Raw genomic sequence first — 263252 nt, 5'->3', positions numbered from 1 at the left:
AGTAGTGTAGTTTTTTTAGAAAGCAGTAATTTCTCACTAAAATACTTTAATTTAATTAGAGACTTCAGTTGAGGTCTCGAAATCAAGCATTTGAAAGCATACAGCTTGTGCGACAATGGTGTTTTTCTTTTATTATTCTCTCGTAACTTCGATGACCAATTGAGCTCAAATTTCTACAGGTTTATTATTTTATGCAAACGTTTAGATAAACCAAATGAGAAGACTGGGCTTTTACAGTTATCAAAAGTGTTGCTTTAGCCTATAGGCCGTTGCGACAGAAGTTTGTAGTGAATGATTTTTGTATACTTATATATAAACCTTTTTGTCTAACATCACTTCTTTAATCGTTGTGACAGGCCTTTTATTCAGTGAGTTATTTAACTCAAAGATGGTATAATTATGTGACCTTGTATTTTGTATAGAAACCAGGAAAACCGATGCTGTAACGAATAACGCACATATTAACGCACACATAACCTATCGACGGCTTGTATGTACAAGTAAAAACCAAATCAATGATTCAAACTAGAAGAGGTAATTCTGTACATAGCTGTAAAATGATTTCAGTGTTATCCAAAACGAGTCAAGAAGCGCAGACTAGTCTGACTCAATCGTGGCTTGGTGCGACTTAGACTTTACAACACACAGGGAACACGACTTACAGTATGTTCGCACTAAAAAGAATTAAATTTGATAACCGAAACAGATGCTCCCATTTTATTTTCAACAGTAATTTCAGCAATAAAGCCAATGGTCGATGCAAGGATTTCAAATTATTAGTCTCTTTTCAAGTAGTTCGTCACATTACAAAATGCAGATAACCTCATAATAGGTTTGGTACAGAAATGAAATAACTAAGTTTATTGTTGGTGCGAAAACAATGATCTAGTTCTGAATGTAAACAAAACTAAAGAAATTGTTTTTGATTTCCGTAAAACTGCAAACACTATTGAACCTGTTACAATCAAGGAAGAATCTGTTGAGATTGTCAAAGAGTTGAAGTATTTGGGTACATTTATTGATAGCAAACTAAACTGGAATGCAAATACTACCCATGTGTATAAAAGATCTAATCAACGGCTTTACTTTTTAAGGAAATTGAAATCGTTTAACGTTAACACGAATATTCTTAAGCTTTTTTATCAGAGTACAATTCAATATATTTTAAGCTTTTGTTGTGTCTGTTGGTTTAATTCCCTCTCCCAATTTAACTCTGAGAAGCTCCAACGTATTACTATACGAGCTAGCAGGATTATTGGAGCTGACGTTAAAGGCATGCGGGAGATTATGAATGATTGTATCATTTCCCAAATCAATAAGATCATTTGCGACCCCAACCACCCTCTGCACCCTCACATTATCCAAAACCACTCAGGCAGGATCCGGCAACTACGCTTAAAGACCAACAGATTTAAGGATTCTTTTCTCCCCATTGCAATTCCGCTTTTTAACAGTAGATGGTCGAGATAATTTGGTTCACTCTCATTTGTTGTACTTTTTACAAGCTCGCCACATATTTTTATCTCTACATTTGTATATTTATCCGTAATTTGTAATTCTATTCTTGTTGTCTATTTTTGCTATGCCTTTCTTGTATGTATTGTATAGTCTCCTTTACACAGGGAAGACAAAATTTCATGTTTTTTTATCATGACAATAAAATCTTTTTAATCTTTAATCTTTAATCTTAATGTATAACATAGGATTATCTATTACAAAAGTACAGCTCCCTCTATAATTATTACACATCGCTGTCCTAATTTCAGCATGGAGTGGAGGAATTATTCACTTCAAGGGCACATAATCCTTCAAATGTAAAGTGAGAATATTTATGTTGAATCAACCTTCTCAGACGCTTTCCATCAAAGCTGGAGCTATATGTGTAGAAAGAGCACAACCCGTGGTATGATAACCAACATAGTTATCAAAGTATTACTTAAGAACAAAACAAGTTATCGGTATTAACTGAAAACTAAATTAGTTATCAACGTATTACCTAAGAACAAAACTAGTCATCAGTATTAACTGAAAACTAAATTAGTTATCAAAGTATTACGTAAGAACAAAACTAGTTAACAGTATTAACTGAAAACTAAATTAGTTGTTAAAGTATTACCTAAGAACAAAACTAGTTATCGGAATTAACTTAAAACTAAATTAGTTATCAAAGTATTACCTAAGAACAAAACTAGTTAACAGTATTAACTGAAAACTAAATGAGTTGTTAAAGTATTACCTAAAAACAAAACTAGTTATCGGTATTAACTACAAACTCAATTAGTTATCAAAGTATTACCTATGAACAAAACTAGTACTCAGTATTAACTGAAAACTAAATTGGTTATCAAAGTATTACCTAAGAACAAAACTAGTTATCGGTATTAACTGCAAACTAAATTAGTTATCAAAGTATTACCTAAGAACAAAACTAGTTATCAGTATTAACTGAAACTAAATTAGTAATCAAAGTATTACCTAAGAACAAAACTAGTTATCGGTATTAACTGCAAACTAAATTAGTTATCAAAGTATTACCTAAGAACAAAACTAGTTAACAGTATTAACTGAAAACTAAAATAGTTATCAAAGTATTACCTGAGAACAAAACTAAACAAGTTATCAGTATTAACTGAAAACTAAATTAGTTATCAAAGTATTACCTAAGAACAAAACTAGTTGACAGTATTAACTTAAAACTAAATTAGTTATCAAAGTATTACCTAAGAACAAAACTAGTTATCAGTATTAACTGAAAACTAAATTAGTTATCAAAGTATTACCTAAGAACAAAGTAGTTATCGGTATTAACTAAAAACTAAATTAGTTATCAAAGCATTACCTATGAACAAAACTAGTACTCAGTATTAACTGAAAACTAAATTGGTTATCAAAGTATTACCTAAGAACAAAACTAGTTATCGGTATTAACTGCAAACTAAATTAGTTATCAAAGTATTACCTAAGAACAAAACTAGTTAACAGTATTAACTGAAAACTAAAATAGTTATCAAAGTATTACCTAAGAACAAAACTAAACAAGTTATCAGTATTAAATGAAAACTAAATTAGTTATCAAAGTATTACCTAAGAACAAAACTAGTTATCAGTAATACCTGAAAACTAAATTAGTTATCAAAGTATTACCTGAGAACAAAACTAGTTATCAGTAATAACTGAAAAATTAAATTAGTTATCAAAGTATTACCTAAGAACAAAACTAGTTATCAGTTATTAACTAAAAACTAAATTAGTCATCAAAGTATTACCTATAGAACAAGACAAGTTATCGGTATTAACTGAAAACTAAATTAGTTATCAAAGTATTACCTAAGAACAAAACTAGTTATCAGTATTAACTGAAAACTAAAATAGTTATCAAAGTATTACCGAAGAACAAAACTTAACAAGTTATCAGTATTAACTGAAAACTAAATTAGTTATCAAAGTATTACCTAAGAACAAAACTAGTTATCAGTAATAACTGAAAACTAAATTAGTTATCAAAGTATTACCTAAGAACAAAACTAGTTATCAGTAATAACTGAAAAATTAAATTAGTTATCAAAGTATTACCTAAGAACAAAACTAGTTATCAGTTATTAACTAAAAACTAAATTAGTCATCAAAGTATTACCTATAGAACAAGACAAGTTATCGGTATTAACTGAAAACTAAATTAGTTATCAAAGTATTACCTAAGAACAAAACTAGTTATCAGTATTAACTGAAAACTAAATTAGTTATCAATGTATTACCTAAGAACAAAACTAGTTATCGGTATTAACTGAAAACTAAATTAGTTATCAAAGTATTACCTAAGAACAAAACAAGTTATCGGTATTAACTGAAAAGTAAATTAGTTATCAAAGTATTACCTAAGAACAAAACAAGTTATCGGTATCTCAATGAAAGGTAGATTTCAATAAGCATAAATCATGTTTAGCAGAGACAACAACGGCAATTGATCAGTCGTCAAAGTTTGAGCCAGTTGCGAAGAACATTGTTTGTAGTTCTATATACTTAATTTCTTTCACGATTTAGATTTTTGTTTGACCACTTCATGAGAACATTCCTCTCATGTTTTGTACCTGGGTTACGGGCAGATTTGAGTTATTTCAGCCATTTAAAATGTTGCACCTGTAATAATAGTTGTGTGTCTTCCCTCACGAAATTAAAGCAGAAATATCAGTTAACATCAAAGTTGAAAACATATTCTAATTTTGATTAATTTTTCCCGTAAGCTTCCAACAGTGTGTGGCAGGCTTCTGTGATAATTACTTCAAAGGGTGTTAAGTTTCAGGAGAAAGTTCTCTACTTACTTCGTTACAAAATCAGTTTGGAGTTACTGGAAATGTCAATTTTCCTTCCCGTGGCTGAAAGTATAGGCTACAGTTAAATCTTCTTAATAGAATGGTCATTTCTTCCGGATACATGTTTGACGTCTGTAAATATTGAGACGATATATTCCTTGTTGAGATGGAACCTGATCGTGTTTATGGACAGTCTCTTTCTGCCTGGTAGAGACTTCCTATTGCTTAAGAGTAATAATAGCTCCTCATGAATTCATTCGTGTTTTTCGGTTTGAATCAAGTGACAATAATAATAATAATAAAACCATTCTTATATAGCGCATATCACCGTGAGGTCCCTATGCGCTGTAAAAGGAAATCAACAATTATTGTACAAAGTAAACAGATATGTTTTCAACCGGGTTTTGAATTGTTCTGATGTCTCAGCCTGTTTAACAACCTCTGGAAGACTGTTCCATAACTGAACTGCTGCATATTGGAAAGAGCGGGAACCGTACGACCTGTGACTTCGTTATTATTTTGAGTAATATTTATTCTATATGGATGGACTGTTGTTGCGAAACTTAATCGATAATTTTTGCTATTTCGTTTATTTACCCCCAAACAAGGTGATTGTGTGTTATTCACTTTTTACAGGTCATGTGTGGGAAGAATCCATGGGTTACTCGGTCGGGATGTGAACCAAAGACCTCCACAAACCACTAGTAAGACAACCAATCGTGCTGAGTAACCAAAGTAAACTGACACAAACTCAGTTATCGTTGGATTATATCTAACTGACACTCTGAAACATAAAAGCATCATTAAATGTTCTTAGTTCACTGTAAATGAATTCACTAAAACGAATACAAACATGAACAGTTTTAATAGATGATAAATTTGCATCGGGGATAAGGAGTATTAATGTTGGTATTTTTAACCCAAATACACCGATGTGTGTTAGCACTCAGTACTTACCTGAGCTCTGTGAAAATCATAACTGCCATGTTACTCGGGTGGGATTCGAACCCAGGACCCTTGCAAACTCTATAGCAGTGTCTTACCAACTATAGACTACCGAGACTGCCCGGTAGCTAGAAGCAGTTCGAATCCTATGTTTTAGCAGCGGGTATTGCACACGATTTTGTTGATTTAAAATTGTGCACTTGTTATAAAGAATATAAATTTTGGTTTGTTAACCACTATACACTGTAAGCATGTTTACTCAGTACTTTATCGAGTTCTGTGACAAATAAATCACGGACATATTACTCGGGTGGGATTCGAATTTTAAAGCAGTGTCATAACAACTATAACACCTCCGCGATTGCCCGGTGGCTAAAGGCAGGTCGATTCCATTGTTTAGCAGCGGTACTGCAAATTATTTAATATGTATTAAGTTTGCATCGGGATAAAGAATATTCATTTAGGTTTTACCTATATACACTGATGTGTGCTATCACTGTTTATTCAGTACTTACCCGAGTTCTGTGACAAATAAATCACGGGCATATTACACAATTATTCTTCTAAATACCCGCTGCTTGAACATCTCAACAACAAAAAAACGCACACAAAAACTTGACTGGGTGTACAAAAAGTTGGTGAGGTGACGACTTGTTCAGCTGAATTGGTATCATCTCAGACTGTTTCAAACTCAAAGTTCAGTTGGTGTGCTTGACATTCAAGTACTTATTATCACAGTCCGTAAACTTCATTGTGTAGATTTGTTGAAGGAGCTGTTTGACAACATAAACCAGCAATAAAATGTACTTGATTTTTACGCTATTTGGGCGCTATGGGCGCTATGGAACCTATATCGAAGTCCACCTCGTATTCAAACCAGGCTATTGACCCAATTCATGTGACGTCATCATCCATTATAAATCTTGGTTATGCCATTGTTGGACGCACATTTCCAGTGTATTGTAAGTACTAATTTTAGGCGACATGTATGCAGATGAACACCTAAACCATAAAACGGTCAATAACTCTACGTATTGTGGTCTACGTACTGAATGAAGCTGATAGCCATAGTGCAAAATATAGCTGCATTAGCGGCAACGCACAAAAACCAACATGAACAGCCAGAGCCAAACACACAAAACTCCGCTGCACTATCGGCAACGCACAAAAATCAACATGAACAGCCAGAGCCAAAGACACAAAACTCCGCTGCACTATCGGCAACGCACAAAAACCAACATGAACAGCCAGAGCCAAAGACATAAAACTCCGCTGCACTATCGGCAACGCACAAAAACCAACATGAACAGCCAGAGCCAAAGACACAAAACTCCGCTGCACTATCGGCAACGCACACAAACCAACATGAACAGCCAGAGCCAAAGACACAAAACTCCGCTGCACTATAGGCAACGCACAAAAACCAACATGAACAGCCAGAGCCAAAGACACAAAACTCCGCTGCACTATCGGCAACGCACAAATACCAACATGAACAGCCAGAGCCAAAGACACAAAACTCCGCTGCACTATCGGCAACGCACAAAAACCAACATGAACAGCCAGACACAAAGACACAAAACTCCGCTGCACTAGCGGCAACGCACAAAAACCAACATGAACAGCCAGAGCCAAAGACACAAGACTCCTTAAAGGCAGTGGACACTATTGGTAATTGTCAAAGACTAGCCTTCACAGTTGGTTTATCTCAACATATGCATAAAATAACTAACCTGTGAAAATTTGAGCTCAATCAGTCGTCAAAGTTGCGAGATAATAATGAAAGAAGAAAACACCCTTGTCACACGAAGTTGTGTGCGTTTAGATGGTTGATTTCGAGACCTCAAGTTCTAAATCTGAGGTCTCGAAATCAAATTCGTTGAATAAAACTTCTTTCTCGAAAACTATGGCGCTTCGGAGGGAGCCGTTTCTCACAATATTTTGTACCATCAACCTCTCCCCATTACTCGTCACCAATAAAGGTTTTATGCTAATAATTATTTTGAGTAATTACCGATAGTGTCCACGGCCTTTAACAGTCCATTTTTTGCGAATCTATATACCTTTACTGAGAAACCAACCGAAATGAACTGTGGTATAAATGCATAAATTAGTAAATGGCCTGACATGTAGACCCTAGCTACTAGTTGAAGAGTCTTTTTTCGAAGGCCAAATGACACCCACAAAAACAAGATTGTTGTGTTGCCATAAAAGCCTCCAAAAAAATCAAAACGTCAGGTCACTAATTATTGTCTGCCATTGAGATGGTGTTTTAACGGATATCTGTGTGAGATGTATTTATTAACACTGGATTTCTAGCTGATATGACTCGATTGTTTGGCCTAGGGGAAAACGGGTTTATTTTATAATGGCAAAGGTATGTATTGGTTAGTATAATACCACTCACTTTGATCCTTGTCACTTTGATTGGTGGAACGCGCGTCACATGTCATCATTAATGCTGCAAGTTATACTGCCACAACGTTACAAAAGTTAATATTATGGGAGTCCTACTTGGTAACACTATTCAACATGATCTCCCCTTTATTCCAAACGAAGCAAGGTCGTATCATGGCAGACAAGGCTTGGTACGTCTAAAACGAATCGTTGAGACAGATTACAGCAAAAGGGGTGGTTTTAATTTTGTTTCAGGGGTTTTGTTTTGTCGTAGGTGGAGTGGTCAGGTTTCTGTATTATTGTGGAGTTTGTTTTTCAAATGAACATGACCTTTGCCTATGTGTAAGTTATTTGTCTCACACACTTGGTGAAATTTGGCTTTTACAATTCAACCGTCTAAGTTCCTCTTTGAAAAGGAATGGGTCCATTTTCACCTTAAAAATGAATGGAAGTGAACTCATAGCATCTTTTCTTGGTATACTACCACGCGTTCACCGAATGCATTTTGACGTTTATATTTTTCAACTGTTGTTAACCATTATTGATACCAGATGAAAGTAATTTTGCTTTGAGACGGAAGAGCCGTATACCAAAATGTACTCATTCGATTTGTATCAGCATGGTAGTTCACGAAGCTCGTCTATAGATCTTTACTCTCACTCAGATAAAACTAAATAGTGGTAGACTAATAGTGGAATTCTCTCTAGAGATTCTTAACAGACGCAGTCAAACCACTCTAGGTGACTCCATGACTTCGTTTACGGGCTCAATATTACTGACAATAATACAAAGGAGAATCCTATACTCCCGCAACCTCTCTGCTTTGATGTCTCTGGCCATTCACAGACACAAAAGGATGCACTTTTTGTGTTGAACGTTGCCGCGATATGCTGCCTCGCATAATTAAATCCGTCCTGTCTTCAACCATTCACTTGAAAAAGTGCATTTCCTGAAGACTTGTACCTATTCCCCCTCCCCCCATGTCTTTCAAAGATAGTTGCACACCAAGCACCCCTGCCGGAGACAATCATGGCCCTTCCAACTCATGTTTTAAAGGTCGGGTATTGTTTGCTTTGAAAGAATTGGAAAGACCTTTCAAAAATGTGTTTCAAAGCTTTCCGTTGCGAAGTTATATCATTGATCTGGTATTACTAAAGACCATTTGGAAAATTAGATAGAATGAGAACAATTTGACTGGTGTTTATTTCAAGATTTGTATTCCACTAGACGCGAGATAAAGTCCAACAGAAAAGTGCATTGTGTCACGCTAGAAAAGTGTAAATAATAAACAAGTCGATATTGTTGAAACTGGACATTGCTGAAAAAAGGAATTGCGAGACGAACGCTGAATTTGTGGGTTGTATCAATAACAGGAATGACGCTGCACTGTCCATGCATTTATTTGCAACCAACTGCCCGTTCTCTGTAAAACCTACCCCATCACGCTGCATTGTCCATGCATTTATTTGCAACCAACTGCCCGTTCTCTGTAAAACCTACCCCATCACGCTGCATTGTCCATGCATTTATTTGCAACCAACTGCCCGTTCTCTGTAAAACCTACCCCATCACGCTGCATTGTCCATGCATTTATTTGCAACCAACTGCCCGTTCTCTGTAAAACCTACCCCATCACGCTGCACTGTCCATGCATTTATTTGCAACCAACCGCCCGTTCTCTGTTCATCTCATTGAATTATTCGCTGTCCAAAGCCAACATGTCTTCAAGCACCTTCATACATCAATGTATGCAATTAGTTAACCTTCTGTCACATATCCAGTATACAGAGGCGATGTATAGCTAAACTTATAGAACATATTGACCGCGCCTCTCTATATATAAACAGTTGACTTGTGTGTTCCGCAATGGCATGTCCTGGCAGACAATATTAAGGGTATAAATAATACGTTTTCCTCTTAGAAGCAGAATGTATACCTCAATTCAATACAAAGTAACAACTGAACTATTTTGTTTTAGCTTGGCAATACAAACTTTTGGTTAGAAGCCTCAAGTAGATGTCGGTAGCATAAAACATTTTAAGAAACATTTCACGAAGTGTCGTTATGTCCTAAAAACAAAATATTTATTAGCTGTTATGCACCCTAAACTATGAACATGACCTGGACTATCACATCCTTGTCACGTGATGTCACTATATGGCAATGTGAATCGGTTACAGGAATCATGCTGGTGAAGAATTTATCGTCGGGTTAAGACTTTACGACGTTGAACTCCCTGGGCACGGTTTCAACAGTCTAGACTATGACAACCCTGCAATTACATCTACGGGTTTCGCATTTCATCGGTCGATCCCGTGAGACCATTTTAACATTGTTATGGTATTACTGCAGCGCTATATAATGAAACAATTCCAAAGAGCTGTGTTTTGGTACCTGAGTGTAGCACAAACCTTAAATGTAGTCCTAGCACTTTATATTAAAATGCAGCCGTGCAACCTTACACCGCACTGGGGCGTAATACCTGATTAGGGAAACCCATGCAGCCAGGTATAGGGACTGATAGCCCGATTCACATGCTCAGGTCCGGTACTCGAGCTGAAGTACAGTTACTGAGCAGACAGGCAATGTCATAGTAAGTATTATCTAATATATTTAATATAACTTTATTCGCAACCTGTTTTAATTGCAACTGCAAATGAGTTCTGCCACAACAATAATTATTGTACTTTGCTCTAATAATGCCCTTTTTCGAAACCATGGTTCCGGCTTTGGATTCGGCTCCAGGCTCCTTCCCTCATCTGAAGCCGAGCGCGTATAAGCAAAGCAAGCGCATAATATTGTCAAAACAACCGCGGGGCCAAGCTAGACTGAGCCAAATCCAAAGCCGAAGCCGTAGTTTCACCAACTCTTGTAACTATGATCATGCTAAATGACACACTTGGGACACGGCGGAGACGATGGTAGCACTGTAAAGGTCTCTGTACTTCAACCATTTAGTGGCTTTATGCACTGCTCGTACTCTACAACCAGAAACAGGTCTTTAATCAGGCCAATTTTTAGAATGCAAAGTTTAGGCTGGAAAGAGGGGGTGGTAAAACTCCTAACATTATTTGTTTTCTGGAAAATTTGTCGACTTCCCACGCCGGATGTCCCGTTCAACTTAACTAACTGCCGTCATCCATAACTTCTACCCCGTCATTTTATCCTCCAGTGCCGGTGCCTCCCGCTCCCCATTATCGTTCTGTTAGCCCGCTACCAAAGGATTGGCCAATATTTATTTTGTTTCCATCTATCTTTTTAATTGAACTTCTGTTGGGAAAGAACAGGAGCCACCTAATAAAGACTGACGTTCTGTATTTGCTGTTTTAATTCATTGATCAACATACGAGTAGCGACTGGCCGCGGTTTGTGTGGTTAGACTGCAAACACACCGATCATTGCTTGCTTTAAATTAAACTGGACTCTCTCAAGGCTAAAATAACGGGGTAATATTGGATGAATGTGGTTTATATGCGATTAGCAAAGGTGTAGAGATGGTTTGTACAGCTCAGCACCTATACCGTTACGCCACCAAAACAAAAGCATTCAAACATGCGTGTATTAATGGTAAAAGGCTATACCTAAAAAAGAGTATCTGGCGCCATATCCAGAAGCTCCGGGCAGATGGGGCTCGACAGTCTTGGAAGGCAGCCTATCTATGAGAAGGACAACTCTGATTCTAAACCCGGGCAGATGAGGCTCGTTAGCCATGGTAGGCAGCTCACCTAGGAGAAGGAAAACTCTGATCTCAAACCAAGCTTGCTCAGGCTATGAGCTGTTATTCAGCTCAACCAACCCAGGCAGCCTCAGCGGGGTAGAGGGATCCCTGGTGAATTTATTTTCAGCTAGAGGCGGAGGAGCTGTTTCTCGAACAGCCAACGGCATCCTCAAACTCCACTAGACTTGGCGCATCAATGGAGTCAACTTAGCCATGAAAGAATAATGGAAGCAACTAACAGCACCAGGGTTAGAGCCCCTGCTACAACCACTTCCTTAAGTACATCCAATCCGAATGATCGGACTAATGACGCAGCTGCCTTAAACCTATATAGGAGGGCAGATGTTGATAACAGACTGGAACGAGGAAGTACCAGAAAAGGTCTCATGAGATGTAAACATTACATCCAAGTCAGCACCTTTAACGCCAGAACTCTTAGACACCAACATAATACTGGAGAAATGATCGAAGCAGCAAATAAATATGGCGTTAGCATTGTCTGCATTCAAGAACATCGATTTTCTCACAGTGATATATTAGAATACAACCAACTGTCGGAAGACTACACTATAATAACATCCTCTGCCACAAAAAACTCTATCGGAGCTGCAGTAGGTGGAGTCGGATTTTTGATTAACTCTAGCTCCATGAAATGTTTAGCATCAATAAAGAGTCACAGCCCAAGGATCATATCTGCATCTTTTATTGGAAACCCAGCAACAACAATTATCAGCTGCTACAGTCCAACAAACTGTTCTGATGAAGGAGAGGTCATCAACTTCTACAATATCCTATCAGACACTCTTAGAGATATTCCTGCTCATAATGTGGTACTAATAGGTGGAGATTTCAATGCTCAACTAGGTGGAGAAGATGTTCTACACTCCTTCCACCCATCAACAAACCGGAACGGCACATACCTACTGGACTTCGTAAACACTTTCAACCTTGTTACGTCTAACACTCAATTCAAGAAACCAAGCAGGAAATTATGGACGTTCCAATACCCAAACTCAACTAAAGCTCAACTTGACTACATACTGGTAAGGCGGAAATGGCTGAACTCTGTCCAGAATGTTGAAGCTTACAGCACTTTTGGTACAGTTGGCTCTGATCATAGAGTAGTTACAGCTAAAGTTAAACTCAGTCTACGTGCTCCAAAAGCCAAGACAAGCATAGCACGCTCCTTGAACTTCAAAGCACTCAGTCAGGACAAGCAATTACAAGATTTGTACACAATCCGAGTATCCAACTACTTCGACCCACTGGTTCAAGAGGCTGATACCATGTCAAACCAAGAGCGGTATGACCTTCTCCAAACGTCCTGTGCGAAGGCAGCAAAAGACGTCCTGCCAAAGAAACCAAAGAGAAATTTTAAGAACATTTCTCAATCGCCGAAAGTTCAGGCTGCAAGAAAAGAACTTAATACTGCAATCAAGGAGGGTAACAACATTCAGCAAGCTAAGCAGACTCTGAAAGAATCGTACATGTCAGAAGAAAAGGCTTTGCTTGTGATGCATGTTGAGCAAATCCATCAAGCCTCCCTCTCTAGCAGACACAGCGTGGCTTGGAAAATCATAAATGACATTTGTGGTAGAAAGGAATCCAAACCTGCACATCTTAATGGAACACCGCAAGAAAGAAAGGAAGCATGGGTGCAGAACTTCTCAAACTTACTTGGGAAACCACCTTCCATCCCTGACAGTGACTTTACCATCACTCGAATCTATGATGGAAATCTACCCATAATCACCACTGAGTTTACTGAAGAGGAAGTGAACCAAGCACTTGCACAAACCAAAACTGGCAGCGCTGTGGGATTGGACAACATCCCCCTTGAGCTATGGAAGTCTAACATTTATAAACCCCATCTTCTACACTACTGTAATCAACTGCTACTGCAACATGAAAAACCGAAGCAGTGGTCAAAGGGGGGTATTATACCCATACCGAAGAAAGGAGACCTGTCGCAGCCGTCCAACTTCCGGGGTATCACTCTTACTAGCATCGGAGCCAAAATTTTCAACCGGATGCTGTTGAACAGAATCAGACCTCATGTGGACCCTCTACTGCGATGGAATCAAAATGGCTTTAGACAAAAGAGGTCAACTGTCTCCCAAATTCTGGCACTCAGACGAATCATCGAGGGCATGAAGTCAAAGAACCTGCCATTGGCTCTTGTGTTCGTAGACTATTCAAAGGCCTTCGACTCCATCCACAGAGAACGAATGTTCAACATCTTACAAGCATATGGTATTCCAACAAGTATAATTGAAGCCATTAAGCTAATATATGACGACTCCTCTGCAGCAGTAATCACACCAGATGGTGAAACGGAATCCTTCCAGACCCATGCTGGCGTACTCCAGGGCGACACTTTAGCACCTTTCCTCTTCGTGGTTGTGCTGGATTATATAATGAGGCACGCTTTACGAGGTATTCAGCAGGAAACAGGAATTGTGCTTAAAGAAAGAAAGAGCAGTCGTTATCCAGAGATCCGTCTCCATGATCTGGACTTTGCTGATGATGTAGCACTCTTGTCAACATCAATTGACACTGCAGAATCATTACTTCACAGTATTGAGGAGGCTTCCAATTGTGTCGGGCTTCATCTAAACACAGGAAAAACGAAGACTCTCCTCGTGAATATTCCTCCAACATCCAGTATACAGACTCTTGATGGTACGAAACTTAAAACTGTTTCAGATTTCAAATACCTCGGTTCGTCACTACCTGACTCATTCCAAGATTTCAAATGCAGGAAAGCGCAAGCATGGTCAGCATGTAACCAATTAGATAAGATCTGGAAATCTGATCTTGACAGAGCTATCAAAATCAAGTTCTTCAGGGCCTGTGTTGAAAGCATCTTGCTATATGGAGCGGAAACATGGACAACAACACAAAAAATGAATGATCGCATCAACGGTTGCTACACTCAACTGCTGCGTAGAGTTCTCAACATCCACTGGCGGGACCATACTACAAACAGGGAGGTTTATGGCAATCTACCACCACTTTCCGAGACCATAATGCAGAGACGTCTCCAGTTTGCTGGCCACTGTTTGCGAACAGCGGATCAACCTATATCACATCTGGTCTTCTGGAATCCTCCTGGCGGACATCCAAATCGCGGCAGGAGGAAAATGAGCTACTCTGACACCATCACCCGAGACACAAATCTCAATCAAAACGAGACTCAACAACTCATGAGGGACAAAGCAACCTGGCACCACTTCATCAAAGCTGCTTCTGCTATTCCGTCTAAGGACGACGGATGATGATGATGATGATGAAAAAAACACCTCCAGTCTAAAAGTCAATGTCGGCAGTCAAATGTTTTTATTTATAATGCTCAAAGGGAACAATGTACAAGAACTGGTTTATACTTAATTTGTATCATAATCAAACAGCAAAAACAACTCCGAAATGGCTTTGAGTCGTACTCAACCACTCAACACAACTCATCAACTCTTTAATATAATTGAAACTATTGATGGTTGGTGGATGTAATTTAAGTAGGGAAAGCGTTAAAAAATGGAAATAGGGCGGGGTTTATATGTTTTGAGGCAGCGCATGGTGCGATGTTTATTGTTTGTTGTAAATGCGGTAACACCATGTATTACCTACTTTGCTGAGTAGATTAGTTTTTTGGGAACTAGGTCTTGCTTTTTTGTACACGGGGAGTAGATTTATTAAAATTTTAACCCATGGAACTCTACCATTGCTTTGAAATGACATTTATTCAAAGGTTGTTGTGTTCTTGTTCATGAGTTGGAAGCAAAAGTGACGGACAGCCTTTTTCCGGTGCGTTTTCATGGTTGAACAATGTATTGACCCGTCTACCCCAAAGGAACCATTCCAACAATTGAATTACTTAGACCCCAACACGTGCACGACGGGAAACCATTGACTTTATTGGTAAAAATGTCGTTACATTCCAAATGTGTTATTGTGGCACGTGTAGCGTAAGGAGGTCAAATTTGGTTGATTCGTAAACCAAAACTGGGTTAACTACTGCAGACAATTTAGTCACTTTATATGTCGACTGTGAACACAATCCTTGTATCCATGGGGATTTTTTTTTCACAAGCAAAAAAATTAAAACAAGAAACAAAATATAAACATGGTATAGACCTGAATTGTTTGTATAAAGAGAGAAGCGTTTATATCATGTATTCGAATAATGGACATGTTTAATTTGTATGGTGACAAACTATGTAATAATCTATTACGAAGAGGTGTTACTTGCTTCACCGTCATTACAAATCATAATTCCCCTTGTCACTTTTGCATAACACTAAATGGGCCAGGGGACGATGTTCCATTCCAGATTCAATCTTACGAAGCGCCATGAGTGCTACATCAATTACCAAGATGATGGGATAACTATTGGCCCAGTTGACTTTAATATTTCTATGGACGTGTCGACTTTCCTTGATGATTTATATCACTAAGTCGACGTAAAGTCAAAAAGTCGTGTAGTTTCGTTAGAATAATCTACGCAGCAAACATTATGATTGCAAGTCGACAAGATAGTTTCAGTAAGTCATCTTAGTAAGTGTCGTGTATGAGTGTCTTGCCGTGATAGTATAACACTAAAATGCTAGCTCTCCCCAGTTCACTGTTCTGTCGCGTTAGGCTGCTGGCTCTCCGACTGCTCTCAAATATGTCAGACCATAGTCGCGAGAGCAATAAAGTCTCGCAGGGGCCCGCAGTCTCGCGAGAACATCGCAGAGAGAGTTTGATTGTGATGACAATCATTAAACGACTTTTCCCACAATTCTGTCACCGCTGGATCTCCGTTAGCCTGAACTCATATAGTTTTAAAGGAACACGTTGCCTTGGATCGGACGAGTTGGTCTAAAAAAAAGCGTTTGTAACCGTTGTGATAAAATGCATATGGTTAGAAAGAATGTTTAAAAGTAGAATATAATGATCCACACAAGTGTCACTCAAAATTGCATGGTTTTCCTTTTAGGTCGCGAACTAACACGGTCGCCATTTATGGGAGTCAAAAATTTGACTCCCATAAATGGCCGACCGTGGAATTAGTCGACGAGGTAAAAAGAAAACCACGCAATTTCGAGGCATATTGTGTAGATCATTGTATGTTACTTTTACAACATCTTTCTAACCATATTATGCATTATATAACAAACGGTTACAGAACGCTTTTCAAAGACCAACTCGACCGATCCAAGGCAACATGTTCCTTTAATAACACAAACATACAGTATGTTTCATCAGAAGTTAAGCCACATTGAACGTGACTCTTTTATAGCAACTGGATTACCATCTGGCCACCATGCAGTCCTCCTTACTCTTGATTTCACCCGTCCAGGGTTAAATAAGAGGCGCTTCTGTTGTCGTAAGTTACGCGCAATTGGCTCTGACAAACTTCGTTCCAATAAATTGTTGTCAACTCTGTTCTCATTCAGTCGTCGAACATGAGTGCCTTTGAAATGTAGCTGATCAGTAACCATGTTCTAATTAAGCTCAACAATAAGTACGCACCTGAAATAGCCGTAGACCTTTGTACCCAGGGTCATTTAGGGGACCTCTAACGGCGTTCTCCATTTGACCTTTCCCCTTCCTTCGTTTGTACCCCAGGGTCGTTTATGGGACATCTAACGGCGTTCTCCATTTGACCTATCCCCTTCCTGCATTTGTACCCAGGGTCTTTTATGTGACCTCTAACGGCGGTCTCCATTTGACCTATCCCCTTCCTTCGTTTGTACCCCAGGGTCTTTTATGGGACATCTAACGGCGGTTGACCTATCCCCTTCCTTCGTTCGTACTCCAGGGTCGTTTATGGGACATCTAACGGCGTTCTCCATTTGACCTATCCCCTTCCTTCGTTCGTACTCCAGGGTCGTTTATGGGACATCTAACGGCGTTCTCCATTTGACCTATCCCCTTCCTTCGTTCGTACCCCAGGGTCTTTTATGGGACATCTAACGGCATTCTCCATTTGACCTATCCCCTTCTTTCGTTCGTACCTCAGGGGGCAGTTACGTGATCTCTTTCGACATTCTCTCACAGGCCCATCCCCTTCTTTATGGTGTACCTCAGGGGTCAGTTATGGGATCTCTTGAATTCATCATTCATCAGTGATAACCGTGATGCTTAATACATTTTGTATTCTGACGATACATAACTCGATATCACTAAACCCCACAAGATCACTCAATATTAGGGCTAAAATGGAAAGTATAATATTTTGTTGTCGAATAGTGATAAATTGATATCATAATGTGGGGAAGCGAGATACGTGGGTGTTCCAAAGTACAGCATGAAGGCAGCTAGCAGCAAAGTATCGCAGTACTTTGGAACATTGCCAGTGATGATTATTAGGATTAACGAGTAGATATAGAGGAACTTCAAAGACATCACTTTTTTGGCTCTAAAAAGCTCTATTGAATTACCCGAAACTCATCTATCATTCGCTTTTTGTTATCGTCGATTGAGGCATATTAGCAGAACATAACTAAAATAAATGGAAACATCGATCTCAGTTTAGTTACCGGTGTCCTGACTGTCCAGGTGGACATCCGATCCTCTCTCCTTGTCCGAGCCAATCCTTGACCACTCATTAATTGACCTTTGCCCTTGCTAATTAAATGTCATTATATTAACCTGTTTTGTTTGTTCCTGTTTGGCGTTGTTGGACGGGCATTCACTCTTGTGTCTTAGGATTGAAAACTTGACGTAAGTTTGAAAATAACGAGAGTTTTCAATTGGGACACAACTTGATGTCGACGCAACAACGGAACCATATTCCTATTTGTGTACAGCAGCAACAACGTACCTAACCCCAAACTATGAATGGAAGCAACACAACACAACGTATCGCAAATAGTCTTGTCAAATCTTGTCCTTGATTGTAATTAGGGGAAATATATGTCTCTTTTCCAGGGGGAAAATGTCACTTTCTTTGGGTTTTGGTTGCAATCAACATTCGCATTGTACCATCAAACAGTGCACAATAACATCCACGTTGTTGTAATTCTTAAAATCTAATAAATGAGAATTATCTTGGTGGACTCGGGGACGCGCTTGTTTTGCAAATTAGTTTTTTACTAGAGTCTTTTTAAATCTAACAAGGTTAGCTTTTATATTCGTATGAATGCCCCATTTTTATATTGCTTGGTTTTTATTGTGAGCAAACAATTACCGTTCGTCGATTTTGATCGAGCAGTGCTCATTGGACTTCTCGTTACAGAAGAAGTAGATTTATTTGAAGCAGAGCTTTATTACTCAGGTACTCTTTCTGTCGCAGATTTGAACTCAATATGTCCACAAACTCGTGCTCAAATACTACATTTTGTTTTGTTATTATTATTTGTTCATAATAAAATTAAAGTGACAATTATTATTAAGATAAATCTATATTTCAAATTGTCCTTTTAAAGCTCAGTTGGTTACGTATTGGTCTTCTTTATATATTTGTTACTATCAACAAATGCAGAAAGTGTGTTTGCTGTAAGTCATTTAATGTTCTCAAGATGCACATAGCTTATCATTATTGATTAACAATTGATCATACTTCAATAATCGACGGAACAACAGTTTCGAAGCACCCGGTCGGAAACTCACACTCGAAACGACACTTTAAAGGAAAGTAGCAATATCGTTTAAGACGTCTTGGACCTCCAAGAAAAGGGGTCTGTCGTTGACGACCTTCTCACAATGCACTTGTCTATGATCTGCGTTGCGACACGACTCTTAAACATTCAAATAAGAACGTGCGATTCTCAATGACTTTTCTTATCCGTTTTGGGGGGAATGTCACTTTATGCCAATATCATGGGAGTATCAATTAGTATGACCGAGATGACAGACAATCTATTTTCCGTCTTTACGAATTATTCATGTATAGTGTTTTTGTTTCTGAATTGACGCACAGTTTATGTTCATGTTGTGTCTTTGAACATTTTCCTTGCGTGTATGAGACAAACATTCTTTGTTCACACTAATGTATAGTTTCGTCGTAGTCGCAGAAAGTGTGTGTTTATGCTAACTCTAATTCGTAAACATTTATTACCTAGTTTCTTGCGTGTAGGTTGAACGGGTAGAAATATAAGTAAGGGCCTTTGGGAAGAAGGTGCAAGAGCAAGAGTACGAACAAACGAGTTGTGTTTCTACTGTCGTTTATAAATAATAATAATAAGTAATAATAACTTGTATGGCGCATTTCACAATAACCGTCTGAATCCGCAATATAAGTTGGTGCAAGGGAGAAGCTCACAGATCGTCCAAATTTTAGACTAACTATTTCTTGAAATATTTTGGAAGTTATGTACTAAAGGATTCGGGTACTTTTTCAAAATGTCCACAGATTTACATTAAACTTACAGGGTTTAAATATAATGATAGTGGAAAGCTTCCCTTCAAGTATTACTAACTAAGGTTGTGTAGTTTTTGAGAAATGAGTAAAACAAGTCACAAAAACATTTTGGTCTCATGTGACCAAAATTATTTTAGCATGTAACGTCCCTTAGCCAGTTATGATATTATACCAAAACCATAGCATAATTGGTTAATACGTTTTTGCATGCTAAAACTGAGACGAAAATTATTACTTTTAATCATTTCTCAAAAACTACAGCACCTCAGTAAATAAGATTTCAAGGGAATCTTTCTACTATCATAATCTTCAAACCGTGTAAGTTTTAATGTTAATCTGTAGACGTTGTGTTTTTTGTTATAGGAAAAAGTACATAAACCCTTTAGAACGTATCTCAAATAATGGTTTGTATCTTTTGTTAACGCTTTTTTAACGTTGCATTATGTTTGCACTTACTTGCAGAGTATTGAACTTCGCAAAAAAAAAAAACGCTTCGCATCGTGTGTTTTTTCTTCTCATTCTTGTGTTCTTGCCGGAATAGACCTACTTTTTGTCGAAGACGAAAAAAAAGAACAAAAAAACCAGAGGGCTGGATGATTCAACTGTGATACTGACCTATTTACCTTAAAATTAGTAACAACACATGACCGATTTAACCATGAATGTCTTGGCGCCAAAAATAATATTATTATAATGAAGCAAAACTGGAATAATTTTTAATAATAATAATAATAATAATAATAATAATAATAATAATAATAATAATAATAATAATAATAATAATAATAATAATAATAATAATAATAATAATAATAATAATAATAATAATAATAATAATAATAATAATAATAATAATAATAATAATAATAATAATAATAATAATAATAATAATAATAATAATAATAATAATAATAATAATAATAATAATAATAATAATAATAATAATAATAATAATAATAATAATAATAATAATAATAATAATAATAATAATAATAATAATAATAATAATAATAATAATAATAATAATAATAATAATAATAATAATAATAATAATAATAATAATAATAATAATAATAATAATAATAATAATAATAATAATAATAATAATAATAATAATAATAATAATAATAATAATAATAATAATAATAAATAACAATCTCCTCACAAGGCACTCGTCTTTTATCAACAAATTATCACATCGTGTTTGATTCAACTTTTGCCAGATTTCGTTTTACTTTCAACACTAACCATAATAATTGGTGTTGTTGTTTTGTCGTTCTTGTACGTGTTACTGTTATGTCATGTGTGTTTTACGGTACGGTAGTATGTCAGTTTAACAAATAGCAAACCTTTTGTTTAGTATTGACTTATACTCAAATGCTATTTACTTTGTGTTTTATTGATTGTCTGCGTATTGTAAGATTCAAGTGTTTCTCTGTAATGTAGTTTATGTCATAGTTGCTGATTTTCTAATTTTGTGAAGCATTTTGGGGCCTTTCATAGGGCACTACATAAACAATTTTGTAATATATATTATTTTTGTTATTATATTCTGGATTAAAGAAAAGGTATTTGTTTATCTTTTATCAAACTGTTTTCAAAGGAAATGAAGCATCGGCATTTCTTACGTGTGTTATACAAGTGTTTCCAATAAATTTAAATGCTGTTTTCAATTTAATGAGGATGGGGTCAAACACACGCTTTGTCCAAAACAAATCTAAAAGCAATGTTCTCAAGGTTTTCTTTTTCATTCTGAACCTTAAACGACCTTTTGCCCTAAAACTGACCTTCCGGACTGCAAACTATACTGCATTCTTACCACTACTCAAGTCCATGTTTTATGATACATTCATATCGGACAGTTTCGTAAGTTCCTGTTGGTGGAGAGTGCGTCACGTGGGGTGTTAAAACCTTTGATAATGACCAGTGTTTATGACCGGTTGTGAGCGGGATAGTTTCTTTATTTCTATTGGTCGAGAGCAACGGCTGGAACAGTTGTGCCACATCACGCGATACGAGCGACGCGAACTGCAATCTCCTTATTAGGAGTTGTTTACCCGAGGCCTTACCATTATAGCTGGAGGGGTGTTGTGTTGTTTAAATAAATCATTGAACAATTAAAATGTTTGCATTTATTTTACTTTTTACCAAAAAGAGTTGTTTTTTGACCGAAAAGGTATTAATGAATGGGAATCAAAGTGTGTTGAAGTGGTTTGAACCCGCCGAAGCCTGGTTCTTGATATTTTACCTAGACTTCGTCTCGGTAAAATTATCAAGAACCAGGCCTCGTTGGGTTTAAACCACTAGTTGAAAACCTCCTCACCACACATTGATTCCCTTATTAATAACAATAACTAAGATTAAAAAGATCCGATTCACAACGAAAGACAGATCGAATTTTCCAGGCTTTTTACGACACTGATGGATACTTGCTTAATCTTGGATTTGAGTCTTTCCGAAATTATCATATTATTCATCTCATCCGTTTTACTTTAGGGAATAGCCCGCAATTAAATTTATATCTCATAGAGTCCGACCGACCGTACTTGCCAGTGCAAGAAGTCTGTGCCGAGTCAATGTTGATTTTTTGGGTCCACGATAAGTCACGATAAATTGACGGGCATTTGGTCGAATTGGTCAATTTAGTCTGTTTAAGTCCGCGTCAATAACCAAATATAGTCCCTTCCCAAATTAAGGAATTTGCGCGATTTATTTCAGGAGCAATCGGGTTTTTCTTGGGATGTATAAACCTTTATGTATTAGGTTGCTATGCAAAGTTAAAGATTTGCAATTTGAGGAAGACGTGTTCTCAATGAGTTCTGAGAGTTATCTTTGATTGTGTAACCCACTTATTAGTCCCCCAATGATTGAAGTGTTTGTTTATACCAGTGAACTGATCACATCGAGGTTGGTTCGACCACAAAACGTGTCTTGATGGGGGTAAACCACTGATCTGATTCCGTTGTTTGCAAGATGCGGTAACTGTTTCACTTTTCGACTCTGTCTTTCTCAGGGCATTTTAATAGGTTTGAAGCGTGTGGCCACCAGCACATGTTGCATTTATACCACATGTCATTTGGTAAGCAGTTTGCTAGAGTCCCCCCGTTTTGATTTGCTAGTTAATCGGGATCCAGTAAGAGAGGTTGCCTGAATGACTTGGATGCGGTATCTTGAATGTCATTGATATCATCCTGTAGCCTTCCTCACTTTTACTTTCTCAAGTTGTCGAATAGATTTCTTATCACTTTACGCCCCACTCTGTTTGCCAAATGTCAACATGAAGAAATTGTTATCGACCGATGTGGAAGTGGTGATTTTCTTCTCCACAACTGCAAGAGGCAATGTTATCAATTGACCCAGAATTGAAAAGTTTGTCAACAACCGCCACAAGATTGAAGTTTGATAACCAAACTCTACAATGTTAAGATTTCACAAGGAAGTTTCGTTTTTGACCCCAAGTTTCAAATAACATGTTGCTGTTGCTGTTGCTGTTGTTGTTGTTGTTTTTATAGTCGCTGTCGCTGTTGTTGTAATTTTCGTTGTCATTATTGTCGCTGGGGCTGTCACTGTCGCTCTTGTTAACATTGTCGTTGTTGCAATCGATGTCGTTCTTACTACTGTTGCTTATGTTTATGTCAATGTCGCCGTTGTCGTTGTCGTTGTCGTTTCTACTGTGGCGGTGGTGGTAGTCTTAGTTTTATTATGGGGCTATTAGATGCAAGAAAGTTTCTTCTTGTTTGGTTCTTTTTCCAATTCCCATCATCTAATATAATGTTCTCGTCTTGTAAACAACAATGCAAGAAGTTCCTGAAGGAGAATCCATTCCAGCAACTAAAACCTCATCCCTTCGGCAACCCCATAACCCCACGTTTTCCTTCAGTCGCAATCTCTACTTCATCGACCCCTATCAAGGTTGTTACCGAAAGATAGCACACTCCTGGGAAGGGGGTTGTATACCCACAACCCCCTTTGCTGGTTGTTGTGTACAGATACCGTGCCATAGTACTTTCCATGTCAACATAGTCATCTCTTTCTGTCGAAGCCCTGAAGACTTTGAGCGTTGAATGTTTCTATGCATTTAATATAATATTATTTGTTATTGCCTATTGGGTGACGGGAGGGTGGCGGCAGAGTGACACATGGCGTTATTGCTTTCATATTGAAGGAGAAGAAAGTGAAAATAAAGTTGTTATTTGAACCTTTCTTGTTATGTGTACGATAAGCTATATGGTGTCAGGAAGTTTCTTTGCTCGTTTAATTGACGATGTCATCAAGTGGAGCCGGATGGCATCTTATAATAAGTGAGATGTCAGAAGGGGATGTCAGGAGGGGATGTCCGGGCTGTGGTCATAGAGAAAGGCTCCGGCATACGTTACCGGAAGTGGTGATCAAAACAGGGGAAGTTGAGAGATGAGTCTGCCCATCTAGTTTAGATGATAGCTATGGCAACCAAGGAATTTGAAGCAATAGGGAGGATGTTAGGTCACTTTGTACACAGTGGGTATATTATAATCGAGGCATTTATATTAGCCCTGGGGCAAGAAATGCATTTTCAAATTACTAAAAAAACTAATGATGTCAATTATTGTGGGTTAATTATGAGTGTCGTTGAAGCATTGAAAATAATTTATGGCAGCAAAAGCATCGCTTCTAATTGGCTGAAGCCAAACACGATAAGGGATATTGTCGAGAAACACAGGGCATTATGTTTCCATCAACAGGCACCTTTTTAGTCAATCTCTCTTCTTTAACATAGTTTCATGCATTGTTTTCCTTCTTCTTGATCTGTCTCGTTTTCCCTTTATATGCTAGTTTCCTGATTTGCCTTAATTGTCGCTAAAACAGTCGCGGCTGCAGCAACGACCTGCTAGGCGCCCTAGAGTGTGTTCAGGTCTTACACCGTCTTTCTCGTTTACTGACTTTGAGACAAAGTTTGTTATTTTTGGTGTCAGAAGGATTCTGGTGACATTTGTTCACCATGGAGATAAGGTTTCCACCACTACCAGTGAGTGTATATTCGGTACTGTATCTCCGTTCAACGTCTTTATTGCCATCTCGTAATGAAGAATAAGTGACTTCATAGTCGATTTAAAATGAAAATTTCATTATTCCAATGAGGTTTTTTTCATGTTTAACATCTTGCTTGAAACCTTGATAAAAACCACGGTATATTAATATTTAACGAGATCACACATCCAGCGCATTAACCAGCAAAGTGATTAGCAAAGGGAGGCAATTAGGCTCTGTTAAAACAAGGACAAACAAACCCAAAGCAATTACGCTCCAGAAATAGAATGGCGACGAAGTGGTAACCATGAAGATCTATGCATACATCACCAAGCTATTAGTGTATTGCATGATATTAAAACACGAAATTGCTTTCAGAAAATAACAGCTATGTTTTAGAACTTTGATTGGTGTAGCTTACCTCACTTTGCGCTGGCCACACGATGACAATGTGCATAAAACCGGGACCAGTTTCAATGGGTTGCTTACGATAAACATTGTTCTGCAAATAATTTATGAGGGATTTTAGTATAGTGATTTTGCGATTGATCGAATCGACACTAAAACTGTGGCTCTCCATATGTTTTCCTCATAGTTGTATGGTGCGGGGGGATTTGGGGTGGGGCGGGGGGATTGGAATGGCTGGACGGTCGATCGGACACATCTCATAATCATGCCGTGTCTATAACAGAGTCTGGTATTGCGTAAAACAAAAAAAGCAACTCTCACAAAAACACCCCACCTTCCAAGCACATCTCCTCCGCCGTGAAGTATCGCATTTCATCCCCGGACAATTTCCTCCAGAGTGAAACCCAACTCCTTGAGGAGCAATCCAGACTTGCCCAAACTCTGCATACTAATGTCAGTATAGTGAGGGTGTAAAACACTGTATGGTAAGGTCACATGGACTTCGTGGCAGACGGTAAAACTCTAAATTCAAACAAGTGTCGGAAATGAAGACAGGTGACACAATTAACGTGTTTAATGATCATACCGGAATACTGTATTCGAGTTGACTCGTACCGGAGAAGCACGTTGCATGCTCTGATTCAGCTAAACATGTTGAACTCCAGCTTTCCCTGCAACATCGCCATCTCTGGGTACAAAATTACTTCAAAACTGGTACAAATTGATGATGAACTGAAGTTTTGGAATCTAGTGGGATAGTGGTCTGGGGTTATAGTAGGGAGTCAATATCGACCTATATTAGTGATACCTCCTTAGAAAAATATACATTAGCTGACTGTAGGAAGTAAAGCGAAAAATCTGTATTTTACAGATTCGGGATCCTTATTTTTGTTCATACTAAGGATTGAAGTTTTATTTGTCTGATAGAAATGAATTTTAAAATTGAGTGTAATAGTGTTTTATTTTTTATTCAATTTTTTAATAATCTGAATTGTCTCCTTAATTAAGTGACTGATGCCGTGGTTCAGGGTTTGTCAGATAATAGCATCAGCCTAATAGACATGACATGTTGTTTAATACCTACTGCTACTGCGAGTGTCTATAGGGGCAGTGTGGTCGCCTTGAATACTGAACTGATAACTGCCAGCCGTACGACCACAACTTGCAAGCAGCGTTTTCTATAATTCCATGTAGGCCTATATGACGTTTCTATTTCCAGCCATGGCAGTGTATTCTATCATCAGTTGAAGCCTCGTGGCGATAATATCTAGAGATCGTAGATTGTCATCCGAGTCAGCGATAAAAGCCAGCGGAGCAAACTTAACAAAACACCAAACATCGGCCGTGAAATACACGCGTTAAAATTGATACTACTTCGAATACGTAACTAGAATAACATTCACTTTCAGTAGGCCTCGATGCAACTCCACTTGGTCTAATTTCATATGGTTATTTAAACACACTTTGGCCCCCAAACTTTTGCTCTGAAAAACAGACTACTAGCCAATGTTTCACGTGGTGTGTATATTGTATTAAGACTTGGCATGCTGAATTTCGCTTTGGTGATACTATCAGAAGTAACTTAATGGCATACCAATTATCATTTGTTTGTGTATAGGGGTTCACGGTCAAACCGTTTATTCTCAATAAATAATGATGACATTTACCCATGTGTAAGAAGACTAGTAGTACTCTCCAGCACATTTCCAACATGCTGTTATATAGTCATGGTGTTTTTCACAATAAAATCAATGTAACAAAGTCGAAAAACCATTCTTGTACACCTGTGTTATAGTACAATCCATTTAGTCATTAGTTTTATCGATCTCGGCCACCCAACATAGACTTATTCTAGCATCAAAAGAAAATTCAGACTTAAGTTTAAGACATGTTTTTGCAGACTATTTCTCAAGACGACGCAAGATTGACTAATTGATTTCCAGACTATTTGCGGAACTAGAACATGACCTTAAGTAAACCACAGGAGCCTAACTTAATGTTAAGGTTCTACCAAGGCCGGTCATGGCTCCCCTGACATAGATATTTTAATTAGTTGGAACAAACACACCGCTCAGCCCTAGGAGCGTCTCGCCCTGGGAAGGGTGATGGGCATGTTAAGGTTTTTGAATATTAAAAGTTGGTTTGTTAAAGAGCATCTCCAAATAGGTTGCATTGACTCCTAGGTTAAAGCATCCAAACCATGCTCGTTTTGGGAATTTAATCAAAACCTACCCAAGGTCTGATTACTGTTCATAGTGATGCCGTTATGTTTTCTCTCATCAACCGAGACTGGATGTCTAGTCAGTATAATGGGATATACATCAGTACGATCTTAAAGTCACCTGGAAGTGGTATTTTTTTTAAATAAAGCTTTTGTCACTAAAATATGTGTTTTTATGAGAGGAATGTGAATAAAAAGTTAACTAAGGTTTACAAAACTTAGTTTTGATTGTATTTACAAATTTACGAGTAGGCCCCGACCCGAGAGGGCGCTGTTCGTGACGTATTTCAAGGCGCGATATTTGGAGAGAAAATTTGTAGTCGCCCCCCCCCCCCCCGTACATTACGTCTGGGAACATGGCACATCCAAACAAATTTAGACACGATTTTACACACATACGTACATTGAAACTTGAACATGTTGAACGCCTAGTGGTTTTTACAAAAGCTATTGCTGCTATTTTTATTTAACTATGCGACTTTCTAGTGACCAAATGGGTTGTAAGATGTGGGTCTGCCTACGTATTATTATAGAAATACGGCCACGGAGCAGACTGCACGCACGCACTATGGCTGCTGTATAATGGGCGGACGGTCACATAGGACCTGCACGCACGGTGAATCGCATGCGGTACCAACAAAAAATCGTGTCACTTGGCAAAAGCTAAAAACATACCCTCAAAGTTCAAACTTACCCGAATTTTTTCACGTTTAGCAAATGCTCCTCTGAGTTCGTCACGTCTTTCAGATACCTTCTTCGACTTCCCACTAGCTAGAAAAATTGTTGGGACGGCGTCGTGTTTAAGAATGGCTCTTCTCGTCATGTCAAATGAGTTGTGTATCCCGGATTCGAAGCACGACGGCTCTAAGTGTTCGCTGCAGCGCTGAAAAAGACGTCGGACCGGACCACTTTGCTCTAGTTAATCTGACTTTCGCAGCCCACAACCACCTATACTTGGGATTTGCAGGAAACAGATGAAGACTGACCCCATCTTTAGTTGTTTTGCTGCATCCAGCAGCAATACACCTGGTCGGCATTGCCGGAAGAATGCCAGAAAAAAAAACTTTTTCGCAGCGTTCAAACTCACGTCTTAGAATTACATGTACTTTTGCACGTGTGTTTATCTACGCATCGAGGGGGGTCTATGTTTGATCGAGGCAAATTCTTCCTTTTCCTTCGTCACAAAAGGGGTAGGCGGAGTCAACCCCCAAGCACTTAATTAATTTTTTTAACATATAAACCGTGACAAACAATTACTCAAAAAATTGTTTTATTGTTAATAAACATACACTCTTATGTTTAAAAGAAAAAAAATCATATTTCCAGGTGCCTTTAAGGTACATGAATAGTGTTACAATCCCAGGAAGTTATAGTAGGGTAGTTGTAGCGATAACTCAACACCTGTCTGTCAGATGATAACCAGTCTGCCAGGATGGTCGCTATACTACTTCGCCATTTACCACTGCTATAGACGTCATGTTTTTGAGACACCCAGTCACATGTCCTGCCCTGCCATCAGGACATGGATTTCCCTCGTTTTCTCATGGGCCAAATTTCATAGCGCTGCTTAACGGTAAGCAAATTTTCGTGCTAACTGAAGCAGCTGCTAAGGTGCAAGCGTATTTCACAGGTTAACAGAAAAAAAATAGCGGCCATATTGCTCGTTTAGCATCGATTTGCATCGTGACGACATTTATTTTCGCGCGGTAAGCACCCGAAGGTTAGCATGTCTTTCCTTTAGCCTGAACATCTGACGTCTACTTCGAGGCTCGTGAATAACGTCAGAGACCGGCATCAAAAAATGGCGTGTGGTTTAACCTTTGACTTCAGTCATGTCACATAGATATACACAGTCAAATTTTATTGTGGACGTGAGATCAGTGTACTGTTTGGGCATATTGGGTGCACGTTATTCCAATATCATTGTATCCAATGGAATCACTTGATCTAAGAAGCTGGGACCTGTCTTTAGCATGGAGCCCAGTCTAGTCTTTGCTTGTGCTTATACGGTTAGCAGCGCTATTAAATGGAAATCACACAGTAAGCACAACATCGGCCGCTAACCAGCGCCATGAAATTGGGCCCTCACCTCAACTCCATTTTTCAACATCTTTTAAAAGTGCCTAAAGAATCTCCCTCTCCATAGGGTACACACATTTCAGAGCTGAATGTATTTTGTCCTATATACAAAACACCTAAAAAATAAACTAAAAGTATCCCACAAAAACGTAGTCCAAGTTTAACGATCAAAGTGTTTTTTTTTACAGAAAAATCTACTGGCACGAGTTTCACAAGATATCGGTTACAACTTTTTATAAACCATATGTTAAAGGAACACGTTGCCTTGGATCGGACGAGTTGGTCAAAACTAAAGCGTTTGTAACCGTTTTTTATAAAATGCATATGGTTGGAAAGATGTTTTAAAAGTAGAATACAATGATCCACATAAGTTTGCCTCGAAATTGCGTGGTTTTCCTTCTACTGTGCGAACTAATATGGTCGGCCATTTATGGGAGTCAAAATGTTGACCCCCATAAATGGCCGACGTGTTAGTCGACAAGGTAAAAGGAAAACCACGCAATTTCGAGGCATGTTTGTGTGGATCATTGTGTTCTACTTTTACAACATCTTTCTACCCATATGCATTTTATAAAAAACGGTTACAAACGCTTTTCAAAGACCAACTCGACCGATCCAAGGCAATGTGTTCCTTTAACGTGTTAAGACTAACTTGTAGTGCTGTGAACTCGGCCTTTACATATAAGTACATTGTTTGAATAATGCATGAGATTTAAGTTTGCATACTACCATCTATAAGAGAAGTGCACAAAAAGGTTCCCGCCAAAATAAAAGATAAACACAAGAGATGTCGATCTAAAGTAAATGGTGATTTTGAGAAAGAGAGTGCTCTCCAAGTTATTCGGTCGTGAAACAAACTAGTGATCATAGGTACAATCTTCGGGGAATAGTAAAAAGTGGCATGTTACATACAGTGTGTATAACACATTTGAATTGTGGGATTGTATGTAGAGTTTGACTATATAATATGGATGTATTCTTCGTTTCATGTCTTCCGACATTGTGTATACAGTAGAACATTGTGTACATTATACGAGGCCGGAACAGGCCCCTCGTTAATAAACGATATGAGGCTGGAACGGCCCCTCGTTAATAAACGATATGAGGCTGGAACGGCCCCTCGTTAATAAACGATATGAGGCTGGAACGGCCCCTCGTTAATAAACGATATGAGGCTGGAACGGCCCTCTTTAATAAACGATATGAGGCTGGAACGGCCCCTCTTTAATAAACACTATGAGGCCAAAACGGCCCCTCTTTAATAAACGATATGAGATTGGAACGGCCCCTCTTTAATAAACGATATGAGGCCGGAACGGCCCCTCTTTAATAAACGCATACGTGTGCATTGATGAAGAAGATACCATTGTATTAATATGGTTAGTTGCCGTCACTGTGACCAGCACGAAGTGCTATATCTATACTCAGTTACTGGTTAGTCTTTGCAATGTGCTCTAGTTTGATGCCCATGGTGTGTTGTACCTCTTACACCCATCTCACAAGCTTTGTATCGAAGGGAAAAGGCACAACATTAAATAATGACATAGCTCACTTTAGTCAGGTTCTGTTACCTCTTCACTGCATCCGACTAGCAAGCCTTCTGAAATGTAACCGCGTTTTTACCGCCCTTAATTGATCTCAAAAGTATACTATGTCAGCTCAGTGGATACAGTCATCGAATTGAAAGTCACCTTGAAGAACGTGTTAGCATATTGCATTACACTTGAGATCACTGAACAGTTTTCTTAACCCTTAAAAGGCTTTATGTCTTAAATGATTATCATTAATAAGAAAGAGTGCCGATGAAATAGGTGATATAAATAGGAACATTACGCTCCACAACATAAATGATTTGATTTAAGTATTCGAATCAAATCAGACGTGGGTAATAGATAATAAATAATAATAATAAGACTTGTAATGCGCACATATCCACCCTGCTGGGTGTTAAATTAATTATATTTATTAAGATCTCTTGTTTTAACAATTCTAGCTTTTAAAGTCAAACATATCCACTGATACCATTATGTTCCTTAAAACAAGGTGTTGGTCAAAATGATAGGACGATGCTGTGAATTACATGTGTAAAACAACCAACGGTCATTGGAGGGTCGCGCCATAAACAATAGTTGGTTATTGCTTGAAACCACAGAGGCAGAATGAAAAAGACTTCCGAACTGATGTTTGTAATCACTTTAAAACTCATTCAAGGTAAAATGACAAAGTACGTGATAACTTTCACAGACAGAGGTCTCTGCCTGCAAAACTAAACGACGGTTATTTCATCCCTTTTCCCTTTTTTAACTTTCAAACGAGCGCGCAGTACACAATAAGTTGATTCCACCTTCCACCTTCCTACTTCACCTTCCATTAAATCCAAGCTGCACCAGTATAAGTGTACCAAGATGCTCTGCATTCTAAAACACACTCTCCTCAGATCTCAATTGATTCTCTCAGTTATTAAATTTGGCAGTGACGTGCGGGCGACTATAAAATCGATGACAGCACGCGAAAATTAGGTGTGAAAACCGGCTGCGCAGGGTTAGAGTCTTTGCAGGGGAGAGGGGAGATAGTCTGGTACTGACTGGTAAAACCAGTCACAATCCCGTCTCAAGTACGTGTCAAAGCTAGTGCTAACCATCCCTCCCTTAATCGCCTGCATAGGTGTTCAACATCAGCCAAGCTGTTTGTTCAACCACTAGAATGCAACATTCAATGCAATAGGGTGATAAACCCTTCTGACCCACAGGGCCGACTGCAGAAACTTAACAGTTCATCTTTATACGCTAGAAACTCCTGCCTCTTTTTATTTCCTTTCTTAAATCAATGCACTGATGAGATAAGGAGGTCGTATAGAAAGCGATATATCCATGAAGAATTGCCTGAAGCTTATTTGTGTTTCTTCCGTATTCTCGTTATTGCATAGGAACTGATCCATGTGTACGGCGGGCGAACAACCGTAAAACGCCTCGAGTGACTACCCCCTCTCTAACATCATCCCGACTTCGTTCCTCGTTCCATCATTCTTCTTCGTTCCATTAAGACGTACAGTCAGCATCATCCAACCCTCTCGCTCAGGTAAGTGCTCAAACTATTTTTCATATCAAGTTATATGTGACTAGGAAATTGGCGTTTTGATTCTCCGCCCAAGGCTATTGATTGCCGGTAGCATACCGTGTTTATAATATCATTTTGTTAACTTTTCTCCCACGATTTGTTTTTCTAATCATTACATAAAACCGACGTGCGTAAAAAAGCTAGTTACCTTCAATAGTTTTTTCTTATTATATTACACGATTACATGCATAACTGGGAATCACATTTCCATACTACCGGGTGCATTGCATCTCACTCGTAGTTTATTTTGATTTAATATTTCAATAGACTTCGGCAAATCAATTTAAGTCGCGTATAGTGAAGGAACTTGGGAATTTATATTGATAACCATACCTACTTGGTGGTAGGGTTAGTTTGTGTGTGATGGACTGCTCAATAAGCACTGCTAGTGAAATGTAACCGGGACAACGCGATGTGTTTCTTCGATATCGTGTTGCACGATGGCTTTTAACGGTAGGTCAACCATATTCAATTATTGCAAGCCAATCTTTAAGAATGAATTACAAAGTCACAGGAGCTTCTATTTGTTAGTTATATAAGTAAGAATGAATTACAAAGTCACAGGAGCTTCTATTTGTTAGTTATATAAGTAAGAATGCGCGATGAAGCCTTGCGCATTTTTTATACGAAGGGGCCGATTAAGATACGTTTAGCTTAAGATGTTGTTATTATATTAATTTTTGGTTGGTTTCTCCCTTTAGCATTAATCACTTTCAAAGAAAATGAATAAATAAATATCAGATAAGTATAACTTACCATAGGGTTGCGTGTTCATTTAAGTGCATACAGTTTAAATGAATAGCAATTCTGAGTGAGTCAAAATCTACAATGTATTTTCATTTAAACATATAACTGAATTAACAATCTATGAATCACGAAGCCAATCAAGTAAAACAGCTATTGTTGTATTACAACGTTTTGTACATAACTTGATTTCCCAGTGGGTTGTTGGTCATTACTTGCTGCTATTGACTGAATAACTCTTTAATATAATTCACTAAAACCCTCCACTCAAATGCAAAGGAAGGTTGCTGGGCTACCAGTGAATTAAGATGCAATTATATTCCAGTCGGTCCCTTTTGTACCTCCTCGGTCGTATTAAATACAGCACTTCTAGACCAGTGATCAATTTAGAGTACCCGTTGCCGTGATTGTGTTGTCTGTCATCTGGCTTCTGCGGGACTTGAATCACAAACTACATTTTGCTTTTCCTGATTCAGAATGTCACTGATACAATTTGGTTATTTGAAATGAAAGCATAGTATTTGGATTTGAGAGCATGTGACATCCAATGCAGTACTATAAGAAACATGTCTATCCATGTGTGTTATATAGAGGCTGGAGTGTGAATTAAACATGCACATATCGGTTTTCTAAATTTGTTTGGTTTTAATGAACGGGGTGTTATTGCTCTTTGCAGGACCCATGTATGAAATTACAAGACAAGTTTGACAAAATGTACATGTAGCACAACGTGTTGTAGGTCCGCAACACCAGGCGAACCTCTTAATAATAATTCTAACAATAATAACGGATTAGTTTTCGTACCACCGGCCTACGTCCCATCCAGAGGACGAAGCAGTTGTGACTTACTGCTGATAATGGGGCAAACATAGTGTCAAGACAGGGACTGGAACCCACACTCTGATGCTCAGTACCATAGCTTGAGTCCAGTGCGCTTGACTACTTAACAAGGGGATGAACCAAAGTTGGTGTCATGCGCCCAGCCTCGTACATGTGCCGCAAGTGTACCCCATCGTAGACCACATTACATGGCATCAAAACTTGCCTTCTGAATGACCTACTCTCCGTATTTTTTATAACGTTCAAAGGAAAACATCAACTTTTGTTAATTTTAAACAAAACTCCACACGAGATTTACCTCAACTGTGCTTTTATATTATTTTATTCAATTTGATTGTAAGTGCTGGGGTCATCAGTTCCGCCGTATCCAGTGCCGCAGAACCCCTGTAGATTTGATTATAACAATCTTTCCCATTTTCCAGCGACTGGTCCAGTCATCACCTAACCAAACAAAGCAGTAGGTCAGAATGAACTCTTCATATTGACTTGAGACAAGACCATCTTGACCGTGTACGGGTTCCTTTCCTCCCAGTAGAGTTTCGTGATCAGTTTGGTAACGCCTCGGGTGTCAAGTCGCCACCTGATGCCAGTAAAACAACCATCGTCGCAATGACTGCTATAACGACGTATTGCACTTTTCTTTGGCGTATCCGAAGCATCTACCGGCGGCATCCCTTGCCGCTAGAGGATGTCATTGTGGCGGATCTCCACGGAGCCAAGGCGCCTGTACGGACAAGACATGTCTACTAACATCTAACCCAGATACACAACTAGAATTCTTATATCTACATAATGCGCAACGGAATATTTCCAAATCAACAATTCGCAGAAAGCCCATGATCTTATAAGATGGCAGCAGAGTGTATACAAACTGGATTATACAAATCTGTATGTGGTATGTTCCTTGAGGGTTGGATGTACCATGGGAATCAAATCTGCGTAGTTCCTTTCTTACGAGGAAGGCTTAAAATTGACATTATACAATTTTGATTTCAAATATGTATGTATGAATTCACTAGAGGTGTCGTGTCACATGAACAGAGAAATACGATTAACTTAACACTCTGAGCTTGTAGATCCGATTTCTGTCATAAGGTGGGTGTCAAGACAACCTTCAACACTCAACTGTACACACCATAGCAATAACTGACCATTTGTATAGCGTTTTGCCAAGTAAACTTAATAAAAAACAATTGACATAAGAACAATGCTGTGTTGCAACTATGACGTACAGATCTGTGAATTTCGGCGCTTTGCATTTACTGGCCGAGCATTTCAAACAACTTAACAAAAACGAAGAAAAGGACCACCGAATGATTTACATCTCGATAACAAACCACGACTTGGAAAAGGCACCAAACAATGCCCGAGTCAATAGCCTAACGCGTGATACGTCTTTAGTTTTAAGTATTCTCTCTGTACAGCACACCGGCGGTGGAGGTTGATCAGACTTGGACGTTATATTCAAATCGCTTGACTTGGCACGTGGAATGAGTCTGGAAGATCCTAAATGCAGGTTACCCATAGCTTGTTTTATAGGGTTTGTTAACTGCAGTGAGAAAATCCTTCAGTTTGCTGACTTACTCTACAATCTCAACACAAAGTTTCCAGGATAGTAATTGTGTAACTCAATTACTTCTGCTTAACAGGTCACAGTGTAAAAGGTTTATGTTGTTTCGGATTTAAGGACCTACAAAATGGGATCTACTTTACGTAGTTACGATCGACCTGAGTCAGCCATCCGTGCGTCAAAAGACTATACCGTAGAGGTATACGGTAGCTCTGGATACTAAAATTGGAACGCTGAAAAGGTCTGGTGTGGTTTAGGCTGACACCAGACTACCTAAAGAAGGTAATTGGAGGAAAAAATTATCCATAAAGGAGACGCAATGCTTACAATACGACACTGTTCATCTTCCACACACGTGTCTTATGTAAAATGAATCCATGGTATATTTCAGTAGCATTTTTTCATTCCAGAGTGGAGGAATACAAAGGTTGGTGATTCAAGTGATATTTTTTTCTTTTGTGGGCATAGTTTTTCCGTGAGGGTGTTAACGTTTTGTCTCGTGTGAATATATAACATGATTGAGCACGGATCTCTTTAAGGGTCGCGTAATGCGAGTAGTGGTTGCCTAAAAAGTGTTGAACATGGTTGTCTAAAACAAAGAACCCCTAGCCTACTCCTGGAGACGATCAGAACATACTGATTAAAGCGTCGAGTTAAAACCACAGGTTTCTTTTCAGAGCCACCCTACTCATTTTAGCGATTATCGCTAATTATGTCGTATTTCCACCTTGCACAATTTCAAATCCTACTGACATGAAATCCTTCTGACATGGAACCCCCTTCACCGGATCAACGCTTTTTATTTAGCACTGAGGTTAAGATTTGCAACCAAACAAGGTTGTCTTGTTTTTTGATAAAAGCATGTGCACAAACGTTGGGTAATGGTAACTAATTAGGGTTGCTGTGCATAACAAAATCATTAGTCATTTAGACTTGCTGATATTTCTAGACTTAATAACCTCGTATCCTTGCTCCCTCTGGGGATAATCCGAGCCGACCGACAGAATCCATTGTACCCCCAAAACATCAGCTTCATTATCAGCTGTGATGACAAAGTTTGTACATGTTGTTCTTGTTTTTTATATAATAGTTTCATCTTATTTTTAATTTTTAATTACTTTTAGAAATGTCATCTCATGCGAGACTGTTCCCTCTCATTTCCCGCAAATCATCAAAGAAAAGCGTGCACGTTTCATGTAGGAGTGTAGTCTGTTCGTGTAGCTTTCTTTCTTTCTTTCTTTCTTTCTTTCTTTCTTTCTATCTTTCTTTTTGTTCTTCTCTCTTTTTTATAATTTCCTTCTTGATTTGAGTCTGACTTGTCACGTTCAAAAGTCTGATGTATGACTGTAACAAAAAAGGTGACGTCCAAACTTTGTCTCGTCACGTGCAAAACGTGTTTTTTTAAACTCCCCGAGGCATTGCTGAGTTGGTCATGTCGTGTCTAGTTCCATCAAGACAAAGGTTGTACACGTGCAACATTTAGTGAAGTCATCAGACTAATTGATTTATGGGACAGTCTCGCTTTCAGATACCAACACTTCTTGTCGATTGAAACGAAAGAGTTGCGTTTTTTGTAAGCTAAGCGGCTTTTTGAAATTTTGGCGAAGGAAGGAAGCAAACAGACGGTGCTGTTGATTTTCCACTAACAATGATATTGCTTATTAATTGATAAGGGAATCAATGTGCGGTGAAGAGATTTTCAACGAGTGGTTTAAACCCAATGAGGCCTGGTTCTTGATAATTGTACCGAGACGAAGTTGATTGATGTTGATTTAATGCATGCTGCGACGAAGCTACGACAAGCAGGCAATGTAAAACATAAATACAGCCTCGCGTAAATTCATATTAGCTAATAACTAAATTATATTGTGTCGGCATAACTTGATTCTAGCCGTTTCCAAAACAATTTGAACAAATTTCGTCAAAGTTGAGATAAAATACAGGTGAAATATCTATTTTAAATTATCCATGCCTACTTGCTTATAATTATTAATATCGTTAGCTTGACGGATGGCAGCAATGGCTAAGTTCGATTTGAAAACAAGTTTGAGCTCGTCTATATTACGCAAGAAACAGTGAACTACAACTGTATGTCCAGCAGTCCGATTAATAAAGTAATGTTGAATAGGTGTATTGTTTTAATACGTGTCAAGACCAGGACTCGAACCCACACTCTGCTAATCAGCTCAAGTAATGGTGAATAGGTGTATTGTTTTAATACGTGTCAAGACCAGGACTCGAACCCACACTCTGCTAATCAGCTCAAGTAATGGTGAATAGGTGTATTGTTTTAATACGTGTCAAGACCAGGACTCGAACCCATACTCTGCTAATCAGCTCAAGTAATGGTGAATAGGTGTATTGTTTTAATACGTGTCAAGACCAGGACTCGAACCCACACTCTGCTAATCAGCTCAAGTAATGGTGAATAGGTGTATTGTTTTAATACGTGTCAAGACCAGGACTCGAACCCACACTCTGCTAATCAGCTCAAGTAATGGTGAATAGGTGTATTGTTTTAATACGTGTCAAGACCAGGACTCGAACCCACACTCTGCTAATCAGCTCAAGTAATGGTGAATAGGTGTATTGTTTTAATACGTGTCAAGACCAGGACTCGAACCCATACTCTGCTAATCAGCTCAAGTAATGGTGAATAGGTGTATTGTTTTAATACGTGTCAAGACCAGGACTCGAACCCACACTCTGCTAATCAGCTCAAGTAATGGTGAATAGGTGTATTGTTTTAATACGTGTCAAGACCAGGACTCGAACCCACACTCTGCTAATCAGCTCAAGTAATGGTGAATAGGTGTATTGTTTTAATACGTGTCAAGACCAGGACTCGAACCCACACTCTGCTAATCAGCTCAAGTAATGGTGAATAGGTGTATTGTTTTAATACGTGTCAAGACCAGGACTCGAACCCACACTCTGCTAATCAGCTCAAGTAATGGTGAATAGGTGTATTGTTTTTATACGTGTCAAGACCAGGACTCGAACCCACACTCTGCTAATCAGCTCAAGTAATGGTGAATATGTGTATTGTTTTAATACGTGTCAAGACCAGGACTCGAACCCACACTCTGCTAATTAGCTTAAGTAATGGTGAATAAGTGTCTTGTTTTAAAACGTGTCAATAAAAAATAAATAATAAATAAATAAATAAGTTAATACATCAGTTAATTTATAGATAATTAGTTAATGAATAAAAAACAACAAATGAACGCATATTCAGCCTGATCATGATATTCAAAAAGGGTGTCCACCGATTGAATTAAATTCCTTTAATACTGTGGTCCAAGCTCAAATGCTTCCAGTCAAAATGATTGTATTTCACGCCAAAAAAGTGACGCCATCGTATATGAAAACACCTGCGACTAGAACAGCTCTTAACGCGTATATCAATTAAGTATTTAATATCAGCAACCATTTGAGACTCGTTTGATTAGAAAACGCTACGATGGCGAATTATATCGCATTTAATATAGCGTGGATTTTCCAATCAACCTTATGAAGGGTACCGTATGAAGAGGGACTCGTCCTCTGTGTTAGTCATTGTTGCAGCTGCTTCGCGTGCATGGCATTTCATACCACACCAAATTGGTCTCGTTTGTATCATTTTTAATTCGATACCAATTTAAACCAAAGTAAACAAGGGTGAGAAGTTTTAAGTGGAAGATTGTTTTATTATGAAGTTTATACATGTGAAGTTTATGTACCTACCCTACAGGAAACACAATGTGTTTATGTCAGAAATGTTAGACCTATGACAGAAAAGGAAGCTTTTGTGCAAAAAATAACACAAACATGTTTTCGGTAGAAAAAAAATATGTATTCGTTAGAAAAATAAGTATGTATATGAACCATCTAGGTTCTTAACACACTGTTCATCACCTGTGTCGATAGTTTATTGACAATGCACATAAAACAATAACTACAACAGTGTATCAACTACGCACACAAAACAAAATACAAAATGCTACTTCACCATTTTCATTATTATTATAGGCCAAGCACTTCAATTGCTATTGCAATAACCACGTGATACGGTTATTTATTTTCTCTATTTCATTCGAAACAAATTATACGACTTAGTTATTAAGACATTTTTGCACTTTGCAAACAAAACGTCAGGTTTGAGCTTGTAATACCCTACGGCTGTTTTAAGGTGTTTTAAGTTTCCTGGTTCGCTGAGCCAAGCACGTGCTCCCCACACCGGTGAAATGTTAAGTTGTTCCGGACATCCACACAGACGCAAAATCGATCAAATATTTATTTCAATATCACAATGTACTTGTTCGTTTGTGTTTATGAAAGGGACTTCATCAAAAAAGCTTTTGGTTGGAATTCAAAAGGCGAACGGTTACAATAGGTAAGCATTGGTGAATTTTGCAGAACCGGTCAGGTGAAAAGATTACTATACATGAATTATGGATGTATTGTGTACTGGCATGAAATTTGAGTATTCTTGTTTCCTGACTGAATTAAACCACACAACCTGATGAACCTTTCCTTCATGCAAACGTGTGGTAAAGTTTGAGTGTGAGTTTGTTGGTGTACGTGATGTCATTGCTGGAAGAATCTCATGTTCAATTTGGCGCAACGAGGCAGTCGGGAGAAAGCAGAATTGGTTTCGTTGGGTTCGAAGTTTTAGTCGAGAGCTGACTGGCTGACCAGTCACAGTGCGAGATTCATTGAAGAAACAACCACTGGTTTTGGCGTTATGATTGGATATTATTGCAAGGTGACCTGTATATGGTATTATGAAGGACAAGCTATACATCGAAATGTGCGTGAATACATGGACTTTTATTATGGATGACCTTGGCTTCAAACAAGGAAACAAACATCACATTCATACAAAGATTTAAGGTAATGTAAGTCAGTTTAACAAAAGGCTTCACTTGTCAAGTTTGTATACGTAGAATGAAACGCAAACAATTCAACCAAGGTCTAACAAAACAAAATGGCACAAACACAATATGACAACCTTGTACTAGCACTGGCTAACTGCTCCCAAAATGAAATGGGTTTATGTGTTTTGTCCGGAACCTATCGAGCTTGTGTGCGAACTTAAAACCGTGATGTGTCTTTATATACCATATAGTTCGCCTTATTATATTAGGTTGTGTCTTTATACCATAGTGCGCCGTATGTGTTAATACAAATCTTTCTACGGTAATTAAGGGTATAGGGCCTACTGCAGAAATTCCCGAAAACATTACGTTTTTTGTGGACATAACCCCCCCCCCCCCTTCCCCAACGCCCGATCACCTGAGAATGTATGATTTGGATTGTTTCTGTCAGGCCCATGTGGAGCATGCTCTGAACACATCATTCAAAATGTAATGAAATGTTTTTTTCTTTCTTTCTAGATCCCTTTGGCAACGATGTCTTGGTTTACTGTAACACCTAGATCTGTGGCACAATCATCCGCGATACTTACTAATGGTGATGATAATAGTTCATCGTCATCATCAGAAAGTTATTACCAATCAGAATGTGATTATGAATGGCCAACCATGCCCATTATTGTCATTCTATGCTTTATCTACATTGTCATCTTTCTAATAGGTAAGTGCAGTACACTGTCAAGTAAATGTTATTAGTGGTTGTTTGCGGTGAATGAAGTTGCTGCTGTTGTTGTTTGTTGTTGTTGTTGTTGTTGTTGTTGTTGCTGTGTTGTCGTAATCATTGTTGTTATTGTTGTTGTTGTTGTTGTTGTTGTTGTTGTTGTTGTCGTCGTCGTCGCCGTCGTCGTTGTTTTTGTAGTTCTTGCTATCCACAGGACTAATTTCATGACATTTTCCACACAGGTTTCATCGGTAATTTTCTGGTAGTGTTCACCATATTCTACAAGAAAGGCCACCAGAGTGTGACCTCGATGCTTCTTTGTAGTTTAGCCGTGTCGGATATCATAGTGGTCAGTATCTACCTACCAATGAAACTTGTGGACCTCTTGACGAAAGAATGGGTTCTTGGAGAAGTGGCGTGTAAAATCATCGGATATTTAAATTTAATCTCTCCTGCCTGTTCAGCATGCATGCTGATGGTGATCGGTCTAGAACGGTAAGTAGTAAATATATTGCTTAAAGTCACCTGGTAGTGGTATTTTGTCAAAATAAAGCTTTTGTCACTAAAATATGTGTTTTAATGAGTGGAATGTGAAGAGAACAAAATTAACTAAGGTTTAAAAAAAATTAGTTTCAATGTTAATTACAAATTTGAAAAAAGCCCGACCCGAGAGGGCGCTGTTCGTGACGTCAATCGAAGCGCGATGAATCGCATGCAGTGCCAACACAACATAGTGACGCTTGGCGCAAGCTAAAAACATGCCCTCAAAGTTGAAACAATACCTGATTTTTTTCACGTTAGGCAAATGATCCTTTAGGTTCGTTACGTCTTTCGGGTACCTTCTTCGACTTCCCCACTAGCTGGAAAAATTATTGGGATGGCGTCATGTTTTAGAAAAGAACCATTCTCTTCATGTCAAAATGTGTAGTGTATTCCGGTTTCTCGAAACACGACGGCTCGAAGTGTTTGCTGCACAGCGCTGGAAAAGACGTCGGACCGGACAACTTGGCAAACTGACACCATCTTTAGTTGTTTTGATGCATCCAGCAGCAATACACCTGGTCGACTTTGCCGAAAAAAATGGAAGAACAAAACTTTTTCAAAACGTACAAACTCACGACTAGGACTTGAATGTACTTGCACGTACGTGTGTTCGATGTTCGACAAAAGGGGTAGGCGGAGTCACCCCCACACTTTTTTTTTTTTTTTTAATACAAATTGTTAAAAACAATTACTCAAAACATTATGTTCTTGTTCAGGAATATATAATGTTTGAAGTACAGCCATTGAGCAAAATGCTCACTCAGCAGACAAGGTATTATTAATGATTGCTCGATGGTAATGCAACAATAGCAGACCTGAATCATTTACCTTATGGTTTATTTCCCCCTCCAGGTTCATCGTGATTTTGTACCCTTTAAGGGCGAGGTCATTCATCACTCGGACCAGGGCTAAAATCATTGTGGTCATCACGTGGGTTGTCAGCCTCATCTTGGGTATTCCTGGTCTGGTATTGCAAGTAAGTATCAAGTAGTCAGACATTAATTAGTAATCGCTCATCAACGAGAGTTCGCTTCTACATTGACCATCGCTGTAACCGGCTTATCCAGAGGCATTTCGTTATGTAACGACGTTGCACGTTTCCATTCACAACCCTTTCATAGTAAATTGCAACTCAATACATAATGGAGGTTATAAATAAGGGTGGCTGTCTTTCTTTGATGTGCAGCCATTCTAAGATAAAAACAACTCTTCATGTCGAGTGTCCCACTAGTCATCAGCAGTTAGCTCCTATGAGGTTTCCAAAGAGAAAGAGAGAGAGAGAGAGAGAGAGAGAGAGAGAGAGAGAGAGAGAGAGAGAGAGAGAGAGACGATACAACGTTGCGAGTATGTTCTTTGTAATGATCATCACCACAGAGGATGTGGTGTGCCAAAGCAACAAGTCAGGGGCAGGCAAATCAATCTTAAAATCAAAATTCAATCACTGCATGATATTATTTACTTGATTAGTTTGGCGAGTTTGCTTTGGACGGTGACATGGCGATATTTTATAACCACACTCTCTTTAATCGATCGAATTATCACGGGAGTTTCTTTATTTATTTTTCTTAGTCAACGTAGTCCCAAGATATTTATATCCGGGCTGTGAGATAAAGGAAATTGCAACCTTAGAGCATTGACCAAAAGGAACCATAAAACATCAAACAAAAGGGTTTCTAAGGACTTTGAAAAGTATTATAAAACTGTCTTTAGAGGTACTAAGCGATTCCGGGGTTCAGTGACAGAACGAAAGAAACATGAAGAATGCTTGAAATCGAAGCTTTCAACCCAGAAATTGCATCAGTCATGAATAAAGAATCGTTCTGAATTCTGATTGTTTAACAAGTACCTTGCCCGTTATTAAATACACTCGCAACCTGCGGGTTTGGAAACCAAATATTTATAGCTTAGAGACTACTTGCCAGACCGAATTGCTCATAGAGAATGGGATTCGGACAAGCAAGGAAAATATGATACACGTGTATGGTGGAAAGTTTCTCGCTTGGATTTTCCCGCAGTGCTATTGCTATTCTGTATAGTTGTTCTCTAAGTTCTAGAAATGAACAAGGATATTGAATTGGTTCTCTACAAAGAAACCCGATGCATCTCTTTGTTTTGTTTTTCTTCATCAATGTATTGAGCTTTACATTATTCAAGTCACAATGGGGCTCTGCATATGTCGGATACTTTCGAAATGTTAATTTCAGTCATTTCTGGATGGTGGGTTTCTGATATGTTGATGTTGCCGCTGTCGATTTCGTCTTCATATTTTACCTGTATGGATGTGCTGTTTGTGTATTCGGTTGTTCGGTTGTTTGTTTGTTTGTTTGTTTGTCTGGTTTTGTTGTTTTTTGGTGCGTCTGTCATGGTGTTTGTTTGTTGGTGTGTAGGGGGTGTTTCTTTCTTGCTATTATTGTTAATTCCTCTTGTAGTGTTTTTTTTGTGGATCTTAGTGTGCGTATTCCTTGTGGTTTTGCTTTTGATGTCGTTTAGTCATTGTTTTTTGTCGTTGTTGATGGTGCCGTCGTCGTCGTCGTCGTCGTTGTTGGTGTTGATGTTGTAGTTGTTGATGCTGCTGCTGATGATGTTGCTGTTCTTGTTGTGCGTGTTGTTCCTGCTCTACTAGGTGCCGTCGTCGTCGTCGTAGTTGTTGATGTTGATGTTGTATATAGTTGTTGATGCTGCTGCTGATGCTGTTGCTGTTCTTGTTGTGCGTGTTGTTCCTGCTCTACTTGGTGCCGTCGTCGTCGTCGTCGTTGTTGGTGTTGATGTTGTAGTTGTTGATGCTGCTGCTGATGCTGTTGCTGTTCTTGTTGTGCGTGTTGTTCCTGCTCTACTTGGTGCCGTCGTCGTCGTCGTCGTCGTTGTTGGTGTTGATGCTGTAGTTGTTGATGCTGCTGCTGATGCTGTTGCTGTTCTTGTTGTGCGTGTTGTTCCTGCTCTACTTGGTCCTGTCGTCGTCGTCGTCGTTGTTGGTGTTGATGTTGTAGTTGTTGATGCTGCTGCTGATGCTGTTGCTGTTCTTGTTGTGCGTGTTGTTCCTGCTCTACTTGGTACCGTCGTCGTCGTCGTCGTCGTTGTTGGTGTTGATGTTGTAGTTGTTGATGCTGCTGCTGATGCTGTTGCTGTTCTTGTTGTGCGTGTTGTTCCTGCTCTACTTGGTGCCGTCGTCGTCGTCGTCGTCGTTGTTGGTGTTGATGCTGTAGTTGTTGATGCTGCTGCTGATGCTGTTGCTGTTCTTGTTGTGCGTGTTGTTCCTGCTCTGCTTGATCTTGTTCCTGTTCTTGCTTAGTGTCTTGTTCTTGTTTCTCTTACTATTTATGTCATTGTTCGTGTCCGTGTTGTTGTTTATATTCGTGTTCTTGTTTTGTTCCTGTCTTTCTCATTCGCGGTGTTTTTGTTCTTGTTCTTTTTCCCGTTCTTGTTTGTTTTCTTGTCCGTGTTCTTGCTCATTTCTTGTTCTTTTTTTATGTTACTATTTATGTTATTGTTCGTGTCCTTGTTGTTGTTCTTGTTTTATTGATGTCGTTCTCATTCGTGTTGTTTCTGTTCCTGTTATTTTTCCCGTTGCTGTTTGTGTTCTTGTCCGTGTTCTTGCTCATTCCTTGTTGTTGTTCTCGTTGTTGTTATTCTTGTTGTTGATCTCGTTTTTGTTGTTCGTATGTTGGTTTCTGTTATCAATTTTCACTTTTTTGTAATAAGATATCACTTGTTTTTACTTTGACTGTTGAAATGACATCACCAATCTTAGAAAATTACCAAAACTACACAGTAACATGTGGTTACCTTTTCATACTGCATTTTGAAATTGCACCCTTTTTCCAAAGATGCATGCATCAGTTTGATTCTTTGTCGAGGTATTTCGTGACGATACCATAATTGTGGTGTAAAATGTACGTCAGCAGTTACGACAATTGATGTGTACCTTTCTTCTCATGTTCAGATACACGAAACCAAACCAGGGTTTGCGGATGACTTCGTTTGCAGAAAAGACTATTCAGATTCAGCGATCAAAAAAGCGTACAACCTTTACGGGCTAACGATTCTTTACATCATCCCCCTGACTATCATGGGCGTTGCGTACGTCACTGTCAGCTTAAGACTTAACGCAAGTGCCAAGACTTCCCGGGGTTTGCAGAGTATGAAGACACCCCGTTCCTCCACATCACAACAGTACATCTACAACAAACCTACGACAGACTCCAGTGCAAATCGTTCTAATGGCTTCAGAGCTATGACGCCTAATACGGTACAAACCTCAGTAGATGATGATCCATTCTCGGCAGCTTCGGAATCTAGATACGATGGGGGTAAGGAGAGCGTGTCTACGGCAAGTGCACAACCTGTTCGTCAAAGAAGACGGCAAAGAAGAAGACCAGTCACATTGAAAGATAGACAGCAGGTAAATATAATAAATAGTAATTATTAAAACACGTTATCTACTGGATTCGCAATGTGCTTACTGAGCTCAGAGCAGGTATACTAACTTGTTTTTAATCGAAACCTGTTTAATTGGCACATTGGATTGGTTTGAGTGGCTCAATTTGACGCCAATAGTAAAAAAAAACACAAGACAAACCCTCATTACCGATAAGTGAAACACGGATGTTACGTCCCATTTGAAGGACAAAGCAATATTGATTGCTCGAATACCCAAGTGTCCAGACCGGGACTCGAACCGACACCGCAAAGCAGTCACACCAGGGCTTGATGAGTTCAGTTCGCTTCATAGCTTGGCCATTATATAACTTCCCGATAGTTTTGTTCATGACTGCAATAATTTAGAAACTAACTTCACTTTGGTTGTAGATTGATTTTGAGTCTAACCCTTACTCATTGGCCAATCACTGAACATTGACATATATGACGTAACGGGTATACTTTGCGGCTCAACCTCGATCCCAAACTTTGATTATTGAAAGTTCTTGATATCTGACTTCACATGTTTAATTATTGTTTTCATTTTGTCATATCTCCAGGTCATTTTAATGTTGATTCTCGTCGTGGCCCTCTACGCCATAACATGGGGACCTGTACTCGTCATGGCCGTTCTCTTTGCGTTTGACGTCTTCAATGATTTATGTATTAACGCACTGGTTCAGATGTCATCTGCTGCTCATATCTGGGCCTTCTTGAACAGTACCGTCAATCCATTAGTGTACAGTTTCATGTCAAGAAACTTCCGGGAGACGGTGCGTGAGGCATTACGGTCCTGCTGCCGTTGTTTTATTAAAAATGACGGCCAAACACGCAGAGGACGAGAGTCTATGTATTATAATTCACGGTGCAGCACGACAGTAGTTACACAAGCAAGTTCGGTCAAACGGAATCGGTCCACGAGTGACGGTAACTGCTCACCATGTAAAGGACAAAACATTGAGATGAGTCAGTACACCAGACTACCTAACACTGAGCCTATAGCTTGAGGGGTCTGAGCTCAAGAATGGAACAGAGTGTAGATATTACTTGATAATAGCCTATAAATATGAATAAGATGTGTTGCAAGAAGATGTAGTTATCTTGTGGGAATGATGCATTACGTATTATACTTGACTGTATCTTAAATGATTGTTCGTCTGGTACCCAAACATCCTAAATGACGACCTGATTTTTCGTCTGGTGCCAAAACATCTAAAATGACAGTCTGATTGCTCGTCTGGTACCTAAACGTCTGAAACAAACGTCCGGTACATGAACCTCCATAGTTAAGCATTAAACACCACTGCCAAGTTGCAATTGTAGTATACGCCAACAATCTAGTTCAAAGTTAAATCTTTGTGTCGTTAAGTTCGATGGTAGCTCCAGGACGCATTCACGGAACCACAAGCAAGGAAATCGCGAGTGTTTTTCAGGTTCTATAGCTGAACCCTTTTCGAGCTGGAGTCGAACCAAACTACATGCTGACGAATAGAAAGAAGTCTATGTGCAAGAAGTCGTCTCTCATTCTTAAATAAAAGTTGCCACAAGCTCTGGATCGTCCATTGATTATTGCTTTGGATGCATTATAAACACGATTAGCCTCGACTACAGCCAATACACTGGATCGTGTGATTCTCTAACAGTCTTTCAACAATAATTATACACTCAATGTCCAATTCATTAACTTCAACATCACCGTAGAGTCACCCAAACACATTGGCGTCATGTGAATTCCTAATATGAAGAACTGAACCGAGTGTCCATAACGAAAGATTCACACCCAAGAAACCAAGAGTGTGTTCAACATACTACGAGATGATAGACTTACTTGTCATGAGAAAACTGAGTAAGCGGATAACGTTTAGATGGTGCTAGCTGCTTGAAATCCTCCAGATTCGACTATGGTATTATTTGTGTCTTAGAACTTCACAAGAACAGAGTGTCAATTGCAATGGTGCATATCCGATAGGAGTGTAATGTACTTGAAGAGGGACCGGCGAATGAAGTTAACACTCGCCAACATTGGAACCGAGTTGGAGCTGCAACCAAACATGTTTAGATGAATTGATACACGTCACTGTAAACACCACAAATCTTTGATATCAAGCAGGAGGGCTCGAACTCTGAAGGGTTAACAAACGGTATTTGTGCGACCTTGAACAACAGGTGTTGCGTTCTTAAAACCCGTTTGTATTTTGTTTACGTTTTTTGTTGTTGTTGTTGTTTAGCCGATACCTTGTTTTAAGCGTATAAATCGGTCATATTTTGTCTCTTTGACACAAACAGTACACGCGATAATATTAGCATCCAGTCAGTGTGAACTTACAACGGGTAATTATAATATTACCTACTACTTTGAGTTATTAATTTGATTTGAAAAGGACGTGAACAACGCCCGGTCTTTTCCCAGTACGCTTATATCAACCTAAACACAAGTTTGTTTGTTTGAGAATTTCTGCTCTAAACCTGCCTCTAACTACCGGGCAATCTCGGTGGTCTAGTTGATATGACACTGCTCTAGAATTGCAAGGGTCTTGGGTTCGAATCCCAACCGAGTATTATGCCTGTGATTTTTCACAAAACTCGGGTAAGTACTGAGTACACTATGCTGTTAACACACATCAGTGTATTTTGGGTTAAACCAAAATCAAAACCTCATTCAGATTTGGGTCAATTTGACCGCATTCCTAATAGGACTGACCCAGTTTTGAAGGTAATTACGTAATTATGTTTTGTTTTGTTCGAAAATAAAACCGTTGAATGGTTGGAGATCATTCTTATCAAATATCCCTTTCGGAGTTGTCTTTCCTGCAAACGAAAATCCCGTCCGGAATTATTTTTTGGAAAGTCAAATATTGGCCGGAAATCCGGTTTCAGAACCTTTTTTCCGGAATCTTTTGTTTATTCCATTCGCAAACTTTTAAATAACTCCATTGAGTTATTAAGATAGTGTTAACATTTAAAATTATTCATCGATTGTGCAATTTTATCAATAGAAATGAAAATTCTTCTAAAATTGTATACGGTAATTATGTGAAAAATCGAGTTTGATAAATAAATGAGAACTTTCAATCTTATTTGATGGTCACACATTGTGCCTTCTTGGTTTGTCTTATTTCTGTAGTCTATGTAGCATTGTAGCATTATTGTAAGTTGTAAAAAAGCAAAACTAAGGTATATCTTTCACTCTGTTTTTATTCTTCTCTAAGAACATACAGTCATATACAAAGTGTAGCTTGAAACTTTCTGATATGCTTTTTGGCAAAATTGTATTAAAAAATGTATTTCTTTATTTCACAAACGATTTTACTGTTTTACAAACCCTTTTTTTCCCTTTCCCTCAAATTTAGTATTCGAGGAGTACTCAATTTTCTTCGTTATTGTGTGTTCTAAAAAACTAAGGGTATTGCTCAAAATATATAATGTGTGTAATAGAAGTAGATAAAATTATGTTAATGCATTAAATGGTTACTTAGCGGAAGCGGGCTGGCTCCGCCAGCTACAAGCTGTAACGATCTGAAGGTTATGTTTTCTTAGTAATTATTTTCTAGAACAAAGTGCAGCCATCTTGTTGACCCTCCCGTTGAATAAAATGTCACCAAAACGAGGCTTGAGGGTCAAACTAGTCGGATCCCTTATGGTTGATTAAGTACTTATAGTAGTATATACCGGGAACAAACACGACATTGCAGACAGGAAACACAATTGATTGGCTATGCAACATTTATAAATTAATGACGTGGTCATTCAAAGTCTTTCCTATTAATTACGACGCATGCATAATGTTTAAACAAAAGTGTGGTTTTGTGGAAGCGAAGGGTAAAGTTGACGCGTTCGTTTTGAATACATTTGTAATGAATTTGCAGTCTTCTTTGAAGGGGGAAGACAATAGAAAACGAGCTATCACTACGTCAACTCTGTCGTTAAAACTAATTTACCTAAAATACGAGGGATAAAACAATTTGGTCCTTGTGTCAACGAGTATGAGCACATTATGTATATGGACACACAGGGGACATAACTCCAACAAAAAGGTCCATAATCCAGTTGTGATGCTTTATACGCACTACTTAAAGGCAGTGGGCACTATTGGTAATTACTCAAAATAATTATTATCATAAAACATTTCTTGATTACGAGTAATGGGGAGAGGTTATCGGAGTCGGGAGAAAATAACGGGAAAACCCACCCTTGTTTTCGCACGTTTTGCCCTGTCATGACATGCGTTAAAATAAATCCGTAATTCTCGATATCGAGAATTGATAATTGTTTTAATGTTTTCTCAAAAAGTACAGCATTTCTGTAAATAATATTTCAAGGGAAGTCTTTCACCATTACCTTCTGTAAACCCTGTAAGTTACTTGTAAATCTGTGAACTTGTTTGTTTCTGTTCCGAAAGTGTATAATGGCTTTAACCTTATGAGAACAGCGCAGCACAGCACATCAAAGCACATAACAGTTTCAAAGTTGATATCAAATCTAAATTTTGAATCACACACTATGTTCACACTTCAGCGTCGTACCTGTTAATGACACACCTGTCATTTGGTACAATGTCTACGTGTATAGTGTAGTGTTATATAATTACTGTCACTGAATCTGCTTATAAGAATCTCAGTCTACATGTACACTATAGACTGATCTTGTTGTAATATAGACTGATCTTAATAATAACTGTTAAAACGGACACATTGAAATTCTCGAAGGGTTTTGTTAGCAGTAATGGTTAACAGCTAAATTGGCATCATTAGGGATGTTATCTGCTCCCGCTTAGTTCTGCTTAGAAACACAATTTCACAACTATGTAAACCTTTACTTAGAAAAACTAAGACATGTTTTACTGCCAGTATATACTTTATATGAAACTACCAATTCGAGCTAAGTCGTTTTTTTTTTTTTTTTTTTTTTTTTTATAAACCATGTCTGCTTAGGATCTTGATGATGAATATGATTTCAAAATAATAGTTAATTTTCATGACGTCTATGTACATAAAATTACTATAGTAGCAAAAGGTAAACTATTTATGAATATATACAAATATATAAAGAAGAACAGATAAACCTCGTTTTAAGGTTTACGGTTAGAAAACTCTGTATTTATTAAACAGATGGAGAAACGTGTAATTATTTTTTTGACCTAAAAGCTTGTAAATTTTCAATCAAAGATTTCTTTATCGAGTGCAATAGATATTTTTCTGGTCATTAAAATACTACTTAATTAGACTATTTTAATAAATGCATTGTGGAAAAGTATCAAATATATGATACTTTATATATACGTCGTATATACGTGGTAGAAGTATTTTAAATGTTGACTTATATTAACTTTAACTGTGAAGGGTCGGTACGGGGTTAGCAAATAATATGATTTGGCAACCCGTTAAAATGAACACGTTTTTGGATCAAATTTGGAGATACACGAATATTGTCCCGGTATCTATATATTGTTCAGCACATAGTGCAGAAACAGTACATGTGACATGGCGGTTGCGGAAGCTAATATCAAAAGAAACGTATATCCTTATTTAGAGTTGTCAACCAACTGTTCTTTTAAGAACCAACACTTCTCAAAATAGATATCCACTTAGTTTTACCGAAAACCTCACCTAATTTCGGCTGTCATCTTGTAAAACTCCAAAGCCTACTTATATATACCCATTGCTTTACACAGGCAAATGAATCACCAGCAATGGTTATTACTGTTGCTGATGGTGGTCTTACTGTCTTTGAGTCAATATAAGGTACAGTACTTGCATCTGAGATGCTTGAGTTACATTCCTTGAATTGATTATGAAGTCGAGATCAGGGCCCAATTTATAGCTCTGTTTACCGTGAGCAAAGAATCAGTGCTTATGGAAGCAGGGAAATCCGTTTTTCCGAGCTTGGGCACGGGATGTGTGGTCCGTTTTGTTGAATCTATGCCGTGTACAGCATTGGTTCTAACTGCCGCTTCCTGTGTCCTACTTTATTTGAATCAAGATATGGTCAGTGTATATAGTGCTGTATGAGGAGTAATTGATATTGGCACTCACTGTATGCAATGATATGCATCATAGTTTCTTCTCTCCGCCACGGAATACAACATAAATTGAATTCACTAGCTGCCAACCTTAGTTGTTTATAAACCGCCCTCTAAAAACCAATCGGGTTTAAGGGAAAACAGGGGCGTGGCTAGCCTATTGACATAGTGGGGTGTTGTCTCTTAGTATGAGCCAAGAGTACATTGTTAAAATGTTACTGTTATGAATTAGATATTATTGTGTTTAAAGCAACTTTGTCTTGTTCATTAAAATCATTATGCACAACTCTACGAATCAATTTTTTTAATGGTGTCTTAATTTATCGGTTCTTGCTCTCATTGATGACTGAATTATCTTCAAAGTATTTCTCTTATTACAGATTTTTATTTATTGTTATTAATAACTCAGAATCAATACCATAGCATTAAAGGAACACGTTGCCTTGGATCTGTCGAGTTGGTCTTTGAAAATCGTTCTGTAACCGTTTGTTGTAAAATGTATATGGTTAGAAAGATATTGTAAAAGTAGAATACAATGATCTACACAAATATGCGTCGAAATTGCACGGTTTTCTTTTTACCCTGTCGACTAACACAGTCGGCCATTTATGGGAGTCAAAATTTTGACTCCCATAAATGGCCGACCGTGATAGTTCGCGCCGTAAAAGGAAAACCGTGCAATTTCGAGTGATACTTGTGTGGATCATTATATTCTACTTTTAAAACATCTTTCTAACCATATGCATTTCATAACAAACGGTTTCAAACGCTTTTAATAGACCAACTCGTCCGATCCAAGACAACGTGTTCCTTTAAAGACATCATTATAGCGAGGCTTCGGAGTACACGTGCAAATGATAGACAGTTCCTACTTCCATCTTAAAAAATAAAAGCTGGCGCTATTAACCTCCCAGCCCAGACAATCTTTATGACTAAGTCTCCAAATTACCGTCATGAAATTGGGTTTAAATTCACATAATTGCCATCTATAATACCAATCATTCGGCCTGGACGTCTCCTTCTGAACAGACTACATGGATGTAATTGTTATGATGAAAAATGACAACAAAGTAATGGAGGTTGAAAGCAAATTGTGACATGCAGAGTAGAGACTAAATTGTATCTGCCAGTCAACCAAAATAGATTACCCAGTCAATTTAAGAAAAAGATAAAAAAAAAAAAAACATTGATTGAGTTATCGTTATTTTTGTTTGTACTATTAGTATTACTCTCTAATGTCGGTACTGAAGCCACTGATGCCTCATAAAAAAGTGTTGCAAGTTCTTTTCGAGCATCACCAATTCAGTATATGAGACCTACGCTTACAATAACCCGTCTGGAAGACAAACCATTCGTATTCAGACTTGTTTCCCTAAATTATTCAAACACATAGTTTCCACGTTTAGCCACATCCGCATTCAGTTCTGTTTCCGTTCACATTATTTCGTTCGGGTTCATTTCTGTTATTATATTTCATTTATATAGAGCAATCCAAGACCACAATATTTAACGATAATTGTTTAGTTGAATTTCCACAACTGATTTACGACCAGCCTCTCGCTGCTTGTTTTTTTTTTTTTTTTTGCGAAACTGGATGATTTTGGTGACCAAGTAAATCAATTTGCAAGATCTTACTGTTTGACTGTTTTTGCTGAAATTTGCCCAGAAAACATAGAATACATTCCCAATAATAGTTTCTCAAAACTGTTTGCTGATTTAATTCTTCCTATCACAAGATCACAATGAACAGGCAATATTGTTGCTGAAAATTAACCGACTTCAGCTGAACTTCTTCTGTGAAAGAGCTCTCCATCCACGTTCTGGTAAAACAACATAACTTTGTCACTCGTCAATCGATGGTTGAAATTAAAGCTATTTTTGTCAATTTTTACAAAGATTTGAGCTATGCCGAAAACGAAAACGGAATTTCGGTGGACGGCATGAAATGATAAAGAGAATCTACACAATCCCACATAAGGGATGCCGATCTTTAGAAGCAGCTTAATCGCAATGGGACAAACAAGATTCGATTGCAAAACAAGATGAGTCAGGAAGACGGAAGAGTTGACAACAAGCGGTAACCATCAACACAGGGGGGAAACAAGGAAAAGGCAAAAACCATTTATATGAAGTAGGCCTACTACTTGGATAGGATTGGACTGTCAACAGAAACATGGAACGTCTTGAAACATGGAACTTGAACAAGCAAAATGTTTGTATGCAAAGAAAGGAGATGTTATACAGAGGGTGTCTCAACAAAAAGTGAAATTGAAACACTTTTTGAATTGGCTGCCGAATAACAAATTTATACTTCTTAGGGAAAAAGTGTATATGTATGGATAGCTTGTGGGCTCAACTTTCATATGACACGAAATGTCCGAAAATAATTCATGCTTGGGTGAGCACCGCTCACTTCTGTAAATGGTATGAAATAGACGCTGCGCAGGGATTGGCATTCCAATTTGTGAGAGGTAGTCATTTGGAGCTTACAATTCTGAGGGTTATAAAAAACCATGATAAATTCAGGATCAATTTTGATCAGTTTGGGTTCGCTGAGTGAATCTTATATGCACGAGCGAACAGGGGTTGCTTTTTTGTTATTGTAGCATTGTTACTTTCCCTGGTAGACTCAGTGGTGTGTTCATGTTACTACCTGTTTTTTTTTACAACTGTGACTTTAAATAAAAACCTCCACCCCGCACTTTAGTTATTGTAAGATTAGTTGAATATTAATTAATTGATTTACTTAAAGGGATGCTGCAGTGAATTAAAATAAAACAGTTCAATTAAATGTGTTTTGTTTTTTTCCCCGACATATCTCACTTGCGTAATTAGCGAATAAGTCATGCCCCCCTTTTGTGGATTGTTACCGCCCCCTACCATCGACGTCACGTCGGGAATTCAAACATATCGTCGGCAAAAAGAGTCTGGTTCCTAACTACACGCGCCTAGGTACCAGGCCACACAATGCACACGTCTCTATATGCACACAGCTAGGGGACCCGACGGCTCGGGTTCCCGACATGACTTCACATGAAGGCTCCCTTTTAGGGGGCGGGGTGGGTTCCCCTAATCTCTTGAAAACAACTTTTAAAATACTTAGGCATTAAATAAAAAAAATAAAAAAATATTTCAGGTTTAAAAAGTCATGTTTAATCGTTTAAATTTAAAAAAAAACCACTGCAGCCACCCTTTAATAACCAGATGGGGGATTGTGTAAATTTATTTTTCAAATTCAGTTTGTTAAAAATAGGGAATGTCATTATGTTGGCTTTATTTAGGTTATGGCCTGAAGAATAAGTAGCCAACATCTTGATGTTGAATTGTGTAGCCTAAGCTCTCTCCTCATTCCTGATTAAAGGAACACGTTGCCTTGGATCGGTCGAGTTGGTCTTTGAAAAGCGTCCTGTAACCGTTTGTTATAAAATTGATATGGTTAGAAAGATGTTGTTAAAATAGAATACAATGATCTACACAAATATGCCTCGAAATTGCCTGGTTTTCGTATTACCTCGTCGACAAACACGGTCGGCCATTTATGGGAGTCAAAACTTTGACTCCCATAAATGGCCGACCGTGTTAGTTCGCGACGTAAAAGAAAAAGCCTGCAATTTTGATTGATACTTGTGTGGATCATTATATTCTACTTTTAAAACATCTTTCTCACCATATGCCATTTCATAACAAACGGTTACAAATGCATGCTTTTCATAGACCAACTCGTCCAATCCAAGGCAACGTGTTCCTTTAACTTGAAGCAAGCTATGATGCGTACAAATCGGAACTTTGCACAAAGGTATGGGGCTTAGACTATAATAACGAGGTTGTGACATAATTTATACGGACACAAACCAAGCAGGCGTCCACTCCATTTTAAGCCAATTGCTTAACCGTTGTATATCAGTCGCTTATCAGCACAATGGAGCGTCAAATTGCGATGGATTTGTCATGAAAAGATCATTAAAATGTAAATCAATTGAATGATATCCAAATGTAACACTATTACACAAACATTCGTTTAGTTTATGATTTCCAATTCATATTATCTCCATGGTTCTATCTTAATGTTTGGAAATCGAAAGTCCCTTTGTGTTGCTTTTATTTTACACATGTTTACATATTGATTCCTACTTTGCATGCATGCGAAGAGGCGATTAAGTGACCACATTCAGCAACGTGTCCCGAGAAGCAGATGTTTCCAAAGTTCATTTGCCCGACATTTAGACCGGATCTGTTGGGGATTGTTTTTACTGAGGCTTTGAATCTAACTCAGAGGCGAAAGAGCCATGGTGAAAGAGATAGACATGTCACATGTGACGTCACTTGTTTACAAAAGACTTTATAGCAGTGTCTGGAATTCATGCGGGCACATTCACAGCCAATGTAAGAAGACATGCAGTTATGCTTCCATTGGAATGACACTGTCCGTTTTTATCAACTTTCGATATGAAGAAAGGGGGCATGTCTCAGAGCATAGAGCAAGGAAGAGGTTAGATTTTCTATACCGTCATTTAGCTCATCTGAGTTATTTCTTTATTCTAATAGTTTGTCTTCGTGTAACATCTTACCAAGAGTAGTTTCTAGCCTTGTTTGGGGCGAAAAAAATGGGTTAAATTTATGTGAGGATTATGACACGCAATTAAAGGATTTGGGTACCTTTTCAAAATGTCCATAGATTTACATTAAACTTACAGGGTTTGAAGATAATGAAAGTGGAAAGCTTCCCTTCAAATTTCACTTACTGAGGTGCTGTAGTTTTTGAGAAATGAGTAAACCAATGTCATGAAAATACGTTTGTAAATGTTTAAAATAATTTTCGTCTCATGAGACGAAAATTATTTTCATGACATTGTTTTACTCATTTCCCAAAAACTGCAGCACCTCAGCACATAATATTTTCAGGGAAGCTTTCTACTATCATTATCTTCAATCTGTGTTAGTTTAGTGTAAATCTGTGGACATTGTGTTTTTTTGTCCTACAAAGTTACATAGACCCTTTAAATATCCCATTATAACCAGTGTAGTAGCTTGCCTACCAGGAAATACCGTGGACTGCACAAGGTCTCTGGTTTTGTAAACAAGGTTAAAGTGCTTAATAGACGACATATAAATCACTCGCTCTGTGCTTTATGGTTCAATGACAATGATAGATCTAAAGGTTATTGTGATGAATTATTGTTTAATTGTTTCGTTCTTTCACAATAAAATCGTGCAGATAGCTCAATCACGATCAAACCATTATCATGAAACGTTTGGTTTCACTTCTCTTCGTTGCTTTATTAAAAACTGGTCGTGTACACGTTTTATATCCATCAAAGGGAGAATCAGTCACAAGCAAAAACAAAATGAAAATTAAAAACAGCAAAACAAGATGACGATTTATCCCTAAATGTTTAGTGGAGTGAAATTCAATAGTTCCTTGTTTAAGAATTAAAGCTACAGATTGGATTGGAATCACTCTGGCACGAGTAGGTGTCATCATAGAGGAAGGACAGAGACCTCTATGGTGTCATGCACTGGACTTTCTTGCCTTTGGGCCTATTAGAGTAAACCAACCCTGCAGTATTAGGACACTATACCCATTGAAGTGAATTATAAACCCATTTCTGAATAACCGTTAATGGCCATGTATTTTCTGCTTGAAGATGTCCCAACGTAAATGCAGGTCATGGTCATACCGTCCTAGGTAAATTACAACACGGCGAGTTGGCTAGAGTAAAACGGTGTTTTCATACGGTACTTTATTTTCATACTCTCAACTTCTTTTGTTGTTTTAAAATTGCAGACAAGTTTGAAGAGGAAACAAACGTCAATGTCATTTGAGTTTGGCTGGTACATTACCAAGGCCAATTAATTAATGAGTACTAAGGGATTGTGTGAATTATACGAATCCCACATGATGGGTGCAAAGAAAACATTGCATGTATTTATGGACAAGGTTTCCGTCCTGGGAATACTTTTAATGAATTTTTCTTCTGTAAACGAATATTGACAGATTTCAAAACGAAAAACACATAAGAACTTTCACGTGTATATCATGGACAATGTACACAATGTATGTAACATACCGACAATGTTTTTACATGGCTGATGGACTGAGGTAATGTCGGAAATCCGGCAATAATCTCGGGTTCATCCTAACCTCGTCGTGTATGAAGTAATTGTTAAGTGTTTTAAAAAACGTGTGATTTCATCTTAGATTATCACAATGATCTCGTCGTTAGCCTATAATGAGTTCCAACCTTTTAATGGAATAGTTGGTTTTACTCTTTAAGTGCATGTCCACGGGAGGACCATGCAGACCGTGATAAAGGTGGGGTCAACGGATTTTGCTGAAATTATTTTTGTTTGTAGGTTGTTCATTAGGTAGTCTTGAGGCTGTGTACAGTTTTAGGCAAATCCGACCTCCCCAACAGAAAAAAAGAGGACAAAATGTTTTCGATGATTTTGAAGTTTAAACGGTGGAATGCCGTAGAACGTTGAAATTTCGAGGGTCTTAAGGTTGTACCCTGACCTCTACAAGAAACTCAAAATGGGGGGGGGGGGGGGTAATATTAAGAGGCATTGTCAACTCTTTACTAGGGGTACCCCCAAAGTTGCGTCATAGTTTTGGCATTATTTGAGTCGGCGTAGAGATAGTATACAGGTCTTTGATTAGGAAATGAAACTTGGATGAAAGAGAGATCTTACTATGGTCTTTTGGAAGCATCAATTAAATATTGTCAGCAGTTTTTAGTAAGAAATTACGGGAGCTTGTTATTGCCTTAATATGGCTATTTAGCCTTGTATTGTTCAAATTTGTACCTTTTGATTGCCTTGGACATAAACTGGACATGAAACAAATCTCTTATTACACTGCAGGGAAACCATGGGCGTCATTTTGTCTTAAAACAGGGCGTGCACAGCAAGGGTAACGTATCGTTATTTAGCTAAACTATTTTACAGAAGTCATTATTATGGGAGACGGTTTTCCAACTTTGGAGCACAAAACATTGTTGTGTTGTCAACTGCAGTTTTTGTTAACCATTAGTCACATGCAGGAGTATAGGCAACCTTTCTAGCTTGTTGCTTGAAGGGGGAAGTAACATAAAAAATAAAATGTCATAGTCATAAGTCAAGTCAATGGCATTAGTCATTAGTAAGCCTACGCATTGGTGAATTCAATTAGTTGTTTATATGGATAATTAATTCTCCCCTGCACAGCAGCTGTGCAGTTGCTTTGAAAAATGTCGACGCTAATGATGATACAATAAGTAGTTCTTGTCCCCAAAACGCTCATTTGTAAACACAAATGAAATAATGTATTTCATGATGATGATAATTTCGAAAAATGCCTTAACAATATTAATCAGCTAGAGCATTAAGCCAGATAAAAGCTTTAAAAAGTTGTTGTTTTCATTAAAATAATGTATACAAACAATTGCCATAACAATTCCAGGTAGCCGTTCACGGGAAGCATTCATTGTTCCCAAAGGGACTTACATTTCTCCGAAATGGACAACAATTGTATATACATAGCTATACTAACAAGCCGTCGCAATCTTTAACATTTGAACCACAAGTCCAGTAATTTCCAGCAAGAATCTTGAAAACTATTTGTTTTTCCAGCGAACTCGTGCGGTGCAGGGACTAGCTAGATTAACACCCACACCACAGATGTTGTATACGTCTACAATCTGCCAACGGTATAGACATATCTGTCAAGTTGTAAAAAAAAAAATCACAAGTTTTCGTCGCGATTAAAGGTTACTTACGTGAATGTTGGTCACTTCGTACCCAAATCATTTTGTACCCAAGTCAAGTCATGACGTGACTTGTGCCCTATTGTACTCTTCCAAAATAGGCAAGTAGGCCTATCTCTTGTTTTTATTTAATAGGCGTTTTAATTACGTACAACAATTTTGTAAGTATCCCTGCACTTTGGGAAGGTTCATCTTTCGTGATTTTCAAGTGCGAAACAAGAAAATCATGCCTTTTACGTCAAAGTTGAGAAAAGTTATAATAATATTTGGACACTATAGGTTGGTGAGAAACTTTTATTCTGATCTTCCCGCATGGTGACAGCATTTCGTCGTTTTTAATTAGCGTAAAAATAAATCTTTGTCGATGTCCACAACCCATGCATAGAGTGATTGACCCACATATTATTTCTTATTAATTGTTTTACCCCTCTTGTGATACTTTGCGCTAGGTGGGTGGGATGCATCTGGGCGTTCTGAATGGTCGGTATACTGTGGCCAAAATAGGTCTCCCATTCATCACAATAATGCGAAAAGTAACAGTTTTAGTTTTGGGGCAAATATCTTATGTGATAAAAACAATCTATTCGGTGGGTGAGTTTAAAGGATAGCAATACTGTACTGTACTCGGAACTATATGTAAGTTTGATCCCAATAATGAAGTTTTTCATCTTTTTGGACCATTGGCAAACAAAATCAAGAAGAGCTGACAAAGTTTTTATATGTTATTATTGTAGGTTAACTATATTTCCACCAGTTTTGTTGACTCTCAAACCTGCACTAATTAAGTTATGGTTAATTGCATAAATTACGCATTTCCTTTAATGAGCTAATACATGTTTTCCTAATGCCTACTAGTTAAAAACTACACATCAAATATTAATATTCATGTAGAGGAGGATGGGCTCTTTCTTTTGATGTATAAGTTGACTGTAATTGATGGAGTTTAAGGAAATTAACGGGGCTTTAATGATACACCAAAAATACAACAAATTAACTCCTCTCGAAAGTCTCAGTTTTCGCTGAAAACAGTTGGTGCCCCGTACTCGGCCATGATGAGATATTTTTTCGAGCTGCTTCACCAATAAGAGCATACCGATCGAAACGTCGAGTTGAAAACAACGGTTCTTTTCAGAACCAACCCAACTCAGAGATAGTCATTACATGGTGTTACCGCAAACCTTTCTATATCGTATTTCCACCATGCAAAGTTTCAAATCCTATTCACCAATAAAGTTATCTTCCCGGGTGTGGGGATCAAATAGCCAAGATGTGAACATAATTCGCTGACCCCCCCCCCCCCCCCCCCAACCTTGTCGATTTTTCAAGATTTTGCATGCTCCTCTCATAATTCTGTCTAGTCCTTTGCATGTGACGTCACAAGTTGAAAGAGCGCCCTCACTGATGTCATAGTAGACCTATCATTGGCTGAGAGGTCAACGTGACGTGTACACATTTCCATATTTTGACCTTATCGATGGCGTTCTGTGCAAGGAGTTTATTGATTTCGAATTTAATAAGCAATTAGGAAACAGAGCATATGGGAATCTAGTCAGGGTTTTTCTTGTGAGGAGGTTAACAAAGATTTGTTGATACACGGCGTTTGTTTCGGCTCTGACTCAACCATCCTTCCTGAACTTGGACGGCTAGTCCAAACTGGCAATGATTTGATTTGGTGGCTTATCGGATAATACTTCCTAAAATTGATGGCTGGATTTACCTCAAGTGAACGGAAAGACGAGAAATCCTTAGTCCTCGGTATGGGATCAAGGGTAGTATTATGAATAATAGCTGACCACATTCATATTTAATTGGATACTTGATACAAGGTTCTTGGTATTTTAGTCAATTCGGAAACTGTTTATTGTGTCATCTCATCCTTTAATAATAATTGCTTTTCTTTTGTTACAGTGGTTGCAAAACATAACATTAAAAATATAAATGATCATAAAATTACACACAATTAACAAGGCATATAAGGTTGAAATGGAAAATTTACCGTTTGAACTGTTTAAAGAGATGTTAATTGAAATTCCAATATTCTGGGTCGTTTTGTTTTAATATTTTTACCTAATTGAGACTGAAGACAGGAACAAAATTGTTTCTACAGTGAGGGATGTCCAAAATGACAGTTTTGTGTACAAAGTCTACGGGAGGCCCGGATGTTAAGTACAGGGACAAACCACAAGAAGTCTCAACATGGATGCAACAGTGAAATGTTCTTTTTTGGTCTAAGTTAGTGATAGAAAATCTTTCCCCGAGACTACCTCAGAAAAGTTCCTTGACAATATTATAATACAATTTATTGTGAATGCACCGCTCACCTCACATAATGTCCAAACTGCTCTACCCACAAACTCCGAACAGTATAAAAAAGGAATTAGTAACTTTTCACACACAAAAACCTCCCCGTCTCGCTATTCGTTAATTCCTAGCTCCAAAATAAGCTTGCCGCGTATTGAAACTGACAAGATATTTAATTGAAAGAAATGGAAGTGAAAAGCCGTAGATTTCTTACTGAAACATCAACGATCAAAATCCATTTACCTTCCTGCCGGCCAGATTTTGAAATAACCCCGCCAGAGCGGAAGGAGTCGGGTTCGCCTTCGGTCACAACCATATCATTCTATCATTTCAGAAATTATCGTGGAAAATGGCCACGACGGATAAAATACTCAAGGTAAGAAAAATACAAGGTGGCCTTGCATCTTGTTCTCTAAATGTTTTGTTAACTATTGAACCACACGATAATAATGGTTGGTCGAAATTATTATTATTTTTTTTTTTTTTTTTTTTGGGGGGGGGGGGGCAAATCTATCGCATGTATTTTTTTTTTCAACTTTGAGTTCGCAATAAGGGCTCTAATTATGAACACTTCAATAGAGAAGAAAGTGAGGACAGCCGACTATGAGACTTTATTGATGGCACTTCCGGAGTCTGAACAGAGAGCTTCGTAATGGGAGATTGCCTTTTCAACTTGTCTTTTTGTTTTCACTTTTCTCATTATGTCCAAGGTGATATTGATATAGACTGATAGAATTAATTGGTGATGTATAACAAATGGAAATCCTACTCGACGCCCCTTTATATTGAGCGATAGATAAAAGAGTGTTTTTTTTTTTCGTTCTTTTTTTTCTAAGAAGCATAATACCATTGTGTGTTCTTTGAGTGTACGTTCTTCTTGATAAAAAAAGAAAATGATTCCAACGCTTCTTCTAGTAAGAGAGGGTTTGGTTATACGCGTATAAGGATATGCAGATTGATCTTAAATCAAAGTAATAAAACAGAGAAATCAATTTTAAAGCTTGGTCTGGAATAAAAGAAGTACCCTTTTATGTTTTTATTTTTATTTTTACTTTTTTTATGGAAATATTGCATGTTTTTGGTAGATTCGTGATCACTTGTTCAGAGAGATGAAAATGCGATTAAATCTGCAATACCAACATGGGACAATTTGCTTCGTATCTACTTGTTTCCTTTAGAACCGGTCCTAGATGCAAGGACGTCGTAAGTGGAAAGTAGGTCGGGGGGAAATGTCGACAATTCGCTTTAAGAGCTTTAAAATGTTGTCAAAGGTAACAAAGTGTTCAAAGCTCAGGTATTAAAAACATCAAATCTATCGGCCTACTTTGTTTGTGGAACTATTAAATGTATAAAGCTTTAGATGGTATCTGAAAATAAACTCCTTTTAGCTGAAATGCTGCATTAAACTGTGTTCGAATCTTTGTGAACTGATTCAAAATTCTTCTTTCAGACAAATACAAGCAGCTGCTTATATAGGTTAAGTCGTTTAACTAATGTTCTTGATTTAAGGCAGCTCTTGTGTTTGTACTTAATACTCAAAACCTTTCTGCATGTGAAACGGACTGAGAGCAAACGTAAAACGGAGATTGATGTTTTCAGTTAATGTTCACGAAGGCCAACAAAATAATGCCCGTTTTTTAGTGTTTTGCTTTTACGAAATTAAAAGGAAGACCCTTTTTAGCAGATGGATGACGACTTACCGTTCTTTTTAACTTCACACGCTTTGTTTTTCATGCCCCGCACGGTGTTTTGCAACATTAGAAAGGCCGGCTAGATTTAAAGGTATATAAAGCCCAATATTGAACAGCTTCCGTTCTATTCAGTTCTGTTTATTATCGACTCACACAATTATTTATGAATCAGTTTGGTTACACACGGTGCAGTATACATCAGATTAAAACAAATATTAGAAAGTATTCATTTTCATACAATGCCTACAACAACAAAACATTATTAAACTTCAGTGTTACTCAATTGCAACAGGGAGTTTGGGGCCAATGTCCGACTCTTGGTGAGTGTGTTTTAAACTTTCCCCACTTCTTTATAATCAATTAATAGTACAATCATAACCTTCAGGATAATGCCCTCTTCCACCAAGGAAAAACAATTTCCCGAAATCATGCTTTAATTAATATTCTCGACACGCTAGACGCCGAACTCCTACACTGTGGAAGTGATTTTAAGCCAATAAGACAGGCGGAGATAAAGCCACTTCGCCTCCGTCGGAAGCTCTGAGTTCTCCTTCATCCGAAACATGAAGACCGTTTGGCGAAGGTGATTAACATGTCAAGATCTCTACAGCTCATAAGGACGGAATGCCATTGACAGGGAAAAGGTCCCTTTTCTAGGCAATCAGTGACAACAGAGGGCGCACTGCTTGATCATCATAAGCAACTTTCAGAAAGTACTAAAATTCTTGTGGGTTGGTGTTTTGCTAATGTGATTTTTGTTTGTTGTTCTTTGTCAGCAGTATTGCTCACATCCAACCAACACAGTGTACCAACCAGCTTGCGAATACGTCGTCGAATGGAATTCGTCATGCATCAACGTAATTAATTTGGGAAACGTTTAAAGCCAACACGGAGTTATGGTCGTGATCTTCCTTTTGCAAGTAGGCCTTTAATTAGTGCCTGAAAGAATTTGAATTTTAAACAACAATTGGCCATACACCTGGAATATAAAATCATTGATTTTTTTAATATAAATGCTTTGACGACAATTAATAGATAGAGAGGGCGCACTTTGTGAGACTGAACATTGAATAACTTGGGTGTGTTGGCTTTGACTTGAACTAGAGGGCGCACTACTTTACTTGCAATCAGAGCACTGTATTGGTCACTTGGTTGCCGGATGCCATGTTCTCTCAGATGCACCCCCATGGGCAGACTAGTCTAGCACCCAGTGTTCGTCCATCCAGTTCTAGGGGAACAGAATGGCTTCTAGTCGCATAATTTGTTTCCCAATGTACGGCTTGCTCTGCTTGCAATCCAGAACGGTAGAGCAGTTGATGAAGTACAATACCCGGACATACGTAGTAATTCAAATCCACTTTAGTCACGTTGTGTGGTTTATGATGGTAATTTAATTCCCACTGGTTCTCTTTTTCATGTAGAGAGTTATAATATTATGCAAGTTAACAGTTATTGTTAACGGATAACATTGCCTTGTTCAAAATAATCACGCACACAAAATAATGTAAGCCTATTTTTCTAAAGTTTTTCTGCGACTTTTATCATGCTGGTAAAGCGCCCTCATTGTGTCTATAAGCAAAGTCGTTGAACTTGTTCCCCAACACGGGCTCAATGCGATACCCCGTAACCAGACTGAATTTCCCCACCTCCCCTGTGCTGTCACTTCCTATTAACCGTCTAACTCCTAGACGAGAAATGCGGGACTGTTCAATATGAAATCCGCACCGTGTAAGTACACCTTGATTACGACGTGTTTGTTGCCCAGTCGTGCATGCGGCGGCCGGGTAAATTCCGCTTCGTCGTAGGTATAACATTTACATATCTCTTACATGTTTACGAGAATGAATTATGCTCGCTATCTGGGGAAATTAGGTTAGCTGAAAATACCTCCGACTAGTGGCTGGGTGTAAACTATACTTTATGTAGTATGGAAATGTCATATAAGGGCAGTATAATGACACACAGTAACCCTTAGGTTGTCATTGTGTGGTTGTGGTGTTGCAAATATTTTGTTAACTGGTTTACTTTTGGGCAACTTTATACTTTGAATTTCACTTCAAAATTCGCTCGAAATAATTTTTTGTTTACCTTTTTTTCTTCTCCCAAAGATCCACGTACTTTGTTTGGGCTGTTAATTTGTAATCATAAATACCCCAGACAGTTTCTCTACTCCTATTGGTGGAGAGCGCGTCATGTGAGGGTGTTTAAACGGTTGATAAAGACACAGCTGAAGTTGTTTAAGACCGGCTTGCTTCCGCGTGTCGGGCGCGCGCGCGCAAGATTATCACGCGGAACGCAATTCATAGTTATATAGCGCGTAACATATGTAAGCGCGCGCGCGTAATATATTTATAAGCGCGCGCACGTACACACAACCCACGCGCATCAAACAGATTCTTCATACAGTTTTTGAAAAAAATATTTTAAACCTCGAATTTTCAATTGTCAAAGTGTCTATAATTGTAATTTTTTCACGTTTTTTAACAAAAGGGCATTTATGAATGGGAATAAAAGAGTAGTGACTCGTTCTTAAACGTCCGTTTAAAACCTTGCAGGGTTGTTGCCCTGCAATAAAGGCTTTCGTCTCGGGCCTTTATCACACGGCAACGACCCTGCCGGTTTTAAACGAGCGTTTAAGAACTCGTCGCTACACTTTTATTCCCTTATTAATTATAACTAAATAAATACAAAATAAATATCAACTAATAAAAATAGGCCTAATGTAACAATTCAATCCAATTTGTAGGCACCTCTCATCCACGACCACGCCCCTTGTCAAAATCTGAATTGAACAAAGATACTTTCATCCCGAACAGCCAGCCATTTTGTTTTTCTATGTTGCAAATTAATGTAACAAAACCGGGAGGCTGAGCAAATCAATAATCTGGTCCGATTGTTTGTGATGCTGATTAACCAGCATTTTCAAGGAGTGTTCTACTTTGATTGGTGAAGATGTTTGTTATCTGATTATTCATTAATTTTTTTAACTGTTATTGTTGTTTTTTGTTGTTTTTTTTTACTTTTTTTTAAATTTTATTGCAAACTCAATAATCAGCGAAAGGAGAAGCGAGTCACATTGTCTCAATGCAATAGCTTAGTGTACCTATCCCATTTGTTGGCTAGATTTATCTAAAGGCCAGTGTATTTGTTTGCCTCAAGGAGACCCAGAAACGTGTACCATAGGGGTCACGTACGTCTGTTTGCCCGTAGTGCAATCGGCGTCTTCGTGCACCGTTGGGTGAGACTATTTGCCCGTAGTGCAATCGGCCTCTTCGTCACAGCCGTAGGGATACGTCTGTTTGCCCGCAGTGCACTTTACTGTTCTCTACAGCTCAGGTCATATCACGCCTTAAGGTGTCAACGATCTGCAGGAAGTGTACTTTCTCTCACCTGCCGTTGAGGTATGCCCACCCCCCTTCCAGACCACCATTCCAGGCGGGCCTTCAGGGACAACCGATCTCCCGTCAAATTGGGCCATTTGTAACCCAAGAACATTAGTATTTAATTTCCTGAGCGCAACTGGCGACACGGGGCCTATGCCGAGGGGGAAACATGGCCCTGATGTTGCAACGCCGAAGCCCGGGCGTTCCGTCTCGCTCCGGCCGGGCTTGGCGCTGATATGAAAGGGGAGGCTTTACCCAGAGAAGCATGGGGGACTTGGTGTCAATTGAACACACGTGAAGACATTTTGGAATGGCGAGGTTTACACGCTCAGGTTTCGAGTGTTTGTGACTTCCAGATTTCACCAGGTGGTGCAATATGTCTATCATAATTTTCTGGGATGAAATAAAAATGTCTGCTTTCATATCTTGCCCCCAGGCTATAACACACACCGCACATGGTGCCAGATATGCCAACCTGATATCCAATATTGTACCATCGAAAGAACAAATATGGCGCCAAAGGGTAAACAATTGAAAAATAAAACCAGTTCTATGCCCAGAACAATTTGAAATTGTCAGATAGAAGGGGGTTTTGTTGACTCTGTGAACTCAGTAGAGACTTGAGGTAGGTCAGTGAAAAAGAAAGGTGGAATTATAATGTGTAAATAGAGTGCATCCGAGATAATAATGTGGGTGAAGGGAAGAACAGTAATTAATCAGATGATTGGAATTCGCTATACAAGGCTTGAAGAGGTTGGAACTTATTGAATCTTTCGTTTCATTGTATGCATCTGTGAATAACATCTAAAAAAATAAATTTTTATTTCAATTATGTGACTAAGTCTTGACCGCCATTATACAAAAAAAAGAATCAACAACAATGTCCACACTTTCTGTAGCTTAATTATTGTGACCATAATATGTTTGGTTGTAGAACATATCGTTTATTATCTGCTCCTTCGCCATCGGTGAAAATCCTTGAAACATTACAGATTTTGCAATAAATCCGATTTAATTTTTTTGTTTAACTATAGACGGTATTTCTACAACAACCCCCCCCCCCCCCACCCGAGTTAACTTAAAAACGTCCACTTTGTAAAAGTAATCTCGCCTGTTAAATTGTTTATTAATACATTCAAAAACGATACAGATGGAGAGGTTTTGAAAATAAATTAAGTCTTCTTAATTGTTAAATGCAGTTGTTCAAAATGCAAAAATAATTTAAGTAGCAGTTACTACTATAGAAGAATGGAAGAACGTTCAAAATCGCCGAAACGGCTGGGTTCTAACCCATCTCTCTATACAAAAAATACTCACGCTTTGTTAAAGGGAAAACGATTTTAATTCATCGTGACAGAAACATTTCAATGACAAATCCAACCTCTGACGTGAACAAAATGTTATAACAAAGTTCCTCTAAAGCAGGTTCGACGGTTACTGATGACGAGTTTTAAACATGTCACCCTTTTGGGAAATTAAAAACAGAACCAACGCAAAAAAACCTAAACAAAGACAAACCGAGGACAAGACTTGGTTCCAATTTCCTGATAATTGTAGACAACGCAGAACGTTGCCAAACTGTTTTCATGTTAACATTAAAGGCACCGGACACCTTTGGTAATATTATTGTCAAAGACCAGTATTCTCAGTTGGTGTATCTCAACATATTATGCACAAAGTAACAAATCTGTGAAATTTTTTACTCAATTTGGTCGTCGAAGTTGCAAGATTAAAATGGAAGAAACACCCTTGTTGACGAGTGGTGTGCTTTTAGATGTCTTGTATTCGAGACCTCAGCTGATGAGGTATCTTATTACATTCAAATATTTTTGTGAGAATTTACTTCTTTCTCAAAATCTAAGTTACTACAGCGGGGCCATTTCTCACAATGTTTTGTACCATCAACAGCTCTCCATTGCTCGCTACCTAAGTTTTTATGCTAACAATTATTTTGAGTAATGTTACCAAAAGTGCCCAATGCATTTAAACCATAAAATGGTCGCACAAAATCGAGTGTGAAATTGTATTATTAATAACGTAATGCTCTTAGTAATTTTCATAGGCCTATTCGGCCAAAATATAATTTGTACAGATTTGATTTCATTGATGGTAATGTTCTTTCGAAATTTCTTCTCGTTTTCGATACGCATCCTTGCATTGGCTCATCATTGGTACGGTGTCAATGGTAACATGCCCGCGTGTTCGCGTCGCGAAAAACGCTCCACCAAAGTAAGGTCGACGTCACATTCAAAGTTTTTACGCACAGATTATCATTCGACGCTCGATGTGACGTCACATTCAAAGTTTTTACGCACAGATTATCATTCGACGCTCAATGTGACGTCACATTCAAGGCCTATACGCACAGATTATCATTCGACGCTCGATGTGACGTCACATTCAAGGCCTATACGCACAGATTATCATTCGACGCTCGATGTGACGTCACATTCAAGGCCTATACGCACAGATTATCATTCGACGCTCGATGTGACGTCACATTCAAGGCCTATACGCACAGATTATCATTCGACGCTCAATGTGACGTCACATTCAAGGCCTATACGCACAGATTATCATTCGACGCTCGATGTGACGTCACATTCAAGGCCTATACGCACAGATTATCATTCGACGCTCGATGTGACGTCACATTCAAGGCCTATACGCACAGATTATCATTCGACGCTCGATGTGACGTCACATTCAAGGCCTATACGCACAGATTATCATTCGACGCTCGATGTGACGTCACATTCAAGGCCTATACGCACAGATTATCATTCGACGCTCGATGTGACGTCACATTCAAGGCCTATACGCACAGATTATCATTCGACGCTCAATGTGACGTTACATTCAAGGCCTATACGCACAGATTATCATTCGACGCTCGATGTGACGTCACATTCAAGGCCTATACGCACAGATTATCATTCGACGCTCAATGTGACGTCACATTCAAGGCCTATACGCACAGATTATCATTCGACGCTCGATGTGACGTCACATTCAAGGCCTATACGCACAGATTATCATTCGACGCTCAATGTGACGTCACATTCAAGGCCTATACGCACAGATTATCATTCGACGCTCGATGTGACGTTACATTCAAGGCCTATACGCACAGATTATCATTCGACGCTCGATGTGACGTCACATTCAAGGCCTATACGCACAGATTATCATTCGACGCTCGATGTGACGTCACATTCAAGGCCTATACGCACAGATTATCATTCGACGCTCGATGTGACTTCACATTGCAATGTTTGTGTGTTCTGTGGTTTCTTCTTGTCATTGTTCAGAGTGTTTCTTAAAGATTGTAACTTAAATTGACGCTAGATGTGACGTCACATTCAAGGCCTATACGCACAGATTATCATTGTGACGCTCAAATAAAACCACCCGGCATTATTACATCACACACACTTTTTGAGCTCACACCAGTGGCTTTTGCGTTGGTTACAATCCGTTCGAAGCCTTTATCATCAACGAAAGACAAGAGACAAACTTTGTCATTTTGTGTTATGCAAGATTTCTTCTGAGTGCAACTTTTGAGTGGTGAGTTTTTATCTCTCAAAATGCGATTCAAGGCGAAAAAACAACCCACTGTAACATCTGTGGAAGAGTTGGAAGAAGGCCCCATCAAACCATCTTGTGGTTTCTTTCGACTGTGGAGAACGCTCTTCTGGAAGCACAGGCCACGTGTGGACCCAGCCGTAACCTTTACAGCTGTTGAAAGTCTGGTGGCCCATCGACTGCCCAAGGAGCGTGGTAAGAGATCAACTGTTATTGGCGAGTCCGGAGCTGGGGACAACCTTGTCACTAACCACCATAGAAGATTCTTGGTGGAAGGATGTAGGAAGACCGATTTAACAGTTGATGAGGAAGAAGATCTTTCAAACCTTAGTGAGGAAGTCATGAGTCCTTACTTAGTGGATAGGATGAGTTTGTTTGAAACAGACAGCGAGCTGTCATCAGTCATGGAGATCTCACTGCTGCCGAGTGTGGAAAGCCGAGAGGCCCGACTCAGCGACGTGGACGGACTCTCCCGGCCATCAACGGACAATATCCTCTCTGATGTACGTCAAAGCAAGACCTTGACGACACGACATAATATGATTCGTCCAGAGTTCTTTGGACCGTCTATAGAGGATTGGTACGAGGACCAGGATGATGACACTGATGTCGAGTTTGATGCTATTTCATGGAAATCATTTTTCTCATCAACGAAACACCCCCGTCTGAGCTTTAGAATTATCGGGCAAGGCAAACACCGTGCCGAGGTGTTGAGTTTGGATTGGGACTGGTAATAACATTTCCATCTAGTATCGGACGTCAATCAATGACACTTGATTTAGTCTCCTCTCACGGTCAGTTTTTATGTCATCAGTGGACCAAGGTTCGACTCCCAGCCATTCATTTGGTAATTCTGGTCGAGCCCCATATCTCCACAAAGAAGCCCAGCTTGATTTCAAGTTCGGGCGGCAAACCAAGAACTGACCATTTTGAAACGACACAAATCTAGTTTTCTAGCTCTGACTGTGCTCTGAAGCTATGCTTCGACGATGTGAACATGCAATAGCCGTCGAATAATGCTTTAGAGAACCTTTGTTTATAACATCTTCCGAGGTTGTCAGAGCTGGGTCTGTCTTTTAAATTAAATTTATTTTTTGTATAAAATATGAATTGAAATTATGTTTCCTTTTTAAAACCAAGCGTGAGTATTTTGTAGAGAGGTGGGTTCGATCCCAGCCGTTTAGGCGATTTTGAACGTTCCCACCCCTTCTTCCAGTACTCATTGCTACTTTGCATGTTGAACAACTGCATTTTATAATTAAAGGGAAACTTGACTTCTTTTCAAAACCTCTCTGTTTCTAGTTGTTTGAGAACGGATCAATAAAAAACAAATTAACAGTGATGTTTTAAACTCAATGCTCGTTGTGTGATTTTCTTTCTGGGTGCATTATTTAGGTGAGGATTAATTTAATTAAAATGCTTAGTACAGATTTGGCGAATGTCGTAATGCAAGACACTGACTACCGGATGATAAGTGCGCAAAGTACTTTCCACTAAGCAAGTTATTTGGAGGTCATGGTAGTGTGTCTCGGTTTCTGCTTAGCAACTGTTGTATATTTAACGTTTTTATTTGAACTTTGAATTGTAACCACATCGTTTATAATCTAATGACATTGATATTGGTATCCATTTTTAATGTGAGCGTTCATAATAGTAATTGAAACCAATTCTACATCTCAACTCCTATCTTAGTTGATTAACTCATTGTATATTAGAGTTTGACGTCGACAATCCTTAGTATGGTCGTCGTGTAGTTTCTGTTCAACGAATTCAACAAGGAAAGTTAATAATATGGACAGTTTATAAACCACTCCATTAGACGACAATTGTTATCTTACAGTTTGTAGGGTAAGTTTCATGATTGTTGTTTATTATCGCTACGACAATCAATAAATCGTTCTGACAGAAGTTGCCTTAAAAAAAAAATAATAATAACCAGTGTGGACTATTAACAGCATTTAAATTAAACGGTGGACAAGTGTTGACATAAACTCACCACCTAAAGAAATTACATTTTAAATTCTATTGTATGTTGGTTTGTTGGTTTGTTCGTTTGTTCGATGGGGTGGTGCTTTAGTTTTTGTTTTGCGTTGTTGATGCAAGTGAAGAAACTCCTGAAAAATAATTATGTGACGCTCTTCGTCCAGGATGAAAAAGCTTCAATCAGGAATCCGAAATTATTCGTGTTTAAGGTTTTTTTTTTTTTTTTCAAATTGAAAACAAAAAATATTTATATTTGCTTTGACTGCTTTAATAGCCGTTTATTACACCACGGCCATCAACGTCAGATTCCCTGTACACACTTTAGAGAAAAAAGCCCTTCTGCATGAAATGCTCTTGAATATTTCCTGAAACAAAAAGACGGCTTGCCTTGGTCGATAGAAACAGTTTATCAACATGAAACAAATATATTACTACTAATCAAATTTACTGACAAAATCCCTTGAAATTTCCATTCAAAAGATACAAGTTCTAAAAGAGTTAACGGATTTATGAACCAAATTTTAAAATCAAAATGAGCTAGCCTGTGTTTGTCAATTTCATTTTTTTCCCATTATGGAATCAACAGAAAACGATAGTCTTGACGTTGAGGGCGTCTTTAGAAATCGCTTACTGTGAGTTTGATTTGGGCCACATGCATCCTGAGAGTTTGTCAGTATCGATTCTTCATCACGATCTCGGGAGTATTCGCATTCGCTCTCGACACTGCCAAACCGGTTTCGAGAATCTGAGGAAGGAATACTATTTCCCTCTCTCTGTAATGACGTGAACGCCGATACTGAACTATCGCCTCGAAACTCTTGCATCGAATACTTGGGTATTGTTCTACTCGCCAGTAGTGAATTTGTGTCTCTCTGTTCAAATGGTGTTGTTTTGTGAGTTCGCAAATCGTTCTCTTTAAGAAGTGATGCATTTCTTTGGTAAGACAAATACCAAGGTAGATAAAGAGTTGACTCTGGCACTGCTCCATGTTCCGCTTCTGGGCGTGTCCCGGGGCCGAGTTGGGAGGGTGGTGAATGAACTGTCACCAGTTTCTCAATAGCTAGCCTAAGATTACCACCACTACATCGTAGTGCTGCATCAAGGGTCGATGTGCTTAGACTAGGGAACAATCGTCTTAAGAAGTGTTTGGTTTGACTTGTTATATCCCCATGTTGATCAGTGAGGGGTGTGGTTGTAGCAGTAGAGGCCCGTCTATGATGCTCAGTCCCTGGTGGTTGCAGTCGGGATAGACCAGCCTGAGCCGCATACATCAAGCTCCACTGACATTCCCGTTGTAGCATGGTGCTCTCTAAATCTTTATCAGCAAAGGCACGACGTTTTCGCATCCTCTCACTGACGGATGGAGGGAGGAAGATGACTGGACGAGGTGAGGTGCTGGCGGTAACATGAGATGATCGACTGCTTCGGCTTCGGCATCCTAAATAAAAACATATAGATGAAACAAAGTACGTTTCTTGTTATTTCGTTAAGTTATGACATGTTCATGTGATTTGTCACAGATGAAGTAAAATGCTTTGGGAATCTGTTGTCAATAATGATGACAGTGGTGTGATCCCTTTAATGATGGAATTTTGAACAGATAATCAAAGTGAATTGGAAAGAAAAAGAAAATTTACGAGAACTTAAGAAATGGGTAGCCAAACACTACACTTTTTCCAGTTTCTAGCGGCATAAAACTAGTTACAATGTTAAATTTGCATTTTGCAGACGAAAGAGGTTGCGCGAAGTGTCTCTCCCAATCTGCGTAGTTGTAAAAACAAACTTCAGAATTAACAAAATTTGATAAAAATGTGAATAATTCTGAGGTATCGATAACAAATAATATTGGGTAAAAAACAAGAGAAAAAAACCTGAAACTGTCCATTTTACAAAGTGTTTCCAATTCAAAGATCTACTGCTTGTTCAAGTCAACAAGTGGTATGGGCATACATTGTTTGCGGAACAGTGCAAGTGTTTCTCTACAGCTCACGTAAAAATATCGTTTGGGAAATAATATGAAGCTGAAAACTTCGACAGTTCTGACCAAAGTTACGACAAAACAATTTATCTAAAGTTACCAAGCTGTTAAAAACCCATAAAGTTTACGACGCCACCGAGGGCGTGCTGTAAAACATCACCAAGTACAACGCATGTGGTGTCAAACAAGAGCTAAAGGCTAACAAAAATATACCCAAAGTACAGAGGATCCGTTACCAAACCCACAAAATGTACTATGGGGTTTGACAGTGCGCCGCGCCCCGTTGGGCAAGCAGGGTAAACCAGCCAACGGCTCCCGGGCTTTGAGTGGATTAACACCCGGTGGGTGTTTCACTACGACACGGTAGTGCGTAGATACAACAAGATATCTGACAACAAAGTTATGTGATAATCAAAAAGGTAAACAATGCTTAGGGCTAACATGAAACCTATACTGGATACGGGAATACTATGAATGGGGAAATCACTGATGAAACTCATCAACATAATTGGAGTTGACTCCTCCGATCCTAGCTTTGTTTTTACAATGCACTCTCCTTTTTTACGAATGAAACTAGTTATTATGAAACAGTTTCGTTAACTGTAAATTGCTTCACAATCATTACTACTTTTCGCTTATTATTTCAATGTGCGAACAATTATTACTACAGCTCAACTGTTTAGTGCATGTACGTGAAACATGAAAGCATTTTTTACGTCCGTTTAGATGTTTTGTTTTTAAAAACTGACTGGGGCAGGATTTGAACCAACGACCCTAGGGGCCGATTTCACATATCAACGAAATGTATCGCAAGACAAATTGCGCTAAAACCCAGCAAAACTGCAGCCTGGTTTACTTTGCAATGATTTTGTGTTTAATTTGGTCCTAGGCCGGCACGTTTTCGAAATCGTTTATGACTTTCTGTAAGCTAAGGTTTATTGTGGGTTTTGTCTGTTTGTTGTCTGACGAAACGTTACATCATTTCAATACAATCTTAAAATGCTGCAGTAGATGCATTGTATACACCGATGGTAACTTACCATCTAAGATGTCTTTAGACACAGACGTTGAGCCACTACCGACACTCCTCAGTGGTGCCGTCTTACGAGCACCAGATCCACCCGTCCCCTTCCCAGTTCCACACGGCACCTTACGAGGAGGACCACTCCCTGTAGGTTGGCCATCTTTACCAGACACTGGAGACGAGCCTTCCGTAGCTTGGTGTCTTCTCAGGGCTACTTGAGCTGCCATGACACGCTGCCTCTCCACCACGAGTTGGCAATTGGTGCACTGGCAATCTCTCCACCGGCAGTACCTCTTATGGCCTTTAAGGCAAGACACCACACCGTGGTTACGGCATCGGGCACACTTTGGGGTCCTTAAGACCTTCCTTGTGGTCTGTGTCCTTGGAGTAGTCATGGGATGTACTGGTAGAGGGGTGTTCATTGGACTACCTTTAACCATATGTGGGGGGACGGGTGAATCTGAGTTACTGTGGGGTGTGTGACATACATCGCTATCTTGGTCGTCACCATCTATGATGTGTACCGTCAATTCATCGCTGATCAAGGTAGCCATACCTTAACAAAACAAAGTATTAAAAGATTTGCAAAATGACCGGCCACAAACATTAAACTCAATCCATTGTACTGCAATTTTTGTTCTAAAGTGTATTCGTTTTCATAAGATTGTTATCATAAAGTGTGAAAGTTATTAGAAGAAAGTTTCCCCTTGTTATGTGTTCTTTAGTTTTGAGTTGACTGTGGAGATCACTAAAACAGAGTGACAACACACTTTGACACTTAACCAGAACAACTCAGATAATTTCAATAATAATCAACAATACTTTGTCTTTATCTAAAGTCTCTTCAGGTCGTGACACAAGACTACATGTAAGGATCACAAAGGAGGAAAGGGTTATTGTGATAAGAACAAACAATTATCCTTTATCACAATTCAATCATCAACATTTTTCCCGATATAAACCAAATTTAGGGCAGCCAGTTATTTCTCTCTTAATTGTTTAAACATAATTATGGATTTGTAATATTGTATATGCAATATTGCCGCTTTAGCTCATAATATTTTATCTTAAAAAGTGGGATTCATATAGTACTGGATCTGTATAACTTTTAGTTACAAGTACAAAAATGTAGCACACGATAAAATTACACATTTTCATTAACCGTTCTTGGCTAATTACTCAAACGGATTGAATAAAATAACACATACAATATTTCTTTTTCTTTTTCTTTTTTTTTCCGCACAAAAAAGCAACCGACTTGTACATTGTATTCGTCGAAAAATGAGTGAATAATGTTACAATGTTATTCATTTTTCAGAGTTACCTTTTAAAACTTTGTCTTGTTACCTAAGTCTCAAAGCAGAATAGTTATAGTTGTTAATTCGGTGAAACCAATAAGAAATATTGCTTGCTTACCCCTTAAGTTGCAGTTCACTATCTGGCGAATAAACTCAGCTGAAACCGGCTGTACCGCGGGTAGAATGCAAAATGATTCTAAAACCGAATCATCCACGTGTTAAAAGCGATCAGAAATCTCCGCTAATAAGCAAGACGGCTTCCTTATCAATTGAAGATCAATCTCATTGATAGAAAGGAAGATGCAGCGTGTTGCTGGCAACAAAGTCATCGGGCTACTTGAGTGCGAATGACCGCAGACGACCAGAGCAACGATAACTCCCAAGAAAATAGGCCATCTCGCAGTGAGAGGCCCACCGTATGATCTGGGCTGAGGTGTCTGATGCTTATCAGTTGTGACGGCAAGCTAGGCGGGCGGGCGGGTTGCTGTACTCCATCAACTAAGCGTAACACCGTGGGTGACTAGCCCCAGTACTTCATGTCCACCAATTGGGGTCTATGTTTGATGATCAAGGGGAATCAATGTGTTGCGTGGGCAGTCTTTTAATTCACTTAGCTCTGCTGAAGCTAAGTTTGGAACTTTACGCTTACCGTTAACTTTCTTGTGTCTTTGGTATTTTTTTCTATTTCAATTAAAGCGGATGAAGTTTGACCTATCAGACACCAAACTTGGACGAGGTTGAGAAACAAACATGTTATGGTGTGAAGTGGGAATTTAATTTGATGAGTCTACAGAATTGGATTACATCGCTCCTTTTTAGGTGACTCTCCTATTGGCGCATTAATTCATTTCAAAGTAAAACCACAAATTTTAAGCAAAGTTTGGCACCAGAATGTTCACAAAAAAATAACTTCTTCAACAGAGTTTCGGCATATTTAAAATTATATGATCTACAAGAAACTGAAGTGTTTTATATATTTTAAATAATTTAGTTTCGAAGTAACTGCTCGTTTTGAATAATATAACAATATTAAAACTTAAGCCAGTGTGTCTACTCAATATTACTCAATAATACGCCGAACGCATTTCACTTAATTATTAAAGTGTCCTGACATTAACAAATTGCCACAGACAGTAATAATTCGCAATTACTGTTGCCATTGGTACTTTTGTGTTATGAATTGCTGTTTGTTAATTTTACTCGGAGTCGGGGTTTGAAACAAATAAAACCTAAAGATGAACACTGACAAAGTCAACATTATGTGGTTGCTTGTGTGTTTGGATTGACGTCTATAGTATACCTTTGCTATATTATTGCAATTTAAAGTGCCTTGCTGCGCATGTGGTACCAAACATAGCGGAAACGATTTACATTTACAAGACTTCCCCAAAACACAAAAAACTATAAGCGATACATCACTTTAAAACAATTATTTACAACTGAGGAAAATAAAATCGTATGTGACAATTTGCAGGTAAAGTGCCAGCTACTGAATTGTTTTGTAAAACAAATTATTTTTAAAATGTTGTCTTGCGTGCCGGGGTTATTGTGCCGTCCGACTGTATTTCTCGAAAAGACTCAAAGATTGGTTGTTTGTTTGTTTGTTTGTTTGGGTATGTGTTGTTTGTTTGTTTGTTTGGGTATTTGTTTGTTTGATAATTACCGTAGTCTCAATATTGGTTGGTGAATTCAAGTTAAGATCCGGGATGTTTTTGTCTTGGGTTTTGGGGTAAATCCCATAAAAATGAAATAAACTATGACAAGTTTGACACCATAAGAAAAATTCCTCTCACGTTTCACTTTGGCCTCCCCCGACGTCCCGAAATACTATTGATCCTTTACAAGAATGAAAAGAAAAGAAAAACATGTTTATGGAACCCGAGTCCTTGTGAAATTTCGTGCGGGCTATTGCATTACAACCGAGAGTATTGTGTGTCGAGGATCGAGCGTCATTATTGCGCGAATTATGAAATAAGACGGTCATTTCAATTACCTTTAGTGACAGGTGCGTGTATGAAGCAATGACGGCTTGCAGGCTCTCTGCTTCCACAAACTTAGTGTCACTTTTCAGACACAAGTTTCTCTTGGATGGTGGAAGAAATCACTGGGGAAGAAAGGCAATGCGGCGAGGGGTGAATTATTCCAAATATTGACGGATCCATGACGGGTCTTATAGGTTTTTAAACTTCTTGGAGGGGTCCATGAGGCTATATATGGACCATTAATCCATAATACTAACAACCAAACAGAGAGGTCTGATCAAAGAGGGCGCTTCCAACCTATTGTAATCGGTTCCCGGAGCTATAGACCCTGCATAGTATTTTAAGCCTTCGGGGTTGACTGCCGGCCACATACACCAAAACCCACCCATCACAACGGATAGATAAATTCATAACGTGTAAACAATTAAAGAAGTTAGTGTGAATTGATATAATATTTACGGTGTTATCAGAGTGCATATCAATCCACCATCAACAAGTTCAGCAAAATCGCAAGGGGTTGGTGGTTGGTTCATTTAACAATAAATTAAACAGTCTACGATATTCAACTCCTCATCAACAATCATAACCTTAGAATCAGGAGCATTTCAGCTGCTATAGCGATCTAAACATACAAGACTTCCAACTGGTACATCACGGTCGCTTTTAAAGGTACACCAATTACCTCGTCACAAGACCGTCTTTGACGACAAAACTTCAATCGCAGCTCTACTCAAACTGTATGACGTATTGTGATCATTTACAAAATAAAGAGACGAGATCTTCTCCGAGGAGACTCGATGTGAAGTTATTTTAGGCCGAACATGGTTTTAATTGGTGCAGACGAGATGGAGGTTTACTTGTGTAAATACGCGCCATTTATTCAGCTTATTGGCGCCAAAACAGCGTCACGCGCAGCCCAGTGGTACCCCGCGCACAAACCGGCGTATAGTTTTCGTTGGTTAGGCCACTAGATATTTAGAAAACAGTTTATGTTTTTGCTTGTTCGTACATCCATGGTATCAGGTGATGCTTATTCAGCCACCAACCGATCTTGGCATTTTGTCTTGGGTAATTCTCATGTCGTCTGGTTGTGAGAATCGACCGCAAATTAAAGGGATTATCACCGACAAAACATGGCAGCTCCTTTTTACGAAAAAACAACATGCAGCACATATAAAACAAGTCCAATGTACCAACAATTTGAAATAAAAACAGAATACCTTGAGCAAAGTACATCCCAAACTCGTTTATTAATCACAAACATGCACTCATGTACTTCATATTGGAGTTTTAGAAATCAAAAAATTATGAAAACTTAGCAATATTTCAAAACAAAACAGCATTGGTCAACCACTTTTCACTTTGTACAGAGTTTGGTAGTCGTATGTAGCAGTGTGAATTCAGGGGAAGTAGTCGATCAGTTGCAAATTTCATTGAAAAATCCTGCAATTTCATAACAATGTCCTCTGTTTTGGAGGTGAAGCTCACACACATGGAACTCTAAGCTATGGAAAGTACATAACAACTGGACCCTATTTCATCTAGCTGTTGAGCACAGAGAATTCCTGCTTGGCTAAAATGGCTTACCAGTCAGAATACTGTGCAATGTGTATCGCTCCTCCTGACTGCAGTGGAAAGCCAAGCAGTTTTGTAAAAATGGACGCTGGTTTGTAAAATTCCAGCAATTTTGACGATTGTTTTCCAGATCGTTGACAAATTATTGGCTTAGAGCCCTGTTTGGGTGTAAGTACCAATCTCTCTACCTGGTTGTGGTTCACAACATCCTTCAAGTGTTGTTTTTAAACAATACATCAAAACTAATCATTTATCATTTAATAGTTTGGGGAGAATTTTGCAAAATGAGATATAACTCCATTGCTTGAATAAGTCTGCACAAAGTTATTACAATAATTATATTTTTCGTGAATCTATTTACAATGATGTTCTAAGCCAAAGTGGAGACTACATCAAGTAGGGTTCATCTGCTGAAATCTTCCATGATGGCCTGCTTCCAGGAGTCAATGGTTTGGCAGCAGCAATAGCTGTAGCTCTGATGGAGTAATCACAAGGAAGTCAATATTAGAGATTGACTAGATGAACCAAAATAGTCAAAGGTTACATTTTGAACGACATTATCATAGTGCAATGAGAACAATAACTTAGGAAAGTTTCAAAGACATTTTGTACATCTGTGGTAAATATTTTGAAACAGTTAGTTTGTTGCGAACAATTACTTTGAAAATATTCAAATAAACGTGTTGTACTTGTGCTAGACATTTCAAGACATTTAGTGTAATACGAAACATTACTTTAGAAAGACTGAAAATAGACGAGTCAAAATAGAAAAATGATCAAAGTGATTGGGCAATAATGTTAAAAAGTAAAAAAGACTAATGGAGAAATTAGATAAACTAGGCCAATACTAGTATGTTTACTATATATAATGCAAACAATTACTTTAGAACACACTCAAATACTAATAGACAATTTGGACCAAAGGTGCTAAAGGTGAGAGGACAATACCAAAGATTAATTGCGAAAAATTTCGAACTTAGAAAAACTATGCAAACATACAGTATAATTATAATGTGGCAAAAACATCTACACAATACATAGTCTAACCAATTAATATCATCCACTTCGATTGTGACTGATGAACTATGTCAGCCTGCAATATGTGTTGAAATCACCAAATAATACAGTATATACAGTGCACACATAATATGTTCATTTTGTGCACAGTCAGTTGTGCCACCACACAACACCATGCATTTTGATGGTTTAAATTATTGGTAAAACCACATTAAAATGTTACAAAGAGCAAGAAAGTCAATGCAAGTACAAATATATCAATAACTGCAAGTTGTATATTATGAGGAATTACAAAATGCAAATTCACACAGCATTCAATGACCAAAATCACTACACAACAATACATACATGTACTGTTTTCACATCAGAAAAAAAAGAATACAAGTCAAAGAGTAGCACAATGATATAAAAATGAGCAGTTGGAAGAATACATTATTTGATAAATTAATTAAAACAGAAAAATGCAGTTACAACAAAACACACAAAATATTTTGAAAAGTACAAATAATGAGTAAGGTCGGTGAGAACACAAATATTTGTATGGAAAAGAAATGCACAGATAAAACAATACAAAATATAATACAAATGGAAAAATGAAAGAGCAGAACAGATGTCATTCAAAGTTCTCAACAAAAACTCAAGACTTTGGCTTTGTTTATTGACTCCACAAACATGACAAAAACATGATTGATTTGATCATTGGAACTCACCCTTCTGAAGCTGGTTTGGGTTCAGCTAGTCTCTTAACCCCTGAGTAAACCGTAGTACCAGGCTTTGATTCCCTCCTACCATCTCTAGTGTAGTAGTAGTTAGCGGACAGACGATGAGATACCCCATCAGGGAGGTTGGGCTCTGGTATAGACCTATAGGCAAAACAGTGGACATTAACTCATGCTGGTTAAAACAGTAGTCTAAAGGTTTGGGTAGGGCTATTTTGCAATTTCAGACCGGATACTTAACAGGGGAAATTGACTCTGTTTGCCCTGATCACTTCTTTGGTTTGTATATTAGAAATTAGTGTTGCAGATGCCCTTTACATACAGTGTAGTAGAAAAAGACTGGGTGCCCTTTTGCCCTTACAAAAGCAAAGTTGAAAACAACTTACCAACCAAATGTACCAATGGTACATATGCAAAAAGTAGTTCATGGCCTGACATTTCAACCTCAAAAGAATTCTTTCACGAAGGCTAAAAATTGAGAAAATACCTGCAAGTGTCGAAACGTCACTCATCGAGTCGTCAGGCCATTAACTACTTTTTGCATAATTCCAAATCTGTAAGGTAGTAGCATCATTGACCACCGACCTTATCAACTTATTATTATGGTTTAGGCCTATTTATTTACTGCACTGGTGGCCAGGCAGGCCAAAAAGTACATCAAATAGACAAAGACAATTGCTTCCATTGCCTCCGTAAAGTATTGCATACACGTAGGCCTACTGTCTAGTTCTGACTGAGTAGAGCAGGGGTTGCCCTTAACTTTTTTTTCAACTGGCCAGCAGGACCAGTTGGCTTGATTTTTCACTGGTCTGCCAGGTTTTTGACTGGTCCGTCAATTTTTTATGCTTTTTTTTTTAAAACTAATAGTATTCTGTTGTATACCAACTGCTCGTTTTTCGATCGTCGCTATTTCAAAATTCAACATGATTTGCAACGTCAACTTAACTGCACTGGAAGCCATACTTTTTTTATGTCTACCAAGTTATTGTGTTCGTAAAGGATAATTAATTTGAGAGTATTTTTTCTTTAAAAATGTAATAACAATAGCGTTATTAAAATTAATTTAAAAACAGGTCAAATTATTTGTCAGAGCAAAATGATCTTTATTTAGGTAGTTTTTTTTTAGTCCACGGTTTATTGTAAGCACTCAACATAAAAGTATTCCTTAGTAAGAAGAACTTTTTTATGAAGAAAAAAAAAATAGTGTTTTTACTATAAAAACACCCCAAAAAAACACTTTAAAACCGACTGTTAAAATATCATTAACTTTTTATGTACTGCCTTCAAATCTACTGTGGGGGAGGGTTACGTGCGATCGCTCAAGTTATTTTATCATGTATAAACATTGCCTATTATTGTAGTTTTAATAAGTATTCATAAACATAATACATCGTACCGAAGTTCCCAAAATCTTCCCACTTTCGTCCAGAAAAACCCCCAACAAAAAGTAGAAATCAAAAAAGTCCATGAAGAAGCATACGAGTTTGACGGTATTTTTTTCAATTATGTGTATGGAATGATCGGTGCCGGCGTCTGTTTTGTGAACAAAATTTTCATTTAAAAAACGTTTTTAAAAGCAGCAAAAACGCCTTTGTTTAACACATGATTGCATTCTAGAACCCAAGTCTTTCTTGAAATCAACCCGCAAAAAACCCCAAACAACCGCACATTATATGTGACCAATAAAACCATAGATAAACTAGATCGCCCACCAATCGCCCGCAAAAAAAAACAAGCCCCAAATAACAACAAAATTACCCAAAATCAGGACGGAAGAACTTTACTAAACACAATTAAATACTCCTTTTTGCTCATCCAGAGTATCCTAACTTGGTAATTTTTGTTGAATGAAGCCTCACCGTCTCGCTCGTTTTTCGTAAACACGCTAGACTCTTATTCCCACACGGAAATCTGCTCCGTTGACCGACCATGCTGCTGACAGAATGTGTTTTGCTTTGTGGTCTTCTGTCAAGGCGACTGAAGCTAGTTTTGTAAGCTATTGCGTACTTTCACCAATAGAGGGCGTCTATTCCCACGCTATCGAATATTCTGAAACGCCCTCTAGCGTTCAGTATTTCTTACACTTTCTGCCACACGTGAACTAATACAAAGACTACAAGCCTTTGCGTTGCATGATGGGATTTTGCGCTGTGTACGCGTGATCGTCGGAAGTTTGCCAGCGTTCAGCGGCACTTCGAGTGATTTTTATTACGTTTTATCCAAACCTTGAGTGAATGTTTTTACATTTTATTCGAGCCTGAAAATAGTTTAAAAATTTTCATAGTTCTGTAGTACCGCTGCCGATATTTTTGACTGGTCAGCCGGACCAGTTGGCAAGGTGTTTCAGCTGGTCCGCCGCGATTTCTACTGGCATTTGGCCAACGAACCTGCGTTAAGGTCGAACCCTGTAGAGTTACTCCGTATCCAGCATTCTGTGCTCATCATGCCGGACTGCCCTGGTTTTTCCAAAGTCCAATAAGAAGGCTGGAAATTGTTCATTCTCATGCACTGCTTCTACACTCTGGAACCCAATACCTTGTTCATTAGCCAAAGTGACTTCAATTTCCCAGTTCAAAAAGCACCTTGATTCTTAAAACTAATTTGTTTGACTTTGAGTAAAATTAATACATTTTGTTTCTGGTTTACATTTGTTTTGTTGTAGCGCTTTGCAACCGCTGGAAAAAGAGCTTCACTGAATGCTGTTAATTATTATCAATCATTAGGCCTAGTCATGTTAGTGTTTATTTGTTACTGACCTGGGAGAGACTTCTTTTGGATAGCGATTCTGTAACTTCAATTGAAGATTTCTCTGCAAAAACGGGAAGAAATGTCAACAGTTTTATCGGTTTATAATCTATATCAAAAAGACAATATGAACAACAAAAATCCCCCGGATAACTTTCCAGATGATGTCACCACTTTTTCTCTCTTTTTTTTACAAAAAGGGATATCTCATTGAGGTAAATTAGATACTATTTCTATAGTATATTATTTCATATCGGATGAAAAAGTGGTGGCGCCACTACGGAAACTTTTCCATGGTTTATTGCGTTCAGTCTTTTTAAAATCTAAGTTAATACATAGTTTATACCACTACAACAACAAATTATTACAATAATTGGGTACAAATGACAGTTTACACACATTATGCAATCAAACATTAAGATTAAGAACGTATTTAATGGACAAATTAACACTAACCTAACCCCATCTAAATAGTAAATTGTAAAAAGAACGTATTAAAAATTAATGGACAAATTAAAACTAAATTGGGTACAAATGACAGTTTACACACATTATGCAATCAAACAATACTAACGTATTAATGGAAAAATTAACACGAAAAGTAAAATTGCTAATTTAAAAAAAGAAAAAGTTTGTTTTTTTTGACAGAATTTTCCCCAGAGTACCAGTCAGTCCCCAACTGCTGCTCTACACAATGTTGTTTTAAGTTTAACCCTTTATTTTAAAGGGCACCAGTCAGTATATCGTATGGTTTACTGTAGAAAGTCCCTGTGTAAACATTTAACACGTCAGCAAACGTTTCGTACTAGATTCATTAGTTGCACAGACAAGTAATTGTCGATGTTACTTTTTGAAAGTTGAAGAATAATAAGGGAATAAACATACCCCGGCCAAAAAATTGCGGAGAGCTTGAACTATCGGTGAAGCAGTTGCCATTTTGCTTTTTCGCTGGTTCCCGCACCTCCTACGAGCAACGCTTCGCCTCGTTTTGACTTGCCCTTCGGCACCAACGAAGGTCAACATTTCTTGCGATAAGTTGTAAAGTATTTTCTTTTAAAATGTTTTTATTTTAGAACTTAAGTGCAAAAACTACATCAAATATACTTTATATGATGATTTCTTATTTTAGTTTTTGAAATTTGTAATAAATTTGTTAACCATAAACGTTTTTGTCACTATTTTTATTTTAACGTAATGAAAAAGCCCGTCACGTAAAAGTTGACCTCTTTGATTTCTCACTTGCGAGACGACGCAAAAATGGACAAGCCAGTCAAGCTTGCGAAGGTAAAATGTCACATTATAGAATGATTTGAACAACCAGGATTACATATAATGTAGATATGATACCATAGTTTATATTACTTCAAAATTCATCATTCATGTGTACATGAAAACATATTTTTCGGAAGACTTAAAATTCGGCGATTAAAAAGTGCGTGATTCTATCAGCCTGCATCTCATGTGCGTGCACTGTGGGTGCGTAGGTTTGCACGTGTGCCCGAGGAGGGCGCTGTTTAACCTTCTGCACATTCCTACGATTTGTTGTTTCTGGCCTTAACTTACTTGAACTTACAGTGTCTGTGCAATTAATGAAACCCTTTCCATTAATTCATACATTCTAAACCCACTGACAATACGTTGTGCTTGAAATTAATTTTTTTTTAATTTACTCAATTAAATTGTATTTTTACTGTGTTTGTACATTTTTAATTTTATGAAAATAAGGCCAAATATTAATTAATACAAACAAGACAAGAGTCCGAGAGTTGGACCATAGTGTGATATATTAAAGAAATTGAAATTTGGTGAACATTTGCAGACAATTTAAAGGAACGTCACGGAATTAGTAAGAAACACAAATCGTAAAGATAACGGATTTACATAAAACTCACATGGTCTAATGATGATGACAGTTGGAAACATCCCAAGTTGAAACAGTTCTGTCTGAAATGTCTTATTTGATAAGAAAGAAATAATCTAACTTCACGTCTGGAGTTTATCGCTCTGTGTCCGTTTTGTTTATTTTTATTTTGACGTTGATGCAATGCAAAATTTGTAATCGTTTTTTCACTATTCCTCATGACCCAGATGACCGATCAGTTTATGTATATGGTGGATTACATAAAGTTTGTACACTGCCAGCAACCGTTTTGTTAGTAAAAACTAATTCTGTAATGTTCCTTTAAAGCTAGAATTACATAGGGCCCAAGGTTAAATCAAATCAATGTACATGTATTTCTTCTGCTAATCTGAAAGTAAAAGGGATAACTTTTCGATCCTGCCACCACCCCTTTTTAATTGTTATATCTCATTGAGGTAAGTTAGTTTATTATTTCATATTGAATGAAAAGGTGGTGGCGTGGTACAGAAACTTTTCCAGTAAATGGACTGGTTGTATTTGTAATTGTATTTTACTATTTCAAGATCAATAATAAATGCACATGTTTCCTATGAACAGGTTACCAAGGTTCTCGGCCGTACCGGCTCCCAGGGACAGTGTACACAAGTGAGAGTGGAGTTCCTTGATGACTCCAATCGTTCTATCATCCGTAATGTGAAAGGGCCTGTTAGAGACGGAGACATCCTGACTCTGCTTGAGTCTGAGAGAGAGGCTCGAAGGTTGAGGTAGAAGAAAAAGGCAATGGCTACATTTCGCATTACATAACAAGGTAATTATCTTTGATGCCCGCCTCCATCTACCTTAAAAAGTATTTAAAAACTTCAGAATCCAACGTCAGGCTCTGTTGTCTTTTGGTGCTGTACAGTACTACAAAAACAAATAAACTTACTTTTTCTGCAAGGGTGGCATCCTATACAAAATCAGGTTAAACTTTGTAAGGTTTTGAAAGATCCTAAGATTTCTGGTTTAACAGTAAGCAGCAAGATTATTCTAAGAAGTCTAGATGTCAACTTTTTTTTTAGGTTTTTGAGAAAATTCAGCCTTTTATCAAATTCAGATTTTGATATGTCTTCCTGGTGGAAAACAAATCTTCCTCCAGATGAGATATAAATGAATCCTGATCTTTGATCAACTTCTCTAGTGCTGAGGATACTTTTCCAAAAAGCATTTTTGAAACCTGATATTCCAAAAGGTGGAACTGCGATCATTTCAGCATTCCCATACCTCATTCAATTTATTAGAGTTTCAGAACTGTTGTTGTCATTAAAGACTCTGACTCCTGATTGTTCATTTCCCTTTTTTTGCAGGTGACATCTCGTATCCTCATCAGCAACAACATCAAATGTAAAACACAGAACTGTAGTACACATCTCTAAACGAAACGTCTTGTGCATCATCAGAGGAAACATCAGAATGGAAATCTGATGTCAGCTCAAGATTGATTCCACAATTCGCTTACTGAAAACAGCAAACAAGAACAATCCACGAATTAGTAGTTCATTATCTGCAAGGTCTGCCTCTGAACATGCATTCAGGCGCAAGGATAAAAGATAAAAAATCTACAATGTATTTCATTATTACGGAAACTTTTTGAGAGAGAGGCCATTCTGGCAATCTTCTGAATAAAAACTTAGTCATGCCATTGTAAAAAAGTTTGTTTATTGTCTGTGTTTGTAATTAAAGTGTTTTTGTTTGTTAGGGGGGGGGGGTTATTGTCTCTTGGGTTTGGGGTAGAAATCAAGCCCAATGCTTTGTTCTTTCTTGTAAGGGCGAGGCATGTTTTACCTATGAGTGAAAGGTTAATTGATACTGTGCAATTCAAAGGTCACTGGGACAGTGGCTATGGGCAGTAGTGTAACCAGAATGGAGTGGGCGAGAAGTAATGATCCGAATGGAATGTATCTTGAAAACTTAACAGGGCCCAATTTCATAGAGCTGCTTAAAGGAACACGTTGCCTTGGATCGGACGAGTTGGTCAAAACAAAAGCGTTTGTAACCGTTTTTTATAAAATGCATATGGTTGGAAAGATGTTTTAAAAGTAGAATACAATGATCCACACAAGTTTGCCTCGAAATTGCGTGGTTTTCCTTCTACTGTGCGAACTAACATGGTCGGCCATTTATGGGGGTCAATAAATGGCCGACGTGTTAGTCGACGAGGTAAAAGGAAAACCACGCAATTTCGAGGCATGTTTGTGTGGATCATTGTATTCTACTTTTACAACATCTTTCTACCTATATGTATTTTATAAAAAACGGTTACAAACGCTTTTCAAAGACCAACTCGACCGATCCAAGGCAACGTGTTCCTTTAAAGGAACACGTTGCCTTGGATCGGACGAGTTGGTCAAAACAAAAGCGTTTGTAACCGTTTTTTATAAAATGCATAATGGTTGGAAAGATGTTTTAAAAGTAGAATACAATGATCCACACAAGTTTGCCTCGAAATTGCGTGGTTTTCCTTCTACTGTGCGAACTAACATGGTCGGCCATTTATGGGGGTCAAAATTTTGACCCCCATAAATGGCCGACGTGTTAGTCGACAAGGTTAAAGGAAAACCACGTAATTTCGAGGCATGTTTGTGTGGATCATTGTATTCTACTTTTACAACATCTTTCTACCCATATGCATTTTATAAAAAACGGTTACAAACGCTTTTCAAAGACCAACTCGACCGATCCAAGGCAACGTGTTCCTTTAAGCACAAAATTTTGCTTAAGCAAAAAAATCCTTGCTTAGTAAAATCAGATTACCGGCCAAGACTCCATTCAATTGTTATGCTAAGTAAAAACAGCTAAATACCAGTCACAAGCAATGTATATGGCATGACATTTTGGCCAGTAACGTGTAAACAAGCGAGCAATTTTCATGCTTAAAGGCAGTGGACGCTATTGGTAATTACTAAAAATAATTATATGTATTAGCACAAAACCTTGCTTGGTAATGAGTAATGGGAGAGGTTGATGGTATAAAACATTGTGAGAAACAGCTCCCTCTGAAGTGCCATAGTTTTCGAGAAATAAGTAATTTTCCACGAATTTGATTTCAAGTCCTCTAGTTTAGAACGTGAGGTCTCGAAATCAACCATCTAAACGCACACAACTTCGTGTGACAAGGGTGTTTTTTCTTTCATTATTATCTCGCAAGTTCGATGACCGACTGAGCTCAAATTTTTACAGGTTTGTTATTTTATGCATATGTTGAGATACACCAATTGTGAAGACTAGTCTTTGACAATTACAAATAGTGTCCACTGCCTTAAAGCAAATTTTTTGCTTAAGCAGCTCTATGAAATTGGCCCAGGTCCACTCCTTTGACAATTTAAACCCATCAAGGAAGATTCAAATTCTTGCGATCATTGTGAGATCATGGGCGTGCACTGAATACAGTTGAAATAGAGATTTAGGTTGAATCAGAGAGACCAGCTGTTACTAAACTGCCATGTATCTAATTGGGAGAAGAAAAAAAATGACCCATTATTTGACCCATAAGAACCCCAGCCATGCAGCATCAAGAAATCATGGAGGTAGAATCAAGCAATATGGCACCACATCCATTGGGCAACGGGGCATTATTGCCACCACATCCATATGGGCAACGGGTGTTTACCAAGTGTATTTGCATTATTCCTCAATGTTTTAATCAATTCACACCCATGGAAGCACGAAATAAAACATTGTTGGAACAAAATGCTGTTCACCCCTGTGTGAGTTGTTGACTGTATAAAAACTCTCTAAACACTGTCAAAGGAGGGCGCACTCGATACAAACATTGCAACACAACTCGTCGTCACACGTGTGCATTGCTGCTGGGTGGTGTTTATTGAAAAAATGTAAAAGGCAATCAGTTTGACAATATCTGTCACTTTCCCTAAAAAGAATCCATATTGTTTGATTCGATGCTGCAATAAAAAAAATCAAAAATGCCTAAAGTAAAGAGTGCCAAGAAATCTCGCGTTCATGAACAGGTTTTCAAGCAGGGTAAGTCATTATTTTCATTGCAAATTCCAATTAAATATTATGAGAACACACGCTAACCATGGAGGTACCTCCATGCACTAACACAGTGCCAGTCAGTGTCGGTGTGATTATGAAACACAACTACATTACATACCTGCACAACAATTCAACGAGTTCCACGACTTTTCACTGCTTTTTCTATGCTCATTGCCATTTAAAAAAGTTAAATAAACCAGTTTAAACCAGATATTTAGTTCCTAAATTTGTGAATTTCTAATAGTTAGAATTTATAATTTTGTTATTGGAATTAGTTATTAATATTATACTTTACTTTTAGATTTAGAAATTAGATTCTCACAATACATTTTGTTTTCCTCTTCAACTTCCCTTTTCCCTTATTAAAGGAAAAGGAACACGTTGCCTTGGATCGGACGAGTTGGTCTATAAAAAGCGTTTGTAACCGTTTGCTATAAAATGCATGTGGTTAGAAAGATATTGTACGTAATAGTAGAATACAATGATCTACACAAATGCCTCGAAATTGCGTGGTTTTCTTTTTACCTCGTCGACTAACACGGTCGGCCATTTATGGGAGTCAAAATTTTGACTCCCATAAATGGTCGACCTTGATAGTTCGCGACGTACAAGGAAAACCATGCAATTTTGAGTGACACTTGTGTAGATCATTATATTCTACTTTTAAAACATCTTTCTAACCATATGCATTTCATAACAGTTTCAAACGCTTTAAATAGACCAACTCGTCCGATCCAAGGCAACGTGTTCCTTTAATATAAGTACGATGGCATTGTATTGTAATTGTTCATTAGACATTTCCAGTGCCCCTTCAGAGGTGCCCCTGCTCTCCCCCATGAAAAAGAAATCATGATAGTTTTTTTAGTTAGGTTAGTTAGGTAGCGCCAAAGTAAACTTGTTGCGATATAACGTAACCCTACGTTATCACAACTCGGCCTAAGTAAACAAAATAAACAACCGCAGTCTCAGTCAGTTGCTGCGGCATCAAAACAACAAAAATTCTGAGGATGGTGGCCCTTTTCACCCTGCACAGTAGCGTACACACAAATAAAGGCTTAAAATTCCCCCCACTAATAAACCTGTTCCCCTGGAAGCCCACTTAGACAAGAGGCAGAGCAATGCCCCCTTGCTAAAAAAACGTCCATCTACGCCGCTGTTCAAAACATGATTATTTGTTGGTTAAGTTTCGCCTCAAAATAGCATGAATTTCTTACCATTTTTTAAACCATGTTTTCTTGTTTTATTACACATTTGTCCCGAAAGCAAATAAAAGTATTACTTACTATTAACCATGGTAACATATTAAGTAAGTTAATAATTTCCTTGATGTATTTCCTTTAATTTGTTTGAATTTCTTGCCATTACAGGAATCCAGTTCAGGACGGCCATTGGTCAGCACATTCTGAAGAATCCATTGATAGTTGATTCAATCATTGATAAGGTATGCATCACCAAATCATGTTAATTGGACTGTATTGCAGTAAAGAAAGTTTTCATACATGTAGGCCCTATTACGCTTGCATTGATTGACCGATATTGTATTCTTGTATTTTTATCAATTATTTCCTACAGGCGGCCTTGCGTCCAACAGACACAGTGCTAGAGGTTGGTCCTGGAACTGGAAACATGACTGTCAAACTCCTGGAGAAGGCCAAAAAGGTACTTGATGCACTCTCCCAATATCCTTGTCAACATTTGTCATTGTAAAACACCCAAAGTTGAGTAGGTTACTTTTAACCAGTAGGTGATTGAGTAGGTTACTTTTAACACGACAGTATAGGTGGTAATAATAATAATAATAATAAGACTGGTAATGCGCACATATCCACCCTGCTGGGTGTTCAAGGCGCAGTAAAACCAAAAACAAAACAAAACACAACACAAAGAAAAACAGACACAACAAAATTAGTCATTGAAAACCTGTGACATAAGATGCAGTCAATCAAAATTATAACTTGTAGAAGGCATCAGTATTTATTTTGATATACCGACAATGACTAACAGTGTCACAGAATTTCTCCAGCAGCCCCCAACTATATGTCAAGGGAATCTTCTACGTAACACCCTTGCCCCCACCCCCAATTTCCCACTCAGACACATCTCCCCTCCCCTTATCCTCCTGCTTCAATGTTCAAGGCCAAAGAAAGAAAGATCCAAAGATAACCTCTAGCCTGGCTTCTTAATTAACATGATTGCTAAATAATTGTTGATGGAAAATTTATTGTTTCATTACAGGTAGTAGCTTGTGAGATTGATCCAAGACTTGCAGCAGAGCTTCAGAAAAGAGTCCAAGGAACGTAAGTATCCCTCCCAAGGCATCAGATTTTCATCTCAAACATAATTTTTTTTTTTTACTTGAATCCAACAGTAACTCTGGTACTTCTTCTAAAGTCTTTTAAATGTCTTTATTCTGACAGGCATGTAGCGAGCAAACTTCACATGGTCATCGGTGACGTCTTGAAGTCAGATCTACCTTTCTTTGATGCATGTGTTGCTAATCTTCCTTATCAAATCTCATCTCCTTTTGTCTTCAAACTCCTTCTCCATAGACCCTTCTTTAGGTAAGTCTTGTGTTTGAATTGTGAAACCTTTCCTGTATTGAATCTCATAGTCACCCTGGGCCTCCAAACAAATTACACAGCAGAGACTGTGAGTTACTTGATTTAGCTACATCAGTCATGCCAGTGTTTGATGCTCCTCCACTATTTGTAATGTTTAAGAAAGATGGTAAGACGTTTGCTGGCACCATCATATGATATTTAAAGAGTGTGCATTAAAGAATGAAAAAAAAATGTTCACAGATTTAGATGCATCTACTTTGGTCGGTTTGTAGGTTTTTCATGAAAGTCTATTTGTAGGTTTTTTATGTTTTTAACTGGTATTTGGAGAGAGTCTTTTACAGTAAGGTAGAATTTGTGGCTATAACATCCTCATTTCTTTGTTTGTATAGGTGTGCAGTGTTAATGTTTCAGCAGGAATTTGCTCAGCGATTAGTTGCTAAGCCAGGAGACAAGTTGTACTGCAGGCTTTCTATTAATACACAGCTATTGGCTCGAGTTGACCATCTTATGAAGGTAAGGAAGTGCTTTAAGACTCAGGAGCTCTTGTACTGCAGGCTTTCTATTAATACACAGCTACATGTATTGGCCCCGAGTTGACCATCTTATGAAGGTAAGGAAGTGCTTTAAGACTCAGGAGCTCTTGTACTGCAGGCTGTCTATTAATACACAGCTATTGGCTCGAGTTGACCATCTTATGAAGGTAAGGAAGTGCTTTAAGACTCAGGAGCTCTTGTACTGCAGGCTTTCTATTAATACACAGCTATTGGCTCGAGTTGAACATCTTATGAAGGTAAGGAAGTGCTTTAAGACTCGGGAGCTCTTGGAATGTTTAAATGAGAACACTCTCCTTCCTTCTTACATGTATGCTCGTCTAATTACATGTCCATGTTCAGTGATTGCCTATTGTCCTGCTTGCAAAAATATGAAAATCTGCGCCGCAGTTGTAGTTTGAGTCTCTTTCAGCCCCTTTACAAAATATATTGTATCTAGTGCATTCATTTCAAAGTTCTATTCAGTTGACACTAAGTTCTCCTTGTTGGTTTCCTTAGTGACAGTGGACCACTATGGTCCAACTTCATAAAGCTGTTCTTCCCTAAGTAATTAACAATTAGTCCTTACTCTATGATCAGTCATAACAAAAACTGACCACTCCTCCACAGGGCGACATCGGTTCAATTCATTTTAAGAAACCTGTGTAATCATTTTAGAAATGTTAATTTTGTTCAGGTTGGAAAGAATAATTTCAGACCACCCCCAAAGGTTGAGTCCAGTGTTGTTCGCATCGAGCCACGGAATCCTCCCCCTCCTGTCAACTTTCAGGTCAGTATTTTCTATTAAAGCTCCAATTATAAATTTAGCTGCAATGAACACTCTCTTCATCAACTGACATAAATTGACTGTTTACTTCATGGATGACAAGGCATATTTTTATCTGATTTTCAATTTTGTTTAATATTATTATTTAAAAGCCATGTGTTTAAAAAATCTATCATAGCCTCAGACCAGTCCATTGTGGATTTCTTGTACAAGTGTTTTTCTCAATCAGTTAGGGAGTTTCAACAGTCAGAATGGTAGGATTGTTCTAATGTGATTGATTAAATGTTGCAGAGCACAAACATAGATTGTTTTTGTAGCTCTTTCATGGTCCAGCAGAATTATTGTCTTTTGGTCCACTGGGCTGCGTTTGTATACCTACACACATGTCTGGGCGTTTTGTATAATCAATCTTATTTGATTTATTTTCTGATCTACCTGTCTACTTCTATTTGTAACTAACTTGTTTCATATGTTTTGATCAAAATACTTCCTCATTCCATTTTTAATGTTGTTATTATTAATGATTTATCAGTCTTATGAACGATATTGTATATCATTGTGTGCTTTATAAATTGATATTTCTTTTTCAAGTAATTTTTTGTTTAATTGAAGATCAGCTGGAGTGTGGAGAGGAGAGCCTCTAGACAGGAGCTTTGTTTCTTTTAGGCAATCACTCCGCTCCAGCTGGTTCTCTCTCCTTCCTCTGCATTTTAATTGCTCTAGTTCTATCCTGTATTATTTTGTACGAATAATATGCGATCTGGTACTTTTTATCTGCCCGAGAAATGAAATAAATATAATATAAAATTTAAGGACACATTCAGACACTCTCTTCTGGGAAAAAAATTTGTCCAATCGAATTTGCAGTCCACTGTTCAGTCTTCACAGGTCACCCGTTTATACTCATTGGTGAAGAGAAGCATACATGTACCATCACTTATACCAAAGGTAAATGACCGTTACAACAAGCCAATTTCGATTCCTCTGATGTCATCAAAAAGATTTTAAAAATGTTTATAAACTCAATTGATTGAATTCTGTCTAGGTTTCTAAAACAAAATGACTTTCTGTCTTGCCAGGAATGGGATGGTCTCGTTAGAATAGCCTTTGTTAGGAAGAACAAGACATTGAATGCTTCATTCAAGTAAGTTTGTTCATTTTTTTTTTTTTTTTTTTTTTTCTTTTTTTTTAACGAAGAATTATGTTTTGTTTGCATCCTTACATTGATGTTTGATAAGATTTGTATACTCAGTTCTCATTGAGTCCTGCAGAAAAGACAAATCCATAGTTTGATTGAATGGGATTTGAACCCATGTTTTCTTTGAGTCTTGAGCTAGCTGGTGATGGGATGCTAGTAGCTTGTGGATAGTTTCCCACAGGTTTTAGAAAGCATAAAGTATACAGAGGTTATCACACATTAGTGTTAATGTAAAACAGATTTATTATATGTATCCCTGAAGAAAATTGATTACATCATTCAACAAAACCAAATCTTTTATGTGATTTTGCAGTTAACTTGGCACTTACAGTATTTTTGTTTTTTCCTATTTATTGCAGGACCAGATCTGTTATGGAAATGCTTGAAAAAAACTACAGAATTCACTGCTCTGTCAAAAATATTGTGAGTATACTTTTTATCAATTTCAAACTCCTGAAATGTTTCTTTAGTCGAGTCACAATCTTGTGTTTTATTCGCGACCCAAAATTCTCTCAGCATGTGTGCCAGTTGTTTTTAATTTATGGTTTCATCACTCAAAGCAATGAATCAACTTTTCATTTGTATTTATATATATATTTTTTTTTGTAGCCCATACCCTCTGATTTTGACATCAAAGTACGAATTCAGCAAATTTTGGAAAGCAACGATTTTGACAAGAAGCGAGCCCGTACCATGGACATTGATGACTTCCTTCGATTACTGAACTGTTTTAATTTGGAAGGCATTCACTTCTCTTGAAGAAACTAACACAGAATTGTTTATTTGTGGAAAACTCATCAATTAAAAATAATGAAGCCGTTACTACTTAGGTTGTCTTTATCTAGCTCCCCGACTATGTTGAACGAGTGTTAACTAAAGTGGGAACAGGCTATCTTGACTTTGAGCTGGTTTGATCAATGGGCGTAAAATATATAATGGGTAAGAATTGATGTTAACAAAACAGTCTGCAACCAGGATCCAAATAATGGGCGGTACTTTTAAATGATGGCATTTCCAGATTTTGATATCCCCTGGAGTCAAAGATTTCATGGAGCTTTTGGGAACAGTCTCATAATTCCAATTGTATACAGAGAAAACAATGATATCTTTTGTTGCCTGGCAGATATAAGAAAACTCTGAATTCACTAAATTTATGTGGTAATAAACTACAAGGCAAACTGACTGGTTAAGTTTTTAAATAGTTTGGGTTTGAACAAAGACAAATTTACTCTAATGGGCAAACTGACTGGTTAAGTTTTTAAAAAGTTTGGGTTTGAACAAAGACAAATTTACTCTAATGGGCAAACTGACTGGTTAAGTTTTTAAATAGTTTGGGTTTGAACAAAGACAAATTTACTCTAATGGGCAAAGTGACTGGTTAAGTTTTTAAATAGTTTGGGTTTGAACAAAGACAAATTTACTCTAATGGGCAAATTGACTGGTTAAGTTTTTAAATAGTTTGGGGTTGAACAAAGACAAATTTACTCTAATGGGCAAACTGACTGGTTAAGTTTTTAAATAGTTTAGGTTTGAACAAAGACAAATTTACTTGGATGGGATTTGAACCAACAACCTCCGGATTACCGTACCATCACTCTACCAAGAACTGAGCTATCCAGCCTTATATTCACTCTACCAACTGAGCTATCCAGCCTTATGTTGCAATCTGTGTTCAGGTTCCAGTCACAAAGACAAAGACATTTCTCACCTCTGAAAAACATGTCTACGAAGGAGTGAAGGGGTTAAGAAAGCTCTGGCTGTTTACAGATCACAGGGACGCAAGCAAGTTACATTAAACAAAAACATTACAATTTATATTTATGTCATTTTATTACCAACTGTACAGATAGAGTAGCATTTGTTGAAATAAACTTCTTCAATGTTTGTTAATACAAAAAAAACTATGGTTCATTTATGTCTTGATGTTTGGACTAACCTTACTAAAAACAAGATTTATATTTCTACAAAATCTAGATCTTGCACTTATGCTATATTAGATAATATGCAACCTACTACTTGATCTTGTTTGTATTTATTCCTTATTTGCCATAATTTCGGAGTCTCTGTAAAACATTCCCCTGAAATTTGTAATGGGCAAAAGAAAACAGTTTGAACTTGAAACAAGTTAGGTTATTTCAAAATAAACTCATAATCATAATACAGTATACATGTATGTTGATTATTAATCAATTGTAAACATGTCATATTTAACGTATATCAAGATAAAATTCATAAATTAAAGCTAACAAGTTATTGACAATCTCTCTGCCTAGGCACTGAAGTACATACACCCTAAAACTACAAAGGAAAAAATAAATATTTCATTAAATTATCTTTCAAATAATTAACATACAACAAAATAAAAATCAAAACAGCCTTGAAAAAAACCCACAAAAAAACGCACAAATTGTACAACTCTTTTAATAATAAATACGCAATTAATTGGTGGTGAATAATATTTAAAGAATGATGGCTGTTTCTGCAGTATTTCCACGACTTGACATGCTTGTCTGTACCCCACCATGAATCTCCATAAGAATTTTACAACAAACAAAACAAAAACAAGAAAGGAAAAACATGTACAAAGAAGTTTCTTAAGAATAATACTGAAACTAATTCCAATAAAGAGTTTTTAGAAAGGTTTTCACCATGCATGATGAATAATTACTTTGTTATAATGAATATCGTTGCCTGTATGCTTTGTGTATTCGTTCTTTCTTTAGAAAAGAAAAACGTCTTTCTTGAATTGTCTTTTTTTCATCTTTAAAAGTTTAAATTTAGTTTTTGAAGAGTGTTTTCATCAAATATTATTAAAGTGAAATACAACTCGATGAAATGACAGAAATTGTTTTGAAGAAGTTCACAAATAAATCACAAGAAATACTTTATAATCACTTCTTCACATTACAATGGGTGTTACTGTTCAATTGTCTTTAGAACATAATAGAGTGCAAAGCGCATGTAAAAAAACCACTTTCCATTATTGTTGGAACTACAACATGAACATCTAGGATTTGATTGTGTTCAGCAAAACAATTAATAGTAAGAAAATTCAAATAAATCAATCAACGTACACAAAACAAACTTTGAATTTCTTCAAGTTACTGTATCAGCCAAACATAAAAGGTGAAGCTACATAAATTAAGATTTTCAGAGGATTTTTGTTAAGTCTCTCTCTAACCTTTACTTTGTATTTCAACTTTGTCACAATACTTCACTGTCTACTTCAGTATATTTGTATGCAAGTCTTACCCTGAGAAATGTTTTTGGATTCCTGTCATAATGTTGTTGCAGTTGTCTTGTTTTTGTCTTCGTTTCGAAATACTTCTACATTATTTGCTAAAATAAGAACTTCATTTTGACAACAAAGTCTAGGGATAACTATTAAGGTTAAAATATCTGTTGAAAATTAAAATACTGACATTTTTTCAAATTTTGTTTTTTACATACTTACAGTTTGATACTACTTTGAGTACACCATTCTAACTATTTACAGTGTATAAGGAAAGAAGTTAGGATTTGGATAGTCAAACTTGCTCCGATAGTTTGAGATGTACAATACATCAAATTTCTGAAAGGAGGGCATAAACGGCTGCAGCAAAGTAAAACATATTGGCACAGATTGTTTTAAAGCTGTGTCTGAATCAATGGCTTTTGCAAGTGGCTATGACTGAAGAGTCTTATTCTTTGTTGCTGTAGCCATAGCCAGAGATAACACTTGTATGCAATTCACTGAAGATTTATAGCAAATTGAAGATTGATACCAAATTGATGATGTGTTTTTTTGCACTGCCTCAAGTAATTTACAAGTGGAAACTATGCAGGGGACGTTTTGCAGAATTCATTATAAAACGAAGTAATCTTCAAGATCACTAATAATGAATTACACTTTGGCTTGCATTGTTTTTCGCTAAGTGAGCAGGTTACCAGTTAACAGCTTAATGACATTAAGCCCAGGTGGAAACAGGTATCACAATGCCCTTAAGCTTGTAATAAATTCCTGCTAAGCTAGTTTATCAGTAGTGTTTTACCGTTACTGTAACTGATGAATGATAAGCACTGTTGACTAGGCGCTTTCCGGGCCGCCGTGGGATTTATTTCCCTTTGACTTAACAGCGCTTATCACCATTATTGGTGTAAGCAGAAAAAATAGACTAACTGGTAATGGAAAAGCAAAATTGTGGCCAGGGTTTGTGATTAGGCCTTACTGCATAGTCCACTTACAACTTCACCTGAGTTTTGTTTTTACGAGGTCTTTTTGGTTTGATTTGGTATTCTACTTTGGGCCAAAATGACATTGTGCCTTTCCTTCACAAAATCAGAATAAATTTATTAAACACAATTTGCAGAATTGGATGCAAAGTCAAAGCTAGATAAGTGAATGTATATCTGTAGTTAGTCTTGTCCATTGTGGGAATAGAGGGGGACAAACCGTTTTCTGTTTCTTAATCAACAAGTGTTTTTACACATTGCAAGAGTAGAAAGAAATAATGAATTGAACTGGTATATATACACAATAGCTCCTAATAATATCCAATACCACCTTAGACTTGTGGACAAGTCGTTAATGTTGCGACGCGCGGTGAGATAGTCGAGTTGTCACTGCTCTTGCGCGAACTGCTGGTTGGCAACTTCTATATCACATTAATGGGGAGTAGAGTCGGGCAGCGCGCAGTAGTCGTGCAACCAGCAGTTCAAGCGAAGAGCACCGCTGCAACTCGACTATCTCACTGTGTGGGACCATAAATGACTTGTCCACAACATAATACTACCTAGACAGCATCCAATGGTATAGGAATCTTGTAGTCACAAACTTTACATGGTAATTGGTAAGTGTCTCCTTTTATAAATTAATAATCAAAACCACATTGCCATTTGCAGCCAGAGTTACAGATTCATTCACAATATTTACATTAATTGTTAAAACCTCTTAATCCCTAGGCCCACTGGTTTCCTCAATCCTCCACTATCATCTACTCTTATGTCACTTCATACCAACATGTTAGCACTTGGGTAAGATTGGTAGGCCTGGCCCAGTGATAACCAATTATTAACTGGGCCTACATTCCCCCATCCTCTGTCACTCAATCACAACATGTTTGGACTTGGGTAAGAGTGGTAGGCCTGGCCCATGGCCAGTGATGGGGAAATACATAAGGCCTGCAGTCCCCAATCCTACATTATCAGCCAACTGCCTGGAGTAGATTTTATGGGATTTTGGGAGAAGGGTTTAGGGTAAGAGGAAACCATAGCAGGTATTGAAGAAAACGGATGAGTGCATGCTACTCCCATCTTTTCAAAACAATTTAATAATACTTTAATTTCTATTATATATACTGTATACTTAATATAAAGGTACAAGAATACTTTCATTTATATCAATGGAATGGGGATGGCATCACATATAAAAAGCAAGCATTCACTAACCCAAGGCCCTACCCTTACCAAATGACAATCAACAATTGATTTGAAATAGATCACAAAATATTGGACAAATAATTTGTTTATTTAAAATTGTGAATGGTTAATTTTACATGAATTTATTACATTGCTGGATCCGCTTCCTCCCAAGAATTTGAGATAAGTCCAGGAAAGAATTTCCCTGGAAGGAGTGATTGGTAATAACAGCCTTTTGATACCAGTATGAAGTGCTTAAAAGCAGTGGACACTATTGGTAATTACTCCAAATAATTGTTGCCATAAAACCTTTCTTGGTGACGAGTAATGGGGAGAGGTTGATAGTATAAAACATTGTGAGAAACGGCTCCCTCTGAAGTGACGTAGTTTTGGAGAAAGAAGTAGTTTTCCACGAATTTGATTTCGAGACCTCAAGTTTAGAACTTGAGGTCTCGAAATCAAGCATCTGAAAGCACACAACTTCGTGTGACAAGGGTGTTTTTTTCTTTCATAGTTATCTCGCAACTCCCACAACCGATCGCGCTCAAATTTTCACAGGTTTGTTATTTTATGCATATGTTGAGATACACCAAGTGAGAAGACTGGTCTTTGACAATTACCAATAGTGTCCACTTGCTTCAAAAGAAAGACAATTATTATCTTATAAGTTCATTGAAGTTTGTCATTAACACTCCCACTGTCTGAACATTTCCATAATATCCACAAAGGTCTAATTATGACACATAAACTACTCCAGCCTGCAATATGATATATACCGCACTTTGTACACAATACTAGGCTTTAAAGGTTTGTTTAACTCACTAGAAAAAGTTACAAATCCCAGAAATTTGTTTTCTTAGCTAAACATATATAATAATGTTCAGGGGTTTAGTGAATGTCCATTTTTGTTTGTGATGCCATCGCCCAAAACAAAACAATACCCAAAAGCTCACCCCGAAAAACCCTCATAAAAACACGAGTATAAAAGAGCATTATTAGCAAACAGATAATCAACTTGGCTGAACTACACTAAGCATGTACATGTATTTTGCTGACAGACAATTGAAATTATCCTTCCCATCAACTCAAAAAAACTATTTTTAAATTTGACTTTTTTTTTAAAGGTTTAATAAATAAAAGCATTTGTACTAATCGCGATGACACTGTAGCATAGACTACTCTGAATGATCACATCAATGGTCACAACAGACTATGGGAACATCTTGTTGTCACTTGAGCCAGGCTTGGTAAGTACATGGACCAACCTTGGACTCAGTTTGGCCAGCCAGCGGAACACTGTTGATGGACAACGCTGATATGTTCCCAGATGTACAAAACCACCATGATAACTCTTTCAAAAATACCTACAGACATAAAAGAGCCCTATTCCTAAATTAAGATATCATGATGATGTTTTCATTGCAACATGACAATGTTGATGTGCCACATTGCTTAACACGTCATTATTGACTTGGCAAGGCAGTTTTCCCTTAGAACAAACGGGGCATCTCTTAGCCTTGCTCAATGCAGTTGAAATATTCACTCCGAAAAAGACCGCCACTGTAAAAACCCACCCCAAAACACTGTGTTGCGTAATGTGTGGTATCACATTGCCCCTCCCCCCCCACACTATCCGCATGCGGAGGGGGTTAGGTTTGTGTTGAAGCCACTGACTTATTACTATAATGCGCCAGAAAGAAGAGTTCCCACGGTCACCTCATTTCCATAATCCCGCGATAGACAAGACCACCTTGGTCAGTGGAGGGTGTCATTTTACACCGCATCACCACGGAGGCTCAGCATGCATGATAGGGTACAAAAATATGATGAGGAAAGTCACGATTGGACCTCAAAATTAATAATTCATTTACTTCACATCTGGTCTGTCAAAAGATATAAATATTCATGAGCTGCATACTAGCATATCCGAGACACCCCCCCCCCCCATTTTTTTTTCCCGATTTTGTATTATTTTTCTTTCTTGAAACACATTAAACCCGGAAGTTAAAGACCTGACAAGGCTGTCCGCCTGACAGCCTCTGCATCCGTGAGGACTTGTGCACATTATTCGTACCGCAGGAATTGAGAGATGTGACAGTGTAAACAGGTTGGTTTACAACTGTGTCTTTTTCGGTGTGAATAATGTGTAAAAATCTCAACTAAGCATAAAAGCTCTTCACTAACTACAAGGTAATAGACGTTCAGTGTCCAATCACGTGCATAAATGAAGATAACTTACTTTGCTCAAGCACCCAACATGCTTTTAAAATAATAATGTCATTCTATTCCTAATAATATTGTAATCTCTCTGTTCAAATTTCAGTCCATTTCAATAAAACAAAAAAACAAACAAATAAACCAAAGTACAAACTTCATTCACAGTCTGGCCTTATGCAGAGCAGCTAAACACATTGTCACAAAAGATATATCAACCCCTTGCACGCACTTCATATCCGGCGACTGTGCCACGCTCACCAATTTGATTGCCAAATTGGGTTTACGTGTAAACGCCGCGTCCCCTTTAATGCGCACTTCACTGAATAACGCAAATTGACATTGCCCACCAATGGCGCATCGATGTTGACGTCAGGTGAATTGGGTCAATATTGCATTAGGTGCTTAGCAGGTTTGATGTCATTTTAACTTTTGGGTCAGCTAACCCTCCCTATTGACTGATCATTAAATACAAAATGCCATATCTGAAATGGTGGCTACAGCTAGCGGCTATGACTACATCGCTGCTTTATCATGCATTGAGAAATAGGACAGTCTTAGCAACAGTCGTAGCCACACTGATACACCTCAGTCTCATAATACATGTGGTTTAACCGTTATGTGGCTGGGCTGTTGTGTTGCTGGGCTACATCTTGGAGTAATGCAAGTTTCACGTACTGTATGGGTATGGATGTAGACAGAAGTGCATTGCAAATATGCGGTCATTGATTTACCCAATTAGGATTGTGTCTTACTATGGCAGAATATTCTCTGATCCACCATTCAAACCTTTACTAATCAGTCAATAGGGGCAATAGGGAAGTGTCTCACAAGGCAGACAGGTTCGAAGCACAAATACATGTTCCCAGAGGCATTGCCTATACCAGTGTACACTAACCAGAATGTTTCAATGCACTGCGGGAACAATCCTACGTCATGGAATGCGCACGTTAGCATGTTGAACATTCAAATGGAGTCGACGGATGGCACAATGGACCAATATTTGTATAATCGATGGAATACTTAACCGATTCACTAAGATCATTCCAACCTTTTGAGACACTAGTAGGGTAAACCCATCATCAAATCTGAAAACAATAACACACACATCTCCAACGCCACATATGAATTATACAATAGTATATATTCTTAGAAAAAATAAATAATGTTGATTATAGGCTCCTTACAAACGATGACCACATCTTGCACAAAAAAGAAGTGCTTGACCGCTCACATATATTTGCCATGGTGTTGAAAACGCCAACAATCGTTTTTTTTTCTGGAAGAGAAAATCACTGGGACTTTTGCAGACTCCGCCCCTCAATGCGAGACTGGATTAGTTGCTTGCATATTGCTACTGACGAGAGGTCTACCGTTGGCTAAAGAGTCTGAGGAAACACTGTGCACTGGTGGTACCATTGTTAGGTTCCCTCGTATTGATTTAACCGTTGGAGAGTGGATTACCTGATGGGATGAGTGGGGTACTATAGGAGTACCAACCATGACGGCTCCATTGTCCTTGGAAAACATATTGTCACTGACTTCCTTATTATTGGAATCCACCTTAACATTAAGGTCATGTAAAAACTCCTTCTCAGGGCCAGCATCAAGTTTCATTCGCTTGGCTGAACCGTTGGTATCAGGGTCAAACACTACAGCATGTTTCAAACTGTCTTGGCTGGTGGCAGTGGCTGACATTTCATAGGGCAAGTCCCCAGTAATGAGGCCGCCTACCTCAGGGGATCCATTGTTCAGGAGTTCAGCAGAGGAAGATCCATTGAGAGAGGAGAGCATGGAGACAGAGTGAGAGAGCTTGTTGTTGAGTCGATGTTTGTCTAGATAACTCTGTGATGGGATAGGACTGACAAGACTCTCTGCATCGTCTAGGAAACGATCCATGTAATCCCTGCTGAAACAAAAATATAAACATGTGATTAATAACATCCAATACGCAAACCTATTTAACGACAAATCAAACGAGAAGTTGCAGGGAAGCAGCTAAAAGCAATACCCTACAAACATTTAATAAGTTTATTCCAACATGGTGGTTACTTACGTAATTCCTGGATGGAGATGGTATTTCTTTTTGGATAGCCTGGCTTGATTAGCAAAGCAGTCATGTCTTGCTGTCTTCTTCCAAAGGTAGTAAAACTGGACCAATTCACCAACACATCGTGTCCGAACCTACAACCAAACATACCAGACACAAGTTAGGTCAGGTTTGCTGTTGCACCATGTGTAGATCTCATTTGAGTAATGTTGGTTCTGATAACCTGTTAACAACTCAACGTTTCAATCAGTATGCTCTGATTGTCTTCAGGAGAACGCTGGACTGTGTTGCTCATGTTTGGAAGTATCTTTACAGAGCACCAAACTACCTTATCCCAAAAGGAATTAAAACAAACATCGTTTTCATATGGGTCTATCGACTTTGCCTGAGGTAGCAGGTTTTTGCCTCTAGGACTTGACATCTCCACCAATGCCAGTTGGGAGAGGTACATGTATATCTCAGGCATTGCTAAGAGTGCTTCCTTGCGAACTGGTTGTCTATATCGAGCTCGGAAGTTCTTGCATTCTTATGCTACTCTCTACCTGTATAAGAAAAATATATGCCCCCTAATGGAGCACTGTTGTCACATTTGGGCTGGAACTTCTGCCTGTCACTTATCTTTATTAGATAGGGTGTAGAAGCGTATTGTTAATCTTGTTGGTGAAGTGTTGGGGTCAACGTTACAACGTCTTTCCCACCGTTGGTCTGTAGCCAGCATCTGTCCTTTCTACAGATAATGTCATGGTGAATGTGCCTTCAGTGTGTCCCACCTAGTTCCACCTATCAGAGTTTTTGAGCTTAACCCAGACTTTCTGCTTCTTCTCATCCAAACATTCTTGATCTGCTGAGATGAGTCATTCCAGCAGCTTTATTCCACGAACTGCATCTCTTTGGAACTCCTTGCCTGGTGCATGTTTCCCTCCATCCTACAATGTAGACTGCTTTAAGAGGAATATCAATTCCTACCTTCAGCTCCCTGGAGTTCTTTCCATTTAAAAACACTTTTCTTCTTGTAGCCCCACACGAAGAGTGGCCTTTAGACTTGTTTGGGGCAAACTTGCATATAACACAAACATAACAAAATAAACAGGCTCTTGGCTCTTCATTGGCATGTACACAATAAAAAACAAACAATTTTTGTTTACTGAATAATTTCATTTATAAATTTTAATTTCCATTTTTAGGCTTACCTTGTTCAGCTGGATAATATGGAAGTTCTTCCCGTACGCTCTTAGCCCACTTTCAAAGTTGCGACACTCTTCTTCTGACCATAGACTCATCTCGTCCATTGGGGGCGCTATTTGCATCCGGTGACGCCTTAGGGCCTCATCAACATTGTGGCCGCATTGCAAGAGAATATAAAGGGTCTACAGAACAAGCCGCATAAAAGAAAAAAAAAAAAACAGAGCAAATGTATTAAAAAATGTGTAACTTTCCTCCTTGCAGGACAGTAGAGTCCAGGAATTTTTTAGGTGAAGTATTGAACAATGAACGAGATGGACAACAATAAAATACAGGGTTTGAATGTGGCCTGTAGTGCACAGATTAATCCCGGTCATACCACATGCGTCCTTTAGCAAGACACTCAACTACAATTGCTCCTTGTCATTCAGGGGTTAATGGGTACCTGTGAGGGCAAATTGAAGCAGCTTGTTGTGCTACATACTTGGAAACTTGGCAGCACAAGTTGCACTCTTCAAATGGAGTCCAGATGGTTTCAGGAATGAAATAAATGAGCCAGTGACCAGGGGAGGATTCCATAAAGAGTTAGAACTTGTCCTAACTTAGGACTTGTTCTAGGAGACACTAAAAACTTAAGGCTAGTCCTAACTTAGGACTTGTTCTAGGAGACACTAAAAACTTAAGGCTAGTCCTAAGTTAGGACAAGTAATTCGTCCTTACGAGAGATAAAAAGACTAGTGTTAACTCTTTGTGAAATCCAACCCCTGGGGTAACAATGTTGGAGTGCCATCGAGTGTATTGTTCGTTTTAGTTTGATAGTTTCCTGTTTTGTTTTATCTTACCCTTTCATCGTCTCGTACATGACAACCCTGAGGAAGTGACTTGACACCCATCGCTCCTACCGGAGGTCGTTGAACCTCTCTTAGATAGTTCTCAACTAGTTCCATGTTAAGCTGGTTCGGATCCCATAGTAGCCTGTCTTCATTGTCATATGCTACAATTAAATTAATGGTTAGTTCATTAGTTCAATATAATCTTAAAGGACTGATACACTTACTGTAAAAATTTTGGACATACGAGGTTCACAATTTCTACCAAGAACTGACAGGCAATCAAAATAACTTTCAGGAAACTCTTGGTGGGATGTGAACCCCCCCCCCCCCCCCCCCTCTTATTAGTGACTTACCTGGAGCATCACCATAGTGACTCAATCCGTCTGGGATGACAGCCTGATAATCCGACCCAACGCTTATTGTCTACAAAACAAAAGAAAAGTCATGAATACCCAAAACAGGTAAATTAATAAAATCCAAGAATTAAAACGAGTTTGCTGTTGCAGTCTATACAAACAACAATGACCCGTGCTTTGAATACAGTAAGTGTTATTGCTTAACGTTTCTACTTTGGCATACTTACTATATGCTAAGGTCATATCATTTTTTGCTGCAAATTGACAGTACAGTCCAATCTAAACTCCTATACCATTTGGTATTACTAGAAAGATTGCCCATGTTCTTGAATCAAACCAATCATGTAAATTAAATGTTTAGTTTGATTGATCTCACCTTTTTCCAATCTTCTGGGGGTACATAATCTGAATCTTCAGAGCCTGAATCAGAATCTCCATCAGTAGCTGTGTTGGCTGCCAGAAAAAAAAAAAAAACAATTCTCAACTTTAAATACAAATTGCAACCAGTCAACCCTGTCTTTATTGGTATAAAGTAAGTCAGATACTGGAGAAAGACAAATGAGAGTTTGTTTTGATTTAAGGGTCTGGGTACTTTTTGTAACACAAAACACAATGTCATCAGATTTACAATAAACTAATGAAATTTTCCCTTTACATGTAAATAATATTTGCCGAGGTGCTGTAGTTTTTGAGAAATGAGTAAAACAATGTCACAAAATTTCCATCGCAGTTTTAATAGCATGTATAACGTTTAACATGCTAAAACAATTTTGTAAGTTTAATGTAAATCTGTGGACATTGTAATTTGTGTCTTACAGAGAGTACCCAAATTCTTGAAGAAAGATGACTTACATCTAAGTGACTTACATCTAAGTAGTCTATGTGTTCCGTAACTACCAGGGCTGTCACTAGCATGACTCCCTGGTCCCGGGAAGAGATCACTGTGTAGATCATCCAGACTTTCTTCCCCAATTCCTTCCTCAATGTTCTCACTCTCGTTAGGCAGCAGGTCCTGGGCTATCTCCTCCTTGTCAAGAGTAAGATTGCTGGAGTTGAGGATCTCGTCCGTACTGCCATCTGTCTCTGTGGAATCTTCGTGATGTTGTTGCTGGGGCGGTGAGCTCGGGCAGTACATCTGCCACAGCTGGTCTACTGGAATTTCTGCCTCCTGTTAAAAGAAAATCAATACTGCTTTTAAGAAAAGATAACAAAATTGAAAGGTATACAAACTTTCTGAGAAGCATTCTTCTTTTAAGTATTTTTTTTTACTTCAACAAACTTTTACTTTTACAGGACAATGGACTTCTGAATAGTATGCATACCTCAGCAAGTTCATCCAACTCATTGCTGAAGCATTCTCCAATATCACCACTCTCCTCTTCTTCAATGGTTCGCTCGTCGTCAACATCATGAACGAGCATTTCTGCCGTCATTTCAAAGTCCTGATCAGTCTCTGCAATAAGAGGCAACCAGCATAGTGTTTTTACAATGTATCATTTTCCTTATTTTATTGTGTATTGCTCATTTTGTTTTCAGGGATTGGAATGCTTTAAATTTAAGACTATTATTTGCTTACCTGGACTGGAGTCACTTGTAGTGGGCTGAAACAACAAACACAAGATTGAGATCATCATTCATCAGATTTCAATTTTAAAAAATTTGAAGGGGATGATATTATGATCAGTTTTCCAAAGATTAACAATTTTATTCTGACCAGAGCAAATTGAACAGGAAAAATAACCATACTACACACTGCGCTTCTCCAATTGATTTGAAAATGTACAGTAGGGAGCACTTTTTTCTGCTACCGGAAGCTGGTATGGTTTTCACGTACCATGTTCTAGTATCGCTTTCACCGCTCGGCAGTCCAGTGGCTGCTTATGTTAGTGTTAGTGTTCTAAAGGATGACATGAAATAATAATATTACGAGATTACCAGAGAATTGGAGAATGCTTCAAGAAGTGAACTGTCTTCAATTATGTTAGTTTTTTCCCTGGTTTTGCTCTACATTATTAGCTTATAACACACCTTTACAACAATACATGACTATCATTAATTATTTGTTTATGTACATATTGTTTACTAATTAGAGGGATACCTCCTTGGCCTGCTGTAGAGAGTGACTCTAGTGTTTTTCTGTGCTCCTGCAGTTCTGACAACACAGTACAAATTCATTTGAATGTAATTATTAAATTAGCAAAGAGGTGTTCAATTTGCACTGGTCAATTTGCATTGAAAACAAATACAAAATATGTAAACTGTACTTGTTTATGTTCAAGTCAAATTAAATTCCATCTGCAAACACTCACTCGGTCAGCAATGATTAGTTAAATCTTCTTCAGACTACGTATTAACTGCATTGTTCGCTGTATTTTACATTATTTTTTCCCTTTTAACAAAAAATTAAGTTCCTTTGCAGTTAAAAATATAATTGTGTTTTAGTTTTTTCAATTGTTCAATTTGTTTTTCCCAACTGTTAAGTTTGTTATAAATATTTATTTTAATTTTAAATTAATTCTCTTCTTTTTTTTTGCAATCATTTTTTATGAATTGTTTTATTTTAGCCTACTTATAATTTAAATAACTAAGTAGGCCTAAATGTAATTTATCTAACTAAAATCACAAATATGATTGCAGCTTTTGTTGCTTGATAATAACACCATTGATAAATTTCACCTCATATATTTTAATTGTAAACATTATTTTTAATTTAGATCGATATGAACATTCGCCTGATGAACCCGCGCCGGTAAAACTTATTCAGAAACCGATTCACTGAGCGCACTGATGTACCTGTGCGCATCCAAATGGCGCATTGCCACTACTTACGAACTTTGTAACGTTAGCAGTTAGGGAAGTTGAACAATATATTTTGTTTATTCAAACAAATAACGACAGTCAACGCTCACTTCTCACATAAATATGAACTGTATGTTGTCAACTTCCTACTAAATGAAAAAATACATGTTAATGATAGGAAAAGTAGTAAGAAAATTACGAAAACAACTCCGCTCAGAGAGGATTTTTTAGATTACTCACCTCGGCCATTTTGAAGAGTACGATGGGATATCGTTGACCTGAAAGGTCAAAAGACGCCCGGATGAAAAGGTCTTACCGAACGAAATGAAAAGCGAACGGTGATTGGTTCATTCTAAAATCAAGTATTTCATATACAAGAGAGTATTAAGTTCATAAACATACTTTTTAATTTTTTTGTTAATGTATATTCAAACCAATTTACTTTTCAATTGTTAAAAAATTGCTAATTTTATTCAAATAATGAGTAGTATTTTCGGTATTTTTCAAATACGGCTACGTCAGTAATTCGGAGTAAACCAATCAGAGCGTAGAAAACAAAAGAGGAACTGAAGAAATCTGACACGCAAAAATGTCATAGCAACCCTTCAGCGTGAGCGGCGGTTTGCTTTGATCTTTAAACGAGAAATGTGTGCACTGTCAAAGTTCTTACAGTAACACTACAGAAATTTCCTGCTATTATTAATGAATAGCAGTTTCTAGTGTTTGTGCAGCTAAAAATAGAGCTGTAGTTATGTCGACCGGGAAAGCAAAACCGGGGTAAGCAGATTGGTTCAGTTGGTTTTCATGGTTTTTGTTTTAAAATGTTTACCTTTTTTTGTTTTATCCTGGTGTCATGTGTTTTCAGTAGGATAACACTAACAGGAAAACTGTTCACAATCAAAAACTATTTTTTTTTTTTTCAAATCATCTATCCAATTTTTTAACAATAACACTTACACTTCATGGTGTGTTGAAATTTTTAAAGTTTTGGTTTTCTGTGGCGAGAGACAGTCCGCTTACCGGTCAACTCGGTCCCAAGCCAACTCGGTCCCAGTCAACTCGGTCCAAAGTCAACTCGGTCCCAAGTCATCTCGGTCCCAAGTCAACTCGGTCCCAAGTCAACTCGGTCCCAAGTCAACTCGGTCCCAAGTCAACTCGGTCCCAAGACGGGGAAGCTTGCACGGGCGGGAGAGGGGAGGGCGGGGAGGAGGGACCGCAATTAACCCAAGATTTTTATTTGTATCTTGTAAAATGCGCTTTAGTCTTAGTTTATTATTATGATTTTTATTTAATTAGTAGATTTTGGATATTATTTGTTATTCTTATAAGTTAACTTGAAAGTTTTCTTTATATAATTATAACCAAACATGCAATTATTTCCTTTCTTTAGTTTTTAATAATTATTAGTTCGTACTGATTTTATATTAATTAATTTTAATTGTAAGTTACTTGAAAAGAAATCAAATAGGATTCAATTATTAATGCTTTTTAATTAATGAATTGTTGAGAGCCATCATGATACAGAAAACAATACTCTGGTTGAAATAAAAGCAAAGAGATATTCGAAGACATTTTTTTGGGCCAACACAATCGGTAATTTTCAAAAGTATGATATTTTCTCTTTAAATGTACTGTAGACTTAATTATTACGCTTATCGGAATTTATTACAGTATGCAGTAAATCAAAAATTTTTTTTTTTTTTTCATTTTCACTTAAAATAGTTTAATTTTTTCCCCACATTTGCACAACATAGAATCCCAAATAGTAACCACCTCACGTGATCCATCTAGTGACTAAAGTAGAATGAAACTCAATCTAGCAGATAGTAATTTTGTTTAGTACTTTTGAGGTTGGATGATGTTTCTTTGACTCATTTGAATGTTGGCATAATAATGCACTAGTGATTACTGATTAGTACCAAAAATCAATCATTTTATAAATGTTTGAGCATAACCAACGACAGGAAACTTTATTCTCAGCATGATTAAGCCTGATGAAAATACAGACCGTGAGTAAACTGCATAGCTTCTGTCACCGGTGCAGCTTGCCCAATCTCGCGGTAAACGGGAATCAAAGTTGGCGACCAAAAACATATGAGGGTCGATAACGTATGACGCTACGATACATTAATTTACATGATAAATGATGGGCCTAATTCAGATTGAATCATGATTGATTTGTTAACTTATTTTTATATCATATGTGCCTTTAATATTAAATTTAATTTTTAATTGGTTTGGTCTTTTTAAATTTAAAAAAATATTAAAACGGCCTATTGGTTATGCCTTTGTACACCTGGGGTGCGTTCCACTCGCGCAAATGTTGCCAAAGTTGCGCACGTTTGCCAACAATTTCAAGTAGAACGCGTTGTTTGTCGCCACCGTTGGCGAATGTTGGCAACTTATACTTCTGTCTGAAGTGTTGGCGAGTGTTTTTTTAAATGGCTGACAAGCATAGGTATTATTTCTTTGTCACAAACATAATTACATTGTGTTTTCGGTGGATTGCAGATTTGGAATAACAAAGGTGATTAGTTGATGTAAATGGTGTCAAAAAGAGGACTATTGCAGCAAAAACAAAGTTTTATAAAAAACTACGTATGGTGCGCGCCATCTTCATGTCAGGGCGCCGCCATATTGACATCGCGTATACGCACCAAATCAAAAGATAAAAAACGTTTGCACCAACATACTACAAAAACTTTTTTTTCCCAAGAATTACCCCTGCATGGAACAATCTTCCACTGCCTGTTGTCACTGCCCCGCTCTTCCAGTTCAAATCCACTCTTAATCTACCCGAGTTGCTTTATTGTTAAAACGCGTGCGTAATCTTGGCGTGATATCCCATCTTGGGACTTTGCCGAGTAGAGAAGTAGAAGTAGAAGTGCGTATTGTTTTTAATTACGTAATAATTTGCCTAGCAACAATTAACATTATTATGCCTAACTAATTCAAATTGGTTTTGGCAGTGCAGCTTATAAAATATCTTGAATAAATTAATGCACACTTAAAGCCATTGGACACTTACGGTGAACAGTATTGTCCAAAGGCCCACACTTCGTGTATCACAACTTATATAAATAACAAACCTGTGAAAATTTAGACTCAATCGGTCATCGGAGTCGAGAGAAAATAACGGGAAAACCCACCCTTGTTTCCGCACGTTTCGCCGTGTCATAGTGTTTACTATAATCCGTAATTCTCGTTGTCGAGAATTGCTGATTGTTTTAATGTTTTCTCAAAAAGTAAAGCATTTCATGGAATAATATTTCTTTTACCAATACCTTCTGTAAACCGGCTGTAAGTAATTTGTAAATCTGTGAACTTTTTTTTTTTTTTTCCTGTTCCGAAAGTGTATAATGGCTTTAAATCCATTATACACTTTCGGAAACAGTAATGTCCAAGTCCCACACTTCGTGTATCACAACTTATATATAATATAACAAACCTGTGAAAACTTTGGCTCAATCGGGCATCAGGGTCGGGAGAGAATAACGGGAAAACCCACTCTTGTTTCCATGCGTTTCGCCGTGTCATGACATGTGTTTAAAATAAATCCGTAATTCTTGCTATTGATATTGTTTTAATGTTTTCTTAAAAAGTAAAGCATTTCATGGAACAGTATTTCAAGAGAAGTCTTTCACCATTACCTTCTGTAAACCCTGTAACATGTGTAAATTATTTGTAAATCTGTGAATTAATTTTTTTCTCTGTACCGAAAGTGTATACATGTAATGGCTTTAATACGTAAATAATAAATTGTTCGTGATACCTGCAACCTTCATTTTTGTGAAGTCGCTGATATCAAAACACAAATTACTTGAGAAGAAATATTCTACCTCCAAATGTATGGCTCCAGATCCAGATTCATTAGACTTGTCTAGTCTCTCCAATCCAGCCTCCGACTGAGCCAACCAATGTTGTGCCCTCTACCAGTGTCTAACAGCAATAATATTAAAAAACAGCATTGCAAACAAGACTAGCTTTGATCATGTGACGACAGTGCCAATTGATGCCAACAACATTTTGTTTTCATTTCATACTAAGTTTGACATCTTTGTGATAGGCCTTAAGTGTTTACATAATGGGTGTGTTCGATTAGATTCCCCGGGTCGACCCCGGTACATATGTGGCATTTTCTTTTTCCAGGACGAACGTGTGCAAATTACCCACGTTCATTCTGGAAAAAAAAACACGCCACACACCGGGGTCGACCCAGGGAAGCTAAACGAATGCACCCATTATATATGCCATTGGTAGGCCAACGGTTAACTTTGCCTTTTTGAAAAGTCCTGATGTTTAATTAAGTCCAAACCATTCATGTCTTGTCATGTTGGTGTGAAATGCATGTGCAAATAACCAAAGTTGAACTTCAAAATGGTTGCGTGTGTGATCAACAACCAAGTCAAACAACTTGCTACGTGTTTACACAACTAATATAATAGGTTTTTTATCATCATTCTATAGGTGTATAGGAATTGGACTTGGGCATCATTTGTGGTTCTATCGTTCATGCACACACATGCTGTCTCACTTTAAAGTGGGCCGGCCAGTGTGAGCAGAAATCTTGTCTAGAATGCATGCATTTGTTCAGTTTTTCATCATCAAACAGTTTTTGCATAATGTCTTGTAGGGCCTATATAAATACATGTACTTGATTGATTCAGTGTAGGATTGGTGCAGAAGTGCATGTTTTTTTCTGAAAGATTATTCTTTTGAACAAAAAATCATTTGTTTATGTTGTATTATACCGGTATTCACAAACTTAAATCAGCACTTTTTCAGAATATATTTGAAAAAAAAACAATTATGTCACTGAAGGGAAAACTAAATGAATTGTTCATAATGTTTATCATTCAGGATAATATTATACTTCCATACTACCAGACTACTCAAACTTTTTCACTTGTTTTGATGTTCTCCCTATAGCGTGCTGAAGGTGCCTGGGGCAGTACCTGCTGGTGCTAACCGTAGCAAGCTGTTGACAAGCCAGCTAAGCCAAAGTCGACTCAATGCCAAGGATCGCAGTGTGACTGTTGGGGTTGCGTCTCGTACAACACTAAACTCTTCCAGTCGTAAGAGTCAAGTAGCTCTGGATAATAAAGTTGGACACGGTCTCGGTGGAAAGATTAACACCATGATCCAGGTATATTTTTCTTCGTTCCAGACAATAAAACAAAAAAACTTTCATGTGACTTGTATATGTATGGCCAACATGATTTCAATTTGTACTATAGCTTCTTTGATTCTGCCTTACTAGCAAGCCACACACCATAATGTTAAAGGCACTGGACACTATTGGTAATTTTTCAATGTAAATGTCAGCATGAAAACTTACTTGGTAACGAGCAATGGAGAGCAACGACAGTACAAAACATTGTGAGAACAGCTCCCTCTGAAGTAACATACATGTATTTTGGGATACAGTGTACACCAGGTGAGAATACTGGTCTTTGACAATTACCAAATGTGTCAACAGTGCCTTTAAACTGTCGTTAAACTTTCAATTTAAGCAGTACATAAAGAAGCCGACTACACACCATTTTCCAAAAGACAGTTAAGTGTATTAACTTGTGGTTTGTAGGTGATGTTAAATGAGCAAGATGACCAAAGTAATTTAATTTGTGGTTTGTAGGTATTTGACGAGCAAGGCAGTGATGTTACACCTCAACCTCTTCTCATTGTGGATCCCAATGCTGTCAAACATACTCAGAGTAAAATCTTTGGCAGTGGGGGTGACTCTAGCGGTGGAACGGTAAGTGACTAAAGAAAACAACTAACTGCTGTCCACTGTGAGAGTTAGTGGTAAAGCCGTGGTTCTGAACTGCTGTTCACTGTGAGAGTTAGTGGTAAAGCCGTGGTTCTGAACTGCTGTCCACTGTGAGAGTTAGTGGTAAAGCCGTGGTTCTGAACTGCTGTCCACTGTGAGAGTTAGTGGTAAAGCCGTGGTTCTGAACTGCTGTCCACTGTGAGAGTTAGTGGTAAAGCCGTGGTTCTGAACTGCTGTCCACTGTGAGAGTTAGTGGTAAAGCCGTGGTTCTGAACTGCTGTCCACTGTGAGAGTTAGTGGTAAAGCCGTGGTTCTGAACTGCTGTCCACTGTGAGAGTTAGTGGTAAAGCCGTGGTTCTGAACTGCTGTCCACTGTGAGAGTTAGTGGTAAAGCCGTGGTTCTGAACTGCTGTCCACTGTGAGAGTTAGTGGTAAAGCCGTGGTTCTGAGCTATCTTAAAGGGAAAGTACATCCCAAGATCCTCAATCGATTTTCATCAGTCAGCATTTGTCGACAAATAAAGCTCTTTAAACAGAATATCCAGACTCAAGTTCCAAAAGATTTGTTCATCAACAGTGTATATTTTGTTTCTTATTAAGACACATATATTTGTTGCTTTAACATTGCACTTGAGTTTTTCTTGAAAGATTGGATACAAGTCAGCAAACTGGCCGTATAGCACTCCCGAATGGAAATGCTATTACACTGAGCTTTTAGAAAAGGATTGGTACTGGTATTAACTTTGTAATCAGTTAAGTAATTATTCTTCATTTGCTTTGTCAGTTTGTGTTGACTAAACAGAAATTCCTCAAAACGAAAAATGGACATTTCCAAATTATCTTAATGATTCCAGGCACGATTTCCAGGGGTGTTTTGCCCTTGGAAGAAAGAATCTCAGAAATTGTGATCAAAAAGCCTGAAAAGTCGATTAAAGCTTAAACTATGTGAAGTATTGAGGTCAGCCCTTGTACTTGATAAAATGTTCCTGCTTTTTTCCGAAGGGTCAAATATCATGCCTGTGATTCAAAGAATACACACTGTTACACATACAGTGACATAGTTATACAATGTCTAAACAACAATCCTTTTTGAATTGCAGCCTACTGACCTGATGTCTCAAGCCTCCATCTACCAAACTGGTGGGAATACAAGTTTTGCCGGACCGTTCACGAGGTAGAACTTTATTTAACTTAATCATTATAGTCCACCCTGATGAAGGCTAGGAAATTATGTATCCATCATGCGTGGGCGTAATGCATAGTGCACAATGCGCTAACATGAAGTACATGTACTCGGAACAGGACTCCATGTATCAATATTGCATTCTGCATTATCCGTCCAAATAATGCGTATTGCTTGGCGTGTTTATATCACACAATTCATGACGGACATCTGAATTCAAGCCTTACTATTATCACTATTTGTACTTCAACAGTACTTAATCAAGCTTGTTTATCTTCATTAGAATTAGACCTTTTATAGGTCTCTAGTCTGCCAGGTGTGTGATTCAAGGATTGCATCTTGACAAAATGAGGACAAGCATTTTCAGCATCTTTCATTGGTCGATCTATATGTCACATAATCTGTATGGCATATTTGGCCACACAAATGGGTCACATCATGTCATTTTGAAACACAGGTGAAAACATGGCGTAATAAAAAGCCACTTTGCATCCACAAAATGGTCTAACAACAAACAGGGTTGCACTATGTGGATTGGATTTTCAGTCCCTACCAGACTGTTTGGGTTTTCCCTGGAACAATTATCTGGGGTTACTTTTCTCCCACATCTAACATTCTAAAACTGAAACTTCCTTCCTTGTCTTCTCACTCCATTGGTTCCTTGGCTAGTTCTAGTCCAGTGATTAAGTTCACATTCTGAGAGTCCTTGGCTTTCTACCCAGAATAAATGAAATGGAACTTGTTGTGAAGTTCTTATTAATATCTTGGAATCTTTAAGTGATAGATAAAGCGTAAATCTTCTTGTTTTTTTACCATGTTTACAGATCAGTGTTTGGAACCAGCATGACTCAATCAAGTCGTTCTGCCGAATCATTTACCGATGAATTTGCTGAACCTGCTGCTGCTACTGACATTGTATCTGGACTCGGAGGTAACTAAAAAACAAACTTATTTTATCAATACATTACATGTACATACTTTGCTGCCTCTTCTGGTCGATTCCCTGTCATTATCTCATGTAGGTATCTGTACTGAAGGCCAGTACTGTATGATATTCTGCCAGCTTTTTTCCTCGTGCTGCTGTACTTCAGAACTCCCTATCTGTATCTTGTTTTCCACCATCTGACAGGGTTTTTAAAAACTGGGGGGCATTTTGGACATTTGGATGAAGTACGCTGAATTAAAATGCTGAAGTCCTGCGTATTGGCCACAATTCTGGCATACCAATGGCATATCGATTCACATAAGTAAGCCCGATGTGCTAACTTGTACTTGGGGGAGAACTCTGACCTTACAATCAATTCCAGTGAAAAGTAAACAGCTACTTTTTCTCTTTTTAAATTGTCTTGGTTTTTCTTGTAGTTGTCAGCTGAAGTGGCCCTGATCTGGCCCGGTGTTTAGTAATAGGACGAAACAATGGGTTGATAAGTAAAGGGAAAGCACATCATTGTTGTTTAGTAGAGTAATTTAATCCCCATCTCTACTTTAGTTGAGGCATTTGTACTTGTTCCTGTTTTTTTGCAAAGTGTTTAGGAATGTTTAGTGCTGTTGCACAAGATAACCTTGTTATACACGTAAATAATAACAACTTCCTGCACCCAAAGGAACAAAGAAAGTGTCTATTAATCCTACAACCTTTGCCCACTAAATCTTTGTACTAAACAATCGGACTCTTATTGCAGATGTTCACACAGAACGTAACATAGAGAAAGAGTTACTGACTGAAGAGGACCTTGATAAAGTAGTATCCATTAACCTGAGTGAGACAGATACGATCTGGATGCTAGACCTGCCTGGGATCTGCCTGTCAGCAGAGAGTGATGAAGCGGCCAAAGTCAAGGAACGTAACGAGAAATATAAAGAGGTAACGGACATTGTTATTGACTTGATGTAGATAAATAAAACGACTTATTTAAAAAATTTCCTTATAGCACAAAGGGTGAATTACAACAATTTAATAGTTCAAAAAACATTGCAAAAATTAAAGGCAACAATGAAGCAAAACAAAAGGTCAAATAAAGAAAGAAATGTAACAATTTCTCTATATGCTAGTGTAGCGCAAAAGCCATTTGCATTTAGCAATATTAGGAGGGAGAAATTTAGGACATTTTTATGCCTGACTGGTGAAAATAAAAAAAGTAGTTTTCTCCAGTCAAAATGAAATCCTGCTCCTTTGATCTACTTTTCTAGCACTTAGAATAGTGCTTCCATAAGGTGAATCTGAGTTCTTTTTCCAGAGTTCCAATTAATTTCAAACTTAAATCATACAATGAATATCCCAACAGTTATGTAAAAGTCGTGATGGGAATGATCGATACGCAGAACGAGGAATGCAGACATTCAACGAGCAACCTAAGAATAAAGAAGTCCAATCCACAAAGATTACTCATGTAGTAAGTATACAGGACAGTCTAAAAAGACAATAAATGCTAACCAAACTCACTATACTGTTGATGATGACAACCTAAAATAGTTAAATAAAGAATAAATTCTTTTGCTGTGACTAGTGGGTAACTTGTTTGAGTTGTGTTATCAAAGTTATCTGATGTTTCAGATTGACATTGAAAGATTCTACTCTTTTGTTCAAGTGACTTTTTTAATGCTTTTAAAACTTAAAGATGTCAAAGTTGATGTTTGACTTGCTCCCAGTGACTCAGGCTAAAGGTTTTCCATCAAGAAGTTTAGAATAACCGTATCTTGATGTTTGGTGGCCTTACATAAACAGGGCTGAGAACCCAAGTCCAAATAGAGGCTGAGAACCCAAGTCCCAATAGATATATCAGGCCCTTATGGGATGAAGTCAGCTGAATGCCAGCAATCAACACAAACCATAGTTAAACTTAAAACATAAATCTTTGGAAAAGTCATTCACACAAATTTGTTATTTTTTTTTTACTTTATAGGATTGTGGTATCACTGCAACAACTTGGGACATGTACGACACTTTTGAAGAGCTGGATGCAGGCGACACGAAGGGTACATTTAAAAAGATGTTTTCAATAAGAAGATTTATCTCCATCAAATATATTTAAAAAAACATTTGACCAAAACCAATAAAAGTAGCTACAAAATAAATTGAAACCTTAAGCTCTTGAAATAATTCATCATCTACATGTTTTAAGTGCTAAATATATTTTGTTTACTTACAGTTGATGGAGAAGATACAATAGAGGAGGAGATTTCTGGAGAGAGTTCTAAGAGCACAGCTAAGACTGCAACATCTTCAGCTGAACAGACGACTCAAGGATCTTTGAATGCAACTCGGACAAGTCAGTATTTATCAATTATTATTAGTTCCTTGTCATTGTAAAGTTGGTGAGTGTTGTATCTGACTGCAACTTAAGGTCAAACTGTATCCTTAAACAGCCAATAAAGGATGACCTCAAATATATAGATATTACAGTTTTCTAACGGCTGCAGTCTCTTACCTCACGTTAAAACATGGTAAGAATGGGTTTTCTCCAGAATGCCCCAAGCAAAATTTCTGAAAAATGTGGGGTCAAACAAACCCGCGCGACAAAGGAATTGTGATGTCAGTGGCGGCTATTTGGTGTGGAAATGCCAAAGCTGGAGAACTGTTTTCAAAACCAATAGGGGAAATTCGTCACTTGCGTCCAGGGTCACCATAATAGATAAGCCGTTTTTGACTCTCGGCTGAAAAAGCCGCGCGGCCGGGTGCATTTTTGACTCGAGATATTTATTACTAAATGCAAATTTTGAGAGTAAAAATGGTTATTAATCGGTATCTGCGATGTCTATTTGGCCATAAAAAGGTAATAGTTGACATATTGAGGTCATCCTTTATTGGCTCTTTAAGTCCAGAAAGCTTGACTATTAGTATACAACATGTACAAAGAGGAATAGGCACTTTGAACAATTACAAATTGTCAAGAACCATGTCCTCTCATACAGTTGCTACTCGCTAAACGCCAATTGAACTCTTTTGGGCGCAGAATCTGGTAACAGTGGTCCTGCTGGTCAAAAACCGTTTAAAACACCTGAAGACCCGGACAAGTTTCTTCAATTGTTGGTCCAGGGGACTAGTCCATTGCTTCCATGCACAGACTATTCATTTGGCTTAAAAATCACTGTACACCTTTGGATTAAAATACCAGCTTAAATAAGTTTTGTGGAGAGGAATTTCCTTGAAAAAGCTTCAATATGACCAAGTGAAAAAGACAAGTGGTTCTACATATTTGTCATTGAAAAGGCTTAGACATTAGAGTAAACCCTCATACAATGTACACATAAAACTTGCCATTCTGTGGGCAGTAAGTGTGGAATGTTGATATTATAAATGTTTTGATTTAATCTTACGTCACAGGTGAGAGTCGAACCAGCCTAATGGCAAGCTCAGTGGCAGATTCAGAAGGAGATGCACAATCAGCTAAAGATACAGCAGGGTTATCAGACTCGGCAACAGTTTCAGATGCAGCCATCTTACAGGTCAGTCTCTATTCATATCTCAGATGATTTGTATCGAAATTGAGAAATTTTAGGGCCCAGTTTCATGATTTTTCTTACAGCAGACCTCTGCGCTTACGATCACCATTCTCTGCTGGGCTAGCTGTTTAAGCAAAGAATGCCTTGTAGTAAAGAATGCCTTGTAACAAAGAGTGTGCAAGTGCACAAAATAATCTTTGCTTACAGAGACATGAAATTGGGCCCAGAGATTGTGTCTGCTTACGCAGCTTAAAAATTGCTGCCAGCTTGACTCTCATTATCATCAGTATTGCTACTCACATTTGGTATAAACATTTTCTTACATTGTCATTTTTTCTTTAGTCTGACTCACTAAAGAAGCATCTGTTTGTTATGGAGAGAGTTGTTACTCTTAATAACTTTCAACCTAAGCAGGCTTCATACAGAGGGCTGCCTATCTTACCCGGTAAGTTTAAAAATACCTTGATAGTTTGTTTTCTTTACGACTAGTGACGTAACTTGTTTTGCAGTGGTCCAAGGAGTTTGGTGTTTTCTCAGCCTATGTAGGTTCACCATCCAGTTCAAACCATCTCTTCTCAGAGCCATTAATGGCTCATATAGAAGAGATGGTTTGGTTCATCACCACTGTCAATGTTTATGTCTTTACGTATTAGTAAAGAAATAAACAATGAAAACAGTGTTTATGCACCAATCTTTATGGTGCTGCATACTGCACAATCCCTGCACTTAGACATGATTAGAGCTCCTCAGATTAGCAGGGCAATGTAAGCAAAACATTCTCTGCTTGGTTCAGTACCATGGAATTTTGGCTGGGCCTAAAAATAACCCACAGTGTAGTTGCTGTGGTGCCCTGTGCAATGTTCTCTTACTTAACCCACAGCACCCACAGTGTAGTTGCTGTGGTGCCCTGTGCAAGGTTCTCTTACTTAACCCACATCACCCACAGTGTAGTTGCTGTGGTGCCCTGTGCAAGGTTCTCTTACTTAACCCACATCACCCACAGTGTAGTTGCTGTGGTGCCCTGTGCAAGGTTCTCTTACTTAACCCACAGCACCCACAGTGTAGTTGCCGTGGTGCCCTGTGCAAGGTTCTCTTACTTAACCCACAGCACCCACAGTGTAGTTGCTGTGGTGCCCTGTGCAAAGTTCTCTTACTTAACCCACATCACCCACAGTGTAGTTGCTGTGGTGCCCTGTGCAAGGTTCTCTTACTTAACCCACAGCACCCACAGTGTAGTTGCTGTGGTGCCCTGTGCAAAGTTCTCTTACTTAACCCACAGCACCCACAGTGTAGTTGCTGTGGTGCCCTGTGCAAGGTTCTCTTACTTAACCCACATCACCCACAGTGTAGTTGCTGTGGTGCCCTGTGCAAGGTTCTCTTACTTAACCCACAGCACCCACAGTGTAGTTGCTGTGGTGCCCTGTGCAAGGTTCTCTTACTTAACCCACAGCACCCACAGTGTAGTTGCTGTGGTGCCCTGTGCAAGGTTCTCTTACTTAACCCACATCACCCACAGTGTAGTTGCTGTGGTGCCCTGTGCAAGGTTCTCTTACTTAACCCACATCCATGACATCACCCACAGTGTAGTTGCTGTGGTGCCCTGTGCAAGGTTCTCTTACTTAACCCACATCACCCACAGTGTAGTTGCTGTGGTGCCCTGTGCAAGGTTCTCTTACTTAACCCACATCACCCACAGTGTAGTTGCTGTGGTGCCCTGTGCAAGGTTCTCTTACTTAACCCACAGCACCCACAGTGTAATTGCTGTGGTGCCCTGTGCAAGGTTCTCTTACAACATTTTCCTCATAAAAGTGACCCTTACTGAAGGGAAATTGATCTGCCCCTTGAAAAGCGAAGTTCAAGCCTGAGTGTCGTGTGAAATATTTGTTTAAAGCTCAATTTCTCGTGTTGCTTCCTGTAGATATTGACCGCATCGTAGAAGAAGAACCAGCCGAGGGCAGTACAACCTCTGGAGCTGTTAATATTGCGCAGCTTGGACCCAATCTAGACAGACTTTGGGCCTATACCTGCAATCTCACCAAAGGACGTAACGTTAGCTGTATGTCTTGGAATAACCACAACAAAGTAAGTATGACTTGCAATAATGAACAATTACTGATTTTGTAAATGTTAAAAAGGCAAATACTTTTAAACTTTTAAAGATCATCTCTTTTACTTCAAGCCCGTAGAGACCTGAGAAAATCCACAATGTTTGCGTTTACTTCAGTGCACTGCTAAACAAGATTCCATAACCAGATTCCAAAGACTGTCTTGTGCACCAATAATCTGCTGAACAGACCCAAGGAATTGGTGTAAATCAAAGATGGTGATGAATTCTTGTCGGGATTTTCTAGTCATTTTTGAAGTAGCACCAGAAAAGGTTTGACAACTCTGTCTTTTCATCTGGGCCCAATTTCATGACTGCTTACCGCCGAATTCTGCACTTACAATCACCATTCTCTGCTTACTGTTTAAGCGCCGAATTTCCGCACTAGCTGTGTAAGAGAAGAAAACCTATTCACATGGAGTACGCACAGGCACGCAAAAATCCCCTGCTAATTCGCGAAATATGCTTGATGTTAGCAAGGAATTCCTTGCTTCTGCTCCTGCTTTTTCTTCTCTTTACATTGACATTGGCCCCTTATCATCTGCTGATCTCTGGTGTGTTTTTATTTTTTATTTGTTTATTATATCAACACCTTTTGTCTTGCAGGATCTCCTTGCTGTTGGGTACAGTCAGTTTGGATTTACAGAACAGAAGGGAGGTCTGGCCTGCTGCTGGTCGCTCAAAAACCCTGAGGTAAGAAAATTATTTAGTTTCTTGTATAATAAATTCTGGTCCAGCAAATATTGTAACCTAAACATGTTAGCCTTGTGGTATTGTTGATTTGACCCCTAAATTCGAGCCCTGCTCCCTACTAATGTAATTGGTTGTGTATTGTGACTATACATAGGGCAGTGAAACTAAAAACTGAGGCATGTATGTTTTGATGAGTTTGATTTTACCTTTGGTATTATGAAATCATATTTTAAAATGAATCCTTATATAGCGCATGTACATGTATCTACCAAGTAGGCACTGAAAGCACTTGAGCAAGGGGAACAGTTTTCAGACATTATTTGTTTTTTGATTTGATAGCATCTTATCGGGTTTACAAGGTGCTGAGGGGCACTCATTAGCCACTGCCAGAAACACTTGGGTGAACCCCTTCTCTGAACAGAACGATGTAACTGGATTCTTGTGTGCATTTCACAACACACACAGGGACTTGACTAATCCTGTTTGTTTATTTGTTTCCTCCTCAGTATCCAGAGAGAGTGTTCCAATGTGAGTCTGGAGTAACAGCTATGGATTTCTCTTCAGCAAACCCAAACCTTCTCGCAGTAAGTCATTCTTATTCAGCTAGGAACTTGCATTATCTTTTAGACAACAACAATTTAAAAAGCTGACACACATCTCTTCAGTTATTTACAAATGTTTTCTTGTTTTTGTTGTCTTTATAGAATAGAAAGCTGAAAAACATAGAACAACATACATCAGTTTGAGAGGTTTTCTCATGTGTTTTAGCATTAAACAAAATTGTAGGTCAGTGAAATTGTGGACAGAAGAAAACAAAAACATCGTCTCGTATCCCGTCTACCGTTTAATTCTTCTGCTTTTTGTTGTAGAATTTACAGCATGTTTGTTTTATTTCTAGGTTGGTATGTACAATGGTATGGTAGCCATCTACAATGTTAGAAGTAACAACAGTGCTCCAGTACTTGATAGCTAGTAAGTACAATTAACTTAGGAAAATAGATACCAGTTCAGGTTGTAATATTTACATGTGCACTGACAAATCAAACAGGTCAAATCTTAAAGTCGTTTGCATCATTTTAGTACAAGAGTTGCTTGTGACCACTCAAGTTGGGAATTTGGTGCAAACTTCTTGCAGTCACTTTGGATATTTTGTATTTTGCATTTTAGTACAAACTTGCTGTCGCCTGAATCAGCATTCTACAGTCAGTCTTGAAGGGTTAAGTAAGTTTGCTTAATTATGATTTAAATACTTGTTTTCAGTGAGAGCCACGGTAAGCATGCTGCACCCGTCTGGCAGCTGAAATGGATCGATAAAGAGAAGGGGGCGTCATCTGGTGAGGAGAGGGGGGAACTTCTCATCTCAATCTCCACTGATGGACGAGTCACACAATGGCAAATCAGAAAGGTAATCAAATCTTATAACAGTGTGATGAAAATACTGAATGTTGAAGCGCCTTAAATGTCACTGAGTGACGATCGTCACACAATGGCAAATCAGAAAGGTAATCAAATCTAAAACCAGCATGATGAAGATACTGAATGTTGAAGTTATGGATATGAGAACATATAAGAAGCAACTACTCTCATTAGCAGGCATTTTTTTACAGCATTTGTAGCCATTTGATTAAACCCTCATTGATAAAAAGTGTAAAACAAATTGGTATGAAATCCTTGGCTGTTTTTATTTGTGTTCAGGGATTTGAGTGTTCGGACCTGATGAAGTTAAAGAGGGTAGCCAAGGCTAGTAAGAAACAGAAAGACGGCAAAGAAGGAAAGAGTGAAGGTTTCATCTCACGTCAAGCTTCAGGGATGTGTTTTGATTTCAATCCCAAGGATCTCAGCATGTGAGTAGTAATAAGAAGGCAAGAGTTTATAAGGGTGACCCCTATAAGTATTCTGGAAAGAAGACTCCCCCATATCCTCCTAAAGACTCCATTCTACTGAACCTCAACAGTCATATCCCAACTGTTAGGACCAAATAACACCAGTCAGTTCATTGCCTAATTACTAGAACGTAATTATCGCGGTATGTGAGTAGTAATGAGGAAGGCAAGATTCCATTCTTGGAAGAAGACTCTCCCATATCCTCCTAAAGACTCCATTCTACTGAACCTCAACAGTCATATCCCAACTGTTAGGACCAAATAACACCAGTCAGTTCATTGCATAATTACTGGAACCAAGGAAATATGGCCACATCACAGCATAACTTTATCGTCTTCAATGGCTGCCGTGTAATTTAAAATTATCTTTCTCACTTTTAAGGTACTTTATTAACTTGCTCCAATCTACATCTGAAAAATGATACACCTTCTTACTGTCATGCTTGGTCTGGTTAATGTCCTCTTGGTCTCTTATATGAGTTCCCATTTCTTTGCACTGCTTACCGTAATCACATGAAAAGGATTGCTAACCTTCCGCTGCTTACTGTATGAAAACTAATAACATCATAATGCGAATCCATTTAGAAGGCACTTCAATCTTGGCTCTTTGTGAAACCCAGTTCTTTGTGGCTTCTGACTGTAGACTCATAGCAATAAAAAAGAAAATCATCCTAATTTACAAACCAAATGTTTTTAATAATCTTTCTTTGTTTCCTTTTTGCTTCAGCTACTTGGCAGGAACAGAGGAAGGGCACATTCATAAATGTTCTTGTTCTTACAATGAGCAATATTTAGACACTTACTTCGGTCACACGGTGAGTTCACCATTTTAGTCTTACTTGAATCATTCAAATCAAAGGAAACTGATCTGAGAATCAAAGGATAACAAATAGTCAGACACCATTTTGATGAAACCAGAATCAGTACAATAATATTGCTTGAACATTCAGGGAACTTTAGAACTTATACAACATTAGTAAGATTTAAAATCACAGATTTGCGCATTTAACTTACATGGTTACAAGATGGTCATGGTGGAAAACAAATTCTGAAATTGCTTTGTTGAAGTGCTGTAGTTTTTGAGAAATGAGTAAAATAGTTTGTTTTGATCTCGCTTGTAAAACTCAATGTTTGAGCACAGTGGAAACACATAAGTATATTATTCATTACCATTTTCTTGTGACTCTCATCGCTGTTTTACAATCAAACTTACCAGCAACAAAAACATGGATTAAATTTGCATAATTTTAACTGATTTTTGTATTCATATTTGACCTCTGTCACCCACAGGGACCAGTCTACAAGATAGAGTGGTCACCATTCCTACCTGATGTATTTATTAGCTGTAGTGCTGACTGGAGTATGAGACTCTGGGTACAAGACCGACAGCAACCTGTTCTCAACTGTTTCTCCTCAACGGTAGGGGCTTATCTAGTATTATTTATTGTTGTTGTTCTGCTAAGAGAGGTATTACAACACCATGTGAAAATCTGTAAGAAGTGTTGGTTCTGAAAAGAAGCCAGTGGTTAACGAATCAACGTTTCAATCAGAATACTCTGATCGTCTTCTTCTGATCAATTTCAGAACCAACATTACACTACTCAAAAGAGATATTCACATAGTGTTACTGCAAACCTCTCTTGATAGGTACACTTCCACCATGCAACGTTTCAAATCCTACTTCTTGTTGTTCTGGTATGAAATCAAGAGCAATTGAGAATCTTGTGAATTTTGTTTGAACCTTCACATTGTTATCATTTTTATTATTCTTGATGGATTCAGAAAGCAGTCATGGATGTGTCGTGGTCTCCAAACTCAGCGACTGTATTTGGATGTGTCAATGAGGGCGCTGTTGAGATATGGGATCTCAGTATAAACATGTAAGTCTCTTATCCACTCCACTTGAACTCCTCCAACCCCCAATCCAACCCGTAGCGGCGCTAGTATTGAGTGTTTCTATGTTTGTTGCTTCCCCTATATGATGTGTACCAGACTTATTGTATGTTCCTTTGCTTTATATTCCCCCATATGATGTGTACCAGACTTATTGTATGTTCCTTTGCTTTATATTCCTCCATATGATGTGTACATAAACATTCCCCTCTGGAACACCCATCTCTTTAGAATTACCCAGTGCAGGGAGACCTTGTTGTTCCTATCAAATATGTCATGTACATGTATGTACGTTCTTGTCCCCATTTATTGTCTGTCCCCAGACATCCCTACATAAGCCTCGGCTTCCAGATGATGCCTCCATACTCTATTTATTTGTTTTTCTCTGCCTCATAAAATAGCTTTGTTTATTGGTTATTCCATTAAAAAAAGTACTTGTACTGTTTTCATGAATATGATGAATTATGAAAATAAATGTAAGTTTGAATGAATGTATGAATGAATGAATATTAAAACACACAAGACTTTTACAAACACTGGTATATAAACTCTACCACAACTATTCCAAATCCTTTTTTTAAAGAACCAAGATTGATTTTGTTTTTTTTGCTGCCATTATAGGTTAGATCCAATCATTGTCAACGTACCAGCACCAGGAGTAAAGCTGTCATGCCTTCAATTTGCTCTCAACTCAAATGTAAGTATAAATGTTCACATCTCTTGAAAAAAGTAAAACGTCTAGTTGTAGTTTTCGTGCCCATTGTCCTCATATGTTTTTTGCCTAGTTTTTCACTTGCGTTTCATCTGCTTTTGCAGTTAAATAATTTGTATTGTAGTTTTTAGATTTTTACTGTTGTTTTTGAGTGTATTTAAATCCAACCACTTTTATTTTAAGATTGCAAACAAATTGCTGTTCTATTCTTCTATTCTATTATATTTTGGTCCTCTACATAATAATGACTAACTTACCAAGTTGAAAGCTGGACACTCTAAACATAAATGCATTAATTCCACTGATTTGAATCTGTTTATAAATCCACAGTGTATTCTAGTTGGCGATAGCGAGGGTCAAGTGTCAGTTTTCCAACTGAGGAATATGCCACCAGTTGAAGACAATCAGGTAAATTCATCGGTGTGAAGCATTTGATAAGAGATTGCAGAAAGTGATTCAAGTAAAAGTTTATCAGCTTTTATACAAAATTGTTTTGTCCATGTCTAATTTCTTGCAATTGTCATGATTGTCACAAAGCATGATGTTTCAGGGTATTCAGAGAAGGATAAGATGTGGTCAATATGTGCTGGATATGAGGATGATGTGGGTGGGGTTGAAGGGGGAGGCTTGTAACCAAGATCTGAAATCAGGCTGTCTTACTTTGCCCTGTGACCATGGTGAACAATACTTTGGCTAGGAGGTTGTGGGAATATTTTTACAATGGATTCAATATTTCAGAGCTCAAATCTGCTAACTTCATATGATTTGATGAAGCAGATTAGTCGAAAAGATGTGATTTCATCTTTTTCTGTTATTTTTATCTTTTTTTGTTTTATAGTTGCTGTTTTATCTTCTTGCTGCAAATTGTTTTGTTAGGTTAAATGAATGAAACAATGAATGTTACAATTAATGATCAAAAAAATGTCTGAGTTTTTTAATGAAAACTGTTTTTTGTCTTTTTCACAATCTGTCATTAACAACTTCCTTTATTGATTTATAAATGGATTTCATTTTGTTTTCACTCATCGCAGATAGAAAAACTGGAAGAGCTCATCAAGCAGACGGTGAACAGCGAGCTCCAGACAAAAAGATGAGAAGCTCATCAAAATAATGCCAGCTCAAGTAAAGCTAAAGAACAAGTAGACAAAGAGATAAAGCACCCCAAGATTGTTATAACATCTATGGACGTTCGTTCATTTCATGTTAAGATTTCAAGTTGACAGAACTGACTTGAGTTTAAAGAAACTCCCAACTAGCATGACTAGCCCACATGTATCGTCACGCAAAATGTGTTACTGGTCCAGGGGATGATTTCTCAAAGGTCCAAGATTGATCTTAGCAGCAGTAGCGGCAGCTGGTCTGTGGATCAATTACTAAGCACAGTGTGATGTCACAATACAAATCACTATAGCTTATCTTAAGATAAATATTAGTGCTTGTGAAACAGAGCAAGACTTGTTTTATTTGTTCTTTTTTAAGGGGGAAAAATGGAAATGACAGGCTCAAGTGTACATTTCCTTAAAAGTATTTCTGCGTGCCTTTTTTAGTTTGGGGGTCAGTTACCACATGTACTTACAAGAACATTGTTCAAAATATCTGGCCAGTTTTTACTGGGTATTTTCACCACACTCAAACATTATTTGGATAATAACAACTGTTTTCATTGTCATTTCTGCTTTAACATTCAGCAATATAACATATTTACAGTAATGTTACCTTTTGCTCTCACTGTCCATAATGAGCTGTATACATGTACACAGCACACTTAACTTTTATAATATCGTTGTTCTTCCTTGTTTAAATTCCGTCCACTGTCCGTTATAGAAGTAACCATTTATCCCGTGTACATTTCTTTAAAAAACATAAAAAGAGTGCCTTTTGTAAATGAATTGTACATTTTGTTAAAAGATAATTGAATGCCTTGTAAGTTTTATACTGACCTTTGTAAATAAGGTACATGTACAACAAATAAAGATCTTTTGTAAATATGTACCACTTTTTGTTCGCTTCTGTGGCTTTCTTTTTAAGAGTCTTGTTCAAGTGCCCTTGCACATTAGGCACAAGTACTGGTGTTGTGCGAGTTTGGCTTCCAGTCAAAGTCCTGGTACTTCTGTCTTTGAGCCAGACACTTTACTGCTTTGTCTTTTGGATGGGCTTGAACCAATGGTATATTGTGTTCTGTATTGAAAGTAAACGAATCCAGTGCACTTATCGTCTAGAAAAGAGGCTCTGCAAGTGTTTTCCTGCACACTGCATCACTTTCAGAGTTCGTGGTTGAGCGGTCTTGTACAAACTTTGGAACTTGCTACATGTATATGGGTCTCAATTCAAAATTCTCCATGTGAGGATTTTTGTCTTCTTGGAGACGCACATAGAGTAAACACTTCACAGTGTATATTGAAATTCCAATGTGTTTATTTAAGTTTTGTTCCGCTTACTAAAATCAATTAAATTATTGTTTAATTAGTTTCAATCAAAGGCTCTATGGAAACCATTAGTACAAATGTAATAAGTCCTTGGAAATCTGAATGAGTTTCCCTACTTTTTTGTCAAGGCTCAAATTTGCCTGAAAACAGATGTCATCTTAACAAGCCTGCTCTAGAATTGCAAAGGTCGTGGGTTCGAATCCCACCCGAGTAAAATGCCTGTGATTTTTTTCACAGGACTCGGGAAAGTACCGAGTATACAGTGCTACACACATCGGTGTATATGGGTAAAAACCCCAAAAATTAATATTCTTTATCCCCGATGCAAATTAAACATCTTTTAGGCAGTTTGGGTATTGACTTGAGCTGCATCAAGCAGTCTAATTGTTCTCTGCAGTCAAGTGGTTCACCGACCAATCATGCAACGAATTTTATAAAGCGCCAGAAAAACAACTTACAGGTGTATTGTTTTTACCTAAAACAACATACCTAAATTAAGTTACACCCCTGTAAAAAGGAAATTTAATACTCTGAAAACCAAGTACTTACGACAACAAAATGTTCTGATTTAACATTATAAACTATTTATTCAAATCAAACTGCAAACAATAAGGGGAAATTTCAAAAAGCTGTTAAACATACCTTTACTGAACAAGTATATCGCATAGTATAGTGACACCTGATTACCAACCATAACAATATACATTGCTTTTGACTGGTAGATTCCTAAAAGTGCCCATGTAATTTATTTTCTATACACATTTGTTTTTCCGAGGATTTCTTTCATTGAGGTGATTAACAGAATTCAATGTCCGAATTTAACTTGGTGACAAATTCAATAGACTGTACAATGGATTTTCTAATACTCAGTTATGTTTACTGTTATTATTCAACTTGTGTCCGTTCGAGTGTTCAGAAAAGAGACATTCCAATAAATCATGCAAAACAACAACAAAATCATTGAGACAAGACAGCCCCCCCCATTTAAGCGTACATTGGTGTTGTATTAGAACAGATGGGACCATTGAAGAAAGTTAGTTGGAGCAGTGAGCACATTACATGTAGTTTGTGCTTAATTGGTACAACCTAAAAAAGGTCTTGTTTCACAACAAAAAAGAGAGTAAATTCCGTCTTGAACCTATACGTGTGCTGTGAAACAAAGCAATCTTAAGGAATTAAGTCCCAATTTGTTATAATACTTCCTCCAGAAAACACTTGCTTATTTTTGAACCAACTTAAATTATTAAGCCAACTACAGTATGAAGTGTGACAAATTGATCAAACTTAAGTGACCTACTTTTATAAACATGTCTTATTAATAAACCTCCCACTGACTGCCTTGTATGATGGATTGTATTGAACACTCTAAACTTAACACAGTCCTTCCACCATTCACAAGAAATTGACTTTCTTGTAATGGTAACTTAAGTAAATTCCAAATGTGACCGGCTCTGTGAAAATGGGTCAGATGTAGGCAATTTCAAGAATTGAGTTATATGCATGGCTGGAAAGAACACATCAGCAGCAGTAATTAGGTGTGTCTAAGCTTTGAGGTGTATCGCGCTGCTGAGTCACTCCCGTTTGAAATAAGCCACTACACGATTTTTGGTGAAAAACGAATTACAAGTAAAATAATATATTTATTTTTTTCATTTTCCACATTAAACTGTCCATAACTTAATAATGCATTGGGCGGCATCTGACTCATTTTCACAGAGTGGGTCACAAATGTTTAAAATCTTCATAAGAAATCTCATTCATGTATTAACAGCAAACTGGAGAAACCGTTGACAGCATAAAATGGCCCTCTAGGCTTTGACTTTGTCCTTATCACCCTGAATAAAAACAAAAACAGAGGTTGAGACTTGAAGCAAAACTAAGCATTATGGCAATGTCATTTATAACATGCACATCTAATGCATGCACAAGGTTTTTTGCCAATAAATAATGAAAGGGAAACTGGCTTAATACTTTTCCTGTGGGTTTCTAGCAAGGCTAACAAAAACTCATTTTTGGCTGCTTGGGGGGAAAAGGTGTCATTGGTACAGTGGGAAGAATATTATGTTATTTTAAGTTGCTTCTTGTACACATGCCTAAAGTAATAAAGTTCATTGACCCAGGAAATGTTTAGGAAATTGACCCAGGAAATGCTGCGTTTAGTTTGAAGATACTATTAACTCAAGGATAAAAATGAAATAATATGGATTCTAAATTGGAAAACACTGTACATCTGAACCAGATTCTGCATTGATTTAATATTTTAGTGAAGTCTTCAATTTGAGTTGGACAGTAGTGAAACGTGCAGCCAGACAGGACAAATTGATGGTAAGCAACAACTATTTTGAGGGTTTGAAGTTCTTTTTACAGTCAGCAGATTTTCAATGAATTGGGGTTAACAGGAAAATCAATATTTAACTGATAATAGTTAATTGATGGAACAATTAATCTTACTGGATATATAGGAGCCTTCTGGATTTGAATGCTTCCTGGAACGGTCTGCAAAGACAAGAAACAAGGATCAAATAATCAATAATCAAGGATCATGTTTTAAGATTATAATCTACTAATCAGACGTACTGTAACACAATTGAGCATGTTTATATTATTTTGTATTATTTACTGAACCTTGAGGAGATTTGGAATCTGTCCCTTTAGCGTGTTATGCCGAGCGAATGGTGCACTTGTCTCAAGCTCTCGTGCGTAAGTCATGGGGGGGGTGTATGTAAATGTGGCACCTGGTGCCTATAATTGCTTCTCTGCACTGTGCACCAGGGAGTACATGTAAATGGGTACCTGTGAGGGCAGAGGTGGTTGTTGTATTGATTTAGCTTAGTGTACTATTATTGCTCCATCATGGTACTACACGTACAATGTACGCATATCAGCCCAGGATGTAAACTCCCCAAGGAGCCGAGGCGTTTTTTAGGAATAAAATAAATGCCTCAGATATGTCTATGTGCCATGAGCAGCAACATTGGCAGATACAGGTACAATTACTATCAAAAATCAGTCTGAATAAGTATATGTGTGAAAACCACTAGATTACTGCTGCTTGGCTTGTACAATGTACGTGTTGGGTTGACTGGTCCAATACTGGAACCTGAACGATGGTCAGGCAAGTTTTTGAACCCCGGTATTTAATTTTAAGTGTTCAAAAGTTTACTTTACATAAATAAAATAAAAAACAGGTGTTTAGAGTATACAAAAATAACATTCTAAATGTATGCTGGTATTTTGTAATGTTTTTTAATATACTTCTCACCTTCCTTCTGTCAAACAAAATGTTATTGACTCTGTGATTTGTAGCATCAAAAGAGATCAAGCATGTCAAGATGGGCCAGGCCCAACTTCAGTCGGAACCACGAGACCTAAACATTTATACCCCAGGCTTTGTTTGGGACTTGAATGATTCTAAGTTGGGACACAACACAAACTATAATTGGTCAATCAAAAGGATCATGATGTAGAAATACTCACAGCTACATGGTACTTGATGACATAATGCGTGAGCCACATCGGTAGAAGAAACACGGTGACGCAACGTCTGACTGCATAGATGCCATGAAATAATCTATAATTCTGTGAATAAATAAAAAAAAACATACATCAATACTAGTGTACATTTGATGAGTTAAATACAATCATTGAAAAAATTTTGTAAATTGCAATTGGAAAAACAAACTTAATCATTGATTGCTCTCTTTTTTGGAAACGTTACTTACAAAATACAAGCGCCACTTTTGAACTCATTACCTGGCTCCCTTTTAAACTCATTACCTGGCTCCCTTTTGAACTCATTACCTGGCTCCCTTTTTAACTCTTTCAGTGACAAGCCATAGACCCTCTTACTCTAAGAAGAGCAAGATCTTGCTCCGAGGTATTTACATAGCATCATCACCAAACACTACTTCTAGAAACTATAAGGCTCCCCTGTGAGCCTTATAGGGGTCTAATATTTTGGGCCTCCTTCAACACGTTTGTTCAAATCAGCGTTGCTGGGTGAAAGTTTTACGACCGTTAGCCAGCAATAACTGAAGTTTCTTTTGTACTACACTACCAAAAAACTTTCCCGCATACTCAATATACATTCATAATGCTTGCAGTTCCTTTTTGTTTAGTGAAATTAAAAAACATCGTCAAAAAAAGCAATTTTCTGCTCAGTACTCACTGTTGTTTTTCTGCCGCATCACACGTTTTTTGACTTCTCAATATGCTCAACGCTTTATAAATCGGGCACCAGCCTACTTCATGTAGATCGACGAGCTGCTGAGTCGCGGGCGAGTCGGACTAAACCATTCTGTGAAAGGGGTGTTACAAACCCGTGTGGCAGTGCATGCGCTGTTTGTTTACAATAATACCCGCCGTTCATGCATAAAGCGCCTACGCACTGCCGAACGGGTTTGTAACACCCCTCTCACAGAATGGTTTAGTCTGACTTGGCCGCGGCTCGGCAGTTCGTCGATCTACATGTAGTAGGCTGCATATGAGAAGTCAAAAAACGTGTGATGCGCCAGAAAAACAACAGTGAGTACTGAGCAGAATAGAATAGAAGTAGTGTAGTACAAAAGAAACTTCAGTTACTGCTGGCTAACGGTCGAAAAACTTTCACCTATCAACGCTGATTTGAAAAACGTATAGCGTTAAATAAGGTCCTTATTTAGGAGGCCCAAAATATTAGACCCTTCCTTCCTACCTTCCTGTGAAGTGCAGCCTCACATATGTCAGGATAAATGCACTGCGTGATTGCGCATGCGTCCAAGAAAAATAAGTAGGAGATGCTGTCGAGTGCGCAAATAATTTATGAAAACAAGTGCAAGTAAAAACTGTTGGATATGGAGAGCTACTTAGATGGATGAGCCTTTAGTGCAAGCTTTAAGGCATCAGCGATTTGTACTCCACTGGGTCTACTGCTAGGCTATTCCAGTCCCGGATGGTACGTGGGAAGAAGGAGTTGGTAAACACAGTTGATTTGGTGTAAGGGATGACAAAGCGGGATTTGTGACCTCTGGTTGATGTAGATAGATGGACGAGGTACCGGTTCCACTCAATGTCAACGAGACCATAACGGATTTTGTACATCATAGCCAGGCGACTGCTAGTGCGTCGGTCCTGTAGGGATTGCAAGTTTAGTTCCTGTAGAATAGCAAAGACACTTCTTGTCCTGTCGTATATCCCTGTGACAAAGCGGGCTGCATTGCGTTGGACTTGTTCCACTTTCTTGGAGTTAGGACAGGATAGCTCGAGTGGAGTTGGCTTTTTTAGTGATGGTGTCGACATGGGTATTGAAGCTGACATGGGAGTCGATGTGGACTCCAAGATATTTAGCTGAATGTTGAACTTCTAATGTGTGGCCATGAACGGTGTAGGGACTGTAGGTAGCGTGGATGGGCCTGCGCTTGTTGGTGATTTGGAGCACATTGCATTTCTTAGCGTTGAACCTCATCAGCCACTTTGACTCCCAGTCTTGTAGGGCATCAAGATCTTTTTGGAGGCTGGTCGTGTCATTGAGGGATGAGATGTGCTTGTATACTACACTGTCGTCAGCAAACTGCCTAGTTGTCGGGTGACGGACGCAATCGGGAAGGTCGTTGATGAAGATAAGGAACAACAATGGACCTAAGACGCTACCCTGTGGTACTCCTGATGTTACTTGGGATTCAGTGCTCTTCTGACCATCAACTACAACGACTTGGGACCGTTTATGGAGGAAATCTTGGATCCAGTCCAGTGTGCTGTTGCGTATGCCGTAGTGATCAGCCTTTAATAGGAGGTGACGGTGTGAGACTTTGTCAAAGTCAAGAAGGATCATATCGATTTGTGACTTGTCATCCAATCCTCTCGCTAGATCTTGAACCGTGAGGATGAGCTGGGAGTCACATGACCTTTGCTGGCGAAAACCGTGCTGTGAGTCTGACAAGATGTTGTTGTCATCGAGATGGCGGATTATTGCACAGTAAATGATGTGCTCACAGACCCCTATTACTAGGCTCACGGCGGAACCGTATAAATAGTAATACTATAGGCCTACAGTTTCTAAAAGTAAACCTAACAGATATTTGTAAATATAATTGACAAGACTTCCCCATTCAGACTCCAGTCATGGCCAGAGGGACACCCATTAAAAAGCCGTAGGCATGGTAGGACCAGCAGTGTGTTGGACTGTGTTGTGGCTAACCCCAACCAACAACAATCATCATCACATCAAGTGCTCCACCAACTTGGCCGACCGATTATTTTACTTTACACAGTCCACCATGTTTTGCACTTATCACAATGTGACTTTGTCTTCAGATACTTCTTAAGTTGGCGCATAAACTGGAACAAGAAGAAGAATCCGACTTACCATTGCTTCATTAAGCGGCCATAGCGCGTTCCAAAACGGCTTTCGAATAGCAAACCATAATTTCTTGGCCTTGCCTGGTTTCAGGTATTCTGGTCGGGGCTCATTGGGCTCCAGAACCTGATCGGCAAGGAAATTCCTCCTTCGTTGCCTCTCCTCTTTGATCCAGTTCTTTAGGACATAATCTTTCTGAGCCCAAGCGGGTGTTTTAGGGTTCGCTCCGGCCGGAGGACGGACATCGTTACGGGATCTTGCTAGCGGTGGACAAGCCGCCATCTTGCTTTCTTTTCTAAACGTTCGATGTGTGCGCGCGAGAGGGCGCTGTATAAAACGTTTACAGTGGACAGGGGGCGGGGCGGAGGGTACAACCCACAGACATAGAATACCATGTGCTAGGTGCACCCCAACCTATTAATGCGATCTCAATGATACTAAAAAACAATGATATGTTTCTTTAAATAGTCAATAACTCATTAGATTGAAACTCACATTAGCAGTGACATCTTCATTTTCTTTGGAGAGTCAGGCGACTTTTAAAAGATAATTATTATACGTTGATACCTGTCACATATTATAAAGTCACATTATCACACACAGCAGTTCAGTCAGTTTGGCTCGGTTGTTAGAGTCACCTTTGTGGACCCTGGTTCGATTCCCAGACCAACACATTGCTTATGGATTGGGTTTTTTCAGTCCCTGACTGCGTAGGTAAATTCCAAAGGTTTCCCTCCCATGTCTAAAACTTAAAGTACTTGCTTTCTCTTTACAAGAAGTTGTGTAGTGTTTGCATTAAAGGCACAGTTTTATATGGGTACTATTGGTAATTAATCTAAAGTTAGCATAAAAACTTACTTGGTAAGGAGCAACGAAGAGCTGTTGATAGAATAAAACATTGTGAGAAACAGCTCCCTCTGAAGTAACTGTTTTTGAGAAAGAAGTATTACTCAGTAATATTTTGAACTGATTTCGAGGTCTCGAAAATCGAGCATGAAAGCACACAACTTCGTGTGACAAGGTTTTTTTTCTTCCATTATAATAACTCGCAACTTCGACGATAAATTAATTGAGTTGAAATTTTCTCAGGTTTGTTATTTTGTGCATTTCGTTTAGATACATCAAGTGAGAAGACTGGTATTTGACAAAAAGGTATCCAGTGTCTTCAAAGCCCTAGCTAATTTACACCCCCCCCCCCCCCTTCAAACATAATATTCTACGTCAACGCTTCAATGCAACATAGATCTTCACTCTCCATACGTACGCAGCATCAAAATGTACTTCCCATACACCTGTTCGTAAAAACACAAATCTAGTAATTATTTTCAGACTGTTTTCCCTTGAATCTGCATGATTTTGGGCGGCAAATCTGTGATTGATTTCGTGTTCATCTGCTGACAGAGACCGTGCCCAGTGAGGCAATAATGTGACACCTGCATAGCGGTTGTTTAGTTGTCATGCTCATTATGAGCATTATGCCCGATACTAGGTCATCCTTACTAGGTCTCCTAATAATCTAGAACAGACAAGATGTGCAAAATGAATAATGCGGTCGGGTGGCGTTTGTGCATCGCTCATAATGGACCTATGCTTTGGGCACTTTTTCCTACTGCGACGGAGGGTGGGGTGGTGGTGGTGGGGGGGGGGGGGGGGGCTAGAGTCTGTCTTGTGACATCTTGGACTGGCAGGGGTGTGGTCAGTATACGCTCAGAGTATAAGGACACATTCAGTATTCAAAAAACAATAGCAACAACAACAACAACAACACAAACAACAACAACAACAAAACCAGAAACAACGGAACGTGAGTTTCTGTGGTTTTAGTTGTTTATTTCAGTGTGTAAATCTACAAGTTTGGCAAATTAATATAGGCGCTACTTATAGTCATCCTCAGAACAAATCCATCCTCCTGTATAGGCCGCATCTTGAATCGAATTTGGAAAGTCTTATGCAACGAGATGCGTGATCCATTATTCAGAAAGTTCATGTCTTGCCTTCGTTTGAGTCAATCAGGTCACAATGTATTACGACACGTGCGTCGTTAATGATGTAGAACAGCATATAATTGCACTGTGTTTGTTTTGGCTGCAGAGGGATTGCACTCAGTACTCTGAGTGAAGACGTCACAAATCATGTTCCATTCGTTCAGAAAACTGCTTTCCATTGTTTGCACGCAAAGAAATTATTCTTGCCACTATGTTTTATTATTATTTCCTTGTAGAAATTGTTTTTGTTTCCAATTCCCTAAAATAATAATGCGACGACCAGAGACACGGAAATCTATATTACACGTGGAAGTGTACCGTTTCGCTGAAAAACAGCGTCCATGAAGACGACTTCTAGTCTTACCAGCCCCTCCCACCTCCCCCCTCGCCAGGTCTCACCATATACTGCATCAGGAAGAGGTTGTTTCAAGTTTAATGGTTTCTAAAGACTGCCGCTTTTGGTGTTCCTTTCAGAGCCATTACCAAGCTTACGTGATTTTCTTTACTCTATAGTTCCTATTCTCTCTCGTGTCTAATTTGCATTATTTTGATATTTTGTTTTGCTCCATGGTGCTGTGAATAGAGGCAAATCATTGGGTACGGAGACATGATTGCAGGGAATTGTTATAAAAGGTGGCCTTGACTGACATAGCGGAGAAAGAAAGATTGTCAATTAATCAGGTCGCGCGTGTACATCGAAATGTTTCCATCGTTAACAATAATCTTCGTGAGCAAAAAAAGAAGAAGAAATTACAGACGACGTTAGTGGTAAAATAAAACGGATTTTATTTTTGGTCCCCCTATTGTGGTAAAGTTAAGCGATAGCCGTTTCATTAAAGAGTTGTCCTGGTATTCTAGATTCATACATTATTCATGAGTTGGATTTGTATGAATCTTAATGGAGTTAATGTTTGAAATTCCGTATAGCAGACCACTAACAATCAGTGTATTTGGACCGACAGTATACACAGAAAACAAATTAATGTTTTTTTTTTTTTTACAAAATTACATCATCGTAACTTATCTGATGATATTATCTAGTCCATATAAGAAACATTGCGAAGGCAAATTTTTTACCAATTAATTGTCAAAAAATGGCAGCTCTCACTACGCGTTGCAATGTGTAATAGTGAACCTTGGCTTCCCTCACATTATGGAAGGACGTGACGTCACATGAATAACAAACGTCCAGCCATGCTAAACGTACGCAATATATTTAAGTGTAATCGTCGTACGTGATGATATCGTAGCCCATGCTCACTGTGGCTCAAAATACATCATTATTTAATCATTTATCGTGTTTTTTATTCTTTTCATTTTTCCCCCAACAAAAGGAAACAAAATACATTATGTATAATTATGTTATTTGTTTTTATTACAGTAATGTTTTTACTACTGCTAGTAAGTGCAGTTTTAAACTTGTTTTTGTTCTAAAAAGTGGGACCAAGATCAATGAGTCAAATATTTTGTGAAAATTAAACCATTCACATTTTCACACCCGTGGATACATTTGTTGTACAACACTGTTTCTGTTTAAAGCCATTGTACACTTTCTAAATAGAACAAAAGTCAAAAGTTGCACAGATTTACATATAACTTAGATGGTTTACAGAAGTTAATAATTGTGAAATACTTCCCGTAAAATATTATCTATGAAATGCTTTACTTTTTGTGAAAACATTAAAACAATATAAATTCTCCATATCGAGGAATACGGATTTATTTTAAACACATGTCATGACACGGTGAAACGTGCGGAAACAAGGGTGGGTTTTCCCGTTATTTTCTCCCGATTCCGATGACCGATTGAGCCTAAATTTGCACAGGTTTGTTATTTCATATATAAGTTGTGATACACGAAGTGTTAACCTTTGGACAATACAGTATACTTTAAAAAAAATACGTTTTTATAAAAACCAATAGTTTTTCTTCTTGTGAGCAAACATTATAAATCCATAACGACATCAGACATAACGACTTGTTTAAAGACTAACAAGTCGAGGCCAGTACCTCGTTCATCATTGTGTAGTTGATCAATCCCATCAATACATGCCGGTATCCAAAACCCTCGCCTAAATCAACTATTAATGAATTTATATTGATCACCTCTTCGGAGGTAGCTTGTTCATTATTCATAATTATTATACATTATTATCCGTAAAGGGAAGAAGGTTTACGTTTTAGGAAACAAAAAGGTGAACTATATCTGAAACTAAATAATATTGACGATTTCATCAGCTGTCTCTGTCTATAGAGATACGTCATAATTATATAGCGATTGGGATACTATAGTCTTCATTGGTAGTAAGTGTTCATGCGGGAGCTAGCCGTTAATGCACACGGGTTTTTTTATGATTTGATGTTTTCTCTATACACAGTCAAAACAAAAAGTTATCATTAATGTTCTCATGCAACCTGGAGGCAACCACTGGCACTGTATGCATAAGGACTTCGGCTGCAACACAATTCTTGTACATGTAGTTGCAACCCATTCTCCCTAAGAAAATAGTGAGAAGTGGAGGGGCGCTCTGTCTCAAGACATGCGTGTATCTTCTTGCACCTGTCTTCACGTACAATTTACTCTAGAGTGCTCAGATGGGGGAGATGTGAACTAATATAACAGAATCTTCCACTGTGCTGAGGTGAAATGCATCAGGGCTTAATCTTACCGGTATCCGCTGGTTGTTATGGTTTGTCATTTTGCATTTATTAAATATATTCCACGATTCTTGCTCCTTCAGTTGAAACCATTATTCGGTTTCACTTTGAGACAAGCAAATTACATTATAGAGTCAATTAAACTCGTGTTTAGCCAAGCGAAGCTGGTTTTCAATTAATTAGTAGAATAGGCGCAACTAGAGATTTCTGTGAAAAGCGGTTTCGAATTGTAATGTCGTTTGTTGAGTGTATTGTAATACTAAAAATGGTTATCGTTTTAGATCGCATGACCTGAACAGACATCTGCCGACACATTCATTGAAATTGAATGATAGTTTTTTTTAGAAGCTTTCAATAACACGACGTTTAATTTGGTCGCTTAATTGAGCAAGTGAAATGGAAGGGAAAACCCAATGTTGGTTTATGTTAATTATTATTATCATAATCAATAGAAGGGTTCATGTGGTACTCAAGCTTGTTCATTACCATTATTGCTAATAATGTATTTTAAATAAGTAAAATATATAGTGAGCCGAGTAGGGTAGATGGCCTTTAGCTTTCGATCCAAACCGGACCTTCTTTAGAGGACCTTCTTCATGTAAAATATAGATATATTCGAAGGTCAATGTTGAACAATAAATTTATTGACCCATTACAATGACGTCACGCGTAGCAATGACCCCCCCCCCCCCCCCCCTCCACCAAGGTTGAGCTCTGACATTCAGTCAATATTTGCATCTAATGATAACAGTGAATGTGTTAAAGTGCATAACATGAACATTGCAAATACATCAGGCTATTCGAACTGGCGGCTCAGCTTCGGCTATTGCTAACGATATCAACCTTCAAAGCATGATACTCTTTCTGGCAAACGGGGAGGGGTTAGTGGACTTGGTGACAGTGTTTTTTTTCCGCCCGAAGTACTACACAGTCCAAAACACAAGTACCACCAGTTTCTAATACCGGTTAAAATGTCATATGCTTTCTTTGCCTGTATGTGAGGCGGTCTACGCTCGAATTTTCCAACTGTGTTTTGCCGGATTGCCTGCATGCTCCTGGGCATAGGTAAATTTGCCCATCCCTTGTCTATAATAAATAAGGGAATCAATGTGTGGTGAGAGGTTTCCAACTATAGTGGTTTAATCCCAACGAGGCATGATTCTTGATAATTTTACCGAGACGGTCAAAAAGTAAAATAAATGCAAAAATTATAATTTTTCAATGAACACAGCACCCCTCCAGCTATGAAATGGTAAGGCCCTCGGGTAAACAACTCCTTATAAGGAGATGATGTGCATGTCGCGCGTACCGCGTGATGTGGCACAACAGCCCGGCCGTTGCTCTCGACCAATAGGAATGAAGAAACTGTCTTATAAGCTTAGGTATTTATGAATACACAATTAATGCCATATCTCGATAACTAAAATGTGCATCCTTTGTTTAATATCAAAATGGTCTTTTAAGAATAATTGTTTTAATTGGTACATTGTATTGTACTTTTGAATGTACGTTAAGGCCATATCAGCAATTACCTCCTTGTTCATTCTTTGTGGTTGTCATGACAATACTTGTGTTTTAGCTGATTCGTTTTGGAAGTATCAATCAAGGCCTACTAATGTTGTGGGCTTTTTTCCCCTGTTTTCTCTAGCATTAATTTGTGTGCATGTTTGATTCATCATTGTGATTAAGTTATTCATTTGAACAGTATTCAGCTTTCTTTTGCATACCAATCGGCCACGATGGTTGAAACGTCAACTAAATTAATGTTACGTCCATTGAAAGTAATTAAGGTAACTCTAGAGCTATTTCAAAGGTATACTTTTTTCATTAAGACAGAGTCAATACGTGTAAATAAATTAAGTGTGCGTGTGTGTGGGGGGGGGGGGAGTGAGGGGGTGAGTATACAAAATAATACGAACATGAGAAGGGGGAAAGGGAATGAAAATAAACCGATGCATATCACCTTGGTAACCATGCATGTATTGTTTTATTTGTTTCTGACTTAAATATTCAAGGATGCCATTTACGAGTCTCGTTTTTTTATGTTTAGTTTCAAATCCCCACAGCAATAAAGCTACTGTGGAGTGAGAACCGTATCAATGGGATTGACGAACAAATAAATTAATTACTGTGATGCTGGTGTGGGTGCGTGGTAACGGGTGCCCATCCATGACGATATGGCGTTGGTTGTATTATTAACTATTGACATCAGTCATGTTTTATTCATAATGTTTTTTTTTTTTTTACCCAATACCAAAATAAGATATTCGATTATAAAATATATTTTTATTGTGGGAACTTATGGTATAGATTTTCTCAAATTTTAGAGATTTCTCTGAATGTAAAAAAAAAAAAATTAAAACTCATTTAGTAAACATTGAGTGGTCAGAATTTATTATAAGTTTCGTTTGAAAATTAATACTCTGGTGCTTCTGTTGCAACATTCAACAGTCAAAGTGGGTAACTCAATTTCAACAGTTTAATATTCACTTGTCAATTTCAATTTCGCAAAAAACAACGTCAATTATTTAATTTCATCATCGGTTAATGTTGTTCATTGTTACATAGTGATGTCATGTTCCAGAAATGTGCCAAACCAAGTTCGCATCTTTGTGTATGGAAACTGTGATGTTGAGTTACAGCTCAAATCAGTTGTTTCTGAATCTGACCAAACAGTCATTGTTTGAAAGACCGTCTCCCGACCCTCTAGCCCTTGCACCGATCGAGTTCATTCAAACGATGTTTAGTTTTCAAGACTCTTAATGCTATAGAACCGTGGTTCTAATCAGTTGGTTCTGAATCTGACCAAACAGTCATTGTTTAAAAGACCGTCTCTCAACCCTATAGCCCTTGCACCGATCGAGTTCATTCAAACGATGTTTAGTTTTCAAGACTCTTACAGTACAGAATCGTGGATCAAATTTCAACAGACCAAGGCTTGTTATTTAGGACAGTTTTAGTCTTTTACGTAAAATTGTAATTGGACAAGTTCAAGTTGGAAGACGATTCGTCCCAAGGGAAGTGGTAATGTTAATGGCGGTTATTTTTCATTAGGTTGAATCAACACATTAGTACTGAGAAGGCTTGTAGCTGGCATTATATTGCTCATACTGATTATTTGCGCATTCATTATGTTTCTGATAGTAAGTATCATCACGATGAAAGAACATTCCGGTGAGTGTGGTGCTGTATGATGAAAGCTATTACATATCATCATCATTAGCGCAAAGAGTGTTGCAAGTCTATTGGAATGGGAAAATTAACCAATTATAACGATTGCCTTTGGCTTTGATAGACAATGTTTTATGTGGATTTGTTGCAATGCAAAAATTAATGAGCTTTCGTTCTATACCGCACGTCACGATCACTTTGGGCGGCTGGGTTACGCAGAGAAATTTGCTAAAACAAGATATTGTTATTTCATTTATACTTTTTGGCCCTTTTAGTTGGCTGGCAGTTTGCAACAACTTTTTTTTTTTCGTTGATTTTAAAGAGAAAGTTGATAAATTCGTTGTCACACTTTTGACATTATTTTTTATTAATAAGCATAACACATTTTGAAACGAGTGTACGTTTGAGAGCCTTCATTTTACAAACGATGATACTTGGGCAACATTGATTCTAAAAATCGATGGAATTTTGGAACCACAAAATAATTTCAAAATAAACACAATCAAAAGACAAACAGCAGATTGTTTAAACATTACATCGTTCTGCTAATTAAACAGTTGCAGTAAATTCCACACGATTCTTCGTTTGATTCCAAATGTCCACATGGGACAAACATTTTTTTAATTTAGTGTTTAATTAATTTTGCGGGGAAAAAGTAAAAGGATGTGTATTGATCTAAATGTATTCCTCCAGTATAGCTGATATTATATCAATCTAGTTAATATCGTTGAGGTTGATCTTAATTTGATATAAAACTATGTAACGGAGATTCCAAGGCAACTATAAATCAACGAAATATACCTTTTGTCTTTATCGAACCGTTTTACATAAATGGGAATACAATAAAACTATAACTTGTGAAAATTTCATTTAAAAAATTGACAAGTTTTTGGGGATATGGCCGACCATCCGGTGCGGTTAGTCGATACAGGAAGAATAATCCGTAATTGTAATACACAATCCGAAAAAAGTCTCTGGCAGTAACATTTTCTTATATTAAATCTTTGGGGGATAAAAGTGAAATGATTCTCAAAAGTATTTATCCTATCGAAAGCTGCTGTTAGCGTCTAACCGAAAGTATTTATCCTATCGAAAGCTGCTGTTAGCGTCTAACCAAAAGTATTTATTGCCATTGATTTTCAAAGTGATTACCAAACGCATGCCTTGATTTTAGGTAGAGCATAGTAAGGATGAATTAAATGTTGCAGAATGTTGATTCGAAAGCGTCTGTTCTTATTATACCACGTCATCACTATTGGACGGGAATAAGACGAGGCATTCAAAGTGTGCACTGTTATAATTTTTGTTAAATAAAGCAAATTGCGGGCAACCCCAAAAAGGGGGGAATTTTATCATGGTGGCGATAAGCCTGTGATGGGTTAATAAAACGTTAGTCTTGATTGTAACAATTATGTCCTATACATTGATGTATATTCAGCGCTGTAAATATAGTTCATGATAAACGCCTAACTTTATGGGTAAGTTGGATTTCGGCTTTTTTTGTCAAAGCTGATATTTCCAATTGTCTGTACTTCACTTCAGTAGAATGTCACCCTTTGTTCTGTGAACCGCCTCCCTTTTTTTAGTAGGGCGTCACGTTGGTTTTAAACCACTCACTGTAATAACTATCGTACATCAGTTATAAACAATACATTATAAGTCAACTCGCCCCGTTTTCTTTCTTAATACTCTGACTAATCATTGTTTAACTGACTATTACATCATCAGATACACAATTGTCTTGTAAAGTCACGCTACAAGTACTAAATGGAAGAACAGGTGTTTGCTCCACTTTATTTCTCTTACAGAGTTTCAGAGGGGCCAACATTCTACAACATGCTGTCCTGAACTCGGCACTACGGTATGAATAAATCAGAGGGTTCATGACTGAATTGGCGTAAGCGGGAAATTCTAAGATCGTCTGCAGGAGGAGGATAGCATAAGGGTCTAACTCCAAAGACGCCTCAATGAAGAACTTCAGAGACATTGGCATCCAACATGCAGCAAAGCCGCCAAGGATGATTGCTGTTGTTGTGGTAGCTTTCATCTGGGCCGATTGCTCATCAGTTTGGTTGTCATCCTTCCGGAACAGAGCTCGTCTTAGAGCAGCAATCCTGTTCGCCTGAGATCTAGCAGTCCGGAATATGTGAAAGTACATCAACCCCATTGCAGATAGAACCACAGGAATGAAGATTGCGAATATCAGCATGAAGATCCGGACGGCATGGGATATTTTATAATCCATGACGCAGACTGACTCATTCGGATTCCCGGATCCAATATTCGGAATAATTCCAAACACGATGCCTAAAATCCAAACGGTTGTTATAATGTAGAAATAGCGTTGTGGGGTCATATTCTTGTGATAAACTAAAGGAGTAACTATAGCAAGGTATCTCTCCACGGTTATTGCGAGGAGTTGAAAGAGAGACACTGCAGAGAATGTAAAGGCAGCTGTGAAGAACACCATACGGGTTGCCGTAAAGCAGGTAACGTGGTTCTGAATCAGCCTACCGACGATCGCTGTTGGGACACCCACGAGACCCGTCAAGAAATCCGCAACAGATAAACTCACGATGAAAACATTACTTCTTTTCCGGAGGTTTTTTTCTCTGTAAACTGCCAGCAAGACTAAAGAATTACTGAGGAGGGTCGCGATGATGAGTGGAGAATAAAAACAGATCACGCCGATTATAAAGTCAGGCGGAATTTCAAAATTGGTTTGGTTTGACGATCGAGAATCCGTTGAAGTCACATCAGTCGTCATTTTGAAATTAAACGACAGCCTTAATATTAGTTCCTCCTATCGATGAATCTGCAGAGCATGTTTCTACATGAATGCGTAATGATCATTTTGGTAGAAAGGGATGAAAATTGTTATGTCTTACAAACCCGCTGATCGACGATGACGACTATAAATAAGTCTTCAAATCAAAACTTGAAAATAATCAGCGATGCTACTTGACGGTATTATGGCATGAGATCTTGGGTTTCCGTTTCCGACCAAATAAAGCAGTTTTATATGATGCAGTCATTTCCCACAACAGGGAGAGCTAGAGAGAGATGTGACCATCCATCTAAGAAATAGATTTGAGAAATGAGGCTTTGGGTTGGTTTGTCAGTGTCAAATTGCCGTGCTCCACATTATGTTGGTCAAAAGAATACATCCAAAGAAACATCCATTTTGCAAATATTCATCCACAGGACTTGTAAATCTCACCTAAGCGATATCAAGACGAGGCTTTGCGAGATTCAGCAAGTTGTTTGTTCCAGGTTTGTATCAGTTCTCACAATCGATTCTGGTTCGTGTTGGTTTTTATAGCGAGTCGTGTTAAACATTCCTTCCGCACTAATGTTAGTCTTGGTTCCAAGACCAAAAACTGTCCACGCTTGTAATGAACGAACGCTAGCGGGCGCTCTGTTTCTCTGATTTAGATCTCACAATGGTCTTGAATATTTGCAACGACGGGTCTTAACTTTTTTATTGTTTTTCGGCAAATCTCCCCCGACTTTCCGGTGGAGCCAATCAGAGGCTGCGTTGCGGTTGGCTCATGAATAATTCATCAGTGTTGTGCATGTAGTGTACAATGCATGCAGTAATTCCGTTGCATGACTTTTGCTTTACTCTGTGTGTGGGTATATACAAAGATACTATAGTATCTTTGGTATATATGTTTTTATCGGAGTATAATAATGTCCAGATCAGTAGGATTTGAAACTTTGACACAGGGTGGAAATACGATAAAGAAAGGTTTGTGGTACCAGCACAAACATTTTTATGTATAATGTCCAGATCCAGACTACTGCATTGCCATGATATGCAGCTTGAAATGCGATCGTGGCGTTATGCTCCCGACGTGCCAGGGCCCACACTGATGAAGCCTGTATTGGCTAAAAAATTTGCTTATAGTTAGCACAAAATAGTATTGCTTAGCAGAAACTGGTTGCCAGCCAATTTTTAATTAAATTTGAAATTATTTTTGTAGTGCCCAAGTTAATGTAGTGCCAAGTAAATTTTTGGATAGTAAAGAAATTTTGTACAGTATTATATTAACTGGTGGGCACTGTAGTGTTATTCACAGTGAAAGTTTTTTAATCTTGGGGGAAGGAAATCTTGAGGGATTCAAAAGCGTCTTTGGGAGAACGTATTTTGAAACGTAACCGTAGCTGCATATCTTGGAACGTAAGCGTAGCTTGACTCGGGATTGAAAGCGTACTTTTTGATATTGTAGCGTAACCTAATAGTATCTTGGAGTGTATAAGCGTAGCTGAGTAGCTACGTAGCTTGAACGTAACAGTATCTTTTGGTGGAGCGTAAGCATATCTTGGAACGTAATTCGTAGCTGCGTATCTTGGAACGTAAGCGTAACTTGACATGGGATTGAAAGCGTACCTTTTGATATTATAGCGTAACTTGAAGGAACGTAAGCAGATCTGTAGCGCAGCTGAGTAGCTGTGTAGCTTGGAACGTTGACATCTTTTGGAACGTAAGCATATCTTGGACTGAAGCGTAGCATCTTGGAACATAAACGCAGCTGCGTATCTTTGAACTATATAGCTTGACTCGGGCTTGAAAGCGTACTTTTTGATATTATAGTGTAACTTGAAGGAACGTAGACCTAAGCGTATCTTGGAACGTAAACGTAGCTGCGTATCTTGGAATGTAAGCGTAACTTGACTCGGGCTTGAAAACATACCTTTTGATATTATAGTGTTACTTGAAGAACCGTAGACCTAAGCGTATCTTGGAACGTAAACGTAGCCGAGTAGCTGCGTAGCTTGGAACGTAACCATATAACATTTTTTTGGAATGTAGTCGTAACAATATCTTTTGGAATAACTCATGAGAAATTTGGAATTTTGATTGCTTGTCCAGCGGCGACTACTGCTATTCAACTCCCAGTTATTTGAGGCGAATAGTCGGGTCATTAAATTCCACTAGTTGCCCAGTTTAATCATTACCTCAAAATAACTCTTCATTCACAGAATTAAAAAATAATGCTTTGTTTGACAAAATTATGCTTTGAGGGAATTTTGTTTTAGCATTATTTTTATTTAAACCTTTTATACAAAATTCTCATAATTTTTGTAAGCTACTCACACAATAACACTGTCAATATAACAAAATGCGATATTCCTACGTTTTGACATCATCAAAATTACCTGAAAACTCATAACAAAAAGAAATTAGGGGGCCATGAATCAAAATGGAGCATATTGGAACGTTGCGATCATAAGAAACAACGGATTCGACACCCGCAAGCTGGGAGTTCATAGCGCCTGGGATTTAACACCTCCAACCCCCACGAGACACGGCATGGGCGGTACGTGATACTCCACAAGGCTTATTTCAGTTTCACGTTCCGATTGCTCCACGCCGTGGGGCCATACAGCGTCCGATACACGGACTCTCTGAATGCTAATTTTACGTTCGATTTTTGACCATTATTTACGATTTCAAATCGTCACGTATCCATAATCTGAATAGGTACCTGTACTTAAAATTTCACTGTTTTCCTTTTAATAGGCCTATAATGACCACGGAATCACTCTTTGAGCAAAGATTATTAAAAATAGACCGCCGATCATATTGACCTTTGACTCGAACTAGTTTGAATAGTCATCTTCGATTCGTCACGTGATATGAATATTGCATACATTAAAAGTAATTTACATAGTCTGGCCACGCCTTCAATTTGCAAATATCCAAGACCATGGTGAGCACACACTGTGAATGGACTGGATGTGATTTTACAACTAAAATGGAAAGGCTATTTTTTGGGATGTGATTTTGGGTAAAGGATGTGATTTTTTTCCAAATCACATCCAAGCCAGAAATCACATCCGTGTTTAATTGCCAATTATCAAAATCACATCCACTGCTAGCGGCATTACTAAAATCACATCCAATGCTGAGGCCTTTGCCAAAATCACATCAGAGACAGAAATCACATCCATGTTTAATTGCCAATTATCAAAATCACATCCACTGCTAGCGGCATTACTAAAATCACATCCACTGTCCAGGCCTTAGCCAAAATCACATCCAAGTCAGAAATCACATCCATGTTTAATTGCCAATTAGCAAAATCACATCTATTGCTAGGGGCATTACTAAAATCACATCCACTACCCAGCCGTTAGCCAAAATCACATCCAAGACAAAAATCACACCCGTGGTTAACTGCCAATTATCAAAATCACATCTACTGTCTGGTTGACACCAACATCACATCAACTTAACCAGTATCGCATTCTCAACCCAACGTCCAGTACGTCATGCACTGGTTTCGCAAGCGTTTGGGTTGCGGGCAAGTGGAAGGGGTTCCACGCACTATGATTATGAATGATACAAATGGAATGAGAAGAAACTATTAAATAACTATGGACTGGAATGGTAAAAACTAAAACTTTGAACATTGAACTAGTCCAGGAACTACACGCTTTTATTTCTGAAATCAAAATTATAGCATCATGCACTTTGGAAACCATGACTGTGTGTAGAACCAGTAGAACAGTGCGGCGTGTCGAGTCTGGTTTAAAAACTTACTCGCCTTCCCTAGTTGTACATAATTATCCTTGCGGGATGTGGACTATCATACTATTGTACCAGCATAACCCAAACCCAGAATGGTGAAAGGTCTATGCCGAAAATCATGCAGTACCGCAATCTAGTTTCTAGGCGTTCTTTAACTCCCTTGCACTCAGTACAGTTGCTCAGCCAGTGGCTGTGAACACAATTATAAAAAGGTAGCCTACCGATCAATAATCATCATGATCAAGTCATCATTCCCCAGGGTTGCAAGGGAATCGAATTGCTACAAACTCCCAACCAGTTTACTATCGTATGAGTAAAACAAGGAATAGAGTAACAGAAAATGTCTGAGTGCCGTTTTTAACCTTCTGTTATTTAATTTTCCCCTTTGCAAATTGTCATCTGTCCTGGTTATTGTAGATGTAAAGTGACAGTTGTAAACATAGTTTCAGCCGAAGCATTTTAACTTTTTAGTTGTTTTATGTTATATGGGGGTGCGTGCTATTTTCATTGAGAGAACATAGTTGAAAAAATGAACAAACAAACCAAAAATTTAACGTGTTGACAGTGTGTACACAAGCATATTGAGTCATTTTGTGCAGATTTTTTTTTTATCACAGTGTTCACGAAATATTATGTTTGCATCGGTGACACCTAGCTTTATATGGTGAAACAAACTTTTGCATTATAATTACTATGAGTGAAAAACCAATGGATGCATTTTTTTTAACATGACCCCCCACCTTTCTGCCACCTAAGTGGAGACTTTCTTAACGTGTACATCCCGATATGTGGAGATTGTGCAGTTATTCACCAGAACCAGAACCTTCACCACAGGCTTCGGAATGTCCAGTAGTCATAGCAACGATCTGACCTTTGCAAAAACCTTGTCCGATTATGTAACCAATAACTTACAGATGAATGCTCTCTAGAAGTGGGTCCCATGGCGTACTGTATGCAGTATCTATGTGTGTATAGACTGGATTCAGTGTTCCCCCTATTTTCACCATGGAGGAATAGTGGTTTCACCATTTAGGACTATGGAATCATGATGGTCTCAATATTTAAGATATAACCATGAAATAAAAGGTTTTCAAGTAGGCCCTACACAGAAGAACAAGGTCTGTCAAGGACTACAATTGTTTTACTGATTTATTTATTCATTGAGGTTGACCATAATTGTAAATGTATAAGTCAATGATGTACTTCATAATCCCCATGATTATAAGTGTTAGTGCAAGTAGGCCTACACAGCAGGACAAAAATAACAAAACTACAATTGTTTATGTTCCAATAATTTGTTGGCAAATTCATTACTGTATTTTGTTTTCGAAATTGTAAAAATCAATCTGACATATAAAACAAAGTGGTGTAAATTTAAAAGAAACCACAGAAAATAAAAAGCTATTGTCTGATAAAATGAAATTTCAAAATCTGAACAGCTGAAAAATTATGTACATGCATGATTTGAAAACCTCGTTTTAATGTCACAATAAAACCTTGCTTCTTTGAAATTAACACCACTCAGGCAATTTTGAAATATACATTATCTATTCGGTGGTAAACTTTCTTTCCTTTCGATTTTATGTTGAGATTTTGTTCAGCCTCATCAATTTGTTATTTAGTTGGCATAAATGTTAACTCTGCCATGGCCTGACCCACAGAGCTGTGTTACATAACCTAATTACTAACGGGTGACCGCCTTCCTGCAGTAATGATGGTCCCTAAAACATCCCTGAATACTATTTACCAGTGCTGGGGCAAGACCAGCTGTCGACAAATGTGGCCTGTTTCTTGGTACCAGTTTATATTAAGCTTGTTCGTAAATCAAGAACATTGCGTCTTGAAAACAAGTGAACACCAAGGGACAGCATTTCTCAAATTGTCCTGTCAAGCCTTGTGATCTGTATTTTCAAATTGTCTGATAATACCAAAATTATTACCTGTCTGAACAACTTTCAACTCTCTTCGGCTTGTCCGGTCATAGAGGTATTTTCATCATTAATGGTTTCGCCATTATGCTCCACCTTTTGGGATCATGGACCGAAAATATTAATGATGGTCTCCCTAATGTAGCCTAACTGTACTTTAGGATATCTCCATGAAATAATGGGTTTTCAAGTAGGCCCTACAAAGAAAAACAAGTTCTGTCAAATAATACAATTACAATGTAGTATACTGATTTTGGGGGAAATCAATCACTGGATTAATTACTTTGTGTTTTTGTTTTTTTATTTGTTTCCCCCCCCCCCCAAAAAAAAAAAAATAAATAAATAAAAAATGGCTCAAAAGTTAGCAGTTGGATGCTCAAGCAGGATAATATCTTGAGAAAATTGTTTTGGGAAATGCTGCCATTATGGTGATCCTTGTTTAAGTTTATTTTCTTTAACTTAGAACAAGTTGTGTAATAAACAACTTTCACCTCAGGTTTCGGATTGGCCACTAGTCATAGCAAGTTAAATATGATGACGAGACATAAAAAGGTGTAAAGTAGTTTAGGAACCAGCATCATTTGTTGACAGCTGGTCCTTGCTCTGGCACTGGTAAGTTATTTAGGGATGCCTGCAGTAAGGTATCGTCATAATGCATGGTCATTATGCAGTATGACCATGGGCAGAGCATAGAGTAAGGACAGATCCTCCATGGGCAGAGTAAGGCCAACCCCAGTCATATAATACATTCGCCTAACAACAAATGTTGCAACACTGTCATGCTGACAGTGACAAACAACAACTATTGTTCAAAGAAAACATCAGTTCATTCTGCCTCAATCGGAAAGCGACCACGTCCTTTCCTAGAATGGTCATCCTGCTTCTTAGTCTTACGGTTAATAAGCCGCGCATTCGAAAATTACAATGTCCACAGATTGACTTACACCGTGTGAAGATAATGATCGTCAAAAGCTTACATTAAAATGCTGAGGTGGTGTAGGTTTTTTTTGAGAAACGAATAACACAACGTCACGAAAATACGTTTTACATGCTGAAATAATTTTCATCTCCTGACAGGAAAATTATTCGCCTAATTAGACCCTTGGACATTAAAAACAAATCTGACATTATCATGTGTGGGGCGGGTCGTCGCCGTTACACTTCTTGTTGAAAAACTAAATGCCTTTGTCAAGTTTGTTCACATAATAATATTGGTTCTAATAATGGGTGCTACGTATGACTTTTGTGCCATGAAAGTCGAGTTCTGTACCCCCATGGTTGCATTCAATAAATAAGTTAACCATGAGTAATGACTGAGCACGAACTGTTTGTGTGCAAGTCATATGTAGGGGAACATTACAAAAACATGCAAAAACTATATTTGCCTTAAAAAAATTGTTTTAAAGTGACAGGTTAAGTTTCTCATCATAAGACTACATGTATAATGGGAGTAAAGGTGAAAGACATTCGTGGTTATAAAGAGCCCTATCCCATCCAGTACGTTGTCCCATGGAGGAATAAATCCTTCCTATAACATTGTTGTCCATACATAAACATTCGACAGCCTTGCATATCAGTTGATGACACTAAATGTAATGCAGACAAGCACACCAGCTTTGGTGGAGACAATTTTACCCACCACATCCAAATGACTTTTTCCTTTGCCGCATCTGATTCATCATTACTGGATCTCAAGCACCTTTCGATATCTATAGTGTACAAAGCGGTGATACATGTAGATGGAATAAAATTGTCAGATGTTCTGAACCGGGTCAGAACCTTTATTTTGTGCATTCATGGAGGCTATATAACCGTTAAATTAATCAACATTGCTGTGATGAAGACAGTCAATGGTCTCCATCATACAAGAACAGAAACCGTAAACAGAAAACCAGATGGCGTCGTCCCTTGCAGCCTGTTGTGCCGTGCAGGTGGAAAGAATAGGGCCTCTGAACTAACTGCTTACAAAAAATAGTTTAGTTTGGGAATCAACATTAACATTAACTACACCACAATCAGGTACTTGGTACATCATTTAAATGGTGTGTAAAAGCTAATGCTTTGAAAATGTTTTATGCTTAATTACATATTTTGATGTTTGTCTTTGTTTTCGGTTCTCTCGATGCATGTTAACAATCCTTTATATTATTTTTAAATCATGGCTATCCATGCAGCCCGGCCGTGTAAGCGCTAAATCACGCTTACGTAGGCGCAAAGTTCTTTGCAAAGTAAGCAGAGCCATGAAATTCGGCCGTGCACATGCCTGGCGGCAATTTTTTTTCCCTGATTCTTTTTAAGGATTCCCTCTTTTAAATCGATTTAGAGAAAAGAAAGCGGAAAAAATCCCATTAAAAAGCATTATGAGAGTGGCAATTTCGTAGGAAGAAAAAAAATCCATTGATCAATCAAGTTCGCGGAAAAGAAAAGTAAATAACGGAGGGGGTGTCTAGGACATAATATTAACAGTTTGAATTGAAGGTGATGTGATTTTAATGCATATGATGACTCTTCTACATATATTAAACGTTCTTTTAATATTTATTTTAAAGTATGCGGTGAGGAATCGTGACACGACCGCTATAAACTAAATCTTGTCATGGTTAGTTACAAATTAGGCAGTTTGTAAACGGATTATTTAAAGATTTGACTCGTACAGACGAAGGAACTTTTGCTGCGTTTACGCCGGCAATATTATTTGTTACAAAATACAAGCAGTACCAGTTGCACTGTTGGCTTTTCTCCATGCTTTTACTTAGTAAGGAATACGCTTATTGTAGTTTTATGGCTTGCAAAATGTAAATAACCGTGTTGAACATTCAGCAGAGGTTTGCAACTCTAATCTGCCGGTTTGTGAATTTCTACTTCCTAGCTGGAACAGGGTATGATTTTATCATGAATTGATAGACTATTAAATACCTAAATACCTTGCAATCTTGATTCTGAGCCATCCCCATATAGGCTGAGCATTCAAGGTTGATGCTTCCGGCCGGCAGCCAGGCACACAGGGCACTCCATTTCTCGCAGAGACATTTCCACTTTTCGTTGATCCAAAGGGCTCACCGACGAAATAATTATAATTCCGAAATTACTCTGCTTGCATTAAATGACGATCCATGGTTTCTTTGGCCGATTTAATCATTACTTTTCAGCAGATTCGGAAACTCAACAAGTGTGTGTGTGCCACTGTTTGTTGTGTAACAAACGTTGTTTCAGCTTGATGTTTTTGTCTGTTTCCCGCGAAAACCAGCACTTCGGTAGGGGCCGATTACATAATGCAGCACATGGGTGGGCGCTAGCGGCTATTAGGCCTTTTTTTCTCTCTGTCGACTTTGTTATAGATCTATCTGCTGTGTGATGTACAGTGTATCAATTGGATGAATAAACAGAGAGTAGTCCTAGTAAAACCTGCTGGGCACAGTGATGCCTGGTGGGATTCAGCCAGAGCAACATTTTCAACTGATAAAGCTTGGTGTAACAATTTGCAAAGCATAACATTTGATTATTAAGGAGTCGAGACAGAAACAAGTGAAAGACATTATCACCAATCATTAACCAATTTCTCCTTCTTCAGCTCCTTTCAACCCCCCCCCCCCCCCCAACCAAGACTTCTTCTTCTCCTCATTCTTTTACCTCCAATTGTGTGTACGGAAAGCTTTTTTGACAGATTGAGGTTGTTAACGCAAAATCTCAAACCAAATGTCGGACAATTCTTGTGTTGCATTAAAATTTTACAAGCAAAAGGTTATTCGTTTGTACTTAACTTTGCAAAATACAAAAATGTACAAAATTTAACAAAATGTTAAAATACAAAATGTAAAAATTCAACATTATTTGGGATACCTTTTTTTCAATTGTGTTTATGGATATATGCTTTTTTGACAGAGTGGAGGTAGTTGACATGTCATCTCAAACAAATTTTGGGCCATTCTTGTGTTGCGTTAACATTTTACAAGCAAAAGGCTATTCATTTGTACTTAAGTTTGCAGGCATTGGGCCAAACATTTTTGAAAATAACTTTTTTTAAATTGGGTTAATGAAAATACGCTTTTTGACAGAGTTGAGGTAGTTGACGCGACATCTCAAACCAAATTTGGGGCAAGTTTGTGTTGTGTTAACATTTTACGGGCAAAAAGCTATACAGCTGCAGATAGAGGGCCAAAATGTAAAAACTCAACATTTTTGAAGATAACTTTTTTTCAATTGTGTTTATGGAAATATGCTTTTCAGACTGAGTTCAGATAGTTTGCGCGACATCTCAAATCAAATTTGGGACAATTCTTGTGTTGCGTTAACATTTTACAAGCAAAAGGCTATTCATTTGTACTTAAGTTTGGAAGTATTGGGCCAAAATGTAAAAATTCAACATTTTTGAAGACAACTTTTTTTAAATTGCGTTAATGAAAATACGCTTTTTTGACAGAGTTGAGGTAGTTGACGCGACATCTCAAACCAAATTTGGGGCAAGTTTGTGTTGTGTTAACATTTTACGGGCAAAAAGCTATACAGCTGCAGATAGAGGGCCAAAATGTAAAAACTCAACATTTTTGAAGATAACTTTTTTTCAATTGTGTTTATGGAAATATGCTTTTCAGACTGAGTTCAGATAGTTTGCGCGACATCTCAAATCAAATTTGGGACAATTCTTGTGTTGCGTTAACATTTTACAAGCAAAAGGCTATTCATTTGTACTTAAGTTTGGAAGTATTGGGCCAAAATGTAAAAATTCAACATTTTTGAAGACAACATTTTTTTAAATTGCGTTAATGAAAATACGCTTTTTTGACAGAGTTGAGGTAGTTGACGCGACATCTCAAACCAAATTTGGGGTAATTCTTGTGTTGTGTTAACATTTTACGGGCAAAAAGCTATACAGCTGCAGATAGAGGGCCAAAATGTAAAAATTCAACATTTTTGAAGATAACTTTTTTTCAATTGTGTTTATGGAAATATGCTTTTCAGACTGAGTTCAGATAGTTTGCGCGACATCTCAAATCAAATTTGGGACAACTCTTGTGTTGCGTTAACATTTTACAAGCAAAAGGCTATTCATTTGTACTTAAGTTTGGAAGTATTGGGCCAAAATGTAAAAATTCAACATTTTTGAAGACAACTTTTTTTAAATTGCGTTAATGAAAATACGCTTTTTTGACAGAGTTGAGGTAGTTGACGCGACATCTCAAACCAAATTTGGGGCAATTCTTGTGTTGTGTTAACATTTTACGGGCAAAAAGCTATACAGCTGCAGATAGAGGGCCAAAATGTAAAAATTCAACATTTTTGAAGATAACTTTTTTTCAATTGTGTTTATGGAAATATGCTTTTCAGACTGAGTTCAGATAGTTTGCGCGACATCTCAAATCAAATTTGGGACAATTCTTGTGTTGCGTTAACATTTTACAAGCAAAAGGCTATTCATTTGTACTTAAGTTTGGAGGTATTGGGCCAAAATGTAAAAATTCAACATTTTTAAAGACAACTTTTTTTAAATTGCGTTAATGAAAATACGCTTTTTTGACAGAGTTGAGGTAGTTGACGCGACATCTCAAACCAAATTTGGGGCAATTCTTGTGTTGTGTTAACATTTTACGGGCAAAAAGCTATACAGCTGCAGATAGAGGGCCAAAATGTAAAAATTCAACATTTTTGAAGATAACTTTTTTTCAATTGTGTTTATGGAAATATGCTTTTCAGACTGAGTTCAGATAGTTTGCGCGACATCTCAAATCAAATTTGGGACAATACTTGTGTTGCGTTAACATTTTACAAGCAAAAGGCTATTCATTTGTACTTAAGTTTGGAGGTATTGGGCCAAAATGTAAAAATTCAACATTTTTGAAGACAACTTTTTTTAAATTGCGTTAATGAAAATACGCTTTTTTGACAGAGTTGAGGTAGTTGACGCGACATCTCAAACCAAATTTGGGGCAATTCTTGTGTTGCGTTAACATTTTACGGGCAAAAAGCTATACAGCTGCAGATAGAGGGCCAAAATGTAAAAAATCAACATTTTTGAAGATAACTTTTTTTTAATTGTGTTTATGGAAAATATGCTTTTCAGACTGAATTCAGATAGTTTGCGCGACATCTCAAATCAAATTTGGGACAATTCTTGTGTTGCGTTAACATTTTACGGGCAAAAGGCTATTCATTTGTACTTAAGTTTGCAAGCATTGGGCCAAAATGTAAAAATTCAACATTTTTGAAGATAACTTTTTTTAAATTGGGTTAATGAAAATACGCTTTTTTGACAGAGTTGAGGTAGTTGACGCGACATCTCAAACCAAATTTGGGGCAATTCTTGTGTTGCGTTAACATTTTACGGGCAAAAAGCTATACAGCTGCAGATAGAGGGTCAACATGTAAAAATTCAACATTTTTGAAGAAAACTTTTTTTCAATTGTGTTTATGGAAATATGCTTTTCAGACTGAGTTCAGATAGTTGACCCGACATCTCAAATTAAATTTGGGACAATTCTTGTGTTGCGTTAACATTTTACAAGCAAAAGGCTATTCATTTGTACTTGAGTTTGCAGGCATTGGGCCAAAATGTAAAAATTTAACATTTTTGAAGATAACTTTTTTTAAATTGGGTTAATGAAAATACGCTTTTTTGACAGAGTTGAGGTAGTTGACGCGACATCTCAAACCAAATTTGGGGCAATTCTTGTGTTGCGTTAACATTTTACAGGCAAAAAGCTATACAGCTGCAGATAGAGGGCCAAAATGTAAAAATTCAACATTTTTGAAGAAAACTTTTTTTCAATTGTGTTTATGGAAATATGCTTTTCAGACTGAGTTCAGATAGTTGACGCGACAACTCAAATCAAATTTGGGACAATTCGCGTGTTGCGTTAACATTTTACAAGCAAAAGGCTATTCATTTGTACTTAAGTTTGCAGGCATTGGGCCAAAATGTAAAAATTCAACATTTTTGAAGATAACTTTTTTTAAATTGGGTTAATGAAAGTACGCTTTTTTGACAGAGTTGAGGTAGTTGACGCGACATCTCAAACCAAATTTGGGGCAATTCTTGTGTTGCGTTAACATTTTACGGGCAAAAAGCTATACAGCTGCAGATAGAGGGCCAAAATGTAAAAATTCAACATTTTTGAAGAAAACTTTTTTTCAATTGTGTTTATGGAAATATGCTTTTCAGACTGAGTTCAGATAGTTGACGCGACATCTCAAATCAAATTTGGGACAATTCTTGTGTTGCGTTAACATTTTACAAGCAAAAGGCTATTCATTTGTACTTAAGTTTGCAGGCATTGGGCCAAAAAGTAAAAATTCAACATTTTTGAAGATACCGTAATTTTCGGATTATAAACCGCGCGGCGTATAAACCGCACTTCCTCAAAATATACAAAAAAATATTTAGGTGTCGGCGTATATGCCGCGCGGCGTATAAACCGCGACCAAAATAAAAATAAAAAACATGAAAAAACTAACCTCAAAACACGGAAGTGAAGTACGCAAACCTGCCGCGTTACGGGTGATTTTTTTATCTCACACTATCAGTCCTGAGTTATACTTTTTTTCCATCAACAACCCTTTTCAAGAATTTGCGATTTTGATGATCGGTTGTGTTGACCATGTTTTGTGAACTTCTTTAGGAACAAACTGTCCGTGAATCAAAGATCGGTCGACAACGCACACCGAGAAATAGTTGAACTTTGCCCTGCATCGCATCGCCCTCTGTAGACAAAAGTTGTCCACGTTTGATTAGACTGGGCCCCGAGCCTCGAAGCGTGGGTCAGACGTTCAAGCTATTTGTTGTACAATGGGCAGCCGCTCGAAGTCGAGCCAAGATTTTATGAATGGAACTATCACCGGCCAATCAACAACGGCCAATCATCAAACGGCCAATCACCGCATGCGTACACACAAAGGGGCCGTGCTTGTTTGCGGTCCTCTTTGTGGCGATGTGCAGTGACAGGCGGGCGGCACATCCGTCAGTCTTGTATAGTTGCCGCGATGTGGGAGTTGCGTCGTAATTGCGTAGAAATGTATTGAAGTTACACTATTGATCATAATTGAAATGATCTATTATAGGATAGTATTCTTTTTGTAAGCTGGCAGCACCCCCTTTGCGGGACCACATTATTGTTTGTGTTGGATAATTATTGATGAAAGTTACAACTGAAAATACGTTTATTATTGTGATACTAAAAAAAAACAATAACAGTTTTAAAAATTGACAAAGTTAAATCCTACTTTATTTGTAGGTAAGTGAGATCGTGTTGCAATAAAAATTAACTTCAGACAGTGCGTTGACTATCGTTTCAACATAGGATTCGTCTGCAGAAGCAGTGATAAAGAAACAGTGCGAAGATTTATATCCAAGGAATCCTTTGCCTTCCGTTTTGTTTAAATAGAAAATAGACAAACCAAAACCAAACAGTCCTTTTCAGGGCTACATGTACCACAACACAAACGAGAGTTGTCTATGACTGTTGTTTTGTTTACAATGTATAAAGGAACATTTTTTAAACATGTAAACAGCTCCTAAAAAAATTCCTTTATAAAATATAAACGAAATAATAATGGGGACGGCTAAAGTTGTTCCCTCACTTTTATTGTATAGCGGTTGAAACAAAATACGCTACCTTATTGTTTGCGTAATCATAAGGACAGGGGATTCACATTTATTAAACATCGGAGTAGACGGGAAATAAGGTTGAAATGGGTCTTTCAATAAGGGAATTAAAGAAAAGTGGTTGTTTCTCCCTCCCTTTTATTGTAGTCCCACAACGAGGATCCACAACAGATATTGCAACGACGGACGGGCGGACGGACGTAGCGTGTGTGTAGTAATGTATCCTGCAGCGTGCACATTATGCACATGTACACATGCGAGTTCGTAAAGCTAGCAATCTGTTAATTGCGCTGCTCAATCTCGAAATTGCACAACAGATGTTTGGGGCACCGTAATGAGCGATGTTCGCCGACGGGTTGCGCTACGCCATCATATTTGCGCCGCCTGGAAATAAAATTCCCAATGTTACTGGACTCAACAATCAGGCGGTTTGAAAATGTTTTGTTTGACCCCCGGCGCGGCATAGTTCTTTGCGTACGTCCATTCACCATTCTGCTGTTGCGGTGTGCGTGGTTGACCTGAAGAAACCGCTGGCCGGCTGACACGAGTGTAGCCTGGATATCGACATCAGTATATAAAGATCGTGGGATAAACAGACAGGGGACGAGTCTATTTCGCTGAGACACGAGTATAGCTTGAATGTCTGACGTCAGCATGTAGAGATCGCTAGGATAAATAGACGGGCACCAGTCTAGTCTAACCCGAGTTGCGCTGAGAGGGGGAGCTGAGGGCGGTTGATAAACGTTTTACAAAGGAAACACGGAATACAATTGTGGTGGGATTTTCAACAGGATGTTGTCATCACACAGGCAGGTTTTTGTTCTCATTGAAGAAAAAAAAAACATTATTATTAAAATAGTTTACGAACTATCTTTCTTTAAAAAAATGCCGTTTTTTCTCTTAAATATTTATACGTCGGCTTACAAGCCGCCCGGAGAATAAACCGCAGGAGTTCAAAAAAATGTCAAAATCAACATATAAACCGCGGTTTATAATCCGAAAATTACGGTAACTTTTTTTAAATTGGGTTAATGAAAATACGCTTTTTTGACAGAGTTGAGGAAGTTGACGCGACATCTCAAATCAAATTTGGGGCAATTCTTGTATCGCGTTAACATTTTACGGGCAAAAAGCTATACATTTGCAGATAGAGGGCCAAAATGTAAAAATTCAAAATTTTTGAAGATAATTTTGTTCAATTGTGTTTATGAAAATATGCGTTTCAGACTGAGATCAGATACGTGATGCGACATCTCAAATCAAATTTGGGACAATTCTTGTGTTGCGTTAACATTTTACAAGCAAAAGGCTATTCATTTGTCCATAAGTTTGCAAGCATTGGGCCAAAATGTAAAAATTCAACATTTTTGAAGAATTTCTTTTTTTCAATTTAGTTTTTGGAAATATGCCTTTCAGACTGAGCTCAGATAGTTGACATGACATCTGAAACGAAATTTGGAACAATTCTCTTGTTGCGTTAGCATTTTACAAGCAATTTTTTGACAATTAATTTTGTGTATGGACGTTTTTCAAGGCCGTAGGAAAAAAATTTTCCTCACATTTTTCCAATCGTGAAAAACAACAGAAGTGAAGTTCACAGAACTGCGTTTAAAGAATTTCTTAAAGGTCCATCAGCGAGGCACATTGATACAAAAATTCTAATGAACTTTGCCCCGCATCCTCTATCGGCCAAAGTTGTCGATGGAAGTGGCCTTAATCCAAGGCTGTGTATAGCACAGAATTCGTGGACGTCTGCCACGCTGTATGCATACAGCAGTTCACCCGGCCCATGAACAAGTACCAGTACGGAGTTGGAGTCTAGCCAAGCGTTCTTGTACGGAATACAGATTGCGGAATGTCTGCTCCACACAACAGAATAGTGCATGGACATCTCGACCGGTGTGCGATCGAACGTTGCCCGAACCCGGTGTGGATCTCGCTTTACATCATACTATAAGGAAGTTGGGCTGCACGTTTATCGCGAGCTAAACGTAAAATGTGAACGTCAGAAGATTGTGTCGATTCGGCGTCCAAAGTTGCAGGAAAACTGCCACGACCTGTAGGCTTTTTCACAACCCGTTTTCTCGATACATAAAATCAGCATACATACGATGGAATGTTTCAATGGGCCTAGCTGACTAAAATTAAAATAGATTCGTCGCCGGGCGAAAAACATAAATAAATCGATGGTTATCAATTTTCAAGACAAACGGTCACCGCGATCCGTAGACTAACCAATACATTGGAACGGCCTCCCTTCATTAAAACAGTTTGGGCTAATATCAGATATCATGAGTTTGGGTGAGTAGGTACACGTAGCCTAAATACACTTCCATGTGCATGTACTGGCCACTGAGTGAGTGTCCTAAAGTAAGGTCATGGTCTGAAGGTCACTTGATCCCTGTGGGGTGTTAATTCCACTTAGATCAGTAATTGAATGATTCACTGTTTACTGTTTCTTGAGTGTGCATGGTACGTCTCCTTGGGCAAAGTGGGCTTGTTCTGAAATTGCTGGGAATACCATTGCCAAAAAACTGAGCAACAGGAGATGCCGATAGATTGCCTTAAATTTACCTTCTGCTGTAATTTTAGGGCGAAACGGGTTTCCACAGCAATTTCGGGTTGAAGTTGTTCATAGTTGACCATCAGTCCTCATTTTCAGGTGTGACCTTGCACTAGCGGGGGAATCAGTATGTGATGTTGGGGTTCACAATGTACCCTGCATCTGATTTGAAGGGGGGGGGGGGGATTTTGGCTAAGGCCAGACACTATCATAATGTGATTTTGGTATACAGCCAGACAGTGGATGTGATTTGATAATTGGCAGTTAACCATGGGTGTGATTTGTAGCTCGGATGTGATTTTGGCCCAGGCCTAAACAGTGGATGTGATTTTAGTAATGCCGCTAGCAGTGGATGTGATTTTGATAATTGGTCAATTAACCATAGATGTGATTTCTAGCTGGGATGTGATTTTGGCTAAGGCCTGGACAATGGATGTGATTTTAGTAATGCCCCTAGCAGTGGATGTGATTTTGATAACTGGCAATTAAACATGGATGTGATTTCGGGCTCGGATGTGATTTTGGATTAGGCCTAAACAGGGATGTGATTTTAGTAACGCCGCTGGCAGTGGATGTGATATTGATAATTGGTCAATTAACCATGGATGTGATTTCTGGCTCGGATGTGATTTCAGTGGTGCAGATGTGATATTGGATAGGCTTTTTCGAAATCACATCCTTTTTCCATTTTAGTTGTAAAATCACATCTAGGCCATTCACAGTGACAGGACATGGTGAGATCTAAAGCAGAGAAACAGAGCGCCCGCTAGCGTTCGTTCATTACAAGCGTGGACAGTTTTTGCCGTGCATAATCGGAACGTTGGTTGTGTGTGACCGCGCAACACCAATGGTCTTGGAACCAAGACTATACAAACGGAACTATAGGGACATTAAACCGATGTTCAACTAGTTCATTATTATTATTAATATTTAATAACCACTGATGTTCAAGTAATGGGTGCGTTCTATTAGCTTCCCGGGTCAACCCCGGTCTGCCCCTGCTACGTTCAAATAGGGGCTCACCCGGGTCAGCCCCAAGTCCCCTGCTCTGTGGAACGGGTCACCTGGGGCTGGTCCCAGGTGCATGACCTAACCACGAGAGGGCGAGTGTGATCGTTCGATTGTTGTCAGGGGCTCACGCGAGTGACCTGGGGCCTTTCTCAAACCACGGCTTGGGCTCCGGCTCAGGCTTAGTCTACGCGCGCTGTGTACGAAGCTCGGCATCTAACCTGCATTTTCAGTGCGTATTGCTGATTGTACCTGCACGCGGAGCCTGAGCCGGAGCCTAAGCCGAGGTTTGAGAAAAGCCCCTGGAGTGCGTTTTGGCGACCCCAACCAAAAACTGTTTCGGTTGTTGGTCGTTGGTTCTGCTGTTCAGACTGAACGATTACCGAGTTGTGAGCTCGGTTACCGTATTGGTTATGACGTTTGGTTGGGGTCGCCAAAACGCACTCCTGGGGTCGACCCAGGGAGGCCAATCGAACGCACCCATAGATGGATTGCACAATCATGACGTCATGATCGCCATCTTTGATGAAATGCGCATGCGTGAAGGGCTTGTAAGCAGCATGCACCTTTCCAATGCTTATCATCGAACAGGGTGGTCGTTGACGCTATATGCAATCCATTTAAACCTGTTATAGATGGATTGCACTCCGCGTCATTGTGACGGTCATATTTGATGTATTTTACACGTGAAAGGTGCACAAGAGTCACTCGCAGCGCAACCTCGTTCCCAGGGGTGATCGATCTCACCGCGCCATTTTTTCCCAGCATTCCTTGCTCGCTAGTGACGAGAGGTATCGATACGGCGCGCTGTCCATGGTAGCGAGGATGCGCGCAGCGGGTACACGTGTGTAAAATACATCAAACATGGCAGTTGATGACGCGTAGTGGAATCCATTAGGCCCCTACACACAAAAGAGTCGTCGGATTGCAAGAAACTGTGTTTCTTTTCTTTACCGACGGATCGATAACAGCGTTTGTTGGCATGGTAACGTTTAAGTAGCGTTCGCAATGTCACACTAGAAACGCAGGCATGAACAATATTATGGCTTTATCTCAGGGCGAAATGACGGAACATAAAAACAAGCCTTTGGCCTCAACCTCGTGGTACGCACGCCCACTGGGCGTCACTTCATTAATATTAAATAACGTAATAAGAGGCGTCCGTTGTAGTGTGGACGTCACCAGCACGAACATTGCCAATGTTTGCGCACATTTGCCAACAATTTTTAAGTGGAGCGAGTTGTGCTCCGCCACCGTTGGCGAACGTTAGCAATTACAGACGAACCTAGGAGGTGATGGACAGTGGTTTTAAGATGGCGGACAGAAGCAAACGATTTTCTTGTCACGAAAATAAATTGTGTGTGTTTTCGGCGGTTGATAACACAGTCATTATTAACTTTATTAAAAATGAATGATGTCACGATGTACAAACGAGAACTTAAAAAAAATGCAAATAACACTTCGAGAGAGACCGGCCTGCAGCCGGCGTGTACATCCACCTTTGACCTACTTTCAGTTCACATAGAGGGTGCGTTCGTTTAGCTTCCCTGGGTCGACCCCGTTGTGTGGCGGTTTCTTTTTCCAGGACGAACGTGGGTAATTATTTGCACACGTTCGTCCTGGAAAAACCCACCACACACTGGGGTCGACCCAGGGAAGCTAAACGAACGCACCCAGTAGAGATACGCAGTCACATTCCATCGAGTGTAAATGTTGCGCATCTATGGTAAGCTCATAAGTGTCACTGTGTCGTTTATCCAATGATATCATCGTATTATATCAAAGTCTTATATAGCGCACGTATCTACCAAACAAGGTACTCAAGGCGCTCTCTTATTAAATAGAAACACTGGATCTGAGTATTCTTTATCCTTCTCCTTGAGAATGGCAGGGGCCCAGTCTAGGTGTCATATAGACTTGGCCCTTTATCCTTAGGGACCACTCTAGGTAGAATACAGCATTTGCTTGATTAGGAGGATTTAAAAGAGGGCGCTATCAGAAGGAGTTTGTGTGCACGCAGTTCGCCATAGACCTTATCGCAAATACCAATGCGCAAGCGCACACTGTTGAATGAGGTGCATTGTGGGATAGATATGAATCAAATTTTGCTACCAGCTAGACCACAATGCACCTAATTCCAAGCTTTACGCGCGCGCCCCAGTATTTGCGAAAAGGTCTATGAAATGGGGGAAAGATGCCCTTTTTGAAACCACGGCTTCAGATTTGAATTCGGCTCAGGCTAGCAAAGCCGAAGCCGTGGTTTCAAAAAGGACTATAATCTCCAGCCACAATGGCAACATCCATTGCGATGTAGTGCTACCATTGTTGAAAATGGTGAGTATTAGCATTATCACCATAGAAACGCTCGACACCCTTGTAATTTATGTAAATTCTGAATTAGTAATGGCAGCCTTGGTTCATTTGATCCTTTCCTGACGTACGTTTTTCTTTCGCTGAGAGCCACAAGTCTAGAAATTCAACAATTGTACCGCATTGTTTTATTCTCTGATTGGATTCAATATGAGGTACGTATCGGCCCATATCAATAGATTTTATTATTCCATTAATCTTGAAGTATAGTAAATTGTTTCCTAGTCATGTTTAAACTGTGAATAATAATGGAGACCGTACTATCATGTAACATGTCGATCACTAGAGACACTCAAGGTACAGACAAATATGAATGGACATCTGCAAAACATGGCAAACATAATTGGCTTTGTAATTAAAAGCTCTCCATAAAACTGATTTTAAACCTGAAATGTTGCGTCATTCGAATTAACAAAATAATCATTCAATTTAACAATTCATCACAGCACCATTCAAATTCGCAGACGCTTCTTGAGACATGTGTGTCACGAAAAAGAATGACGCTACGCTAAATTGAACAGAGTGCTTAAGGAATTTGACAAGACCCAAAACGAAATTGAATGGTCAAATTCTGAATTTGAAACGCAGTAACAACTGGAAAAGCAACACAGCTGTAATTCGAACGCATGAAAATTAAATTGACTGCTCATTTGCCGAATTTGACCGAGAAAACCTATAATAGGATTAATTTGAGAGCTAACATAAAAAAGGAGCTAACATTAAATGTGACGTTAAAATTATGCAAATAGGCCTATAGCTTTTGAAATACAAAATAACAACCATCCAACCATCTGTTTGAACTAGTAGTTAATAGGAGGGTCTACATATAAATAATTGACCGATGCAAACTAAAGACAATACTTCGATGTGGTGCAACATGGCGCCGTTGTATGGCGACACGGTTTTGCGTGGTTTCGTTGGACGATACCCGCCGCGTCTTGTCCAAACTAAACGAGAGGAAGGCTCCTGGTCCGGATGGGATTTCCTCTCGCCTTTTGCGATCATGCAAAAATGAACTGTGTGACATTCTCTGTATTATTTTTAATTGGTCATTGAATATTTGTCATGTTCCTAAGGTATTTAAACATTCATTTGTCATTCCTGTGCCCAAGCGTACGCCTGTTTGTTTAAATGGTTACCGACCAGTTGCTTTGACGTCAATTGTTGCAAAGTGTTTAGAGTCTCTGGTACGGTAATATATTTTAGCTAATATTCCACGGGTTGTTCTAAAACCCCCTCGACCCCCTCGACCCCCACGACCCACGACCCACGACCCCCTCGACCATCGACTTTTGTGCGATTTTTGTTCACAACCTCAGCCAATCACGCACACAATTTTGTATGCTGACATCGACTACCATGCCTCGCACATCACAACAACACAGCGTACGAGACACGTAGTATGCACGAAGCAAACTTCGCGTGATTGGCTGCCGAGATCGGGCCTGTGGCAATTATGATGTACAGATAAAAAACCGCGGCATTTCCACGTGTATCTCTTGGCCGATCCGAGATTATTATCCCAACTGGAAACCTGCGTTTACCGCCCGAGTACGATTACGGCCAACTCATTACGTGATGATCAGGCAGACCCATTTCCGGCCAATCGCTCCCGTCCTGTGTACTATGGTACTACTAGTTGCTCTAAGCGGAGCTCAAGGTTGTAGACCCGACCATGGAGGTAGAATTCTACCTCCATGACCCGACCGACCGAATAGCCACACGGACGAATGTAGCCTTGCTCAAGGCAGTCGAATTATTCACTCCGAAAAAAGACCGCCGCTGTATAAAAACCCACCCGTATTCACTGTGCGTAAAACCCACCCGTATTCACTGTGCGTAACATCACACGACACGATGCCCCCGTACACTATCCGCATCCCATGCGGAGGCCGTCAGGCCGACAGCCTTGTAGGATCTGTGTTTAAGCCACTGACCTCATTACTATAATAAGCGAGGAGTTCCCACGGTCAGCTCATTACCATAATGCCCGCGAAAGACGAGACATGTTTACCTCACACACCACCACCACGGACGCATGATAGGGTCCAAAGGTCGTGATAAGGGAAGTGCGTGATTGGACGTCAAAATGAATAATTCATTTGCCTCACATCCTGTGTTGTCTGATAGGTCTGACGAACGATATACATATTCATGAGCTGCATACTAGCATATCCTAGAGCCCCCCCCCAATTTCGTCCACCATTGGAATTTTTTCAATACAACACATTAAAACGGGAAGATACAGATCCGACAAGGCTGTCGGCCTGACGGCCTCCGCATGCGGTTAGTGGTGTACGAGTGCGATGACTTGTGTGAACAGTATTCGTGCGATGTGACAGTGTGTATACGGGTGGGTCATTGGGTGTGATCGCACACACCATGCACAGGGTATACGGCGGGTGGGTTTACAGCTGCGTCTTTTCGGAGCGAATAATGCGACTGCCTTGAGCAAGGCTAGGACGAATGTGGGGTCCCCAATCGGTGTGCACTTGTCGTGCGGAAGCGGAGAGTAAATACTCCCAATTCTGTGTGGCTGATGCAGATAAATATAACCGCAGTCTCAGACTTGAGGTCAAGCCTAGTCGTGGAAGGAAGTTGCGTCGCGGATCACACACTGTGAATTTTATTAGAATTTAAAATCGGGGACTTAATTCTTACTCGGCCGTAAAGCGACATTTTATGAATTCGGAATTGGGACATTCTTCGAACACGGGGCGGACGTCGGAGGGTCGTGGGTCGTGGGTCGTGGGGGTCGAGGGGGTTTTAGAACAACCCATATAGTCTTGGTCCCAAGACCATTGGTGTTGCGCGGTCACACACAACCAACGTTCCGATTATGCACGGCAAAAACTGTCCACGCTTGTAATGAACGAACGCTAGCGGGCGCTCTGTTTCTCTGATTTAGATCTCACCATGAGCACAGGACATGGTGAGATCCGTAAATCAGAGAAACAGAGCGCCCGCTAGCGTTCGTTCATTACAAGCGTGGACAGTTTTTGCTGTGCATAATCGGAACGTTGGTTGTGTGTGACCGCGCAACACCAATGGTCTTGGGACCAAGACTACAACCCATATTCCACCTGCTCTTGATCCTTATCAGTTTGCTTACAAGAAAAACAGATCAGTAGAGGATGCAGTGTCTCTCGCATTATTTAATGTAACACGGTTTCTGGATCAAAAAATGCCTAATTATGCCAGACTTTTATTTATTGATTATTGATTATTGACGAGACATCGTACCGAAATGAAGTACAATCTATTGTGAACTGGTGCACTGAGAACGATCTAGAATTAAATGTCAATAAAACACAGGAATTTGTTATTGATTTTCGCAAAAATCAATGGGGATGAAATGGGGATGTAATGCAGATTCAATTGTTAAGAAAGGTCAGCAAAGATTATTTTTCTTGAGACGGCTGAAAAACTTTTATGTCAGTCAGCCACTTCTGTTGAAGTTCTACCGAGCGGTGATTGAGAGTGTCTTGACACAATCAATGATCGTTTGGTGGGGCAATGCAACAGCCGATGAGGAAGCGTATCAGCCGGATCGTTCGCACCGCTAGTAAAATCATAGGTTGCCAACTTCCATCACTTGATGAACTGTATCTCTCTCGAGTTAAAAAACGAGCCCTCTCTATAGTAGATGACCAGTTTCACCCAGCACATTCCCTCTTTCAGCCCATGCGGTCTAAGAATCGTTTCCGTTCAATTAAATCTGGATCCAACCGTACTTTGCAGAGTTTTTATCCCACAGCTGTTCGTGTTCTAAATGACATGTTTTAACCATGAATGTCTAATTATATCGTACTATTTTTATCTTTCGTATTTCGCCTGTATATTGTAATACTTTTCAGAGTTGTTTATATTATATTTCCATGTATTTTTGTAAATGGTTAATTGTTAGTGTATTTGTATATAACATAGTATTTTTAGACACGCAAAACCAAAACGAATTTCACTGTACTAATATTTTCTTTTTTTACAAGTGACAATAAAGTACTATTCTATTCTATTCTATTCATAACATGTACGTTGCAATCAAACTGTACCTTTTCACAATTTGGTAGTACAAAGAAAGATAAAACGTTGTGAACAAAACAATTTAATAGGCCTACAATAGTATTTACAAAGTGATGGCCACAGCATATTGTTATGTTTTATTTGAAACGTTAGACAACAATAACTGTCACAACTTGAATACGAAGCGAACAAACTGCGTGTACAAATTCAATGGTCAGGTCAATATCATGTCGCTACCAAAACAACAATGAACCTTTTCTTTTGTCTGCTTACAAAAGGGGCTTCGTTCAGTTTAACCAGCTGTGAATTAGTGATCCAGTATTGGCTACACATCCCTGTAGTACTGTTGTGTTAGAAAACAATTTGATAAAATAATGTTTTCAAACCGATTTAATTAAAATGAAAACAAACATAGCTCATATCTTCTGACCTTTCGATGAGAAAATTATTTGAAAAGATGTGTTTGAATGAATAAAACAGCACATTTTCCTTTGAACAAGCTGTGACCAGACTCTTAGCGTAGGGTTTATCTCAATAATCTCCCCTGAGCATGTTGTTTGTGTATACGGACCTGTATGATATTGAATCTAAACAAAACGAAGGATATCTACTGCTCATAATAAAGATACTATGTAATAATTATAAATAATGAATCCTTATAAGTTACTCAGCCTTTTGTCTTTACAGCTTGTCAATGTATTAGACGGTTTGATAATAAGGTCAAGTTACCATTCTTGGGAGCGTACACATTTTTAACAATGTTTTGAAAATGGCCAAAAGTCGCCAGTGCTAATTTTCTGAAACACTAAACAAAAGTCGCAGAGTAAGCTATACATAGTGCAGTGCACGCATTCATTTAGCAGTGCAAACCAACATTGATGGCTGCACGCCTAGTGTATAATGCCGTTGTTTGAATAGTCTTGGTCCCAAGACCATTGGTGTTGCGCGGTCACACACAACCAACGTTCCGATTATGCACAGCAAAAACTGTCCACGCTTGTAATGAACGAACGCTAGCGGGCGCTCTGTTTCTCTGATTTACGGATCTCACCATGTCCTGTGCTCATGGTGAGATCTAAATCAGAGAAACAGAGCGCCCGCTAGCGTTCGTTCATTACAAGCGTGGACAGTTTTTGCCGTGCATAATCGGAACGTTGGTTGTGTGTGACCGCGCAACACCAATGGTCTTGGGACCAAGACTATTGTTTGAACAACACTCTGCATAACAGATCGTGGTATGTATTGATCAAATGATTCCATCTTTCGAACGTTTGGGCCAAATAAAAAACATGTTTAGCGTCTTGCCTGTTCGAAAAAGAGAGGTTTTTTTGCTTAAATGGCTGGCCGACATTTTTGGGAAGACAACCTGCCGGGCTTTATAATTTTAATAGCAATCATAACTCGTCTGAGATCGCTAAATTAATGTGTCTTATTTTTTTTTTTAAGTTATTTTATTTTGTTAACAAAAAAGAGGCGGCGTCGTAAAATGAAGCGGATGGGGACGCTAAACATGTTTTCTGTTTTACCTGATACAGAAAACTGTATATCTCTATGGTTATTTATGCTGCTGGCACGGTACTGGATGGGAGCAACAGCTTCGAGTGAGTGTAGAGCCGGGAGAACATAGACTGCGGGTCTTTTTGTTGATGTACTTCTCGTCTATAGATTTGGATCCAGCTACAATTAGGTAAATTTATGGTACACAGAAAATGACCTTTGATTTAATATCATGTTAAAGTTTATATTCTTCCATGCACAGTACGTGTAGCTGTTGGGTTTGAACATTATGGAAGTCAGCAGCCCATGGTTTATTGTATGGTTTTAGCTCAATACTTTAACAGGTACATATGTACTAATCTTGAATCATGTTCGGTGTTAAAACTCCGACCCATTAGTGCAAACAATAATCGTACGGATAAGCAAATATTGCACTATCACAACCATTGTGAAAGCACCATGACACCTGAGTAAACATAGAAGCCTAGCATTGTGGTCTAGTCACACATATTCGACATCGTTAACACAATTACCAGCCGTCTAAGGGCTACTACGTGTATCCATCGAAATAGTTGAGCACACCTGCTAGATACTACAGTTTTTTACTGGTCAGGGTGTGTATGTAGCGTCATCTTGCAGAGCGTATAAATCTCATACCTCCATGGTCTAAACAACCCAAGTTCACCGGTGTAAGTATGACCATGGGAGAACCATCCCATGTAGGCATATGCTTAATGAATAGTGGTGGATAACTGGCTCTCATCATTTAATAGTGTTCTTCAAAATGAGCTGCACCACAAATGGAGGGGATTTATGAACTGGTCTATACAAACTTTCGGACTGCATTCGATTTTCAATGGTAGAATTTGTTTTCTTAGAATCACGAGAGCCTAATATGATGAAATACATTGATTGCAAAGTATAGGCTGCATTGAACGTATAGGCTGCAACGTTGTAAATGTACTCGTAAGACACATCAACTCATTGATATGATGGCTATTATAAGCTTGTGTAGTCTGTGGGTATCTTCTAACCATTTTATTTAAATTTACAGTTACATCAACTTCTTATTCAATTGATTTCTTATACTCCTACCATTTACAATGATACACAAAAGACACAAAAGACCATCACTATGCACGTCTTCATTTGAAATTCGTGACCGAAAATTATTGGAGAAATCACGGGAAATATCGGGAGTTCTCGTTTGTGTGTGAAGTTGACCAGCTTCTCGGTGGGAGAATGAAGTGGAAGTTGACCAGCTTCTCGGTGGGAGAATGAAGTGGAAGTTGACCAGCTTCTCGGTGGGAGAATGAAGTGGAAGTTGACCAGCTTCTCGGTGGGAGAATGAAGTGGAACTGTATATTTATGACACTTCTGCTCTCCATCATTTAGGGAGTTCACAGGGTTTTTCAACTCAATTTCTGATGATTACAATTAATCATTTAATGTATATCATTTATATTACAGAGATGGATGCGTTTAATACAATGCATCGTAATAAACGAGTCATCGTAGTTGTATGTGTTTGTGTTGCTACAGTCGGTTTCCTGCTGCACAATAAGCATTACCATGGGCACTACGGGTAAGCAAACAATCAAGATAAATCCCATGTCTGATCCTAAGTCTAAAGTCCAAAGTTTTCCTCAAGTTTAGTAATAATATTAGTCAGTTTGTTTTAAATGGTTCATTGTGTACGGGTTCAACCATACAGTATGGTTGAACTGTTCTGCCATCTTGCCGCTTCTATTACGAATTCGTTGTGTCATGTATTATGTTCATCTGTCCTTTTTGTCAGTCTGTCTGTCTGTCTGTCTGTCTGTCTGGTCGTCTCGTTTTCTTGTCTGTCTGGCTGTTTTTTTTTATAAGCTTATGCTTATCAAAACGGCCCCGTACTCTATTTATTTATTCATGTTTACTCTTACTTAAAGAAGTGTTTTGCTTTACTCCGAAAAACATGTAACTGTTGTTATTCTTTTATCAGAGTATGGAAATAAATGTATTCTTGAATTAATTTGAAATTGAAACCCGTACGTACGCAATGAACCTTTTCTAACGAGTTTCCAGTCGTAAATAAACCATCGTGTACAACTGGAAACTGCGCAAGTTGTAAGTTCATATAAAGGCAAATTAATTATTATACACTGCTATTTTCATTATCCATTCTTAATAGCGAAATGTTTGGTGTGAGCTTTCAATATTTTCTTTGCAAGACCATTTTCCAAAAACTCCAAAACACATATTTTTACCAAGCCTAACTGATAAAACAGTCACACATATCTATATTCACATTGTTTAAAGACTCTGGACACTATCGGTAATTGTTAAAGACCAGCCTTCTCCCTTGGTGTATCTCAACATAATATGCATAAAACAACAAACCTGTGAAAATTTGAGCTCAATCGGTCATTGAGTTTGCAAGATATTAAAGGAACACGTTGCCTTGGATCGGACGAGTTGGTCAAAACAAAAGCGTTTGTAACCGTTTTTTATAAAATGCATATGGTTGGAAAGATGTTTTAAAAGTAGAATACAATGATCCACACAAGTTTGTCTCGAAATTGCGTGGTTTTCCTTCTACTGTGCGAACTAACATGGTCGGCCATTTATGGGAGTCAAAAATTTGACCCCCATAAATGGCCGACGTGTTAGTCGACGACGTAAAAGTAGATTTGACTAGTCTTTAAATGAAACCGAATGACCCATTTTTTAGTAGCATTCGATTTCGTGCGAAATAGAACAGGCTGGTGGTTAAATTGGCTGCTCATTTTCCGAAATTGACCGAGAAAACCTATACTATCAGCCTCTCCCCATCACTCGTAATCAGGAAAGGTTTTATGATAATAATTATTTTTAGTAATTACCAATAGTGTCCACTGCCTTTAAAGGGAGTGGACACTATTGGTAATTACACAACATAATTATTAGCACTAAACCTTATTTTGGTAACGAGTAATGGGGAGAGGTTGATAGTATAAAACATTGTGAGAAACGGCTCCCCCTGAAGTGACATAGTTTTAGAAAGAAGTCATTTTCATCGAATCTGATTTCGAGACCTCAGATTTAGAACTTGACTATAGGTCCCGAAACATACTCACTAATCACTGGTGTTAATACTCAACTCTTCAAATGAATAAAGAGTCTCAAAAAGCAACATTTTGAGAGATGTGAAGACGTGATTTCATTCATTGACTACTTGTGCATGTGTACCTTTCGTTTTTAATAGACAAGTACCAGATCAGCGAATATCTTACAAACTCGGCGGTGGTTCTGCTTTGATTAACATGATTCGGCTAAAGGACAAGATGACGGTCGAGTTGGATCAACAAACTAATAAAGACATGGATACTGAGAAACGTTGGGGGCTTGGGGAGAAGGGATACAACAGACCAATGGATCAGGGAAGAAAGTAAGTCACGTGATGACAATGGATAATCATTCCTTCAGAGACATTTTGATAAGACACTTTTAACTCTTCGAGAGATGGAGAGACTATGTAGTAAGTTAACGTTTTATTAAGACAAACCATAGAGCAAGTATAGATTTACGGGTCGTGGCTCTGAAATCAACTTAGGTGATGTGGCGATGTTGCATTAGTTTACTAACCGAAACGACAGGTAATTATTTTACGCTGAGGTTTTGTCTATCAGTTTAAAGGAACACGTTGCCTTGGATCGGACGAGTTGGTCAAAACAAAAGCGTTTGTAACCGTTTTTTATAAAATGCATATGGTTGGAAAGATGTTTTAAAAGTAGAATACAATGATCCACACAAGTTTGCCTCGAAATTGCGTGGTTTTCCTTCTACTGTGCGAACTAACATGGTCGGCCATTTATGGGAGTCAAAATTTTGACCCCCATAAATGGCCGACGTGTTAGTCGACGAGGTAAAAGGAAAACCACGCAATTTCGAGGCATGTTTGTGTGGATCATTGTATTCTACTTTTTCAACATCTTTCTACCCATATGCATTTTATAAAAAACGGTTACAAACGCATTTCAAAGACCAACTCGACCGATCCAAGGCAACGTGTTCCTTTAAACAAGTACCAGAATGATCAGATAATGGCATAATAAGTCTGGACTATTATCGTTAAAGACACTGGACACCTTTAGTAATTGTCAACGACCAGTATTCGGAGTTGGAGTATCTCAACATGCATAAAATAACAATCCAGCTGTGAAAATTTGTGCTCAATTGGTCATCGAGTTTGCAGGAGAGTAATAAAAGAAAAAACACCCCTGTTGCAATACTTTGTTTGCTTCCAGATGCATAATAAAAGGCTTCAGCTGCAGTAAAGTCTTTTACTGAGTGAGATTATACCTCTTTCTCAAAAACTTTGTGTAATACTTCAGAGGGAGCCGTTTCTCACAATGTTTTATATTATCAACAGCTCTCCTTTGCTCGTTACCAAATAGGCTAAGTCTTAATGCTAACAGCTATTGTTGAGTAATAATTACCAATAGTGTCCAGTGCCTTCAAGATCACCGTTCAATGTATTGGACGTGTTTGCGTTACACGCATACATTTGGCCATTGGGCCAACGTTGGTGTTTGTTTGGCACCGTTGGCGTTGGTATTGTGTCAGCTTTTGGCGTTGGTCCCATGTTTGCACTCATACGTCGCCAGATCGGAATTGGCACTATGTTTGTTTCTGACATTGGGCCAACGTTGGATGTAGGTCGGCAGAATCACGCTGGGTTTACACTGGCGATCAATGTTAAGCCAAGTTTTTAGTAAATTAAACAATATTCGGCATTGTGGTGGTACCCGAAGTAAGACCAACTAAGGCGGCAGTATTATTATTATTCAACAATAATTATTTATAAAAGACACTGGCAGTAAAAAAAACAAAAACAAAAAACAAAAAAAACTGAATTGCATTGGACTTTTTTGCTTATCATCACATTGGTTTTACGTTGGCACTCAATGTTTAGAGACTGTGGCTCAAAACAACGTAAACAATAGCACATTTAATGTGACAGGCGCTACCTAGCGTTCCAAAGTCCCACATTGGAAGGGGTTTGTTGGGTGTATTTTATACCGACCCCCTTATGGTCTTGCAAACTGATAACTTCATTGGTTCACATTAAGTTGCCATAACCTGCTCAATTCAACTTTAATTCCAGATTAAAAAAAAAAAAAATCAGATGAACAATCTTCAACTGCTTATATAGAGTTTGGTTTCTTGTTCTTTTGTCATTTTGTTTCAAATTTTATAACACTTTTTATTTCAGGCTGATTAACGTAGAAGTCTTGGCAATTTTGGAGACACCCGAGAAGAAGGAAAAGAATTGGTCTGATTATGAGGACCTTCTCTTGAATTGGAAATGGAAGCCGAGTCAGACCAACCTAACCCGAGTCAGGTCAGTTGAGCACACATTGAACAGTCGTATGTCAAGGGCAGACCAACATCCCAGTGTTGGTTTGTTTGTTCTGGATGTGTTCTGGTATAGACCGAAGGTACTGCGGGGACCAAGATCCAAAGAATCCTTGCAAAAGTGCTCCTCGCAGTCTGCTAGCTAATGGTCATAATGGCGGAATTGTTTTCAATAAATTCATCCGAAACTAATTTTTGTTTAAAAGTAAATTAAATGCTTAGTTTCCTAGTGCTTATTTATTTTTGTAATTAAAAGTGGACATTCGTTCGAACGTCTCTGCTTTATTGCTGGCTACCCTAACTAACTGCTCTTTTAAAAAAAAAAGCGATTAAAACAATACATATTTTAAATTGAGTGGAACATAAAAATCAACTAACCCGATTAATAAATGGTTCTTTTAGAGAGGAGTTGAAAGCCCACCATGTGGATATACGTTATCGGTTACTCACATCCAATGCAACAATGAAAGAAGGCCAAGTTATGACGATGTATCTATCGGGCCAGAATGCTTCACTTACTCCAGTGTTTGCACAACAACAGGACAAGGTTAGATTTATTCTAATGTTTGGCTCGTTTATACCATCAATGGTTAACGTAAATAAAAACATCTGCTAGTTATCACGAAACATGTTACAACAAACTGTTCAAATAAAAATATTGTTTTTGTAAAACAGCGGATTTGTTTTGGCAGATGTTCTATATTGAAGTATGTGTTGTATGTTTCATGTGATAATTTAATATTATTGTTTAATATTGTTGTTTATTGTATTATATTTATATAGATGAACATTTTACTCATTGAACTTTCGGGTTTTATTATGCAAACGGCCATATTTAAGTTCTGTTTATAATGGATGCGGATGGAATTAAGACAAAACAACAATCATTATTACAGGTATCACCTTTCAAAGGGAAAGAGTTCAAGAAATGCAGTGTTGTTGGGAACAGTGGTTTACTTGTAAACAGTATGTGTGGCTTTGCAGTCGATGATGCAGAATATGTATTTAGGTGAGTATGACGTCATTCCACTAATCTCCATAGCAACAAGTGTTTTACACAGTAAGAAGCATGGGATTATTCTTGCCCGCCCAATTATAAAAACCCGGACCCGCGTGTAGTGCTGGTTCCCGCTAGATTTTAACTCCAAGTAAAAATATTTGCTAAAAGAATTGATTCACTCGGAGAGAGACCAATACTACTTTTGAGACGTGGTGCTTCACTTCATTGCAACAGAATATATTATTAGGTTAAACTTTCACTGGGAATTTTTTCCAACCTTCTAGAGAAATACAGTTTATTTTGACTTATGTCTTATGACTTGCCCACATTAAGTCTGCCTGCTACTTTGGTTTATAGTTAACAACTTTTTCCCGGCATGGCTTGATATTTAGTTCTAATCTTCATGTACAAGTCCTTCTAAAGTGACCTATTTCGCCATTATCTTATTACTTTAATTTTGAAAAGTAAATTTTATGATTTCAGGATAAATGTTCCGGAAATGGACCCTTACGTCTTGGATGTTGGCTTTAAGACTGATTTTACAACCCTTAACCCAAGTATCTTCAAAAGAAAGTGAGTGATAGCTTCATTTTTCTTGAGCCATGGGAAACAAATCTCAAACTTTATCATAGTTTGGTCATATTGCGTTTTCTTCCACTTCCATCCCAGACCAGTCTGATACCCATGGCTATAATCTGGAATGGGTCGTTAGTGTAGTCTGGTACCTTTGACATAACGAGGGCATTTTTATTCCAGATCCCGTCACCGTTTCTCTGGTCCAACCAACACTATAATAATAGCAACTCCATTGGGGCACGGTATCACAAACTCACTGAGTTGGGAGACAAGTGGTTTCTTGTCCAATATTTTTGGTGAATTGCCAGATTTTTCTTTTGCTCTGTTGTGTTTGTTTGTAGTTGGTGCATGTTTGTATATTAATTATGTATTGTTTGTAGTTGGTACATGGTTGTAAGTTAAATATGTATTGTTTGTATTTGGTACGCAATGTACCATAGAGCAAAACTGGTGTTGAAAAGAGCCGTTGTGGTCTCGACGTTTGAAACAGTTACACTGATCGTCTTTGAGAGAAGCCAAAAGCGTCGAGACCAAATCGGCTCTTTTCGGAGCCAACACTCCTCCAAAAGAAATTTTACATACTTATATCGCAAGTTTACTGTAGGTTTTCTCGGTCAAATTCGGCAAATGAGCAGCCAACTTAATTTTAATGCGTTCGAATTAATGCTGTTTTGCCTCTCCGGTTGTTACTGCGTTTCAAATTCAGCATTCGGCCATTCAATTTCGTTCTGAGTCGAGTCAAATTCATTCAGCACTATGCTCAATTAGCGTATCGTCATTCTTTTTCGTGACACACACGTCCCAAGAAGCGTCTGCGAGTTTGAATGCTGCTTTGATGGATAAAACAACTTGCTGGTTAAATTGGCTGCTTATTGCCGAAATTGGCCGAGAAAACCTACTGTTAGTTAATTCTGATCTTATTTTTCCATCCACAGCATGCAAAGCTTTAAACAGTGTAAGAATGAATATAATTCCTTCCTTTTTGTCAATATTTTCCTCCAGGTATAATTATTTTGGGAGTCAGCAGTTGACTGATAAGTTTAACTCTGACATGGCTCAATTCCAGGGTATCTTAATGTTACCGTGTTTTAGTGATGAGGCTTGGATGCCGATCTGCTCCCGTGCCTTACAACGCCTTACACCCAAGAAGTACCTAAAAGTCGCCTTCGGAGATCCACAGCAGTTCTCACTAATCAGGGACTACTGGGTTACAAAGGGTCTCTCAAAATACCCATCCACTGGTGAGTTGTTGACAAAAAGCATTAAATACCCATCCATAAATACCTCAGACAGTTTCGCTATTCCTATTGGTGGAGAGCGAGTCACGTGGGTGTGTATAAACCTGTAAAAAGTGTTGAAACATGGGCGTGACACGCGAGCTTGCACCTGTGCTTATAATTACAGTTTCTTAATTCCTATTGGTCGAGGCAACGGCTGAAACAGTTGTGACATATCACGCGATACGCGCGACGCGCACAGCATTCCCTTATAAGGAGTTGTTTACCCGAGGTCGGCGGATCGGAGGGCTTACCATTTCATAGCTGGAGGTGCTGTGATGAAAGAAATCATTGAACAATTATATTTTTGCATTTACTTTACTTTTTGACCAAAAAGTGTTGATGTTTTTGACCGAAAAGGTATTTATGAATGGGAATCAAAATGTGTCGAATCGGTTTTCAACTAGTGGTTTAAACCCGCCTCTGATTCCCTAATTAATCATTGGCAGTCATAAAATAAGTCACTTCCGCCTTCTTTTATTATCTGTTAGGCTTTTGAGACGACAGGTGGCAGTAGACTAGTTAAATTCATAGACATTTTCGCAAACAGCAGTGCGCAAGCGCAGACTGTTAAATGAGGTGCATTGTGCCGGATATATATTGATTAAATTTGATCACCAGCTATACCACAATGCACCTTTACAACAAGTCACCTGGAAATAGATTTTTTTTCTTTCAAACATAAGAGTATATGCTTACGAACAATAAAACAATTTGTTTAGTATTTGTTTGTCACGATTTATATGTTTTAAAAATATATAAAGTTGTTTGGGGGCTGACTCCGCCTACTCCTTTTGTGACGTCAATCGAGGCAGACTTTGCCTGCAATGCGTATAGTTAACACACGTGCAAAGTACATGTACGTCCAAGTCGTGAGTTGGTACATTTCAAAAAGTGTTTTTCTGCATTCAGCAGCAATACACCTGGTCGGCATTGCCGGAAAAAAAAAAACATTTACAAACTCACGACTTGGTCCGTACATGTACTTTGCAATTGTGTTTACTCTGCGCATTACAGGCAAAGTCTGCCTCGATTGACGTCACGAACAGCGCCCTCTCGGGTCGGGGTCTACTCTTAAATTTGTAAATAACAAAAGAACTGATTTTTTAAAACCTTAGTTAACTGTTTATTCACATTCCACTCATCAAAACACATATTAGTGACAAAAGCTTTATTTTGAAAAAATACCACTTCCAGGTGACTTTAAGCTTTACGCGAGCGCCCCAGTATTTTGGATTTAACATTGATCTCCATTATACTGGAGATCAATGGTATTAACTAGTCTGCTGCCACCTGTCGTCTCAAAAGTTGCTTTGGGGGTGCGTTCCGCATTGTGCAAAGGGTCTATTATTATCGGTTATGTGGGCATTCTCAGAACACAATTGAAATTCACTTGGTATAGTGCGCTGTCACATAGCGTTTGGAAGTCTCCAAATGTGCAGATTTTTTTGTTGAGACATCCATGTTTCAACTTGCATTTTAAATAAAATAATACTAAACATTAGAATTGTATCTTATAATTTGTTTGACATAATTGTAATGGGTTAATATTATTTTTGTTTGAAGGTTTATACCTTGTCACCGCCGCTATTGCCCTCTGCAACGAGGTACATTTGTATGGATTCTGGCCCTTCGTGGAGTCCAACCTACCCCACGTGACCACGCACCCAGTCAAGTATCACTACTTCGATAACTCCCACATGGTACGAACTCATGATATGCATGCTGAGTTTGATCAGTTGACCAGACTACACCAAGAGGGCGTCCTAAAGATACACATACAGAACTGCGAGGACGCTGAAAAGGCCGAAAAGGCGAAGCAACGAGTGGTTTCTGCACACGGTATCTCCATTCAATCTAAGAAGACAGTTACAGCACGGAAATTCAATCTTGAGAAGATGTGGGGGGATTGATGCACTATGCCTTGAAGTTGATTACAACAAGTGCCTTACTAGTCTTCGTATATGGTTAAACTAAGTGTTACCTTGGTGGTCTTAATAACGGAGCGCTTAGTCATGTTTTTGATAAGGTGTAAACGTATTTCACAGGTTAACAAACAAAAATTAGGCGGCCATCTTGCGTGTTCACAATGTATTTGTTTTGTTACGTCATTTATTTTCGTGCGGTAAGCACCGGAAGGTTAGCATGCCTTTTCGTGTGCTTACGGTTAGCATTGTAATGATATGGAAATCGCACAGTAAGCACAACATCGGCCGTTAAGCAGCTTTAATGAAATTGGGCCCAGGAGAGTGACGGTTGCGTTGATGACGAATTGAAAACGCTCATCTAGGTACGCGTGACGCACTCGATGGACCAATGGACGGCCTTCCGTTGACCTATAACCGAGGGCGTCCTACTCAAATGAGGGCGTCCTACTCAAATGATTCAGGTGCATGCCTATAAAAAACATGGAATTTAATTGTTTTTGTTGTATCGAAGTTCGAAATAACTTTACTCTTAAAATGTATGTTTTTAGTTGGGTTTTTATTGATTGATTTTACTGTACGTTTATGGGCTTCGTACTCAAACTAGAGCCTTATTTTGTTAAAATAAACTTGATCGAAGTTTAGATGGATGTTCAGTTTTTCTATTGCCAAGAAAAGTGTTTGGTAATGTCCATTCGGACTTGCAGCTGCATCCTGTTTATTCTTTATAAAATCATTTTGAAAATGATGTTGACAATTGAAATTACTATCAGTCTTTCATGAATAAAATATTGACAGGTCTAATAAGCTGCAATAAATACTTAATCAAAAATATAATGTGAAAATTTTTAGTTTTAATCAATCTTCTCTTTCCAATTTTAATAATTATATTGTAATATAAATGGAATAATAAAGAATTGAAATAATATGTTAGTGTTGTCTTTCTTTATATTAAAACATGAATCTATAGTATACTCTCCATCCTCCCGTTTGACCCTAACACATCTTCCCTGACCAAAAAGATTAAACAAGTGGTGATATTTAGGCATCACCTCAAAATGATGACAAACTTTTAGTTCGATAGGCATATTAAAAGTCTCTTTTTTTGTCTTAAGTCAAGAATGCACTCTAAAACAGAAGTGACCCGGATCCCCTGTCCTAGGAGCCCAGAAGTGACCCGGATCCCCTGTCCTAGGAGCCCAGAAGTGACCCGGATCCCCTGTCCTAGGAGCCCAGAAGTGACCCGGATCCCCTGTCCTAGGAGCCCAGAAGTGACCCGGATCCCCTGTCCTAAGAGCCCAGAAGTGACCCGGATCCCCTGTCCTAGGAGCCCAGAAGTGACCCGGATCCCCTGTCCTAGGAGCCCAGAAGTGACCCGGATCCCCTGTCCTAGGAGCCCAGAAGTGACCCGGATCCCCTGTCCTAGGAGCCCAGAAGTGACCCGGATCCCCTGTCCTAGGAGCCCAGAAGTGACCCGGATCCCCTGTCCTAGGAGCCCAGAAGTGACCCGGATCCCCTGTCCTAAGAGCCCAGAAGTGACCCGGATCCCCTGTCCTAGGAGCCCAGAAGTGACCCGGATCCCCTGTCCTAAGAGCCCAGAAGTGACCCGGATCCCCTGTCCTAGGAGCCCAGAAGTGACCCGGATCCCCTGTCCTAGGAGCCCAGAAGTGACCCGGATCCCCTGTCCTAAGAGCCCAGAAGTGACCCGGATCCCTTGCCTAGGAGCCCAGAAGTGACCCGGATCCCCTGTCCTAGGAGCCCAGAAGTGACCCGGATCCCCTGTCCCAGGAGCCCAGAAGTGACCCGGATCCCCTGTCCTAGGAGCCCAGAAGTGACCCGGATCCCCTGTCCTAAGAGCCCAGAAGTGACCCGGATCCCCTGTCCTAGGAGCCCTGATGAGCCCGTTGACCCAGAGACCTGTCAGAAATAATGAGCTTGGATTCTGTGTTACTTTGACCCACTTCTGGGTTATTTTGACACATTTTGGGTCACACATTTCGGGTCCAGGTCAGACACCTGGAGCCCCAAATCTGGATGCATAGAATCAGTACCGACTATGTATTTATCGCTCACTATATCACAGTAAGACACGAGCAAAATCACTTTTTTAATATTTATAATGGAAGTCGCTAACCACAAGGCACAATGGGCCAGTCTAGGTGTGGGCTAAACAAAAGAATTCGAAAAAGAAAGCAAAGAGAATGAAGTTAAAAGAAACCCATTCACATAACGCTTGAACTGGGACAGATTATATGCAGCAAGTAAACACAATACAGGCAAGACATTCCAAAGTTGGGATTGCATAATGGGAACCGGAACCATATGAGAATGTGACTCGACAAAGAGGCGTGCCGTGCGTCCAAAGGTGGTGGGTGGGAGGAATAATGTATCGGTATACTAGTGCGAGACCGTTTGAGCACATCTCTTGACACTACTAGGAGAGGAACATTAATGATGTAAAAGTGGTTTCAATGAGGCTGCTAATTCATGGAGCACCAAGTCATCAATGTACCGCTAAACAGGGATATAGTTGCAAGCTAGGACACTTCTCCATAAACAGAGGTAGAGTATAGCAGAGAGACTTTATTTATACTGCATGTGTTTGCAAAGGTGTCTTCAGTCGTGGAGTTGTCCATGTCACAGACTGCCTTTTGCATTGTTAGCTCACCCTACTTATTAGTACTTCGCTTCAGGATAGCGACGGATTTGGGAGGTAAGTGTTCGTGTACATTCAGTACATTGTTTTGATCTGGAATCTCGAATGAAATTGAAGATACTTCTCTATCCTGTGTTACACTAACGTGTACTTATTGCTTCTTGAAGTACACAATAACGGGCCTCGAAATCCAACACGGTGCCACAGAGTTTGTGATGATGACGTCACGAATTGAAATATGGAAGTTAGTAAAGTTACTGTGCCCCAAAAAGTGACAAAACTAGTGAGAACACGTGACTTACATCTTCTACTGGAAGGGTTTTTGCATAATTATAATAACTAAACACCATACATAAGAATTGTACTTGTTCACATGATTCTTTATAATCTATATAACCTCCTATTGTGTTTTGACACCTGATAATATACTGCCCCCGATTACTAATTCATTCCTTTGATCATTCACTCCAGTCTCCATTAGATGTTGTTTCCAATGAGCTTCGTCGTCGTGCTTCTGGCTCGCTGATGTTGGGTTAGTGCACGTAAGTACAGATTCCAACTTTTATTACAAAGATGTCAAAATGCAGAGGAGCAAATTGTAAATCTTATAACCCAGCCCAACCGTACTATGTCACAACAACGGCACATGTCTTTATTGTTGCATGTGCAGCGCGTGTCTATACATCTGCCAATAATCGTTTCTGAATCTAAGCCAGTTCTGCTGTGGCTATCGAACCCGTTTGGCTGTTGCCATCGAGCCCGTTCTGCTGTGGCTATCGAGCCCGTTCGGCTGTGGCTATCGAACCTGTTCGGCTGTGGCTAACGAACCCGTTCTGCTGTGACTATCGAGCCCGTTCTGCTGTGACTATCGAGCCCGTTCTGCTGTTGCCATCGAGCCCGTTCTGCTGTTGCCATCGAGCCCGTTCTGCTGTTGCCATCGAGCCCGTTCTGCTGTGGCTATCGAACCCGTTCTGCTGTGGCTTTCGAACCCGTTCTGCTGTGGCTATCGAACCCGTTCTGCTGTGGCTATCGAACCCGTTCTGCTGTGGCTATCGAACCCGTTCTGCTGTGACTATCGAGCCCGTTCTGCTGTTGCCATCGAACCCGTTCTGCTGTGGCTTTCGAACCCGTTCTGCTGTGGCTATCGAACCCGTTCTGCTGTGGCTATCGAACCCGTTCTGCTGTTGCCATCGAGCCCGTTCTGCTGTGGCTATCGAACCCGTTCTGCTGTGACTATCGAACCCGTTCTGCTGTGACTATCGAGCCCGTTCTGCTGTTGCCATCGAGCCCGTTCTGCTGTTGCCATCGAGCCCGTTCTGCTGTGGCTATCGAACCCGTTCTGCTGTGGCTATCGAACCCGTTCTGCTGTGACTATCGAGCCCGTTCTGCTGTGGCTATCGAACCCGTTCTGCTGTGGCTATCGAACCCGTTCTGCTGTGACTATCGAGCTCGTTCTGCTTTGGCTATCGAACCCGTTCTGCTGTGGCTATCGAACCCATTCTGCTGTGGCTATCGAGCCCGTTCTGCTGTGGCTATCGAACCCGTTCTGCTGTGGCTATCGAACCCGTTCTGCTGTGGCTATCGAACCCGTTCTGCTGTGGCTATCGAACCCGTTCTGCTGTGACTATCGAGCCCGTTCTGCTGTTGCCATCGAACCCGTTCTGCTGTGGCTTTCGAACCCGTTCTGCTGTGGCTATCGAACCCGTTCTGCTGTGGCTATCGAACCCGTTCTGCTGTTGCCATCGAGCCCGTTCTGCTGTGGCTATCGAACCCGTTCTGCTGTGACTATCGAACCCGTTCTGCTGTGACTATCGAGCCCGTTCTGCTGTTGCCATCGAGCCCGTTCTGCTGTTGCCATCGAGCCCGTTCTGCTGTGGCTATCGAACCCGTTCTGCTGTGGCTATCGAACCCGTTCTGCTGTGACTATCGAGCCCGTTCTGCTGTGGCTATCGAACCCGTTCTGCTGTGGCTATCGAACCCGTTCTGCTGTGACTATCGAGCTCATTCTGCTGTGGCTATCGAACCCGTTCTGCTGTGGCTATCGAACCCGTTCTGCTGTGGCTATCGAGCCCGTTCTGCTGTGGCTATCGAACCCGTTCTGCTGTGGCTATCGAACCCGTTCTGCTGTTGCCATCGAGCCCGTTCTGCTGTGACTATCGAGCCCGTTCTGCTGTGACTATCGAACCCGTTCTGCTGTGGCTATCGAACCCGTTCTGCTGTGACTATCGAGCCCGTTCTGCTGTTGCCATCGAGCCCGTTCTGCTGTGGCTATCGAACCCGTTCTGCTGTGGCTATCGAGCTCGTTCTGCTGTGGCTATCGAACCCGTTCTGCTGTGGCTATCGAGCCCGTTCGGCAATGACTATAACGATTAAATGCAGAGTCACATTTAAATGTACCTCAAACCTTCCCATACCTTTAAATGCATTATCAGTGATATGGGGCCGCTGTGGCTTAAGATTCTGTCCCCGGAGATTCTGTTCCCCATATACGTCGAGCTGTAAACAGGCTAATTCTGATAGCGCCCTCTTTTGAAATATCCTCTTTCAGCCCTATTAAATTTCCCGTACGGGGGAAGAATCTCCTGAACAGAATTCCCTGGGATATCGGCAGATGGGAGCAGACTCTAGGATGCAAACAGACCGCAATAAAGGTCAAATAAAGGTCAAACTAGGGTCATGTCATGAACAAATCATTCCTGTTTTAAATTAAAAAAAAAAAAACATCCGAAGATGTATGGATAGCACAAGCACAAATTTTGTGGAACGCTTAATGTTAAGTTATTCAACAATCGATGACGTCGTCATGACGTCACACTGAAATGTACTAGTAATTCTTAGGGTATTGATACAAATTGAGTTTCAGATTATATGCAGATGATTGCAATGATGCAATTGATCATTCCGGGTACCGTAATGTATGTTTTATTGTGATGTTCGCAGCATGACAGCATTTGGCTGTTAACTTTGGCCACTCCATGATACCGTAATACTATTCTTTATCATAATGTTGGGGTGAATGAGTGGTGAATGGGGCGGGTTGGGGGTTGCAATCAATATAATGTATCCTTGTACTGAGTCGTTCTCCGACATCTACCCATCGTAATGCATGTCCAAATGCCAAATAAACATGAATGGGTACGGTTGCTGGAAACGAAGTCGAACCATGTAAGGTGTGAATAAATAAAACACTGATAACATCGTTTTAAGTACTAAAATTTAATGATATGGCACATTGCACCCTCGTTAAGAACGTTCAATTGTTTACGGCTCACACAAACATACATAAAATAGAACTTTGGACAAATAAAGAAGGGTACGTAAGCTCATTTGATGAGTAATAAATCTTTCACAATATTTCAGGTAGCACAAAACTCATACCACTTCGACATAAACCAAATGAACCGATCGCAGCGAATCACGAACCTAACAAGTCCGGTCTTGACAATTGTGTCAAAGCAAGACACTATACCAATAGTTGCTTAGTCCTTGGAATAGAATGGGGTTGATTGTCCCTTGTACCCTTAACACTTGATCTTTGTGGTTCATAAAGCAAGCCTCTTATGTTATGAGCTATTGATTAAATTTACTTATGATGCATTGTGTTTTCATTACCAGAAATAACTACGAGAAATATAAATAATTAAATTTTGCAAACAAGTTACCAACCAAAAGGACCGATGGCAGGGATAGATGCATAATTAGTTAATGGCCTTACGTTTCGACCCTAGCAGACTCTTTGTGTACACCTTGGTTTGTCTAAGGGCTTTCTGACTGGTAAATTAATATGTGCGACGCTTCTTTTACCTCTGCGTGAGGGCGTCCTAATGCAGTGACATCATTGAAGAGAACTTCAAAGAAAGGCCATCCCGGTTGAATGAGTCTCAAACGTCGCAGTCTCTGACATGCAACTTAAGGAGTCCCAAAACATGCATCTGAAGCAGTACAGAAAACTCATCGTTCATCGAATGAGCTTTGCTTGACCCGATTTTGTCGAAGTAGTGATACTTGACTTTCCTCATGGTGTTTGTACCAGTGTCTGTCACTCTGTCTGGCACCCTGTAGGGGAAGGGCCAGAAGCCGTAGAGGTGTGTCTCTTCGCACATCGTCAGTGCCAAGTGAGTCATGAAGAAACCTATGAATAAAACAAAGTTCAGTTTTCAATAGCTACACTTTTGTGAAGTCAGGAAAATGTATTTACGGTCTACAAATTTAAGTCTTTATAAAACTTCGAAGACTCGATATCACTTCAATTGTAAAGAACATTCATATAGCTTCAAGTAAGACAATGTTCAAGAGTGGGCTAACAATCAACTCCCCCCGTCCCAATCGTTGAAAAGAACTAACACCCAGACTCGTACCTGTTGACAAGAACTCCGTCATTTTCCTCTCTTTCCAAAAGTCGAGTATTGCTAGATAATGTAATGGGTTGGCGATGGATGTCTCAGGATTTCGGACACCGTAGTTATCAAGGGTGTGTTTTGCTTTTAGGCATAAACCAATCATGGCGGTGGATGCCACACATGGCAACCAAAGGACACCGTAGTAATCACCGGTGGCATTTACGAATGAAATTGTAGCCTCTTTGGTCTTCAGGTTTTTAAATCTGTAATTTTAAAATAAAATAAAATCAACAATCACACAATACACACAACAATTATAAAATATATATATATATTCAGGAGGTGATTCGCAAAGCATTTTATTATAAGATGATCGATGAGTTATCTTCAGTTCAATGTCAACATTTTGATTGATTTGACATTAAAGGCAGTGGACACTATTGGTAATTACTCAAAATACTTATTAGCATAAAACCTTACTTGGTAACGAGTAATGGGAAGAGGTTGATAGTATAAAACACTGTGAGAAACGGCTCCCTACGAATTTGATTTCGAGACCTTAGAATTAGATGAGGTCTCGAAATCAACTTGCATCTGAAAGCACACAACTTCGTGTGACAAGGTTGTTTTTTCTTTCATTATTATCTCGCAACTTCGACGACCAATTGAGCTCAAATTTTCACAGGTTTGTTGTTTTATGTATACTACGTTGAGATACACCAAGTGAGAAGACTGGTCTTAGACAATTACCAATAGTGTCCACTGTCTTTAAAAGCATTGTACACTATTGGTAATTGTCAAAGACCAGTCTTCTCACTTAATGTATCTCAACATAATAATTATGCACAGAACAAAAACCCGTGAAAACTTGAACTCAATTGGTCGTCGAAGTTGCGAGTAGCGGAAGAAAAAACACCTTTGTCACACATACTTGTGTGCTTTCAGATGCTTGATTTTGGGAACTCAAAATCGAATTATGAGGTATTGAAATCAAATTCAAATATTTTGTTTATGGAAAATTACTTCTTTCTCGGAAACTACGTTACTTCAGAGAGTGAGCCGTTTCTCTCAACGTTTTATTCTATCAACAGCTCTCCATTGCTTGTTACCAAGTAAGTGTTGATGCTAACAATTATGTTGAGTATTTTAGAGAAAAATTGTAAACACATTATTGACTTTGTACCTTCTTTGAATAATACTCGGATTCATCGTCGTTATGTTGGTTTTCCAACCGGCGTCCGCCGCGTGAGGGCGTATCGGCGGAAAATTCGACCTGATATCCAAAAACAAACATTAAAAACTTCACACATGTTTAACTTTTCTCTAGCAATATGCTTCGTAATATTGGTGAATGGAGTCAACAGACAACTTTTTTTGTATCTTATTGTGATGTATTTTCAACTCGTGGTCTCAATAAAAATTATACATTGAAAGAAATATAGACGTGGCCTTTTCAAAACGATGCACAGAGAGACTTAGCCGATGGTTCGAAAATGGCCGCCGTCGTACCTGATGACGTAATCTGATTGGTCAATCTCCTTTCCACATTTGCTATTTGAGAGAATTCCACTATTGCCAACCACGCTGCATCGTTTGAATCGTTTACCAGATAGTGGTGAAATCTGGAGAGACAAAAATACAAACTTGAACAAATCAAGAACAAAACAAAGGATCTCATTAATATATATATTTATAGGGTGGGGATGTTCATACGTCTTTTCCCAATACGTCGGCCTATTTTAATGTTTGTTTTAACCGATAGGACTTATCTGACGAGTATCGTTTACTGAGACCCAAGGTGTGGTTTTTGCGCCAACATCTTTTCTTAGAGTTTGTCGGATTATGAACAATAGACATTATTTATTCCTTTTTTCTTTCCCATTGAAAACCAATTGGTAAATGGAAAAGCACATGCACACATGTAATAATAGGGAGGTTTAGCTGCACGTTCCGTGAGCAAAGTGAACGTGAACGTGAACGTCAGAAAATAAAATTGTGCCGTTCAAATTTCACGTTTTCAGCATACGTGAGGTTACCATTTTTCACGTCAGGTACGTACGTGCAGACGTTATACGTTATCCTGCAATAAGCTCAAAGTGGCGACGTCCCCTAGAAACAACACAATATTATTTTGACATTCACGTTGACGTGATTGCTCGCGCAACGTGCAGATAAATTTAGCGAGGTTTAGCTGCATGTTACGCGAGCAAAACCGTGAACGTGAACGTCAAGAATGGTGTCATGTCTAGGTGACGTCACTAACTTTTGGCTTATTTCATGCTCACGTATGACGCCTGCGCGTACGTACCTGACGTGGGAAATGGTAATTTTACGTATGCTTAAAATGTACAACACAAAACATCCCATATGCGCCATATGTCCTTAGGTCCACACTTTGAAGTATTTGTTCACACACATAGTGAGTTTCATTTAAAGATCAACTCCCCCTCCACCCGTGCTCTTTTTGGAACTGTGACTTACCGGTGGGACATCGTCTTTAATGAATTTCTTGGAGAGTTTGTAGAAGAATGTTTTATTGTCTGGCCTGGTATTAGTGAATGAATACGGCAGTCTATCTCCTACTCTCACGTTGCGATGAGTCAACACGAACTCGTCCTGGAAGGTCGAGTTGGTATGGTTCAACAACTTTTCCCTTTAACATTGACAAGAGATTTGATTAATGGGCGGTGGGATGGTACAACAAGAGTTGGGCGCCACCACGCAGATACCACCATTTCATTTTGTTTCGAATTACACAAGTATTTCAAAACAAAAATTTTAGTTGAATAATTATTGACAAAGTGCGTCCTCAATACTTCTGAAAACCCTGTAATCGGCATCGGCTTCGGTCCTTCCTTTGTTCCGTGATGTTAGCGTTGCGGGAGAGAGATTCTTCATAAGTATTTACCTCTATTGTTGTAGGGAGCACGGCTTCGGCAATGCTCCAAATACTATTTTGATTTGTGCAGGATAATGTCCAAGACCTCTCTTTGAGTATGTGACCTTATAACATCTCACTTTGTCTTGAGAAATGTTGTACTTTTTAGGGCTAGTTGAATCTAGTATTGTTAACTTGCCAACCTCTACCCACCTGTTCCCTTTACATGAGTGATTGAACTATACTGGTATAAATGCTATTTCAGTTGTAGTTTAGTAGTTGCAGGAGATCATGGTATTTTTATAGGCTAAAGACGCCATCATTGGAACTTTAGTTTGTAGTAGTTTGTTGAATGGTTGTCCCCTTTAATTAAAGGGTTGGCCTCCTTCCCGGGCTCTACACTTATTAATCCGATCATGTCTGGATATTGTATTGATTCTTCACAAAGCTCTTTATTGAAAGTCAAAGTTCATAAGATTTATGTTTGATAAAGTCAATTGTGGAATGTGTCTATGATGATTCCCCATATAGAAAGCACGTGTGCTATAGCAGATAACGTGTTGATTTACGTTGCACCCATTCCATAGAATGGATCCAAGGGATTGCAAACAAGTCAACTATAAGTGCTCAAAATGCTAAAATCTAGAAGCCACAAAATAAACAAAGTTCACAAATTGGTTAATTGCGAGGGGGAAAAAAACCAATTCATAAAAATGACAACGCAAGACCATCACACGGATTTGCATACAATAAACAGGCATTAACATCATGGTTTTGTCAGAGAAATGAAGTGATTTGTAGTTGAATCGGGTATGAGCTTTGAATATTAAGATTGTACGTGTGTAGCCAGCAGGCTTGTGTTGACCCTGGGCTTGTTCATAAAGGGACCGTGATATCCGGGTGCCCGCATTTTTATGTTGTTTTAATGTAAAAAAAAATAAAAAAATACATGTTTATAATTGCAGGATATTTTAATTTCATATGATAAAACCATGATTAAAATGTTTCAGTTTCGCATCCTGTCTTTTCATATTAAGGGATCAACTTGGAAAATTCCACCTCGATTTCGTACTAGAAATACTGGCATTAGTGCATGCCAACACACAGCAGCGCATACGATTAATGTTCAATTTCAGGAACAAACAAATCATACATCCTCCTGGAGGACTCAGCTGCGGCTGAAACTATTCATAATTTCAAAATGAAGTCTCTGCAATAATGTTTCACTATATGTGCTGACTATACGTCTGATGTTTTATTGTATTTGTGCACTGTTCCTCGTAGGAGTAGGGTAACCTTTTCCCGGTCCATATTACAATGGAAGTAATGATACCCTTTTCACAATATAGCTAGATCACGTTGTTGACCAGAATAGTTCATTTAAAGGCACTGGACACATTTGGTAATAATATTGTCAGTAATGCCACTTGGTATTTCCCAACATATGGACTACATAACAAACCTGTCACATTTGAGCTCAATTGGTCATTGAAGTTGCAAGGAAATAATGAGAGAAAAACACCCTTGTTGCACAACTTTGTGTGCTTGCAGATACATAAGTGGTTTAAGAGTGAAAAAACTACCTCTTTCTCAAAAACTACGTTCCTTCAAAGGGAGCCGTTTGCTCTTAGTACCAAGTAATTTTTTATGCTAACAATTATTTTGAGTGATTACCAATAGTGTACAGTGCCTTTAAACCTTACCTGAACTCGGCTAGATTGCTAGGATTCGATTCCCAGGGTAGTGACGTCAGAAAGAGGTCGTATAAATACATCAAATGATCCCCACTTTCTTTGAATATTCGGAACTCAATCCGATCGGATCTTTGCCTGGCGGAGGAAAAAGGGGGTATCAAATTGTAGCGATTGATTCGTTATGAACAAAATACACCCAGCATGTAGACATCTACATGCTGGGTGTTATTATCGAAAACCAAACAAATAATAATTGGTACCTCACCATGCAATGCCTCAAATCCCATTTCATGCGAGGTTATAATTATTCCTTATGGCCGATTTCACACTAAAAGATCTAATATTATGAATCAGAATTGCTAAAGCAAGTTGTGACATCACAATACAAAATTACTACGGTGATATATTGATAACTCAGATGAAATTAAGTCTCTTACTTAGGCATTACCATTTTAGACTATGTTTAAGTCCTGCGCGTGTTAGTATGAGGGAACCTTGGTGTCACGTATACACAATAGGGTGTGTACATCATTTTGTAATATTGAACATATGCACAGATTTAGAAATACGTATTGTTAGTATACAAACAGTCAATTCCATTGAAACATTTTTGCTTAAAGGAACACGTTGCCTTGGATCGGTCGAGTTGGTCTTTGAAAAGCGTTTGTAACCGTTTTTTATAAAATGCATATGGGTAGAAAGATGTTGTAAAAGTAGAATACAATGATCCACACAAACATGCCTCGAAATTGCGTGGTTTTCCTTTTACCTTGTCGACTAACACGTCGGCCATTTATGGGGGTCAAAATTTTGACTCCCATAAATGGCCGACCATGTTAGTTCGCACAGTAGAAGGAAAACCACGCAATTTCGAGGCAAACTTGTGTGGATCATTGTATTCTACTTTTAAAACATCTTTCCAACCGTATGCATTTTATAAAAACGGTTACAAACGCTTTTGTTTTGACCAACTCGTCCGATCCAAGGCAACGTGTTCCTTTAAAACGCTGCTGCAGTCAATTCCATTAAAATAGTTTTGCTTAAAACGCTGCTGCAGTCAATTCCATTAAAACAGTTTTGCTTATAAAACGCTGCTGCAGTTATTTTAACGATCACATAAAAAAAAAAAACTTCATTATTTTGACATCTCGAACCTAAATTCCGATGTTAAAAAAAAAACACATGACTGTGTTTTTCACTCTTTTTCTCTCGACTCAAAATACCAGTTCAGCTTAAATGCTCGACTTTTTACGTAATCCATGTAGGTCATTACATCAGGTGTGTGTAAAATAATGTGGATGTTTTTTGTTCTTGTACATGCCGAAAATGTTGACTGTAAATTTAGCCGGGTGGTTTGTCCCTGATCATTATTCTTTGGCAGATCGTGCGCATTTTGTACTGGCCTCTTTTTGAATGCATGTAATCATTACATGAATGACATCACTATAGATTGCATTATTTACAGCAATCCCATAGAGGTATTTGGAACCCCTCGATGCACGGTGATCCGCGCTGATACATTATGAATAATTCCACTGTAGGCTTACCCTAAAACCATCGTGTAAACGCAAGTAGACGCCAGTTTGCAGTTCCTCTTTTATTTACAGCTACATTTACATGTTGTCTGACACGTTTGCTTCGTTCTTTGCATAATATGGGGAAAGTGAAGCCGAAAAGGTTTCGTGGTTTTTTCTGCAATGCACAATCCTTTTACTTGATAAGTTGATTGTCGCAATGTTTCAGGCATGACTTGTAGCAGGCTTCGTAGAACCTTTTTTAACCTAATAAGGCATGTCACCTTATTCGAAATGGCATCGAGAGCGCTCTAAAACATCCGTCGGTCTGTATCAGAATGTGGTTTATATACTGCCTTTTACGAAAAAACTAACTTAACTTAGAAAAAAAACATACAAATCTGAAAACCATCCTCCCTTTTTTCAACACGGGATTTCTGGTTTAGCGATCAAATTCTCACCTTAATTTGGAATCGATATCCTTGGTGGTTCCTGTTATTTTATTGACGCCATCTTGCCTCTGCTCCACTGCATTGAGGAAAAGAGGTGAATTTGCTCCAGTCCGTTCTCTGTTCAAAATGTTCAGTCCAAATATGACAGGTTTTACCGTTAAGAAGAATAGAGTATATAAAACACCGAGACAAAGCACCGTCAATAAGATAACAAAGTGAGATCGAAGTCGCCGTTTCATCATTCAGAAGTTCACAATTCCCTCTCGACTTCTTGAGAATTACTACCTGTAACGCCAGACGCCGTCACCACAGTGTGCCTAAACGTTTTTGAAATGTCTTATTTATACACGAGTTCGATTCCCAGATGGTTAGCCGCTACATGAAACTAATAATTACCCGTTAAAATCAAGTAGTGTCCGCAGTTGAGAAATGCGTCAACCTATCAATTGATATGCGTGCTGCGTGTCAATACCCTATATACGTGCTCTCGTATGCAAAGGAGGTCTCTCGTTGCTCAGACACAACACATTCTCTTTGTGGGTTCGATGACATTTTGGAACGGTCAAATTATGTATGAACGAGAGGTAGTGTTGTGTACCGGCCATTACGTGCAGCACGCAAAAGTCCAATGGCTTATATTATTATGTCGTCAATTTATATACCGACTGTTGAGATTATATCATATCATTTCATCAAACACTGTCACTAAATAAAAATTACACTGAAATCATTAATTGTGAATTTCGGACCTTTGACGTTCATGACCAAATTAAAGGACAACGTCTAGTGTTTTTAATCCAGAATCGTTAGTTATGAGTTTGACATCTCAATAACTTACAGGGCTTACAGAAGGTAATAGTGAAAGACTTCTCTTGAAATATTATTCCATGAAATGCTTTACTTTTTGAGAAAACATTAAAACAATTATCAATTCTCGATAGCGAGAATTCGGATTGTTTTTTAAACACATGTCTTGACGCGGCGAAACGTGCGGAAACAAGGGTGGGTTTCCCCATTATTTTTTCCCGACTCCGATGACCGATCGAGCATACATTTTCACAGGTTTGTTATATATATAATTGTGATACACGAAGTGTGGGCCTTTGGAAAATACTGTTTACCGAAAGTGTCCAATGGCTTTAACTGGGACATACGTTGTACATGCTAAAATGATGTTCGTCTCCTGAGACGAAAACTATTTTCGTGGCAATGTTTTTTCCATTTCTTGAAAAACTACAGCACGTCAGCATGTAATATTTACAGGGAAGCTTTCTACGTCATTATCTTCATATCGTGTAAGTTTAATGTAAATAATACAGACGTTGTGTGTTGTGGCGAACTGTGTTTACATTATTGGGTTTCACTTAAGATTCATAAATTACTATTAACAAAATACATAGGCCATACTATATAATCATATTGTCAAGTCTCATTCACCATATCGATGCCTTTTCCTATTATATATTAAATTCAATTTAATTCAATTCAAAAATGGTTTATTAGAACATGTATCGCAGTTAAAACTGAGTTGCACATGAAAACATCAAACAATGTTAAAGGCACCATGTGACCTATAATGGCGCTGCCCAGGGGAAATTCATCTACGGCACGTACAGTTCTAAAGGTGAACGTTTGTTATTGCCAATAGGTGCCATGGCGATTGAAATGATCCAAACATACAAAATACAGCATGTCTACATTTTGCAAGGGACATAGGTTTGGAATAAATCATGAACAGTTCTCGTCCCAACGAAAATAATTCCATTGAAAACGAAACAGATCTTCGTTCAATCGAAACATATTTTCGGTCGAAAGAAGTTTTGTTCTCGTTTGAACGAAGTATTGTTTAAGATTGTTTTTAAAACAAACCTTCTTGTCCATAAAAGCAGTTGTAAAGATCGCACGGTTCAGTCTAAATGCTACTTATAATCTGCTCTTGAAATAACGCAATGATTGACTCTATACACAAGACCGTTATTGGTTTTTGAGTAAAATTGGTAACAATTATTTGTGAAAACATTTTCATGACGACGCTGTAGACTTACAATTTGATAACATCATGCTGATACATTTTGAACAAACAGTTAAATGTTTAAGATTATTCTCAGCCTTATTCAACAAAAACTCATTCATTAACAACATAGCCTATTCTCGTTTAAAAATGAATGATAAACACGGCATCAGCTTTCAAAAATCAAAAAATTGTAGTTAAACTTCAACAGTTGAGCATCCATTGATCACATAGAACATTAAAAAATCACTAATTCTAATGTCAAAATCAATAACAAATGTATTTTCTACCTTTCGTGGAAGGATGAAGGGATTTTAAAACTTATGGATATCTGTTCTATGTACTTTCATCAAGCACTGTGGTCTTCTTAAAGCACTCCCTAGGGCTTGGAAACAACTGTTTGGCTGTTACTTGACAAATGAGATTGAGTCAAATTCATTATTAATTCATAAACTTTGTAACCAAAATGAACCGTCTAAATTTGTTTACAACTCAAGAGCCTACTAAATGCCAACAGAAATGGACCACTTTGCTTAAATATTCTCCACAATGGGATGAGGTTCACCAAGTTCCTTTTAAAACTACTAAAGACCCTAAGTTGCAATATTTTCAATATAAATTCATTCTTTTTCTCATTCCAACAAACTCCTTTCTTTGCAAAACTAAAAAGAAGAATTCTGACATTTGTTTCTTTTGTAACGAATTGAGCGTGAGAATATGCTTCACCTCTTTGTTTATTTAAAAACAGTAAAGTCATAGCAGCGAGAAATGGATCACTCGATCACCATAACAAAAAATGGGTTAATATGCTTTAATTAGAACTGTCTACCCGGTTTATATATTGTTTATCTGGTGTGTAGATGTCTAGTTGGTACAGTCTAGTCCTTGGTCTTTTTGTTGTCCATTCTCGTTTGTCTTCTGTCCGTGGATTTCTTGTTTAACTGCCCTTTAGGCATTTGTGTTTAATCCTGTTGTTTGCTTTTTCTGTGATTTTTTTTGGTACCTTTTGTATGTTTTTTGTGGCATAATGGAGTAAAAAAATAAAATAAAATAAAATAAAAAATCACTAGATCGAGACTATGACTCAACTATGTAAAAACCATTGTATTTCATCCTTCATAAATATTTCAAACTGAAATTGGTGAAATAAAGTCTTGAATACCCGAGCATATGACAAAATAAATTAGTTGAACCTGAATGAGAAGAACCAAATCATGTGTACACCAAAGCGAATTGCAGTGCATTAGTAGCTGAAAAAGAAACCTTTAGCTTAAACAAACAAGGAGTAACTTGTAGATTTACATGCGTTCATGTAGAAAAGGAATGAATTAATGTCGACTGAAAAGGATTAGGAAAATGTATTTCGACACCGTGTATTGAGTCAATTGACCTTGGAGAAACTATGGTTTATAAGAAATTGTCGAATATTATTAAACATCGTGAAAACTCCAAACGGTTCTTCTTTAGGTTTGAGATGCAATTCATATTTCCTACACTCAAAGGGTTTTTCGGTTCTTCTACGTTTTCATTTAGTTTGTTTTTTTGTGTGTTTTTTTTTTCCAAACTGGTTATGTCCCTTTTTTTCTTTTATCAGGAAATTTCTAATGTCAAATTTTAATGTAATTTGTATAACTTTTTTATCAAATTTTGTATTGTTTACCCTTTTTATTGTAAATTGTTGCAATTCAGCATGTGGCTGCTTATGACATTTTTTAATAAACCATTCTATATATAGTTGCATGAGTATCAGGACTGATATCAGGTGCTATTTGTGTATGACTATCATCATCTGGATATAAATTATTAAAATGGATGATTGGAAGTTATTGAAATTATTGGGCAGTGATGCGACACAATGTGACAAACGGATTCACAGTTGGTACTTTTGCTAATGGGTTGTTAATAACACACATAACAGCATTCCAGTTGCCATAACAGCATGAATTGCTCGATTAGAGAATTATAAAACACAACTAATTAACATATCATCGCATTTTTTTCATTTTTCTTTCTGTAAATAGGGTGATTAACACTTTAAGTATAAAATTGAAAAACCGCCATAATAAAAATAATAATAATTAAAACATTATGCAAGGCCTCAAAGCGCCTTGCAAAATATAAAAATTGGCATTACTACATTATTGTTACAGATTACTTAATTAGTTTGTTTATGGTTTGACAGAGGTAACGTCAACATCATCAAACAAACTGCCATCTTGTTTTGTTTTAGTATGATGGAAATGATCGTGATTATTAGTATCACACGCACCGCACTCGATTCAGGCGACTGCAACAACTGCATGGGCAGGTGTGCATGTAAAAACTACATTGTGAAAAACGAAACATGATGCCTTCATGTTTTTGTACGTGCGGCTTATAGAATTAGCCAATGTCAAACCTTATTTCACCTCTGTGTAAGGGCGTCCTACTGCAGTGACGCCATGTAAAGATAACTTCAACGAATATTCGGAAATCCCGGTTGAATGAAACTCAGAGCGAATCCTTAAACGTCGCAATCTCTAACATGCAACTTAAGGAGTCCCATAACGTGCATCTGAAGCAATACAGCAAACTCATCGTTCATTGAATGAGCTTTATTTGACCCAATTTTGTCGAAGTAGTGATATTTGACATTCCTCATGGTGTTTGTCCAAGGGTCTGTCACCCTGTCTGGCACCCTGTAGGGGAAGGGCCAGAAGCCATAGAGGTGTGTCTCTTCACACATCGTCAGTGCCAAGTGAGTCATGTAGAAACCTTTAGAAAGATAAGAAGTTCTCAAGTGAGATTATGTCTTTAACTTTTAACTCTGCATCCGTATAAATTTTCAATGGATAACCTTGTGGGGGGGGGGATCTCGAACTAAACTCACCTGTTGTTGGGAATATTGTCATGTTTCTGCTTTTCCAGAAGTCGATTATTGCTAGATAATGGAATGGGTTTGCGATGGAGGTCTTTGGATTTCGGACACCGTATCTGTCAAGGGTGTGTTTTGCTTTGAAGCACAGTTTAATCCTGGCGGGGGATCCCACGCATGGCATCCAAAGGACACCGTAGTAGTCACCAATAACCTTTACGAACTCATTGGCATCCGCTTTGGTCTTTAGGTTGTTAAATCTGTAAAATAAAAATATATAATTATTGTTTTCCTATTTTCAGGTTTTGTTTGGACAACACAATATTTTTCCATGAAGATGTTGGATTTATATTTTATCGCCATATTTAAAACTAAAACGAAAAAATGGCAACTCGAACTAAGTCACCACAGTCAAATATTGAGAAATTTATAATGTTGTACCTATGGTCAGCAACACTCGGATTCATCGTCGTTAGGTTGGTTTTCCAGCCAGCGTCTGCCGCGTGAGGGCGTAAAGGCGGGAGATTCGACCTGATGAAAACAAGCAATTTAAACACATTTTTAACCTCTTCGTTAAAGGTAGTAGACACTATTGGTAATTACTCCCAAAAAAAATTTGCATAAAAAATTACTTGGTAACAAGCAATGGTAAGCTTTTGATAGTATAAAACATTGTGAGAAACAGCTCTCTCTGAAGTAAATTAGTTTTCGAGAAAAAAGTAATTTCCCACGAATTTGATTTCGAGACCTCATAATTAGAACTTGAGGTCCCGAGATCAAGCATCTGAAAGCACAAAACGTCGTGTGACAAGTGTGTTTTTTCTTCTATTAATATCTCGCAACTTCGACAACCAATTGAGTTCAAATTTTCACAGGTTTATTATTTTATGCATATTATGTTGAGATACAGCAAGTGAGAAGACTAGTCTTTGACCAATAGTGTCCACTGCTTTAACAAGATTCTACTTATAGGGGGAAAGTAATGAGCATATTAGTGTAGTGTATACTTGCTGCAGTTAATCTGCTACTCGTGGTCTTAATATCAATGGGAAGAAACATTGAAGAACGTGACCTTTTCAGAACGATCTCAAAGAGGCGGAAAGAACCAAAACAAGTTGAAGCTGAGGGCTCCGAAATGGCCGCCGTACCTGATGACGTAATCTGATTGGTCAATCTCCTTCCCACAGCTGCTATAAGAGAGAATTCCACCATTGCCAACCACGCTGCATCGTTTGTATCGTTTACCAGATAACGGTGAATTCTGGAGGGACGAAAATGCAATTTTATTCCCCCAAAAAGAAAGGTCGAAGACAAAACAAAGGAGTGCATGATTATGTTCATACGTGGTTTTCCAATACATCGGCCTAAACTCAGAGAGGCCTACTCTTTGTAATATGTACTCATTACTTCCTCCTGAGTTTTGACTTACCGGTGGCACGTCATCTTTGATGAATCTTTTTGAGAGCTTGTAGAAAACTTCTTTTTTACTGTTTGGCCTTGTGTTACTGTAGGTAAAAGGGAGTTTTTCTCCTACTCTCACATTACGACGTGTCAACACGAACTCGTCTTGGAAGGTCGAGTTGGTATGGTTTAATAACTTCTCCCTTTAACATTGAAAAGAGATTGTTAGACAGTAGGGCGCCACCATGCGAAAGATACCCCAACTGAACAGTACGGTTTGATGACTGAGGTAATCATCGTGTGAATAAATAACAGAGTTATTTATTAATGTAACGAAGTCTGGAGCACGAAGTCTGGGTTTATTTGTGTTGGTTAATCTCTGTGCAAGTTTCTCCCGAGGGAAAACGTCGAAAGATGGCACCATTGCGCTTACATGGAACATGACCGTTATATTTTTATTGTGTAACGTCACAGCCCTAAGTGTTGCCAGCTAAGGTTGGAAAACCTTGGAAAGTCATCAATGCAAAGCAAAAACAATAGCTACAATCGTAACAATGTTCCACAAATTATTAAAAATTGTGTCGAAATTATAGGAAACATAGGAATTAATCATGGGGTGGGCGGTAATCTTTAACGACAATTTGCAGAAAAGTTTGAATTTGTTAGCACAACTGAATATTTGTAACATTCGTCTGTTCATGCCAACAAGCGCGGTTTGTTTATTTGGAAAGGTCTATGATTAGAAACCATATTATTATTAGTCCCAACAACGTATGTACGCCCACAGGGTGCCAGACTAGGCTGCAAACCTGGTCATGCTGCATTGAGACCGAATATTATGGTGTCCGGTAATCCAGTGCAACCTTAAACATCCGTTTAACCACATTAGATACTATGTTGTTTTAACACCAGAACGTTATTACCTGAACTTGGCTAGATTGCTAGGATTCGATTCCCAGGGTAGTGACGTCAGCAAGAGGTCGTATGAATACATCAAATGATCCCCACTTTCTTTGAATATTCGGAACTCAATCCGATCGGATCTTTGCCTGGCCGAGGAAAAAAGGGTATCAAAATAATTGCAGTGTTGTGACTGATTTTGCAAAGAACCAAGATCGTTTTTCCTGTGAATCAGAGGTACTAAAGCAATGAGGTTTATTCCTCTATGGAGCTGATGTTTGAACCATCCTCCTTTTTTTCAACGTGTGCGGATTTCTGGTTTAGTGATTAAATTCTCACCTTAATTTGGAATCGATATCTTTGGTGGTTCCTGTTATTTCAATGACGCCATCTTGCCTCTGATCCACTGCATCGAGGGAAAGAGGTGAATGTGCTCCAGTCCGTTCTCTGTTCAAAATGTTCAGTCCAAATATCACAGGTTTTCCCGTTAAGAAGAATAGAGTATATAAAACACTTAGGCAAAACACCGTCAAGAAAATAACAAAGTGAGATCGAAGTCGCCGTTTCATCATTCAGAAGTTCACAATTCCCTCTCGACTTGTTGAGAGTCTGTAACGCCAGACGCCGTCACCACAGTGTGCCTAAACGTTTTTAGAAATGTCTTCATATATACGAGTTGAATTACCAGATAGCCGCTACATGAAACTAACAGTGTGCCTAAACGTTTTTAGAAATGTCTTCTTTATATACGAGTTGAATTACCAGATAGCCGCTACATGAAACTAATAATATTACCCGTCAGTAAAACTCAAGTAGCGTCCGCATGCAGCTGAGCAATGCGTCGATTTATCCACTGCTAGGATGCGTGCTGCGTGTATAGCGATCATTGTTCTCTTTGCTCAGACACGGTTCAGTTTTCTTGTAGTTTCGATGTAAATAACAACGGTCAATAATTATGAACTATGTAGGTGGTGCGTACCAACACGCTGAAGGTGGGGTTTGTCATTCAGTCTGCAGTGTGGGTATGATATGTAAATAGATCTGAGGTTTGACATCCACTGAAGTTAAAAATTAACACACACACAGTCCACCCGCAGAACCCTCGATTTTTGTTATTTATCTGCGCGAGTAGGCGTGATTTTTCATGCGTGACCTCGGTTTGAATACTAATTAGTACAAAGGGCTGAAATTCAGTCTTTTTCGGCCTTTTCTGGAAAGTCTCAACCAAATTAATGTACCAGTAAATTGAAACAAAGAGCATATCTGGCGTTATGTATTAAAAAAATCGGTGCAACTCAATTTTTAAAAAGAGAAATTTGTACGTGAAAAATGGCTTCAAAAACGGAGAAAACAAGTCACAAAAACACGGAAAATTTTCATGTTATGAATGTCGGCAACAGTCCCCAATTAGTATGTATGGATATATTATTTCATATTCTACCTGGAAATGTTTAAACTGAGACCGGATCGTTCCTAGTCCAGTCAGGATACAGCGATTTCCACCGTTAATCTAAACCTCACATTACGAAAAAGTCAACTATTAGACAGAAGGGTTTTCTTGCACGGGTGATTGGCTGACGATGACATCATCGACTGATAGGACAGCATGGTTGGCATGATACCCAGACCACCAAGCCTAAAATGTCCACAGATTTACATTAAACTTACAGGGTTTGAAGATAATGATAGAGGAAAGCTTCCCTTCGAATGTTACTAACTAAGGTTGTGTAATTTTTGAGACATGAGTAAAACAAGTCACAAAATCATTATTTTGTCTCATGAGACCAAAATTATTTTAGCATGTAAAATCCCCTTAACCAGTTATGATATTAAACCAAAACCATAGCATAACTGGTTAATACGTTTTTACATGCTAAAACTGAGACGAAAATTATTACTTTTAATCATTTCTCAAAAAGTACAGCACCTCAGTAAGTAAAATTTCAAGGAAAGCTTTCTACTATCATAATCTTCAAACTGTGTAAGTTTAATGTAAATCTGAGGACATTGTGTTTTTGTATGGAAAAAGTACATATTTTTTATACCCTTTAAGGTGATCCCCTGGCTGCCGCTTCCCAGATTGTATCGTAATTTGGGTGTGATCCCTGGCTACACGGCAGTTAACGGTTGTATGGCTTCTGACAGGCACCCCCGAACAAATATATTGACAAAATTATCAGGGAGCGCCGGCACGTTAATCCGGAGGTCGTTGGTTCGAATCCCACTTTAGTCAATTCTTAGTTCAACCCCAAAAATGTACCCAGTCAGTTTCCCCTGTGGTTTATATTGATATCTGAATTTTAAACGACACAACTTTAAATTCAGTATTGATTTGGACTTTGAAGCACTGCCCATACCTTCAGTAGAACAAGCTGTCCCCAATCTAGTGGTGACGTGTCAGATAGAATTACTCAAGTAATTGCACAGAAATGTTATACAACGTTTCCAGAATTGTAGTTGGTCATCAAGGTGATATTGATCTACAAGTAATTGTCGTATAGATGAGAAAGCAATGGAACAATATTGTTGGACCAAGAGCTGTGTATTGTGATCATAGAGCTATATATAACTTTATGATTGCGACACGGAAGGACACCTTTCATTTGGTCACGTGGTTCCTGTGACGCCATGTTGGTAACGGAGCACGACACAATGTGCACACTAGTCTGGCATCCTGTTTCACATATGCGCTATAGGGACAGAAAAAGGCTTCTAAATGCAAGTTATCGCAATTATTTCAATACGCAGCCCTGTGGGTGAACTCAAACTTAGTCATGGAGACAAATTATAGTTATACTTGTGATGTAGAACACAGTCATGAAAAAGAAAATCACTTATTCGCTTATTTCTTCAAAAAGCTAAATTTATTTATTTATTTATTTATTTATTTATTTATAAATACAACAACAACAACTTTTCTTTACCGGGGTCTCTTCCATATAACCTGCGTCCAGATTTCTTACCATGTTTGTATTATGAATATATTGCATGTAGGCTACAGTAGCCTTGATCAAGGCTGTTGACGTACTGTTCCCCGGCCCGGTTTGCGGCACACGCATGCAGTGCATACACAATTTACATTACCATACATTGTACAGCGAGAACAGTATAGCGTAGTCGTGAGAACGGTCGTGTCTTTGTATTTTCAACCTCATACACGTGGCTCAAACAACAGCCTTGATGGGTTTGTAAAGCTTTATCGGAATTCCGATAAAAGGGTATTCATGATGTGGGCGTGTCATTCTAAACATTGCCAATCACAGGCGCGATTGAGAATGACGTATTACTGCTAGCAATCATGCCACGTCCATGTGTGTGTACGCTGTACGCTAGCTGTATATATATTTAAATGTACTGTACTACGTGCTTTTTATAGCAGTCGGGAGCGTGGTGTATATTAGCTGTGATTGTAAGGGGTCTGATGCGCTGCCGGGCGGGTGAGCCGGACATGACTCGCCCGGTCGGTAATGGTGTTGAACAACTTCGAACAACTTTCGTTGTCTTGCGTTTCATTATAACACGAGGACTAGCATCATAATTACAACGTAGCTGGTAGATTTGTCCCTGAATTGGAAGCTGCTGTACTAAAAGTGTAACGTTGTAGTGTAGTACTAGTAGTATGGCAAGAGTTAGTTTATGAAATTGAACTTTATTTGTAGTTGTTGTTCAGCCACACGCCATCTTCTACCGTCTGTCGACAACACATATTTTCGATCCCCAACTTTGATTTACACGGAGAAACGTAATGAATAATATATGTCTACATTAAGACAAAATAAACAGCTGGGTTTCTTATCTCATCTGGTCTGTGTTTGTGCTTCAAGGGGATGGGGTGTGTTGTACTGTCATATGCCCAACACCTAAGAATTCTTACCAAGTAGCCATCTTGCCGGAAACCCATGACACCTGGATACTTTTTTAACCTTTCTCAAACACATTTCACATGGTCTACTTTTCTTCCTTCTATTTCTAAACCCATGATTGCATTAAACGCGGTTGTTACATTTTGTTGAAAGTTTCTGTAGTTGTGTTGCAAATTATACACCACTGATTTCCAGCGACTTACAGTTTTGTTTTACTAGTAGGGATTTCTCCCTCGCCCGCCGCCATTATTGCAACTGTACTACAGTCACTGCTTTTTTACAATACGTCGACGAGCACATGTGTGCGAGTGCTTGCAGAACAACGTTGTGATTGACATCGCAGCGAGAGTTTATAGGTCAACCAACAACCAATGAGAACGGGTTGTTAGTATACATTAGCATAATGAGCTCCACCCTAAATTTTGGCAGATACAAAACCATCAAGGCGCTACTTGGGAGGTACCCATGTACCGTAAGTGTACCGTAAGTGTACCGTAAGTGTACCGTAAGTGTACCGTAAGTGTACCGTAAGTGTACCGTATACAGATGGTACATGTACATGTACAGTACGTATGTGTACATACGCTGTACACGTATTATATGCACTGTGTTATGTATGGGGGTGCGCTGGCGGAATTCAGTGATGGGGACTGGGATTTTGCCGATCGCGGCTGGCTGTAGCGCCTTGATCAAGGCTAAGGCTACAGTTACTAAGTCACTCGTGGAGTCTTGGTTAACTATTAAATGTTTCCCTAACTTTACGACCTGTGAAAGCAAAGGGAATAGTTGCGTCATTAAACAGTGTACTATAGTGAATCTTCAGCACGTATTCGCCTTCGCAAAGTGTGAAACCGGATTTACTTTTCTTTGGCATTGTGAACTTTTCAAATCGTACATGTACGGACCAAGTCGTGAGTTTGTACGTTTAAAAAAAACGTACAAACTGAATGCAGAAAAACACTTTTTGAAATGTACCAACTCGCGACTTGGATGTACATGTACTTTGCACGTGTGTTTACTATACGCATTGCAGGCAAAGTCTGCCTCGATTGACGTCACAAAAGGGGTAGGCGGAGTCAGCCCCCCAAACAACTTTATACATTTTTTAAACATATAAATCGTGACAAACAATTACTTAACAAATTGTTTTATTGTTCGTAAGCATATACTCTTATGTTTGAAAGGATACAAAAAATCTATTTCCAGGTGACTTTAAGTATTTACTGTGATTTTCTACTATTACACAAATATAATTGCCCCTATATAGGACAAACACAAAGCTGACTAACACAATTCCCTCGGCTCTGACAGGCCCTTATTTTGACTTTAAGAGTTGGGTTTAAAAGGTAAACTTGATATTCATTCTGACACTGACATTAAAACTGATTTTAAACCTGACCCTTAGCCTGAACCTTGGCTTTAACCTTCATTCTAACTGAACCATGTGTTATTATAGAACCATCAACCTTTGCTTTAACATTCATTCTAACTGAACCATGTGTTATTATAGAACCATCAACCTTTGCTTTAACATTCATTCTAACTGAACCATGTGTTATGAACCATCAACCTTTGCTTTAATCTTCATTCTAACTGAACCATGTGTTATTATAGAACCCTGAACCTTGGCTTTAACCTTCATTCTAACTGAACCATGTGTTATTATAGAACCATCAACCTTTGCTTTAACATTCATTCTAACTGAACCATGTGTTATTATAGAACCATCAACCTTTGCTTTAACCTTCATTCTAACTGAACCATGTGTTATTATAGAACCCTGAACCATGGCTTTAACCTTCATTCTAACTGAACCATGTGTTATTATAGAACCCTGAATCTTGGCTTTAACATTCATTCTAACTGAACCATGTGTTATTATAGAACCATCAACCTTTGCTTTAACCTTCATTCTAACTGAACCATGTGTTATTATAGAACCATCAACCTTTGTTTAACCTTCATTCTAACTGAACCATGTGTTATTATAGAACCCTGAACCTTTGCTTTAACCTTCATTCTAACTGAACCATGTGTTATTATAGAACCATCAACCTTTGCTTTAACATTCATTCTAACTGAACCATGTGTTATTATAGAACCCTGAACCTTGGCTTTAACCTTCATTCTAACTGAACCATGTGTTATTATAGAACCATCAACCTTTGCTTTAACATTCATTCTAACTGAACCATGTGTTATTATAGAACCATCAACCTTTGCTTTAACATTCATTCTAACTGAACCATGTGTTATTATAGAACCATCAACCTTTGCTTTAACATTCATTCTAACTGAAACATGTGTTATTATAGAACCCTGAACCTTGGCTTTAACCTTCATTCTAACTGAACCATGTGTTATTATAGAACCCTGAACCTTTGCTTTAACCTTCATTCTAACTGAACCATGTGTTATTATAGAACCCTGAACCTTTGCTTTAACCTTCATTCTAACTGAACCATGTGTTATTATAGAACCCTGAACCTTTGCTTTAACCTTCATTCTAACTGAACCATGTGTTATTATAGAACCATAAACCTTTGCTTTAACATTCATTCTAACTGAACCATGTGTTATTATAGAACCCTGAACCTTGGCTTTACCTTCATTCTAACTGAACCATGTGTTATTATAGAACCATCAACCTTTGCTTTAACCTTCATTCTAACTGAACCATGTGTTATTATAGAACCATCAACCTTTGCTTTAACATTCATTCTAACTGAACCATGTGTTATTATAGAACCATCAACCTTGGCTTTAACCTTCATTCTAACTGAACCATGTGTTATTATAGAACCATCAACCTTTGCTTTAACATTCATTCTAACTGAACCATGTGTTATTATAGAACCATCAACCTTTGCTTTAACCTTCATTCTAACTGAACCATGTGTTATTATAGAACCCTGAACCATGGCTTTAACCTTCATTCTAACTGAACCATGTGTTATTATAGAACCCTGAATCTTGGCTTTAACATTCATTCTAACTGAACCATGTGTTATTATAGAACCATCAACCTTTGCTTTAACCTTCATTCTAACTGAACCATGTGTTATTATAGAACCATCAACCTTTGCTTTAACCTTCATTCTAACTGAACCATGTGTTATTATAGAACCCTGAACCTTTGCTTTAACCTTCATTCTAACTGAACCATGTGTTATTATAGAACCATCAACCTTTGCTTTAACATTCATTCTAACTGAACCATGTGTTATTATAGAACCCTGAACCTTGGCTTTAACCTTCATTCTAACTGAACCTTGTGTTATTATAGAACCATCAACCTTTGCTTTAACCTTCATTCTAACTGAACCATGTGTTGTTATAGAACCATCAACCTTTGCTTTAACATTCATTCTAACTGAACCATGTGTTATTATAGAACCATCAACCTTTGCTTTAACATTCATTCTAACTGAACCATGTGTTATTATAGAACCCTGAACCTTGGCTTTAACCTTCATTCTAACTGAACCATGTGTTATTATAGAACCCTGAACCTTTGCTTTAACCTTCATTCTAACTGAACCATGTGTTATTATAGAACCCTGAACATTTGCTTTAACCTTCATTCTAACTGAACCATGTGTTATTATAGAACCATCAACCTTTGCTTTAACCTTCATTCTAACTGAACTATGTGTTATTATAGAACCCTGAACCTTTGCTTTAACATTCATTCTAACTGAACCATGTATTATTATAGAACCATCAACCTTTGCTTTAACATTCATTCTAACTGAACCATGTGTTATTATAGAACCATCAACCTTTGCTTTAATCGTCATTGTAACTGAACCATGTGTTATTATAGAACCCTGAACCTTGGCTTTAACATTCATTCTATCTGAACCATGTGCCGTTATGGAAACCTCAACCTTTGCTTTAACAATCATAATTGTAAATTGGTCATCCAAGTTGCGAGATAGTAATGGAAACAAACACAAACGTCACACGAAGTTGTGTGCTTTCAGATGCTTGATTTCGGACTAGACTCCCAAGATCTTATCCCGGGGTCTTGAAATCAAACACGTTGAAAAGTACTAATTCTTTCTCGAAAACTAATGTTGTGGAAGTGTCGTGGCCGAGCGGTTAAGAGTACCGGATTTCAAACTCGGTTGTTTCTGATCAGCAGAGTGTCGGGTTCGAATCCCCAACCGTGACACTTGTGTCCTTGAGCAAGACACCCAACCATTGCTCTAACTGGAAAACACAACGTCCACAGATTTACATTAAACTTACACCGTTTGAAGAAAATGAAATAGTCGAAAGCATCAGTTCCTGAGGTGCTGTAGTTTTTGAAAATTAGCAAAACAATGTCATGAAAATTTTCGTCTCATGATCACTGAAACGAAAACTATTTTCATGACATTGTTTTACTCATTTCTTAAACACTACGGCACCTCAATAAGTAATATTTTCAGTGAAGCTTTCCACTATCATTATCTTCAAACTGTGTAAGTTTAATGTAAATCTATGGACATTGGTTTTTTTTTTCCTACAAGAAGTACATTATAGACCCCGTAAGGGAAACTTTCATAAAAAGACTAGAATCACAAAGGTTACTTAGATTTTTGTCACATCATTACTTATAACATGAAGTACATTGTGTAGCATCTTGAGATCCTTAAATGTACCTAACACATTGCAAATTACTCCTATATTAAATATAGAAAAGTTTGAAAACTGGAAGATTTATGCACAAAACAACAATATAGAGTAGTATTTCAGGCACATGGCAACCTAACTCCATTTAAAAACCAGTTTCTAAAAATCAAACCATGACAGTCGTTTGTGACAAGATCTTGCCAAACTTTAAACCTAGGCCAAATTGCTCAACAGTTTTTATTTTTTTTTTATTTTTTTTTTTTATATAAAGTAGGCCTATCGATTTCTTTAGATGTATTGCTTGCATTTTCGTTACCCGACTCATTGAAATAAGTAAAAAGGAAGTATTTGATTGGAAATTTTAATTTTAATTATTTTAATATTTAAAAATATAACTAGATTCTGCTACTTACTCACCAAATGACATGAAAATGTAGATGAAAAAAAAACAAGATTAGTGGCCTTACGTTTTGACCCTGTATAGAGCATGGTCTTTCGCAAAGGCTAAAGATAAAACAACGCAACACACATACCCTATATGCATTTGTGTTGTGTTCTCATCGAGAAATACTTTAATATGGAAACTTGCGGTCATATACTTTGGCGACGAGAACTTGGCAGATGGACTGGACATATTTTCTTGAAAAAATAGCAAAAGTCTAGAGTTTCACCAAACAAATCACACTGATCCATTACAATTGTAACAAACATGTTTATATCTTCACTCAAAATGATGAACACCTTGTAACAATTTTGGTATTAACCTGCAAATATAAAAACACACACGGCAATTTGAAACAGCCTCCTAAACAAACTCTTAAAAAATTAGAAGGAACACATAACACAAGTAAATCATCTTTCACCATTTTGAATAACAAGTGCTAAAGATTCACACGCAGACATGACCCTATGTCGACCTTTATACTCCGGTACCAGCCGGAAGTTGAACCGAAAAACCGTTGTATAAGGTAAACAAATATATATAATTTTTTTTTACAAAATTATAGGTTGATTGGTTTCTGTGTATGAAATTATCATTATGTTTAATTGCCCTTTTCACAATAACCACTGCGCAAGCGCTTACTACTGCATGCACTCCATTCCATAAGGTCGTCGAACTCTACTTTATTTTGAGATCAATGGTCTATGTATAATGACGTCATCATTTATGAGAACCCCCCTAGTGAGAGGTTTAAAAAAGGCTTTATTCTTGGTGTTGAACTGTTTACTATGTTATCTGTGTTAAATAATCAGAGAGACTTTTTTCCGGCGACCCCCCCCCCCTCCCCCGCTGCGTTAAAGATGGAGAGTGCCTAAAACACTCGCCTCTCACTGTGTGGTCGTGGTTGTATTCCATGCTAAGTTCATGTGAATAGAGTTAAGGGTTGGTTCTCTTCTCTAACACGAGGGTCTTGTCCCTCTTTCGATCTCAGTGACGTCATGTTTGACACGGTCTCCATAAGAGTGCCATAATTACCAAAACACTTGAGATGTGCAAAGTACATGGAATGACGAGTTTTCCGACTCAAACGTCGCAATCACCGACATGCAACTTAAGGAGTCCCAGAACGTGCATCTGAAGCAATACAGCAAACTCATCGCTTATCGAATGAGCTTTACTTGAACCGATTTCGTCGAAGTAGTGATACTTGACTTTCCTCAATGTGTTTGTCCCAGTGTCTGTCACTCTGTCTGGCACCCTGTAGAGGAAGGGCCAGAAGCCGTAGAGGTGTGTCTCTTCACACATCGTCAGTGCCAAGTGGGTCATGTAGAAACCTATGAATAAAACAAAGTTCAGTTATTAATGTGAAGTGAGTTTAGGTCTTTTACCGTCTTTTTTTTTCAATATTCAACAATCATGCTGGACTACCAACCTACTTTCAAACAAAACGAGGTAAATAATTCAACAGAGAAGGCGCGAACTCCACTTCATCTCATTTATAGCTTTTCGTCTTATAGTATTCACATATTGACTGCAATGAGGTAACTAGTGTACGTCTATTCCCCCGAGGGACTTTACCAAAAGAGTGACCTATTTGCCGAGGCCGAAGGCCGAGGGAAATAATCCCCTCTTCTGGTCACTCACAAGCCCGACGGGGAATAATCGTCATAATAACACACCTCTTGCTTGTTCTGTATTATGATTGGCTGAAACATGGTCACGTGGGATGAACTAATATAGTGATCGCGCGCGCGTGTTGGAACTGGTACCCGAGCGGGCACTGGTCTTGGAAAATAGTGCCGGGTTACAGCGCCCTCTCTTGACTTGAACCGTGAACTGCAACTACAAAACTTCCTATCTTTTCCAGATTTCTGTTCTTATTTGGCATTTAAGACCGAGCTGTGTTATAAACACATATTGACTGCTTCTCACTTCTAGTCCTTCTCAGACCTGAAGACATTAAGACGTACTGTCGCCGGAAAATGTTCAAGCAGAACGGATTGACAATGACCTCATTCACCATCGGTCATTTAAAGAAGTAAATAATATTGAGAAAAAAATATATATACAATGTGATGAATACAAGCAATAACGTTCCCAATCGTACCTGATGTAAGAAACTGCTTAATAGTTCTTTCCTTCCAGAAGTCGAGTAGTGCATCAAAATGGAATGGGTTAGCGATAGTTGATTCTGGGTTTCGGACACCGTAGTCGTCAAGGGTTTGTTTGGATTTTAAGCACATATCTTGCGTGCGGGTGGCCGTAATGCATGGTAACCAAAGGACTCCATAGAAGTCAGCAATGATATTTAAATATTCATCGATTCCCTCTTTGGTCTTCAAACCGTTAAATCTGAAGAAATAGATAAAATAATGTCCACACAGAAACGTTAAGGATGTCTTACTTCGATTTGTTTTTCGCACTTACAGTTTATACCAAAGATGTTGAAATGTTATTGATGTAACATTATAGTCCTGACGGAAAACGTCACAAAATGATTGAGTTCCTACCTTCTTGTAACTAGAGTAGGATTCATCGTCGTTAAGTTGGTTTTCCATCCAGCGTCCGCCATATGAGGGCGTAGTATCGGAAGGTTCATCCTGATGAAAACATTTGTTTAAAAGCACTGATTAGAAAAATCACAATTAAAACCAAAATCAGAAGCCTGCAGCCAATTTCACAAAAGTCTAGGATGAATCCAATCTTGAGTTAGGACGAGTAACTCGTCTTAACTTAGGAATGAGTTCAATCCATCCTAACGTCTATTAAGGATACAGAACTGAACTCTTTCTACGTCCGGCCTAAGTTTAATCCTAAGTTGGGAAGAGTTTGGTGAAATCGACGGCTGTTTTCATTGTATCCCCTCCTATGTTTTGATCTTAAAGCTTTAACGACATTGTCAGTTTGTTTTCATCTTTATCTATGTTTTACGTTGTCATCTTTGTAATAAACGTTTTATTTATTAAATATTGTGCCTATATTTTCGATTTACATTTTCGAATAACACATGGCAATCTTAACCATCAGTTAGGATCAAGTAAATCTCTATGTTAATGGACCACAAAGTCACGTGGTCACCAAAGTGCATGTTGAAGATTTAAAAAATATGACCCGCTCTGTGAAAATGAGTCAGATGTAGGCAATTTCAGGAATTGAGTTATATGCATGGCTGGAAAGAACACATCAGCAGCAGTAATTTGGTATGTGTCTAATATAAGCTTTGGGGTGTATCGCGTTGCTGAGTTACTCCCGTTTGAAACTAGCCACTACAACATTTTCCACATTAAACTGTCCATTACTTAATATTGCAATGGGCGACATGTGACTCATTTTCACAGAGTGGGTCACAAATATGATTTTGAAGCTGCCGAGGATGTTGTCTTGTCAATTAAAATAGCGCCCTCAATGTGAACTCGGACTGCAACAATGAAATATGCATAATGTCAAAACAAACAATAACCCGCCCGTGGATTTCTTGAAAAGTCTTGAATTTGAAGTAAAGGCAGTAGATGTTGTGTTTATTGTCGTAATTTTTGTTGTTTCGTTTTTTTTAACATTTGTTTTGTTTTGTTGTACTGTTTTGTTTCTTCGAAAAGTACCTGATGACGTAATCTGATTGGTCAATCTCCTTTCCACAGCTGCTATTGGAAAGAGTTCCACTATTGCCAACCACGCTGCATCGTTTGAATTGTTTGCCAGATAGAGGTGAATTCTGGAGAGACGAAAATACAATAATTATTACCCCAAAAAGAAAGATCGAAGACAAAACAAAGGAGTACATAGTACTTATGTTCACACGCAGTTTTCCAATACATCGGCCTAAACTCAGGTAGGCCAACACCTTAAAACATTTGCTCCAACATAATATTTCCTCTTGAATTAGCCTAAAACACCCTCTACCCCTGATGATTTACATTGTCTTTAATTAATCTTTTTGAGAGCTCGTAGAAGACCCTTCTTTTGCTGTGTGGCCTTGTGTAGTGAAGGTCTATTTCAGATGATCAATTTTGTATTAATTTCAAAATGTAAGTTTTTAAAGAAACACTGCCTCTTTTTAAGGAGTCTAAGACTTTCGACTTTAAATACGCAAGATTTCTTAAGGAGATATGTGTTTTTTTTCCATTAATTTCTGCATTATGTTGTTGTTCTTAAACACCCGGAAGAGTCGAGACTTACCGGGGAAACATTCTCTGCAAAGAATCCTTCTGTTACATTGAAGAATTTTGTCTTAGAACCAAGATTGTAGTTATCCACAGTATACGGCAAAGTGTTTCCTACTCTCGTGTTGTGATGAGTCAAGACAAACCCGTCCTGAAAGGTCGACTTGGTCTTGTTCATGAGCTTCATCCTGGATTTGGGGGGGGGGAGGTGTAGATAGAGAGGGTGCGGTCAATGGTACACCACCAGAGAATCTCTAACGGCTGTTTAATGACCGGTATAAATCATCGTTCATTCAAACTAATTAATACATAGACATGAGTTGCCAAGTCGGGTAATTCGGTAGGACTATAGCGTAGGTTCGAATCCCCTGAGCCTCCGTAGGTTTTATGACTGCAGCGAATCCAACCCGTCTGTAAGATGTGCCCCTTTAATATATGCACATTGCCACTTTCATTGTTCAAATAGCGCCCTCAAGGGTTGAGACATGTGATTCATTATCTTCCAATGGCGAGTTACACAAGGTGAGCCTTTATATTTATGTACCAATAAACCCATGCAAAATCTCACAAACTGGCGACGAGGATTACTCTAAACTTTATCAAACTGATATATAATATATACCTCAACTCTATAACTAGACTGTTGGCATTTTGAAGCATTATTTCTTGCTGAAAATAAGTGATTTGGATCCCGTTTTTCCAAAGTTACTTTTGACAACTTGATCTCCGTCATCCTAACTATTTTGTGCATGCTATACACACACAAAGTCAACGTGAATAGTCGGTGTACATTACGATGGCGTCTATGATGATCGGGCGAATCGATCCCTTCAACAATGCAGAAGAGGATTGGCCAACATATGTTGAACGTTTAGAACAATATTTTGAGGTGAACAGTATTGATGATGATAGCAATAAAGTACCGGCTCTGATTGGTCTTATTGGAAGTAAAACATACGGGCTGTTGAAGAATTTGACAATACCTGCCAAACCCTCCTCCAAAACATATGATGAACTTGTGAACATTTTGACTTCACATCTGTCTCCCAAGCCCCTGGTAATTGCGGAGAGGTTTCGATTTCATATAAGAGACCAGAAAGAGGGGGAACGTGTCAGCGTCAATCAAGCTGAATTACGCAAGTTAGCCAAGCACTGTAACTTCGGAGAGTATCTCAATTAGGCTCTACGTGATAGATTTGTCTGCGGATTGCGAGCTGGTAACATCCAGAAACGGTTATTGGCTGAAGATAAGCTCACATTGAAGAAAGCTACAGGATTAGCAATCGCAATGGAAACTGCAAGCCGAGATGCAGTACGTGCCATAGCTACAACAAAGAAGTCTTCTTCATTTTCTTCATCTTGCTACCGCTGTGGAAAAAAGGTCACACTCCTGTGCGGCACCTAGATGTAGCCCGAACCTAAATGTAGCCCCAAACATGTACCTAGATGTAGCCCGGATATATCTATGGACTCTATCCGTGAATTAGTCGGTGAACGTAAGAAATCTCTATTGAACAAAAAGTGCAACAACACCGGCCGTTTATGCACACAAGACGTGCAGTACATGACGTCATGGTGACGTCGTCCGGAAATTAAGGCTATCGAATGGTTAAACAGTACCTAAAAAGTAAGAAAGAAAAAAATATATATATCGGCTGATTGAATATTCATGTCGTTATAACTTAGTTAATTAATTAATGAATAGATGCTCATTACATTTAACTGTAACTTTTTAAAACCTAAGCTTTAATATGGTATAGGCTTTGACTCTTTCATATTGGACAAAGTATGACTTTTGGCCGTGAGAAATTGCCCTGGTTAAACCTATGGGCTTTTGAGGATACAAATCATAACAATAACACACACAAATCTTGACGATTTCAATAGCTGTTCCCACCACTACGCCGGAACAGCTAATAACTAGACATAAATTTGTTATTACAAAAACACGTTGTTCGGTTGGACGTAACGTGATGACGTAGTTCAAAAGCATTGAACTATCAATATGACTTATTATACAATGTTTTGTATAATAAATGTTAAAATCGATCTCAATCTTAAGTTATGCCGTAGATAAGCTCAAAAGTTGTTTTTTGGTGAAAAATATGAAGCTACTATACATCTACTAAAACGATCAACATCCTGTGATTCCTTATCTTCCAATATGGCGAGTTACACAAGGTGAGCCTTTATATTTATGTACCAATAAACCCATGCAAAATCTCACACCGTCGGCTATGGTTATGGTTGCTAATAAAAACAAAATATCCTTATCCTTATCCAGGTTTCGCAAAATAACATAACACTAAACGATATATTTAATATAGAGGGCGCACTCGATAAAAAGCGGTTTAGAGGAAAGTATTGAGCAAAAGTTTTTGTATTGGAACCGTTTGATTGTTTTAATCCTGTGTATCTAGAAGATTTTTACAATCAAAATTAACCTGTGAAAAATTCGTGTCAAGAGGACGGTCGTGTATTCGAGATATCGCCGCCTTCCGGAGCGTTTGTCCACACAGAAAGAATAATACTACAGGGTTACACAAGCTGAGAAATGATACCGCAGCCAAACCTTGTCAGATTCAAATTTTGGGGAATAAAAGCTAATTACGTAAACACATCTTGAAGTAAAATGTATCTCAAAATGCTTTAGACACTCGAAAGCTGGTGTATAGGCTTCTAACCAAAAAAGGAATTATACCAAACGTACGTAAACTTCCCCTTCAAAGACCCACATTTTACTTGGCTTACTTATTAGTATTTTTTCCCACAAATATATTCAACAATGTACAAAATAAGAAAACAGTGTTTGTCAATTCTTTAAGAAAGTCATTGATACTTTAAGGTGATACATAGTGCACATGGGGTTGATCACGTGTGGTTTTTCTTTCACCGTTCTCAAGAGAAAAAACACACCATATTTTTAAAATAAAATTGAATAAGAATTTGGAATCCCATCTGAGTATTAATATGCATGTAATATGTTCCACAGACGGGAAAGTAATGAGTATACAGTGCTACACACATCGGTGCGTATCGGTTAAACCAGTTAATAGTGTTCTTTATTCTAGATGCAAATTTAAAATCTATAGTATACTAATTAGTTTGCAGTACTCACTGCTAAAATATTGTTCGAACTGCCACTAGCTACCGGGCAATCTCGGTAGTCTAGTTGGTTAGACACTGCTCTAGAATTGCAAGGGTCGTGGGTTCGAATCCCACCCGAAAATAATTATGCCTTTGATTTTTCACAGGACTTGAGAAAGTATTGGGCTCATACAGTGCTACACATCCGTATAGGTGTAAAACCAAGTAAACGGCCTAATCATTATCCCCGATGCAAGAGAATTTTATTAACACAACGATATTATTTCAATTCCGGTTAATCGTGTCTCTAATCCATTATATTAAAGGAACACGTTGCCTTGGATCGGTCGAGTTGGTCCTTGGAAAGTGTGTGTGACCGTTTTTTATAAAATGCATATGGTAGAAAGATGTTGTAAAAGTAGAACACAATGATCCACACAAACATGCCTCGAAATTGCACGGTTTTCCTTTTACCTCGTCGACTAACACGGTCGGCCAGTTATGGGAGTCAACATAAATGGCCGACCGTGTTAGTTCGCACAATAAAAGGAAAAACCACGCAGTGGAAAGGGTTACGGACGCTTTTTTTTTAGACCAACTCGTCCGATCCAAGGCAACGTGTTCTTAATTACCTGAACTCGGCTAGATTTAGAGGATTTGGTTTCCATGGTGTTGACGTTAGCACGTGATCGCAAAAAGTCAATTGGTCCCCAATTTCTTTTAATACTTGAAATTGACCCGGTATGGAGCTTTTCCTGAAAGCAAAATAATAATGACAGAAATAATAATAGTCAATAAACAACATAAAGTATAGGTGAAATCTCGTGAATTTTTCTGTACACCGTCTACACAGACGAGACTGTGTGTGCTTTTTATGCTTTACACATTCTAACGTGTGATTGGGTGAAAACGTTTAAATTCACGAGATACAGTAACAACGATCCCAATAAGCTTTTTCTTCAACGCTAACTAAAGCTTACCTTTTCGAACACGGTTGCTTCAAATCAAATGGTGCTTATGATACCTTTAGATAAGAGGGGATCCAAAATACTGTCTGATTTATGTCAGGTGATGACAGTCATACACAAATAGCACATTATAATATCAGCCCTGATACTCATGCAACTAAGTGTTAATAAAAGGAGAACCACAGAAAAACCCTCGAAACATGAATTGCATCTCAAACCCAACAAATAACTGTCATGAGTTTTCATGATGTTTAATAAATATTCGGTAATTTCTTAAACCATAGTTTCTCTAAGGTCAAATGATTCAACTTACGGCATCGAAATACATTTTCCTGATCCTTTTTAGTCGACATAAATTCAATTTCATTTCTACATGAACGCATGTAAATATACAAGTTACCCCTAGTTTGTTTAAGCTAAAGGTTTCTTTTTCAGCTATTGTGAATGCATTGCCATGGTGCACACATGATTTGGTTCTTCTCACTCAGGTTCAATTCGTTTTTTTCGTTATATGCTCAGGTATTCAAGACTTTAATTCACCATTTTCAGTCTGAAAGTCTACCAACTATTTATGAAGAATGAAATTCATTTGACATAGTTGAGTCATAGTCTTGATCTTATAGCGATTTTCAATGTTCTGTGTGATCAATGGGTGCTAATATATTGTTAAAAAGTTTAACTACTCTTTTGTATTTTTGAAAGCTGATAACGGGTACGGTACTGATGCAAGTTGCTATGTTTTGTTCTTGACGTTATTCTGTGTTCATAAGATTCTGCAGGCCTTTCTTATTTGTGAATTGATTCCCCTTTTCAATTATTTATTGAGCTTCTTTGTTTCTTGTATCTCTTATTTTGTGTTTCTTAATTCATGTTTGTTTCTACATTCTCTGTATATCCGTGTTTTCCCGTTTGCTTCTTTGTATCCGAGGTTTTTATTCTAAATTATATTTCGGCGTCTTTATATTTCTATGTTTCTGGTGTTTCCACAAGTTGTTTCCTTTTCTTTTTATTCATTTATTTGTTGGCGTTTCAGTATCGTTATTTCTACCTTGTGTAGGGGGCTATAATATTATTGACATAAGGCTTTCAAATATTTTCCCTGGTTGGCAACTCGACATTTATTGTATTTGCCTTATGAAAGGGAAATCGGCGAAGCAGTAAACGAAATAAACTGTAGAACAACAATTTGACCTCATACTCCCTTCAATAACCCCTTCTACTATGGATTGTTGAGACTGATTCTGAACGGTTCCGTGTTGTGTGAGTAAATAAACCAACTGGAGGCCAACTCAACAATATCTTTTTTTTGCCCAAAGAATTAGGGAAAGTAGAAAACAGAGTTGACGTAGATAAACTTTGCAAACACAATTTTGTTAAAGTAAAACTACATTTCTTGACAAAGCTTCATTGCAAAAATGGTTTAAGTTCTGGGGTATGTTACAAGTTGTGTCGGGAATAATGTTGGCAATGGTAGTTTTTTAATGTCCTATAAAAGATTTGTTATTGATAACAGATTTATTTTAGGCCTCCATGGGATGAGTGTAAACTAAGTGGAAACACAATTGATAGAATCGAATAGAACAAGCAAATAATGGTACCACACTCCTTCAATCACTCCGAGAAAATGGAACATATTTTTGTCAGTCCTTGCGTAGAAAATCTGGACACTTTTGGTAATTGTCAAGGACCAGTCTTCTCACTTGGTGTATCTCCCCTACAATGCGGTATGCACTAGTATTCTCAAGCATCACGCCAACCTATACAGCGGGTGCAAGACTTTGCAGTTGGTCGGGCGCCTTGACTTTCATCATGTAGAAAATGGCAGCGCCCATAGCAATGCAAATTTCACAAGGATTTTTAATTTATCAAATCCACACAAGTAACAGTCGAAATTGCGTCGTTTTCCTTTTACCTCGTCGACCAAAGAACACGGTCGGCCATAATATGGTGACTCCCATAACTTGCCGACCGTGTTAGTTCGCAAAGTAAAAAGAAAAAAAATCACGTATTTTCGAGACAAATGTGTGTGGATCGATGTATTCTACTTTTAAAACATCTTTTTAACCATATGCATTTTATAACAAACGGTTACAAACGCTTTTCAAAAACCAACTCGACCGATCCAGGGCAGGTATATGCGTTTACCTGCGTGTGTACAAACATCGATAGGTTATGTTACAGCTAATCCTCCTCACCTTACTATAGCCTCGGTGTTACCTGTTATACCTCTAACAATGATTGTGTTGATGCCTTCTTGCTTATGCTCGTCTGCATTAAAGACGAACGAAGTATTTCCCCATGTAATTTCTCTGATTAACTCCTGTCTCAAGTGTGTCATTTGAAGCATCCTTGGCGGCTTCTTCGTGAAGTAGAAGACATTATACACAATACTCAGTAAAACAATCGAACATAATAGCAAAAGACAAGCCCGTAATCGGCGTGTCATAACTGTACGGTTTGTCTATCACGAATACCACAACATGTGTAACTTAAAATTGTTCATAAATAAATGTCTCTTACACACATGTGTGTATAATGAGATCCCTGTTAGTACTCTAGCCGTACCCATTCAATCGCTTTGTTAAAGTGTGAAAGTAGAAATATGTATTTCTCCATTAAAAGCCGTCTATAGTTCCTGTTCACAGTGAGCAATATGGCGTGAGTTACACGGAAGCTCAGTATAATTATTCAGGGGACATGATTCATACGTCTGACGTTCAATGCCAAGGACGGGGTAGCCTTACTCAAGGCGCACGCGGCACACCGGATAGGCACAGCCCCAATATGTAACGCACGAAAAAAGACTATCACCGCGAAGCGCTTTAACAACTCGTTTTGGGGGCCTTATGTCTTTCTTTACATTTGCCAACGATTTTGGTGGGAGAAAATGTAACGAATTTGCATCGAACGTTCTTGTGACGTCATGCAAGTAATTGTGGCTTCTTATTGGCCAGCAACTCAACACGCTAATGCATTATGCATTACATTTTCTCCCACCAAAATCGTTGGCAAATGTAAAGAAAAACATAAGACCCCCAAAACGAGTTGGTAAAAGCGCTTCTTGGTTCAAGACTCTCCTGGATTTGTCACAAAAGAGCGCGCTATCACCCCCAACGCGCTATCAACCACGCACCGCTATCACCCGATAACCGCTATCTCCTGTTAGAGTAAGCCGATTCCTGTAGACAACAGCCTTGTTACAGACAAACAAACACACAAACGGCGAAGAAGAACAATGACAAAACAAAACAATGACATTACATGCTGACGAATAATAACCAGGCTAACTGAAGACGACGAAAGGAAATAGATAAGCAGTGAAGGAGAGAAATAGAACACTGTCGTTTATACATACAAAATCACTATAGCTTATATAATTTCCGGAATAGAAATGCTGAAACCCTGAAGAAAAAAAACCGTCAAATCGTATCTCTTTTTGTTCCCTCGTTTTTTTCACAACGATGATCACCAGTTGACAGCCTTGAAGTTCATTTAACCTAGTTTGTATTATTGAGTGTATTCACGCAACAAGCACCATTGTGTGATAGTCTGACAAAACAAATAATTATTGTGCTGCGTTAGTATTCTTAATGACCTTTTCCCCCTTTTTCCGTTAGGTTGGTTGAATGGCGAGCTAAGCTTATGAAAATACAGATCAATGTGAATTTATTTCATCTCCCTTAAAGACCAACTATTATCCCATCGTGAATGTGAAATTTGACCACCATACTGACTTTGAACGAGCCCATAGTCTCGGCTTAGACCCGAACTAATAAAGGGTATAATATTAACAATAATTGTTAATTCAATTTCAATTCAAACTCACGTTTATTTCCATACTTCATGATAACAGTACCATGTCATAACAATAACTTATAAAGAGGTAACCAATACACAAAGCTCTTCTAAGAGTCTAAAACTATAATAAAATGTTTTCGTCATCTATAATCGGAGGCTTCTATGAATATTAAAGGCAGTGGACACTATTGGTCAATATAATGCGGAGAGATTGATAGTATAAAACATTGTGAGAAACGGCTCCCTTTAAAGTAACGTAGTTTTGGAGAGAGAAAGAAGTAGTTTTTCGCGAATTTGATTTATAGACCTCAGAATTAAAACTTGAGGTCTCGAAATCAAGCATCATGAAAGCACACAACTTCGTGTGACCAGTGACAAGGTTTTTTTTATCATTATTATCTCGCAACTTCGACCACCAATTGAGCTCAAATTTTCACAGGTTTGTTATTTTATGCACATGTTAAGAAGTGAGAAGACTGGTCCTTGACATTTACCAATAGTGTCCAGTGTCTTTAAATCGAACTGCGGAATTCAAAGGGCATGTCACCCAACATTTGAGCAATATATAACACAAGCAGCTAAAACAAAATTAAAAGGTGGTCAGTAGGAATGATCGAATGATTGATAAAACCATGGGTAACCTGTAGTAGTAATTGAAGACACAAATAAATCATGTCATTCATAATATACTGCATTATAACAAAAACTCTTTCGGAAATATTACTGATTTTAAACTTCAAACATCAAGTTGTTGTTTTCTTGTCTTGATTTAAATCAATCTCAGTCGGCATAAGATAGACAGTTAAAAGAAGGTGTTTGTGTACATTGTAGTATAATCATCGTTAATTTTCATTGGAAAATCATAGTCACTAAAAAAACTAAAGCAATCGTTTGGAGTTACTGTTAATTAACATCTTAAAACTTAAAGCATTATTTTGTCAAATTCCTGTACATTACTTTGTTTGTGTTTTACCACAAATCAATATGTATTAAGAACGGTAAATTCAGCCCTGCCCTGTGTGGTGATAATCAACAGTTGTTACTCGGTGGGATTCGAACCAACAACATTTGCCATTTTAGGGCACGTGTCTTACATCATCTGAAATTTGCATTGGGGATAATAAGAATGCAAGTTTAAAAAAGAAATTGTTACACCCGTCGAAAACTTAGGTTAATTCGGAGGTGCACATTAATTGAAGTAGGTTTGTAAATTTCTGTTTGGAAAGGATGTAAACAGAAAATACATGGTGCGTTCGTTTAGCTCCCCCGGGTCGACCCCGGTGTGAGGCGGTTTTTTTTTTTTTTTTTTTAAGGACGAACGTGTGCAGACAATTACCCACGTTTGTCCTGGAAAAAAAACGCCACACATCGGGGTCGACCCAGGGAAGCTAAACGAACGCACCCAGTGTAAGTAGGGCTTCACAGTTTGAATTGTGTCTAATGCACTCTCACTGCAACATCACATCCAGTATGACATGGAATGGCATGGTTGCATGATGTATGTGCTGCACATGGTGATCCTTTAATACTTACTCACTGGGTATGTCCAGGCTTCTGATTGGTTAACACTTGGCTGTTGAAACAAAGGGGTGCTGTCAAGTAGCTGTTGAATAATTAGAGGGGGCATAATAAAGCGGGAGGGGCATAATGACAATTTAAAGGGGGGGCATTTAGGCATGATGCCTCTATAATAAACTTTTAGCTGACGAAATAATTAATTTTTGGTACAACGTAAGAGTTTGCTTGGCGTGCAGTTGTCTAGGCTTCAACTGAACCAGTCTTACGTTAACAAAAACATCTTAAATACCACGTGAAAGACAAGCGAAATAATAAGCATATACTCCAATAAACCGAAATTTCGACACATAGAAACCAATAAAAACAGGCTTTACAAACACAGGGTATTGCCGCGTCCGAAGAAATTAAAGGCTTTCGTCCACTTGCGCATTAGCATTATTTAATTTGTGTCTGTTACCATGGTAAATATGATCTAATATTGCGTAATGGTCTCGGTGGGTTAATGTGTCCCCCCCCCCCACCCCACTTAAGTCATCCAAGCGCCATAAAGTGTTTGCCCCGGTGTCCCCGGTGTCACGTGGAATTCTGTCCCCCCGCACAACGGTCCGGGGGACCGAATCTCCTAGGACACATCATCTCCTAGGGTCATCTGTCTTCGCAAGGGGAATTTGTCCCCCTCTCATTTTAGACTAAATTTAATGTATATATTTATATCATCATTTGTTTTGCTGTGTGCCGACTTTTGGTAATCTTTTAGACTATAAAACAAGACGTTTATTGTTCCTTTTCATTAACAATTAATGCTCAATTTTGGGGAGCTATGTGCAGTGTACAGGCTGCCTGGAAACCGGCGCAGTAGTATTATTGTGTTTACAGTAGTTCATTGTGGGGGGGGGGGGCACAGAATCTCCGTCCACGTCGGTTCAACTTCCTGCGAAATATGCGAATGTGATACGAACTTAACGTCACTGCTCAACCCGAATGAAATATTCGTTGCGAATTGGTGACGTCAAATTTTGTATCGCATCCGCAAGTAAAATTATTATAAGGTTGTTACTGTTTCAAGCGAAACTACTATGTAATAATTATAGTAAACTTTAAAAGTAATTCTTAAAAAGTAGCAATGTACATGGCAATGGAAACCAGTTAAAGGCTTACTCTGAATCAGCAATCATGTAATATAATTACTAAATAATAATTGTCAGACACCACATTCTGTGGTGTGCAAATTGAGGATTCCCATAACGTGCATTTGAAGAAGTACAGCAAACTCATCGTTCATTGAATGAAACGAACTGAAGCCAACGTTGTCGAAGTAGTGATACTTGACTTTCCTCAATGTGTCTGTCACTCTGTCTGACACCCTGTATGATGGGAAGGGCCAGAAGCCGTAGAGGTGTATCTCTTCGCACATCGTCAGTGCCAAGTGAGTCATGTAGAAACCTTCAGTTGGATCACAAAAAATACATTTAAATATTGTTAACACTGATATAACTTAAAGTGTTGACTTCATTTTGACCGCACTTTAAAAAAATAAATTGTGTTTGCCATTGATTGCGGCCTGCATGATGTCGTTCGACTTGTCTAATTAGTTTGTTTGTAAACATATTGTGTGCTAGGTTAGTCAATAAGCATGACAAATGTTTTCCCCATGCTGGATTTTTTAACTTGTATGGTTCAAGGTTCAAGTCCCGCTAATGTAAAGTTGATTTTGTTAAATCCGAAATTTGTAAGACGACGTACTAATATAAAACAACAACAGTGGCAACAACATAACAACATCAACATAGGGGTTAGACTGAGTCCCTATGTGACGTCAGATGTTCAGGCGCTTCGCACGCGCATTAATTATCCCAATTTGCATTGTTGTGGTCGACAGAGGGCGACAAACATACCTGTCGAAAGAGCCCGTTTAAGGTTTCTCTGTTTCCAGAAGTTGTATATGGCTAGAAAATGGCGTGGATCTGCGACAGCTGCCGTGAGGTTCCGGACGTTTTCCAATTCCAGTGTGTGTTTTACCTTCAGACATACGTCAGTTGAACTAGTAGCTGTGAGACATGGCAACCACAGGATACCGTAGTATTCCTGAACGATCTTTGCAAAAGCAACAGTATCTGTCTTGTTTTTCAGCTTGTTAAATCTTGGCGAAAGGACAGAGAAAAACACAAACATTGTTATTGGGGTCTACCTAGACATCTAAGACTTCATTCGCACGGATAACAGTCGGGGATCATCATTATTGGTTTATTTAAAATTCAAACACGGCAGCCCGAGGGCCGAATTGAGCTTAAAAGATACACAACAAGAATAATACGTTATAAAAACATAAAAGGGAAGTGTTTATAAATTGGATTACAGCTCAATTAAAAACCAAGATGGCATTAAAAAGCTTCAACCAATCATCAATGAGCTTTGAAATTAATAATATACAGTTGCTTTATTAGGAAACCTACTGGATCTACTAGTGACTACATGAAGAAAGTATTAAAATCAAAGATCAAAGGGTCATGGTTTCGCTGTTATTTCATAAGTGTGTTTCCTTCTAACCATCCTCGGGACTCGAACTTTGTATTGGTACTATTGGAGTACTGTTTTGATGGTACTCAAGTGCTCTTACTCGAGTACTAATGGGGTACAGTTTTGATGGTACTAGTGCTCTTAATACTCGAGTACTACTGGGGTAAAGTTTGATGGTATTCGTACTCTTATTCGAGTACTACTGGGGTATTTTGATGGTATTGGTACTCTTATCCGAGTACTACTGGTGTACAGTTTTGATGGAATTCGTACTCTGTTTCGAGTACTACTGGGGTACAGTTTTGATGGTATTCATGCGCTTACTCGAGTACTACTGGTGTACAGTTTTGATGGTACTCGTGCTCTTATTCGAGTACTACTGGGGTATTTTGATGGTATTGGTACTCTTATCCGAGTACTACTGGTGTACAGTTTTGATGGAATTCGTACTCTGTTTCGAGTACTACTGGGGTACAGTTTTGATGGTATTCATGCGCTTACTCGAGTACTACTGGTGTACAGTTTTGATGGTATTCGTACTCTTATTCGAGTACTACTGGTGGGGTACCGTTGTATTCAGACTCTTACTCAAGTACTACTGCACGGAGTAACGTTTTGATGGTACTCGTGCTCTTATTCGAGTACTACTGGTGGGGTACTGTTTTGATGGTATTCGTACTCTTATTCGAGTACTACTGGTTGGGTACCGTTGTATTCAGACTCTTACTCAAGTACTACTGCACGGAGTAACGTTTTGATGGTACTCGTGCTCTTATTCGAGTACTACTGGTGGGGTACCGTTTTGATGGCACTCGTACTCTTATTCGAGTACTACTGGTGAGGTACCGTTGTATTCAGACTCTTACTCAAGTACTACTGCACGGGGTAACGTTTTGATGGTACTCGTGCTCTTATTCGAGTACTACTGGTGGGGTACCGTTTTGATGGCACTCGTACTCGTATTCGAGTACTACTGGTGGGGTACCGTTGTTTTCAGACTCTTACTCAAGTACTACTGCACGGGGTAACGTTTTGATGGTACTCGTGCTCTTACTCAAGTACTACTGCACGGGGTAACGTTTTAATGGCACTCGTGCTCTTACTCAAGTACTACTGCATGAGGTATTGTTTTGATGGTACTCGTGCTCTTATTCGAGTACTACTGGTGGGGTACCGTTTTGATGGCACTCGTACTCTTATTCGAGTACTACTGGTGGGGTACCGTTGTATTCAGACTCTTACTCAAGTACTACTCTATGGGGTATTGTTTTGATGGTACTCGTGCTCTTATTCGAGTACTACTGGTGGGGTACCGTTTTGATGGTACGCGTGCTCTTGTTCGAGTACTACTGCATGGGGTAACGTTTTGATAGTACTCGTACTCTTGTTCGAGTACTTCTGGGGTACCATTGGCTGGTATTCGTAGGCTACTCTTATTCGAGGGGGTGTACTCTAAATCTCACGTACTACTGGTTTACCGTTTTGATGGGTACCTGTACTCGTAATCGATTACTACTGGGGTACTGTTTTGATAAACCTCATACTCTTATTCAAGTTCTACTGGGGTACCGTTTTGATAGTCCGTACTCTTATTTGAGTACTAGTTGGGTACTGTTTTGATGAAACTCGTACTCGTATTCGAATGCTACTTTTATTCGTACTCGTACTCGTACCTGAGCAGTCATACTCGAGTACACTAAAAAATTCCCGTAAAATTTACGGGAATCGGTTGTGCAGCGAGATGCCAACCGATTCCCGTAAATTTTACGTTGCAAACCGTACACGAAGTTACGGTGTGCCGTGATTTTCACGGTGAGAAAGCTGTCAGTTTACGGTGTAAACCGTACACGAAGTTACGGTGTGCCGTACACGAAGTTACGGTGTGCCGTGATTTTCACGGTGAGAAAGCTGTCAATATACGGTGTGAAGCGTACATGAAGGTACGGTGTGCCGTGATTTTCACGGTGAGGAAGCTGTTGTGGCGTTATTTTTACGGTGATAAGGCTGTCAATACGGTGTAAAACCGTACACGAGGTTACAGAGTGCCGTGATTTGTACGGTATATTACACGTTGATATTACTGCCATGGGGCCGTATTTGAAAAAGTGGAACCTGACCGTAATTGTAATGGCTTATTACAATAGTATAATTACTCCAATGGTATTGTTTTTTAAAAAGTGGAAAATAACCATATGTTAAAGGTACGATACAGCTTTGGTAATTATCAAAATAATTTGGCAAGAAATATAATTCTAAATAATTTTCATCATAAAACTGCAAATGAGATAATAATCTCCCTTCAAAATAGTTCCATCTTAAATGCTGATATTCAAGAAAAGTTCTGAACACCATCAAAAGGCAGATATTCAAGAAAAGTTCTGAACACCATCAAAAGGCAACAACTGCTTTCGATTTGCACTGATCGAATTCAGCCGCTGCATTTAGTGGTCTTCATAACACAATATAAACATCCACATAGAATAACTGATGAAATAGAAACCTTAACAGGTTACCGATGATGGGTATTTTGAAAACTAGACGACTGGAATTGGAATAAACTAATGTTTGCGTACTTTTCACCGTAAAAATTACGGTGATTTTATTTAACAATCCCATGGTGCATTGCGAGCCATTATTTATGGGTTCCACCGTACTTTTCACCGTAAAAATTTCGGTAATTATTTTTAAACAATCCCATGGTGCATTGCGAGCCGGTATTTACGGGATGCACCGTAAAGTCATGGAAAAATGTCGTTATCACCGTAAAAATTACGGTATTTTTTTTAGACAATCCCATGGTGCATTGCGAGCCGGTATTTACGGGGTTGCACCGTAAAGTCATGGAAAAATCTCGTTACGGTAAAACACCATAGCTATTTACGTACTTTTCACCGTAAAATTACGGTAATTTTTTACAGTGTAGCATCATTTCATAAAATGAGATAAATTGTCTACGTGTTTACATTGTGTGATGTACCATTATTATTTTGTACCTTCGCGTAGCAATACTAGGATTCATTGTTGTCAAATTAGACTTCCGTCCAGCATCCACCGTATGAGGGCGTATTTGTGGTACATTGGACCTAGTGAGGAACAGATAAAATGTTACAATTTTATTATTAGAACAATGTAGTCAATAACATTATTATTATTTCAAATTAATTAGTTTTGAATCTGTCTTTCCCTGGGGACCGGAAAGAGCTCCGATCGACCGGCGGGCATCCTGCAGGGGTTGCCACGCCCCTAAGGGCACAATACGTCTTTTCCTTTTTTCTTGTTTCTTTTTTAATAATGTTTTGTTTTGTTAACTAACTTGGAGTACGAATACCTACAAAAGCTCAAAGGAATCGGCTAAACCAAAATCATGTTCATAAGTCTTTACCTGATGACGTAATCTGCTTGATCGATATCGTGTCCGCATTTACTGTTAGAGAGAATTCCACTATTACCAACCACACTGCATCTAGGGAACATTCGACCCGAAAGAGGAGAAACCTGCAAGAAAGCCAAAAAGCATTCAATAGCCTAGGACAAGTTAAGTTCCGTAGGCCTATCCATAGACGTTAGGACGCATTGAACCCATCCTAAGTTAAAGAAACACGTTGCCTTGGATCGGTCTTGGTCTATACAAACCTTTGTAACCGTTTGTTTTTAAATGCATATGATCGGAAAGATGTTTTAAATTAAAGTGGAATACATGATCCACACAACTTTGCCTCGAAAGTGCGTGGTTTGTTTTCCTTTTACTTTGCGAACTAACACGGTCGGCCATTTATAGAAGTAAAAAAAATTACTCCCATAAATGGCCGACCATGTTAGTCGACGAGGTCAAAGGAAAACCTTGCAATTTCGAGGCATGTTTGTGTGGATCATTGTATTCTACCTAAGTTTTCAACATCTTTCTAACCTATGCATTTTAAAGTTACCTGGAAGTGGTATTTTTTCAAAATAAAGCTTTTGTCACTAATATATGTGCTTTGATGAGTGGAATGTGAATAAACAGTTAACTAAGGTTTTAAAAAATTAGTTCTTATGTAATTTACTAATTTAAGAGTATACCCCGACCCGAGAGGGCGCTGTTCGTGACGTCAATCGAGGCAGACTTGGACTGTAATGCGTAGAGTAAACACAATTGCAAAGTACATGTACGGACCAAGTCGTGAGTTTGTACGTTTCAAAAAAAAAAATATATATATTGTTTTTTTCCGGCAATGCCGACCAGGTATATTGCTGCTGAATGCAGAAAAACACTTTTTGAAATGTACCAACTCACGACTTGGACGTACATGTACTTTGCACGTGTGTTTACTATACGCATTGCAGGCAAAGTCTGCCTCGATTGACGTCACAAAAGGGGTAGGCGGAGTCAGCCCCCCAAACAACTTTATATATTGTTTAAACAATAAATCGTGACAAACAATTACTAAAAAAATTGTTTTATTGTTCGTAAGCATATACTCTTATGTTTGAAAGGAAAACAAATCTATTTCCAAGTGACTTTAAACAAACGGCTACAAACGCTTCAAATATCAACTCGACCGATTCAAGGCAACGTGTTCCTTATTATGACGAGTTACTCGTCGTAATATAACTCGAGATAGGATTAACTCATAGCGTTTCGTGAATTTCCTGCTTAGCACAAGCGTTGTGCTAGCAGGAAGTTCACGAACCGCTATGAGTTGTGCTAGGCAGGAAATTCACGAACCGCTATGGGTTAATCTTATTAATCCTATCTGAGAAGGGGACTATAGAGGATCGTTACAGTGTGTTTTGTCTGGTAACCTAAGTCTACTAATCCGTGACTTTGTTCCAACTCCTTCCTCTAGACATTCACGTGGGGGATGTTCCTTCTGGGGTTTAGGTCCAACTCGCCTAAGACTTAGAACTGGTATAGCTTTGGCAGTAAGAGCTACAGCTGTGTCAGTGTGGCAGCTCCCAAACCATCAGCCACATCAATCATGACTGCCCCCTGACCTCACACCACCAAAAGTGGCTTCAAGTAACAAAATTAAGATTATTCAATTTTCGGTTTGCGCACAGAAACGAAAAAGGACTTAGCTTCAAACAATAAATCGAAATAACGTGTAGGCCTATACGTGGGAGAACAAAGACCGAATCCGCGGCTTAATTGATAGACAAACCTGTGACACTCTGTCACATTTTTAAAAATCTAAAAAATACATATAAAAATGTGTAGAAAATAATTTCAAGAACACAAAACCCCACAGTGACATCCATTTATAATGTGCTTTAATCTCCTCTGTTAAAAAAACCTATACCTTTAAAATAAAACAAACAATTAATGGAATGACGTTTCGACCCTAGCAGAGTCTTTCTCGAATTAGGCTAAATGACAACACAACAAACATGAACAAGTAACTAAGTGAAACATAAGCAAAGCAAGTTAGAAACCCTGGGCCCCTGGTTTAAAGGTTGGGGACCGCTTAGATACATTCTAGATGCTCATTTCCAGTAACAAGATAATTATGACGTCTCCACAGTTGCAATTTACTAACATCCATTAGCATAATGAGTGTGAACTAATCATTTTGCTCTTGGGCAAATTTTCCCCTTTTGTACAGAATGTTTGATAATCTTTTACTTTTTATTTTATTTTGTGAATGTATTTTTAAATGCAAATTCAGAATGCAATTCGGTCGTTGGACCGCAAATTTGTGATTGTTATTTAAATAAACCATAAAACATGATGGTGTGTTTATCAGGATATATTGCGATCACTTAGTTGCTAAGTTGCGTGTTTACGTATACCTTAGGAACGTCCCTAGCGAGGAACTCCTTTGTAACATTGTAGTAAACTATGGGAGTCTTTGTGTTGGTAGCGGTGAAAAAATAAGGAATACGGTCCCCATCTCTCGTGTTGCGTTGTGTTAGAATAAAATCTTCCTGCCCCGTCAGGCTTGTTCCTTTTGAAAGCTCCTTTCTGAAAATCGAGAAAGATTATTCCAAAACTATTTTAAAATTGGTAAAATAACAAAATTGATTCCTGCTATAGTTTTAACAAAATATACTTTTTTGTTTAACATGCGGATTACTCAATTGTGTTTGAAAATTATCTGTTTCAGCACTCAACGGTCAATAGAGTAAACCAAATTCAATTTGAACAGTTAAGCATTCACTTGCCAAATAAGACCATTACAATTCTGTAGATAATATGTTACTCAATTTTCATTCTTATGGTTCGCATCCTAATGATGAGCTAAACATTTTACAATTAAGTAATGGTCACTTTAAGTTATAGAAACCCGAATACATGTTTTTGCAAAACAGTACAAATTCTAGTAGTAAAAAAATAGTGTCAACATTCTGACAACATTGTTAAAATTAAAAAGAAAAATTCATCCGAACTTCCATTTCCTGAATTGCCTTGCATTCTTTAAAATGTTGTAATTTAGTAACGCTTTTTAATGGAATGAATGTAAATTTAGACGCAATCTGACTTTGATGTTTCTGTGTACTGTTTGAAGTAATAAATAGGACCAATATGTTCTTATATTGATGTATATCCGGTCAATGGTTTTACAAATTAAAATAAATCGATTACAGGTTGCTTATCTAAATATACCTGAATATGTCCATATTGGTAGAATTCAACTTCCATTTCATGGATGATAGTATGTGATGATAACGGAACACCAGGTGATCTGTAGGGCTTCGGATTAACCGGAACTTAACATATTCAGAGTTATTCCTAGTTTAAAAAAGGAACAATAAAAAGTGAAACACATTAGAGTCTGGACCGCCGAGCCGTCTAAAGCGATACATTGTAACATCTGCACATAAAACTGGATAGTCTATTCTAGTCATGGCAATCGTTTACAGCGCATTTTTAATTCCCCCTTCACACGTCAACGATCATGGAATAATTCGATAAAGCGATACATTGTAACATCTGCACATAAAACTGGATAGTCTATTCTAGTCATGGCAATCGTTTACAGCGCATTTTTAATTCCCCCTTCACACGTCAACGATCATGGAATAATTAGTTTAGCCCTAACCCACAAAACGTTCATTTTGATGAAATTGTCTTCCATCACGGTGATAATGTCGAAAACTAATGCATTAGAATGTAATCAGATGAGTGTTGAGACAGATGAAAGAATTACAAAACCTATTGTGTTCGTTCTTACCTTAAGAACTAATCACCGTAAACAATTACCGGTAGCCTTTAACAAGAGTCAGCTGTATTGTTTTCTTTTTACAACAATTATAAGGCTTATAAAGGCACTATAGACAATAATGGTAATTACTCAAAAACAAAACAAGCATAACAACTTACTTAGGAACGAGGAATGGAGAGCTGTTGACAGTACAAAACATTGTGAGAAACGGCTCCCTCTGAAATAACGTAGTATTTGAGAAAGAAGTAATTTCGTACTCAAATATTTGAATTGAATTCGTGACCTCAGCTGAGGTCTCGATTTCAAGCATCTGAAATTATACAACTTGTGTGACAAGGGTAATTTTCTTCCATTAATCTCTCGCAACTTCGACACCAATTGAGTTCAAATTTCCACAGGTTTGTTATTCCATACATATTTTGAGATACCGCCGATTGAGAAGACTGGTCTTTGACAAAATGACAATTACCAAAAGTGTCCAGGGGTGGATTTCACAAAGGATGACACTTCAGCCACAAATCAACAATATTTTTCGTTTATCATCATATCACATCAGGAATATAGGTAAGATTCGCAAGTACTTGGACAAAAGTGCCACTGAAAAGGTCATTCACGCATTTGTTACTTCTCGTCTTGACAACGGCAATGCTCTTCTCTACAGTCTTCCTAACAACCAGATTTCCCGACTTTAACGGCTCCAAAATACTGCTGCCCGCATTGTGACACTGTCTAGAAAATCCTGTTCTATCACCCCCATTCTGAAACAACTACACTGGCTCCCTATCTCTCAACGTATCATCTTCAAGCTGATGCTCATTGTCCACAAAGCTCTAAATGGCAAGGCTCCCCAGTATATTTCTGAACTGCTTCAAGTTTACAATCCATCAAGGAATCTTCGATCAAGTTCCATGCTTCTCCTCATTGAACCCAAGTCTCGACACTCATGGGGTGATAGGTCTTTTTCTTCAGCCGCGCCACGCATCTGGAACTCTCTACCACTTAATCTTCGATCTTGTGTTTGTACCGCTAAATTCAAGTCTCTTCTCAAAACTTATCTTATGTCACAGGTTTTCAATGACTAATTTTGTTGTGTCTGTTTTTCTTTGTGTTGTGTTTTGTTTTTGTTTTGTTTTTGGTTTTACTGCGCCTTGAACACCCAGCAGGGTGGATATGTGCGCATTACAAGTCTTATTATTAGACGTTCGGGCAACAGCCCGAACAACTCTTTGATTTTGTTCGGGGTTTTTTTTTAGGTGTTCGGGTAACAGCCTGAACAACTCTTTGTTATTGTTCGGTTTTTTCTTTTTTTTTGATTTTTCTTCTTCCTCTCGCTGTCGATTGTCCGCAATAAAAAGCATAGATGCGAAGCTTGCATTAAGTTGAAACTTTGCACACTGGTAGACAATAACCAGTAGATGATCCAAAAGTTGTTACGTCACGATGACGTCATCAGTTGACGAGATACACTAATTCAAAGTTTATTATTTCAAAAAATCATAACTTTTGATCTGCATGAGGGATTCTTACAATCAATACATTATCGGAAAGGTCAATAAAAACTCCGTAAACGCCTCGCAGACATAACCCTTTTTGATCTTGTCTTCTGGTTCAAAATCGAGGTTGAAAATTCTAAAATTCATGTAGAAAGAACTACAAAATTCCCCCATTGATTGCGCGTAAATATTTTATAATTACATGTACATGTACTTTGTCACCACGTGTAAGCATGCGGTGCATTGCGGTCACCAGGTGTAGGTATGCGGTGCATTGAGGAGCATAGTCACGCTCTGCACCATGTTGATCGTTTTAGTCTGCGTTCGAGGCGTTCTCAACATCATGTCAGTTTTCTTCAAAAGTAAATAATCAGTTTTATCTACGACCAAACTGCGTTGATAACACCGGTTCTCGTCCGGTCATTGAAGTTTAGTAAAATCGGGCCCAGTCAGTATTTGGATGGGAGACCACTTGACGACCAAAATTTGTTTTATTTATTTTTGTATTTATTTTTTTTTCTCCTATAAATAGCTTCGTTTTAGTCTGTTTTCAGGGCGTTTTCAACAAAGATTTCCCTCCCGGTTAGTTAGTCTCTTCTCCAGTCATCATTATGCATGAGCTCCTATATCCTCAACCACAAAAGCTATTTTGACAATCTATGCAGCATATGAAAGGGCTTTACGTACGTAGTCTGTTTTCAAGGCGTTTTCAAAAGCATTTCCCTTCCGTTTAGTTAGTCTCTACTCCAGTCGTCAGTATTCATCAGTTCACACTTCCTCAACCACTAAAGCAATTTTGACAATCTATACATCATATGAAAGTGCCCTACGTGCCTTACGTACAAATTGGGTATGTTGGTGACCTTCTCTTGCCCTTTTGACCTTTCTAAACCAGACATTGATGCTTTACCATATCACACATCGAGAAAACACTTTCGTTTGATTTCTTTGAACTTTGACGAGCTATTAACAGCACTTTTTTATTGATTCAAACACTGATCCAACAATAGCCGAACACCTAGTGTTTGTTTCTACAAACACTAAATTCTATTTTTTTTCTTTTTTTTTCTTCCTCCATAGTTTTTCGATAAACAGTGTTTATCGAGATAAACAATGTTTATCACGTGATAAACATATTTTTTTCTCGAAAAACAATGTTAATCGGTCGAAAAACATAGTTTATCGGCGATAAACAGTGTTGATTCAAACACTGATCCAACAATAGCCGAACACCTAGTGTTTGTTTCTACAAACACTAAATTCTATTTTTTTTTCTTTTTTTTCTTCCTCCATAGTTTTTCGATAAACAGTGTTTATTGAGATAAACAATGTTTATCACGTGATCAACATAGTTTTTTCTCGAAAAACAGTGTTAATCGGTCGAAAAACATAGTTTATCGGCGATAAACAGTGTTTATCGGCGATAAACGATAAACTATTGGGCATATGGCTTGCCACGCTCCAGTGCTCATCCATAAAGCGCCCCAGCTTCGTGTATAGTCTGCGTTCAAGGCGTTTTCAAAATACATTTCCCCCTTTCAATAAGTTAGTCTCTTCTACAGTCATCAGTATTTAATAAGTTCATGTTTTCCTCAACCACATGAGCTATTTTGACAATCTTTACATCATATGAAAGAGCTTTACGTACTTCATAAAAATGGATATGTTGGTGACCTGTTGACATGTCTTAAGCGAGGTTATGAAATGAAAAGTTTGCTAGTTGCACCCAATAAGCACAAAATCGACCGTTAAGCAGCTCTATGGGGCCCTGCTCTAGCAGCGGTAAGAGATCTGCTCCAGCATGGAAACCTTGTAGGTTCGAATCCCATCCATTTTATAAAACACATTGGGTTAGGATTAAAGGGGTTAAGTTCTGATTTAAAAAATTAGATGTGTACACCAAACAATTAGTGTTTGTAAATAAACAACCACTACATGTAAAGTTTTTCTTTATAAATCTTTTTCGAAAGAACCATATACCTGAAGATACTCGTGTAGTGGTTAAGAAATTTCAGTTAAAAAAAACTTAATAAGTTTTTTTATGACTTTTATATTTATGAAAACAGATGTAAACAGTTAAATGGTGAGCTAACATTGTTGCAATGTCAAAAGTTGCACTAATAGTTGCTAGCTCATAAATGACAATAAAAAACGTCCATACCGGCTGATGGAACCTTAATAATGCTCACAACATGAATAATTCACAAATACAAACTAAGGTGAACATTTTAATAATATTATCTTCGCAAGCATATCAATCTGAAAAGTACAAATCAGTACTTGCAGTAAGTGGAATAATTATGTCAAACAGCAGTGCAAGATGAAATTTGAATTAACTCCAGTTTGTAGAACGGAGACCTAATTATAATTTCGTTCATTTTTTTCATCATGACAACATTAGATGTCAGGTCACGCGAATTCAATGCTTATAGGTAACCAAAGATTATCTCCTGCACCATGTGTCATCGAGTCGTAATGTTTGCTCTTTCTTGTAGCTCTTTGGTCGGACACTTTCCCTGCATGAGCAAAAGTTGCTGTTTCAGTAAAAACAAATTCCTACGACATGGGCCAAGAGCTAAGCTATTTCTTTATCCCTTACGTTTTGCCGACATCTTGTTCAAAGATAATTTCGACAAGCGTAATTACACCAACCGAATTCAAAACTTAAGGAGTCTCGAAACGTCTGAATTGTGCACCACTGCATGCTATTTCCTCACTTGAAACGCATGAAAACGGCTTTGAATGTACCCATCATTTCTCGTAAATGCGCCCACCGTTTTCCATACTTAGCAGCTTTTTGGAAGCGTTTGGGATAAGCACGCACTTTAGCTTATCCATGCTTACTAACAATGCCTCGAACATTTCTGGAAACAGTTTTCTGATATGCATCCACTTTGTTATTCAGTGTTGAAAATCGCTGGAAATGTGCGCCGGTGTCGCATGCAATTATGTCCTCTATAATGCAATATATCCGGAGAATAATGTCCGCCGGACGGTTTTGTATAATGCAATCGTGTCCGCCCGGACGCTGCTGCATAATGCAATTATGTCCGCCCGGACACATTTGCATACGCAGTTGTGTCCGCCTCCTTTCAAAACCGTCCTTGCAGTAAATTAAACGCCCTTGGTCGACGGAACACGTTTGCCATTTTTTTAAAAGCTAAGTGCATCTCATGAATGACAAGGGAAATGTTCGGCCGTTGGGTATTCGCTGCAATCATAAAATACGTGATTATGCTGCATATTATTCGTTTGTAGGTTCAGTGCATGCACGCTCGCTTACGCGCGCACATTAGTCATGTATACTCCTAGAACTATTTCGGTTTCGTCCGGCTATCGTCTCCCGTAACCTCATAGGTTTATATCTCTCACGCGTTAAATGAATTTTGGAATCAGGAATCAGAAATTCTTACTGTAATTTCAGAGTCCCTATCTTCTGTACGTGTTACTCCTCTGCCAACAATAATTGAAAATTACCCGACCTCATTTTGCGAAAATGCGTCACGAGAGGGCGGGTACGATCCGTGATTTGTGTACAAAACATACACGGAACCACGAAGCTCGCACAGGATACCAGTATGTAAACGGCTGTGTGCAAAAACGAGGTCGGGTAATTTTCAATTATTGTTGGCAGAGGAGTGACACGTACAGTAGATAGGGACTCTGAAATTACGGTAAGAATTTATAATTTTGAACAATTTTTGAGATTGCGGAGTGGATTCTCTGGTCGACAGACACATTGATACATCAAAGGAGCCTAATTTTGGCGAGATTAAAAAAAAAAAAGAGAGAGATTCCTGATTCCAAAATTCATTGAACCATGGGTCGTTTAACGCGTGAGAGATATAAACCTATGAGGTTACGGGAGACGATAGCCGGACGAAACCGAAATAGTTCTAGGAGTAAGTCATGTACATGTCAACCGGACGGTTTTTGCATAGCCCCAGTCACGATTGCATATGCAAAAGTGTCCTGAGCGGACAGTATTGCATGGCGGACACAATTGCATCTGACACCGGCCGCTTCATACAATGTTTGAGCAGCACTTAAAACAAGAAATCAAATAAGTTTTTTTGCGCTGATGACATGTCCCCTATACAGCTTGTCAACTACAATGGTCGCTTAGAAACGCAACATGTTTTTAGCTGTTCCGATCCAGTCGGAACAGCTATTGTTTTCGTCGAGATTTTTATTAGCTGTTCCGATGCATTCGGAACAGCTATTGTTTTCGTCGAGTTTTTCAAAACGTTTTAGAAACGTTGTTCTTGGTTTCCGCCAAAACGCCATAGGTTTAACGCACGATTTTTGTTTATTCGTAATCTTAGAAACGGTAGAAATGACAGACTTGAGTCATATATGGAATCGAAGCTTAGTACGTGACCTAATCACTAAACTTCGTGTTGTTTAATTTCTTAATCAATTAGCTGAGTTATAATGACATGAATATTTAATTAGGCAATCTTGTTAACACCATATCTCCCAAAATAAACGTCCGATTTTCAAATTGTTTTCAGATTTTGATTCTCTGGGCATTGAAGTTGTGCCAAATGAAGTAATTTTTTATGTCACGTCATCTTGAAATTATTTGTCATAAATTAATACACTTATTATATAATGAATAAAATCACTCAATCTGTGTTGATGGATTGATTGGGGCCGCGGTTTACCGCGGGTGCTATTACCCAGGTGATCTGAGTCCGAATCCCTCCGGGAATTTCGACGAAATCAATATTATAATGCATACAGTTTACTTTTTTTTTACAAAAAGAAATATGTACCTTCATTTAAACAATCAGTACAACATGTTCTTATTTTTCAAATTTTTGGCTCATGAGATGCTTCTTTCCTGGAAAATAAAACGATCTGATTTTGTCCTCGCGCAGCACGATCTTTAATGGGTGTACGCACTATGGAGGGAAGTTCTACGTACATGTACGTGGTTCTTCGATTTACGTACAACCACTTTGTCGCTAATAAATAGCGCTATTTTTGCATTTTTTCGCTCTATGTATGTTGTCAATCAACACAAAGTGCCAGCCTTTTCTTTCTAAACCTTATCACTGAAGACAAACCTATGTAAACATACAACTTGTTTCTTTACTTATTTGGCTTCGATCAAAGGCATCATGTACGAGGAAAAGTGGACCGTGCATGGACGAAAACACCTGCCTGAGATTTGGAAGTTTACACGGCTTACACATTTTATAAATGACCATCGAAATGGTAGGCCTACTATCAATGCATGTAAAGACTGTAAGTGACTTGTGGTGAATCATAAAGATGTAGTGTTAAGTGTATACTTGTAATTTTAACGCCTGGGATTTGGAATGATTTACGGGTGAAGTAACCTTGTTCGCACCGGGGACCATGCAGTTGCCTAAACTAATTCCAGTATTTCGCTTTACTTTCGGAAATTAGACCATGACAAACAAAAACTCTTTGACAGGAATACAAAATCAGAGATTTTATTATGCTGGTCGACGTTTCTCTGGTGCTCTGGTGCAGTTTGCAGTTTGTACATGAGGAATGGTATTTGCTGTGTTTAGCTGCTTTTTGTGTTTAGTTTGGTCTGGTCCTGGGCCAAGCGCTTATGTAATCAGGGAATTGTGCTTACGCTAAGCGTATTTAACATCTGGGCACACAGGGAATGTGTTCTCGATGAGCGTGACAATTCGCAACAAAAAAATCTGCTGCGATTACTATTGTGCTAAACTTCTGCGTAACATTCACTGCAAAAACAGTGACTTAAATATTTGGTTTGCTTTCGCAGGATAACCGTGCTTTTCTTGTGCAAAAGTAGGCCAGGGCGACTAGTGTGGTTTAGTGTTTAAGTCGCGACTACAAATTAGTATTAGAGTCGCGACTACTGTTTTTCCCCACTCCGTTAAAATTGTGCCTACACGTTGACTACAAAAAAAGTCCCGATTACCTGTTTGGTGAAACAGTTGTCCTGCTTACTACTAATCGCAACATGTGTCGCTTGCGACACATTGCGGCACAAATCTTGAGAATCCGTAATTTATCTCAACAAGTGTCGTAGTTGGGTTTGAGGTGCGACTAGTCGAGTAGTAAATTTTACTAGTCACCTAGGCCTATCATGATGGGAACTTGCATAATGAAAAATCCTGTGGGAATGGGCCCAATGTCATGCTCTGCTCTGGAAGCAAAGAATCAGTGCTTAGCAGAAGCAGTGAATTCTGCGCTTACGTCAAGCAAAATAGACTGCTTTGCAGGGATTTCTTTCGTTTGTGCTTCCAATCTCGCACATTATATTCTGCGCTTGCACAGAAAGTGGAATATGGTGAACGTAACCGCAGAGTTTGGTGGCCGTTAAAAGTTCAGTGAAATCCACTCGTTCTAGATCAAACATCAAACCACCTACAAAATACAAGGATTTTATCCTTAATTGGTTTGTCACATGTCAATGAACTCTAAAAGTACTGCATTGAACTCAAGAAACCAACAAATCAAACAATCCCGAGTCAAATATTAGGTTTTCTTTACATTTATTCATCTTGTTAATCAAACTTTTGAGATAACATTTCAACTGAACAATTAACTAGGAAAAGGAGATACTGATAGAAAGACCACTCATCTTACATACCGCCCTCTATTGACCAGTAATTTGTTTTTTGTTTCAGCCTATTCTTCTAAACCATAACGAGTTAAATCATTTATCAAGCTTTGAACCTAAGCTTAGTTCCTAATGAAATTTTGTTTTTAAATTCTTAATTCATCAACCACGTGACCCTCATTTGCATATTTAATTGGGAAATCTTTGAAACACCAGATCTCAAGAAGTAAAGGGCCGATTTTTAACTTGTTTGTAGTTTAAGACTCCTTAGGGATAGGAGAAAAATTTGGAAAACCGTGACCTTAATTTGACCTCTACTTCCGGGTTAACCGGAAGTGGGACCATATCTCCAGAGCTACTCAACCGATTTTCAATTTTTTTTCAGTTAGAAACTCCTAAGACATTAATATTGACTGTGAAAACCCGTGACCCCATGTTGACCTCTACTTCCGGGTGAACCGGAAGTGGGACCATATTTCAAGAACTTTACAACCGATGTCAATCTTTTTTCAGTTATAGACTCCTTGGGCATAATAGTGACTTTGAAAAACCGTGACGGGAAGTGGGACCATATCTCAAGAACTACTAAACATTTTTAAAAACATTTTTCAGAGTATAAATCCTTGGTCATCGATGAAGCACATAATCAAAGCAAAACAACACGGAACAGCTTTGTGTTTGTTCACAAACACCTAATGTCTTGTTATTTTTATTATTATTATTATTCTTTGTTTCCGCCTAAAACCCCATAGCGTTTGTACAGCGTTTTTGTTTAAGCCCCTACTCCTAAAGTATTAGAATAAAATAGTTAAATCATATATCAAATTGAAGCTTAGAGCCTAAGCTTTACTCTAATAAAAAAGTGTAAAAATTCTTCATTAATTAACTACGTGGTCTTCATTTGAATTTTTAATTTGTAAACTTGATGCAGTCACTTTTATGTTATTGTGAAATATTCTCTTTGGTAATACAACACAGTTTGTACCTCTATGAGTTGTTGACTTCTTGAGAGGAGTCTATACTATTTTGTTTCCTACCCGCGTTCTGGACACATTACTCTGTACACGCACAATGTACGGAGGTTTGGGATTTTCGTTAGAACGTGCGTTAAATTTGTCCTTGTTTTTCTAACCGCGTTCTGGACCAATTACTCTGTGCATGGGTTTTCGTTAAAACGAACGTGCGTAATTAGATAGAGTTTTTTGACGACATCGACGTCGTCGTCAAAAAACCCTAAAGGCATCTAATACTACATTTCAACCCTACTTAATAGTTATATTAATACTTAACAGTTTATATTTAGTGACAATGGTCGCAAAATCATGAAACGAGAATTATTTCGCCGGATCATAATCCCCTCTGTTGATCCACACATGTAAAAACCCACTTCTTTTGTATCGTGCCCTTCTAGCCTAGTGGTCATCAGTCGCGACTATGCATCTGAGAATTGCGAGTTCGAATCTCCGTCCGAATTTTTTTTTTTTATCTCCCAAAACTAAACATATACTTCTTTTTGTAATATTTAAGTTTGATTCTTATCTTTATATCGATAGTGTTGCCTTTTCTTTTTCTCAATTGTAAGCCTAACATAACCTGTGTGCATGCATGACATGATATGATGTTTAAAAACACAGTAAGCGAAAAATGGTGACATCAGCGCTGAGTTTGGTGGTTAAGAGTTCTGTGAAATCAACTTGTACTAGATCAAACATCAAACCACCGACCAAATATTTTTTTTAATTCGTAATTAGTTAACCACGTGACCCATATTTGCATTTTTAATTGGGAAATCTTTGTAGCACCATATCTCAAGAATTCACACGGCCGTTTAACAGACTGTAGATATAGACTCCTTGGGGATTGGAGTAACTGATTCTAATAAGAGATGTTTCAGTTCATTAAAATCAATCAAAGTACGTCTATAATTAACGATTAATTAAAAATCTTGGCATCATGGGTACAACGTAGTACCTCATAAACTGGATGCAGTCACATTCAACGCATTGCAATAGCTTTTTCCAAGGTTTATGCAATACAAAATTGAGATTTTGCAAAAGGCACTGGATTGGGGTAAGTTGCATACCATCGTGTACCTTATGAAATTTATTAGTACGAAAAATACAATTTTAAGACTGTGACGTCATCACATGTTAATTTATGCTTATTAGAAGCTTTAAAGAGTATTTCTTTGCAGCACTATATCTCAAGAAGTGTACGGCCGATTTCAAAGTTTTTTTTCAGTATTAGACTCATTAGGCATAGGAGATTTGCCTCGGGTAACCGTGACCCCGATTTGACCTCTTCTTCCGGGTAAACCGGAAGTGGGACCATATCTGAAGAGTTACACAACCGATTTAATTTTTTTCTTTAGTTATAGACTCCTAAGGCATTAAATTTTGTTGGGGAAAATCCGTGACCCCATTTTGACCTCTTCTTCTGGGTAAACCGGAAGTAGGACCATTTCTCAAGAACTACACAACCGATTTTCAAACGTTTTTCAATTATGGGCTCCTTTGGCATTGGACAATCGTATCGGTTAGGTATGACCGCATGTTGACCTTTATTTCCGGGTCAACCGGAAGTGGGACCTTATCTCAAGAACTGCACAACCAATGTTCAACTTCTTTTCAGTTATAGACCCTTTGAGCTCTAAAGATTGAACTTGGATTACCTTGACCCCAAATTGACCTTTACTTCCGGGTCAACTGGAAGTGGGACCATATCTCAAGAACCATGCAACCGATCTTCAGTTTCTTTTCAATTATAGACCCCTTGAACATTAAACATTAAAAACGGAACAGCTCTGTGTTTGTTCACAAACACTTGAAGTCTAGTTTGTTCTTGATTCGCCTTTTGTCGAAAGAACCATAAACCCGAAGATACCTTTGTAGTAAAGGAGTAAATAAATATGAGTTTAAGATGTGGTGCGCAACCCTGGTAGAGGGAAACCCCAAAACAATCACGTAGGGTCTGAACAACCAATCTACACGATGCAAGGCTTCGTCCCAAGATTTTAACTGGAGTCCACATCAGTAAAGGTCACATGGTAAAATGTGCACTTTAGTTTGTACTGGTGAATTATTCATGTTTGGAGCATAATTAAGTAATCAAGGGTTCCAACAGCCGGTGTGGATGTTTTGTTGTTGTCATTTAGGAGCTACATTGTGTAGCAACTATTAGTTAAAATGTTTTGCAAAGGCTTTTAGTTTGAAATGTACACTTTTTGATGCTTTATTACACATCGAGAAAACGTTTTAATTTTGATTTCTTTACAATTTAACGATATAGTAACAATACTCTTTTCATTGTTTTTAATTTTTTTCTTCTCCTTTAAATAGCTTCGTTTTTAGTCTGTTTTCAAGGTGTTTTCAACCAACATTTCTTTCCGTTTAGTTAGTCTCTTCTTCAGTCGTCATTATGCATAAGGTCCTCAACCACAAAAGCTATTTTGACAATCTATACATCATATGAAAGGGCTTTACATACGTAGTCTGTTTTCAAGGCGTTTTCAACAAACATTTCCCTTCCGGTTAGTTAGTCTCTGCTCCAGTCGTCATTATGCATAAGTTCCTATGCCCTCAACCACAAAAGCTATTTTGACAATCTACATCATATGAAAGGACCTTACGTACTTCACAAAAATGGGTATGTTGGTGACCTTCTCTTGACCTTTTGAGCTTTTTAAACCGGATGTGCCTGTAAAATGCTTTGAAAAGGCACTATTTAAAAGCTTTTAGGTTGAAATGTACACTTTTTGATGCTCTACCAAAAAATTATTTTAAATCGAGAAAACTGTTTGGTTTTGATTACTTTGCAATTTGACGAACTATCAACAACACTTTTGTCATTGATTCAACTACTGACCCAACAATAGCCGAACACCTAGTGTTTGTTTCTACAAACACTATACCTAGTTTTTTTTGTGTTTTTTTTTCTTATTCTTCTCGCTGTCGATTGTCCGCAAGAAAAAGCATAGATGCGAAGCTTGCATTAAGTTGAAACTTTGCACACAGGTAGACAATAACCAGTAGATGATGCAAAAGTTATAACGTCACGATGACGTCATCAGTTGACGAGATACACTAATTCAAAGTTTATTAATTCAAAAAATCATAACTTTAGATCTACATGAGGGATTTTTACAATCAATACATCATCGGAAAGGGCATTCAAAACTCCGTAAACACCTCACAGACATGACCCCATTTTGATTTTGTCTTCCGTCTCAAAAGAGAGGTTGAAAATTTCAAAATTCATGTATAAAGAACTACAAAATTCCCCCATTGATTGCGCGTAAAGATTTTACGATTACATGTACACGTACTTTGTCACCACGTGTAAGCATGCGGTGCATTGCGGTCACCACGTGTAAGTATGCGGTGCGTTGAGGAGCATAGTCACGCTCTGCACTACGTGTAGATCGTTTTAGTCTGCGTTCGAGGCGTTCTCAACATAATGTCAGTTTTTTTCAGTTAAGCAAAATCGGGCCCAGTCAGTATTTGGTTGGGAGACCACTTGGCGACCAAAATTTGTACTATTTATTTTTTTTGTTAATTTTTTTCCCTCCTATAAATAGCTTCGCTTTAGTCTGTTTTCAAGGCGTTTTCAACAAAGATTTCCCTCCCGGTTAGTTAGTCTCTTCTCCAGTCGTCATTATGCATAAGTTCCTATGTCCTCAACCACACAAGCTATTTTGACAATCTATACATCATATGAAAGGGCTTTACGTACGTAGTCTGTTTTCAAGGTGTTTTCAACAAACATTTCCCTTCGGTTAGTTAGTCTCTTCTCCAGTCGTCATTATGCATAAGTTCCTTTGTCCTCAACCACAAAAACTATTTTGACAATCTATACATCATATGAAAGGGCTTTACGTACGTAAGCTGTTTTCAAGGTGTTTTCAACAAACATTTCCCTTCGGTTAGTTAGTCTCTTCTCCAGTCGTCATTATGCATAAGTTCCTTTGTCCTCAACCACAAAAGCTATTTTGACAATCTATACATCATATGAAAGGGCTTTACGTACGGAGTCTGTTTTCAAGGCGTTTTCAACAAACATTTCCCTTCCGGTTAGTTAGTCTCTTCTCCAGTCGCCATTATTCATCAGTTCACGTTTCCTTAAAAACAAAAGCTATTTTGACAGTCTATACATCATATGAAAGGGCCTCAAGTATTCCACAAAAATGGGTATGTTGGTGACCTTCTCTTGACTTTTTGACCTTTTTAAACTGGAAGAGCCTGTAATATGCTTTGAAAAGGCAGTATTTAAAGGCTTTTAGGTTGAAATGTACACTTTTTGATGCTTTTTCCATAAAATTATTACACATCGAGAAAACTGTTTGGTTTTGATTTCTTTGTAATTGGAAGAGCTATTAACAATACTTGTTTCATTTATTCAAACACAGACCCAACAATAGCCGAACACCTAGTGTTTGTTTCTACAAACACTATATCTAGTTATTATTATTATTATTATTACTACCACTACCGCTACCGCTACCGCTACCGCTACCGCTACCGCTACCGCTACCGCTACCGCTACCGCTACCGCTACCGCTACCGCTACCGCTACCGCTACCGCTACCGCTACCGCTATCATTATTATTATTATTATTATTATTATTATTATTATTATTATTATTATTATTATTATTATTATTATTATTATTATTAGTCCTCGGCAATGCTAAGAGATAGGACCAGTCCTAAGTTAGGATGAGTTACTGGTTCTAACTTAGGACCAGTCCTATCTCTTAGCATTGCTTAGGACTAGTCCTAAGTTAGGACTACCTTTGTGAAATCGACCCCAGTGTCTTTAAAGTATATAAATTAAGAGGTAAAGTGTTCGCCTGCGCATGTATGGTATTGGGAGTTTTGCTGGGAGTTTGGTGACAAAATGAAACTACTAAATAATGCGACTATTTAGAACTCTCTTTTCACTGCACCCCCGAGTTTGCTGAAAGGATGTTTAGGTTTCAAGATTCTTGCATCAAATCGATATAATCCTGGTTTCTATATCAATGGATATTAAAGCCGCTTGACCCTTTCGGTAAACAGCATTGTCCAAGGCCCACACTTCTATATCAAGTAACAAACCTGTGAAAATTTAGTCTCAGTCGGTCATCAGAGTCGGGAGAAAATAACGGGAAAAACCCACCCTTGTATCCGCGAGTTCGCAGTGTCATGACATGTGTTTTAAAATAAATCCGTATTCTCGCTATCGAGAATTGATATCGTTTTACTGTTTTCTCAAAAAGTATAGCATTTCATGGAATAATATTTCAAGAGAAGTCTTTCACCACTACCTTCTGTAAACCCTGTAAGTTATTTGTAAATCTGTGAACTTTTATTTTGTTTTCTGTACCGAAAGGGTCCAATGGCATTAACGTACAACTTGTGTCCTTTGTGTAGCATAGTTGTTCCCCTATGGAATAATAATAGTGGCTACCGGTAATTATTTTGTAAGGCGATTTTGTTTTAATAATTTAAAATGAATACAATAGCATTTTCAATGCTTTTATCTGGCTCCATGCAACTGATATGGATTGATTGCTATGGTTACAAATAAGTTTATTGCTTTACCATCGTTAGCGTTGCCATTTTACAAGGCAACTGTGAAGGGGGAATTAACAATGCTTTATAAAAGACTGACATTGTCTTGACTAATGACCATCCAGTTTTATTGACTATCCAGTTTTATTTGGATGTTACTTTTTTTTACAACCACAAGCTAGTATGGTTTTATTTATTAGGTGTTCGGGCCAACAGCCCGGAACACCTCTTATTTTTGTTCGGTTTTTTTTTTATTGATACTTCTTCTTCTTCTTCTTCTTAGGTGTTCGGACTCGAGTCCGAAGACCTCTTGTTTTTGTTCGGTTTTTTTTTTTTTTTTTTTTTTTTTTTTTTTACTTCGTCTTCTTCTCCGTGGTTTTTGTCCGCTAACAAAGACATACTTGCTAAGCTCACATAAACTTGAAACTTCACACATAGTTAGATATTCATTAGTAGATGAAACCGTTTTAGTTTCGTCATGATGACGTCATCAGGTGTCGAATTACAAGGTTTTTAGGTTCAAAAAGTGACCATTTGCTTTTCGCTATATGTCTTCGAACCTTATAGTTATGATATTCATAATTACGCATCTGATAGATCAAGACTGGGACTACATTTGAAAAGTTAACGTCAAAATCGTATGACCCCTCCTTCCGTTCGTACCGGAAGGTCAAAGTTTGCAATTGTATATTTTTCTTCAAAAATACATCTCCGTCCCTTGCCCTCTAACAAAAGCACACTTCCCAAACCTGTATGAACTTTTAACTTCACACATAGTTAGATATTTATCAGGAGAAGAAACAGTTTGAGTTACGTCACGATGACGTCATCAATTCTTGAGTTATGAATTTTCAAAGTTTATTTCAAAAAATCATAACTTTTGATCTACATGATGGGTTGTTACAATCGACACATCATCGGAAAGTTCGTTAAAAACTCCGTAAATGCCTCGCAGACATGATCCCATTTTGATCTCGTCTTCTGGTTCAAAATTGAGTTTGAAAATTCATAATTTCATGTATAAAGAACTACAAATTTCCCCATTGGTTGTGCGTAACACGTGTGTCGTACACGTGTAGTGTATAAGGCGTCATTTATTTGGTGGCATGCTGCCAAGTTTATTGTACTCTGCCATAGCGTGATATGCATAGAGCTATATAGCTCTATTATTTAGAGCTGTATAGCTCTATTTATGCAGAACGCTGCGAAAACGATTTCCTCTCAATCTTCGGCGTCAAATTGTTCAAATGTTACCCTTCTGATGGCTTAGTGGTCAATGTGGAATTGAAGACGAAGTTTCGCTGAGATGGCTACCTACTTCGGTGATTCATGGGACTTTTAATTATGTGAGGAAACAACAGTACAAAATGACGAGCATTGGTCATGTTTTGGTTAAACACCGAGAAGAATAGAGACGTTACATCGATCGACCACTCCCCCCGGGTGAAGGGCGTTTTTGGCCCACGGAATTCACGTCAGTATTACAATATCTATTACTTCTTGAACTTAGCATATTCATCAATTGTTTTGATTTGTTAAAACAACTATCCAAGTTATTTTGAGTTAAATAGTTTGAAGAAAAAAATCTCTGGAATAACATAAGCCCTTTTAAACTTTCTCTAGTAGGAAAGGACGTTACGTAAACTAATCTATTTCTACCTCCATGCACAGACATGGATGTTACAATACAAAACATTCAAAGAAAACAGAATGCTTAAAGTATAGGGTCCAAGCAATTAGGAGTGGTCTTGCTAAAATAAACTGCCGGATTAAACAAAACTTTAGTACAAACAAATAAATAAAACAATCCAGATTTTCATCTTCTTTTTCTCTTCGTCCCTTGTCCTCGAACAAAAGCACACTTCCCATACTCGTATGAACTTGAAACTTCGCACATAGTTAGATATGCATTAGGAGTGGAATAATGTGTTAGTTAGGTCATGATGACGGCATCCATTCTTGAGTTTTAAAAATTCAAAGTTTATTATTTCAAAAAAATCATTATTTTTGATCCACGTAATGGATTCTTACAATCGATACATAATCGGAAAGGTCGTTAAAAACTCCGTAAAGGCCTCGCAGACATGACCCCATTTTTACCTTGTCTTCTGGTTCAAATCAGACTTTTTGTGTATTTTCGTCAAAAATACATTCTTTGTTTTGACTACTACCTTACTGCGTTGACCACACCGGTTCTCGTCCGATCAGTGAAGTTAAGCAACATCGGGCCCGGTCAGTACTTGGATGGGAAACCCGCTAAACCAGTTGTTGATGTTGTTGTTTTTTTTTTGTTTTTTTGTTTTTTTTACTTCTTTTTTAAAATATTATATCAGCTTCGTTTATAGTCTGTTTTCAAGGCGTTTTCAATAAACATTTCCCTTTCGTTTAGTTAGTCTCTTCTCCAGTCGTCATCATTCATAAGTTCCTATGTCCTCAACCACAAAAGCTATTTTGACAATCTATACATCATATGAAAGGGGTTTACGTACTTCACAAAAATGGATATGTTGGTGACCTTCTCTTGACCTTTTGACCTTTCTAAACCGGAAGTGCATGTAAAATGCTTTGAAAAGGCCTATTTTCATGGGTTTTTCCTTTGATAATTGTCCACCAGTGTGTATTTTTGTACTCCCGGAAGCCGAACACCTTGTTTTTGTTATGACAAAAACTTGAGTCTAGTGTATTTTTAAGTTTGTTCGGCCAACTCAAAAATACCTTGTCCGCTAACAAAAGCACCTTTCGCAAACCCGTATGAACTTGAAACTTCACACATAGATAGGTATTTATTAGGAGAGGAAACCGTTTAAGTTACGTCATGATGACGTCAACCGTTCTTGAATGATGGTCATTCAAAGTTTTTTATTAATATAAAATCATAACTTCTGATCTACACAGGGAATTCTTACAATCAATACATCATCGGAATCATCATTCAAAACTCCGTAAACGCCTCGCAGACATAATCCCATTTCGACCTTGTCTTACGGTTCAAAAGTAAGCATTTGTATATTTTCTTGGCTTAAGTGTTTATGCCCAACGCAGCATACCCCTCGCGACTATAGCTTGTTCAGACTTGTTTACACATTAAACGCCAGTGCCATGTGCGTGCACATGGCGTGATTTTCCATTGATAAGTTTTGACTGGCAAAAGGTCACATACGGAGCTCCAGGAGTGCCATCCAACATATTGAGTTACCGACATACGTTATCTCATCAAGACGACTTATTTCGTGGAACCAGTTACTAACCGACATATTATTTTGCTAAGTCGACTTACTCAAAACTATCAGTTGACTTAATAACATAATTTATCTCATCAAGTCGACTTAGATAAAATGTTAAGTCCACTTACTGACATAATTTATCTCACCAAGTCAACTTACAGTTTACTTATACACAGCCTGCACACGTTGCAAAGTGAGATTGCGAGTTAGGGCCCGCGTGATCGCTAATAATGTGGGGCGTTTTTTGTGCCTGGGATGCAGAAGAATAACCACAATCTAAGACTTGAATCAAGTCTACACCTCGTCCAACTCCGATTGTATTAGTCAATTCAGGCATCCTCTTCACTTTTATTTTATGTAACAAGCAAAATGATTAATTTACTGATTATATTTAAAAAAGGTTAATGGCTGTTAGCAAACTGCGTCCAACTAACACTACATGGTGTACATGTACTTGCAAAATAGGTTTTGACCCTACTAAATAACTACTTGAGAAGATTGAGACAATAAATCATGAATTCAGTTCAAACGGATAAAAGTTTGTTTTCGTCATATTATTCATCAAACTATAAGCCTTTACACAATGAAAAAAATTCAAAACAAAATGTATGTATGGAAGGTACCAGACAGCACGTAGAGCCGAGTTGAAAAGTGACAATACCAAAGTGCAACCATGAGCCGTGAAGTTACAATATTATATGATGGTTGTCAAAAGGATAAAAAGGTTGTTGTCGCCACAACCAACCCCCTTATATTCAACGAACCATGTGAATATAATCAAACAAACGAAGCCTTCTAAAGAATATCCATGCATAGATTTGCCAGGTGCATAACATTATGTCCCAGCCAGCACTGTGATTTATGTGTGTGTTTTACTAGTTTCCTCACTCCCCAACCAAAGTGAATACAATACGTCTCTATTGAATAACAATGGTATATTTCGTCATGGTTTTTATTTTCAGCTTTTCCATAGATCCTGTTTTTTATGACTCCCAAAAATGGCCGACCGTGTTAGTTCGCAAAGTAAAAGGAAAACCACGCAATTTCGAGGCAAATTTGTGTGGATCATTTTACAACATCTTTCCAACCATTATGTATTTTTAGCACTTTTTATAGACCAACTCGTCCGATCCAAGACAACCTGTTCCTTTAACGCATGTAATGTTATTTACATAAAATAAGAAAATACTGGAACCCACGATCGGGCTAAGCATACTAATTATGTATCGTTTGGAACCTCCTTAACATCTCCTGCCCTAGTGGTGCCCGATCCAAGGCGTCAAACATGACTTAAAGCCATTGGACCCTTTCGGTAAACAGTATTGCCCAAGGCCCACACTTCGTGTATCAAAACTTCTATATCAAATAACAAACCTGTGAAAATTTAGCCTGGAGAAAATAACGGGAAAACCCACCCTCGTATTCGCGCGTTTCGCCGTGTCATGACATGTGTTTAAAATAAATCCGTAATTCTTTTGACCCAGAGTGGCTCGGTCCAAGTTGTCAAACATAATGATAATGAAGTAAATTTAATCACAAACAATGGAACCCCCATGAGCGGGCTAAGCACGGGCTAATCATACTAATACTCTGGTAGCACCATGTAATGCTTTACAAGGTGCTGTGGCGCAATTTTGCTGCCGATCGGACCGGGAACACCGGGGCGAAATCCTTCTCTTTTCGATAAGTACACTGGGTTTCTTTTATATGCGTTACATAACACATGGGACCAACGGCTTTACGTCCCATCCGAAGGACGAAGCAATGGTTAAGTGACATCATAATTTTGTAAAGTTAAGAAAACTCCAAAACATCTTTTGACCCAGAGGTGCTCGGTCCAAGTTGTCAAACATAATGATAATGAAGTAAATTTAATCACAAACAATAGAAACCCCATGAGCGGGCTAAGCACGGGCTAATCATACTAATATTTTGTAACCGTTGGAACCTACTTTATATCTTTGCCTGGTCAAACATCATTTAAAGGGGCATTACAGTATTACATTTAGTTTTAGCCCGCAAACGTAAAGTTAAAAAGCAATATAAAGACTAGGAAAAAGAGTGCTCTCATAGTGGTGCGCAAGGTTTGATACACACACATCTCAACGCGTGTTCAGGCTGTTAAGTCAACTTCTTAGTTTCTGTAAGTCGACTTGGTGAGATAGTTGTAAATAGCTGCGTTAAATAATAAGTTTACACTTGGCGCCTCATAAGGGAACGTGTTCCTTTAATTGTTAGTTGTTCGAGCAACAACCCTTTTGATGCTAAATTACCATAAGACACATCGAGAAAAAAAAATCTTTGCATTTTTAACAACACTTATTTCATTGCCTCAAACGCTGCCCTTGACGATATCCGAACACCTTGTGTTTGTTTCTACAAACACTAAATTCTAGGTTTTTTTAGGTGTTCGGGCAACAGCCCGGCCCGAACAACTCTTTGATTTTGTTCGGTTTTTTTTTTTTTAGGTGTTCGGGTAACAGCCCGAACAACTCTTTGTTATTGTTGTGTTTTTTTAGGTGTTCGGGCAACAGCCCGAACAACTCATTGATTTTGTTCGGTTTTTTTTTTTTTTTTTTTAGGTGTTCGGGCAACAGCCCGAACAACTCATTGATTTTGTTCGTTTTTTTTTTTTTTTGTTTTTTTTTTAGGTGTTCGGGCAACAGCCCGAACAACTCATTGATTTTGTTCGTTTTTTTTTTTTTTTTTTGGTTTTTCTTATTCTTCGTCTCGTCGATTGTCCGCAAGAAAAAGCATAGTTGCGAAGCTTGCATTAAGTTGAAATTTTGCACACAAGTAGACAATAACCAGTAGATGATGCAAAAGTTGTTACGTCACGATGACGTCATCAGTTGACGAGATACACGCATTCAAGGTTTATTATTTCAAAAAATCATAACTTTAGATCTACATGAGGGATTTTTACAATCAATACATCATCGGAAAGGGCATTAAAAACTCCGTAAACGCCTCCCAGATATGACCCCATTTTGATTTTGTCTTCCGGCTCAAAAGAGAGGTTGAAAATTTCAAAATTCATGTATAAAGAACTACAAAATTCCCCCATTGATTGCGCGTAAAGATTTTACGATTACATGTACATGTACTTTGTCAGTTTTCTTCAACGGTAATATTGGTTTTATCTACGACCATACTGCGTTGATAACACCGGTCACTAAAGTTAAACAAAATCGGGACCAGTCAGTATTTGGATGGGAGACCACTTGGCGACCAAAATTTGTACTATTTATTTTTGTATTTAATTTTTTTTTCTCCTATAAATAGCTTCGCTTTAGTCTGTTTTCAAGGCGTTTTCAACAAAGATTTCCCTCCCGGTTAGTTAGTCTCTTCTCCAGTCGTCATTATGCATAAGCTCCTAATATCCTCAACCACACAAGCTATTTTGACAATCTATACATCATATGAAAGGGCTTTACGTACGTAGTCTGTTTTCAAGGTGTTTTCAACAAACATTTCCCTTTCGGTTAGTTAGTCTCTTCTCCAGTCGTCATTATGCATAAGTTCCTATGTCCTCAACCACACATTCTATTTTGACAATCTATACATCATATGAAAGGGCTGAACGTACGTAGTCTGTTTTCAAGGTGTTTTCAACAAACATTTCCCTTTCGGTTAGTTAGTCTCTTCTCCAGTCGTCATTATGCATAAGTTCCTATGTCCTCAACCACAAAAGCTATTTTGACAATCTATACATCATATAAAAGGGCTTTACGTACGTAGTCTGTTTTCAAGGCGTTTTCAAAAAAATCCTTTTTGGATTTCTTTGCAATTTGACGAGCTATTAACAACACTTTTTGCATTGATTCAAACACTGACCCAACAATAGCCGAACACCTAGTGTTTGTTTCTACAAACACTATATCTAGTTCTTCTTCTTCTTCTTCTTCTGTACGTCCCTTGTCCCCTAACAGAAACATCTTTCTAAACATCGTATGAACTTGAAACTTTACACATAGTTAGATATTTATTAGGAGAAGAAACCGTGTGAGTTACGTCATGATGACGTCATCAATTCTTGAGTTATGAATATTCAAAGTTTATTAATTAAAAAAATCATAACTTTTGATCTACATGAGGGATTTTTACAATCGAAACATCATCGGAATCGTCATTGAAAACTATGTAAACGCCCCACAGACATGACCCCATTTCGATGTTGTCTTCCGGCTCAAAAAAGAAGTTGAAAATTTCAAAATTCACGTCTAAAGAACAACGTAAATCCCCATTGGTATGTGAATAAACATTGCACGTAGGCATACACACAACGTGTAGTGCATTAGCGGTGCAGCAGAGTCACGCTCCAGTGATCATCCATAGAGCGCGAAAAAGCTTCATGAAGAATAGTCTTCGTTCAAGGCGGTTAAAACATACATGCCCCTTACAGTCTTTTTTACAGTCGTCAATATTTCCTTAGTTCATATTTCCTAAACTACATAAGCTATTTTGACAATCTATACATCATATGAAAGGGCTTTACGTACTTTACCGAAATGGATATGTTGGTGAACTTTCGTTGACCTTTTGACCTGTTTAAACCGGAAGTGACTGTGAAATGATTTGAAAGGGCGTTGTTTATTGCCTTTTAGGTTGAAATATACATCCTTTGATGCTTTACCATCACAGCATACAAGTCTGGCAAAGGTCTGCTTTAAAACAAATATTACCGATGACGTCACCAAACATACACTTTTACTAGAGTAATCATGTTGTTTTGAAAATTTTTGCAATTTGAATCATTTATTACAAAACTTGAGAACAAAGCAAGGTGTAATATTTGTTTTTTAAACCAGGCTTTTACTCCCGGAAACCGAACACCTTGAGTTTGTTCACAAACTCTCAATCTCTAGTTTATTTCTTCTTTACTCTGGGGAAACCTCTCAGTGAAACACTGTTTTTCAGAGGTGCTCAGCGACTACATACACATTAAAATTAAAAAATTGTTTTAATATAAAAATATGTATATATTATATATGTTTTCTCTTCACTTTATACGGCTGGGCAGCCTGGTGGCTAAAATAAACATTATGTTAGTGTTATAAAGGATGACAATACAATATAAATATTATGAGTGTTTTAATAAGCGGCAATCCTTCGCGGATTTAATTTTACAGCTAGTCACTTTGTGTATCCCAACGTATGCAAAGACAAATAAACCTGTTTGATCTGGTGCTCAATTAGTCATCGAAATTGCAAAGAGAATAATAAAAGATAAACACTCTTGTTTCATTGCTTTGTGTACTTTCAGATGCGTAAAAAGGCCTACTTTTAATATCCGATTGAGAATTTACATCTTACTCAAAACCTACGTTACTTCAGAGGGAGCCGTTTCTCACATTGTTTTATACTATCAAGAGCTCTCCTTTTCACGTTACCAATAAGAATTTATGCTAACAATTATTTTGATTACCAAAGAATCCAGTGCCTTTAACCGCAAACTTTATGGATCAGAGTGGGACACCAGTACAGATTTCTGCCCCAAATTTTGAAAGCAGTGAAAAGTGAACTTAGATGAGAACAATGGGTAGGCCCCTATGATTTGAAATTGACTCACAATATTAGCATGCAATGCGTAAACTACATATTATATCATCATAATCTTAAAACCAATCACAGTTGGACATGCTTCAACCCTTGCAAAATAAACACCCTAAAACACCGTTATTTGGATGTGATTTGTTAATTGGTTTAATAAGAACAAACACCATTGTTTTCTACGTCAATGTACCATTACATACCTTCTTGGTGTCATATTACTCCCAAACACCGCATTATCAATGTTAGCTGTTTCGTTACTTGTTCCGTGTTTATAGAAGCCTGGCGGAGTTTTCCCAATTGCTTCGTCATGTTCATTCGTTGATGGGTTAGTGCACGTACGTACATATTTCAGATTCAACAAAGAGGTTGAAATGAAGCAGAGGATTGAAGTGCAAATTGCAATTCGTAAAAGCCGGTTCCAATGTAACATTGTCCTATAAAAAGGGGACACGGAAATTTGTATGTTTGCGAAATTGACTTGTCTGCAGAAATGGCGCTCTAACCAGACCTGTGACTCTAATAAACCATAATACACATGTCAGCGTAGAGAAGGGCGCCCTTGAGGAGGGTTCTCAATGTCCGATCACGCGTGCGTATTGTTGGGTTCGTTTCCATGGTTACATAATCGATTTTAGTTTCCTACCTGAGCAGGAAACGTGACTTTCCCATTCAAGATTACCTCGATGTCAGCCTCAATTAAAGGAAGTGCACACTATTGGTAATAACTACCTCAAAATAATTATTAGCATAAAACCTTACTTGGTAACGAGGAATGGGGAGAGGTTAATCGTATAAAACACTGTGAGAAACCCCCGAACAAAGATATTGACAAAATAGGGACACCGCCAATATAGGGCTAGATAGCTCAGTTGGTAGAGCGCCGGCACGTTAATCCGGAGGTCGTTGGTTCGAATCCCACTCTAGTCAATTCTTTGTTCAACCCCAAAAATCATTTACAAATTTACCCAGTCAGTTTCCCTTGTGGTTTATATTGATATCTGAAACAAAAAGTCGCATCCCTTTAAGGTGATCCCCTATAGCTGCCGCTTCCCAGGTTGTATCGTAATTTGGGTGTGATCCCTGGCTACACGGCAGTTAACGGTTATATGGCTTCTGACTGGCACCCCGAACAAAGATATTGACAAAATAGGGACACCGCCAATATAGGGCTAGATAGCTCAGTTGGTAGAGCGCCGGCACGTTAATCCGGAGGTCGTTGGTTCGAATCCCACTCTTGTCAATTCTTAGTTCAACCCCAAAAATCCCCAACATTTAAGTTAACCTGCGTCGAAAGTTCTTTTTCAAGAAGATTCTAGTCTTGTGAAATAACTATTAACATTAAAGGAGCAAGTTGACTTTGATCGGACGAGTTGGTCTATAAAAAGCGTTTGAAACCGTTTGTTGTAGAATGCATATGGTTGGAAAGTTGTTTTTAAAGTACAATACAATGATCCACGCAAATATGCCTCGATATTGCGTGGTTTTCCTTTGCTTAGCTAACTAAATTATAACACGGTCGGCCATTTATGGGAGTAAAAAGTTTGACTCCCATAAATGGCCGACCGTGTTAGTCGATGAGGTAAAAGGAAAACCACGCAATTTCGAGGCATATTTGTGTAGATCATTGTCTTCTACTTTTAAAACATCTTTCCAACCATATGAATTTCATAACAAACGGTTTTCAAACGCTTTTTATCAACCTCGTTCCCAGGGGTGATCGATCTCGCCGCGCCATTTTTTTCCTGGCACTTCTTGCTCTATCATATATGCAGAGCTAGCGTGATACGGCGCGCTGCCCACGGTGGCGAGGTTGGCTTTTTATAGACCAATTCGACCAATCAAAGGCAACGTGTTCCTTTAAAAAAAAAATTGGGAGTTTTGCACTGTTTTGCATATGGCATACACATGGCATGACACATGCGCTTGCCAGGTGTGGCGGTTTCAGTTTTCAGCCGTGTTCAGTTTTTCGGGTGACGATAGTCGGACATATCACGTTGTTCGAACGGTTTTAGCTTTCCGGC

General features: G+C 38.3%; 13 protein-coding genes and 1 long non-coding RNA gene across 22 annotated transcripts in view; 5 read left to right on the top strand and 9 right to left on the bottom strand.

Moving 5' to 3' along the window:
• The window catches only part of LOC139946491 (cholecystokinin receptor-like), a 53644-nt gene extending 1091 nt beyond the window's left edge, over nucleotides 1-52553 (top strand). Inside the window, exons 2-7 of one of the 2 annotated variants that reach the window (XM_071944167.1) lie at nucleotides 32359-32510; nucleotides 41082-41280; nucleotides 41523-41775; nucleotides 42676-42799; nucleotides 45764-46222; nucleotides 46800-52553. In XM_071944167.1, coding sequence (XP_071800268.1) covers nucleotides 41097-41280; nucleotides 41523-41775; nucleotides 42676-42799; nucleotides 45764-46222; nucleotides 46800-47246 — 1467 coding nt within the window. In that variant the 5' untranslated portion in view covers nucleotides 32359-32510; nucleotides 41082-41096 and the 3' untranslated portion in view covers nucleotides 47247-52553. Of the gene's footprint in view, nucleotides 1-32358; nucleotides 32511-40366; nucleotides 40579-41081; nucleotides 41281-41522; nucleotides 41776-42675; nucleotides 42800-45763; nucleotides 46223-46799 lie in introns of those variants that run through there. The other variant, XM_071944166.1, reaches the window with a different exon arrangement.
• A 20357-nt stretch (nucleotides 52554-72910) lies between these two features.
• LOC139945749 (doublesex- and mab-3-related transcription factor 2-like) lies at nucleotides 72911-76499 on the bottom strand. The gene is made up of 2 exons (XM_071943138.1): nucleotides 75962-76499; nucleotides 72911-74381 (listed from the first exon to the last, which is right to left on the bottom strand). The coding sequence occupies exons 1-2, from the start codon at nucleotides 76497-76499 to the stop codon at nucleotides 73501-73503; spliced, it is 1419 nt and encodes a 472-aa protein (XP_071799239.1). The 3' UTR covers nucleotides 72911-73500.
• A 3952-nt stretch (nucleotides 76500-80451) lies between these two features.
• LOC139946413 (NADH dehydrogenase [ubiquinone] 1 alpha subcomplex subunit 7-like) lies at nucleotides 80452-86306 on the bottom strand. The gene is made up of 4 exons (XM_071944056.1): nucleotides 86167-86306; nucleotides 85293-85345; nucleotides 82528-82680; nucleotides 80452-81275 (listed from the first exon to the last, which is right to left on the bottom strand). The coding sequence occupies exons 1-4, from the start codon at nucleotides 86302-86304 to the stop codon at nucleotides 81188-81190; spliced, it is 432 nt and encodes a 143-aa protein (XP_071800157.1). The 5' UTR covers nucleotides 86305-86306; the 3' UTR covers nucleotides 80452-81187.
• A 1606-nt stretch (nucleotides 86307-87912) lies between these two features.
• LOC139946414 (uncharacterized) lies at nucleotides 87913-88833 on the top strand. The gene is made up of 2 exons (XR_011787235.1): nucleotides 87913-87950; nucleotides 88489-88833. It is a non-coding gene; the product is annotated as an uncharacterized lncRNA (long non-coding RNA).
• Nucleotides 88834-90953: 2120 nt separating this feature from the next.
• LOC139945787 (dimethyladenosine transferase-like) lies at nucleotides 90954-102079 on the top strand. The gene is made up of 10 exons (XM_071943211.1): nucleotides 90954-91162; nucleotides 92545-92618; nucleotides 92750-92836; nucleotides 93413-93474; nucleotides 93595-93738; nucleotides 94128-94251; nucleotides 94966-95058; nucleotides 96135-96199; nucleotides 96613-96676; nucleotides 96863-102079. Exons 1-10 carry the CDS (start codon nucleotides 91105-91107, stop codon nucleotides 97010-97012), a joined length of 921 nt encoding a protein of 306 aa, XP_071799312.1. The 5' UTR covers nucleotides 90954-91104; the 3' UTR covers nucleotides 97013-102079.
• Nucleotides 102080-102229: 150 nt separating this feature from the next.
• On the bottom strand, nucleotides 102230-111386 carry LOC139945786 (mesoderm induction early response protein 1-like). 4 transcript variants are annotated; one of them, XM_071943206.1, is made up of 10 exons: nucleotides 111325-111386; nucleotides 109862-109886; nucleotides 109608-109738; nucleotides 109138-109453; nucleotides 108662-108738; nucleotides 108283-108352; nucleotides 107939-108090; nucleotides 107105-107281; nucleotides 105921-106048; nucleotides 102230-105773 (listed from the first exon to the last, which is right to left on the bottom strand). In XM_071943206.1, the coding sequence occupies exons 1-10, from the start codon at nucleotides 111331-111333 to the stop codon at nucleotides 105185-105187; spliced, it is 1674 nt and encodes a 557-aa protein (XP_071799307.1). In that variant the 5' UTR covers nucleotides 111334-111386; the 3' UTR covers nucleotides 102230-105184. The 4 variants fall into 4 exon arrangements, with proteins under 4 accessions (XP_071799307.1, XP_071799309.1, XP_071799308.1 ...); XM_071943208.1 differs by having other exon boundaries at nucleotides 109153-109453; nucleotides 111325-111385; XM_071943207.1 differs by having other exon boundaries at nucleotides 102230-105770; nucleotides 111325-111384.
• Nucleotides 111387-111662: 276 nt separating this feature from the next.
• On the top strand, nucleotides 111663-133965 carry LOC139945788 (dynein axonemal intermediate chain 4-like). Its single transcript, XM_071943212.1, has 23 exons — nucleotides 111663-111861; nucleotides 116014-116230; nucleotides 116720-116839; nucleotides 117954-118027; nucleotides 118861-118967; nucleotides 119719-119900; nucleotides 120322-120429; nucleotides 120940-121012; nucleotides 121186-121305; nucleotides 122361-122482; nucleotides 122822-122924; nucleotides 124398-124561; nucleotides 125190-125276; nucleotides 125783-125860; nucleotides 126175-126248; nucleotides 126537-126681; nucleotides 126972-127120; nucleotides 127887-127974; nucleotides 128450-128578; nucleotides 128942-129039; nucleotides 129674-129749; nucleotides 130095-130172; nucleotides 130796-133965. The coding sequence occupies exons 1-23, from the start codon at nucleotides 111836-111838 to the stop codon at nucleotides 130856-130858; spliced, it is 2481 nt and encodes an 826-aa protein (XP_071799313.1). The 5' UTR covers nucleotides 111663-111835; the 3' UTR covers nucleotides 130859-133965.
• LOC139945790 (NADH dehydrogenase [ubiquinone] 1 beta subcomplex subunit 6-like) lies at nucleotides 132752-138832 on the bottom strand. Its single transcript, XM_071943217.1, has 4 exons — nucleotides 138534-138832; nucleotides 135668-135769; nucleotides 134642-134686; nucleotides 132752-134025 (listed from the first exon to the last, which is right to left on the bottom strand). Exons 1-4 carry the CDS (start codon nucleotides 138804-138806, stop codon nucleotides 133999-134001), a joined length of 447 nt encoding a protein of 148 aa, XP_071799318.1. The 5' UTR covers nucleotides 138807-138832; the 3' UTR covers nucleotides 132752-133998.
• Nucleotides 134184-185935, top strand: LOC139945789 (alpha-2,8-sialyltransferase 8B-like). Of its 4 annotated transcripts, none has more exons than XM_071943214.1 (10): nucleotides 134184-134515; nucleotides 174900-175051; nucleotides 176332-176446; nucleotides 178088-178270; nucleotides 180098-180226; nucleotides 180643-180787; nucleotides 181137-181249; nucleotides 181724-181813; nucleotides 182819-183057; nucleotides 184660-185935. In XM_071943214.1, the coding sequence occupies exons 3-10, from the start codon at nucleotides 176334-176336 to the stop codon at nucleotides 185004-185006; spliced, it is 1359 nt and encodes a 452-aa protein (XP_071799315.1). In that variant the 5' UTR covers nucleotides 134184-134515; nucleotides 174900-175051; nucleotides 176332-176333; the 3' UTR covers nucleotides 185007-185935. The 4 variants fall into 4 exon arrangements, with proteins under 4 accessions (XP_071799315.1, XP_071799317.1, XP_071799314.1 ...); XM_071943213.1 differs by lacking the exon at nucleotides 134184-134515 and adding an exon at nucleotides 174582-174599; XM_071943216.1 differs by lacking the exons at nucleotides 134184-134515; nucleotides 174900-175051 and adding an exon at nucleotides 174469-174599.
• Nucleotides 148044-149105, bottom strand: LOC139946527 (D(1A) dopamine receptor-like). Its single transcript, XM_071944217.1, has one exon. The coding sequence runs from the start codon at nucleotides 149103-149105 to the stop codon at nucleotides 148044-148046; it is 1062 nt and encodes a 353-aa protein (XP_071800318.1).
• A 4954-nt stretch (nucleotides 185936-190889) lies between the features above and the next one.
• LOC139946425 (alpha-N-acetylneuraminate alpha-2,8-sialyltransferase ST8SIA3-like) lies at nucleotides 190890-199004 on the bottom strand. Its single transcript, XM_071944068.1, has 7 exons — nucleotides 198562-199004; nucleotides 196596-196721; nucleotides 194496-194667; nucleotides 193524-193636; nucleotides 193198-193287; nucleotides 192033-192277; nucleotides 190890-191806 (listed from the first exon to the last, which is right to left on the bottom strand). The coding sequence occupies exons 1-7, from the start codon at nucleotides 198792-198794 to the stop codon at nucleotides 191556-191558; spliced, it is 1230 nt and encodes a 409-aa protein (XP_071800169.1). The 5' UTR covers nucleotides 198795-199004; the 3' UTR covers nucleotides 190890-191555.
• A 333-nt stretch (nucleotides 199005-199337) lies between these two features.
• On the bottom strand, nucleotides 199338-206632 carry LOC139946424 (alpha-N-acetylneuraminate alpha-2,8-sialyltransferase ST8SIA3-like). 2 transcript variants are annotated; one of them, XM_071944065.1, is made up of 7 exons: nucleotides 206058-206632; nucleotides 205742-205867; nucleotides 204847-205021; nucleotides 204566-204678; nucleotides 203859-203948; nucleotides 203433-203677; nucleotides 199345-203317 (listed from the first exon to the last, which is right to left on the bottom strand). In XM_071944065.1, exons 1-7 carry the CDS (start codon nucleotides 206288-206290, stop codon nucleotides 203067-203069), a joined length of 1233 nt encoding a protein of 410 aa, XP_071800166.1. In that variant the 5' UTR covers nucleotides 206291-206632; the 3' UTR covers nucleotides 199345-203066. The 2 variants fall into 2 exon arrangements, with proteins under 2 accessions (XP_071800168.1, XP_071800166.1); XM_071944067.1 differs by lacking the exon at nucleotides 205742-205867 and having other exon boundaries at nucleotides 199338-203317.
• A 9094-nt stretch (nucleotides 206633-215726) lies between these two features.
• On the bottom strand, nucleotides 215727-225441 carry LOC139946492 (alpha-N-acetylneuraminide alpha-2,8-sialyltransferase-like). Its single transcript, XM_071944168.1, has 7 exons — nucleotides 225054-225441; nucleotides 222523-222645; nucleotides 218820-218991; nucleotides 218243-218355; nucleotides 217154-217243; nucleotides 216751-216995; nucleotides 215727-215977 (listed from the first exon to the last, which is right to left on the bottom strand). The coding sequence occupies exons 1-7, from the start codon at nucleotides 225302-225304 to the stop codon at nucleotides 215727-215729; spliced, it is 1245 nt and encodes a 414-aa protein (XP_071800269.1). The 5' UTR covers nucleotides 225305-225441.
• A 1098-nt stretch (nucleotides 225442-226539) lies between these two features.
• LOC139946006 (alpha-N-acetylneuraminide alpha-2,8-sialyltransferase-like) lies at nucleotides 226540-262239 on the bottom strand. The gene is made up of 7 exons (XM_071943588.1): nucleotides 261432-262239; nucleotides 237275-237400; nucleotides 236461-236632; nucleotides 234074-234186; nucleotides 233685-233774; nucleotides 230070-230314; nucleotides 226540-229617 (listed from the first exon to the last, which is right to left on the bottom strand). Exons 1-7 carry the CDS (start codon nucleotides 261659-261661, stop codon nucleotides 229376-229378), a joined length of 1218 nt encoding a protein of 405 aa, XP_071799689.1. The 5' UTR covers nucleotides 261662-262239; the 3' UTR covers nucleotides 226540-229375.
• Nucleotides 262240-263252: the final 1013 nt, after the last annotated feature.

The sequence above is a fragment of the Asterias amurensis genome, chromosome 13 (genome assembly GCF_032118995.1).
Source record: "Asterias amurensis chromosome 13, ASM3211899v1".
Lineage (NCBI taxonomy): Eukaryota > Metazoa > Echinodermata > Asteroidea > Forcipulatida > Asteriidae > Asterias > Asterias amurensis.
This window is presented reverse-complemented; position numbering and strand designations above follow the sequence as displayed.

Coding starts and splice junctions, on each gene's coding strand:
- LOC139946527 (XM_071944217.1), bottom strand. CDS start 149,105: ATGACGACTGATGTGACTTCAACGGATTCTCGATCGTCAAACCAAACC.
- LOC139945786 (XM_071943206.1), bottom strand. Junction 109,454..109,607: donor AGTTGGATGAACTTGCTGAG/GTATGCATACTA, acceptor TTCTTTTAACAG/GAGGCAGAAATTCCAGTAGA. Junction 106,049..107,104: donor ATATTATCCAGCTGAACAAG/GTAAGCCTAAAA, acceptor GTTTGGTTGTAG/GTTCGGACACGATGTGTTGG.
- LOC139945787 (XM_071943211.1), top strand. CDS start 91,105: ATGCCTAAAGTAAAGAGTGCCAAGAAATCTCGCGTTCATGAACAGGTT. Junction 92,619..92,749: donor TTGATTCAATCATTGATAAG/GTATGCATCACC, acceptor TATTTCCTACAG/GCGGCCTTGCGTCCAACAGA. Junction 95,059..96,134: donor CCCCTCCTGTCAACTTTCAG/GTCAGTATTTTC, acceptor CTGTCTTGCCAG/GAATGGGATGGTCTCGTTAG.
- LOC139945790 (XM_071943217.1), bottom strand. CDS start 138,806: ATGGCGGCTTGTCCACCGCTAGCAAGATCCCGTAACGATGTCCGTCCT. Junction 134,687..135,667: donor TCATCAAGTACCATGTAGCT/GTGAGTATTTCT, acceptor TTGTCTTTGCAG/ACCGTTCCAGGAAGCATTCA. Junction 134,026..134,641: donor AGAAGGCTCCTATATATCCA/GTAAGATTAATT, acceptor GTTTTTATTCAG/GGTGATAAGGACAAAGTCAA.
- LOC139946413 (XM_071944056.1), bottom strand. CDS start 86,304: ATGTTGACCTTCGTTGGTGCCGAAGGGCAAGTCAAAACGAGGCGAAGC. Junction 82,681..85,292: donor CCAAAAGAAGTCTCTCCCAG/GTCAGTAACAAA, acceptor TTTTGCCTATAG/GTCTATACCAGAGCCCAACC. Junction 81,276..82,527: donor CCCAAACCAGCTTCAGAAGG/GTGAGTTCCAAT, acceptor TTACTCCATCAG/AGCTACAGCTATTGCTGCTG.
- LOC139945789 (XM_071943214.1), top strand. CDS start 176,334: ATGGATGCGTTTAATACAATGCATCGTAATAAACGAGTCATCGTAGTT. Junction 178,271..180,097: donor CCAATGGATCAGGGAAGAAA/GTAAGTCACGTG, acceptor TTTTTATTTCAG/GCTGATTAACGTAGAAGTCT. Junction 180,788..181,136: donor TTGCACAACAACAGGACAAG/GTTAGATTTATT, acceptor TCATTATTACAG/GTATCACCTTTCAAAGGGAA.
- LOC139946492 (XM_071944168.1), bottom strand. CDS start 225,304: ATGACACGCCGATTACGGGCTTGTCTTTTGCTATTATGTTCGATTGTT. Junction 222,646..225,053: donor AACACCGAGGCTATAGTAAG/GTGAGGAGGATT, acceptor TTTTGCTTTCAG/GAAAAGCTCCATACCGGGTC. Junction 218,356..218,819: donor TTGCAGAGAATGTTTCCCCG/GTAAGTCTCGAC, acceptor TCGTCTCTCCAG/AATTCACCTCTATCTGGCAA.
- LOC139946424 (XM_071944065.1), bottom strand. CDS start 206,290: ATGATGAAACGGCGACTTCGATCTCACTTTGTTATTTTCTTGACGGTG. Junction 205,022..205,741: donor AGCAATCTAGCCAAGTTCAG/GTAATAACGTTC, acceptor TCAATGTTAAAG/GGAGAAGTTATTAAACCATA. Junction 203,678..203,858: donor CCGAGTGTTGCTGACCATAG/GTACAACATTAT, acceptor TTTATTTTACAG/ATTTAACAACCTAAAGACCA.
- LOC139946006 (XM_071943588.1), bottom strand. CDS start 261,661: ATGTTACATTGGAACCGGCTTTTACGAATTGCAATTTGCACTTCAATC. Junction 237,401..261,431: donor AGTAATATGACACCAAGAAG/GTATGTAATGGT, acceptor TTTTTAAACTAG/GAATAACTCTGAATATGTTA. Junction 236,633..237,274: donor ACCAATATGGACATATTCAG/GTATATTTAGAT, acceptor CTCGATTTTCAG/AAAGGAGCTTTCAAAAGGAA.
- LOC139946425 (XM_071944068.1), bottom strand. CDS start 198,794: ATGATGAAACGGCGACTTCGATCTCACTTTGTTATCTTATTGACGGTG. Junction 194,668..196,595: donor AGCAATCTAGCCGAGTTCAG/GTAAGGTTTAAA, acceptor TCAATGTTAAAG/GGAAAAGTTGTTGAACCATA. Junction 193,637..194,495: donor TTAAAGACGATGTCCCACCG/GTAAGTCACAGT, acceptor TTGTCTCTCCAG/ATTTCACCACTATCTGGTAA.
- LOC139945788 (XM_071943212.1), top strand. CDS start 111,836: ATGTCGACCGGGAAAGCAAAACCGGG. Junction 120,430..120,939: donor CCACAAAGATTACTCATGTA/GTAAGTATACAG, acceptor TTTACTTTATAG/GATTGTGGTATCACTGCAAC. Junction 125,861..126,174: donor CAAACCCAAACCTTCTCGCA/GTAAGTCATTCT, acceptor TTTTATTTCTAG/GTTGGTATGTACAATGGTAT.
- LOC139945749 (XM_071943138.1), bottom strand. CDS start 76,499: ATGGCTACCTTGATCAGCGATGAATTGACGGTACACATCATAGATGGT. Junction 74,382..75,961: donor GTCTAAAGACATCTTAGATG/GTAAGTTACCAT, acceptor GTTTTTATTTAG/GATGCCGAAGCCGAAGCAGT.